Source organism: Tinamus guttatus, unplaced genomic scaffold (assembly GCF_059628265.1).
Source record: "Tinamus guttatus ecotype Peru unplaced genomic scaffold, ASM5962826v1 Tinamus_guttatus_pri_ptg000459l, whole genome shotgun sequence".
Lineage (NCBI taxonomy): Eukaryota > Metazoa > Chordata > Aves > Tinamiformes > Tinamidae > Tinamus > Tinamus guttatus.
The window spans coordinates 1,006,505-1,216,152 of record NW_028288993.1 but is presented as its reverse complement, the minus strand read 5'-3'; the positions used below and the strand labels follow the sequence as shown (position 1 = coordinate 1,216,152).

The 209,648-nt window shown below is 52.5% G+C and overlaps 3 protein-coding genes and 1 pseudogene across 4 annotated transcripts; 3 read left to right on the top strand and 1 right to left on the bottom strand.

The window, feature by feature from the left end:
• Nucleotides 1-7,175: 7,175 nt before the first annotated feature.
• Nucleotides 7,176-8,036, bottom strand: DUSP18 (dual specificity phosphatase 18). The gene has a single exon (XM_010223135.2). It carries the CDS (start codon nt 8,034-8,036, stop codon nt 7,470-7,472), a length of 567 nt encoding a protein of 188 aa, XP_010221437.1. The 3' UTR covers nt 7,176-7,469.
• An 11,671-nt stretch (nt 8,037-19,707) lies between these two features.
• DRC10 (dynein regulatory complex subunit 10) lies at nt 19,708-25,120 on the top strand. Its single transcript, XM_088532253.1, has 4 exons — nt 19,708-20,433; nt 21,756-21,989; nt 23,584-23,655; nt 24,845-25,120. Exons 1-4 carry the CDS (start codon nt 19,741-19,743, stop codon nt 25,118-25,120), a joined length of 1,275 nt encoding a protein of 424 aa, XP_088388379.1. The 5' UTR covers nt 19,708-19,740.
• A 3,086-nt stretch (nt 25,121-28,206) lies between these two features.
• Nucleotides 28,207-141,949, top strand: OSBP2 (oxysterol binding protein 2). Of its 2 annotated transcripts, XM_088532313.1 has the most exons (14): nt 28,207-28,475; nt 60,785-60,993; nt 108,754-109,004; nt 126,190-126,388; nt 128,094-128,211; nt 128,387-128,453; nt 128,712-128,879; nt 133,509-133,754; nt 137,554-137,674; nt 138,370-138,473; nt 138,956-139,051; nt 139,545-139,729; nt 140,686-140,906; nt 141,153-141,949. In XM_088532313.1, the coding sequence occupies exons 1-14, from the start codon at nt 28,213-28,215 to the stop codon at nt 141,293-141,295; spliced, it is 2,391 nt and encodes a 796-aa protein (XP_088388439.1). In that variant the 5' UTR covers nt 28,207-28,212; the 3' UTR covers nt 141,296-141,949. The 2 variants fall into 2 exon arrangements, with proteins under 2 accessions (XP_088388439.1, XP_088388440.1); XM_088532314.1 differs by lacking the exons at nt 28,207-28,475; nt 60,785-60,993 and adding an exon at nt 87,483-87,633.
• Nucleotides 141,950-145,459: 3,510 nt separating this feature from the next.
• On the top strand, nt 145,460-148,897 carry LOC148593077 (uncharacterized; annotated as a pseudogene).
• Nucleotides 148,898-209,648: the final 60,751 nt, after the last annotated feature.

Genomic DNA, 209,648 nt, shown 5'->3' with positions numbered 1-209,648 from the left:
GGACGTGTTTGCGTGTGTGCCCAGGCTCTGCGTGTACGAGCGGGCTCTGTGCGTGCGCATGGTGCAGCGTGCGGGTGTGCACTGTGAGCGTGCACGGGCTGTGTGTGTGTGTGTGTGTACGGTGTGTGCACAGCCCTGCGTGCGGGTGTGCGTTGTGAGCATGCACGGGCTGTGTGTGTGCATGTGCACAACATATCAGAGCCCTGCATGTGGGTGTGCGCTGTGAGTGTGCACAGACTGTGCGTGTGTGTGTGTGTGTGCATGGTGTGCGCACAGCCCTGCATGCGGGTGTGCACTGTGAGCGTGCACGGGCTGTGTGTGTGTGTGTACGGTGTGTGCACAGCCCTGCGTGCGGGTGTGCGCTGTGAGCATGCACAGGCTGTGTGTGTGTGTGCACGGGGGTGTGTGTGTGTGTGTGTGCCTGGTATGCACACAGCCCTGTGTGTGGGTGTGCGCTGTGAGCGTGCGCCGGCTGTGTGTGTATGTGTGCACAGTGTGTGCAGAGCTGGTGTGCAGATGTGCGCACTGTGAGCATGTACAGGCTGTGTGTGTGTGTGCGCAGTGTGTGCAGAGCCCTGCGTGCGGGTGTGCGCTGTGAGTGTGTGCAGACTGTGTGTGTGTGTGCGCAGAGCCTGTGTGCGGCTGTGCGCTATGAGCGTGTGCAGACTGTGTGTGTGTGCACACTGAGTGCAGAGCGCGAGGTGCCCTGCGTGCAGGTGTGCGCTGTGAGCATGCGCAGGCCGTGTGTGTGTGTGTGTGCGTGCACAGTGTGTGCGGAGCCCGCAGTGCCTGCGGGCTCTGCTGTGTGAGCGGGTGTCCAGCGCTGGTGCTGTGTGGCCAAATGGGTCTGTGTGTGCACAGGCTCTGAGTGTGCGTGCGGTGTCACTGCCCACTGCAGCTGTGTTTGTGTGTGCAGGCAGGTGCACACACATGTGGCTCCGTGTGTCCAATTGCTGTCCCCACTGGGGACAGCACGGAGTGGCATGTACGTGTCCACGGACGTTGCGAGTGTGTGAGCTTGAGGGTGTGCGGGCACGTGCTTCACTGCCAAGCTCTGCTGGACGGGGTGGATCTGGAGCGCGCGCGCATGGCTACACGTCCGTGTTTCGATGCTCTCCCCCGAGGGACGGAGCGTGACCAGCCTGCGGTGCAGGTCAGCGGCCTCCTGACGGCAACGGCCAGCAGCCTCCTCTCGTGCCCGGGGAGCATCCCCAGATCCTGCCTGACCCCTCTGTGCCGTCCTGACCCCGGAGATCCCCACGCTGACCCCACGGCACCCCAGCTCTGGATGGAGCCCTCGGCTGCCCCGGCTCCGGCCTTGTGGCTGCCTCCCGTCGGGACCAGGACGGGCTCTGCGGTGCTGCTCCTCCCCGGCCATCCCAGCGGCTGCGGCTGGGCAGGCGCCAGCGGAGGTGCCGGCGCAGCCGCCCGCACGCGGGGCTCACCCTGGAGGCTGCGAGGACCCCGCAGAGCCACGGGGATGTCTCGGACTGTCCTGCCACCGCGCGCAGGAGCTTCCCCCTCCATGCACGGGTACCTACACATGCCCCGTCCGGACGGGTGCAGGATCCCAAGCGCTCCCCGTGCTCCCGCGGCCCTGCTGGGCGCACATGGTGCCAGCGGGCATGCGCGGGGCTGGAGGAAGCGCTGCCTGGACAGCTCCAATCACACTTGTCCTGAAATAAAACTCTATTTTTGTTGTACTCCCCCCAGGCTCCTGGCGTGATCTCCCGCCTGTCTCCATCCTGCAGGTGCTGGGTGTCGCAGGGGCCGGAGCAGGGAGGGGAGGCGGGTGCCGCTGCGGACACATCGACCACGGTCGCAGCGAGCCCCGGAGCCCCAGAGCGCGCGGGCTGCCCTGGCCAGCGCGAGGCCTGTGCCCTCCTGCCCGTGCCGGGTGTCCGGCTTCGGCACGTGCCACGTTGGCCACAGTGGCTCGCACGCCGCGCGGGGGCACCACCCCGACCCGCCTCACGCGGTTCTTATCGGGTGTGTTTCCCCAGCGGATCTCAGCCCGGTCAGGAGGCTGGGGAACAACCCGCCTTTGCAGTGGGAGATGGAGGCTCCAGCCTGCTGGCCACCCCGGGGCGCTCCTGTGAGGTGACGCTGCCCCGTCCAGGCCTGGCGCTCGGTTCTGCTCCCGAGAAACGCGATTCCAGAGCGCTTGGGAAGGGAAAGGTGCAGCTGCCCGAGCAGCAGCAGGAGGGATGTGACGGGGACATGAGTCACAGGCTGCAGCTCCCCAAAGGATGGGCCAGGCCAGCACGGCCACGGCGTCCCCATCTCCGCAGTCACCCCGGCAGATGTGTCTCACCCGCCCTCTGTTCCCCCGTTCCTGCCCGATTCAGAGCCGCCTTCCTTCCCGCGCAGCAGCCTGGCCCACTCCGCAGCGCGTGCCCAGCGCCGGGAGCTCCCGCTGCTCGCTCTGCCCTCCCTCCCTGCTCCAGCCCAAACAGCACTTTGTTTTCCCCCCCTTTCCTGGCTAGGAACTTTTGAGGCAGCAGCTCTGGGGACGGGAATGGCCTGGGAAGGGCAGGAGCGAGCGGTGACTCACGGGGCCGTGGCCCTGCAGGGAGGGAGGCCCTGGGCAGCGCCCGGAGCTGCGCCAGGCCCGCAAAGGCTCAAAGGACACCGACGGCTCCGGCAACACCCGCCTGTGCCGGGAGTCACAGGCGAGGAGCGTTTCTCTCAGTGTTTGCTTTTACAGCTCGTATGTGCGAGGCTTTTCCATAACAGGAAGGATTAAAATATTTCTGATTTGCCCTTTCCGTTTGCAAGGCGAGTCAGCGTGTGGCCGCAGGGCTGGCGCTGGGCGCGACTGCCCTTGCGGAGGGGCCCAGGCCATGGCACCACGTTGTCCCCGCTGCTGTGGGACGGGGGGTGCTCACACAAACCAGCCCCCTGGTCTCGCGGGGCCGAGGAGCCCGTCCCAAGGGCAGCGGCCGCCCACGCACTGCCCGAGTCACTTGCTGGCACCAGAGCTGCCCACATGGGCAGCCTTGCCTTGTTTGTGGCACTCGGTAGGACCGGCCATGGCCCCTCCTGCCCACTGCAGGGTGCCCCTTTAGCCTGGGCACGGGTCTCATGGGCAGCTCTTGCGCCGGGGGGACTCTCACGGTACCCAAGAAGGGGGCCGGCAGCCCCCAGAGGGCTGGCATGGGGCTCTCCTCGCTCGGGTATTCCGGTGCCCGGGAGGCAACCGGCTTGCGCAGAGCATGGAGCAGCAGCGGCGGCACGGCTGGCTCCTCCTCGGCCACCCTGCCCACGCCCAGGGGACACAGACACCCTGGCTGCACTGGGCAGGACAGAGCCGTGTAAGAAACCAGGCACTGGAGCCCCAGGACACCCCTTGCACAGGCACGTGGCACTCAGTACATGCCGGCCACTCTTCCCACAGAGGTACCCACTGCAGGTTTCCGTGCCCCCCTTCACCAAGATTTCTGGAAATGTCTCTGCCCGAAAGGAGGCAGGAGGTGAGAGGGCAGCTCTGAAGCTGCCGAGCGGCTCCCGCAGAGCTGCTGCTGCGGAGGGGCTGCTGGCAGCTCCCCTGCTCAGCACCATTGGGCCGGGAAGGTGTGAAAACGCGAGGCAGGAGCCGCGTGTGTGCGTGTGCGCAGCGCAAACGGGTAGGTACAGGGTCTGGCTGCACCGTTCCTTCTGGGCTGGCTGCTGATCCGCTGCTGAACTCCTCCCGCGAGGCAGCACGGAGCCGTGCTGGGGATTTAGCCGTGAACTGCTGCCCTTGGCAGAGGAGCTGCGTGTTTCCAAGCAGGGAAGAACCGGGATGGCTTTAGCACTCGTCAGCCGCGTGCCCTTGAGCACGCTGTGGAAATTTTCCATGTTTCAGGGCAGGGGATTAATTGCAGCCCTCAGGGATGCTGTGAGGTTTCCAGCATTAGCAGAGAGAGAAGTGGGATCTGCAGATGGTGGGGAGCAGCAGGGACAAATCCTGCTATGCCAGCGAGCCTAAGCCTGGATCATTTTGGAAAATAACATTCTTCCTTCACACCCTGGGTTGTGGTCTGCACAAAAAGCCTTTTTTTTTAGGGTAGACATTCAATAAAGTGGGACAACCCAAGCCAGGGATCGATGTCAGATGGACTGCCACGTCCATCAGTGGACACAAACATCTGAGGATGCTTGAAGCAGAATGAGGCTGGTTTGAGGCCAGGAGCTGGACACGATGACCCTGCGGGTTCCCTTCCAGCTCTACAGCCTCTGATTCAGCACCAGAAGATTCCAGAAATTGCTGTCCACCATTTTGGGGCAGGCTGGCTTTATTGCTCGCTTTCTCTGCGCTCTCGCTGTGTTGGCTCTCTATCTGCTGGAACATCTGCTTCTGCAGCCGCACAAGAGACGCGTGGCCTTCGAACAGAGCTGCTAAATGCCATTAACTTGAAATATGATCAGCATTTCGCTTGAGATATAATTAGCATAGAAATGTTAGCAGAAAGGACCATTGCTAAGTGGTTGTTTGAGGAAGATCATCTTACAGAAGGCTGAGTTTCTAAAAGATTAAATCACGTACGCTTAAAGAAACATACATAATCTTGTACTTTGTTTTCATAAGATATCTGAACTTTACATACAAATGTTGATGTTCAAGATACCAATATTTCCTGTGTTTGTAATACTGGGTACTTGATAAATGCCTAAGATTATACATCTGTATGAGAACCTAAATGATACACAGGCTCCTGTGAAATGAGATATGGATGTACCCAGCCTGCCTCATTGGCATCTCAAGCCGGCGAGCTTGTGCCCAAGCCAAAGCGCTGCCGCGCCGGGCACAGGCTCTTACTGAAACAAAGGAGCGCTGCCTTTTCCTTGACCTGGGGACGTGGCGTGAAGGAACGCGCTGGACCTCAGCGGTCCTGGCACTGGGTGACCTTCCCGTCACGGGCAGCGAGAGGCCGGTTCAAGGGTTTGGATGCCAGGGTGCAGGGCACGCTGCCACCTCCTCGTCCTGGCGCTCCAGGCCAGCTCTCTGCGCGGGGCGACGCTCCAGCCTGGGCTCTCATGGCTGTGAAGGAGCCGAGCGCGGCGGCACATCCCTCCTCTCCTCGTTTCTCTTGCAAGCACTGTTTACACTGAGCACTCGGTCCCTGGCAGAGCTGCTCTGTGTCTGTGCCCGCGCGTGGCCATCTACCCTACTGAGCTGGATCCAGACTCTGTCTTGACACAGCTTGGCTTCCTGGCTTCACCTTGGACCTACCTCATCCCTGCAGACTGCCCTGGTGACCTGGAAGACTCTGCTCACCTGGGTTATGGCCAGCGGCCCCGCTCTGCTCGCCCACGTGGGTGCTCTGGGACCTGCTGTTGGTGGTGTCAGTGCTGGCTGCTGTTGCTTTGAGGTTGTGTGGGTGCTCCGGACCCGCTGTTGATGGTGTTGGTGTTGGTGCTGTTGCTTTGAGGTTGTGTGGGTGCTCTGGACCCGCTGTTGGTAGTGTCGGTGTTGCTGCTGTCGGTTGTTGTGTTGTTGCTGTGAGGCTGCTGCCCTGCCAGCCTTGCTGGCACCTTGGCTCCCACTCGCCATGCAGAGCAGCTGCTGACACCGAGCACCGAGCTGGGGTTTTAAAGCTGTGTGTGACTGCTCTGCTGGCTGCCAAGACAGCCCTCGCCACGGGGAGCAGCTAGTAAGTGTCTTCTTAGAAGACTTGGTGTCTGAGGATTTATATTTTCCCGGAAAAGTTAGCTCCCTCTGTGATGTTTGAGAGTACTTTTGTAACGTGGCTTTATGGGTTGTCAGGAGTCCCACTTAAGTGTCCCCCCATCTGCCTCTAAATATGCAGAGCCCTGATGTCCCCTCTCAGAGGGCGTCTAGACCCAAGCAGTGGTTCCCTCCGCAGCAGGACATAGGACATAGACAGCACAGCATTCCCTTGGTAGGGAAGGCACAGGCTCTGGCTGCAAACTTGGAGTAGAGAAGGGGTGAAATGTCCTGTGGCCACTAACTGCCCCCTCACCCGGTCAGAAAAGCCAAATCGGACACTCAAACTGAGCAGAACCTGACGTGGCTATACAGCACGCAGGGCTGGTAAATGTTCCTCCAAGAGATATATCATGCCCACAGTAATCTCTGCAATAATGCTGCAACCATCTCATTCTGTTGCCCTTCTTGAACATTTCTGTTCTGCAAGAGGAAATTCTTAAATGTTTATGAGATTTTTGTTGTTGTTGTTGTTTGTTTTTGATTTTTTTTCTGTGCTTCTAGAGTGCCTGGGAGAAAGCCAGTATGCCCAAAAGAACATGAGGCTCCTGCCAGCACCTCAACTCTCATCCAAGCTGTTCTAAGAGCCGCAAAGAGCTCGTTCATCAGGCTGCTCTCTGCAGGGGTGGAGGAGCCCCCCACTGGTAGGGCACAACCTCCCAGCTGGCCTTCAATTGGCATGTCTGATTGCCCAAAATGATCAATGTTGTCCACTGCACTGTCTAAAGATGCCTCAGACATGGAGACTTTTGTTTTCTTCTCTGTCTCGAAGCTGAACGGATCTTCTTCCATTCTGATTGGTGTAGGCCCTAGTCTCACATGTCAGAACAGGTCATCTGAGTTGAGAGCATTGATGCCAGAAGAGTTGTTATTGCAGCTCAAAACAGAGCTAGACAGCTCAAGCTGAGGACTTACGCTGTGACAAACACATCAGGAATTGACACATGCCTTGGTGCTGAAAGATGCCAAAGTATGTCCAGATCAGGCTTCTAGTTTATAACAGGGTGCTGACCTTGCAGCAACGATTCAAACTGACAGAAGGATTTCTCTTATTGCTGCCCCCTTGATTTCCCAGCCCATCTGGATGGGAAAGGCAGCACCAGGGACCTGATGTATAGGGGCAAAGAGGATTCCTTCAGGGCAACTCCCTCTGATACGGATCATCACCAGTTATGGATCTTCCAAGGGAAGCCAAGGCACCTTTCTGAGAAAGAGATGCAGGGTCAGGTAGAGGAAGAGAAGGGGTTAGGTAGTAAGAAGCAGGAAATTTATAGGTATCTTCCAACTGGGAATGCAGGAGTCCTCACTGCTCCTGGCCTCTCTGAAATGCAGCAGATGATTGGATTGAGGATTTCTGTATTAAAACTCAAAGTCTTATATCAATTAGGAAAAAGAAGTAACTTCCCAAATTCCTGAATTGCAGATAGTTTCTATACTGTAGTGTGAGTACATTTTGTGCTGGAATAAAACAGCCCTTTCTAAACATGTGACAGTTGGCTTCAGAGTCACTGTCGGCACACCAACATAAATGATGTGTGAAAACTAACTGCATAGTTTAAATTGTGCTGGTTTTATTTATAGTAAAACACACAAGTCTCTGCTCCTATCATTGATTCCTACACTTTTAGCAGCAGAGACTTCAGGTGACAGCTTGCTCCGATCAGAAGAGTTTATTTTCAAAGCTCCAAGATGGGTCTAGAAGAGAGGCCTTTGGCCTTCTCTCAGTTCCTCACCAAGATGTCACAGAGCTAGTTTGTATTCAGAACGGCAGCATTACTCTTACTTCCCTCCCGTAGACATCAGGAACTGTTCCCAAAGGAGTGTTGATCATTCGGACCGTGTTAGTACCGTAGAGCTTATACTCGTACTGAATGAGCTGCTGCCAGAAGCCGTTGTTGGGGCGGATGATGGGGCGGCAAGCCTTGACCCACTTGTGCGCGTTCGCCAGAGACACGGACTGGTACTTCATGAGATAGGCTAAGCACACGGCGGCCGAGCGGCTGACGCCCGCGGCGCAGTGCAGCAGCGTGCGGCCCTGCCGCAGGCTCACGCTGTGTATCTTGTCTGCGATGGGGTCAAAGCAACCGTAGATCCAGCAGACGGGAGAGTCCACCACGGGAACACACAGGTACTCGATGTTTGGATAGATAGTGTTTACCACCTCCACGGCGACGTTGATGACAGTGGTGATTTGATTTGCAAGGAGCAGGAGCTTGTTATTGGCAGCAGCGCCATCGCTGAGGTACAAGTGCGGGGTGATCCGAGACAGGCCGTACACCGAGGGATGTGGGAACAACATGGGCAAAGCCCTCAGGGCTGCATTCATTGAGGTGCGTGGTGTGGAGCAGCTGTGGTGGAGAGCTGCCTTTTGGTCTTCTTTTGCCTAGAAAAATAAAAAAAATAAGGAGATAAGGAACTGCAGGAGGTCAGTATGAACACATGCATCATTGCTACCTAACGCCATTTGTTTCTGGGGTGTGTTCAAACAAAGTGTGTAGCCCCTTGTGCATTCACCTGGTAGGTCTCCTTGTCTCCCTGGAGCCAGTGTACGATGGGTCCGGATGGATTCTGCTCGGTGGTACAAACCAGGGGACTCTACCCTGTCCTCAAGAGCACATCATCTGAGTTCGCAAGAAGCCAGTCACCCAGCCAAGAAAATCCGGGAGCCGGCTGGGTCAGCACGTGTCCCTCGGCAGCGTTTCTAGGAGAAGGCTTGGCCTGAATCGCGAGGATGCTCCTGCCGTGTTTGGAAGGAGAGCAGCCAGCACAGAGCCACGACGAACAGACCTTGAGACCGGTAGCAAAGGAAAGGTTGCTGAGGCGCAGCCCCGCGGCCCCCGCGTGCGCGGCTCGGCGCCCCGACACCCTTCCCTGGGGCGGCTCCGCCTCGCCGGGGTGTCGGGGCCGGCGCTGCCGCTGCCCGTCGCCGCCCCGGGCGCGCCGCGGAGGCGGCTCGTGGGCTCGGGGCCCGCCGGGCAGCCCCGCAGCGGGACGGGGACGGCCCCGGGCGGCGGCGCGGCCGGGTCGCGGGGCCGCACTCACCCCGCCCGCGCCGCTCCCCGGCAACGGCGCCGCGCGCGCACAATGGCCGCCGCCGGGGCGGGGGGCGCGGCGGCCATGGAGGAGCGCGGCGGGCGGCCCCGCGTCACCTTCTTCCCGCCGCCCTGCAGCCGCCTCCGCGCGGGGCCCAGGTGCGGGCCCGGCCGCGGGGCTGGGAGCCACCGGCACGCGGCCCCGCACACACGTACGCCCCCACGCGGGGCTGTGAGACCCCTCCTACACACACACCCCTACACCTAGACGCACACCTTGGCCGGGGGCGTGAGACCACCTCAAACACCCACACAGCTACACACCTACAACTACACACACAGCCCGACCAGGTGGGTAAGAATGCCTCCTCCTCCCGCCACGGACACCTGCACACACAGCCCGGGGGTGAGACTCCCTCACACACACACACACACACCCCGATACACCCTTACACCTACACACACAGCCTGGGGGTGAGACTCCCTCACACACACACACACACACCCCTACACGTACACACACACACCCCGATACACCCTTACACCTACACACACAGCCTGGGGGTGAGACTCCCTCACACACACACACACACACACCCCTACACCTACACACACACACACACACACCCCGATACACCCTTACACCTACACACACAGCCTGGGGGTGAGACTCCCTCACACACACACACACACACCCCTACACGTACACACACACACCCCGATACACCCTTACACCTACACACACAGCCTGGGGCTGAGACTCCCTCATGTGCACACACCCCGCTACACCTACACACACACAGACTCCGCTACACCTACACACACACTGACCTGGCAGTGTTAAAGCCCCTTCAAGCACATCAACACCCCTACATGCACACACAGTCCATCTCGGCAGTGTAAGACCCCCTCACACCACACACCCAAACTTACACCTGCACACACAGCCTGACCAGGAGCTGTGAGCCCCGCCTCACACACATGGACACACTCCTACAACTACACACACAGCCTCGGCTGTGCGAGACCCCCCTCACACACAACCCCCAACCCTGTGAGCGGTGGGACCCGGTGTCTCAGGGCAGGGGGTGTCCCCGGAGCACCCACTGCTCCAGCGCAGGGGCTGTGTGTGACAGTCGCGTCCCCCCCTGCAGCAGCTTTGTAGACCCCGAGGTGACCAAGGGTAGAAACCTGCCCGAGAGCCGCCTGCCCAAGTCTGTCCTCCGCGCCAGCGAACATGCCCAGCAGCTCCTGGACATCAAGGTACTGGCCATGTCTCCAGGCCCCGCTCTATGCCCGCAGCTGGGCTGGAGCCAGGGAGGGTCATGGCCTCCCATTAATGGGACTAGTCAAAGGCCTTGCAACATTTCGAACGTTTCAGCAGTCAGATCCCCCCTTAGTGCTCCGTTCTTGATGGCCTTGCAGTAACGGTTTCTTCTGCAGTGTGAGGTGAGCATCTCAGGTGAGATGCTGTCTCCTGAGAGATCACCTGAGATGCCAAGCTGCGTCCATAACCTCAGATGGAGGACTTGGGGTGGCATCAGACATAGCTGAAGCTTCATGCATGAAGTTCCCTTCAGCTCCCCGCTTCGTGCAGCCAACTTGGTGGAAGGCACCAGACTGATGAGAACCTCTCAGTAGCTGTGGGCTGAGACCTTCCTGGCAGTCGGGAGCCCACAAACATTTGGGATATGTGTTGCAGGAACTCGGGACAGTGCAGCCACAGTGAGCAAGATTAGGTCTAGCACCTGAGCTCTGCTTTGACACCAGTTTGGGCTTGCTGTGCATGTGTGCCTGGAGCTGTGCCATGCCCATGGCGTCGGGTCACCAGAATCAAGAGACACGGGGACAAGCGACCCCCTTACTCAGGAGAGGCTGCATGACCATGAGCGTGTAATGTGGCAGGAAGGCATGTGGAGCACTGTGGTGCTAAGGGGTGACGTAAAGCTCATTAGCTTGCTCCGTAAATCCCCATCAGGAGCCACTCATCAGGAAGTGACCACATTATTACTGACCGGTTTTATAATTTGGGCCTTGTATGGATTGGGTGTAAGATGCAGGGTTAGACCGTGCACTGAGCGGAGAACCCAGGAATTCCAGACGCTGTGACTACTGCCCTCCTGGCCTGCTTCTTACAGTGGTATAAAATGAACGAGGATGGTCTGGACAATTTTGTCAGTCCAGTGTTTAGAGTGATACTCATGGATTTGGGAGTTTCCTTGTCTAGGGGTCATTTGGACAGTACTTGGGGATCTGCCAGGGGATTCCCCCACAGCCTGGCATCACTTTGGAATTCTTTACTCTGAGGTTAAGCTCTTTGCCGGAAAATATTGCATTTGTTTTCTTAAAGATAAAACGCTTGGAAGACACTAAAAAGAAGACCGAACTTTACCACAAACGCTTAAGGCAGCAGTTTCTGAAAGAACAAGAGAGGAAGATGGCACGATGGAAGAAGGCGTCTGAAAGGTTTCAAAAATCTTTGGAAGTGTTCAGCCGCAAAGCTGGGACATTGTCTGTGCCTCCAGCTGCTGGCTTGTCCACGGGGAAGTCCCAAGAAAGTGACTCTAAAGCGATGCCCTCAAAACACTCAGCCGCTACAGACCGAAAAATGACCAAGGGAGATGTTTAGAGAGCTCCTCCTGCTGGCTCCTCGTGCCAAGCTACCCGCCTCGCCAGTCTGTCTGTTTGGGAAGCTAATGCTAGGTCTCGTCACATCAATAAACCAGCATGAACCCACGGGATCCCTCGTATTGCTGCCATTGAGTCTCTAACCTTTGTGAACACAGATGGGGCTGCTGTGATTGCAGGGCTATAGGCTGGGGACAGTACAGGCAGCAGGGCAGCGGCAGGAATAAAAGACACCTTTAAAAGGGGACTGATTTCCTTTGAGGCGGTGGAGGAATGATGTGAACAGGATAGATTTCTGTCTTGTGTATTTGGAGAACTTTATTCTTGGTCCAAACAGGATACATTTCAAGTCTAATCAGATTTTCACAAATGTTACGTGAGGTTCAGGGAAAGAAAATGAATCCCTTGTTGGGAAGAAAGATGGTCTGATAACTTAGAAGCCTGGAAGCAAAAGCAAGAAATGGATATGGACGGAGAGGCGACACCTCAAAGCACTGAATGCAGCTAACTGCAGCACTCATCGTGTTTGCTCTCCGTATGTAGGGGCTGGGTTTGTGGGGACAGGGATAAAACCCACCGTGTGTCGGCTCGAGCGCTGAGCAGTGTCCTCTCCACGCCGGAGGGCCTTGGCTTTTGCTTCTCGTTTGCTCATTTGCTGTCTCCCTTTATTTTGATGGGCAGGCGGAAGCTCTGCCCTTGTCCAGCCTGCAATCACTTTAATCGGGAACATCCCAGCAATTCCTGATGCGCAAAGCTGGGGTAACGGAGTGGGGAGAGACAGTGTCAGCTGGAAGCAAGCGCACATTTCCCTTTCTCGTTGGTGGAAGAAATATGTTAGCTGGACAACAGAAGGTGAGCAGCGGATGGGGAAGGCGGTTAGAGGCTGCTCTGCTTCCGTCTGCCTTTTCCCAAGGCAGAGCCTTTCGGAGTAACAGCTGAGCCGCGATGGGATGTGGGATACCGGCTTATCACAGAAATGCAGAATGGGGCATTTAACTGATCAGCCAGCCTGGTTCCTGTGTTGTGGATTAAGGGAACATTCACTGTCCTTGAAAAATGTTCATCAGATTTGTTTATAAAACCTTTCAGTGAAGGAGATGCTACAATTTATCTAAGTGCCTGGTTCTCAGTCAGGTTTCTGTATTGCAGCGTAGTTTTTTTAACATTAATCTTTTTTGCTTCAAATTAACTTGATCACTCTTAATGTTTCCCAGTGGCCCGAAGAAATAACTGGATGTTGGAGCAATCCTGTCATGTTCTCACTCATTGTTTTCTTTACTAGAATAAATAAATAAATAAATAAAATCCCAGTACCTTCAAGCTATCCTGCTAGGTTGAACTTTCCATGGTGAATTTACATGATTAATGCCACCAGGACAGTGTGCCTGACAAGTTACAGTTCAATGCTCAAAAGAATGGAGGTGTCAGCCCTCCACTAAGCAACCTTGTTTCTCAGTTCATTATAAGGCTGTTTTTTAAAGAAACAGCAAACTTCCCCGTAACGTCTGGTCCTTGAAAATGGTGGAATTTCTTCCTATTTTCTTTGCTGGAGATTTTCCAATAATTCAGCCAGGCTCAGACACCTGACAGGAATAAAATTTCAAACCAGTTTGTCTGGCAAAGCTCCACATGGTAATAGCTTAGACGAAGTGCCTGGCAGCCCTCTCTTCAGGGGCACCGTGTTTTACCTCTGGGACAGCCCCACAGTAACAGACCCTCTGCCTTGGGCTGCCCGTCCTGGAGGACCTGCTCCTCTCTAAAGGCATCTTCTCAAAGGCGCTCAGGAGAGTGGCTGAGAGACCCCATCCAAATGCTCTAGGGAGAATTGAGTTAGAAAATCATAGGCATCAGAATTGGCTTCCACCCCCAAATCTCTAACTTTCTTGCTTTCCCCAAGCACTTCAGGCATTTTCTTATTGTTCTTCTTTACTACAGCTATGATAAATTTGCCCTCTGCTGTTCACTCCATGAACAGATCCTTTTGACCTGGGTCAGGGAGAGTCCATGCTGCTTCCTGGATCCTGCCCAAGAACCTACCAGTGACATCCACGAGAAATCATTAGCAGAGTTCGCTGCCTAGCAGCCCTGCATCTGCAGCCTTTTTTTATTCTTCTCTTTTTTTCCTGCTACATTTGTCCAGGGAATTGTGAATTTGTTTTCATGGTCATAGTTGTTGGACAGGACAGACGGTAAATGTGTTTGGTCATTTTGGCACCAGTGGCAGAGCGTTATCTACCTACCAGTTGGCTTGCACAGTGCTAAGAAAAAAAAAAGAAAGAAAAAAGAAGTGTGTTGAGGGTGGGAAGCAACAAAACACAATCAAGAAGCAAATGATCAAGTAAGTTTCTGGAGGGGAACCTGGAGGTTGTTACCCAGGGGTGACCTGTGCTGAGTATCCCTGGGAATTTTGTTGTGGGAAAATGCTGTGAGAAAAGAATTGATTTAAAACGGAGTGAAGGTGTCTGGATTTGGCCAGACAGTCGTGTGTTACAAACAAGACTTAAGTGATTGTTTGGATATTTGGATACCGCCTCGAGCTCCTGGCTCCTGTCCGCTTGTGAAATGCACCACGCTGCCCCAGCGCGCGGGGCTCCTGCAGCCCAGCCCTGCCCAGCACCGTCCAGGACAGCCGGCAGGAGGAGGAGCAGGTGGGAGTGTGGACAAGGTCCCTTCTCTCCCTGAGAGCCTCTCCTGCTCTCAGCAATCTGACTTGCTCTCCGTGACCTTCGGACTCTTCTGCATGGGTCTGGCCTCCGCAGCACCCTGGGGCAACGACACCAAGGTTTTCATGATGCAATGGGACAAGCTGCTCCTTTAGTTTCTCTTAAACCTCCTATTTGCAGTTTCATGATGCACACCTGGTTCTTGTGTGAGGAGAAGCAATGACTGACATGGCTTCATTTGTTTGTTTTCCCCCTAGTTTGTGATTTCAGAGTCCCCTCTGCCCCTCTCCATCGATCTCCTTCCCGGCGTCAGGTGTTCGCAGCTTTGTTCTGCCCTGCAGCCTGCCCAGGGCCTATGAATATTTCAGTGTTGTGGTTGAGGTAACAGTTACATCCACCCATCTCCAAGATGGCAAAACCTGCACGGAATGGGTCATGGGGTGATGGCCAGGGCAACAGGTGGCTGTCCCCCTTTCCTGGTAGGTTCTCAGCCCTGTCCTGTGCCTGGCCACAAGTCACTCTGGTGATGCGTGGCCTATGGTCCCTGTTCTTCCCCGGTGTGTCTGCCAGGGTCTTGGCAGGTCTTTGCACGTGGCAGCACACAGGGACACCCAGGGACGTTCTCTCCCTTTTGCCGTGAGAGCTGCTCTCTGTCTACCCATGCTCTGGCGTGTGGTGGTAAGAGGGACAACTCAGCCCCTCTGTGCATCCCTCTGTCTCCCTGTGCTGGAGGAGGCTGCTCACCAGCGGTGGTTTCTCAAGACTTCTTTGTCAGGACAAGAAGCCTCAAACAGGAAGGGACTGAACAGCAACAACTGCAGGAGTGGAGGCTCCTATTGCTGTTCAGTCCCTTCCTGTTTGTCTTAGCAGGCCGCTCCTTGCCTGTCCACGTGGACTCACGAGCCTGGACTGCAAACGTCTCCTGCTGCTCTCTTCATCAGCTGCAGGAGCTCAGACAAACACCGAGCCCTCCCCACGTCCTCTCTCCACAGGAGCAAGTTAGGAGATGGGGATTTGTCCTGAAACAGTTCTGTTAAATGAACTTGTTTTTGTTGTTGTTGCTGCATTAGAGCACAGAGAGTGTGAAAATCTGGAGTGGCAAATGTGCAAGTTGCACTGAGCTGTGATAGACACTAAAATGAAGAGCTCCTTGGAGCGGGGCACTGAGTAGAGCATTAGGGACCTCGAGGTAATTGATAGCATCAGCCAGGTGTGTTCCCCGAACTGTGAACCACAGCTTGCATTGAGATGAGAGCAGGCTTCACAAACCCCTGAGCGGAACAAGGAGCCTCTTGTAGGGATGGTCACGTAGGGGCGCCTGTGACATCCTCAAGGCTCTGAAGGGAGTGGCTGCCACCACCAGCTTATGTGCCCCATGCCAGAGGAGCCAGGGCAACGGGCTGCGTGGGGAGCCCCACAGGCTGCAGTGGGGGGTGGGGCCACGCGTGTCCTACTGTCCCCCGCAAGAAGACGACAGAGCTGCAGGGTGAGCTGCGGGCCTTGGAGCAGCGCACGCGGAGGAGCCTCCTCCTGGGAGAGCTGCCCAAGGCCAGCCGGGAGCGAGGGCTGGAGAGCTCCAGAGCCCCCGGAGAAGCCAGCTGTCTCGGGGGGGACACAAGGGTGCCGCGCAATCAGCAGCGCCCAGCACACACGTTTGCCGTCGTGCTGGCTGCTGTCTGGCCGAGGTCCTCTCTGGCTGGCCCTGGTGAGCAGCGGGCAAAGCCTGGAGCCCCAAGGGCTGGTGACGCCTCCAGCTGCTCCAACTGTCCCCATTACCCTCCCGGCACTAGGGTGTGACAAGGAAATCTCTGGGTGTCATTTCCTGTGTGCAGCCACAAACTGCTCTGGACCCTCGCGCCTGGTCACCTCAGAGCGCTGCTGTGTGTTAGCTAAGCTGGGCTCAACCCACGGGTTGCCAAGTGGTGTGCAAGGAATGCAGGTCAGAGAGAAGCCTGCAGGTAAAGAGTGACAAAATGCTCCCTCTCCCTCCCCTAAGAAATAGAAATAAACACGATACAATAAGAAAATATGGGACGCGTCACTGGTATTTTTAATAATGTTCATGTGTTTCTAATACATTTCTGAGGGCAAGAAGTCTGGGTCGCTCCCACCTATTCTCCGTATGGGGGAAGAGCAGGTCCTTGCACTCAAGGCAAGAGGGAGGAACTGGAAAAACAAGCCAGAGCTGCAGCAGGGCAGTGGTCAGGGACCGGGATTCGGTTTGGTGCCTGGTTTGGAGCCAAAGCTCCACGTTCCCAGCAGCGCGCGACGCAAGGTGGCTGCACCAGCTCCTCTGCAGGGTGCAGCTCCCCGCACGGCTCAGGCGGGCGATGCCACACGTGGTGGCAGCCTGCGAGGGGCTCTCCTCTCTCCGGGTCCACGGCAGCTCAGCAGCCCGGAGCCAGGAGCAAGGCAAGAGTTCCCAGCTCGGAGCTGGTGCATAGCAGAGAAGACACTGTCACTGCCCAGCTCTGCTTCCACAGCCGCCTTCTGCAGCGTCAGGGACTTGCACGCGGGGCCTGGCAGAGGAGCCCGTCCCTACAGTGACATTGGCTCGGGGTGCGGTGACGCTGCAGCCTGCCATCTCAGGGTGCTCCCTTCTTTTGCCATCGTTTCTAACTGGTGTAATCTACTCCCTGCCCTGCTGCTGGATGTCCCCTCCTGGGTGGCAGCAGGACCCAAGGCAGGGAACTGATCTGGGCAAACCTGGATGGTGGCGGATCGCAGCTTTCCACGTGGATCAGCGAGCTGCGTGCTCCCACGTGCCGAGCCTCGCGCTGCGGCCACGAAGAGGGATGAGACCATTCCAGAGCCCTGGCACAGGCGGCCCAGAGAGGCTGTGGAGGCTCCTTCTCTGGACATCTCCAAACCCGCCTGGATGCCACCCTGTGCCCCGTGCTCTGGGTGTCCCTGCTGGAGCAGAGGGGATGGACTGAATGATCCCTAGAGGTCCCTGCCAACCTCAACCCTTCTGGGATTCTGTGGTTACTGCCTTTCAGTGAGGGGTTAAAAATCCTGCGTCTGAAGAGTGGTTCAGACGGGGAGGTGCAAACACAGACAGGGCCAGGCAAGTCTTTGATGTTTTGTTTGCAAGGTGAATTCTTTCAGGATGGACCTGAGGGTTTGTCCTACATCCCGCACAAGAAGGGTGACACACAGCTCTGGCGACGTTCCGTACAGCTCCCAGATCTGCCAGGTTTCATTCCTGGTTGAAAAGCTGCTCCTGGCCAGGAGGCGGTGCCGGGAGCCACAGGACGAGTCAGACCGCTCTGAGCACCGGCCACCACCCCCACGGCAGCCTCCAGAGCGAGATGTCTCCAGCCAAAGCTGAGAGGGAGCTGCAGCGCTCCAGGGATTTTCCTAGTTAAGAGGAGGTCTGGATGTGACACACAGGCTCAGCCCTTTCCCCTGCTCTGCTCTCAGATTCCAAGGATCCTTGTGTCCCTTCCACAGGCAGTGCACAGGGTACGTGGGACAATTATTCATGGTGACTGATCCTGTCTCCAGGTCAGGGCCATAAGGAAGTTGGAGTTTCCTCTTCTCAGTGAGCAGCAGCCCATTTCAAATGAGGCAATCTAGACACTCAGCAGCTTTGGAAAAACATTCCAAGGCTGGTTTTAGTGCCAAGATGTCCTCGGGTCAGGATGCAAGAGGGGGTGTTTCTGAACAGCTGTGACGATCCCAGACGATGCTGCCCATGGTGTCCCGCAGGCGCCAGGCCGCTGCTCAGCGCCTGCCCCTTCCAGCGTTGGGCATTTTGCTGGGTCTCCTCCTGGAAGCACAAGGCTTCCTCTCCCCCGCAGATGCCTCCGGCTGATCCCTCAGCAGGGCGAGGGCAGGACATGCACCGAGTCTGAAGGGCCAGTTTGTTCTCTGCAGGCATCGCTACCTCATGGCTAATCAACTAACCGGGCACACCTGGCATCCGTATCTCTACCAGCAGGAGCCTTCTGGAGTTTATTAGCATTTTAATAGCCACAAACACAGTCTGATATGAAATGACTCTTCCTTAATAGTACAGTTAGGTTAATTGCTTGCTTGCTGATGCTCAAACCCCCCTGGACTTTATATTCTGCCCAGTCTGGCTTTGCTACGTGACCTGAATTCCTGTAGCCCTGGCCTGGCCGACACGCGTGCGCTCCCTGCGACCTTGCGAGACCCCTTTTTTCAGCACATTGCTGCTCCTGAACCATCTCTTCCCACCAAGGCCCAGGTGAAGGGCCCCATGGAGCCCGGCTGTGCCGGAGGTGACTGGTGGCTCCCGGCACCTCGACTGTGGCATTGGCGGCTTCCCCGACACGTGGCCCGGTACGCCAAGCCCTTTCCGAGGGGAGGTCGAGTGTGTGCTTGCGAATGTGCTTCCCCTGCTTTCCTTCTGCTCCTTTACCTTGAGTCCAAGGGTATGCTGTTATTAAGTTTATTTTTCAACTTAATTTTAGAGCACGTTTAGCTTAATTTTAGGAACACGTTGCCTGGTGCTCAGGGGGTCTGGAGGGAAGGCAAGCTGCAAGCCGCCCTTGGCTAATAGATGCCAATTCCTTAAGGAAAACGCCCGTTCCTTTCCCCTCAGGTCACGCGTCTCCCTCTCGCGTCTCGCCGCGCCCCGAGCCTCCCCCAACCAAGATGGCGGCTCCTCTCACGGCCGCGGCTCCTTCCCGCGGCCCGGAGCCCTCGAGACGCTTCTCATTGGGCAGCCGCGCTGCCCATCAAGCGCGGGGGCGAGCGCTGAGTGGCTCCACGGCGCGGCCGCCAAAGCGGAGCCAGCGCCATAGGCTGTTGGAGGGGCCCTGCTCCGCCCCCGCGCTCGGTCGCCTAGCAACGCGAGGACTCCGGCGGCCGCCTCGGTAGTGCCCGCGGGGCTCGGAGACTCCCCGGGCCCGCGACACCCCTGGGTCCAGCTCAGACACCCCCAAGATGCTCCTTGGGCCTCTGCTCCCCAGCCCCCACGATACCCCCCGGGCCTCCGCACCTCCGCTCCTTTGGTCCTGGACCCCCTTGATGCACCCAGCCCTTCCCGTATGTGGCCCTGGCACCCCCCACCTCTCCGCCAAGATACACCCGGGTCGTCTCTCCCTGCCAGGCCCGAAACCCGCACACGGGGGTCCCTGCTTGCCCCCGGCACCCCAGGCCTGCAGCCCCCTCACAGGGGGTACCCCCAAAGCTCCCCAAAGACCCTTGCTCAGGATCCCAGGGAGCCCCAGCTCTCTGACAACCCCAGACCCACCCAGGGGGCTCTTCCCTCCCTGGTCATGCAGCTCTGTCCCTTCCCTGGGCCCTAGTCCCTGCAGCTGGTGATTTCCAGCTCACCCGTTCCTTAGGCAGTGCTCAGAGCTTCCTCCCAGTCATCCTTCAGAGTTTATGGCTTTTCTTCCTTTCCCACGGGTGTTCTTGGATGTTTAACAGCCCCTCGGGACGGAGACCCGTTCTGATGTGAAACCCCAGTGCCCTGTGTGCCCACACCCAGGCACAGCTCCAGGGTAATCTGAAACTTCCCCGTTTCCCCAAATGATGCTGATAATGCTTTCCTCAACTTTCCTTTAGAGAGAAAATTGGAGGAAGAAGAATTGAAGAAGAATTTGCCCCAGAAGCAGCAGAGGGATCTTGATGGACTTCGGCTGAGTCATTCCCTGTGGCTTTACCCTGCGAGGAGACTTTGTGTCCCTCCTAGACCTCCAGATGCTCAGCCTGGAAGCGTTTAACTGATGCCATGGCAACAGGGAATCCAGCTGTGCCCCAGGGATCATCTCAGGACGAGAGGGAAAGAAACAAGGCACTGACAGAAGGCATCCACGCTCCAAAGAAGGGAGTGATCAGATCAGATGCCGTGAGGATGTTAGGTCCAAGTCAGCCAAAATTCGATACTCAAGAAACGCAAAGAATCATATCGGTCTTGGACGAGACGATTGTCAAGCTGGAACTGAGCAGTTTGATCCCCTGCATCTTGGACTCTCTGGACAGCTTTGCTGATATGCTGGGACCTGAGCTCACGAGTGGCCTGCTCGAGCACCAAAAGCTTTCGAGCAAAGTGGAGGACCTACTTTCCAGCTCTCGAGAAGGGGAGCCCTCGCCAGCTGAGGAACAGAGGGACAGTCTTTGCTTGCTGGAGGAGCATCTGAAAACTTCTGTTAGGAATATTCTGAGGCTCCTGCTGGCCAACCCTTCGCTTTGTCACGCTCTGCCTTTTGAAGTCTGTGCAAGACAGTCGTCGGCTGAAGCGTTTATCCAAGCCTTTAGGGAGTTCAGGAATTTCATGCACGAGAGACTCCTGACTAGTCCCTTAGAAGAGAAAGAGAAGATTCAGTTCATGGAAGACATCTCCCTCCGGATTAAGAGAAACGCTGAAACACTCACAGCTTTAAAGGCAGAACTGGCAGCAACGATCCAGGCTCGAGATGAAAAGGTATGGTACCGTGGGGATGTTTTCTGACAACAGGTCAATGAAGCAAAGCTTGGGTAAACTCAGAAATAATCCTTCTTTTGCAGATCCTAGACAGGCAGTGATGATTTGTAAGGCAGACCCTAAATTAAAGGTACTTCCTTCATTGCAAAATTATTTTAAAAGGCTTATTTCATGCTTGATTTTTAAACTTAAGTCTCACGTGCTTATATCCTGTTCTCACTGGCAGCTTAAATCACAATGGAAAACACCAAGCTTAAAAGGGAGCTGTAGAAAAGGCACAAATTGCTGCAAGTGTATTTTGGCAGGGCCACAATGTCGACTGCTGCTGAGTGGCTCTATTCACTGCTGATGAAATGCTGGGAAGTCACTCCAAGGGGAGATTGCCCTGATTAAAATGCATTTTTAATATCTACTCTGCCTTCCCTCTTGCTTAAAGCCAACATTTCTTTGTCTTTCAATTCTAAAATACTGGCAGCCGTAGAACATGTGTCTAATGCCTGGTAACACAGTTCCTTCGCTTCTGCACTGAAAGCAACAGAGGTTCAAATAAACACATGGACATGCCCAGATCTTTGTGCGGGCCAGAATTTGAGGTGAATTTGAGCCCTGAACTCCTGACAAGCAGTTCCTTGTTTTCCATGTCCGCTTCTCTTTCTCCTTTTGGCAAGAGGGGCCAGGGAAGCAGGTCCTGTCCAATGCCGACTGCGCGGAATGGTGCCAATGGAGACTAGGGGCTGCCTTCCCCATTCCCTCCGCCCCGTGGAGATCTGTGAGTTGAGACACTTGACATGTTTATTGCAATTTGGCAGCGTGTCCGGGGCGTAATGAATAAACCTATTTTGCTGGTCCCAGCTGAGCATTTCTTTTGCAGGCAGCCCACTGAGCTGAGGCCCCAGCACTGGCCCTTGGAGCCTAACGCGAAGCTCGGTGAAACCGCTGGGCTGTGGTCTTGTTCAGATGGGTCAGCAGCCATGGAGGCTTCCTCAGATGACAGTGCCTGTGGGTCTCTGTGCTTCTTGTTCCATCTCTGGCCTTATTTACAGGTTCACAGAGGAAGAACAAGAGGTTTCTACAGCATCGGGCACTAACCTAACTCTTTTTCCTATGCCAGAGGTCTTGTGATTATTACAAACTGGTCAGAGTTCTGCCCAAATGCAGGTCTCTGTTACACAGACTCCCAGAATGGCTGAGGTTGGAAGGGACCTCTGGAACCAGAGCAGAGCTCTTAGACCTCCTCCATCTCGGCAACCAGCCTTATTTCTGCTGCCACAGATGCCTCACCTTACCCTCCATTTCTTCTTTGTCTTGCTTTCTGGGTCTAGATTCACAGGAAGGACAACGTGATCAAGGATCTCAAAACCTCCTTGCAAGATGTGGCCAACAACTACCAGATCAGTGTCCTGCAGATTACACAGGACGCGGAAAACCAGCAAAAGGAGGAGCTGCGAGCTTGGCAGGCCAGGCGTGCGAGGCTCCAGGAGGACCTGGAGCAGCTGAGAGCACAGCTCTGTGCGCTTGTCCTGGAGCACCGGGAATCGGAGCTGGCCCTCAGAAAGGTAACGGGGAAGGAGAGCTCGAGTACGGGAAGTTTAAAACTCGTGGAACTGCTGTCAGCTCTGGCTGCTTCTGGAAATGGCTTGGTTCCTTCTAGTTGCTGGCAGGATGCATATGCTGTTTGTCAGAATACACCTGCTCTTTGCTCCTGCTCTGCTGATTTCAGTGGAAGGCAGCCCTGCAGCGGCTCCGAGGATGCCGCTCGCTCGCGATCCTCCTTTCCAGCCCGCCTAGCTCTGGGGACAGCCCTGCCTGGCGCCGCACACCGGGGAGCCGAGCTCTGCTCGCGTTCAGAGCGGCAGGAGAGCTGCTCGCGAGGCCTGTGTTGAGGAACGAGGGAGGAGGCATGGGCTAAACAGAGCAAACATAACGTTGGCTGTATCTAAAGCTATCTTTTATAGCTTATTGTTTGTTGTCCCCAGGGCTGAATGCAGCTGGCCTTGGAAGCTAGGCAATTCCCAGTCTGAGTGGTACTTTGCTAAGAGACACAATCCAAGGAGCCAGGGTTGAATCAAAAGAAAGGGAAGTGCGATTTATCACAGTGATAAAAGGAGAAGATAAAAGCAGTAGACAGGCTCAGGTCTCTGTGTCAACAGCCATGGCCTGAGCAGAGCATCTTGGTGACATGTGCCGGTCACCAATCTGGAGAATCTGGAGCTACAAGACAGAGCAGATTTGCCCCTCATTTTACCCCAATGTGGTGTTTGCTGCAAGCAAGCGCTGAGCTCCTGTGCAGAGCACAGCACACCCCAGTGCATCAGTCACTCTTGCAGTTCAGTAACTGTGCAGCCCTGGCAGAACAAAGCAGCAGTGACAAAGGGTCACGGGACATGGGCTGCAGGTGACTTGTGATGAGCTGTTCAGCTCAGTCTAGTGCTCAGGCAGAAAGAGAGAGATTTACTGACACAGGAGCTTCCTTTCCGCTTCCTCAGCCCATGCTTTAGCCTTGGATGACTCAAGACTTTTTGTGCTTTTGGTATAAACAGTTGGGAGTATCAGGTCTGCCTTCCTGATGGTCTGGAAGCCCTTGGGACATCCTGAGCCAGTGTCACGCAGGAAATTGTGTGGTTTGTGTGATGGGCTCTAGCTGGTCTTCCTCTTGGTGATTCCATGGAGCGTGAGTACAGCAGCTGGGGTAACCTGGCCATACCAGGTCATTCTGCAGGGTCAAGCCACTGCTGAACAGATTTGCAGATAGGAATCTCTCTTCATTTTAAGAGGCTCCATCTGTTGAGTCTTTTCTGTCCAGCTTTCATGTTCAGCAGCTCCCTGCTTCTTCCATGTGGGGGTGGATTTCCCAGTCTGTTGATGCCTTAACTCATTCCATCAGCTGTGCTCATCTCTGACATCAGGGCACACCTTGCAGACGGGGCTCAGTACTCAGCCCTCGCCCAGTCCCATGCTGTAAACCCAATATGGCCCTTTTGGCCTCAGGGAGTAGAGGCTGGGCACAAGAAAATCCCCAAAGTAGGGGCAAAAAATGTCAGCTAGACGTGGTGTGCCAGAAGGAGGAGGTGTTCCACTGTTTTCTAACTTGGGTGGCTTTTTACCAGGCTTCGCGTGCCTGTGAGTAACATATCCTGTTGTTTGTTTCAGAAGAAGTGCAAAGTAGAGATGGAAATTGAGAAGTGGATCCAGAAATACGATGCGGACATGGGGGAAAAACAGGTATCCTCTTTAAGGTGCTTCCCTGAGGTGATGTGTCCAGGTGGATCACTGTGCAAACGGATGTGTGGGTCATACACAGGAGGGTAGGGAAGGGACGGACAACCTACCACACAGAAGTGCAGGCTTTGGAATGAAATATTCCTTTGTCCTACTAAGGTGTATAGTTCTCTGCTGTTTTTTTTTTTTAGGGAACTGTTGTTAAATCCAACAGTATTTGGAGGCTGATGGATTGCTTCCAGCCTGCCAGACATACCCACTTGCTGTTAGAGAAGAGGGCTTTCACTTTTGCTTCAATCCTCAACCTTGTTGGTCCTGTCTGGTGTCCAAATCATGCTACTGTTTTTTTCCTGGCCCATCTGAGAGAGACCTGTGGACTTAACAGCCTGCGTACCCCCGTCTTGGGATCCAAATTACCCGTAGCAAGCTGAGAATCAGCATCTCAACCTCTCCTGTGAGAAGGTCCTAGATGCTTTCGTTTCCATACCCTTTTTCATGGAGGTGGACAAAAGCCACTGGATTGCAAAGCAAAATGTAGGGAGGGACCTGAAAGTTTGCGGTGAGGAAGCATCCCTACCCTGCCCTGGTTTTAACAATGTTGTGCTATTTTGGCTTCCTATTTACTGAATGGTTGGAGCCCTGTGTTCCCCTAGCCCTCCTCCTCCATGTGTCTTACCCTAATGCGTTAGGAAAGGAATAAACTGCTGAGCTTGTGGTTGCACCATGAAAACTGTGTGTCCTTGGCCCTCTGCATGCTGACAGCCCAGCTCCTCCCAGGCCCCCAGATGTAAGCAGTGTGTTAGGTGGGCCTCAGTGCCACTTCTCAGCAAAGCTGTTAGCATGGGCTTGGTTTTGTCCCACCTGGTGTGGATTTTTGCTCACAGTGTAGGTAGGACAGGCTGGACGTTGCCTGCTCAGAGTACCCCGCTGAGGGTGGATGTGGTTTGCAACATGGAGAATTAGAACAGTTTTCAAAGGAGCTTGGAAGATATTGAGACTAGGCATCTCGTGAAATCCCCTGCGCAGTGGACACACATTTCCTATTTAGTCCCTTTAAAAAGCCTCAGCTCAGCTGCTAGTTGTGATTCTCCTTAGATTCGGGATGGTAAAAGGATCCTTAATTGGGGATGTACAGGGAGGAGTTGTTGAATGCTCTCAAAATTGCTGTACCTGGTATCTACTGTCTTGCTAGGCTGAATACGAGGAGCTCTATGCTCTCTACTCCGAGGAGAAGGCCCAGGTGTCCCTGCTGCAGGAGAAGCACGAAGTGCTTATCCAGGAGTACTCGCAGATTGCGGAGGAGCGCAGCGTACGTCAGCAGAAGCAAAAACAGGATTCGGATGAGTTGGTCACCATGACCCTTGCTGCCACCCGCATCCAGGCCTTCTGGAGGGGATACTTGGTTCGGTCGCTCTTCAAGATAAAAAGGAAGAAGAAAAAGAAGGGAGGGGGCAAGAACTTCAGATAAGCACAGAAATCTATTATCTCTCCTCCATTCCTCCTGGCAAAGCTGCTGCCTCCTCTGGCTATTCTGGATAAAAGCATTAGCTGAGAGCGCCTTTGCAGTCAAGTCCAACTTTCCAAGGCTGGAGTTGGCTCTCAGAGTGGGAGTACATCAAAAAAGTGGCATAAAGACATGTCTCAGCATTTTATCAGCAGGATGTCTCCTGATGAAGGGACTGTGCCAAGCAGGAGTGTGGATTCCTGACTTGGTCTCTGTGGTCCCTATGCCCAAATTGTGCTTTTGTGTCAGAGCCCAGTTCTGTTGATACTAAAGAGTATCAATAAAATTGCCCCTGAAGGCAGGATGAGGTCCTGTGCCTGACTTGGTTTCTCCTCGTGTGGATTTGAGAGACAATTTGATTTTGGAGGATTTTTTTTTCCTCCTAATTGGCAGCCACAAGAAATTTCAAGGTCCGTGGAGACATTTTCATTAGGATGTCAGTACCCGTGTGGGCAGGTTGGGGTGTATTTGCAACAAGAGAGACATCTCATTTCCAAAGGGGCCTGGGCACCCACAGCTTTTGAGTTCCTACCAAGGGAAGGTCTGGATGTGCTTTTCGAGAAGCCCCTCTGTTGCAGGGGCTGCTCGGTGCTCAGACCGATGCCCTTTGGTCTGAGGGTTGTCTGAAATGTGTCAGTTGTCTGCAGATGTTGGAGCCCACCTGGAGAGGCAGAGCAGGAACACCCGCCACAGGGAGCACACCAGCGCAGAGTCCAAATCCAACCGTTTCCAGACACAGGACTTGCCCTTAGGATCTATTTCAAAGTCTGCTAGAGCCAGAGATGCTGGAGCCCGTGGCTGAAGGTCCCTCAGGGCACCTCCTTAGAACGGAAGAAATGCTGGACAGGCTTGCGGGTGTAGAGGAAAGGCTCCAAAGCAGTAGAGAGAGTCTGTCTCCATCTGTCTCCATCCAAGGGCCTTCCCAGCCCGGATCCTCAGGCTTGGAGTCAAACCGGGACAGGCTGCAGTAGGACGGAGTGTGACTTTTTGGGCTTTGTGAAGAAGCACGAGAGGATCCACACATCCTGACGAGTGCACATAGTTAACGGGCACTGACTGCTGTGGCGTGAGTCTGTGGCCCTGCTGTCACAGCAGACTGCAGGGCCCCTAGCTGGGAAAGGAGCAGAGAGGAGCTGCAGCGACCCCGGCCCGTCTGGCAGCGCTCAGCACGGTGACTTGCTGGCCTTCGTCCCCTGGATTGACTCATTTTTCTAGGGGTGCTCTCAGGTGTGTAGGCAGTGGATGCCACAGACAGGCTCCAAGCCAAGGGTCTCCAGGCTCTTCTCCACCTGGGAGGGTCGAGGCCTGGCAGTGCTGATTGAACCCCTGCAGGGCAGCCAGCCCACAGCTCGTGGGTGCAGGATGTCCAGGTCTCGACCCCGCAGCCGCTTCGGCCCGCGCGCTGCAGGTGAGGAGCTGGGCTGCCCAGGATGCCCCTTTCCGGGGACGTGCTCCTGGCCGGCACTGGGGGTCGTGTTGTACCCAGGACCAGCCCGGGAAGGACCCGCAGGCAGATGTGCTCCGTGGGACGGGTGCTGGCAGGGCTGCAGCCGCACATGCAGGTGTCAGCGAGCCGTAATGCGGCTGCAGGCGATTAGGGGAATGAGAGCAGATTGGAGAGATCAGAGAAAGGAGATCCCCTGGGGCTGGCGGGGTGGCACAAAGCTACGGGGACCTTCCTGGCCTCTGGGATACTTGACAGGGGAGCATCTGTCAAAGGTCCCTTTGGCTCTTCAATGATTTCTAGCTGTTTTCCCTCTTCCCCAGATTATCCACTTTGTGGGGGGGTGTTGTATTAAGAGGCACAGTCAGAGTAACCACACTCGCCTGTGGATGGTCGTCCTCAGGACCCTCCCTCCGGCCTGGAGAGCCGGCTAGGAGTATTGCAGGGGCCCCGGGGCTTCTCCCAGAGCTCAGCCGAGGCCCCTGCCCTTCCAAGAAGGAGCTCTCGGGCGGGTAAGGGTTGATCCTTGCTCCTTCGCCGCAGCCTTGCGGGTAACCGAAGCCGGCAGCCTGCTCGGAGGCAGAGCTGGGTTCCTGGGAGGGCAGCGGCTACTGTTACAAGTGGTGTTACCAGACTGCTTGGGATTTTTTCTTGCCTCATCTGAAGTCTCTTCTTGCCTCTCTTGTTATTGCTGGGAACAAAATCTTCAGCTGTGCGAGGTCACAGGCCTGTGGGTCACTCTGGTGGTGGGATCCTCGTGGTGGATCTAAGTAGCAGCAGGTCCCTGTGGCAGTGGGACACTTCTAGCCATGGGATCCCATGGCAGAGGGTCCTGGTGGTTCTGGGTGCTGGTGGCATTAAGTCTCAGTGAGAGTAAGATACCAGTGGCAGAGGTCCCAGTGAAGGTGGGCCCTGGTAGTGGTGGGTCCCTGTGACAGAGGATACTGATGAAGATTGGTCCCAGTGGCCGGGAGTTCCTCATGGCAGAGGGTCCCGGTGGTGGTGGGTCCCAGTGGTAGAGGGTCCTGGTGGCTGTGGGATCCCCATGGCAGAGGGTCCTAGTGAAGATGCATTGTGGTGACAGTGGGTTCCCCATGGCTGAGGGTCCTGGTGGTGGTAGGACCTGGGATGGTGGGTGTCTGTGGCTGAGGGATTCCCATGGCAGAGGGTCCTGGTGATGGTAGATCCCCATGGCGGGGGGTCCTGGTGTTGGTGGATCCCTGTGGCAGGGGGTCCCCGTGGCGGGGGGTCCTGGTGTTGGTGGATCCCCGTGGCAGGGGGTCCCCGTGGTGGAGGTTCCCCATGGCAGGGGGTCCCCGTGGCAGGGGGTCCTGGTGTTGGTGGATCCCCGTGGCAGGGGGTCCCCGTGGTGGAGGTTCCCCGTGGCAGGGGGTCCCCGTGGCAGGGGCTGCCGCTGGCGGTGCCTCCCCCCTGCGGGGCCCCGCGGTGTCCGCTCCCCAGGCGGCCGCCCCGCCCCGCCGCCGGGGGTCGCCCTGGCGCCGCCGCCTCCCGCCGCCTCCCGCCGCGGCGGTGACGTGGGCGGGCGCCGCCCCCGCGGCCGTGCCCGGCGGAGCGGGGCGGGGCGGAGCGGCGCGGGGCGGCCGCGGCGCCTATGGGGAAGGCGGCCGCGCTGTGCGGCGGCAGCACCCGCGGGCTGGTGTCGCTGCTCAGCGCCGTCCCCTGCCTGGGCTGCCACGAGGCGCCGGCCATGAGCGCGGAGGCGGCGGGGGGCCGCGGCGGCGGGGGGCCCGCGGCGCCGCCCGCCGCGCCGGGCTCCGACACCTACAAGGGCTGGCTCTTCAAGTGGACCAACTACCTGAAGGGCTACCAGCGCCGCTGGTTCGTGCTCAGCAACGGCCTCCTCAGCTACTACAGGTACCGGCACCGGCGGGGGGCCTGGGCCGGGGCGGGCTCCCCCGGTGCCGCCGAGCGCCGCCCGAGCCGGGGCCCGCGGGGGCTGCTGCGGGCGAGGGGCCGAGGAGCCCGGCGGCTCCGTCTCCCGGCCCCAGCTGCGAATAAAGGGCCCCTGGAAGCCGTATCCGCATGATCCTGCTCTCCCAAGAGTCGGGATTCGCTTCCTAGCGCTCTTTGGTCGTGCGCAGAGGCCGCACGTATCCCGGATAGCCGCTCCCTAGGGAGAAAGGAGCCTCCGGGAAGGCAGTGGGAACGGAGACCCGTGGTGGAAGGAAGGAAGGAAGGAAGGAAGGGAGGGAGGGAGGAAGGAAGGGAGGGAGGGAGCCGCGGGGCGCGCGGCGGCTCCTGCCCGGTGGGACCTGGGCCCGTGTCGCCTCCGCGCGGCTCCGCTCCTGGGGTTGCGCCTCCCGCAGGGGAGCTCCGCGGCCGTGTCACCCACGTAAACACACGAGCGATCGGGGTTTTCTTTTGTATTATACCATATATAGTACACGTACGTGGTATATTGGTCCCTTAGGATGGACCAGGTTTGTTCTTGTCTGTGAAGGCTCTTAATTCCTTTCTCCTCTCCCACTCTCGCTTGCCGGGGGTTAGTTCACCGTATTTCAGGCAGTGGAAGGGATCTCTGGTGTTCAAGGAGGTTGGGTCTGTAAAACACCTAGTCGTGCCAGCTAGGGCTTCTCTTTACGAGTTACCTGGCAGCAGTTGTTTTCCTCCCAACACGGCGTTCGTGTTCCTATTCCTTCCCTGATCAGTGAGCTGCAAGTCGCTGCCAGCTGCAAATAAAACTCATCCCCTATCGAAACAGAAATCTGGGGGTTAGGGCCAGAGTTCACATTTTGACAGAAGTTTCACCAGTGTTTTCTTTTGGAATATATATATATATTTTAAATTAAAAACCCCAGACCAAACAGAAAAGCTCTGTAACAAGCTACTCCCCCGGTCCTCTCTTTACTTTTCAGTAATTCAGCTAACTTGTTTGTAACTTGATACGTGTATATTCTTTACGTTAGGTCTGTTCTTGAAGAACTGGGCAGCTTTGAACAGTTGCAGGAACCGAATGCTCCGTTGGCCGCCCCGTGAGGGTGCGTTTTTGTTGTTGCTGTCAAAATGGCCCAAGGAAGAGGTTTTTGAGTGACACGTGACAGAGCTGAGCTAGAATCCCTTAGCGCGGGGCTTCTGGCCAGCTCGGAAGCGCAGCGGCCGCCTGGGTGCTGCTGCTGACTTCGTGTGCAGTTTTGTAGGGTGATTTAAACATCCTGAGCTACTAAATCTTTTTCTTTATTGTTGAACTTGATGAGAGCTAATTCAGTTGTGAGCCACGAGTACAGAAATGTAGCACAGATCACATGGGAAAAAGCTCTTTTTTCCTCCCTTTTTATTAAACACACGGCAAAAGAAGATGATGCTCTTCAAAACCAGCCCTTTTAATAGAGGGCCTGCCTGGCCATCGAGTGCCAGCTAGGATTGATTGTGGCAGGGAACTCCTGTGAGATAATCCTGGGTAAATTGCCATTTTTTTCTGTGTGATTTCTGGCTGATAGGAGTAAAGAATTCCCAAGTATTGAACAGTACATTTCCATCTGCATCATCTATGTGAGGAAACTGTTATAAAACGCGTGGATTTCTGTATGTTTGACTCTCATACAGTTTGACTGTAAAAATCAGGTCTGTAAAGGTCTCTGATAGTCTGTGTTCCACATGTCTCATTTTTGGCTGGTTCTTTGTGCTCACCCCAGCTCCAAAGATGCGTTGTCTTTTTCTGTGCTTGCTACAAAAGGTTACAGAGGACGAATCCTGCCCTCGATAAGTCACTGCACTCGCCTCGGCGGCTCCGGACACCTTTGTAATTTGAATTTAGAAGAGGATTATCCCGCCACACACTCTTGATGACTTGCAGCCTTTTAGCTGCTGACTGTTCAGGGCTAACGAGAGGAAGGCAATAAAAACTTCAATTTGCTCGTGCTTTAAAAGTCATCTTAATTGAAATATTTCACCATTATGCTTAAGGGCCTCCTTGTGTGAATTGATGCAGTTTCAGGCTGAAGCTTTTCATGTGAATTTCCTTCTGCCTGCTGTTTATGTTACCTTTAAAACAAAGCCCGCAGAGTTGGCTGCTGGTGATTCCTGCTAGGTTTTTTATTTGTAGAGGTAAGTGCTGAAATTCTCGAGAGACCTATTGGGAAGTCCTGGTGTAATAGAGCATAGGTGGGTGCCGCGCCATATGGTGGGAATTACTTGTTGAAGTGTTTTCGTGCAGCCAGGTGGAACTCTCGTTTTCTGCCTGCTTGGTCTCAGAGAAACAAATTTCTGAAATAAAACTTCTAATTAGAATATTTGTTCCAAATTCATGTGAATATTTCAAGGCTCTCGTATTGTGGCTGACTCTGCGGAGACTCATGTCCCACCCGTGAAGGACATGCAGGATGGGGCTCATGCTGCGTGTTCTCTACACCAAACTTGTGAGAGATGATAACAGCACAATAGTTCTTAAAGATGTTGTGGGAGAAACTCTCCTTTATAGCTGTGTTTAGATTAAGGAGCTTGTCAGAGGTTGCACAGCAAAATAGTTGCCCAGGAAGAGGTCTTTGGAGGGACCTCCTGCTTTCCAGGCACTAAAATACTGCACCTTTCTTGACCACGCAAGTGAAATGGGAGATCTGGCACCCCTCTTCTCCATGTCGGGCCCTTCAAGTTGGTGCAGCTGCAGGTTGGTGGCTGACAAAATGCTCGAGGGCTAAAAAATGTGGCTGAGAAAGGGCTGGGCTGCCCCTCTGAGCAAGGGGAAGCGCGTGGAGGTGCTTCACGTCCGCCTCTTCCCGCGGGGCGTCGTAGTGGCTGTCTCAGTACGTGGCCGTGTTTGGAGGGCTCTGTGAGCTCCTGCCCAGTCTGTCCTGCTCGAGGTTATGGAGTCTCCCACACGGGATAGCCCTGACTCTCATCACTTAGGAATGACTTGTAGTTTTGAGCTTGAGCTGTAGTTTTGGGCCCTTAGTTTTTTTTCTGTGTTTCTATTTGCCCTTGGTGTCCCTGTTACTGTATTTTGTCCAAGCTGACTTGGACATCTAGAGCATAACGCCAGTCCCTTTGGCTAGGTCCTGAGCAGAAGTCTTCCTCCGAACTGCACCAGCAGGATTCCGCGCACGGCTTGATCATTGCCTGTGATTACAGCGTGTGTAAGGGAGATCTAATCACCTTGAGGAGATAAGCGTGCTCAAGGAGATTAGAGGGGATCTTCAGATAAGTATGAATTTATCTAAGGTTGCTTTTGGCTCTTCTGGTCGATATTCCTCATGAGGATTGTCTTCTCCAAGCAACACTCTCGCATTTCAAATAGCTTTAGTTTCAGATGGCCTTCTCTATAGGGGCTGGTTTCTAATCCTTTTTTTTTTTTTTTTTTCTTTGTAGCTTATACATCCAAAGTTTTCAGCAATAGTACAGGTGGCTGCAGGAGGTGATAGTTAAAATAGTGTCAAACAGAAGAGGAAAAAAGTGCTTCCTGCTCTACGTTATTTGCTTGCTGTCGTGACTGTTGTGCTCTTTTCACCTGATCACAGCCCTTAGCTCTCCTCTCAGTGCTGGAAATGCTCTAGAAGAGTCATCGGGTACCTGGGGTGGATTAGCCTGTGGTGTCCGGCTTGTGTGGAGGGGAAGGACAGCTGGATTCCCTGGAAGAGCTTTTCCAAAGTGAGATTCTCCAAATAACTGTGTTTACACTGCAGGCAACTGTTGATCAGCAGTTTAAGGTCTTGTGTCACGAGGAGACACCTAAGACAACCTGAGGCTTTCTCTGCTTCTTTGCTAGGACCCCAGTTGAAAGCCAAGGCAGTGGATTCAGGTAGGACTTGGAAAATTGCTGCTGCTTTTAGAGTCACAGGTTACTTGAGATCAGAAGGGACCTCTTAAGTGTCTGGTCCCAACCTCCTGCTCAACATGGGGTCCTGAGATGAGGTTTTTCAGGGCCTTGCGTTGTCCAGGTTTGAATGCCACCAAGGCTGGAGGTTGCACAGCCTCCTTGGGCCTTGTTCCACTGTTTGGCCACCTTTGTGATTAAAAAAAAATTCTTTATATCTACTTGACGCAAAATTGGGAAAGGAATTGGCCATGTTAACCAAACACAGAAGCGTGAGTCAGTTTTTTTGGCATGTATTCTTCTAGAATAGTTTCTATAACAGCTGTTTAAAGTTTCTAACTCCAAGTTTCTAACGATTGTCTCAGCACACCCCGACTATGAGCTTGGCTGCGCTGGCCCTGTCTGCCCCTCGGCAGAGCTACCTTGGTGTTGGCTGTGTTGTGCAGCTTGGCCTCCGCTGCCCAGTGCTGTCATAACGCAGGCTTTTTGGAAGGACTTTCCTACCCGTTCCTTTGGTTGTCGTGTTCTTCCCAGTTCGGCTAGTTGGGTGCAACCAACCAGAGCTGGGGACTCTCCCATTATATATATATATATTTTTTTTTTTCTGCTGCATATTCTCAAAGCTGATATACCGAGCCAAATGCTTCATTTGGCGAACGTGTAGGAGAAGTACCGGGTTTATCTCTGCTGACACGGAGTTGAGGTGATGGGGGCACAGGGCACGCGGTGCAGTTGGCCTCGCAGCCCGTACTGCCGTCTCCGGGTCGGATGCACAATAAGCCTCCGGGAATGTCCCTCGCTTTGCAGTTCAGTTCCTGGGCATGTCTGCAAGCGCAGAGCTTGTTTACGGCACAGCTGTGCAGATCCTTGTGAGAGAATGAGGTGCCTGTTTTGTATTTCTAGTCTTGACTGTTTTATCTTTCATGCTGGGGATAAAAAAGCCTCCTAATAGTTATGCCTTTGCTGTGTTCTTACTACCTCAGTTTTCCTCTGCAAAGGCGGGGGAAGGTCATTTCTCAGGCTTTTGTTCCTCCTTTATGTTGCTGGGAGCCGGTTTTCAGCTCTGCCTTCTGCAGCTGGTGGCTGAGGGCTTGTCTGGCCTGACCCCGCTTAGTGGTAGCGCCGGCTCTGTTTACAGCTCAGAAATTGTCAGTCATCTCCCGGTTTTCCCCTCAGCTCGGCTCTTCCCTGCTCTTTTCTCCAGATCAGCAGGGGCAGAGCGCCGTGGGCTGTGCCCCCGCGCCGGGCTGTGCCCCCGCGCCGGGCTGTGCCCGCTCGGAAGGGGACACGGTTCTGTCCTTCGGCCCTGCTGCCCTCCCGCTGTCTGGTTGCAGCCGCGGTGTCCGTGGGGCCTGCCCGGCCACCGGGTATTTCCTGCTCATCTCCCCGAGCTGCAGGTTCAGATTCCTGCTCGCTCGGTCCGTCATCCTCAGTGCCCGCAGCAGGTCAGCGCTGAAGGAGCTGAGCATCTCCTGCCAGAAGTCATGCTAGAAACTTGCAAAGACCCCCCTTCTTTATATATTTTTTTTTTCCTTAAAACATTCTTAACCCCATTTACTTCTGAAGAGGAATTTTTGATGAATGAAACATGAAGTCTTTAAAACACCCTGACTTGCTCCTGAGTGGCTTGGACTTCCATTATCTCTAGGTTGATTTTTATACTGTAGCAAGGCAAACCACTGAACTTATTTTCTGTGCTGTACTGTGTGTGCAGATAAGTTACCTTGCTACAGTGTAATTTATCCAGGTAAGTGTAGATAAGCTGGGGGTGAAATGGCACTAGGACCCTTTGCTTTTCACAGATCTCTCCAGATCTTGTTCTGATAGTCAGATAATCAGATAACCCTGAAATAGGAGTGATCCCGATCGGCCCTGCTGACATTTGTCCCCAAATAGTGATTTGGTGTTTGCACCCCCTGGGTGCTAACAGCCTTCAGGAGCTGAGCTAGCTGCAGGGGGTAATTTCCTTTCGGGTCTTCATTATGCAGTTCAATTATTTTAATCGTTCCTATGGCATCTTGGCAGGGATCTTTCTGTGCTTTGTATCACCCTTTGTTTGGCTGCAATCGGAACAGCTCGCTGAGCAATGAATCCCGAGCGAGTCCCTTGTACGAAGCGCAGGGTGCGCGGGGCCGCGCTGGGCGCGCATCAGCCTCCGAGTCGGGAATGCGGATGGAAAGCCGGGCGCCGCGGGGCCGGCGCCGCGGTTCCATTGGCCGTGGCAGCCCTGTGATTACAGCCGAGCAAATCCTCTCCTCGCCCCTGCCCCAGACTCTTACATAATTCATTTTGCCTCGCTCTGGGAAGCTCTATTTTGAAACGTGGCTCGCTGCTCTTAGTCATCGCTCCCTCCCAGCATCTCCAGACGCCGTTGCTCATAACGGGATAACGTCGGGGCTGCCGCTCGCGGCGCTCGCCCTGCCCGTGGCGCGGGTTTGCGCCGTGGGCGGCTCTGGCACGCGGATGCTTTGCGCGCTCCGCGCTGCACCAGGTATGGTGTGTTCGCGCTGCATGCAGCGCTCCTGCCTTTCACACCGCTTTGGGCCACGTTACTTCTGTCAACCAGGAATGCTGGAGGGGCAGGCGCAGCAAATTCGCGTTAAGTAGTTTCCACAATACCTATAAAGATAGATACGGTGCCATAGGAGTCTGTCCCTTTTTCTTCTCTCCTTTAATACAAAGTAGTCATTCTTAAAATATGATATTAGTAGCTAAAGCGGGTTTCTACTAAGCATTTTATAAAGAAGCAAGCAGAAAATGCAGTTCTTCCTGTCTGCTGCTTGCATATTACTGCTACAAACATAAGAGCTTTTTGCATCAGGTTTGTTGATTGGTAAAGGTGAGTTTGGCTCCGAGTGCCACAAGGTCTGTTCGTAGCGCAGGGCAGGCTGGTCCGTGGCCCGCGTGCCGGGCTGGTGGCAGGTTTGCCGTGGCAGCGCCGGGGCCCTGCGCTCGCCTCGCCGTGCGCCGCCTCCTCGCCGAAGCTCCGGCCGTGCCCAGTGACAACCGGCTCTAAAGGCAGCTGGGTCCGCAGAATTGCAGCGTTGGATTCCTCCCGTCTGGATTTGGTCCCCATCGGTCACCTGAACGTGGAACTGGAGTATTTGTCACAGAAGAAAATATCCATGGCACCTAATTCACCAGGGCTGTGAACCTTTACTTTTTTTTTCCTGAATTTTTTCTTTCCATCCCACATAGGGATTGTTCTGCAAGCTTCCAGTTGTATTTCCATTTGGCAAAGTCTTCCAGTGCGTAATTACTCTAGCTGCCCTGTCCACCAGGGTGCAAGAAACATCTGCAATGGGAGATTCCCCCCATCTTCTGTCATGGTCAAAAATGATACCCCTGCTTGGAAACATGCACAAAATGAACAGGTTGCAGTTCAGGTCGTGGGCTACGCCTCGGTGTGCTTGGCTGCAAAACGGCCGTGCCTGCTGGCTGCAGGAGGAGCGTGCTTGTCTGCGGGGGTTTGTGTGGAGCGTCCAGGGCCAGCAGCTGAGGGTGCTGGCTGCGCCGCTGGCCACCGAGGGCCACGTTGGTGAAGTTCCAGCCTGCACTTTGGCTTCCTTTCCAGGGCCAGATGAGTGTCCGGGGCGGCTCGCAGGCCCTCGGTCACTTCAGAAGCTCGGTCCGTGGCCATCATTACTTTCAGCCTGACGTTCCCCAGCTCTGCTGTTTCCAAGCGCGTGCGGAGCCGTGGTGGCGGCTGGAATGGGTTGGTTTTGGGGGCGCTTGTGCTGCCTTTCCCGTGCCCGTCGTGCCTCGCTCGCCAGGCTGGGGCTGTGGCGAGTCGCCCAAGGGCCGGCTGCTGGTCGCCTCATTCCTCACACCCCCACCAATATCCAGTTTTGCCGCACGAGCTCCAGAGGAGCGAGCGAGGAAACCCGCTCGCCCTGGCAACGGCGCCGACCTGCTCCCGTGTGCAGCGGCTGCAGCGGAGGGGCTCGGGGAGCCGCTGGCTTCACCGGGTGCCGAGCGCGGAGCTGGGCCTGGCACGTGCTGCTCCGGGAGATCCCGGCAAAGCCGATGGAGCAGGAGGTGCAGTGGGGGAGCGCACGGCAGTGCTTTATCCGAGTGCTTTTCCTACCTTTGCCACTTGCGTCTCTCCGGGATCTGCCTTGGTGAGAGGCTGCTGCAGGCTCTCTCATTTCAAAGGTCTCTCGGGATGTCATTTTTATAAAGGGGAGTTCAGAGCCAAGCCGGAGGTCATTTTGCCCTGAAGTAATCTCTTATTTCTAAACTGCTGGTGGCCTGAGTTGTCTTTTTTTTGGAAACGATCCAAAAGGTGGAAGAATCCTCATAATTGGAGTTATGGGCTGGCATGCTGTCGGTTCATACAACGCTTATTTGAGTTGTGTTTTACTTTTATTGCCCTAGGCAGCAGGTGGGACTCCTCTTGCAGCCGGTGTAGCGCAGTGTCAGCAGCAGCTCTGTCCTGCCCGGGGCTGGGTGCGTGCTCTGTGCCTTGGTACTTGGTATTCCCAAATACCCTGCGTTGGGGCTCTCCCAGGCCGTCCCTGTGCCGTGTTGGCACAGGGGGTGCCCAACACTCCATGTGAGGTGCAGGGAAAGGTTTTGTGTCATCAGGAGCAGGGTCAAATTCCGGGCCAGGGTCTAGGGAGGTGGAGGAAGTTCTCGGGAGCGTTGGAACTGGCCGTACAATGTGCGGTGCTGCCTCGTCCAGGTGGCCCTGCTCGGAGCAGGAGGGACCTCCGGAGGGGCCTGCGGGGCTCGTTGCTGTGTGCTCCCATCCTCATCTCCTGATGAGGAGAGTGATGTGGGGAGGTCTCCAAACACAGAAAAGGGCAGCCCTGAGCAGACCTCGCAGGTAGTGTAATAATATCCCGTTTTGCTGCTCATGCTGCTGCTCCTCTCCTTCGTGGGGTTATTTGTGAGGCATCGCTTGGGTCCTCACTCCGGCTCCGCTTTCCCAGCTCTTCCCCCTTCGCTGACCATCCAGTCGTGATGTAGCGGTGTCGGCTCGGGAGCGGGAAGACGGTTCTAAAGAGATGTCTCACCAGTGGGAGGCTGTTCTGGGCCTCGTGTAGGAAAAAGCAGCAGCTACTCATAAACCTGAAAACCCTGGGGAGGAATCAGCGGGGATCCTGGAGCCCGAAGCACAGAGCAGCCAGTGGGATCTCCCTGTTGGAGTTGTGCAGATCCTGGAGTTGCTTCCAAGAGTTTGTAGAAGCTAATGTTACTCATCCAACTATTCCAAGCACCTCTTAATTTCTGAGCTCTTTGCAGCTGCAGTGCTTCTTTCCTTCTCTTTTTCTCTTTTTCTTAAACAATAATTCCTATTCCCTGAAGTTGTAAATTAGCCTCTACGTTGAGGGAAGGGCTCTTGCCCGATCGCTGCAACCGTCCGAGTATGGAAAAGCCGACAGAACCGCAAATTGGAGCCTGTGCTGTGATTAAGCAGTGCGTTAATGACACATTATGGTTTTACTGGGCAAAGCTCCTAATAAATGTAGTGTCTTAGTGGAACGTCTCAGGCATTAAAGAACCAGATGAGTTACTAATCCCTTAGGAGTGGGATTTGCTTGGGGAGCTGACAAAGATGGACATTTTTTCCCCCCTCTTAAGAAAGGTATTAGAAAGGCTTCTCTTCTGAAGTGGAAAATGGCTGCAAATTCCTTGCAAATTTAGTTTTGAGCTTTTGGCGTTTGGTTGCAGAGGTCTACAAAGGTCTGTTAGATGCCTTGTTTTTCCTTTGGGATGCTCTGTGTTGTCCTTAGAGTCTTGCTTTTCTTTTTCCGTCTCCAGCCAAAGGTCCCAAGTATCTCAGGCTGTACACAGTTTTCCCTTGCAACATGTAAGTGTCCAGAATCACTGTATTGAGCTGGATTCTCCTTCGCATCTGCAGCCTCGGCTGATTTTGCAGTGCAAGAATTTAAGTATCATACGCTGCCTATGTGCCAGGATCTCTGTTCTGGGGCTTTTACAGGTTAATATGTTACCTGTTTTCTGCTCTTCTGGAAAGAGCACCATGTTGATGTGTGGTTATTCCATAAAACATGTGAAGTGGGGCTGATTCCATCGGGATTTTTACTTTTAATTTCCAAGTGTGCATAATCTGTGGACGCAGGGAATGATAAGTGAAGTCGTGTTCCTTCCTGGGAGCAGGGGAAGGGTTTTCAAAATGATCTTGTGTCGTACGAGTTAAATTCCCTAGTCAACGTACTGTTTGGTGAGCGGGCATTGAGTCCTCCAGGGAAAAATACCCCGAACTATTGCAGGAAGGCAGCGGCAAAGCTTGTAGCAAAGCGCTCGCTGCCAGGAACGTGAAGATGAAGTTTTTTCCTGTAATGTAACTGCCGAGTTATATGGGCCATATTTCAGAGGATGGATGTAAAGGCTGATGGTTAAGTGGTTGTAACAGGAGTAGGGGCCATATAGGCTTTTTAACTGTAGCGTAGTGTGGATTTAATGCTCTTTGAGAGTAGGTTCACAAGGCGTTTCCAGGATGAAGATTTACGGTCTCTGTGATCTTTGAAAGGCAGAATTTGCAAAATCCTAGCTCTAGCTGGGTGAAATGCCAGTATTAAGCTGGCTTCCAGTCGTGGTGGGAGCGTGGGCATGTAGTGGGATGTCCTGCATTCAGCCACTGCCCTTTGCTTCCCTCGGTGTCATAGAATCATAGAATCGTTGAGGTTGGAAGGGACCTCTAGAGATCATGTCCATTCTTTTTCATTTGCATTGTAGTGGGAATAGGTCCCATGTGAGTAAATGGCATCCTTACCGTTATGCCTGCTTTCAATTCACGTGTCGTGGTGGGTTTTGTGGGAATTTGGGTGATGATTTTAAGTACAACTGATCACGGGCCATTGACCCACAGTCTGTTACAGCAAACGCAGTGGTGGCCAGCAGGAATTGCCTTGAAACGCGTTTTCCAGCCCCCCAGAACAATGCAGAGAATAAGGGTTTGCCTCTGGGACTCGTGTGCTGCCAAAAAGGGGGATTGAAGTGTTGGGCTTGAAGCCACATGCACCACGTTGCCAAACGCAGGGCCGTCGAGGGCCATGTCACCCCCGTGGGGTTTGGGTCTCAGTGGAGACGTTGTGTGCGGGTTGAGGGCTGGTGGTGGGTGAATTGGTGTCTTCTTTCCTGCTTGATCTTCCTTGATAAGAGTTGCGTTATGAAAATGAGCCCCGGATAGGGTATTACCGTGCCTCAATAACTCCTTTTTTTTCCCCAGAGTGAAACTTGGTGCCTTTGGAAGAAATGTGAGAGTTGTGTGGGAGATATTCATGTTTACACTCAAAGTAATTGTCCACTTTCAGGGTACTCACGACTGGAATAGGTGAGAGCATTTCAGACTGCTCGCTGCTAGGTATACCTCTTAGTCTTTAACAGAACCCCAAGAACAACCTTTCTGCTGTGCCGGATCTTTCTAAAGAGCCAATTTCTGCGTGCAGGTGCCGTAGTTCTAACAGCTTAGTGTCTCCTTACACAGTGTTCAGGCTCGGTCATCCCACCCATTTATTTGGGGAAGAATATTTGACTTTTTCACTAGGATCACTTGTGGTCAGCCTATTTGTGGTAACCTAGCTATTTTTCTCTAAGCTTTGCTGTTTTGGCTGGATGGAGCTAACCAAAGGCAGATCTAAATTTAGAAGAACCTTTTTTTTTTTTTTTTTTTAATTTTGTATGTGCTCATTAAAGTGCAGACTTGAGATTGCAGAAAGGCTTCCTGCAGTATTCCTCCTTCTCCATATTATGGCATTTGCATTTACTCTCCCACCCCTTGAAGAAATAATGTGAGATCTACAGGATTTTCATTGGTTCTCTTCCTTTACTGGTATAAAAGAAAGGTAACTAAAATTAATCTTCATGTCTAAAATCATTCCAGTGCATCTGGGGAGGAAAGGAGGGGGAGAACAGAGCTTTATTTTCTGCCTTTGTAAAGCATAGCTTTGTGTTAGCAGTTCTTTTTTTTAATGTTCTTTAAAAAAATGGCTGATACTTTTCTGTCCTCCTTATATCCTTAAAAAAGGCAGCGGTGGCAGCCGAGACCAGTGATGGGCGAAACGGCCAGGCAGCAGCTTGGACTCCTTTGCCTCTCCCTGGGATCTCCTCCTTGCCCCAAGCCCCTGCAGGATTTACTGAGTCGAGCCCTTAATCGCCTTTGGTTTCCCTCATTAGTGAGTCTTGCCGCAGATAAAAAAGTGAGAGGGTGAAACAGTAAGAGGGCTTCAGTGTAATGCCGTTTGAGCTGTTGTTCGGGCAGAGGGAAGCTAACGGAGAGGTGTTTAGCTGGGCTGGGTTGCTGAGGGCTGTGCTTCCTTCCAGAGAGTTGAGGTGTTGATGGCTGCACTTGGTGGTGCTTCAGTTTTGCTCAGTAACCGCTTGTGTCCCGGGAAAGCTGCGCTCTTGGGAGGCAGCGAGAGAAATGGGCCCGATGCCTTCTGGCCTTCTGGCTATGAGTTTTGTCTGGTGGCAAGAGAGGGTGCGGAATTAAGTGATGTTTTTTGCCCTCTAGAGCACTGAGGGGCTTCGTGGCTCGAAGAAGGCGTAGTTACAGGCTCGGAAGTCTCGAGGCCCAAGGGTTTCTTTCGAGACAGTTGGGACTTGCTGCTTTTGCTGGGAAACGGTCGTTTTTCTGGCCTCGCGGTGTGACTTGTGCTCCCGTGCCGTGCTCTGCAGAAGCAGAAGTACCTCATAGCCTTAGCTGTGCATTTAGAAGTGTCCTTCGCTTCTGCTTCTGCTTGTCTTTTAGTTTGGAAACGGAGGATGAGTTGTCTTGTGTCCCTTTTCCCTCCAAAAAAGAAATTATTTGTATGGAGTTGGGATATTCTGAAGTTTGTACCCTCCTGAGTATCTTTTTTGTCCCATCGTCTGTTTAATGTCACAGCAATGCAGAATTTCCTTTTTTTTTTTTTTTTTTAACCTTTATTCCACTTTTTTTTTGGCATATATTTTTTTCACAATAGCTTCTGGAGTATTTTGATTCCTGAGTTAGGAACGGATACAAGTGTATAAGAAAAAGGGAATATCTCAACCTTTCATAGGAGCCTGAACTCTCGTGAGATCTTCTTTTCTGAATCCAAAAAAAACCAAGACTGTGCCAAGTGAGTGTCTTTTATTGGCACTGGAAACCCTCTTCTTTCTGATACCTGTGAATCATTCCATAAGTCACAGTGGCTCCAGAAAGAGCCTGGGATCGGACTAGAGCAGCAGTGATGGGTCAAGTTATTCTATTACTGCCTGCTTGGATTTTCTTAAAAGGAGGAGATATAAGTATATGCAGCGTGTTTTTTTGACCACTTTTTAGTGCCTTTTTTTTTTTGTTGGTCTTGTATCTGACCTGCCTGCACACCTGCATAAATAACTTGTTCTTCAATATCTGATACTTTAGCTATGCCACAGAATTCAGCTCTTCCTTCTTCTGTTGCCTGGGGAATCTTTAAAGCTGTGAGAACGCTCCAGAGTGCCGAGTTCCTCCTGGTTCTGAGCTGCTCGTCAACATTTGTTCTCAAAGGAGTAACTATGGTGTCGTTATTTATTAGCGGAGCTTATAGCAGTATTATATCAGTTAATGCACATGACAACACACTTCCCACTTTCCTTGTTTTCACTTTTGCTTTTTTCTGCTCTGGCCTTGTGCACGTGAGCACTTTGCCTGCTTTTGTTGTCCAGTTTGAGCTGTCCTAATTAGCCAAGACATCTCTTTTTACTCCTTATTCTGTTCTCTCAAGCAGTCGCAGCTTGAAATCGCTTAGGGAAGCAAAGGAGGCCGACTGAGGAGATCAGCGTTCGGCCTCTCTGCTATGGAAATGAATGTTGCTGAGAAGGAGCTCTAAAAATAACGTGTTTCCAGTCATGCTCCTGCAGTGTGAGCCCTTGGGCCACCCTTTGGGGAGCACCAGCGCCCAGACTGGGACTTGGGTGTCTGCTGGCAAAAAACCCTGTGGGTCTCCAGGTGTCTGAGCAGTCGCGTGGGGTTTTGCGGGTTGCTCAGTTGAGTGAAAGCGTCTGTTTGTGCAGAATGCACCAAGTGTTGCTCGTTGGGAGCCTCTCTGCCTTCCTGATGCCCGCGCGCCGGCTGCTTTGCAAGCTCACGGCTTTCCAAAGCGGGCGCGTTGTCAAGGCTGCAAAAAGGCTCTTGCTGGAGAGAAATGGGCTGCCTGGGAGTAAATGCCTGTTGCTGTTTGTTCTGTGGATGGGAACCTCGCCGGGGTGGAGGCGATGGAGACGGCTCCAGAGCTCTTCCTCACGGACGGCACGTGCTTGCCAAGAAGCTGTAGCTCGCTGGGAACCCAGCGCAGAGGCGTGGGTTTTTAGCAGATAAACTCGAAAGCTCTTCAGCAGAAACAAAACCTCAACCTCCCTCGCTCTGTGCCAGTGAGTAGAGGGCAGGTCTGACACTTTGTCAAAGCAGCTCTAAATCCCTGCATAAAAACTGGAAGCATCTGTTGCTCCAGGGAGGTTCTCTCGCAGCACACTGTGCTGAAATAACCCGGAGAGCCTGGATCGAGCGGCCGGAAGATTGGCATTAAATTGTAACTCATCCTTGTCTGTGCGGGAGAGTGGCCCTCTATGAAGGTAGATGGCTTTGCTTTCCCTCTTGGCCATACATTTAGCTTCGTTTTTCTATTCCTGGTAACCCATAATCTCTATAATATCTACATAATAATATTTATAGGTTTTTGTTGATAACGTACAGCCATACATACTGATTTCCAATGCAAAGCATGGGCATGACTCAGATTCCAGGGCTAAATTCTGCGCAGTGTGTGGAGTGTGCGTTTCCCACGAGTGTGTATTTCTGTACGGAGGCTGAGAGGGAACGGTGTGTCTGTAAAATTAGGAGCCGTAGGACTGTCTTCATGGCATTTACTTTGTGAGGGTAAATACACTAACGCCCTCTCACCAAATGCTTGTTTGTTATTCTGGAGATTTGTCTTTTATCATTTAATACCTTGCTGTGATTTTTTTTTTTAATACCATCAAAAAATATAGACAAGGTGTGTGTGTGTGTGTGTGTATATATATATTTTTCCAGGCTTCATCCTTGATTGACTTGATGAGCAGTTAGCATCTGAGGAAGTGTGCGGTACTGAAAATGTGACTGTTAAAGGGGGCTCAGGAATAATGCCAAAAAACTTGGTTTGGGCAGCATCTTCCAGACAAAGCAGCTGAAATGTTTCAGAAAAAAATGATCCACGACAAGGACACTGGGGCGTCTGCAAGATCTGATCCAAGAGGCCAAATTGCAGGCCAACAAGCAGTTAGATTTCATTAAAAAAGCAAAACAAACAAAACCCACCTTGGCACCTCTCGCTTCTGGAAAGGCAGCTGCCAGCGTTTTTTAAAAAGTCATTTTTAGGGGAATGTTATAACAAATGGGAAAGAACTTGCTTTCTGATACACCATCCCTTGTGTATTTAGATTGCATGCGAGTTTTAAGTCCCAACTCTGGGCACCAATTCGTATGAAAAAGCTGCTCTCGAATCGGCCGCTAACCTCTGCATTTTCCAGGAACATGTCCTGAAGGACAAGCGGGGGATGCCTGTAAATCTGATGGCTTCATGAATACGATAATGTAGATCATAGAAATACCTGTGCTGTGAGTATCTCTGTGCTGTAGTACCTTGGCTGTAAGTGCCTCTCTCTGCTCATTCTTCTTTCTTCTACTTCAACTGCTATTAAATTGACTGTGCCAACTAACAAAGGACTTTTTGAACTAGCTTCTGAAAGACAGACAACTCCTTAGTCTGATATTTCTTCTCTGTGAAGGACTGATAATTGCTATTAAAATTAGGCTATGCTAGACATAGATCTTTGCACAATTTTTAAGGATTAAATTTTTGGTTAAGCCTTTTGACTCGGCGTTGTCTGGTGATGTGAGGTATTTGCCTTGATCAGACGCAGTTACTTGGCAGCATTTGGAGAGAAAATGCAACCCTCTCATATTTGCTTTCTTGTGTCTAGACCTTCAAATAGGGGCCTGTGTAGCTGTGTGGATTTTGGAGTGGCCTTGACTCTCCTAAGGAAAGTCCACAAGAAATCCACAAGAAATATTCTATATGGAATGAAATTCTGTGCCAGAGTTGTTTGGAAGTTGGCAAATAGTCAGCAGCTCAATGGTTTTAAAATGAGCTCAGAAGTTGGAGGTTATGGGCCATAACTCATGCACAGCGTCTCCGGAGAAGAGCTGTGCAGTTTTGAGAACGTTGATGACTTGCATGAAGGCAGAGCTGCTTGTGTTGGTGGAAAATTTCTGGGAGCCCCTCCTCTATCTACATTTGAGAGCCTTGAGAAAGACTGGGGAAGATTAGTGCTCTAAAAAAGGAAATAAAAACACCCCACGCTCACACAAATATGCATAGGCTGAAAGGTTAGGAAATCTTGCTCAAGTTATGAGCATGTGTTTGTGGGACAACCATGAAAGCTGAGACTGTAACGGTGCCCTGTGTTGTCTGAGGATGTTTGTGGGCATGAGAATGAGAAAATACAAGTATACAGGCTTGCAATGGTCTCTCTAACACAAGAAAATGCGCAATGTGGTTTTTGGTGGTGGTGTGGTTATTAAAGCCCTCTTGTGAGCTGTGGAACTTGGGTGATTTGGGTGATAATGGGTGATACAACTTAGCGGTGGTAAGTAAAGGTGAACTTCAGTGAAGTTGATGTATTTGTTGCCAGGCCAAACATCCACTTTCTGTATCGTTGGTGATCCTTTAGTGGAAGCCTTTCCAAGTGCGAAGGAGATATGTTTGAGAATCCCTCCTTGATGCCTCCTCAACTTGAGTGCCCTGGAAAGCCAGATGGAACAGCTCCAGGGCTTCATAGCTCGTGTGTGTTAGTTGCAATGTGCTCAGGAGGTGATTAGCAAGAGTAGATACAGGGGGTGATTAGGGAGAGGGGTTACAGGCGGCTGGTCAGCTGGTTTGGGTAGGAAGGGGATGGTTTCGAAACCTTGTAGGAAGCCATGAGGAGGTTCTGGAATTCTTCATGCTCTTGAAGGCACCCTGTAATTGGAGTTACATGTGAGCTACGGGACATGCTGGCAATGCTGCTCTTTTTGCCAGCAGCGTGGCTATGCCCTAGCATCTCATTGAATAAAATTCACGTCCCCCCTGCACGCATGGTGCAATGCCACTGAAGCTACCACACGCGAGATTGCACTCTTATTGCAAACCCTGCTGAACCCCACGCAGGCACTGAATGCTTGCTGTGGGCTTCAGGGGACCCTCTCGAATTGGACACCCGTCTCGGTGCACACAGTGATAAATGGAAGTGTTGGGTTCCTTCAAACATGCAGAAATCCAGCGCTCTCCGACTTTCTGATTTCACAGCGTTCAAGGAAACATTCACTGTCTAGGCAGGAGACGCCTTTCCTTGAACTTCCACTGCTCCATCAGCTAAGTCAGCCCAGACGCCAGCAGCTCTTGCCCTCCCCGTGTGTGCAGTGACTGGTTGGGATTTCTCAGCTGGGGCGGACAACTGTGTTTTCCATCTACGGCATCGGCTGTTGGCTGGCTGCCCAAAGCTGAAGGCTCAGTGCTTTCGCATGCCCTTACTAGGTTTCCTGCTGGTTAGGGCTGAGGATATTCTCCCCACCCATTTTTTTTCCCTGTAATTGATTCCCATACAGCCTTTTTAAAAAAAATATTATTTTAATTTTTTGGTCAGAAGGTGAGAGCTGAAGGCCCTCTAGTAGTAACGGGCTCCTCTCCCAGCCAGGGTCACCCCTGCCTTTGGACACGGAGTTGTTGTCAATCTTTCCTACTGCTTCTTCACTTGACTCTTCTCAAGAAATTGGGAAATGCCAAGGATGGTCCCTGTTCAGGGAGCTTCCCTGGCTCCGTTCCCCTCTTTGGTGGGATTTTGGCGTTTCCGTGAGATGTCTGGTATGTTCAGCCTTCCCAGCTCCCCTCGATTCCTCCTCTCATCCCACAAAGCGCGTGGGGCTGCTCCCCAGCACACCGCCTTTCTGAGCTCTCTCCACGTGCCCAGCCCCACGGAGCTGGTCCCCTTATCGGCTGGGAACAACCGGGGCATCTCCAGACGTGGAGCACAGATAGCCCAGCGCCGCGGGAGCAGTGCGGGTGCCTACTGGTAACCAAAACACTTCACTGCTGTTTTAAAAATGCTTATGTTTTTAAAAAACACAAATTGAAAAAAAAAAACCTATTTTTGTTTCCACGGAAAGTAAAGAAACAGAGAATCCTTTCTCAGATGCAGTCTTGTGCTTCCCGATTCTGCATGCTGCCTTGCTGAGTTTTCACCCTGTTGACCACTGCCAAGGTTCCTTGGCAGAAGCTCTGCCTTGTGCCCGAGGAAGACTGATAAGTGGGTTACATATTCTTCAGAATTAGCTTTTGCATCCAGAGAGTAGATAGCTTTTTACACAGCACCCTTCTCTTTGGTATGAGAGTCCTATTAAAAAAAAAATCAAAAAAGGGGAAATCTCTTCCCCTTTTGGGGGAAGATTTGGGTTGGAAGGAAGCTGGGGCACCTTGGTGTTTTGATGGGTCATTGACCCATCTTGACTGTAGCCAGTTGCAATAAGTTCTCCTTTAAATAAAAGCAGTTTCCTCTTCTCGCCGAAATCCCACTGCAGCTGGTGCTGTATGTTTGCGTTTTCTGTTTTTTCCATAGGTTTTGAAAGAGGTGGAGGGAGGGGAGGGGGAAAAAAAAAAAAAAAAAAAAAAACCTGTCCTGCGGAGCTTGCAGTTTTGGAGTCTTGCTGAATGAGCTTGTAATCTGTTGAATGTGCATGTTGCTCACTGCACGAGCTGGGAAAATATTTCCTCTGCTACATGCTTGTTTTCGCTTGGATACTGTGTGCCGCGGTTGAGCTGTTGTAAAAATCCTTTTCCTTGTACCAAGGGAGAGTCCAAAAATCCCCCAAAGGTTCCCTGCCCGGGCTTATAGCTTCTAACTTTGGGCGTTTCTCAAAGGAAAAACCAATTTTTGCAATATAAAGGCAAGGGGGGAGATTTGACCCACCTAACTCCCCGCTCTCCAAAGTGCGTGGAGTGGATGCATGTGAAATGGCGCCTCGTGTGTGGAGTGAACGCGTGCGAAATGGCGGCTCGTGCGCGGAGCGAACGCAGCGAGTGAACGCGTGCGAAATGGCGCCTCATGTGCGGAGCGAACGCAGCAAAATGGCGCCTCAGAGATGAACGTTCCTCAGGGCCTGAGCGCAGGGCCGGGCTGAGGCGGGAGATGCCTCGTGCTGTGGGCGGCCGCCCTTTGGGTACAAGGGCCTTTTGTTCGCGCCCCGGTAACAAGGCGCTCAGTGTCGTGCGGAGCGCGGGCGCTTCCCGTCCAGTGCGGCGGCCACACCGGGGCCTGGCAGGGGCCACCTCTGCAGGCCACAAGGAAAGAGGCGCCTGGTTCCTGCTGTAAATCCTGGAGGGGAACCGGCTGGTGGGTTCTGCCAAAGGACATTTGGAAACACGAATCTTTCAGCACTGGAAGATCCGTGAAGTTGTTCTGCTCCGGGGAGTTTTTAGATTATGAATTTTGTGTGGAAATCCTCATGTGTATTCCAGAATTGGCTTGTGCTGTATGAAATATAAACAAAGCAGTTTCCCATGGGAAGGGCACCCGGATGGTTCTGATGGGCTCTCCAGCAAATGTCCACAAATGGGCTTTTCCTGCCCCGGGAATGCCTACGGTTGTGTTTTAGCCTGTTGGGCCACCCTGTGCTCTGTAATTGAAACGAAATCCTCCCAGAGAAATTATGATCCCCTGTTAATTAAGGAAAGAGTTTACCTTCGCGGACCATGGTGGTTCTTTGGTGAGCTCTTTGGAAAGTGGCCTTCTCCAAGTATTTCGGTCCAGTGGTCTTATTTGCAGGCAAGGTACAGTGTGAACTTGCTCTCGCCCAGTTGTTATCCACATCTCTTGCGTTGTCCGATTTTGTTTCCCTTTCCTTTTCCCTCCCCATTCTTGCCTCTGCCCTGTGCCTGCTCTAAAGAGTGTTTTGGGGAATGAAGTTGGTATAAATACGATTCCCTGGCAGTAGAGCTGTTAGCTTAGTTACTGTTATATTCATCTTTCAGCCAAATGAAAAAGTGAAGTCTATAAATTGGCAAGAAGGCATTGAAGTCAACTGTGTCTCAACTCCAACCTCTGAAAAATACTGTGGGGAAAAATAAGGAGCGCTTGACCCAGATGGCACCTAGATGTGTATTGGAAATGGCATTGTGTGAAGCAGGCTGTCACCTGGGAGAAGGTGTTTTTCCAGTTTCTCGCTGTAGGAGGTGGTTTGGGGGGTAATAAGTGGTGTTACAGAAGCGTTTTGTGACAGCTCCGCGTACCTTAGGGAGGTCACAGAGATGTAGCGGCCCCAAGATGTTTCCCTCCAGGAAGGTGGAGGTGGTCATGAGTTTCGGGATGCTGGTTACCTGCGTCTGAGACTGCCGAGCGCCTTGAACTGAGCTTTGAACCAACTTCCATAGCTGTAATTTAATATTTCTGTACAAATGTTTTTGTGGAAATATTAAATCAGATTAGCAGCACTGGATTCTGTGCCCAGGTGTGTGTCATGTCCCTGCAGTCCTTGGTGAGGATGGGCAAAGTGTGGGCGGCATGGGGGAAGGTCTGAGTTTTTCGGATGGATGTGGGAGAGGGAGATCTGGGACACGCTGTGACCTCTGATGTGGTGGGAATCCAGCAGCCTTCCCGTGTTCCTTGTGGTGGGAATCCAGCAGCTCTTCCAGTTTGGGGTTGAAATTGTCATTTGAAGGTGACAACATGCTTCTAAAAGGGAGCATGTACCAGCATAATCTTTCTTTGAAGTCCATTTTGTTCCTCCTTGGAGAAAATCAGCGAACATTGAATTCTTCAATAAAAAGCTTGTAACCAGCCCAGTGCTACCATCGTTTCCTTCATCTCTGATGAGAATATAGTTGTGTGCAGTGCACGTTGCCAAAAGCTGCTTGCAGTGCTCAAGTCAAATACAGAGTCTTTTTTTTTTTTTTTTTTTTTTAAGTATAATGCTGTGAGTTTTTTTTTTCCTCAATGCTTGCTTTAGGGCAATGACTTTTTAAGTGCTGCTCCAGCAGTGATGGACTTGCCAGGATTTTATTTACTGTTTTGCTGCTTTGCTAATCTGTGGTAGCAAATTGCTTCCCACCTGCTTCCCACCCACCACTGATGATTTCAGCCCCAAACTGGGTTCCTGGGAGTTGCATGCTGTATAGTCAAGACATAAAATCACTGATGAAGGGTCAAGCATGTCAGTGCTTTGGCCACAGGATAATAGTCCTTGACTTTTTTGCAAGGTTAACAGATGTGAGGTAGTCCTCTTGTTACACAGATGTTAAAGTGCGGAAGGGCTGCACAATTTCTGAGCTAAGTGACTGTGAACCCCCTGGTTGAAATCCTGACAATTGGCAGGTATGGACAGACCAGTGCTTTGCAGCCATTTATACTGTGAGTTTACTTTGGTTTCCTACCCACTGCTGGTGATTTACTGCCTTCTCTAGCAGGAAAGCAGTTGCATTTCCATGATTTCCAACATGCGTTTGTTTTCCTGGTGTTGTAATGACACCCGCCCTGTTTTACCGGTGCATCCCATGTCCCATAACGCAGGGTGGGCTGCAGACATGTGGACGTACCTTGCTGTGAGTGTGAATTTGCTTTCCCCATGCAGAATTGCCTTCTTCCCATTCTGCTGTGGTCACGGGTTGGGCAAAATTCTTATTACATTGATGCCTCCAACTTTCTTGTTGCAGGGGCAAGCAGGCTCTCGCGCAGCAGATGCGGAGGAAGGGCTTGCTCTGCCCCGTGGATGTGTTGCTTGGCTCTGCTACAGCCTGAGCTTGCTTCAGCCGCAGCTCCGCACATCAGAGCGGGGATGTTTATTCTTGTTGTGTTGCTGGAAAGCAGGGGAAGATGAGAAGCTCACGGTGTGTTTACCCAGCAGCGTGGGATGGCTGAGCTGCCAGCCGTGTGTTTGACCTGGTTACGCTGGCTGGGGTGGCTGCAGCTGGTAACGTGGAAGGTGCTCGATGGGTTTTGCTACAGCAGCCTTGAAGTGTTGGCCTCCGTGCCATGTTACGGGGCTTCTTGAGCTGCTTTGGCACCTGACATACTCGTACCTGCAAATCAATGGTGCTTTCAGTTCTCCTGATGTGTTGGCGGGCTGCCCTGAGCTGTAGGGTTTGCATCTGCCTTTGTGTTCTGCTTTTCCTCCTTGCTCGTGTCCGGGCTGGAGAGGCGCCGTTCCGCTCCTTCAGTGCGCTGGCACAATGGAAGGTGTTCCACGTGCCCCGGGTGAGGAAGAGCTGTGATCCTCCTGCCTTCTTCATCTGTCGCCGTTCTGAGTGGGCGCTCTGTCCACAGCACCTGAATGCTAGGAGCAGCCTTCCCAGCTGGGAGCAAAATAAAGACAATTAGATTGAGATGTGTGTTTTGTGACTAAACTCCTTTGGCCTTGACTGCGGGTGTAAAATCCACATTATTCCCAACCATCAAGACAAAACACCGAGGAATATGAGCCACGACTTCCACACAGTAGGTAGCAAATGACAGTAAGGAAGATGGTGCTGCCTTGTGACCATTAGTTTTGTTGTGCTTCTAGATCCAGTAGTTCTTAGCAGCACTGATGCCTCCTCCCTCGCCTCCTCCCTCGCCTCCTCCCTCGCCTCCTCCCTGCAGTTCTGTAGTGGCTCAGGCTGAGAGTTGCCATTCTGGCCTGTGCCAGAGGAAATAATTTCTGAAACCAGGATTTTGCTAAAACCCAACACTCAAAGTTTTGCTTATGTTGATGGGGACTAAAAATGGCATAAATGGTTCTGCCTTCAGTTCTGCTTGTGTGTCCGTGTTCGCTAAGTATTGCACAGGCTCAGGGGAAATGGCTTCCCGGCGTGAGGCTGCACTGTGAGACACCCCGGCGCGGGCGTCGGGAGCGCGGCGCTGCCCACGGCCCCTGGACACCAGGCCCACGTTACGGCCCTTTGCCCGCGGCGGCTGCGGCCCGTCCCCGCTGCCGGGGGCGTCTGGGCTTCCCGCGGCGCCGGCTGCAGCCGATCTCCGTGCCCTCGGCTCCGTGCGACGCCCTCCGCGTGCAGCGTTTCCCTGCCGGGCTGCTGGGGGCGGCGCAGCAAGGAGAGCCCTGTTTCATACCTGTGAAATTCCAAGCATCGTTGCCGTTTTAACTTCAGGATCTTCCACGCTTTCTCAGCTCCAATGTCTCCTGCCGTTTTGTGTCCCTGAGAAACGTGGGCAACATTTCTGTGCTGCTTCTGAGGTTTACCTTTAGGAATACCTCCTTCCGCATTTTTCTATAGCTTGCTTTTCCCTTTATTACTAACTTATTCAGGTTACAGGCAGATATTTTTGTAGCATTGCATCCTATTTTCTTATCTTCAACTAGAAAAAAGAATCACATATTAAAATTTTATCTCTGTTAGATAAAGCACTTAAAATTCTTCAGCCCAAATACAGAGCAGCAGTTAAGGATGATTGTGGTGCAGTTGTGCAGAAAGCATGAGTGAGTGTATGCAAGCAGAGGTGTCCTTTTTTGCCTCCACCTTGACTTTGTCTCCATCTTAATTTTTGTCCCAGTTCTGGGATTACAGTCTCATATAGGGGATTGTATGAGAGTAGGAGGGGAGTGGAGTTTGCTGTGCCCCATATTCTTGTTTGGCCAGACTTTGCTTCAAGCCAACCTTGAGGGCAGGGTCTTGTGTACATGGCTTTTTTATTTATTTATTTTTCCCCCAGGCTATTAAAGAATGAAGTGTCTGATGCAGATTTTAGTCCAAGACCTGTTTCTGCCTGTAATGAGTTAGATTTTCTCCCTCCATCCTCGGTTGGACTTTGAGAAGGAATCTCACTCTATTTTTGCTCAGATTTATGAATAAATATGTGACAAGACTGAATCAACATGCAAGAAAGGAATTTTTGCATTGCAAATGACCAACCCTCTTCCTAACCTTGAGTTGTGAGAAGCTATCAGAGAGCCGTAACTGTAACGGCTTGAGCTTGTTGGGATGAAATATTCTGCTCATTTTGTTTTTACCAAAATGCAAGGATCTTGTATGGCATGGTCTTGGCGTGGCCTTGATCTGCAGCTTGTGTAGCCTTGCTTCAGGGAATACATTGTGTAGTGTGTATTTCTTTTTTTTTTCTTTTTTTAGTGCAAGGTCTGTGCGGTTCTACTGCAAAGGTAGTAGCTGTGGTTGGAAGAGCTGCTGTGATTTCCTGGAGAAGCACAAATATCCCTCTCCAGTCCCTTTATTATTATTGTTGTTTTAAAGGTAGGTTGTATGGGCTTGCCACTGCATTGGAACAGGTAGCAGGAAATGTTGCTGAAAAGGCAATTATAACCCTGAGTAAAACCTGTAATTCTTCTGGGCTTTTGAACCCTGATTTTGCCATTATGAACCAAATAGGCAGAAAAGGTGCAGCTTGGCAAGCTGTGTATGTGGTGGTGTTTTATTTTATTTTTTCTTGAAGTTGCTCAGCCTTCATTGCTTTGTGCTTGGAAAGTGTGTTCCAAATCTCTAAGTTTCTTATCTCTCTGTAGTGGCTGTTTCATTTTCTGCTTTCAAAAGGTGATGAATGTCTGCAATATCCAGGAGACAGCCAAGTTTCTCATCTTTCTACAACCTCAGGCCATCTGAGAAGAAAATCTCTGGTGAAATCGAAGGAAGGGAAACTCCGTGGCCAAGCGATGCAGGGAAGTCTTTAATCTAGTGGAGTAAACCCATCCCTTTTGCAGGGCTCTGTTTTCACTGATCTAGTTGCTCAGCCCAATGTATCTTTTCATGCCAAGGAAACCAAACCATAAATGGGTAAAACACTCAGGAATCTGGCAAGATGATAATTGGCTTGTTCTAAAGTCTTAAAAATGAATTCTCTAGGTGGTGGTGGTGTTTTCACGGCCCCTCAGTGTCTGTCTGCTCTTGGTTATTCAGTTTGTAGGTTGACTTGGTTCCTATGTGCTCTGGAAGACCTTGGGCCTTATATCCAGCTTGCACGTGCCAGCTGGATGCTCCGGGGCTGTTCCGTGCCCGTGCACTGTGGTGCCACCTTCTCTAGAAGTGCTGCCTTCTACTGGTCAATGCCATCTTCGTGTACGTGCTTGTTTCGCTAACGTGACCTGCCTTGTCGGTGCAGAAGGCCAGATGCACATTTTTTTCCGTTACAGCAGTGGCGAACTGTTCCCTTATTCTCTTTAGAATATGGTTTGATGGGGTTGCTCGTGTGGGGAAACTCCTTTTAGTGTCTGATTCATGGCCCAAAACATGAACATGGTACTTGTTTCAGCTTCACATAGTGTAAGTAATGATACTGTTGCTTTAAGTTCTTCTTACTTTACATCCACAGACTCAAAAAGTCATAAAACTTGGAATAATTTTATTCTTTTCCCTGACAGGCTGTGGCTTTTCCTTTTTTTTTTTTTTTAAAAAAAAAAAAAAACTTTTCATATCCATCTCATGTTTTGTCCCCGCATCCTGGAGGACAAACCAGTAATGATGTGGGACTGCAGCGAAGTGGTTGGTTCGATCCCTGTTAACTCTCCAGCAGCTCCCTGGAGCGGGATCCCCGTGTCCTGCAGGCAGAGGTGGGAAATGGCTGCTCAGGAGCAGGCAGAAGCGCTTGGACGAAGCAGCCAGGCTGACGCTGTCACTGCTGAGGAAGCAGCTTCTGGACCAACGCTCAGAATAGACACAAAAAGCCGTACTCTAAAACGTCCCTTCAGCCAGGCATAACGAGTTTTTATAGCTCAATTAATTATGGGAGGAGGAAAAAAAAAAAGCAACTTTGAAGAGCTTGCATGGCAACTGCAGATTGCCTTGTAAATGCTGTTTATAACAACATATTTCCCAGTTTGTAAACAGTGACAAAGCTGCTGTTAGGACTGGATGATAACCTGGCAAACGGGCTGGTGTTTCTGTTCGTGCCTCCTGGCTGCTGCCAGGACTGGGGTTTGGACAGCAGCTTTATGCTCCAGCACTCGCTGCGCTGCTTGCAGAAAGGAAGAATGACTCAGGCAGCAGCTTGGGAACGCTGCTAGCTTTTATCATAATTGCCTTATACAATTCTGAAGGACAAATTCTCCTTAGGTGAGTGTTTGGGGGATCTTTGAAGGTGCAGGTATGGCCTCTGATGTACTTGCCTAAATTTTGCTTGGTTTGACGTAACCGCAGTTACTGAAACCAGGAGATGGAGAACACACTTGAAGAGGAAAGAAAAGAGCACGTGGCTGAATTTGTTGGGACAGCGATGGATTTGGGAGCCCCACACCAAGTGGAATTATTTGGTTTGTGAGTGACAAAACGTGAGTTTGGCATTTAGGATTTAGAGTCAGGTGTTCTATTTAATTTCAGTTTATAGCAAACTATCTCGAGATTGTAGAAGAAAAGAATGGAGCTGAGAAGAAAGAGCCTATCAGAAAACCATTTTCATGGGTCTAGGTGAGTTTGGGTTTTGGATTTCTCTGTGAAGGTGCCTACATGTATGGAATGAAGTGTGTGGAGACATGTGAGCAGAGAGCATTGGCTCTTCCAGCTTAGGAAGACCAGGTCAGTGTTTGTATAGCCCTTCTGATTTCTTAATTTTTATTATTTTGTGGATAATCTGGCTTGGAGGAACTGTTCGCTTGGTAGAGTCTGTTCTCGCGCTGCTGTGAAGCTGAGCACTTTTTGCCAGGAGGTAACATAGTGAGGTCCCCTACGTGTGTCGTCTCCACCTTGCTCAGTGGAACTGAAATAGCTTTTGAGCTGCCAGGGCTGCAAATGTCTACTTTGATCTCAAAATGGGCCCGCTTTGCTGTTCCTGATCTCCTTGCCTGTGATTGCATGGTGGAAAGCAGCCAAGAGTACTTGGGCGAGCTTGAAGGGGGAGCAGGGCTGTGCAGTGCAGGTTCCCTCTTAGGCTCTCCACCTGGGACAGGTTGAGCTGTGAGGAGGGGCGAAGGCAGCTTGCAGAAGAGAGGAGGCCATGAGGAAACGGTGCTTAGCGCTGCTGCTGGTAAAGCACACATGGAGCAGAGAGCTCTTGAAGTGGCAGCAAGTCAACGTTGCAGAGCACCAGTGCCACCTGCATTTTCATGTATTCGCTTGATCCTTTGTTGGGAAGCTGCCTGCTCTCTTCTCCCACCCGTTCATTCCAAGGAAGTCTTCGCAGCGGGAGCTGCCCCGGCAGCGCTCGTGTCAGTGCAGGCAGGCAGGGGCGGCAGCGTCTGAGCAACCTCCTGCCCGTGCTGGGAGCTAAACCTTGGGGTCTAACCCAGTATATACAAAGTGGTGGTATCTCAGAGATCAAACCTGGAGCTTCTGGGTGGAAAAAAGTCACTACCCGCTTTTGCAGCGTTACCTCTGTGGTCTGCCAACATTTCTGAACTTTTGTTATGAAATAATGAGATGTTACTGTAGGGCTCTTCAGCAGGTGAAAAGCAGGAGTGTCCCGCGCAGCAGACGCGCTCGGGGCAATCTCCTGCACAGCCAGAAAGGGATCTTCTACATTGTGACTTCCTACTCTCTTTCTCATGCCCTGCAGCGTGTAGCTGGTCCTGTCGGGCTGTGGAATATCAGAGGGCAAGAATTAGAGTTTTATATTGAAGGCCTTTGTAAATAACTCTGGCTGGTAAGTCATCTTGTCAAGCTCTACACGTTTAGATTTCTGGTATTAAAGTAGTGTTAGCAGCTTCTCTCGTCACAGAAAGAAGTGCTGCAAGGAATGTTTTAACAACGACAAGATCTTAGAAGTTTTCCTCAAAATGGGACGTTATGCAGATCGTGGTACAAGAGCTTTGCTGCGCTTATGGGCGGAACGCCTGTGCCATGATGCCAATCTTAAATTTCTATTACTGCAGCCTACGTGCTGTAGAAGAAACAGTAATAATAAAAGCTAGTTCTGTGCTATTTTGAGCAGGGCCTTCTGGTAGCTTTGGCAAAAGCCGCTCAGGAACCAGAACCGCAATTGCAGAGTAGGTTTGACTGCTTAGATAGGGACCTGCTGACATCATGATCAAGTCTCCTTTCTGATAAGACCTGTGTGTTTGGGGTCGTTCCAGTTGGCTCCGTGGTTGACGGGGTTTTCCAGGGAGCCCTGGGCGAGCCCTGCCGCCTGCTCCCGGGTCGTTGCTGCTTGTGGTGCCTCTGGGTGGCGAAAGCCCCGCAGACGGGGTCTTTGCAGGGCCCTGGTGCCACCCTGGGCTGAAGCTCGAGGAGCAGGTCAGGAGCAGGAGGGATATGAGTGGGAAGCCAGGTCTCCCGCTGCGATTTCCTTGGCGATTACTCCTGTTGACCCGATTGCATAGCCTCTTTCACTGTATATACACACACAAATACACATATATATTATATATATGTATATGTATGTCCCTCATCTTCTGTGTGTGCCTTGCACAGCCATAACTGGGAGCCTCCGAAGGCGAGTCCCGTAAATCAGCTTTGTATGAGGGAGCAGCCCCAAATCCCGGCTCCGGGGCAGTGTCCCCCTCGCTCCGTGGTGCGTGGCCATGTGTCACCTCGGTGCCGCCTTCTGCGGCCTGCCCACGTGGCCGCCCATATGGGCAGCACGCAGATTATTGCGGAAAGGCCAGAACCAGAAAATCTGCCTGGATCACGTTATGCAAGAGTTGAGCTGCTAGCAATGAATAAGCAGATTCGTTTAAAGGCAAGTGCTTCTCAAGGGCACCTCTTTTTTTTTTTTTCTGCATGCGGACGGAGAGAATTGCTTGGTTGTTGGCTCAGAGCTGGGTCAGGTGCTTGCCTTGTGGGTGGTGATTGATAGGAATTGATTTTTCCCATGCGACTTTTCTCTCTGCGATAGCTTAAAGAACAGTACCTGGTGCAGAAACAGTTTCCTCGGGTGGAAGAGCAGGGCTGTTCTACGTGATTTAGATGAGCTTATCTCAGTCACCTTGGAGACCTTTGTTTCCTGTATAGGAGGAAAACATTTTAGCACTCTTCTCCAAGGGAAAAGTATTCTCTCCCGAGAAAATGTCAGGCTGTGCTGAATCACAAGGAGGATGACTTCTGAGATGAAGGAAGAAAAAATCCCCACAAAACCCAACCAAGCAGTGCTTGCTTTCATTTGGAGCACAGTTTGCCCTTCTGCAAACAAATGCAGCTGCAGGTGCTCCCTGGCACTGCCGGAGTTTACCTGCGAGTAGCTAAGAGGCGCCAAGAGCTTCGCTTTTCTACATGGTCCCTCCATGCCGTGTCCACACATTGAGCTTGGATGTGGTGCTGCGTTCAATCTGTCCTCCAGAGCAGAGGCAGAGCTGAGCAGATGAGAAAAATCTGAAAAGGCAGTTCTGAAAAGCTTAAATTTTAGGAGTTGTGGCCAACTCTTGTTTCTGGACTTCACTGAATTGAGTGAGTTGTCGCACTGGTGAGCTGAGGAAGATGCAGCTCACTGTGAGAGCTGAGGGGTGGGCAGCTCTGCAGCAGGACCATGGGTGCCTCTGGTACGGGCTGCCGTGGAGTTGAATGGGAGGTTATTAGTGGTAGGAAAAAAAGTAACTGTGCATGTCCTAATGATTGGGAAAGGTTCCCAGTGTGCAGAGTAACCCAAAATGTAGAGGGAGGGACTAGGCTTTGCCATGTGAGGATCAGCAAAGACATCTGCTCAGCTGGGGCAACTTAACAACCCGGGTGAAGGTGAGCCTTCCAGGAATACCATGCCTAAGGGTGCCACAGTTTGGGAGCAGAATGCTGCAAAAGCACATCTAGGGCAAAGCAATGAGAAAAGTGGAGAAAATACTTCAGGAGTAGTGGCCGGAGAGCCCTGGGAGACTTGAAGCAAGGCTAGGAGACCTGGTGCCCAGCTGGAAGAGTAGCCCATCTGGGGTCTGCTCGTTGTCTGCTGCTTGGTCAGGCAACAAAGAGCTTTGAAGCCTTCAAGAACGGATGGAAATAACTTGTTTGGACTCTTTTTCAGAAAGCACTAGGGTCCTGGAGGAGTGAGAAGTCATGTTCTTTGATAGCCCTTTTGCTCAGAGTTGCTTTGGTGCCGCGAGTGGGGTGACCTGTCCTCGAGGGCTTGCACGAATCATGTAGGGCTCGTGGCAGCTTTGTGTCACCCGCTGGAGCTGAGCGGGTCTCGCCTCTCCTGCCACTGAACTTAGTGGTTCGTGTGTTGTTTTTGACTTGTCATTCTTGTGTGTGTTTGTCAGAAGGCTGCGGGGTGACGTGAAGGTAGGACGTGAATCAGCAGCTGCCAAGAGCAGCGACTCCTTCGGTGGAAGTCTCCAACGCTTTGTGGTAGCTTCTCCTTGCGTGTCCTGAAGTGTCAAAAATATCCTGTTCAGCTATGCCGTGATCTAATGCCTCTTTCCACAAGAAGTAAAGAGTGTCAAACTCCTGTCATCAGGGACCTTCCTTAGTGAGGACTGTGTTCCTAGGCCGAAGGAAAAATGAAGGAGCCATTAGTAAGTGAAAGAAATTTCAGCAAATTCCTGTGGTTCTTCAGCCCTATGAGCAACTGCTCAGTAATGTATTTTGCTGAAGCGCCAGCAAAGTTGTTCCAGCCGGTGCCTGAACTCTCTCTAATTCCAGCATGTCCTAATGTTAGGAAAAAGGTCCTGGAGAGGGGACCTTGGGAATGGTTTGGATAAGAGACATGCAGAACTACACGAGGCCTCTGTGCCCCGCAGTAGCGTTGTTCTCATCCCCTCTCTCATTTTTTCCCAGCGTGATCACATGGGCTTTGGGTGATTTAGGGGTTTAAACTGGATTCAAAAGCTCCTCTAGGACCATGACTGCTTATGGGGCAGGTGAAGCTGCCAGACAAGATAACCCTGCTCTAAGGAGTCATGGCCGGTGGGAGAAGCAGGAAAAAGCAGCAGAAGAAAATGAGGAGGAACTGAATTTTGGAAATGTTAGCAATGTCTGTCCTACTTTACACATATTCATACATACATTATATATATATATAATATATATATATATACACAATTTTATATTATATATGTGTATATAATTTGATATATAAAAATATTTTAATAATGACGTTTGTAGTGAATACAAGCCAGGAAAGACCAGGAATGTGCTCTATAAATGCAGAACAAATGCAAGTTTGGATTGCTCAAGTGCCTTTAAAAATCTAGTCTCTGGAATTTGCCATTTAAAGAAAATGATGTGTATGTGTTTGTGTGTGTATGTATATATATTTGTGTGTGTGTGTGTATGTGTGTATTTATGCACACACACACACACACATATCTATACACAAACACACCCTTTCTGTAAATGATGAGTTCCAGAGGCTATATCTATATATAGAGAGAGAGATTTTTTTTTTTTTTCCCTTTTGGGGTGCTTCTGAAAACATGGTGCTAAATGGTGTCCAGGGCACTTGGGCATCTTGAGAATGAGAAGCAGACAAAGGGAAAGAGGAAAATTGTTAATAGAGACGAGTAATTGTTTTAGCTTTTAGCCCACCAAGGGCCAAGAGCATTCAAGGTCAGAAATGCCCTTCTGTGAATAGGGGCAGTTGCAGTTATCGCAGATGGTTCAAAGCAGCCCCCCTCCAAATCTGCTGCATCGACACCCTTGTTTGTGTTCCGGCCCAGGACAGCTGGAGTGCGGGGCACAGAGGCCTCTTGTATTTGTGTCCAGGATTGATTGACCTTGGCCTCTCAGCAGCACGCCAAGACTTGATGCTAAAAGTGGTGGGGTAGCCGTGGGGTGAGACCTCTGCGGGGTAGATTGACCAAAGAGCCTGATCCGTGAATGACGCATCGAGAAGGTTTGTAGGAAGCAGCCGACGGGTCTTTGTAGCTGCTTTTGTAACCGTTCCCTCAGTTACGTGCAGCAGCGCCGACGCCGCTCCTTGGCGTGCGGAGCGTGGACGTGCCTGGGGTGAAACGAGTGGTTCCCTTGGGTGCTCAGCCCCAGGAAAGCACCCCGCTCTCCACCGAGCAAAGTCAGGCTGCTGCAATAGGCAGCAGTGCTGCCGGTGCTCGAGGTACTCCACTGCGGCGGAGGAAGGATGCCGCGCTCATTTGCCTTACAAATGGAGATTTTTGCAGGATCTAATCAAACTGTTAGACAAAAAAGGCAATGATTGAAAAGAGAAGGTATAAAAAGCTGCAAAATGCTATATCCTAGGAGTGGAATAGCAGGGAGAGGGGAAAAAGCAGCAGTGCAAATGAGAGGAGGGATGCCAGCAGTGTGCAGTTGAGTAATTTTATTTTGGGGCAAACGAGAGCTGCAGATGAAGCCCACCAGTATTGAGGGAGCTGATGCCAGGGAACAAGCCATGCAGCTCGACCCAGACGCTTCAGCCCATTCCTCATTTTTCTGTCTGAAAAGCTTTCCTGGCTTTTATGGCTTAAATGTGCTCACTGCATTTTGGGGATTATCGTAGGCCTTTACTGCCTTGGAAGGCGTAGCTGCAGCAGTGAGCGATGGGGTATTGCAGGGCAGAAGTGAAGGTTTGGGGGCAGAGTGAATCCAGAGGTTTTTATGCTTCCTTTTCCTCTGTTCCTGTGCAGGACACAGGCTGAAATGGCCCACACGTGTCGCGGAACCATCAACCTGTCAACGGCTCATATCGATACGGAGGACTCTTGTAACATTGTGCTTTCCAATGGGGGAAGGACATACCACTTAAAGGCAAACTCAGAAGTGGAGAGGCAACGATGGGTCACGGCCCTGGAGCTGGCCAAAGCCAAAGCTATCCGCATGAGGAACAACCAGTCAGGTAGAGTGCCAACTAGAATGCAAACACGCAACCGGATCCTTCTGAAAAGCCGCTCGGGAATCAGCTCTTCTGTGCTTGCTTAATTGTGCAGAAATCTCAGTAGATGCCATTTCTTATGCAATTAAAAGCAGGTGATGGTTGCCCCGAGCCACAGAGGGTTTTCAACAATACCTCGTGCTCCAAATGTCCTCTGGCTGTGGAGCATTAAGCAAGTGCTTTGAAAGCCCTGGTAACGACGCTAAACTGCATTTGCAGGGAGTCGGTAGATGTGAGCTTGAGATGCTCCTGCTGCAAAGCAGGACGCGCGTGACCGTCCCTGGGAGGATCCGAGGGGGTCGGTGCACAGGGGGGTCCTGCGGGAGACGCGGAGCACCAGTTCACGCCGTATTGCCAGGGCCTTGCTGCACATCACGATTTGATAGCTCTGTAACACGCAAGCCCTTGATTAACGAAACTTGAATTCACCTTGCTTCTCCCTCTCAGCGCGTATTTCCTGTTTTTTCCTCCCCCCTACACCCTAAATTGGGGTGTTGCATTCACTAGTGTGCGTTTGGAACGGCTGTGGTACGTAAAGCTGTCAAGGCCACGTTAGCCCTAGGCAGCTCCTCCTGAGGGTGTCATTTTTAGGGCTCCTTTATGAAGTGAATGGAAGAGGTCCTGAGCAAAAAGTGCGTTCCAGATCTCTTGCAACGTTCCTAACTCTTCTGAGACTGTTTTATTTGCTTTTTCTTCCACAAATAAGCATCACTTCAAGTCTCTGGAAACAAAAATAGTAAATAACGTATTAAAAAGCCAGCCATCCCCTCTGCCCTAGAGTAAAACCCCTCAGAATTTACCTTGACTGCTGGAAATCAGACATTATACAAGGGAAAAGGTGTAGGGAACATCTGGGCATGGTCATTATAATGTTTCTGCTTAAAAACAAAAATGCAGCTTCTAAAACACCCAGGGCACGTTATGAACAGCAGTGTGGGATGGTGGGACCGAAAAGTCACAGCAAGACGGTCAGTGCACAACTCCTCAGCTTGGGGCCGCTTCGGTTCAGTGCTGAGGTGACAGGTAAGGGGACGCTGATCTGCTTCGGGCACACATGAAGGCCGCTCTGTGGTGCCAGCGGCAGCAGCTCCGCGTGTGCAGGTGACGTGATCCTGCAGCGCGGCTGTCAGACCTGCCCCCAGGGGGGCTGCGTTGTTCCGCGCGGCGCTCGGAGCTGCTCTTTGTCCTGGGGAAGCGGGGCCGTGTCCGCGCGCAACGCGCTGCCCCGAGCAGCGCCGCGGGGAGGGGGCAGCGCGGCCAGGCAGCAAAATGCAACAAGGTAAAACCAGAAGCTGACCAGCCTTTTGGAAGGCAGCGCTCTGTGCCAGAGGGACAGTCACTTCTGGTGCTGGCTGCTGGGGGTGGTGATGCCAACCTGTGCTTAACATCATGCTTTAAAGGCAGCAGCTCTAGCGTAAGCAGTTTGACTTGAGGCAGAATGATCCTCTAGGCCCTGAATAATGTGATCTAATTTTATGTATAATTAGCTGTCCCACAAGGTCATATAGAAGTTGATTAGTGCAGGAGCCACTTAGTCATTTCCCCCAATTATTTAAATACACTGTGCTCCGTGGCACTAGTATCCAGATTTAATGATATTGCGTTGTGAACCCTTGATGCTGCAGTTGCAGAGTGTGTGCACATACTAATGAGGAGTAAAACTGAGCAGAAGATGGCAAATAGCTGGCACGCGTGCCAGGCCTGGCAAAGCGTGGTGCCGTGCCAGGCCACGGGTGCAGGGAAGTGCTACGGCTGCAGCAGGGCTGGCGATGGACGAGCCTGGCCCCCTCCGTGGAGAAGAGCCAGGTCCTCCAGCCGGGTAGGTGTTTGAAGAGGATCTTAGGTGCAGCAGAAGCGAGTCCAGTGCTGGGCTTTTTGCTACGTCAGTGCCTTGACATCGACCTTTTCTGCACACTGCAGCGGGAGGCTGTGCAACGCGCTGGTGTGTGCGGCCACACGGAGGGCAGGGAGCAGACCGCCCGCTCCCGAGGCGCCGTTCCGGACGGAGCGGATGCTGCCTTCAGACCCGTGTGTGATCACTTCAAATACTGAACACAGGGGCTTCCTGTGAGCTTTGGACATGCTGGTTTCTGAATTTCAGTCACCCCGGCTGCAGTTCTGGGGTGCGAGGAGCTGGGGAGCGGGGCTGCTGCTCCAGCTGCCGGCGTCCAGGCCCGCATGGCCTCTGCTCACCCAACGCTCGGTGAGGTCGTGCTGGGAACTGGGCCAGGGAGCTGATCTGGGTTAAACAAAAGCCTGGCAAAGCAGGAGATTATGATCTAGCCAAGGGGATAAGAGCTCTGCAAAGAGGCACTGAACCCTGTGCTGCAGAGTTGTTGTGAGTTACAATCAAGCAGCTGGTGCAGTTTTGAGGAACCGGCTCGGTGAGGACAGCGAACCAGGTTTATGTCTAACGTTGCCCATGTTTCTGGAGAAGACCTGGGGAGGGGTTTCTCCTTACAGAAACTTCCTACCCAAGTACTGCCTTCTCTCCCAGCTGCTGCGAAGGTCTGGCTGGGACGTGGTAGCCTCCGTCCCCGGTGGTCTCCAGCAGTGTGCACAGGACTATGGGCTTCTGGGGACAAGTGGCACCTCTCCTTCTGGGGAGGAAACAGGCCCGTTCAGTCTCCGTGCTGTAGTGGCTTCTGGGCACCCAGGTGTCTGGATGTGGCCAGGAGCACCCAGGAGAGATGGAGGGCTGGCTCGGAGGGCAGAACCTGGGATCTCCTCTGAGCATTCCTCGAGCTCTCCATCCGCTGCGGCTCCCCAGGGAGCTTTGCTGTAGGACCAGAGTTGGATTCACTGTGATTCCCAGGGCGTCTAGTCTTAGGAGCTCTGAGAAGCCGATGGCTTTGGGAGCCCTCCGGCCTTTGTGTTCAGAAAGGATCAATATGTTAGTGTGAAACTGAGGACAAGAAAGCAGCCCTTGGGCACATCTCTTTGTTACTTGTGTTGTGCAAATGAGGAGTCCTGTTGTCGCAGGGCCGTCGAGCACCTGCTGGTCACCACTGACTTGGGTTTATTGATCATTTATTGCCCAATCATCCCACATGGCCTGGGCATCATCCTGGTTTTTCCATTAATTTGTATGTCTGCCCAGATTGAGGGGTCTCTTCCTATGAACACATTCCCAGGAGGCACAGACAGGTGAGGAACAAACAGTATATAACTGCTTAGGGACCGGGCAGTCTGTCTGCTGCAACAGCTGTAACTGGCTCTGTAACTTATACATAAGGGTTATAGAAAGTGCAAGGCTGACAACCAGGACCAGTGACCACCAGGTGTTTGAGATATAACAAATGAGAGGACTGATAAATCGGGTTAAATCTGTGAGTAACGAGTGCAAGAATATTTGAAGGTGCATGAAAACTCTCTTTATCTCCTCCAAAGGGATTTTTCTTTAAACATTTGCAAAAGCATCTTTTAATTCGGCTACTGGCTAATTGAAATTGTACCTGAGGGTATATTCCATTTTCCTGGCATTAATTCCCATTTCTAGTCCTAAGAAATAGTGAAGCTAATACTGAAACCAAGTAGGAAAATCAGAGGCTCATTTGCAACTGGAGGAGATTTGATTTTCCCTTTGCCTGTTGCAGAGCAAAGACTGTTTTGGTAACATGTCGTGGGCTGGGACAGCTGCACAGAGGCACTCACGAGGAGGCTACGTGAGAGAGCTCGGTTCGTCATCCTGTTTTGCTGATGCAAAACCGGTAGGTGTTTCATAAAGCTGCCTAGTGTCACCTCCTAATACCCAGGGGCTTAGTGACAGAAAGTGAGAGCAGGCTGAGCTGCTGCCTTATCTTCCTCCTTGCTTGGCATAGTGCTTAATGTAGCCCTTCGCGTGTGACGTGGTGTTACGGTGACAGGGCACTAAACGCCGCTGGAGGTCTCCCTGCAGCCCTCTCCTCGTCAACGTCTGGAATCCTGTTTGCAGCTGCGTTTATAAAGCAGCGTTCAAGTCCTGATAAACTCGGTTCACTCAGCTGGTGCCCTTCCACACCGCGGAAAACGGCGAGAATGGCTTAAATGTTTATGTGCATCGGTGCTTGATTCGGCCCTTTGTGAAGGGCTGTTTATCCGCTCCAGAGAGAGCAGATTTTTGTAATCGCCCTCTGTGTTACTGTAAGCTCTCGAATAGTTCCAGCCTTTCTGTTGACCATACCGTGCTCGTGTCACCCCTGGGGTTTCTGTCAGCCTGGGCGTTAGCCCGTCCGCAGCCTGCGCCCGCCGCGCGCGCCCGTCGTGGCTGCCGCGCGCCTCCTGCGAGGCCGGAGCTGCTTTTCCTCCAACGCGGGGGTTTTCTGTCCTGCTCCGGCCGAGTTTCCGTGGGTATTCCGGGAGACTTCAGCAGCTCTCGAAGGCTGGGTGCGACGGATGGTAGGAACTGTTACGTGTGCCTGGTGGGCTCGCGTGTCGTGGCCGGGCTCCACGAGGATGCTGTGCCGGGGTATGTGCTGGGTATAGCCCATGAGTGTGTTTTAGGAGTTAGAGATACAGGAGTTAGTTCTGTGGAAACTGGCTGAATATTTCAGAATCCATCCTGTGGCCGTTTAAGTGAGGCGGTCTTTGGAAAAACTTGAAATGGAAGGGCAGAAATGTGGTTTCTGGTGCTTTAAACACCATGTATTGTACTGGAGAACATCCAGGAACGATGTATATGTATATAAACATTTACTTTTATCCTTTGCTCTGTGGTTTATGAGAGGAGAGAGGGAATCTGCTGCTGTGCCAGGGGTCAGCATCCAAATAGGACCGTGGTGTGGAGGCATCGCGTCACCCGCAGAGCAGGGCGGGTTTGGGGCTGACCGAACGCGTTCGTTTTCTGCGAGCTGCTAAAAATGCAGGAGCTGATGAGGTCTGCGCCCATGTCCGTGCCAGAACCGCCTGGTCTGGCACTAACCTCTCCCCAAAGCATCCAGTGCCTAATGCCAGGGTTTTAGGAGCGGGAAGCACCAGAGCAAAGTTGGGAATGTCTAGAAAAAGAGCTAATGTGCAAATTAAGTTTTGCTCCGTGTGTAGCTGTGATGTCTGCCTGGAGGAAAAACTGTAGTTCTCATCACACCATCTCCCAAAATTTACAGCTGAGCTGAAAGATAAGAAGGGGGCAGGCAGGTTAAGCAGATTAACAAAACTCCTCCCCAAAGGGATCTGGAAAGTGAAGGGCTCTGAGTCTGGAAGAATAATGGTTGCCACTATGGAAAATAGTAAACGTTGTGAAAAAGATGGGAAACAGTAACTTGCAGCAAGAACAAAGAGGAAGTTGTCAGGTTGTAGTCTTAAAATAAGCAGGAATTATTCATATATCGTGTAACACCCAATTAAATGGTGCAGCTCCCTGCAGGAAGCCGGGAAGCTCGGGAAGAGATTGGATGGATTTGTGTACAGTGTAGCTGTTGAAGAATATTAGCTGTGATTTTCTTTATACAAGATGCATCCCGGGAGACCCTTGACAGCAGGTTACTGCAAGCTAGGGAATATGCCAGAAAAAGCAGGACTTGGATCTCGATCAGCACCCAGCTGGGTGTGGGTCTGAGTGTGGGTCTGCGTCGTGGGGGAATGTCCCCAAATCCCTTGAAGCTGCGCGGTGAACTGCTTGGATATGGTTGTTCGTACTGACCTGATCAGACGTTTTCCTCTTAGTGGTGGGAATTATTAAAAGCAGCTTCATGGGGGCTTGTTTGCTCACTGGAGGAGGTCAGGAGCTTCGAGCAGTGCGAAGTGTCCTGGAAGGTGGCAGCTGGAGAAGGACAAGAGATTTCAGTTCATGTTTCAAGTGACTTCTGCTCTGCCTCACGTGATGAGTTGCCGTAGCAGAGTGTGAAGGGTCAATGTAACTCTGGGGGGCACAAATGTTATCTCAGCTTCGGCCCTGCCTTTGCTCCCACTTTTATGCTGGAAGAGACCCTGCAGCTTCTCCCAGCGTAGCCAAAGGGACGGTGTAAGGCACCGGGAGCGTGGGATGTGCAAACCACCCATCCCCAGAGCGTGAGGGACACCAGCTCGAGCTGGTGACAGCATTCGGAAAAGATTGGAATGTCTTCAGCTCCTCCGGCCCCGGAGCCTGACTTGACTCCCAGGAACTACTGGAGCCGACCCCAGCTGGGGCCCGTAGCTCTGCCCTTCTTGTATTCTCCATGTGCTGCTGCTTTCTGTTTCATGAACCTTTGTCTCCGTTACTGAAAACCTGAGCTGGGGTAAGAGGCTGTTTTAAAACAAACAAACAAGAACAGTCCTTGCTGCTCCAGCTCTCCCAGTAATCTGGTCAGCAGTTAACCTGCAGGTTGAGTCGATGAAGCTGCATCCTGGCCGTGTCCTGCAGCGCCAACCCTCTAACTGCGCAGAGGGGAACGCACCGTTGACTCCTCCTTAGATGCAGGTTGTTCAAGCAAATGTTTTGAATATCTTTCTGGCATGTTCTGGGAAATCGTGTAGCATTTTCCCCCCTTTTGGTGCTTCAGAATAGCTGCGATGAGTCTGGGAGCTTTTCCTACCTCGGGAGGTGCTCCCGCTGGTTTCTCAGAAGAAGCCCGCGAAGGCCTGAAGAGGTGAGGAGCAGGGGGCAAGTGCTTAATCGGGGTGTCTGAACAACCACAACCGATGGGCCGGGAGCTTGGAGTGAGTACCTGGCTGGAAGGAACTGTTGGTTGAAACTTGGACAGCCTGAGGCTCCATCTCCTGTTCCTCAGGCTGCAGGTCCTGCTTGCACGGAGCGCTGGAGCAGTCGAATTGTGAAGGAGCAGAAAAAGCTTCAGCTTAAACTGCAGGCACGAGCAGGCCGGGGGATCTGGGATCTTCCAGGCTTTTTTTCCTATGTTATAAAACATTCCTCTCCTTTTCTTTTTTTCTTTTTTTTTCCTTTTTTCCCTCTGTTTTCTTTTCTTTTTCTTTTTTTTCCTCTCTTTTTTCTTTTTTTTTCCTGATGCAACTTTTACATTTTCCTCTTGCCCATTTCTGCCTCGCTCCTGTGTTATACCGGAGAGCTACGCTTAACTCCTCCATTTGGTGCTGACCTTTTGCTCGTGTGGCATCTAAACCTGTGAAGCACTTTTCCAGAGCGGAGCAATCCGTGCTGATGGCGGCGAGGGGCCTTACGTAACGCCGCACGTTAAATATTGCAGCAGGGAGCTGTAGTGGGGACTGCAGTATATAGGCCAGCGCGACGCTGCAGCCTCGTCCTTCGGAGTAACCCGGAGGAGGGCTGCGCTGCTGCGGCTGCCAGCGGCTCGCTGGAGCGCTGACGATGGAAAATAACTTGCTGCGCAGCAGTGGTTAAAGGCAAGGGCAAGGCTGGCAAGATGTGCCAAGGTCCCCTCTCCTCCTTTCAAATGGGAAGAAGGAAGGTGCGTAGCAGGATTTGGGAAGCAGTGCAAAGGAGTAAAGGGGTGTGATGTTTGTGCGATCAAGGGGGTTCAGGTGTTGCCTATGGAAGGGGATACCCTGGCCCTCACTCTTCACCTTGCTTGCCAGTGCAGGTGTGTCGTGCCTGGGACTTTCCTCTGGGAAAGCAGCTCCATGAAGGGCCTGGGAGTCTTGGTGCACAACAAGGTGACCACGAGTCACCAGCACGTCCCTGAGCATCCAACGGCATCCTGAGTGCAGCAGGATGAGCAGTGCCGCAGGCCCAGGGCGCCGAGGCTGCATTGGGGAGCCTGTGTCCAGCACTGGGCTCTGCAGGACGATAGAGCCGTGGAGCTCCTGGAGGGCGGCCAGCACAGGACCCCGGGATGAGGGCCTGGAGCCGCTCTCCTGTGAGGAGAGGCCGGGAGAGCAGGGCCTGTGCGGCCTGGAGACGCTGGAGGGGGATCCTGCCGATGTGTTTAAGCACCTGAAGGAGGAGGGTGTCAAGAAGATGGGGCCAGGCTCTTCTCGGTGGTGTCCGGCAACAGAAGTAGAGACAGCAGGCACAAACCTAAAGAGAGAAAGGTCTGCCTGAACATGGGGAAAACCTTCCTTACCCTGAGGGTGCCGGAGCACTGGGACAAGATCCACAGGAAGGCTGTGGAGCCTCCATCCCTGGAGCTCTTCTAAAGCATCTGGACAGGAGCCTGGGCAATATGCTGCAGGGGACCTGCTTGAGCAGGGGGTTGGACTAGGTGATGTCCAGAGGCACCTCAACCTCGACCCTCTGCGTTCTGTGCAATTCTGTGACCTCTTGGATTAACGGGGAACCAAGGGTGGCCGGAGCGTGCCCCTTGGTGGCCTCTTGCTGGGTATGAGGCGCAGGGCGGCAGGGCAGTGCGCGGGCTCATGGCTCTGTGTGGGGATGCGGGGCTGGCGGCCGCCTCCGCACGGGAAGCGCCCGGCCAGCGCCGCTCAGCTCCCCGTGGGCCGGCAGGCTGGGGCTCCAGAGCTTCTGAAACCCCGTTGGAGGAGACGCTATTGAGCGGGTGCTGCGTGGGGTGACAGATAGAGCTGCCCGTTCTTGGTATGCTGGATTTGGAGCTTTCGGGGCTCCTGTGTTTTCAGGGCTACCAAAAATCCTTCAGGGGATGGAAGGAAACACCTGAACGTGAGCACAGAGGAGCGCGGGAGCTCTTATAACCCGCTGCGCTGCATGTTACAGCGCAGGCACTTTTCGTCCCATGTTGCCCTGTTGGATGCCAGTCCGGCCAGGAGAAGTAGGACGCGTGAGGGACAGCTTTGTGTCAAAGATGGCGAATCTGAGCACAAAGAGCATTTTTGAGTGGAAAAACCTGTTTTCGCTGTGATCTTGGGCCTTTGAATTTCTTTTTCTATAGATCAAAACCTGCTGTTAAACTGCAGCTCGCTCTGTTCCTCTGGATCTGCTGGCGTCCCAGCAATGTGACCCTCATCCCTTGCTTGTGTCCTCGGTCCCGGGCTGTCCCCCTGGCCACCCTCACGTGCGCGATCCCTTCTGCAGGCGGCCGACGCAGCGATGGGGCGATGCTGAGCTGGGCTTGCAGAAGCCTGGCAAGGCTGGAGCTGCCCTGGGGCCTCTGGCCAAGCTGCCAGCACATGAGGGAGGGAAGCTCCTTCCTGGTCTCCTCGCGGTGCCGCCGCAGGGGCAGGAGGCTGAGCACCGGCACGGCCTGGAGGGAGCTGTTTGCAGCAACAGCAGTGCCCTCGGTTTCCTTTCACCTTGGCAAGTTGAAAAACACAGGGATTAATCAGCCAAAACGGGGAGGGATGTGTGTTTGTGGCGAGGATGGTGCTGCTCTGTGTCAGGACAGTAACAGTGGCAGTGTATGTGTATTTGCAATATGTGTAATTGCTGTAAAGGTTTTATTTAATAAGTGCTGATTATCGTGCTGCTGTTTCATTTTGCTCCTGTGTCCGTCCTCCTTGCTCTGTAAAACATGGGCTTCCTCCTCGTTTCCTCGCTTGCTTGCTCCTACGCGGGGCTGCGGACGAGCACTGCTGCTCATGCGTCGTGTACGGGCACAGGGCTGCGCAGGGGCCAAGTTCATCATTTCGTGCTTTTCTGCTGTTTCTGTTTCCTTTGCCTAATGCTTTGTGGCTTTTCCCTTTCATTTTCTTCAATATTTTGTTGCTTCCATTCGTTTTCCATCATGCGCTTTAGGAAACAAGAGTTTGCCCAACTGTCGTTTGTCAGAATTGCGAAGCAAGGCTTAAAAAAAAGAAAAAAAGAAATAAGGGTGGGGAGTTGTGCACATGTGTTACCAAGATGAATATTCAAGTACCTCATTTTGAAAAAGGCAAGCGGCACGTGGGTATTTCATGGAGAGGGTGGTTGCAATAGCTGCTGCCTGTCCTTTCCTCCCCCCTTGAAAGGTCCCGTGCTCCGTCTGCCGTGGACGTGGTCGGCAGGGTTTGCTTCACGCGTGCCCAGCCCGTTTCCCTTGGATCGCGCCGTGCCGACGCGCTGGGGTATGGCTGCGCGTGGCTGCGTCGCTTCACGCGGGGAGCAGGTTCCTGCCGTGGCGCCGGGGCCGCGTGAATGCCGCGACCCTCTTCGGGGGCGGCTCCTGCTCCCGGCAGCCCTCGCGGGGAGCGTCGGTTGCCAGAGCCCTCCGGCATCCGCGTGATGCCGGCTGCCCTGGAACAGAAGCCGTGGAACAGAGGGCTCGGCTTCAGCTTGCAGCAGCCTGGCTGCTTGGACAAGGACTTTTCCTAAGGCTGCTCGGAAAAGCTCTGGTGATGGTGACCAAGGGTCCTCACGGCCCAGACTTCGGCGTTGCCGGGGGAGGTGATGATTTGGATTTCTGCTCGAGGCGGGAGCTGCTGCCGAGGTGCCCGTGGGCCGCGGCGGAGGTGGCCATTAAGGTGCCGCTCGCAGCCGGCCACGCGCGGGCGCATTGGGCGCGCGGGATGGGCTCGTGTCTGCCGCAGAGCGGGTGCAGAGCCGCCGTTTTTATCCCCATCTTCCTTTAGGGAAGAGCTGTCCCTAGGGGCAGCCAACAAGAGCTTTTGCCCTGCGTTCAGGGCAGGAGGAGCCTCCCTCGGCCGCGGGGAACCAACCCTGCGGCTGCGCTCGGAGTGGCTCCTGGTCCCCTGGGACCCGCAGCCGCCCGTGGGACTTGCCCTGTGCCCGCAGGTTGGTTTCTCTCCCGCCCGTCCTCGCTGGCAGTGCGTGTTCCCTGCCGTTTCCCCCGCCGTGTGGGTGGAACAAGTGGGAAGCATGATCTGTTCCTCGAGTTTTCTGCTGTGCTTGCTAATATTAGTTTAATTTCTTATTTTGGTGACTGCTACAGCAAGAATTGTGATGAGAATAAGTTGGATCCCTTTTCATCAAATGCCTGAAGATGGATTTGCTAATTTGAATGCTAGGCAGCGTTCCCAGGTCAGATTTTAACTCGCGGCTGTGCTTCCCTGCTCCGGCTGGTTGATGTTCCGACAGCAGCTTGTTCACCGAGCTGGGGCCAGCCAGTCTGCACCGAGCAGCTCGGTGGTGCTGAGCATGGGACATCCATGGATTTATAATTAAATATCCTCTCTCCATAATGAGTAACAGAGCAACCCGCCTACGACGCGTCAGCCAGTGCATCACTCTGCGGTGCGAGCGCAGCCTCTGCGAAGGCCAACGGGTCGTCCTCACGCGCAGGAGATCACAGAATCCTTAAGGTTAGCAGGGACCTCTAGGGATCATCCAGCCCAACCCCCTGCTGCAGCAGGGGACACCCAGAGCAGGGGCACACGGTGGCATCCAGGCGGGTTTGGAGATCTCCAGAGAAGGAGCCTCCAGAGCCTCTCTGGGCAGCCTGTGCCAGTGCTCTGTCACCCTCACTGTTAAGAAATTTTTCCTTAAGTTCATGTGGAACTTTTGGTGCTTCAGTTTGTGGCCATTTCCTCTAGTGCTGTCGGTGGCCATCACTGGAAAGAGGCCGGCCCCATCCTCCTCACTGCCTCTCTTGAGGTATTTATGTACAAATAGTAAAATATAAGCTGCCCTGTGAAGACCAAGGAACCTCGGGCGAGGATGTGCAGCCACATCCCTGTTTACGCCGCTCATCGCTACCCCATCTGGCCTCTGGGATGTCCTGGAGCAGTGGCAGGGTCACGGCGCCGGAGGGGACAGAAAAACCCCGGGGGAGATGCCAGCCCTCAGGGCGGCACGCATCCTCCCGTGGCCACGAGCTGTAGGTGCCACCGAGTGCCCTGAGCGGCACTGCGGGAGGCTGAGCAGCACTCAGCAGATCTCGTCCTCTGTGTTGAACAAGGCACTTCTTATTTAAAAGGATTTAAACAAACCCAGCTTCAGTGTAAAGGGTTTTTAACACCCCGAGCAGCGCAGCGGGGCTTCTTGTGCCTTGGACGCCGCGAGAGTGAACCTGACAGCGCCGCCGTTTGGCTCGGCGTCTTTCTGGGTTATTATTAGGCCTTTAAAATTCCCAAGTGTTTTCCGCTGGCACCGCAAGCGGCTGTTGGAAGGAAAATCAATTTTTCATGCTGAAAATAATAACAATTCGAGCTAATTAAAAATGAGTCATTAGATGAAAGCTGATCGCTTGAAAGAAATCTGAAGGCCTCTGTTTAGTAACTGGGCCTTGGCGGTGCCGTGAGCGTCGGCGGTGTTTTCTAGCAAGCGGTGCTTCATTTCCTGCTCCCATTTCATCCCCCAGAGCAAGACTGCGTGCAGTTGGGCCCCAAATGGGGGAATGCTTGGATCCAAGGTTATGGCATTATTATTATTATTATTATTATATTTTTTGGTGGGACGTGGGTGAAACCCACCTTGCTAGCGGTGCACAGGGTGGTCTGGAAAACCTCCGGTGATTTCAGGTGACTTGAGGGTTATGAAAAGGAAGTGCTGGGGCTGTGGTGCGTGGGCCCTGGTTGGGGCTGCTCTTCCAAGAGGCACCATGCGGATGCCGCGATGCTGGCGCCCCGGAGCGACGCGGAGCGCGGTTGCCCTCTCCTGGCACCTTCCCGTGAGGAAACCGCAGCTCCCGGTTAGGCAGCCGCCCGCCCCGCTGAGCGGCCCGAGATTTCATTGCCGTTTTGCAGGGGGATTTGTCCCGAGGCTCTGGAATTCTTCCAGAGGAAACTTCCTGCTGGGAGCCTGGAAGACACTTGCTGGCCTTTCCAAGGAGAGCCTTCCTTCCTTCTGGGAAGGGGCTCTTGTAAAATGACCATTACACTGAGGGCTAATGGAGCTATCCCAGACAAACATCAAGGAATTTACTTGGAGGAACTTATGCATTAGGGTTATTTTTCCCTGCGTCTTGCTGAGCATCGGACTCTGGTCCTCATGGGAGGAGATCCAGATTCCATAGACCACCGCCAACGTGGAGTCCACCTGCCTTCCCGGGCGTTTTATGGACTGCAAACACTAGGAAGGGGCTGGCAAGGGAGCCTTGACTCTTGCTTCGCTCGCTGACCAAAACAGCTTGATTTCTCCTGAAGTCCTGCTGAGGCCTGGGGGAAAAGAGAGGCCAGGGCAGAAGGTGGTCCCTGCTTCTGTCCCCCTAGAGCCCCTTGGGGCCGCCAGAAGAGCCGGCGCGCTGAGACGCGGGTGCCCAAACGGCTCATCCTGCCGCTGCTGCTGTCATCTTGTGGCGCTTCGTGTTCCTGCACTGCCTCCCCTGCCCTCACTCTGCAGAAACCACAAGGGCTCTCACCTGAAAGCGCAAGCGCTTCCTAGAATCGCTGGTTCCTACCCCTGTGTAACGGGGACATGGATGGTAGCGGGAGTGGAAGTTCCTAATCCTGTTTAATGCGGAAGCTGTGGGGTAAAAACTGGCAGGCTAGGCCAGAGGACACACTAAGTCTCTGTCACTCTGCCAGTGTTTGGTCTTGTTTAAAGAAAATACCTCTTTAACTGCAACTGAGCCAGCTGCAGGAGCACCCGCGTGGAGACCTCGTGCTGACCCTGCTGTACTCAGTGACGTCCCCGCAGGGCTGAGCGAGCCATGACCACGCGGACACGCAGAGCAGGTCAGTGTGACTCCGGAGGTGACTGAGAATGCCCCGGAATGCCCCTAGGGCTCTGTCCCTGCCCGCTGTCACCTCGCTGGGAGGGAGCCGCAGGTTCCTCCCCTGCCCAGGCACTGGGGCAGCCGGGAGCTGCTTTGCTCCTGGAGGGCACCGGGCAGTGCCGCGCGTCTGCCTGTCAGGCACCCGAGGACCTTCTGCTAGTGGAGGTGACTCCTTGGTCCTGCAGGAAGGGAGAACAGGCAGAATCGCATGATTTGGGCATTCGGAAGGAGCCTCTGGAGGTGGCGCAGACCAGCCCATAAGGCAGAAACTGCCTTGCACAAAGGTAAACCAGACTCAGCAGGAAAGGCCGCATCTGCAATTAGAAATCCCAGGGCTAAGACACTGCAGGCTTCATTTGCATATCTATGTAATTGATTACAAGCGGCTGCTTTTTATAGCTGAAGTGGGTAACTATCCTGTCCCAGGAGCGCTGGGTGCTGTGGCAGCCTGTGTTAAGCTGGGCCGTGGTGCCCTGTGCCCAGCACCGCAGGCTCTGATCCATCTGGCAGCCTTGGCCGGGGGGAGCACGAACCCAGCGCTGCTCCCAGCTCCGAGCTCTTCAGGGGTAATGGGTATAAACTAAAACGCAGGCAGTTCCATCTCCACGTGAGGAAGAACTTCTTCACTGTGAGGGTGCCAGAGCCCTGGCACAGGCTGCCCAGAGAGGCTGAGGAGGCTCCTTCTCTGGAGACCTTCAAACCCGCCTGGGTGTCCCTGCTGGAGCAGAGGAGATGGACTGGATGATCTCTAGAGGTCCCTGCCAACCTCAACCCTTCTGTGATTAACACCCCCAGGCGCTGGTGTCCGAGCCTCGCAGCAGCGCTCGGCCTTGGCCGAGGGGATGAGACGTTGCTGGTGGTAGCTCAGGAGGAGCCGTGTCCCCGGGCTGTCCTGTGGGGACAGCAGCGCCATCCCCGCTCTCTGGCTGCAGGAGCTGCTCGGCCGCGCTGCTCGGCGCCGAGGGGCCCTGCGGCTCCTGCAGAGCCCCAGCAGCTCTGTGTCACGGGACCTGGCGTTGGCGCTCTCCTTCTGAGCCGACCCCCGTTTCGAGGCTCTGCGAGCGAGGTTGGGCTCGCACTGCCTCCCGGGGAGCAGCCAGGGAGGACGTCGGCTGCAGGGGCGGTGCTAACCCCAGTGCTTGTTTCAGGTGCTGGATTTTGCAACCAGAGGGTTACTGAAGGTGCATTAGTGACAGGTAACAGGCTGGGGGGCTGCCCATGCAGGCAGCATTTCTGACTACCTGTAGAGCACTTGCAACGCCCAGAAAGCCTCCGAGAGGGGCACGGTCTGCTCTGACTCGCAGCAGCGTCCTGTCACTGCAGTCACACAAGGTACATCGTCTGTGCTGCCTGTATACCAAGAAGACGAGGACAATCCTTTTCCCTTGTGTAAATACATTGAGGGATTTGGCAAGTTACGAGTGTTTTCCCTGTGCAGGTGGAAACAGGATGTCACAGGGCACGAAGACAGTTTCCTAGAGCCAAAGCTCCTGTAGGGGCTGGGGCAGGCGGTGGAGGCAGCACCAGGTCTCTGCTGCAGGTACCTTCAGTCTGGTCCTTCTCTCCAGCGGGCAGGGAAAGCACCTGACTCTCCTTCCTAAAACATAAATCTGCGCAGCTCCCCTGCCCTTTCCTTTCCAAGGAGGGGAGCATTGATCCTGCCGAGCCCTCCGTTCAGCAGGTCACCAGCCTCTTCCGTAGGACCCTTGTCCTTGCATGAGGGTGACAGTCTGGGCACCCAGCTCCGCCAGGAGGGATCCGGGAGGCTCGCGGTGAGCGCAGGGGCCACGAGTGCAGCTGTGTGAACACGGGGCATCGTGCAGTGCGGTTCTTCCAGTGCTGTGCTGCCTGTTTTGTACCCGTGAACAACCACGAAGACACCAAACTGGCATGGGTGCAAAGGGGCTTAGCCCAGATCGGGTGTGCTGAATGCAGCGTGCAGGCCTGGCCTTTGTGTGCGTGTGAAATCACTTCTCCCAGTAGTATAACAGCATTATATTGTCAGGAATGATGTTAATCGTGACTGATAACTAGTGGTTTTTGACCTCAGCTGTTATATGTATAGCTTAAACTGAAAATACGGCTTTGAGGAACCTTGCCAATTCTCACCTAATCTCTTCAGGGAGAAATTCTCCCTTTGGCAGTAGCCCATTCACTATAAATTTAAATATTCATCTACAACTAAAGCTCGGCAAGTCCTTGGGGGAAAACGAGGAGCAATGAAAGCACGACAAGGTGATAAAAATCCAATTTATGACTTCCCCCGAATACAGGGATTGGAGCGTGAACTGCTGGCGGAGGCTTCTCGAGGGAAGCGGCAGGGGTTGGATTTAGCAGTGCAGGAGCCCGGCGGGGGCTTGGCACAACGGGCATCGATAACCAGCCCTGCTCCTGCCCCGAGGAGGGACGCGCGGGCGCAGAGACACTCAAGCAGAGATGAAGGAGGCGGGGAAGGAAAGGCCCCGTTGGTGTAGGATGCTGACACTGACTTCAGCAAGGGTGAAGGAGATGGTGGAGCAGTGCTGGGTTTCCTGAACAGGCTCCTCTCCTGCAGGATGAAGTTCCCGAGCCTTGGGGATGGGTTTATCTCGATCCTTCGTGGAGGTTTGTTATTCGCACAGCCACAACTGATCCCAGTTCTGATTCTGTTCATTTGCAGGCTGTTGATCTGGTGGTAACCGGAGTCATAGGACAGTTGAATTCTCTTCTAAGAACTGATGCAGTTTGTACTTTATTCTCACAATTTACTGCTTTTTTTACTCTCTGGAAGCACAACTCGTTACGATCTCCAGGAGGTCACAGAGGGCGAGATGGAGCAGGTGATCTCAGCGGCCCCCGTGCTTGTCTGAACTGTGGGCAGCGACCGTGACCTATTTGGCTTAAGGCTCCCCATTATGCAGAGGCTCTGCGGGAGGGTTGGAAGAGCTCTGCTGCCTAAATCGAATCCTTGCAGGCGGCAAGGCGGCTCCATGGAGAACAGCCGGACACTTCACCTCCTGCTCTGCATGTGACAGCTCTGAAACGGCACCTCTGTGACTCCGCAGAGTGCTGGGGTTTCTTTCCCAATGATGCTCTGCCTCCTGGGGCTAGTTCCCGGCCAAGTGATCTTTGTTCTCCCTTTTGTATCTCCTACATTTTATGTCAGCTGGGCAAACGTCCTCCTTTTGGCTGGTGGAGTGTGAACTTTGGGGAGCTTGACACAGAGAAGCAGGATCCTGCTCCGTTCCATCGCTTAGTTGCATTGCTCCGTTCCATTGCTTAGCGTCTTGTTGGTAAGCTGGGCAACAGCGCCTGCAGAACGTGCCTTTCCTCACAACAAAAAATACTGAAGTTGTAACACGGCACCCAGCTGTGGTGGCTTCCCAGCCTCCTGTGCCGGGAGGAGGCTCTGCCTGGCTGCAGGATGCGCTGGGGAGATGCCCCGTGCAGCAGCCTCCCGGGACTGCCTCCAAATGCCTCCCTGTGCACGGCGTGTTCCTTGGAGCATCTCCGGGTCAAGAGGGAAGGCTCCTGGGCGGCCGTCTGCCTGCGGAAGGTGCTTTACAGCCAAGGCTACGTGCTGGCAGGCTGGAGCCTGTGAGAGCCCTGGCGGCTCCCAGCTTCCATCCAGGCCGGGGTCCCCGTCGTCTCTGGTGGCAGTGCTGGATTCAGCATCTTTTGCCTCATCTGCAGCCGCCACCTCTGACATTCTTCCATGTTGGCTGTGTTTGTGGTGGGGCAGTGAAACAGGGAGCTGCCGGTGGTGCTCACGGCCTCTCAGATTGCAGGAGCAACCCCTTCCCACCCAGCTCCCTTGCAACCAGGCCCTGTGTGAGAACAGGCTGAATAACGGTGCTCTTGTAGCATTTGACTGCAATATCTGGCTGTCGCCCTGTACTATTGGGAATCACTGGGGGAAAGGAGCTTTGAGTCATGGTGGTGAAACTGGAGAAAATTCAGAAGTGAACCCCGTTAACTGAGCCTAACAGGGTTAACCCTGTAAAACTTCCATCTCATTTGCCTTCAAGTGAGGCTTTAGGTGCACGTTGAGTTGGAACCTCTCTGGAGGTTGGACTAGATCTTTAGAGGTCCCTTCCAGCCTCAACCATTCTGTGATTCTGTGACCAGTGCCTGTCTTCATAGGCACTAGAGAAACAGGCATTGCCGAGGTGGGTTGTCCAAGTGAGGCTGCTTAGATCCTTTATCTGTTCTCAGTGGGTCCCGATCCATCCTGTATGTGTTGTAAGGGGACACTAGTAATAAAGAATAGGACTCTTGGCATACTTGTCCCAACCATTGGCTGCAAATGGGTTTCTATTTCTAGTTAGTGACTACTAAATAGCCCGATATTGACAGCTGAAATGACTGTTAGACTGGAGTTTTATTTTATTTGAGCTAAGGAACGAAAGAGTAGTGTTGTGGTACAGCAGCTATGGATCCTAATGGACATGGAACACAGAGAAGGTGGAGAACTTGTGTCCACTTAAATAGATTGCACAGTTAGACCTGACGGTAGAGCTAGAAAGGACCTATTGATATTTTTTGGCAGGTTATTGGGAAAACTGCAGAATAACTATGGCAAGGAAGTGATTAAATAAATTAAACCACAAAAGGAAAAATGTGTGCCTTTTTGTGCCAGCCTATATGGAGAAAGTCCTTCCTATTGAGCCTTCCATTTAGAAGATGATCCTTTTTTTTTTTTTTTTCCCCCCCACTGGCTAGAAATTCAGGTCTTGTTGCAAGTCTTTGATTGGAAGCGTAGTGGAATAGTAGCACCAGTCGCAAGGTTATCAGCCAGCAGTGCTCACAGGAGCCCCGAGGCAGCCATCTGAGGGACTGAGAGGGAAGGGATTTTCACTAAATCTTGGCCCAATCGAAGGTTTGTGCTGATGTTCCTCAAGATTGTATTTTTAGCTCGTGTATTCATATGCTACAACTTCTCCTGTGCCTGACTGGTATCAGTAGAAAGATGCTTATCTCAGTTTTGCTTCTTTTTGGGTGTCTTCAAGAACAAGCTCTGTAAATTCTGTCACATTGTCCCCTCTTCAGACCTGGCTGTTTCAGCAGGAATGTCCCTCCTTGCTTGGATGCCGTAGTTCTTGTATCCTTATTCCCTTTCCATTCGGAGATCTATAAAGGGGTACTGAACACCAAGTCTTTGTGCATGAGTTGAAGAGCAACATTTGCACCAACTGTGGTAACCATGAGGTGACCTTGGCTATTACAGCCCAGCCTGCAATGTGCCAAATCCGTGTCTAGCAGGGACTAGAGGTTCCCGTGTTGTCTGTGCACCTGGCATATCTGCTAGGACTTGGCAATGTGAAGTTTCTCTCCCTAGAACATATGAGATTTTTTAGAAATCGTCTCAATTAATTAATCAACTCTTTTTTTCCTGCTGCCTAATGGCACATAATCCACAACAAATGTTCTAGCTCCATTTTTATCATACACAACATTTTCTTTTTCTTTGCGATAATGCTGGAAAAAGGAGCTGTGGAATTGGACCATATCTTTGAGCTTTTACTTATGCTTCCCAACACCCTTTCAGGCCTTCTTATGCAGCAAAGGAAAACAAAATATGAACCCAAATGAGCACCCAAAGGCACTGGAAATCTGAAGAAGAGCATGATCAATTTTTATGTCTGTTGTTTGCTTCATAACAGCCTGTACTGGGAGAACATCACATCAAGTGCTCTCACCAGGGAGTGTAAGCAGATCTGTTGTATTTGATCAAATGGAAGATTTGTTATCCATGGGTAATGTGGGAATTTTATTGATAGATGCCAGGCCCTTGAAAATAACTGCAAGTATGCAAAATTAGAAGTATATAGCATTAGAGGAAAAAAAAAAAGTGTGCGTGTGTGTGTGTATATATATATATTTCTTTACATCGTCCTCTGTGTGGAGGCTCCTACATGGGTGCTGGGTGATCTAGCATTGAATAAGTTCATCTCAGAGATGCTCTGTTGGCGCTTGGTCAAAAAGCAGTTGCTGATAGAGGTGGAAACAGCCCTCGGTTGTACCAGTTTGGACACGGAAGACACACACGGGCTGTTAACCTTGCTGATAATATCTTGACTAAACCAAGGAATGTCTTAGTTGTAATCTCCAGAGCTGCCATGTTCAGTAAGGAGTAGGGGTTGAAAGGAGCCTTCGGTTCTTCTTCTGCATAGGACTGAATTTTCCTACCTTTATGTAAAATTCTCCATATGGCTGTATAATGTCAGGTGGGCCCTAAATACTGAAGTCAGTAGTTTCTTGCTACAGCTTAATCGTCGCTTTCTCCGAATCCTGTTTTGCATGTCCTGTGCTGGAAGGAGAGCTCTGGAGGCCCCGCTGAAGTGCTGTGTCACAAGCTGTCCCACACAAATGGGACTGCCTGGAACGTCTGGGGCAGGGCCTTTCCAGAGCAGGTACCTGGATGATGAGCGTGGACATTCTCTGCTACCTGGTGAAAAAAGTGGGATCTTCTAAAACACCCAAATGACAGGATATGTTGTGTTAACTGCAACGTATCCTGAAAAATGAGGGTAATTAGAATCTCTTCGTGTTATTAAAAGCTTAATAACTTCTGATTCCTACAATCCAAGGAGCAGCGAGTCCTGCTGAGCTTAGAGAAGGGCCACGTGGCAAAGGAGAGCAGAGCAGGGGTGACAGCCCCTCTCCGTGCGGCGGAGCAGCGTGGAGAGGGTGCAGTGGGGTCTCAGCGTGGCACGGGCCGGCCCTGCAGCGCTCGTGCTGCTCCTGGCTCCTGTCCCTGACGGCGTCCCTGGGTCTTTGTTCAGTGACTTTGATCTTTGCCTTTGTTTCTCCTTCTCCCTTTGCCTTCAGATATTTCTCCCGTAGCACTTTGCATGTCTATCCTACTGTAATATATACAAAGATCCCTATTTATTGAAGACTTATGCTAAATCATTAAACGATGAAGTCAGACTCTTGAGAGAGGAAAGGAATCCTCCTCACCCTGATGGTTTTTCCCCAAGATTTGCGTTTCCCCTGTGTTCCCTCCTGCCCTGCCGCCCTTGCCTGGACTCCCTGGACTTGTCTGAAGTTTGTTGAAGATGTTTGGCTGAGAGTTTCCGGAGCTTTCCGCTTGGGCAGAGTGTGCCAACAACTGCAGTGTGGGATTGATTTTTAGCAGTCCCTGGGGACCCTTGGTGAAATCAGGGTAAGAATATCAGTGGGAGCACATTTAATGCAGTGCTTTTATTGCTTTTCTTGCATAAGCACTGGACTCCATAGGAAATGTAGGGGGGAAAACCCTGCTGCCTCCGACTGAAACAGCCCCCAAACAAACGGGGCCGAGGGCTGGTGTGCCACATGCATGATTTCAGGTCGGCAGCGGAGGTGACAGACCCCGTCTGAGGGGTTGTGTCCTGCTCGCCAGGTCCCTGGCAGCCACTTCCACGTGCGCGCGGTAGATGGTGCCCAACGAGCTAGTTAACGAAGCACTTTTGGCCGATGCACCTCTGCCATCGTCCTCCCGCCGTCCGCGGCCTAGCGTGCGGGCCTGAGGGGGCCAGGTGGGTGACAGAGTCCGTGTTGCCGCCGGCAGTGTCCCTGTGGGGCCCAGGGGGCTGGCGCTGCTGCCGGGGATGTCCCCGGGGCCGTCCCCCATGCCCGGCCTTGCACTGCGCGTGGGCCTTGCTGCTCTGGGGCTGCGCCCGTGGCGCTCCCATGGGTGGCTCGGCAAGGGGCCGTGCGGCTTCTGCAGCCGCGTTCCTCTCCCATCCCCACGGCACCGGCCTCTCCCACAAACCCTTCCCGGGATCCAGACGTGGGGATGAAGTGGGCGCTGGCTCCCCTGTTTGCTACCCGGCCTGCGCAGCTCACGTGGCCAACGCGGGCCCTTCGCGGCCTCCTGGGGCCGTCGCAGGCCTCTTCTCTGCCTGCAGAAATCCCAGCGCTTGGCTCTGTGTCTTATTTTAAATACTTCTAAAGTGTAGCTTGATGTCTAAATTTAGCATTTCCGAGACTTGGTTATTTGCTGTTTAATTAGAAATGAGCGAAGGGTAAAGCGGAGCCCGTGCGCTCACACGTGCTAAGCGGCAGCGTGAGGGCGACTGTGTGTCGGTACTGCTGAGCAGTCAGGTCTGTGGGGGCTCTAAGTGTGTGGGGTTTTTGTTTGTTTGTTTTTTGGGTTTTTTTTTGCATTTATTCAGAGCAAGTTTGGATCATAGCAAGACTTCCTTGGAATGACTTACCTGGTGCTTTTATGCGTTTTCCTGATGTGAAATTCCCTTGGAGAGCTCTGCCGGGCACGTGGTAGTTGTGTTCCTTGGGCTGGAGAAAGAAGAGCACTGTCTTCTCTGCAAATTGGATTTATAGCCAAGGAATTGAGAATTATTATTGTTATTCTTTATTCCTGGGGTTTTTGTCCCCTACTTCATAGATGTTTGCCTTATTTAAATAAAGGAAGCTGTAGACCTGTGCATGGTGCCCTTCATACCCTACTTAAAGGTGAGGGGTTTCCTAAATTCACTGGGCAGAGTGATCACACTGAGAGGGGTGGCCCCAGCTTGTCTGCAAAAGCACAGGCTGTTTTAAGGAATCATCTGTGTGAAAAAGACCCGAAATGCGAAATGAAAGGTGGTTTGTTTGTAGGGTCTCCCTTCCCAATGCGAAGATTCAAGAGCAAAAGGTGGTAAATATTTGAGGAAATGCTCAGCGTTGTGTGAAAGCAGAATTGTCCTGTTCTTACTATCGTGTACAGGGCATCCTTTCTAAGATAGAAAATATGATTTTAATACAAGTGACCAATTTCTGGCCCTTGCTAATTGTTTTATTTGTATATCTCCTTTATTTTGTTCGTACATCCCATTTTCCCACCTCCAGCGGTAGCTTGATGCCATGGCGGAACACTGGAAGGGCTGCTGTGTTCTGCAGCAGCGTCAGGACTGACGCCCTGACCAGGAAAGTGAGCTCAGGATGGCCAGGGGTGTTCTGTATCGCGGCAGGTTGCAGCGATGGGCGCCGGGGCGGCTGCCACGAGGAGGAGCCCCTGCGTGGAGCAGCTCAACCTTCCTCCGAAGGACTGAGGACACGGACAGGCTGCGCTGGTCGTCCTAGAGCTTACGGCAGAACTGCGAAGAGCTTCTTGCAGGAGGGATAAGAGTGAGCAAGTGTGAGCAGAGCAGCAAAGATGCTATTATAGTTTTGCACTTTTATTCCTGCTTGCAGATCTCCTCTAAATTAATTCTTCTTTGGTGCATGCAAGTAGAGAGCAGGTGTAGTGTTACCTAGTTGGCAAGGAGGATTTTTAAAACACTTTCTTTCTTTTTGGAAGTCTTGAGGGTTTTCCTGCTTTGTTGGCATTGCCTAAATCACTTCTGAAGGCAAAAAGATGGTTGGATTTCAGGAGGAGACAAAATTCTAAAGGGCTTTTGGAAATTGGTGAACTGGTTAGAAATTGCTGGGATGAAACTCAGGAAAGCCAAGTGCCACATACTGCATCTGTGGAGGGAAAAGAGAACAGAAATGTAGAATGGGGAAAGCAGTGCGGTTGCACAGCTGGTTGGTAGTTTTTAGCAGGTAGCAGGTGTGAATTGTGCTTGGAGCTGTTCCAAAAAATCCATGTGTTATTCGCCTCTGTATTGCATGCAAGACACCAATTCTGCTTTATGCTTATTTGGGGGGATGCTTGGTCTGTTTTGGGCATTATATTTCAAAAAGGTGGAAAACATGGAAGGAATTGTGACCCCTAAATCTAGGAAACCTGAAAGACGCAAATGACTTTTGGAAAGAAAGGGACTTGGTTCTGAGAGCGTCGGGTCTGGGTGGAGCAGGAGGGCGAGCGCTTCTGCTCCGCGTCTGCTGGGGGCAGAGGGAGTCGCTTCAGCTTGGAGCAAGAAAACGGTCAGCAGCTGAGAAACTGCAATTACACAGATGTGTGAGTGTCAGAGGCTGGTTTTGGGCAGTGTTGAGTCTAGAGGAAGGGTCTGTAGGAAAGGATTGGACAAGCAGCTGTCAGAGAAGGTGCAGATCTCCCGGATCCTGCCTTGGCGCAGAGCGCCGCCTGGGCTTGCAGCACCACTGTGAATATTAGGAATCCCTCTTGTCATTACCGTTTTTGCTTCCCATGGCAGCATGCTCTTTCCTTTTCCTTTAATTATGTTAAATAATTACTTTATGCATCTGTTTTGTTTCTTTCTGCAAGGACAGAACTGAAGCATATTGTTTGCTCTTTTGCAGTATTTGTTTTTGGTGATGGGCAAAAATGTGTTATTTCAACATGGGCAAAAGCCATCAGAATTTATTGTGCCAGGTTTGGAGATGGAACTTGAAACTTTTTGGAGCCGCATGGTTGAAATTTCCGCAGCGGCTGCTTCCTCTGCGCTCGTTTTGTCCCTCCCATTTGCTGGTGGAGGCTGAGCCGGGAGGGCAGGAATCTCCCTGGCTCCACCGCGAAGGGGAGACAAGTCTGCGGGAGCAGCGGAAAGGGAGCAAATTGGGACATGGAGCCTGCTGAGCCCCTCGTAGGAGGAGCAGCGTCCTCGGCTGGAGCCTCCCGGCCGTGACGGTGCCACGACACGGCGCCGCTTCCCGGCGGAGCTGAGCCCCGCTGCGCCCTGCATGAGGAAGAGGTGCTGTGGAAAGCGCAGTACGTACCGAAACGCACGGGCCGGGGGGCTTCAGCGCGCATGAGCAGCCCAGGCTTTGGCAGGGGCTCAGCTGTGCAGTCTGCGGGTGGGCGCTTTGCTCAGGGCAGGATGGGTGTGCAGGGGCCGTGGCAGCGACCAGGGAGAAGCAAATTCACAAATACCACGTTTCCGATGGCTCTTAAAGGAGGGGCTGAATAGGGGTTGCTTTAGTCCCACTAGGCCTGTGTATTTTGTAAATCAAGCATTTTTATGACATTTTGGAGTTGCATGTAGCGGTTATGTGAAACGTTGCAATGAAAATTAAGGGCCACAGAGGCTTTCAAGATTAAGGAAATAATAATACTAAAAGGACAATTTCACGTTAACACATGGAGCCCTCTAACTTTGTGGTTATTTTGTGTGTTAGTGCTTGCACTGCAGATGAGGAAAGCATAAAATATCTTGTGTCTTTGCTGTGTTTTAGATTTCCATCAAACCCGGCCAGGGAAGTTGCACTAGAAGTGAAACAGAAAGAATCAGCCTAACTTTTTGCCTCCTTTTCTTCTGCACAAAGTATTTGGAAGGTTGAAGTTGCAGGGACAGGTGTGTGTTTTAGAAGTCTCCCGTGTTTTTTTAGAAGTCTCCCGTGTGTTTTAGAGTATCCCGTGTTTTTTAGCACAGATGCTCCATGCACTGAAGAGGAGAACGTTTTTCACCTGGGGCCTTTCGTTCACCATTTTCATGGGTTCTTTCCCCAAATCCTTCCCTCTGACTCCCCTCAGTCAGCACGGAGCATCCCACACCTCTCACAGCCTTTTTTTGTCACGTATTCACCGATTTCTTTGCTACTGTTCAGCAAAACTAACCTCATTCCTGTTGTTTTGAGTGTCATATGCTTTATAAATAGCCACATAAGAGGTGAAAATAATTTGCCTGTTTCTCATAGAAAGGAAACCAGCAGAGATTTCCTCCTGCCCCGAGCTGTGCAGCAGGTTGTGCTTCCCAGGTACCTGCTGCAGATCCAGGGGCCAAGGCTCAGTCGCTCCTGGCTCCCAGGGCAGTGAGTTAAATTCCTTGATCAATCTGCACTTTCTTGTTAAGTAGGGGACTTTAGGACTAATTTTTCACGTGTGAGAGGAGGCGAAGCCTTTGGTGGAAGAGGTGTAAAGAGTCATGAGCGTTAGGTGGACTGAAAGGGGCTTAGTGCTTATTTCGATGGTTGCTTCTTGCAGTTACGTCTGGGGCAAGCTAGCTAGAGGGCTTGCTTGGAAAACCTTTGCGCGTGGCGTGGAGGCTTCCAGCTTTCCTGCTGCCGGCTCCAAGCTCCTCGTTGCACGGATTACGGAGCCGAGCGGTGGCGGGACGCGCGGTCGGTGCCTGCGTGTCCCTAAACGCTGAGGCGAAGGGTCCGGTTTTCAGGGACGTCGGGGATTTGCAGCAGCTCGGATCTGATGGGGGAAATGGAGGCGCCCGTTTGGAGCCGCGTGTCGGCGAGGCCTTTCCCTCGCCCTGCGCACGGCTGCTCGCGCGGTGTTTGTTTGTGGTGTCCCCTTGCCAACCTTCCTGCTCACCCTGACCCTAATTGCAGAGAGAAATGAGAGGTGAAGCCTCCGTGTGCGAGTGCCTGGCCAGCACCTCCGTCCCCTGCCCGTGGTGTGAGAGCTCCTTTTCCCAAATCCTCCATCCTTTTCCCACCTAGATCACCCTGAAAGTCCCTCTCTGTTTTTATGCCCATCCCCAGAGGATGGGGGTGGCTTTAAAAGACCTCACGGGTCCACCTGTGGTTGCCCAAATCGGAGCCCGTCGCTTACGGGCCTGAGGTGCAAGAGCAGCTTTGCTGCTGCTGCCGCGGATGTCCCAGGCTCTGATTCATGCAGCATTTTTTCTCCTCTGGAGCTGCCAGTTCCCCCAAGAGCAGGGAAACCCTAAAGGCTGGGAAAGGCCGTGGCGGAGGGGTGAGAGCCCAGGGACGTGACAAGGGCATGTGGTGCTGGGGGGAAACCTTGGGGTTACCACGGTGCCCTGAGACGTGGCTGTGCAAGGAAAACCCTGCATGCTCGAGTTTCCTGGAGAAAGGCAGGAAATTCCCATGCATCTTCTAAGTGAGCATCCTCAAAATAACCCCCTCCCTCGGCAATATTTAAAGGGACAATCGTCCAAATCCCGGTGTCTCCCCCGGGAAGCAGCATCCCTCCCGCTTCCAGCCCCCGTGCCCCAGGGGAGCCAGGGCTCCGTGTCGCCTCTCCCGCCAGCTCGCGGCGGGGCTCTTCCTTTTCCCGCCGCCTTTCCCGGGAGCCGCCGGCGCCTCCCGGCAGCGCGCGGGTTAAGGGCCGCCCGGGCCGGCGGGGACACTGCTGCATGCCGGTACCGAGGCCGGGTGCTGCGAGCGCTGCTCCGCTTAGCAGCACGGGGCGAGGATTTGCAAGGGGAAACGGGGACCTGTAAGTGCGGCGCCGCAGCCCGGGTGCTGAACGAGGAATTTTTTTCTCTCTTTTTCTTTTTTTTTCCCCTTTTTTTTCCCCTGCTGCGTCCCCGTAGCCATGCAGCGCTCAGCCGCCCGGCCGCGGGCATGAAGGGTCGGGGCTGCTGGGAGGCGGCGTCCGCTCGCTCCTTCTGCAACGCCGGCTGCCTGAGCAAAGTGAGGACGGGTCAGTGGCCTCGCGGCCTCGCGGCGCGCGGCGAGGGTGAGGGGCTGCCGCCCGCAGGCCTCTGCCCCCGGCGCTTCCACATGAAGCCCCTGCGGAAGCCCCGGTGCTCCGGAGCCGGCCGAGGAGCCGGGGAGGAGGCGGCTCTGCATGACGGCCCCGCGCGGGGTCCCTGACTGCTCCCCCGGGCGCTCTGGGGGCACCTTCCAATTTGCCCCGTGTTGGAAAAAACGCGAGAGAGCGGCCACGCTGTGACGTGCGCTCCGGAGCCGAGAGGGTTAAGTTTTACGGTGTTTCCTCCTTTAGCATTTGGGAGCCCTTTCTGTATCCAAAACGCTTGTTTTGCTCAGCCTGGGTGGCAGTCTCTTTTGGACTGTTACCCGCTTTCGGGCAGTCCGTGTTCTTATTTCCTTGCAAAACTGCTGAATTAAGGTGAGGCGCGAGGGCTGCCCGGCTGGTGCTTTAAGGCCCCCCCGGCCCTGCCGTGTCCTGGCACGTGGAGCGGAGCCGTCCCCGGCTCCACGTGTAACAAGTATCCGCGGCGCGAACGCGGCGACCGGGCTTGCCGGGCAGCGGGCACCTCCTTGTATCCCTCGCTGGGTTGTTCCAGGAATTGCCTGCTATAAGGAAACCCTGCCAGGAGCTCCGCGCTCGCTCCGGGTGCGGGAGCGCTGTGATTTACAGGGCAATTGATCCTCTGCCCAAATCGGCACCGACTGGGGACAGAAATCCCTGCTTAGGAACGCTGCTGGAAAACTGAGCAGCTGGTTCCTATTTTGGGGTCTGATCCTGTGATTTGGGGAATGAGGGTGGATTTTACTGCTGGCCGTGGTGCCGGAGGGGTCTCTGTGGCCGGGAACGGGCATCGAGGACGAGGCCCGCCTGCACGTCCCCGGCGGCCCCACGTGGTTGTTGCTCTTCTGGTTCTGTTTGGGGTAATTCAGTAGGTTCAAAGAAGGGCAAGTCAAAGGTGGTGCAAGGACTCATTAGACACCAACCTGCTGGCTCTTTCGGCGTGGCATGCATCTCCCCTAGCTTTAGCCATCTAAAATGTGAGAGTTTGGGCCCAGTCTAGTGACCCAAAGTTTTCTGTGTTGTCAGTAAAGAGGAACGGGCATCTCTGGAGAGCTTCTTCCTCAGGCGGGTGCTGCAGGTCGGCAGACACCTGAACGTGAGAATTGCCTTGAACTTGTCGTTTTGGGGCAGCCAAAGCCGGCTGAGGTGAGCGGCCTCGCCGCCTTTTGCGATACGAGTGCTTCAATTCCCCAGCCCGCTCACGGCGTCTCCAGTGCTGCTTCATTTTGCACCCTGCGTGGTGCGGGATCGTGTGCGCAGAGCCCTGCGCCAGCAGCAGCCCCTGCTCGATGCGGTCCTGCGCGTGGACGTGTCTCTCGTACTCCCAAGCGTGCGATCACAGAAAGTTATTTCATCTTCATGTCATTTCCCTTCGAGCAAAAGGCAAGGCAAGGGGAAATGCAAATAGGTCAAACCAAAATTCAAGCAACTCGGGATTTACAGGCGGCTTCAGACAGATGAGGAGCTTTTCTACCCAATCCAGATTGCTCACTTTCCTCTGGTTTTCTTCCCAAGCTGTTTCTATAGCTAGATGACATAAGGATATATGTGTAAGCATGGGGCTGCACATGCACGCACAGCAGCTTATGTAACCAGGCTTCACAGGAGAACAGAACGCCCTGAAGCAGAATTTTCCTTAGGGTTTTCCCTGTGCCGCTTCCCCATAACTCCCGCCCAGACACTGAAGTGTCCAGTGGCCCTTTTCCACCCGGTGCCTCGCATGGGGCCGTGCGGGTGCATTTCTGCATTTATTTTTCCCCTGGGCACTCGGCACAGGGCAATCGTGGCAGCGCACACGTGAAAACCGCGTTGTGTGTGCACAAAACAGCCTCGAGATTCCGAATAGCTTCTGATTTCCTTCCTTAGCCTTTCCTGTGCTGCTCTCATGAGACTGGGCAGCGGAAAGGCTTCCTGCTGGGAAGAAGATGCCCAAAATGGGAGCGCGGCTCTTCCTCCCGTGCTTGTGAATATTGGGCTTGTCCTCAGATTCCCTTTGATGCCTCTTGTGTGTGTGTTTTTTTTTTTTTTTTTAATCAGAAAAATCAGCTGAAAAATTGGGAGCTCATTAGCTTTTAAAATCAATTTACTGTAAAACCTAATGTACGAACTTGCCAGTAAAAGGGAGTCTGGCAAGTGTGCTACCTTTTGAAAATCCAATGCCTCTTCCAGAAGTGGAAATATTTTCTAGTGATGCCTTGCTGTTCATTTGAAAGTCCCTGTGCTGTGATAATTTGGAGGGTGATAATTTCCCCCAAAATTTGGACTTAAGCCCACCAGAAGAAAAAATGCTTGCAAAATATTTAAGATCTTAACAAGGAGCCCGGGATGGCTGGCCCAGCCTTCTTGCTCTGCGGGAGATTTCTTTCAAGCAAACACGGCCTCTCTGGAGCTTGGGCTTCATTTTATTTGTGTGTGTGCACGCGCTTGTACGGCGAAGCTGCTGTGCAGACCCTGCGGATGAGGCAGAAAAAGGGGCAAATGGAAGTAGGATGTTCTGTAGCCTAATGTGTTTGTGCACCGGATCACACAGAATCACAGAATGGCTGAGGTTGGAAGGGACCTCTGGAGATCAGCTAGTCCCACCATCCAGTTCCATTAAAGCTGATGGGAACTTTTGGCATCTTTTGGCTTCGGGAGTGCCGCCTGGGGCCAAATTAAGGTAGAAAACCCAAGACGTTGAAATCTCTCCTGGTAGAAAGTGGGGCATCTTACTGTGCGCTGTGATGAGCAGGTTTTGGTTGCCCACCATAGCCTGCGGGCTGCTGTCCACAGCAGTTAGCGAGAACGCGGTGCCCAGGCTGCCTGTGCTTTGCAAGGGCAGCAGGGAGCCCATGAAGACCCTTCACCTCCCTCCTGTTTATTGTGTTTGAGAGCCTCCAAGCTCTGCGCAGCAGAATCACTCCATGCGATCCCCTCCGCGTCCAGGGAAGCTTCCACGCATCTGCCAGGTCCGTTCGGAGCGCTCGGTGGCAAGGGCAGTAGTAAGGCCTGGGTTTCCTACCGAGGCTCCTGCTCTGAAATATCGGCACGTGCGGTTTGTCACTCAGGTGTGTCGCCAGCGCGGGTGGCCGCCTCCTGCTGGGGATGGAAACCCCGGGCTGCGCCGGGCGGGGGCTCCTGTGTGCGCTGGGCTTGTGGGTGACCCAGTGTCTGTGTGTGCGAGTGGTTTCCAATGGGGCCATCGAACAGGCAGCGGGACGAATGCTTTGGTAGAGCTGCCTCGTGGGTGGTGTTTGTTTTGTGCCCTGGTGAGGCTTTAATCAAGTGGATCTCTTGGGCTCATGCAGAGATCGAGTCGCTGGGAAAAGCTGCTGATTTCTAGCCTGCTTTCTGAATGCTGAAGCACTCATTCCACCTCTTCCCAAATTTACTTAGAAATCTTCCCGGAGGGCTGTTCTGGGATGTTCGTGACCCTTCCTTCCTTGGTGTGGCCAGTGCCAAAGAGCACGGAGCCAAGGCCGGGCTTCAGCATCCCCTTGCATCCCTGGGAGCTCCCTGCCTCTCTCTTCTCTCATCCTGATACCGCTGCGTTTGGGAGCCTATCTCCATGCAGGGCGACCCACCGGGATGCGGAGGCAGCCAGGATGATAAAATCCCCTGGCTCCCCGGTGCCCTGGTTCTTGCGTTAGTGGCCCCGGCCGAGTGCTCCCCTCGAGCCCCAGCTGTGGAGCTCCTCTTGCTGCAGACGCCACTTCAGCAGCGCTCTCCATGTCCTTGCATGGTCTCGCTGCTGTCACCTTCCATTTGCTTTGACTTGTCACGCTCGGCACGTGCTTTCCCTCTTGCCTCCGTCCCCCTCCGCGCTCGGGCGCTGGAAGTGCCCCAGCTGTCCTCGTGGTAGAGGAGCAGTGCCCTGGGGCCCTGCCGCATCCCCGCGGGGCCGTGCGTCGCCGCCGGCCCTCCCGCCCGGCCGGGCTGCTGGAGGAGCCGGACGGCTCCGCTCCAGGTGGGCTTCATCCACGAGCTCCTGCTGCTCCCTCCACGGAGGGTCTGCACAGGCCGCCCGGCGCTCCCGGGTTCCCTGTCGTTTGTGTCTCACAGGTTGTTCTCACCCGTGGCTCTCAGCGGGGCGCTGGCATCTGCTCCCCCTGGGCACCGGAGCTCGGGGTTGAAGAGCCCTGGGCACTTTGGAGCTCTGCTTAGCAAAACCACACACGATGGCTGCGGCCTTGGAGGGGTTTCCTATGCAGGTACCCTCCGTCCTGTAGCTTAAAGGAGCTGTGTGCGGGCGCCAGTGCCGCACAGAGCCGGGGCTCAATGTGAAGGGAGACGCTCTGCTCCTCCACAGAGATAATTGGCTACCAGTGCTGTGAACACAGGCTCGTTTGCTGGACCTTAAACACAGAGGAGAGGAATTGGGGAGGAAGGGGCCGTCTTGACGGCTGCTGGCATCCTAAGGGAGCAGAGACGCGTTTTGAACAGGAAGGGGCTGCCGCCTTCTCCTGAGCCCCATCCTCAGCCCAGCCTGTGGGGGCCTGCTGGGGCAAGAGGCAATTTCAGGGCTAAGTTGCTGCTTTGCCGGGTGTCTTGCAGCAGGGCATCCACGGCAGCTATAGTGGGTAGCCACAGAGTGAACAGATCTCAACGAGCCTCCAGAGAGAGTCCGTGCCCGTCTGGCTTCCTTGTCCTTGGAGCAGCTTTCAGCAAGGACGTGTGTCTCGTTGTCCCTGCTGGGCTCGCGGCTCATGACGGGTTCAGAGGGGTCTTCCCCTTTGCTCGTCCTGCAGCAAAGCAGCCTGGCCAGAGGAGGAGCCTCGCAAAGCTCTGAGCAGCTTCTGTGCATGGAGGTGGATGAAGTCCTGGACTCCCCAGCCCAGCATGCTCGTCTAGACCATCCTCAGGGAAAAATAAAAAGCAGGCTGTGGGATCCCTGAAGTTACAAAGTCGAACACGGGCGCCAGGCTGTCCCTAGGAAGGAGCTGTCACGATGGAGGCTATATAGGTGCCCCCCGCAGCGGTCGCCCCTCGATGCTGCTGTGGCTGCGTCCCATCGCCCGTCGCAGCAGGGCAGTGACATGGCGGCCGTGCCAGGCTGCGGCCGTGGCTCTGCTGGCCCCGCGGCCGGTGCTGGTCCGGATGGCCATTGTGGCGCCTGCCCGCAGCAGGGGCTGTCCCATGTTGCCACTCAGGCACCGCGGCCACGGCTGCAGCACGCGGAAGGCCGGCGGGGCCGGGGGACCAGGGTCACCGAACGCTTCTCCGTGAGCAGCGGCGGCTCCGTGCGGCTGCGTCGTGCTGCCTCGCGGGCACCGCTGCGGCCCTGGTAGCAGCGCGTGAGGAGGAGAGGAGCTCCAAGGTTATCTGTGCCTTTGGGCAACGACGGGGAACAGCAACCATGTCCCGTCTCTTTGGTGCGGGGCTGGAGAGGTCCCTCCAGCAAAAGGAGCCGCTGGCCACGTCCTTGCAAGCAGCTGCTCTGGTTGCAGGCACGTCCTTTGGAGCAGAGGAGGAAGGGCTGGCTTGGAAACTGCTGCGGCGGCAGTGACGCCGGCAGCGTCCTTGGGGTGACTCCGGGGCGGGTTGCCAGGTGTTTGGAGAGCACCCAGGAAGGCAGCTGTGCTCGTGGAGCGGCCAGCACGGGCGCTGGAGGGTGGCAGCTTGCGGGGCTAGAGGCTGTCCCTGTGGCCGGCTGTGTTGGTGATTGAACACGTTTGATCTCCGTGCTCCTGCTCCTACCTGTGCCAAGCTGGAAGGGGCCGCAGGGTCACAGGGATGAAGAGCACAGGGACATGGAGCTGCCAACTGGCTCTGAGTTACCAGAGACTGAAATGAGAAGCTGCTGGGAATTGGGCATCACATCTCAGGCCTCGGGTGGGGACAGTCCCTGCTCTTCAGTTTAAGCTAAAAACCTGAGGAGCTCTGGTTTGAGTTAAAAGCTGAGGGACGGGGAGGTTTTCGTTGTGTTTGCTCTTTGTTTTGCACGTTCGTGTTGCTGCTCTTTGGAGGCAGCGCGCTCCAGCTGCCCGTCGCTGCAGACCTGTCTGCACCGCTCTGCGGGCTCCCGGCACCCGTCCTTGTCACGGCCCCCCGTCTCTGTCCCCCGCTTGTTAAATCCAGAGCTCCTTGGGGGGAGGTTTCCGCACGTCGTGTCGGTTTGTTAGTCCTTGAGAGCACGAGCTCACCTTGTGCCTCATCTGGGGGCTGCTGCTGTCTTCTAGCCCGCGGTTCTGCTGCTGCCCTGGAGCAGCTCCGGAGGTTCCTGCTGCTCCTTGAGCTGCCTCTTGCTGACCCCATGGATCTCGCAGCTGTGGGATGTCAGGGGCCATGGCTGGAATTGCGCTCCGGGAGGCAGGAGAGGGCTGAAAAGAGCTGGAGCATCCACGTGGTGGCAGCCTGTGGTGACAGCGGCTGGCGTGGAGCATGAAAGCCCGGCACGGCCGTGGGGCTGGAGGAGGGCGAGAGGCTGAGGCCGGGTTTTCCTCTGGTGCCTTGCGGGCCTGGGGAGCACGATGGTGCTGCGGGGACGCCCCGGGGACAGCGTCCATCACGAGCGGGTGCCAGAAGCGCGGGCGCTAATGAGCAGGGCCAAAGTAATTAGTGTTTAAACTGCTTGAACGTCTCAGTGAGCCCTGGCGGTGATGGGCCTATCTGTCACCGAGCCTGAGCGATTACGTTACCTTCCATTACAGGAAATGAGCCGTGAGGGCTGTTTGCCCAGCGACGAGCTCCTTCGGGGCACCGTGACGCCCCGGCGTGCTCTGGCACCTTGGGAAAGCCCCTGGCTGCCCAGCGAGCAGGGAGAAGAAAGGGAAAGGCCCGAAAGAGGGGAAAACAAAGAGGGGAAGAGGAGGCCCTTCCTCTGAGCGCTGCTGCTCCCTGCGCTTTGCGGTGAGCTCCCGTGGGGTCGGGCCTGGCGCGCTCGGCTTGGACACGAGCTGCTTGCAGAGTGGAACAGCCCCCGATGAGGGGATCTGCAGCTTCACTGCCCACGGGAATTACGGGGCCTGGAGTGGGGCTCGTAAAGGGCAGCTTTTAATTAATGGCCACATAAGTATGTATCAAGTGAGATATGCATTAAGTATTAATACATATTTTGTTGTGCGTAATAATACGTATTTTGTGTTCGTCCTACTTTCCCTTGAAGAGAAGATGCCGCTGACTGCAGAAACCTGAGCAGCCATCGTTAGTCTGGCTCGTACGTGTGCAGTGCAATAGGAGAACTGCACGAAGGGTGCTGACACGAGCTGCCCTTGAGCGCCCAGCACTGGGATGTGCCGTACGGGCTCACTGCCAGTTAGGGAAATCTCTTGTTGTTAGGTGAAATTCAAAGGTCTGCTGAGGCCGGGCTTCACCTTCGTGCACTTCTAGACTAACTTCCAGTTGAGACCTCCAGAAGGTCTCCCCCAGCACGCCCTGAACGCCCAGTGCTCAAGAAGAGGTTAAGGCTGTGTTTGCCAGGGCTTTCCCTTGCACGCTGGTGAGTAGTGAAAGGAACAGGGCTTAGAGCCGAAGGCAGAAGCGGTGCTGGGAGGGTGCAGGCTGGTCGGGCTGCCCGTGGCCTCCTCTGTCCCTCTGCACCGCACGGCTCCCGGGTACGTGTTGGGCTCGGAGGCCGCCCGCTTGCTGAGCCTCCCCGCACTTCCACTGGCGTGTGCTGACCTTTGTGGAACTGGATGCAGACGTGTAACCCACACCCGCCGCGATCCCCTGACCCGCGGTAAGCCGAGCCCGGGCGCGCTCAGCTGCGCGTCAGCGTTACCGTGTCCATGTGCTGTCGGGCGGCCTCCCCGAAGCCTCGCTGCTCTTCACCCGGGGTTAGCAGCGCTCAGAAACGCGCAGGGACGTGGCCTGGTGCCCTCCCGCCGCGGCTGCCGTTCCATGGGGACGGTGGCGTCTCCGCTCCTGGCCTTCTCGGCCCTGCTCCTCTTCCTCGCCGCGCTCCGGATCGCCGCTCCCCCTCCCTGGAACAAGGGACCTTTGCCATTTTGTTCTGGCTCCTGAGGTTTAATTGCAAGAGAGAGGGAACATCCTATGGAAATCTCTGCCTGCTTTCCAAGAAAGGAGGAGAAGGCTCGGGACACCTTGCATTTCCCAGCTGACAGGACTATTCCAGTGAAAGACTCTGGGTTAAAAATATGTAGAGATATATAAATGTGTATGTGTTTATATGTATCTATATAAAATCCCAGGCCAGGCTCTTCTGTGGTGAGCTCCGTGGGCACTATCAGAGCTGCTCCAAGGGCAGCATTAGCCTGTTGGTGGCACGGCAGCCCGCTGGGAGCGGGAGCTGGCGCTTCCCAGCACCGTGCGGCACCCTCGCGCCGGCAGCGCTCCCTCGGCCTCGTGTACTGGGGAAGGGAGTCCAGGCTGTCGACACGCTGGTGAAATTGTAGATGCACCCGAGGCTGGAAAAATATTTAAACAGGATTAAAAATGTATGGTTGGTGACGCACTCAGGAGGCTATCCAAGGCCGTGGATGGTTTTACGGAGCCGCGTGCCGGTGCTCTTGCTGCTGTGTGTGGAAGAAGAGGGCCCAGATGTCCATGCTGGGGTGAGCGGCTCCCTGCATCCCGGGGCTGCCACAGCCCCTTATTTTTATATATATATAAAAAAAAAGCCCTAAGGTGATTGTGTTGGCCTGGAAAGCACCTGTGTGCCATTACCTTTCCCTAAGGAGCTGCCAAGCTCTATCACCTCTTCTCTTTTGGAGCTGAGGAGCTGGGCAAATTGGTATTAGTCACTCGATGCTAAAGGTCTGAGCAAGTAAGTGGACAGACATAATTAAAAAACACTGAGGCTCGCACATTTTTTTCATGCACTTTATTCCTCTGTTAGATGAGAGCAAATAACTTTTAATTATTTATGACAACAGTTCTGTCTGTGTGTCTAAATATTCTCCGTCCTGATGGAGATAATACTGAAGCCTTGGGTAATATTAATGCTCCCTGCGGAGTTGTCGGGTGTTGCCTGTTGGCTGTGAGCTCTGAGTTTGCGTACGGATTAGAGGAGAGGTGGTTTAGGAGAGCGCAGATTAGGGATGTTCATCTGGGCGCGGATCCTGCTGGCCCTGGAGGCTGAGCGCAGGTCTTGGCCGTTTCCCCTTTGCTGACAGGGATTAAGGACAGAGGCAGACGCTTCCACGAGCAGTTTTGGCGGGGCTGGTAGAGCCAGTAATGAGCCCTCCCGCTGCCCTGCTCCCCCGTGCAGAGGTGCGGAGCGGTGCTGGGAGCGACGTGGAGCTCCCCAAGGGGCAGCTCCCCAGCGGCTCCTCGGCCGCGCGCACAAGGTAAGACGGGAGCTCTCCTCCCTGCTTCCACAAGCCCTTCCTAGACGTGTCCCTTCCCAGGGCACTAACGGGGCTGCAGGAAGAGCTCCTTGCTACCCCGTGCGTGGCTGTGTGGAGGTTTCCCTGTCCGTGTGTCTTTCTGCCTCTTGAACCGTCAACTCCATAGAAAGAGCTGAAGAACGTGAAGTCCGAAACAGAACCGGCAGTGGCCGGCACGCGATGAGATCAGCTCCGTCTGGTGCAAGCTCCTGGTTCTCCGGCTGCGTCTGACACTCACAGCAGGAATTTGACTCCTGGCTTGACTTCTGCACTGCTGAGTGCAGGCGTTGCCAGAGCCATGGATCTGCAGTCCATCCGCTGAGGAATTTAGAAGATCGAGCTGCACTTCCAAGGGATAATGTAAGCGTTATGGACACTCTCCTGTAGTAGAGCTTGCATTGAAAGGGGAGCTGGTCACCAGACGTGAGCTGGGGACTTGCTCTGCGTTGTGGCCATCGTCACCTCTTACATGAAAATCCGCGGGGAACATTTGGAAGCTCCTGCCTGGGCTCAGTGAACTCTTCATCGGCTATGAATGAAGTTCTGGTGTGAAACCTGCAGTGCTGAACGTGCAAAGAGGGCTGGGTTCTCTCTGCAGACCAGACATCCTGGGGGAAGTGGGTGTTTTTCTGGGATTTGAGTCCCTTGGGAAGGGGAGCTGGGAAGATTATGGAGGTTCTGGTTAACAGAGCCCCCCCTGTTAGGGCAGGATTTCTGTTGTCCCTTTTCCTACGGGACTGCTCTGGAAACGCACGGGTCCCCTCGCAGCCTGGATGTGCCGCTCGGCCCCGGCCCCGAGCGCGGGGAGGGCAGAGCCAGCGTCCACGCGAGGGCTGCGGGGGGACAGGCTGCGTCTCCCCCTCCATCACCCGGCCTCACGCAGCTTCATCAGGCTGTTTATTAATTTATTTATTCAGATGTGCTGTGTGAGCTGCTAATTGCCCAATAATGACCGGTTATTTCCCTATAATCGCACCTTCAGGGCAGGTTTTTTGTCACTGTTATCCCTGACTCTCCCTTGGGCTCGTGAAGTTCCTTGGCTCTGTGCGGCGCAGCCAGCTTCGACTCCTTGCTGTTTTACCACTTGTATCTGCTGGACTCACTCCCAGCTCCGACTGTATTCCCGGGCAGGTCTGTGCCCTGCGCCTCTACTTTAACAGGTTTGTGCTCTGGCTTGATATTTGTCTTGGTACCTGCCAAGCTTTTTATTCCTCTGGAACTGGAGAGCAGGAAGACTGTAGTCTAAAAACGCATCAAAAAAGTCCCTCCAATTTCTCCAAAAGGCAGCAAGTAGAAATCTCGTGGTGAAGGAAGCCCTGCTGCTGCTTCCTCTTGAGGAGGATTTGGGGAAGGTTTAAAAGTGTTTCCTTCTAAAGATGTGCAGCACCGGGCTGATGCCGTCCCGTGCCTCATCCCTTACGCACGGGCTCGCCGGAGTTGACACAGAATTCCCGTTAGGCTCCGCAGGGTTCTGCTTTGGCTGGGGCCGAGGTGCTGAGCTTGCCTGGCGGAGCTTGCTGCTTTTGGCAGGTTTGTTTCCTGTCTGTTTTCTAGCCTTTGATTTTTCCACTCTTAAGCGATAAAATCCCCGGGCACGAGGAAGCCTTGAGAGGCTGCCGAGTGCAGCCGTCTGCCCCAGGGCAGGAGCAGCTCCCTGCAAACCGTTCCCGACACGTTTGCTGCTCCTGTCCCCCGAGGTGGCTGTGGTCTCTGTCGGAGCCTCGTGAAGGCCTCGCTAGCCCTGGGAGGGGAGCGTTGTTCCCAATACCCCGTGTTGCTGCTACAGTTCTGAGTTTGTGGTTTCTTGTCCACGTGGAGAGCAGATGATGCCCTTCTTGTTAGCATCTTGATTTTATTTATTTATTTTATTTATTTATTTATTTATTTTATCCCGCTGTCTCCAGAGTGTTTTATCCCATCCTTTCATTGGCTCCCTCCCTGATGGATGTGTTTCCTCCCACATATCGGTCTCATGGACTCTTCCATGGACTCTTTTTGTGGTGCCCATGTGTCTTCCGAGTTCAGTTCCCCAAACTGCGCATAGGCTCTTGGATATTTATCAGTAGTGACATCATATATCTTAGACATGACTGTTCTATTCATGTAGCTATTTATTTGCTTTTAAGTGCACTTAGAAATCCATTTTAATTAATACTGTATTTGTACTAATCTAGAATCATTTGATCCTTTTCTGCCAGGCTGGGGTAGGCTGATTTGTATCTAGGTTTTTTGTGTCCTGCATTTCAGACTCCATTTTTCCAGTTTGTCCATATTCTTTGGATTTTAAACCCTGTCCTTGGGTCTGTTTCAGCGGGTTTGGGTGTCTGTGGGGCTGTAGGAGTTGGTTGGGTTTGTTGTGTAGGTGACTGGGCAAGCAGACAGGCCCGTGGGCTCGGAGGAGGAGGATGGCTGCAGTCTAGACCAAGGGCAGCAGCCGCCGCTGGGGCTCGTTGACAATTTGCATCATCACTTCCTAATTACAGGAATGAAATGTTCAACAGCTGGACTGGGTGCGTTGTGCTTTCCCAGGCTTTGCTCTTCAGAGGGCCCCAAGTCCTTTACAGGCATTAAGAGCCTGGGCTACCAGGCTGTGATACTTTAATAAGCATTTCCCCAAACAAGAAAATGTAAAGTGGGCCAGAGTTCAGGCCTGGTGCCACTTCAGTGGTATCTGGGCCCTTAGAGCAAGGCTGGTTTGTGCCAAAAGCAATTTGGGAGGTTAGATCACCTAATGGGAACCTACTGGCAAGCTCCCTGCTGGAACCTGCATGACCCGTGCCAAAAAGGCACAAGTATCCTGTGCCTCCCCAGTGAATTCTGAAAAGGCAAAATCGAATAAATAAAAAGCAGTTCCACTTGTGCAGTGGGTTTTGCTCTGTAGTTTCCTCGATGTCCCTGCCTTAGGCAGCCTCGAACGGAGCGTTCCCTCGTTGGGAAATGTGTCCCCCCAGCACAGAAGTGCCAGGAGCAGCAGGGACAGCGCAGGGTCGCTCAGAGCAGATCAGGACCTGCTGATGGCTCCGTTTGGCCTCCTTGTTTACAGTGACTTCTGCTGTCTCCGGGGAATCGGCAGCCTCTGGCCTTCCAAGGAGATGTTTTCCTGCGTGCTCCCCTCCTGCTCAGCCTCCTTACCTTGCGGTTGGGGTCCTGTCTCCATTAGTTTCTGCATGTTCTCTGCTGTTACAGTGTGGCTTTGCCAGCTGCTTTACTTGTAAACAGTCATTTCTCAAGGCCGAGACTGACCTCAGCTGCTTTTTATCCTTCTGAGCTTTTATTCCTAGTCTTTGCGCCCTCCTCTCACCGTGGAGCTTGCTGAGAGCAAAGGGCCACGATGGATGGATGGAGCGGCCCTTCTGCTCGGCTCCGCTGCAGCCACCTGCACCCGAGTGCGGGAGAAGGCCGAGTTACGGAGTCCAGGAGATACCACTGACAGCTTTGCTACGTCCAAAGCACGGGAGAGGTTCCTCACCTTCCCGATGGCAGCACGGCGTGCAGGAAGGGGGTTCCTCCAAGCTATGACCCAAACACAGGCTCCACAAGTAGGTTAAGCCCGTGTGCCTGTGGTACCTATTTTACATATTCACGTTCCTCCTCGTTTTCGACCAGATATTCTGATATGTTAGTATATAGGCATCTGAGTGCTTATGCAAATGTTTCTCATTTGCATATATATTAAACTAACCCCTTTATTACAGCTTTAGACCTGATTATGATCTAAGGTCAATTATTTCAGGTGACCAAATTTCATTTAACTTAGAGCTGTGGAGTAATTTGGGTGGGGAGGGCTCTGTGGACATCTGAGGTCCAACCTCTTGTGCAACCCAGGGCCGACTGAGATGGGGTTGCTCAGCTCCTTGACCTCAGTTTCTGCAACGTGCACACATTTCGCTTCTCACTGCAATTCGGGGCATTTCAGGCAAATCCGATGGGCTGCTGTGGTGGGAACACGGCTCTCTGCACCCTAGAGAGCCCTGTCATGGGGCCTTGGGCTGGCCCAGGATGGGGTCCCTGTGCCCTCGACTCACTCATGCTACTTACTTCTCTGGAATGAGGCTTTGGGAAATGTCCAAGCTGAACAGCAAGGGAATATTTCCTATTTTTAGGCCTCCATTTGCTCGAACAGCTGCCCAGTTACATTAGCAGTAGAAGAAATACCCTTGCCAGGTTGGAGTTAATTGTTAAGTGATCATCAAAATTTGCAGTGATTTATGGTGATTATTCGTGATGCTATTTTGGTGATTTAATTTCCAGCCTAATTCTTTACACCCCAAACTGCTCTGGCTGCGCTCGCGGATGCTCTGAGAACATACCCATCCTTTGGCTGCCAGGCTGGACTATTAAATATAGCTACCAGCTCCCATTTAGTATTCATAGCTGTGAGAAGCGATGGAAGCAGATGTGTCCTCTAGCGCCAGCACAGGAACTGCTGCAGCTGAGAGATGAGCAGTGATCGATGCTGCCGCGACGCAGAGACCAGCCCCGCTGGGGACGGGTGTCGAGGGACCCCGGGAGGCCCCTGGGTGGCCTCGCTTGGTGCCAGCCTTTGGGACTGGCCTCCCTGGGGCGTTGGTTTCCTCCACCCTGGAGGCAACGGCAGGATCTCGCGTTTCCCGCTCGCGCGCAGAGCGCGGGTGACCCGGCTCGCGTGCGCAGGGACGGCACCCGCATCCCCTGTGGGTGCCACAATGGTGTCACCGGCTTGCGCTGCCCTCGTCTGCCCTTTCCCCCCAGCAGAGAGGACGAGTTGCACTTACCCCAAAACAGCATTGCTGCCTTGGAGAGGCACCAGGGCTGCAGGAGGGCGGTGGGTCGGGACGCAGGGCGCTCGGAGGGCAGGGGGAGACCCGCTGGAAGGAGGACGTTTGGCACGGGGACGTTCCCGCGCAGGCCCTGCTGTCCTGCTCTCATCTCGCCCCGCGGAGCTGCTCTCCGGGCCCGGGAGCAGCTTACGGCCGCTGGCTGCTGATCCATCTGACATAGATTAAACAGCATCATGGCTCCAAAAATAATCTCGGCTTATGGGGAGGCTGTTCCTATAGCAACTGCTGCTTCCTGCCAGTGCCCTACAAATGCAAATCCAAGCAGAATTCCCCCAAATTTGTGTGCAAGTCAAGGGGAGGTAGCGGGAGAGGAACGGTGGGACTCGCCTTGCAGGGGCTGCGAGGTGTGTGGACCAAGCAGCCGTGTCCAAACCAGAGCCGTGCGGGTCCCAGCGAGAAGATGTAGGAGAAACTGCTGTTGCCGACCCTGCAGCCTGCACCAGGCGCTCCCTCGGGCCTGTCCTGCCTCCTGTCAACCTGCTGAAGGACCGCAGGGAAACCCTGTCCCCTCCCGTCATCCCTTTGCTCCCACCTTCTGGCTGCGTCGTGCTCCGAGTCCCGCTGGAGAAGCCCCTTTGCTTCCTCGGGCCTCGCGGGTCGGCTCCGTCCTTCGCCGCCTGTTTGCTCGGTGTGTTTTTTGCAGGTGCTTTGTGAAACGTTTCTGGTGCTTTTGGGGAGGGTTTTTTCTCCTCCTGCAGAGAGCAGATGGCAGAGCTGCTCCCGGCAGCGGCGGGTGATGCACGAAGCAGAGACAAGGGCTTGCTGCACAGGAAAAATAACATTTTGGTGCTTTGCCCAAGGAAAGGGGTCGTTCCCAAAAGCCCTTTAATTTAAGTGCAGTGCAGTGTTTACACAGCGAGGTGCTTGGGTCTCCGTGAGAAATAGCTTTGCCCTCCCCTGGTCTCTTCCAAGTTGAACCTATTCTGCAGAAAGAAGTAATTTGAAATTGTGTTATCATCTCCCTAACCCTTGAGCATTTAGAAATATAGGTTTCTCCCGTTTCCAAGAATGTGAAATCTTATATCGCAGAAGTCAGGAGATGCTGCACTGGGGTGGTGCCAGTCCCTCTGGAAGGGAATATCCGTGAATTACCTGCAGGTTTTGCCCCCACACGAGAAGACCTGAATAGTGTCTGCCTCTCACTGTGCGTATTTGTTGACCTTCAGGGGTTTCTCACCAGGCTTATTGAATTAAGCTGTGGTTTTCCCTGGCTGGGTTGTTCCAAAAGCTTGAGCCAGGGACATTTCCCTGCGTATCCCAGCATTTGGTCTAAAGTGAAGACCTTCAAGTGCTGTTTTGTGGCTGGGTCACCTTTCTGGATGAGTGAATCCTTTCTCTGCAGCAGTAACAACAGTTTTTGCTGCTCCTCTCTCTTCAACCGCTTTACAAATAGGCGTTAGCGTTCCATGTGGAGAAACGAGTGCAGAAAGAGGGCTGAGGAGCTGTTTTTGGCGTGGGGTGTCCAGGCCCTGTCCCTGTCCCATCCTGCTGGGACAAATGGGAAGGTTCCGCTTAGGAAGCTGGAGAACTGCTGTTCTTGCTGGACCCGAGTCTTTGGCCTGCTGGAGATGCCGTGGAAGCAGGGCTCCGTCTGCTCAGATTTGTGCTTTCTACACGTTTTGCAGTTGAACTCGCTCTGGTTTTAAATACAACTGTAGTGTTGCGCTTCCTGCTTCCCATGCTCTGCCTGGAGCTAATTATAGCAAGTGATGTTATTGGGGATATCTTTGTTTTGCTGGGGATGGCGGGAGCCGCGGGAGCTGCTCCGCGTTCCTGCAGGGACCAGCAGGCAGGGGTGGCGCGGGACGGCGTGCGCAGCCTCCGTGCTGTGCCTCGTGCAGGGCCTGGCTGTTACTGCATGTCGCTCCCTTCTGCCCACGGGGCTTGAACTTGGTGTGAGCTCGAGATCCCGGCTGGGCTTGGAGCTTAGGCACAGCCTGGAGCCCTTTCTCCGCTCAGACCTGCCAGGGATGAACGCGGCATCCCGCAGCCTGCATTGCCCAGCTCCGGGGCGGGCGGGCCGGCCCACGGGTGAGATTTCCTTCTGGTTGTTGGTGGACGACCTTCGAGGCTGCAGATTTGAGCGAGGTCTCCCTGAGCTCTGGTGTTTGCCAGCATTATATAGGAGAGAAGAAAAGGAATAGTCTTCTGAAGCAGCTTCTACCAGGGAACGTGCGCCTGCACTAGGTCGGCATGAAAGGACAGTGTCCCCACTGCCACAGTGTGACCCAGGTGCCTCCTCCCTGCAAGAAGGGGGCCCTTTTCGCTGGGATTTGGAGCATTTATGTAATTCTGCATAGTGGTTTAAAGAGAGAGAGGAAAAAAAAAGAGGAAAAAGAAAAAGAAATGGTCCATGCGGTGCTTAGCTGAGCGCACAAGGAGACGAGGAGGCTGCTAGGGCAGCCTGGGCGCGCGGAGCCAAGGTGGGGAGCTCACGTTCGGCGGCGGACGGAGCCCCGCTGTCGCCACATGGCCGAGCTGTCCCCGTCGGAGCGGTTTAATGACAGGCGACCCCCCAGCCCCTGCTTCCCGTTCCCCATCCTTCGGGAAGCGCTCATGGCCCGGCACGCCGAGCGCGGGTTGCCCACCGGAGCCAGGGCTCGGCCCTGCGGCGCGATTGCTGCAGACAGGCAGGACGGGGCCGCGGAAGCGTTGCCAGCATCTCTTCCTCCTGCAGACAAACAGAAGAAGCTCAGGTTGGATCCTTCGCCTTGAGGTACCCAGGATAATGGCATTTTTTGACCCTGTGGTGTTTGCCTGCCTGGTGTGCGTGATGAAAACCAAGCCAGGGTGGCTGGCTTCTCTAGGAGCAAACTTCTGTGTTGCTGTTCCTGCTAGTTTCATAAAACACCCTTTAGCCCCTAGTGACTGGGTTCATTAGTGAGCAGGTCAGCACACACTAGAGAGATGCTTGTCCCGCCCGTGTGTTTGAGAACGGGCAGCTCGCTGCAGGGCCGCTCCCGGCGGAGCCGAACGGAGCCGTGGGAGGCAGCGCGGGAGCCCTGGAGCTGGAGGCGGGGGTGGATGGGGCCGGCCGAGCTCTCCTGCGTGGACGCTGCCTCCGTCCTGGGAACGCTGCCTCCGTCCGTCCCCATCCCCTCGGAGGGCCACTGGGGTGTGTGGCCGTGCCCGGCGCTCCGCGCTGTTCCCTGCTCTTGCAGGGCTGAGGGCAGGATCCGGGCAGTGACCATGGCAGCGCAGTGGCACATGGGTGGCTTTTGTATCTGGAGAGGCATCTCTTTGGGTCAGTTTTCTGCTGCTCCAGGGGTTTCTGTCCTCCCTTCAGGAAGAAGCAATGGTCCGGCGAGCTTTTTGATCCATGTTTTGGGGGAAAACAGCCCTGCTAATGCACTCCCTGCAGCGTGGGAAGGCTGCCCCTCCTCAGGAACCAGCACTTGTGCTGTGTCCCCTGCTGCCAGCCCCCGAGCGGAGCCCAGGCATTGCCTGGGCATGGATGAGCTCTCCCAGGCTGTGTCTCCAGCAGCGCCAGATGTGAACGGCTTCCTTCAGACTAGCCAGAGGCGAAAGCCAAGCTTGGATGGAGCCGACTGCGTGCCTGCGCAGAGCAGCTGGAGCCCTGGGTGCTCCGGCGGGACTGAAGCTCCCTGGATCGGAGCCTGGCCCTGGTGGAGAACGGGTCTCCCTGAGCTCCTGCCCTGTGGGGTGCGCAGCCCCAGCAGAGCTGCTGCTGGGCCCTGCCGACCCGCATGCGAGCGCTGCCGGCTGTCCCGGGCCGCCGGGGCTGCGCGCAGGGCAGCGGCGCTGCGACGGGCCTGGCCGGGCGGCCGTGGCAGCCATGCTCAAGCGCCGGGGCAGCAGTGCCAGTGACTCAGCGTGCCGTGGCCTGCGCCGGGATGAAAGGCTCCTTGGGCGCTTGAAACAGAAATAGGAGCTTCGGCGGGTCACAGTGAGTTTCCTTAGAGGCGGAGAATGGCTTAAATTTTCTTGCTGGATGTCCTAAGTTTGTGCTGTAAGACGCCTGTGACATAAGCCTGTGCCGATGACGCGAATCTCTGTGCACCCTCCTGGTGCCCTTGGAATTCTGCACCTTCCCTTCTCCTCTTCACTCGTCTCCATCCTCCAAGCCTGAGGCCGTACCTGGTACTGAACGTTTCCAAAATGTTCGTCTTACCCCGGGGACCATAGCCATTGCCCCGCTGATGTGCCCTGTAAAGGCCCCCCTGCCTTGTGGTGGGATCAAACTGCTCGCAGAGCCTCGTCCTGTCCTGGGGAAGGTCCCACCTTGCTTCCTGTGGGCACTGCCACTGACTGGGTGTTTATTGATGGACTGAACCTTGTCCCTGGTGCCCACAAACCTCTTTACCCGCTGGCTTTTTTAATTGCTTTGGGTGTTCCTCAGTAGCTTGTGCTCTGTGGGGGCCCAGGGATGGCAGGTGGATGGATGAAATGGCTGTGTAGGGAGGTCCTGCCCTGGTGCTTTCCTTAGTGAGATGCTCCTGCATTTTGCTCCATGCCCTCTCTCACAACAGGCCTTTATTATTTTGTTCTCCCATCTTTATTAAGCAGCTGGGAAAAGTCCTTTCGTGTGGAATAAGTCTTGGCTCTGGGCTGTATGTCCTGTTCCTACTACGCCTGCTCCGAGCAGCATCATGGTCTGGCTCTGGTTCACCAAGGGCTTTGGTTTCCCTGGTGCTCCTGGGACCTTTTCCCCCGTCGTGCCATCCCTTCCCCACATCCCATCTCACAGGCTTAGTTTTCTCCTCGTTGCCGTGACCTCCTGTGGTGTTTCCTGTGGTGGCTCTTGAGCCACCCAGTGCTTGGGTTAAACCTGGTTTCTTTGCTGGGCCTTTGCGCTTGGCCATTCTTGTTTGGACTCTATTTGAGGGCCCTCTGGGAGCCCTGTCTGTCCCACCAGGTGCTTAGGAAGCTTCTCCGTGGACACTGTCCACATCCCAGAGGATTAGATGAGCTCCACAGCACAGGACAGCTGGGGTGACCAAGACCTGAATTACCTCATCTGGCTGCTCTGCCTTTTGTGCTTGGGTCCTGCAAGTGTTGAAGGAGCTGTTGCCCATTACTCCGAATTAGCTGCAGCCGTTGGGCTTGCTGCACGTTGGCACAGGCATTGTTCTCATTACAGGGGCCTTATTGGGCTTGCTTGCTCCTCTGGCTCTGAACTGTGTGTCTGCAGCGTGCTCCAGACTGTAGCACCACCCTGCTCTGCCGCTGCTTTGACTCTCCCAGTTAATTGTGTTTCTGTATTATCCAGATCGCTCTCATTCTTGTAGTAGAAGTGCATCTTCAGCACTGTTAAATGAAGGGCTCTTTCCCTTCCAGTTCCCTTAGCTGACCCGGGAGCTGTAGCATCAATGTACTTACATGGAGTGATGGCTGAACATCACTCTCAATACAACGTTTTGAAAGGTTTTTTAAATGAACTCAGAATAAAAAAAAGGAAGAAAACCAGCAGTCATGTATCAGCTAAGTATGGGCTTCTCTCCCTGCATCCCAGCGCTGAAAGCAGCGTGGCACCTCCAAGGTCTGTCCTTCGCAGCTTCACAGTGTCTTCTTTTCATTTTAAGTGGACATCCTCGTCCTACCTTGCTCTTCAATTCCCGCTGAAGAAGCAGGAGGCCCTGGGGAACATGTTCCTCTCTTCATTCCCAGAATCTGCAGCCTGCTGGGTAGAAAGGATTAACCGAGGGAAGAAATTTCTCCTGTAGGTTGGAGATACTTCTGTTAGGTTTGTGCCTCGTGGAGACAGGCTGGCGTTTTTCTCAACCCAGAATGGGCTCGTGGGGTGTGGGAGCTCTTGGATGGTGGTGGTCGTTGGGCCTGTGGATCTCCTGGTGGCCAGAGCTGCCGCTGTGGTGGAGCGGAGCTGACGTGAGCCTGGTGTGCCTTCCCTTCATAGCTGCCCCCGAGCGCCAAATACCCACATTTCAGGACCTGTCCCTTTTCTCACAGTTGATCTGTGCCAGTAGAGTCTAGCTTGATTTCTTCTCTGTTTCTGCTCCAGAGGTTGGTTTTGCTTGTCCCTGTCTCATTATAACCCAAGAACCAGGGGACTGGAGGAGGGGAAATGAAGGGGCTGTTTGCACTGTGCAGCCTCAGTGGCTTTTGGTTGCACCCGGTGCAGGCCACCTTGGGATGTCTGCTTGTCATTGTCCCACGCGGGTGGACGTCCGCTTCGCAGCGGTGTCCCCGCAGCATAGGGCGCGTAGAGCGGCCATGCCCGTCACCCTTCCCTGACCGGCCTGCTCCACGCTCGCTTGTTGTATCTGATGATCCGGGCAGTGCCTTGTCCCAGCACCTTTCGCTTCTCCCGCCTGCCTGGTGTGACGGTGTAAGGAGGTCCGCAGTGTGACTCTTGCTCCCCTGCTTTGGCTGAGGGTTTCGGTTTGGGGGTTTTAAGTCACCCAAGTGCCCAGAAGTTGCAGGGATAACCGTCCCCGTCACATGTGGTGGTGCCGATCCCTCATCCTGCCCCATTGCGTGGCATGGCGTTGCATATCTATCCTAAAACGGGACTTCTGTACATGGCGACGGGTGGGGACCTTCTCCTCTGGCCACCCTGGGCTCCCTGGCACTGCAGTCCGACCGCTGTGGCTGCGATGGGGGGACACTGACGGGGAGGAGAGACAGCCCTGCCCTCTCGAGGCGTCGTGCTTTCGGAAAAAGGCCTGTGCCGGAGCCGATCCTTTGTCACTGCGGGGAAGCGGGAGGTTGGGAGCGAGGCCACCAAGCCCGGCCTGTGGCGGTGGCTCCTTGCGTCCCCTCTCCCCTGCGGTCGCCTGGCCTGTGGTGACGGTGGCCCCTCAGGGGCCGCCTCAGGCGTGCTCCCCTGCCAGCAGGGGGAGCGCGCAGCCGCCCAGCGGGGCCGCCCGGGTGGCGGGAGGAGCGGGCAGGGCACTGAGGAGGAGGAGGAGGAGGAGGAGGAGGTGTCGGCGCAGTCCGGGGGTAGCCATGGCAACGGTGTTTTCTCCATCCCCCCCTTGCAGATGACTCGGGCGACGAGGAGCCCGCCTCGCAGTCTGACAAGGGCGAGCTGCACGGCACGCTGAAAACCCTCTCGAGCAAGCTGGAGGACCTGAGCACTTGCAATGAGCTCATAGCGAAGCACGGGGCGGCCCTGCAGCGCTCGCTCAGCGAGCTGGAGAACCTGAGGCTGCCGGCCGAGAGCGGCGAGAAGCTCAAGGCGGTGAACGAGCGGGCCACGCTCTTCCGCATCACCTCCAATGCTATGATCAACGTAAGTGCCGAGTGCGTGCGGGGCGAGCGCCGCCACCTCTCCCTTCGCGCGCGTCCCTGCTCTCCCGCTCCCGTGTCCCGGCTCCTCCCTGTGCCCGGCTCTCTGGGAGCGGAGCACACGGCGCTGGTGCGGCGCGGAGGGCAGCATGTCCAAGCTGCAGGACACGGTGCCGGGAGGGAGCCGGCGCTCCTGCCGGCACGCAAGGCGCTCGACCCACGCTGCCCTTGCTGAGCACATGCCCCGAAACGTCCCCCTCCGGCAGAGCAGCAGCTTGGGGTGTAACGGGCCTCTCGGCACTGCTTTCTGGCCATCCCCTTTCCCACCATGGGCTCGGATGCATGTCCTGGGTCGTTCCCACTTTCCTTGACATCCCTGCAGCTCTCCTGTTGCTTTACGCAAGTCAGGGACTTGCCCGCGATGTCTGAGCGCTGCCGTGTGCCCGGGGCTGGGTTATCGTTGGTCGCCAAGTGCCTGGCAGCCGCTCGCCACCGCTCTTTGCCCTGGCACAGCGTGACGTTGCTCCTGATTTTTTCTGCCAGCAACGTCTCCTGACAGGAGAGAGCGGTGGATCTGCCCCTATCACAGAGAGTGTCCTTCTGGGGGGAACCATCGTTTTCCCTGGGGACCCTAGGGGAGGAGAAGAGTGGCCTCAGTGCTGTGGGCAAACCTAAATTAAATATTTAAAGCAGAAAAAAAAGCAGCCTGTCAGAGCTGGAATAATATATGATAAATGACAGCGAAGCTCAGGGACCCATGAGCAGAGCCCTCTCTCCCCCAGAGCGAAAGCTAATGTGTTGTTTTAAAGATGTGTTTAAAGAAGAAAAAAAACTCCTCCTCGTGGCCTTGTGCCAGGAGCCCGAGGGCGCTCATTAACCTCTTTTTGCAGCCAGCCGGGCTCTTAGCGGCAGCTGAAGCACCTAGGAAGGCAGGTAATGAGCAGCAGCCAGCTCTGCCGGGCACTGCCTCGTGGCCGAGAGCCGCCGGCATTGCGGAACAGGCGCCGGGTTTGTAGCCACTGGGCAAAAGGCTTTCTGGAGACTCTGTTCTGTGGTTCAGAGCGGCTCTGCGGATGCCCGTGCTGAGCTCTCCCCGTGGAGAGTTCGTGGAAGTTTTCTGAGTGAGGACAGCGTGGTGCTCCCTGTGGCACGAGGCCGCGACTGACCCTCGGTGCCCCAGGAGAGGTGGCTCCTCTCCTCGATCCGTGGGTTCCATGGTACTGACAGAGGAGTTAGTGGAGGGATATAGGAAAAGCAGTATGGCCATGAAAATGCTGAGGCATTTTAAGTACTTCTTAGCAGCCTTTTGGATAGAGATGAGCAGGGCAGTGCTCTGCCCAGGCCGAACAAGAGGACGTGGTGGTGGTGGCAACGTGAGCTGGTGAGAGCCTGAGCATGGGTTTGCTGGGTGGTAGGAAACGTCACTGAACTGTTGTGTGGGGAAGAAGTGGCAGGAATTCAAGATGGTTTGGCCGAGTCCAAAGCAGACACGAGCTAAGAAATCTGAGGCGTTTTAAGGTGGATGTCAGAGAGATCTGTTTTAACAGCGTCTTCTTTTTCACTTCAGCTCATGGCTAAGCTTCTTGAGGAGATGTCAGAAAAGAGGGAAATGTGTGAGAAGGCAGGACGGAATTAGAAGGACAGATCTGGGGCGGCGATTTTGCCTCTCTGCTTTCTGATGAGACCATCCCTTTGGGATGGGGGTCCTCAGAAGTAAGATAATGCGGGTAGGGAGGCAGGATCAAGGCCAAAGCCCTCAGGGAGACTGGGGCAGGTCCCCTGAAGGGCTCCTTTGTAGGGCAGGAGGGGAACAAGCAGTGGGCAAAATCGTGGGAGCAAGAGAGACTCTTGCAACCCAACCCTGCGTACTCTCGTGGCGGCCTGGTGCTCCCGGCCACACAGTGGCAGTGACTAATCACTACCGGTTGTGATTAATCACTTTCTGTTACGGTGTTTTCCTAGCAGGGCTGTAGTTCAGCCTGATGTGTTGGGCGGAGAGAAGTGGTGACGGATGTGGATTTGGAAGACCCAGTTGGACACGGTCACATTTTCACCGTGTCACAGAATGGTTGAGGTTGAAAGGGAGTTGGAGTCCAGCTCCCCTGCTCTAGCAGGGTCACTCTGAGCACGTTGCCCAGGGTTGTGTCCAGACTGTTTTTGAATATTTGGGTGTATTCATGAACGTGAACACTGAGTGCCTGTAGGTTATATTCTCTTTAGCGTGGTGGAATGCCCCAGAGTTTTATAAACTGCTGTGGAGACGCTGGTGGCCAGTGTCCTCCTGTCCGGGGCAATAGAAAAGTCCCAAATCTGCCACGTTTAAATGTTAAGCATTGCAAAAGAAAAGCACATGGCATCAAGCCGTCTCCTGGCTGTAGATGAAAATACCCTCTTGCTGAGTCCATGCAGACTCTGGTGGGCATCTCAGGGCTGCCGATCCCACACGAGCACAAAATGCTTTGGCCAGGTCTCTAGTTCTTTGCAGGAGAAGGCAAATCATCCTTGCACAAGTCCCTTTGGCCGGAGAGATCCGAGCCAGGAGCATCAAGCACGTTCCAACCTGCGGATGCTCCTTTCCTGCATGGTGCCCCTGGTCATGACACGGCTGAGCTGGGAGCCGGTGTGAGCACTGCTGCGCTCCGTGCGCTGCTGCTCTCCGTGCGCTGCTTCGCTCCGTGCGCTGCTGCTCTCCGTGCGCTGCTGCGCTCCGTGCGCTGCTTCGCTCCACGGCAGCCCGGGCACGGCGGAAGGCAGCGGCGGGGCGGGCGGGCGCCGGAGCCGTGCGCACCCTTCCTCATCGTGCAGGTGGGCAGCGCTTGGCTTCCGAGGCTGTCCCATCGCTCGTGTCCATGACTTGCCCTGCTGGCAGTGACGATGATGACGGGCTGCCCGGCTGATCCGGCAAGGGGGTGACGCCGTGGACGTGCTTGTGCCTGCTGCTTTCTGTGGCCACTGGGAGTGTGTGGCTGCACCGCGTCCCCCTCTGCCCTTGGCGACCAGCTGCCCTCAGCGCTGGGCGAGGGTGGCCGAGGAGCTGCTCTCCCGGGAAGGCTCTGCTTGGCTCTCTGCAGCAGGAGCGGGTGCGCTCGGGGCCGCGCAGCTTCCATCTAGCTGTGCATGATCTGATTATGTAAATGTCCCCGGAGCAGCGGGGAAGAGCGTCAAGCAAGTAGAAATAAATAAATACGTATGTAAATAAATCAACTTTGCTGTCAAGGCGGCATCCTCGGTGCAAACGTGTCTCTAGGACAGCTGAGGGGCGATTTGCCTTTGGAAGATCTTTCCTGGCTTAACCCTGGGATATGCTGGAGGAGAAGGTGCTGCAAGTTGCTGCTGCGCGATGGGAGAGGTGGGTTTGGTCGGAGGCACAAGGAGCAGGACATGCTGGGTAGTTGCAGGGAGCATTCACCTGGGGGCCTCACCTGAGAGTGACATGTCCCGGAGCCAACATTCAAGCCCCGGCCTGTGTGCGCTGCCCCTTCTCTCCGCTCCTGTCCTCGTTATTAAATCTTACGTAATAACAAGCTTGGCGAGAGCAGGTGACGGCGTTTGAGGGCCGCGCAGAGACCATCTACGTGGAGCGATGAGGAGATGCCGAGAAGTGAGTCGCAATCTGCTGTGCGGGAGGAGTGGGAGGTACATAAAAATAAGAAGAAACAAATTAAAAGGATAATTAGAGGAGCAGGGGATGAAAGGCAGCGTGCTGCGCTGCGCAGACGGTACCTCCAACGAGCAAAGATAGCTCCCTTCTAATAACTCTGCAGCCTCCAGAAGGTGAGAGGGCCTTGCGAACACATTGAGGAAGCCGGTTTGGGAGCCGGGAAGAGCTCAAGATGCTGTGGGTGTAGCTGGAAATAGCAATGCTAGAGTGAAGCTCAGAGACAGCTCAGCTTCATGCAACAGGGTAGCAGCCACTGTCTCCTTTTTTCTGTCTTTGAGCTCTTTGAAGTGTTGTGCTGATCCGTGTTATTTTCTGGCTTGGTTCTTGTTGTTCCTCAAGACTTCTTGGGAGTCATTCTGCAAGGAGGAGAGCAGAGGGGGAGAAGGGGCCACTGCCCTGCCGCAGACTGGGGTCATTCAGCTGAACCTGTTGGGATCTGGGACTGTCCCACGGAGCAACAAGGATGTGCAAGGGCTTTCCAGTCCTGTCCATATCAAGGTGTCTACATGGGGATGGCTGGCCCGGAGCCTCGGCTGCTTTGTGGGAATGACTTTGCTGCTGTGGCTCGCACAGTGGAGCACTGAGCACAGCAAAGCAGGCAAATTCAGCGTTATTTTCATGGACCCACAAGCCTCCGGTGCCAGCAATTAATCTATAACCCGAAAATTATTTCAATATTAAAGCAGACTGATGCTGAGCACATGCTCCGAGCTGCTCCCGACTCCCCAGCGAGCAGCGGAGAGCAGGTTCTGGCCCGAGTGTAATTTTCAAGGACCTGTTTCAGTGATTCATAAACCACTGTGCGTGTCTGGGTGCTTGAATGAAAAATTGCTTAGAGTGAGCACGCCGCAGCGTAGCCCGGGCTGTTTCGATGGGCGCTTGGTGCCGTGGTTGGCGCTTCCTCCCCGCCGTGAGCGGTTGCTCCTCCCGCGCTCCCACGGCTGCGGCTGAGCGTCAGCGCGTCTCCGGCCCGGCCGCTCGAGCAGCCGCAGCCTGCCCAGGGCGTTCTCCCGCGCAGGCGCACGCACGCGCTCGCGTTGCCGTGCCGCGTGGTCGCAGCGAGCGGCTGCGTCGATGCAAACCCTGCTGGACTTTGCTGCGGCGCCCGGGCGGCGTTTGCAGCGCGGCCGAGCATGCTCTGACGTGGCCCTGTCGGGGTGGTTCCTGTCGCTGTCGCGTGTGTCCCTGTGCGCGCTGTGCCCTGTGCCCGCGGGAGGAGAGCGCCTCGTGCTCGCGCTTCGCTCGTAACATCGGCTGGATTGGGCCTGGCTGCGTCCCGGGCTTCTCTCCGCAGACGGTCTCGCTGCCCCGTGCCGCTGGAGCACTTTCTGCCAGACATGCGGGGCCAGCCGCGGGTTGGGTTAGCAGGAAGGTGTTGAAGGGTTTGTGCTTGGACTCAATGATCTTCGAGGTCTTTTCCAGCCATAACGATTCTGTGATTCTCTGGTTCCATGTCCCAGCTCCTGCGCTGCCCTCTGTGCTGCCTCATGCTCTGCTGGGCTCCAGCCTTGCGCATGCTGCGTGAAGCATCTCCACTCCCAAGCTGGGAATGCCCTTCCCATGTCCTGGGCCGCCTTGGGTGGCTGCAAGGATCAGGAGGGCCTGCCACAGCCCTGCTCCCTGCCAAGCCCATCGCGTCCCACGGGGCTGACCGAGGGCAGACCCTCCGAGGGCCCTTGGAGGAGCCCCTGCTGGGTGCATCCTCGCGCCGCGTGGGGCTGATTCAAGCCCCACACTCAGCAAACAGCAGCCTCAGTCCCTAGCGGAGCTGCAGGTGGGGGTTGCCTCCACGGGGTCCCCATGCAGATCCAAGTGTGTAAAATCAAAGTAGGGCCAGCAGGATTTCTCTCCCCCGTGATACTGTTGTGGGCTTCCCGTTCCCCACTGCCCGCTCTGTAACGGGGCCATAGAATTCTCTGTGCCACGCTGTGACATTTACTCTAATCAGTGCATCTAAAACCATGTCGCAGACCCAGAAATCCCGTGGCCTCAGAATTAAATCTCTAACCCCTGCGTAATCCTCGCCGCAGCGAGGGGTCCGCGCGGCCGCCCTGCAATCTGGCACCGCGCGGGGTTCTTCCTGGGGGCATTGCCCCAGTTCTCTGCCGATGGTTTATTGCAACCTCCCTGCTCTGCCCTGGTCTCCCGGCTCCTGCTTTGCCAGAGGAGGGGAGCGTGGGTGGGCTGGGGCTTGTTGGAGCTTTGAGGAACCGTCCCCAAGCGTCATCCTTCCCGTTTCGCTGCCGTTTGCTGAAGGTCTTGCCTGCCGAGCAAGCCTGCGCTGGTGCTGTCGGCTCTGCTGCCTGTCACACCTGCTCCCTGGGAAGGTCCCCGCGCGGCTGTGGTGATCAGAGTGGTCTGGGAAAGCAGAGGGGAAGGAGGTGACTCCAGTGGCCTCTCCCCGGTGCGTCTTGGAAGGAGACGGGGCCTGTGCGGAGACTCCCTGCTGCCGGCAGCATGCGGCAGGGAAGCCGAGCAGCAGCTCGGAGCGTCCCAGGGAAGCGCCTGTCTCCTGCATCTGGGCTGCATTCGGACAGCGCTGCTGGCTGGAGCGGTAAGCAAATGCTTCCCTGGTTCTGCACCAGAGAGCAAGGCCCTGGGAGCCCGACCGGCCGCTCCCGCTGCGTGGGCCGGCTCCTTATGCTGCTGCTCAGGCCTGCAGCGAGCGACCTCCCCGTGGCGCGGCCAGGGCGCGCTGGGGCGGTGGAGGAGCCCCGTTAGCGCAGCTGCCTCGCAGGCTCCGCGCTGCGGCCGCGCTGATCCCCGCGCTGCGGCCGGTGGGTTATAGAGCGGGGCAGCACTGCTGCAGGGGCTCTCGCTGCGTGCTGGGCTGTCCTGACTGCTGCTCTGGGTGGGTTTGTCTGAGCTCCACCTGGATGGGTTCATGTCTGAGCTCCACCTGGATGGGTTCATGTCTGAGCTCCACCTGGATGGGTTCGTCTCTGGGCTCCACCTGGATGGGTTCGTCTCTGGGCTCCACCTGGATGGGTTCGTGTCTGAGCTCCACCTGGATGGGTTTGTCTCTGGGCTCCACCTCCCACCAAATGCGTTCAGGAGACGGGCGGCTGAATGAGTCAGCGTGGCCTTGGCTCGCCAGGATGACTTGAGCAAACGGAGAAGAGCTTGTAGCTTTAGTGTTGCTTTGTAACCGCTACGGTGGTAAAAGTGTTTTTAGTTACAGTTAGTGCGGTTGCTGGCCCATTCGTTGGGACAGTGGCCATTGCCACGTATGTGAGCAGGTAACAGAAGAGGCTTCTTTTGCACCTTTCCTACCAAGAGCCTCCACTGACTCTCCAGCTTCTTCCAATTACCTGCTCTGGGGCTAGTTAAGCTCTCCTGAGGCCTGTCTCAGGGAGGGGAAGGTTGGTGTCTTCATTGTGTTGAGGTGGATGGACCAGAATAACACAGTGAGTGAGGAGGAGAGACCCTCTCCCCCGGGGAGACAGCCCGTGAGTCCCCGTCTGACTCCTACCGTCCTGCCACTGTGGTCCCTAGGGAGGAGCAGGCCCTGCTGGGTGCAGGTCACCCCGTCGCGCGGGTCCTGCAGCAGCTTTGGGAGCGAGATCCTGCCCGGCCCTCGGCTCGCTGCGTGGGTGTCCGGGATGCTGGTGTTAACAGAGCGCAGAATGTCCCTGCAGGTCACGGGGATGTGGGGGAGCACGCGGTGCTGTGGTGCCTTCATGTTCCCCTTTGGGGCCTTGGGGAACTTTCCTGTGCATTTCTGTGATAGCCGTTTCCCCTGGATCCAGGACTCCTTCCAGGTGTAGTGTAGAAGGATGGAAAAGCACCAGGGAATGGGATGCTTCTCAGCATCCGAACCATCTCCTGTCCCCACAGGTTTTGGATGCTGTTCTGCTTCCCTTAGCTGCTGGTTTACCGTGGGTGTATCCTGTGCGTCCCCTTGTTTCCATGGCCGGATCGCGCTCGTGCTCCTGATGAGCAAGCGGTGAATGACCTGGCGAGGGGCTCAGGCCAGCGCCGCCTTCCCGGCGCTCCCGCTGCCACCAGTCCTGTGGACCGGCCACGGGGAAGAGCGGCGCTCTGCCTCGGGCAGGGATGCTGCCGAGGGCCAAGGGGCATTCCAGGGGGCTCGCAGAGATCTGCTGCCATTTCCGCAGCCCGTGTTGATAGCGACGTTTCTCTGTTGCTGCTCCCCGTGGCGTCTGGACGGGCTGTCCCCAGGCCCCCGGGTGGCCGTGGCGGCGGATGCCTCGACGCAGACTCGCATCTCGGGGCCATTCCATCGCTCGTGCAAGATGATGCTGGGATTCAGGCTGTCCCTGTCCTCCCTCTTTGCGCTCCTTGTGTTTTCCCTTTAGGTTTCTGATCCAAGTGTTTTAGTAGGAGGGAGACGTTCTCTCTCTCTTGCTGCAAATGCTTGGGGCATCTCGCTGCTCCAAATACAAACTGCCAGTTCCTGCTCTGTGCCGTGTGACTGGAGCACTGACCCGGCCTTAACGTGTTCGGAGCTCGCAGGACCTGGCTGAGGAGGCGAATCAGAAGTCACCTTCCCTTTGGAGGGTTTTTTTGTGCTACGTGCAGATGCGTCCCTAGGCCTGAGGAATCCAGGAAGGAAGCGAGCACTTCCCTTTGAGGCATGAGAGACAACTTGCACAACGTGGAGAAGCTCTTTGCTCCAACCAGCGCACAAAGAGCTCTTGAAGTGTTACTCACCTTAAAAAAAAAACAGAGATGACTGAGCACATCTGGCAGCTTCCCTCTCTTACGTAGCTTCTGGACAATGAAGTGGTTCCTCTCCTGTGCCGTCAAAGGAGGGATCTAGGTGGCCAGCAGCAGATGTGGCTCCTCGGAACAGTCTGTGCTTCCCTGGTGGGCTTGTTCCTTCCCAAACTCACAGATCTGCAGGGTTCATTCCTCTGGGATATTGGGGCAGGTCGGCTGCAGGTGCGATCACGTTCCCTTGGCACCCGTGCATGTCCTCGGGGGCGACGACATCCCCGGGAGAGCAGCCTGGCCAGGCCGTCGTCATCCCCCGCGGCTGTAACATGGCTCACGCCGATGGGCTCTTTGGCCTCGGCGCCACAGCCGGCGCTTTCGCTCTAATTGAGTCTGTGATCCACATATCCGACGTGGCCTGTGTGCTCCCCGTGGGGTCCAGGCTCAGCGTGGGGACGTCGCTGCCGTGCGCTCCGCAAGGCAGGCGACCGTTCCCCACGGGAAGGAGCGGAGCAGCCTGCTCACATGGGCCATGTTCTCGCCTGGCAGGACACAGGTCACCTGGGAGGATGGTTTTCAGCTGTATAAATGCTCTGCAGGACTTTGACAACATTCCTTCTCATCTGAAATAAGCTGTGAAATCTGCTAAGTTTGCCGTGACAAATGTGTGAAATCTGCTAAATTTGCCCATTTTCACTGCCGCCTCAGGGCGCCGGTGTTGATGACGGCGCTGGCGGCCTCGGCAGGGCCTTGGCACCGGCCGGCCCCTTCCTGCGCGGGGGCTCCGAGCTGCTTCTGCACATGGATCCGCTCGTGCGGGTCGGCCGCGAGAGCTGCTAGCGCTGCCTGGCAGGGAGCTGCCGGCTCCCCTCGTCCCGCTCCGGCCTGGAGAAGACAAATGCAGAGGCTGGTCGTGCCCCGGGCACACGGCACCCTGGCTTCTGCCTCCTTGTCCTCGCGGAAGCCGTGGTCCTCACGGCGATGTTCACTCCCCATGCAGCACTGAATGAGGACCCCTTGTAGGAGTGACCTTGCCCTGGCGGAGGAGGTCCCTGTCCCTTCTGCTGCCAGGTCCCTGAGCTGCCCCTCGGGACCTGGCACCTGTCCTGCGAGTGGATGATGGCGCTTCCTTTCATCCTCACGGGTGATTTGCCAGAATTGCAAAGATGACGAGTTGTAGGTGCCGGCTGAGACGTTCAGTGATGACAAATCACCTGGCTTATCTTTCCTGGGAGGGCTGCTTTTCTTTTTTTAAACGTGCCTGCTGGCAAAGCTGAGAACATCTTGGCCAGCATCCTCCAGCCTTGCCTCCGCGCTGGGGCAGCGCCAGGGCAAGCCGTGGTCTCAAAGGGCGAGCTCCAGGCTGCAGCTTCGGCAGCTGGACCTTCAGACCCTCATCAGCTACCGCCCTGCAGCAAAAGCTGTGGCTGCTGTGCCACGTCTGCCCTGCGAACGAGGAGAGGCTGCATCTCCCTCCCCAGCCCTGAGTTTGGAGATCAGAGTGTTTCTTGCTGCTGAGGACCGTTACTGGAGACAGGTTGGGCCAGCACATGGTGCCAAAGTCTCTCACCTGGGCAAGGAAAGTTCTTGGCTGCACATAGGGTGCACGAGGGAATGGTGCACAGCTGAGGGTGGCAGCCTGCAGGACCCGGTGCTGCTCCTGGATGGGGGCACGGCCGGAGGAGCAGCCGCCACAGCTGAAGGGGTAGCTGTCCCTGTCACCTTCGGTGGCTGAATGCAACCCCAGCACAACTCAGGGAGTTTAGATGGGCTGTTTCTGGCAGGAAAGCCGATGCTTCCTGACACTGTCACTGTTTGCGTGCAGGCGAGCTTCAAGAAGCCCCCGTCTGCCGACGGTGGGGAGAACCAGGCATCCTCTTTGCGTGTGAAACAGTGCCGTGGCGCCTGGAAAGCAAAGGCATCGGGTGCTCTGCTCACCCCGCGCAACGTTCCTGCCTCCGGCCCGGCACAGGTGGGATGGGAGAGGAGACCATCCTCATCTCCTCTCCGGGCGAAGCAGCAGGACCTGAGACTGCGTGTGCAGGAAAGGGGAAGGAGTCGGTGCCTGTCCTGGCCCTGCTCCGGACAGCCCCGAGGGTGAAGCCTCATTGAACCTCTTCTCCTCTGACCTTTGCCGAAGTGGCTGTGCAAACGCAGCGCGGATTTGCAGCCGGCTTGCGCCCAATCCAGATCAGGTTCATCTGTAACTAAATTTAGCCATCACCCTCTAAGTGTTTTATAAGCCGTTTTCAAGACATTGCTCCCAAGAAAGCCAGCGGATGCAGTTGTTTTCAGTGTCCAAGCGCCGTGGGGGTGTGATGGAGTGAAGGAGCGGTGAGCTGAGACGCTGGAGTTCAGCCTGGGGTTCGTGTCCGCTCGCCCCGGGCTAATCCACGCCGCGTTGGTCCGGGCCCTGCGTGTTGAGCAGAGCCAGATCAGCACCTTGGGGGAAATCCGCCCAGCTTTGCCCCGTGCGCGCCCGGCGGAGGGTGCGAGCCGACGTCAGCAGCTGACGCGGTGGAAGGAGGATCGGGAGGGCCAACGCTGGAGAAAGGACGGGCGGCCTCGCGCGCATCCCAATCCGCCGCTGTTCGGACGGAGCGACGCGCTGGGAGGTGCCGACGTGCGGGAAGACAACGAGGGCGGTGAGCGGTGCCGCGGACGGTCCGCGTTTCCTCCCAGCGCTCCCACCGCCTGCCTGGGGTAAGGCAGCGGGAGGCTGCCCTGGCTTCTCCCGGGATGTTCTGCGGTGCCCTGCGAGCAGAGGTGCTGCCGGGGGCGGTGAGGAGCGCGCTCGGCTCAAAGCCCTTCTTGCAAGCAGCGCGCTCGCCCGCCCGGGCCAGGGTGCTGCCGTGGGGCTGAGCGTGCGGCTAACGGAGCCGTAGAGCCCCGGGCATCCCACAGAGGAGACGGTGGGGGTGGAGCTGGCACTGGAGCAGCCCAGGGGTCACATCCTGCACTGGGATGTGCAGCACGACCTCCAGGCCTCCTGCCAGCCTGTAGCTCGCTGCTTCCCCGCGCTCCTCGGGAGCTGCTCCGGGCCCCGCAGCGCTCCGGGCACAGGGATGCGGCCGCCAGAGTCCCTGCTCCAGCTGGGAGAGGGACAGCAGCGGGATTTGGCCCAGGGCAGGCGGGCAGTAGTCAGGAGAGGTGAGTGGTGGCGCGTGGCACATGGAGGTGAACGTGGATTTGGGGGTTATTTAAGGTCTGCTCACTGCTGCTGCCGCCTTTCTGACTGCACCCCTTGGTGCTCGGCCTGTCTCCACCTTGGTCTGCAGGACACTGTAGATTCCCTTTTCTCCAAAAATGCTTCTTGTCCCACGCTTTCAAAGCCCTCAAACCGCCCCCCCAAGCTGGGTGCGAGGCCCTGCACGTGTGAAAACCGTATCCCAGAGCCTGCAGGGGCTGGGAAGCTGCTGGAGCAGGTGCTTCGTGTGCTGACCTGCTGGGAGGGTCTGGGCTCGGAAGCGCTGGGCCTGGGGCTTCTCCTCGACTCCTGCCCTGCCGCCCAGCCCGTATCCCCAGCCTGTGCTGCCTTGCAGCGTGGAGAAACACTCGTGGAGACTATCTCGTGGTCCTGCCGGCCCTTCTCCTGCGCTGAGCCTGCCCCGGGGCTGCTGTGCTCAGGGAACGTCCTGTCACTCCGCTTCCCGAGCAGCTGGTGTCTGCAGAGGCTCTCCCCGTCTGCCCCCAAGGCTCAGGGCCTGCTCGTGGCAGGACACCCCCTCTCCGACCCCGACGCTCCTCTGCCTTCACTCCCCGCTCCCTTGGGACCGTTCTCAGCCCCCCTTTTCTTGCTTTCCTCTGACCGCACAAGCGCTCTCAGATCCCTTGCTGCCCGTCCTGGGCTTGTCCCTCAGTCCCCTCTGCTGCTGCCTGAATTTCCCTCACCCTCACGGTTGCCCCGTTCCCACCCGTGGTTGCCCTGTGCCCTCCACACGGTGCTCACAGCATTTCCCCATCCTCACCCTTGCACTGCTCACTCGTTTCCTGTTTTCTTCGGCTTTTGATCTGCTCTGTGGCCATCTCTCACTCGCCCTGACCTGCACTTTGCTGCCATTGGTCTCTTTCTCCTTTTCTCCCTGATGTCCCATTTGCTTCTCATCTCACTCTTCCTCAGTCTTTCCACCTACTGCTGCCACTTGGCCTGGTGCTTCCAGCTATTTCTTGGGCATTAGCTCCTGGTGATCCCGTAGCTCCTTCAGTCTCCTCTTGTCTTTCCCTCAGCCTCTTTGCACCCTCTCAGTGCTGGAGAACTTGCTGCCCTTCTTCCTTCTTCAGCTTCTCTTCCTGACCTCCCTTCTTGTCCCTGCGCTCGCTTCGCTTCTCCCTTTGCCACCAGCCCCGTTTTCTGTCCCTATCCGCCTCCTCCTCCCTTTCTCACGTGCTCGGGGACTCCTCACCCTCCCCAGGCCGTTCCTGCCTCGTGCTGCTCGCGGTTTGCTCAGGGCTCCTGCCCCTTGCTGCTCCCTGAAGCAGTGGTGCCTGTCGCTGGGGTCAGCGGCGTCACGTCCCGCGGTGGAAGGCACCAGCAAGTTGACCGGTATCGATTGCTTGTGGCAGCTGGGAGGGCTGCGGGCACGGAGGCCGTGGCAGAGCCGTGTTTACCGTGCGTGTTTCTGAGTTTTGGGAGGAGATCTGCGTGCAGGAGCCTTGGCTGCCGCTTGCTCATGCAGCCACTGCCACCCTTGCAGCTGCAGCTGCAACATGATGTCCCAGCGGGCCGCCCGGTGACGGCTGTGGAGAGGAGCAGGGAGCAGCCGGAGCCGCCGCGGGCGCCGAGCAGGGCTGCAGGCGCGAGGCCGGTGCGGGGCTGCTGGCTCTGGCCTTGCGGCGTTGCGTGTGGCGCCTCAGGGGCTGCAGCCATCAGACGGGTGGAGAAACGGTGCGGATTGCGCAGGTGCAGGTTTATTGTGGTTTCATTGCTGTGTGGTGACTGCAGAAGAGGGTTTTGGTTGCCTGTAAAGAGGGAGCTCAGGGCATCCCTTGCGCCAGGGCCCCAGATGCTGCCCCGTACGGCCCGGGCAGCAGCAGGGCCTCCACTGACACCTCCGTCAATCAGGACCAGCACCGTTGAGGTCAGGGCAGTGACGCTGGTGCAAGAGGTGCTCATGACAGCAGGACCAGGCACCTGGCCCTGCAGTCACAGCACAACTGGCTGGGCACACACAGAGCCGTGGGAAGGAGGAGGGCCCCAACCACCAGGCCTTCCTCCCGTTCTGTGCTCATCCCGTAAAAACAGGGGTTCGGGAGAGAAGGATGAGTTGTGCTGCGGCACCAGCAGTTCCCATCAGGCCTCTGCACGGGTTGACGAGCATCTATAGCTGCAGGAGCCTTTCACACTCTGCACCATTTGCTATGAAAACAGATCAGTAATGCCCGTTTGCTGGGCCTTAGGCTGATGCTTGCAGCTAGGCGTCTGTGTTGGAGAACCTCTGGCTCGGGATGTTCTCTGGAAATACATCAAAACACCCATTTTTGCAGTGGCAGAGGGTAGCAGGAGGAGAGAGTCCTCCATCTTCCGCCCCCCATTTCCGTGTGGTTCCTGACGTCCCACATTGCTCTAGTAAGCTGAATTACCCCCACGCTCAGCAGTAACCCCCAGCCCTGAGCGCGTGGTGCGCGTTTTCGTACAGTCTCAAACAGCCGGACGTCAGGGTGTTAGTTGTGCCCGGTTGTAGCGGTGGGTTGGGGAGGGCAGGGGCTGTCCCGGGGGGATCCACCAGTGGTGCTGCCCTAGCCTAGGGAAGCCTGTGGGGTGACACCGGGTGACACCGGCGAGGAGAACGCCTTGGCCGTGAGCGACGCTGCTGTTTGGCCACGCTGGGCCCGGCCCGGAGCCCCGCGGGCAGCGGCTCTCAGCAGGGTCGCTACATGCGCGGGCTCCGCTGGGTACCGAGCTGTGCTGGGGCGACCGGGACAATACCTCGTGCAACCAGGCAAGCGAACAGTGCCCGGACGGAAGCGGAGCCCTTTGCCTGCTCCTGGGCTCACGCTGCGGCCTCGTGGCCCCACAAGGAGAGCCCTGGGAGCCAGTGGCAGGCCCAGGCATCTCGCCCTTCCGCAGATCCCCCCTGTCCTCGCCGTGCCCTGTCATCCCCTAAATCCACGTGGACACAAGTTGTGGGGTGCAGCGAGCAGCGTGGTCCTGACCGGTGCTTGGGTGAGGCTGCTGCGGAGGCCGTGAGGCTGCTGCGGAGGCCGTGGCCTCCTGTGTGGCATCCTGGGAAGCTGTGGAGGCAGATTTGGCAGCGTGAGGGTTGTCCAGGACCTTTCTGAAACCTCCAGACCTGCCACCCATCTCCCTGGAGGTGTGAGGGAGAGTGTGTGCAGCACTGAGGGCTGCCTCTCAACAGCATGGACCTTCCAACATGGATGTGGATGAAATCACCCTGTGGATTTCCTTTCTGTAATGGGATGGTGGGGTCCTCAGAGAAACTCCCTGGAGCCCCAAGACAGGATGACCAAGGTTTTAGCCATTACAATTCTTATTTAGGACACTGACTGACCCTGGGATTTCTTCTCTGCTTCCTTTGCGCTTCCAGCTCCCTCGTGCAGGGCTGGGAAGGTCTGCTTTCACCTCGCTCATCCGTTTCTCTGTAATTCACCCTCGTACCAGAAACATTCCCCTAACACTCCTGAAAACAGCCTTTAATTGCAGCAGGATAATTGCAGGTGATGTGCTGGTGCCTCGTTTGAAAGCCTTGGAGCTGCCGTGCCCGGGAGCCGGCCGTCTCCGTATCACATTCCACTGGAATGGGGATTCGGGCGCAGGCAGGATGAGAGCAGCCCTCCGGAGCAGGGAAGGAGCTTGCCCTGGCCGCCAAGGTCAAGGCTCCGATCCCATTACCTGCCAGCGCGGTGTCATCCTCTACTGCAGGCAGCAGCGCCGCAGAGGGGGCCGGCGTGCCCGCGCGGCGGGAGGCCTTCGGAGCGGGCGCTCCATCCTGGGTCACCAGCAGCAGAGCTGATGCGCTGGTCGCTGCTCTTCCCCTCTGCCTTGCCCCATTAGGACGTGATTCCCAGCCTGTCTCCTCGTGCGACCTCACCGGCATTCCGGCATGGTGCTAGCAGGGCTGGGGTAGGTACGTGGCTCCCTGTAGCCTTGGCAGCGTTTCTGAACTGCCACCGAGCATCCCTGATGGGACAAATGGAAACGCAGAGGCCGAGAAGCGAAGGCCCTAGGACAAGCCTTTGCTCAGAGCTTGTAAATGCTTCTCAGCTGAGTTATTTCTGCCTGGCAAAACTGTGTGCGATTGCATCTCGTTAGAGAGCCTTAATGATGCAGAATAATGATGTGTACTGTCCCTCACCCCGGGGATGCGTAAACAGACCAGGCCACGCTTGTGAGAGGAGCAGGTCTGCACGAACGAGCAGCCTGGAAATGCACCATCCCCCTGGCACGAGCTGCTTGGGCTGTCCTGGGACCAGGCTCTGCAGCGGGAGCAGTCCGGGGCTGCAGCGGGTGACTTGGGCAAGTTGGCCAAGTCCTCGGCGCAAATATTAGGAAGCAGGAGACGGCAGAGGTGAATAGAAAGTATTTGATGTGTCAGGGTATTAATTCCCTCAGTTTTGTACTGTTTAATCTAAAACATGAAAACCTGTAGCTCATTATCGCTTTCCTGCTGGCTCGTTCCTGATGTGTTTAAAAGAATTCCTTAAGCTGGATTAGATTCGTCGTCTTCTGTCCAATGGAAAGGCTTAAGAGTTTTGTTCTTTACTCTGCATGGAGATGTGATGGAGTGAGCCGAACATCAGGTTCCCTACAGAAACAGTCATTTTGCCTGCAGGACGCCAGTCGGCTTCCAGAAGCCTGTAAATTTTTTTGTAAAAAATCACATCTTCCAAACATGCGGAGGAGCTGAGCGTGTCCCCGCAGGCCGTGCACGGGTTGAGGGGGAGAAGAGGAGGTGCAGTCCCGCGTCTGGGCACACGTTCAGCTTCCCAGGTGCCCAGTGACAAAAGGAGGCGTGGAGCCACGGAGACTCCATGTTCCACTTGGACATAAAGATAACCCCAGCCAGAGTTCTCTCCCTCCTGGCAGGCAGCAGGAAGGCAGCTCTGGGAGGTGGCAGCGAGCAGGCGGGCGCTGCACCCCGGCCGTGCCCGCGGGACTGTCAGTGAAGAAGCAGGGGGTTCACTCCAAACGGAGCCTCTTTCCCGCAGGGGACGAGGCGGGGAGCAGTTGTGCGTCGCCCGTGGCCCTCCAGGCTGGCCTGGGAGGAGATCACTTCTGGTCCCTGTGCCCTGGGACTGGTGCCAGGTCCCTGTGCCTTGTCACAGTGCGTTTACGGGTGTTCGGATGCTGCACAGTCCAGTGCAGGGCAATGCAGTAAAGAATCGAGCCACCAGTGAGTTCTGTGCGTCCTCAGTGCCAGCATCTCTGTGTCCTGGTGGCACCGGGCAGGGACCTGTGGGTGCCACAAGAGCTCCACAAGCGCTTGAGCCCTCCACTTCTTGCTGTGCAGAGCGCGCGCGTGTGTGTCCCTGCCTGGCTGGTCCCATTCTCCTGAAAAGGGCTGCAGGAAGCCTCAGGCTTTGGGGTGTCACGGGATCATTGCAGAGGCCCTTTACCATCTCCTGGCCCCCGCAGGCAGCTCCAGGGAGGACCTGGCAGCCCTCCTGGTGTTTCCTTGGAGCAAAGGGCTCTCCAGCTCACTGTCTGGGCTTCTTTCTGTCACCTGGGGACCCCTCGTCCTGGCGCTGCTGCTTGGGCTCCCATGAATGGGGGCTGCTCTTCTTCAAACAGTGAGACCAGCATAAGAGGAGGAGGAGCAGGAGGGACCCGGACGGGGAGTTAAGATGTGTCCCGGCTGTGTGACGAGCTTTCGGGTTCCTGCCTCTCCTGCAGGCTTGCCGTGATTTCCTGGACTTAGCCGAAACTCACAGTCGGAAATGGCAGCGGGCGCTGCAGTATGAGCGCGAGCAGCGGATCCGCCTGGAGGAGACCATCGAGCAGCTAGCCAAGCAGCACAACAGCTTGGAGCGGGCCTGCCGGGGAGCCCCCGGCCTGGCCTCGGGCGGCGCGGGCATCGCCAACGCTGCCAAGGGTGAGTGGCTCCGGGATGGGGGCGGTGGGCATGGCTGTGGGCAGAGCCTTGGGGGAAGGCAGGGAAAAGGGGTTTTCCATTGCTGCCGGTGGGGCGGGAAGGATGCCCATCCCTGTGTACCCCTGGGTTTTTCTTGTGCAAAAACTGGTTGAAAGGCAGCGGTGCCCCTGGGAGAGGTGCTGCCGCAGCTCGCCCTTGCTGTGCTCCTGTGGGAGCCCTGGGAGCGCCTTGGCTTGTCCTGCTGCTCTTGCGTGGGCACTCGTGTCTCCCCGGGCTTTGGGACGTGGGTGCAGGCGAGGGACGTGTCCCCGGAGCAGTTTGCCCACCTGTGCATCCAGACGGCCGACGGGCCATATCCCTGACCTGTGGGTCGTCTCTGGCTGCTGGACGGTGGGTTTATTGCTCAGAGGCAACCGACGGGTCCGTCACGCTGCTCACGGGAAGCAGCAGTCCATAAAACCTAACGGCTTCTGATCTTAGTGCCGAATCCTCTCTCTCGTGCACAAGGCAGTGCAATCTGCGAGTTGAACCCTGCCATATTTCCAAAGAACGTGGACTAAGGGAGGAAACGGCTGCTGTTGGGGGGGACGGTGGCAGTGCCTGGTGTCACCCCCCTGCTGACACCTCCCAGCATGGCGGCTGGGGCGGGCAGGGGCTGAATCAGCACAAACACGGTGTGACCTGACCGCAGGCCCCACTGCGAGAGGTGGCCTTACTCTTCTGGCGGCTCAGCCCGTGCAAGAGGAACGTGGCAAGGGTGCCGGGAAGGAGGTGGCCTTTCCGCAGCGGGAAGACCAGTGAGCAGCTGAGCAGCTCGGGACGCTGCACTGAGGTGCAGGCTGGGGCGTCCCGTTCCTCCTGTCACCTGGGTGTCCAAGCCCGGCCTGGCTGCGTCACCCTCGCCCGTCCTTGCTGCTGCAGCAGCAGCACCCGGCAGCCCCAAGAATGGTCCATGTCCCTGAGCTTGCTGATGGAGAAGGACGTTGTCCATCTTCAGGTGTCACCTTGTAATGTGAACCCAAGTGGAGGGGATGGGCACAGGGGGGCCAGGCAGGGCGAGACAAGAGCAGCGCCGGGCACGGCCGTCGCTTGGAGAAGGAGGCACCTTCGGGACAGCCAGCCCCCCCCGCTGACCTTGCGTGTCCAGGCTGCTCGGTCGTGTGGGAGAGGCTGCTGGAATCATGGTTTTGAGGAGGAGCAGCCAAGCGGGTGCCGGAGCTGGAGCTCTGCTCGAGGAGCACCCAGGCAGCGGCACAGCAGGCAGGGCAGGAGCAGGCACCCCGCACCTCCAAAACGCCAGGGTGTAGCGTTCCTGGGTCACGGGGCGGTGGTGACAGTCGAGGGGCATCACCTGGGTCCCAGCGGGGTCTGCAGGGAGGTGAAGGAGCACCAGGATGGATGCCGTGTCCTGGCAGACATGCTGCTGCTGGCACGGGAGATGTTTGTGGTGCAACGGGACGTGCTCAGCACATGCCCGTGCCAGACAGAGGGTGGTTTGGAGGGGCTCCTGAGCATGCCAGGTTTGAGTAGATCAGGCAGGTTCCTGCCTTAGAGCTGAACTCAGCGGCCCGGGCGTGCTCTGCCCCAGGGAGTTTGCGGTCGCCGGGCGGGATGGAGGAGCGAGGCGGCGCGCGGGGACGTGTGTCGGGAGGAGGGTGGCTCCGCGGGTGCTGGCGGGACGGGCTAAGCCCCCGCGTGCCCGCAGGGAGCATCCCGTCCGCCAAAGGGGAAGCCAGTGACGAAGATGAGGAGACGGAGTATTTCGACGCCATGGAGGACGCGCCGGCTTTCATCACTGTAACCGCAGACCCCAAGCACCACAGGTAGGATCCGCGCCAGCCCCAGGGCTGCTCGTCTGGCTCCTCACGTGCCGAGCGTCCCCGCGGCCCTGCCTCTGTCACCCGGTGGCCTTGGCAGCGTCACCCGAGCTGGGGCGGGGAGAGGTGCTGGGCGGCCGTGCCGTCCCCGCGTGCATCCTCGGCGCTTTCTTCCCGGCAGGCGTTCTGGCAGTAACCTGAGCGGGGCCAGCGAGGGCCACCCTGAGGACTGGAACCTGGAGGACAGCGTGAGTGTGGCACGGGGACGGAGGGAGGGAGGGAGGGAGCTGCTGCGATGGCATGAGCAGAAGAGCAGGGCGTTGCGGGGCTCTCCGCGCAGTTCCCCGTTACTCCTTTGATGCAGTGTGCGTGACTGAGCAAAACCAGCGTGCCCGGAGTAGTGAGCGAGCAGCGACTGAGAGCTGGAGGCCCAGGAGGTGGCGGTTTCGGGTTGGGTCTGCTGGGAGAGTCGGCCTTAAACCTGCCTTTGTTACGCTGCTTTGCAGGTGTTTGACAGCTCCAACCAAACCAGCTACAATGAATCAACTTGCAAAGATCTCCTGCCAAAGAAAAGGAGAAGGACCCGCATCCCTGACAAACCCAACTACAGCCTTAACCTTTGGAGCATCATGAAGAACTGTATTGGCAAAGAACTGTCCAAGATCCCCATGCCTGTAAGTGCGCGTGTCGCAGCGGCCCTGCCGCCTGGTGCCAGCTGAGGGCTGTCAGGAAGGTCAGGGTCACGATATGAGCATTGAACTGAGGTCTCAACTCGGGGATGGCTCTTCGCCACACACAGGATCTGTATTTTGGCTCCTCAGGTAGGGACTGTGGAGCCTGAAAAGCACTTGAAGATGGAAGGCTTTTTTGGTCCAACTGCTTTGTGGTGGGTAGGCCAGGTGAGAGGTGTCAGCAGCCCTGCAGAGTCACGCACAGGAGGGGCAGCACCTGGGCACCCAGGGGTGCAGGAGGATGGTCTTTTATTTCTTTCAAGCTTCAGGTGGCATTTGTGCAAGGGGAGGGTGTGCAGAAGAACCAGACCTCGAGGATGCATGAGGATTGAGCTGGAGGTCTGAGAGAAGCCTGGAAGAAGTCCTTCTTGGCTGGTGGCTTCTGCTGGAGAGCTGCTCCAAAATCAGTTTGCTGAGGAGGAGCTGGGTGGTGTAGTAGCCCGGAAGGCCCTGTCAGGACAGAGAGCATGTCACCGTGTCCCTCCGGGTTGATGGTTGCAGCTGCTGTGCCTGGGTTTCTCTGGCCATGGCTGGTTTTGGAGTTGTCAGGGCTTGGTGTAGCAGTTGTTGAGTGTGCGGAGGTCCCCATACGAACTGTTGTGCATACACACAGCACACACAGCCAGGAAACAAGTGCAGCTCAAGGACTGTCCATCAAGGAAATGGCCGGTGCCCCTGGAGAAGGACCATCCCCAGGGACTGACCTGGACGTCTCGTTCCTTCCTCTAACATCTCCCGTTTCAGAGCAGAGTCCCTTGGGACTGCGGCCACCACAGGATCCCTGTTTGTGCGCAGCCACATGGGCAGTGCTGTCCTGTCCCCGTGGGCTGACAAATCAAAGCTGTTCCTCTCGCAGCCCAGTGCAGGTGGCCTGGTCAGGCAGAGGCAGCACGGCGAGGAGGAGCAGAGCTTGCCTGGCGGGAGGAAGGCTGCTGGAATCCTTCACTCCCCCCTGCGGATTTCCAGGCCACAGAGGCTGAGTGGGGCTGTCTGGGGCTGAGCGTGGAGTGTGGGTAGGTGATGGCCACCAGCAGACTGTGCTGTGATTTGGTCTGGTCTCCTTGGACTTAGCCAGGATCCCCCATCCCTGTCCTAGCGAAATCAGGAGCTGCTGGATCCTGAAGCTCTCAGCAGTGCTGCGTTTTTCATGCTCCTGTAGCATGGGTTGAATTTACATAGTCAGGGCATGGAGTATGGATTTCAGTAAGATGAACACCGTCTTGTTCGGCTTCATGAGGGAAGGTGTGTTGCAGCTCTGTGTTTCGGGGCTCCTTCTCACAGCAGAGAATTACTTGCTAAATAAGCACCCACTTAATGGTGTCAGCCGAGATGCTTTCTTGTAGGCTCCAGAGAGGCCTGTGGTCTCCCTGGGCAGATGGTCCAGAGGCCCATGTTGAGAGTGCGGGTCTCGTCCTGGTCACCTCAGGTAACTTGATCCTCCCTGCAAAGAGCAGCCTTTTGGTGGAGGAGGCACCACAGGGACATCTCACAGGCAAGGCTTCCCCACCGGCTGCTGCAGATATTTAGAAGAGAGGCTTTGCTGGCAGGGCTCCCTCTGGAGAAAGTCCTCTCACAGAGACTGCTGCCGAATAGGAGTGGGCAGTGCAATTAATTCTCGCAGATAATTAAATCTCGCTGTGCCTCATTTACTCCCATCGAGCCTGCAGCCTTTTCACTCTTGAGTTCAGAAAAGAGGGGGAGGGAGCCCAGTCTTTGCTAGCACCTAGAGCATCTCCAGACCCTGTCCTGGTGACAAACTGCCTGCCCAGACTCCCACGTGATGGCATGGGGGCTCGTTAATGGACTGACTAACGAGCAGCCCTCCTGGGGAAGGGTCAGGCTGGCAGTGGCACATGTACAACAGGGTGGGCTCGAATGGAGCCATTTCACTTCCAGTCCCCTACATGGGGACACATGGATCCCACCACAGATGTTGCAGGCTGGGCTGGGTCATGCCCACTCATCCCACTCAGATGCAAAAGCCAAAGCCCACCCAGTCTCGCCCGAAACTGCAGCAGAAAGAAATTTTCAGAGCAAAATGACTGCCAATTCAGCAGCGGGTCTTGACCAGCCCCGTTAGCAGCATGGATGGGGCTGAGTGCTGCTCTGCCTCATCCATATCCCAGCAAAAATGTAACATCCCAATGAACTTGGGAGAACTGGAAAGTGGCGGGGAGTGAATTTGGGACACTGTGGTGCTGGCTGGAAAGGAGGTAGTGCAGAAAGTTTGAACCATGCCACATAGCTGAACTTGGAGAGCTTTATCTACTGGATAAGGAGGAAAAGATGTGTTACAGAAAGTGGTCTGCTCAATTGCTTAGTCCTCATCTCCTTTTAGAACAGCACCTGACAACCTCGAAGTCCGAGATGTGAGTGTGTCTCTTCCTTGTGCTGCGTCCAGCAGCGATGCTCAGCCCTGCACTGTCCGCTAGCGTTTCTGCATCAACAGCAGTAGGAGATAAAGCCCTGAGGGGTCCAGGGATGAGCTCAGGACTTGGTTTCCTCCATGGAAAGGCAGCAGCTGCAATGCCTGAGGATTGGAAGTTCATAACTTTCTATCAATCAAAGCCTTCCAGGAGCTACTGGAAATGAAAACCTGAGGACAAGATGTTCTACCTTCCACAACAGCTTCCTGTATCAGCTCGGGGGAGGTAATTACTGCAGCCTCCTTGGGGCAAGCGAGTCCAGCGTAACGCTGTCGATAAGCTGTTCAACAGAGCCGTGTCCTGCAAAAAACCTACCTAGCCCAGCACCAGCTGCTCGCTGTTAGCTTCCCTGTCTTGGTATCGTCTGCGATGGAGAAGGAAAGGCAGCGCTCGGCCTCCCAGGCACAGAGTGGGTTTTTCCTCCCGTCTGGTATTGGAGGGCAGAGCGGTGCTTCGGGCCCTGCCAACTCAGCCTCGCGCGTTGTTTATTTGGAGATCTACTCAAGGGCAGGAAGGCTGCGATAGAGGCGACGGGGGGCTCTAAGCGGCCCTTTAAATCCTCTCGCGCTGCTACGGAGCGCGGGGGAAACTGGCAGCTCTGTGACCTGAAATGGAGCTGCCTGACAGAGGCTGCTGTTAGCGCTGCGGTTAACGGGGCCGGGGAGAGACCGGAGGGAGCAGAGCAGCCAGCTCGGGAAGGGATGCCTGGAAATTGGCTAGTTATATATAGTATACAATGTTGTTGAGGCCCTTCTGCGTTCTGGGGCTGCGATCACTGGCGGGGAGGTAACAGGAGTTTCTCCTTCTGGGCGCTCTGATTTGTGGCTTTTAAGGGATGTCCTTGAGGTGCTGTCCTGTCCCAAGGGACGCAGGGACGTGCACGGGATGGCACGTTTGAGCAGTAGCACACCGCTTAATCCTTACGGTGCATGAGCAAATCTGCAGCGTTGCAATGGAGTAAGATAGCATGAGGAGTTAGCCGTTTCGGTGGGTGAATGTCTAGTCCTCCCCTGCAAGACTTCGATTTGTCACTGGTGGAGAGGACAGGGCTGCTGGCTTTGTTCCTGTGCTGCCCACTGCTTTGCTGGGTTTCTTCTGGCCGTTAGCTCCTGTTGGTGCTGCTTTGCTCTGCTGTGGATGCGCTGCTGCCCTTTCTACATAGCTCCTCTTTTCCTGGATGCTCTCAGAGCCTTGGTACTTGCAGGCCAGATCCCAGACTACAATGATCTGCTTTAGTTTTTCTTACTACACAATATGTCACTTGGCTTCCATGAAAAACCCCTTCTCCAGCCATCTCCCAAACATCTGCTTGTGCTCAGACAGTTTTGCCGTTCCAAGCTGAACATAAAGTGCCCATTTTGGATTGTTTCTGAGTGGACGGATTCCACTCGTGTGGTGGCAAACACGTTGTTTGCCCTTAGCTTGCGCTTAGCAGCCACACCAGGTTAGACCCGATACAACCCAAGGGCTGTGGCTGCAGGGCCGGCGAGGAGCCGTGTGGGGCCTCGGCGCGGGTGCACGTGCCTGGGCTCCCCGGCCGCGCCGCGGTGTCGCACCGGGGAGAGGTGTTGTGCAAGGCAGGACCAGTGTCCTGCTCGTGGTGGCTCTGGGATGGGTTTTCCAGGGTCTCCCACGTGCAGGGCTGCGTGGGAAGGGCTTGTTTGCCTGGAGGAGGTGGAGGGGGACCTTGCCCTGCACTTGCCTGGGTGGAGGATGCTTTTCCGCGGCTGCAGCGCTGGGATGGAGGGCTCCCCGGGAGGAGGAAGGTCGGCTCCGAGCGGAGCGAGTGCGTCCCGGCAGCGCCGCCGGCTCCGGGATGCTCCCGGGGGCCGCGCTGCCGCCGAGGCTCCGCTGGGCGCCGGGCAGCGCCGCGTGCCCGCGCGCGTGACCGCTGACGCCGTCTGCCCGGCTCCCGGCGCCGCCAGCTCCCCGCTCCGGCTGTTCCCGGCTCATCCCAGCTGGGCGGCTCGCGGCACGGCTCCGCGAGCGCGGCGCAGCGCGGCTCGCTCGTCCTTGGTTAATGCTTTCCAGATGAAACTGCCGCGGCTGCGCGTGTGCTGGGGGCCGGCGCCCTGCAGCCCCCGCGCCTCTCCCGCAGCCGGCGCTGACGGGAGAGCTGCTCCAGCGGGTCCTCTTACCTTTCCAGGTGAACTTCAACGAGCCGCTCTCCATGCTGCAGCGCCTCACTGAGGACCTCGAGTACCACGAGCTGCTGGACAAAGCTGTCAAGTGCGAGAGCTCCACGGAGCAGATGTGCTTCGTCGCTGCGTTTTCCGTGTCTTCCTACTCCACCACCGTCCACCGCACAGCAAAGCCCTTCAACCCGCTGCTGGGGGAAACCTATGAGCTCGACCGGCTGGATGAGTTTGGCTTTCGGTCGCTGTGTGAGCAGGTAAGATGTGAGGGTGATGGCTGCCCAGCAGCAGGAGCACTGCCCGCTCCTCATGCCTGCTCCAAGCAGCCCCTTCCTGAAGAACGGGTGTCTCCTCGCATGGAGCGTGGCCAATACAGCGAGCAGTTTGCTGTTGGCATTGGCAGAGCCACCTGAGCCGCGTCCTGCAGTGTCACAGAGCATGAGACGCCAGGAGGAGGAAATGAGAAGGGCCCTCTCCTGCTGTCAGGTCTCTCAGCAGCTGGGCTGGGGTTTCTGTACAACCTTAACGCTGGAGCAGGAAGAAGCTCCTTTTTGAGCTCCCTCCTAACAGCAAGTGGTGGCAGATCCTCCGGCTCCCAGCATCTCTTCAGGCTACAGCATGGCTTGAAGTCTTACTTCCTTGTTGGCTTGAAAAGTTTTTGCTTTCAGAGCTTGAAGACAACCTGAGCATCTCTGGTATACTGCTGCTCTAACCACAGAGCGCATCTGACCCACATCAGTCAAACAGCAGGTCTTAATTAAAAATCTGGAGTGTTTTATCAGTTGAGACCAGTGAAGAAATTTGATTCTTGACAAGTTAACATTTATCATGGTTGGCTGGTCCATCCTGCCTTCCTGGGCCATCTGTAACCCTTTGCTGGATGTGGCAGGCAGGACACAACGTTGGCAGGGCTGTCTCTGTTCTCCAGGTTATCCCCACGCTGTCTTGGGGCTGGGAGCCCTGGAGCAGAGCGAATATCACAAGTTTCCAAGTCAAAACCACCAATCTGCATCCCTCTGCAAAGGCCGATGGAGGTCCAAGACCTGCCCAGGCAGACAGCACCCTCTGAGCCCCATGGGGCAAGACTTGTGGGTCAGGGCTGCACTTCAGTGATTCACCGTATGGGGATCTGCCTGGGTTGCTTCCGTGGGGCTTTCAAGTGGTATTCTTCAGTGTCCACGTGGGTGGGAAATGCCAAACCCACGTGTTTCCAAGCAGAGATGCTGGATCTTCCCCCCGGCTGCTGCGCTCCTCCGAGAGCTCCGCGTTGTCCCGCTTGCAGCTGTTTTTGTCCGCGTGGTGTTTTCTGGGACGAGCTCCGTGTTCCCAGCTCCGCAGAGCGCGCCCTGTGCCTGCAGCGCTCCCGGCTGCCAGCCCCGCACACGTGCCCGTCACTGCCTTTGGCCACGTCACAGACCCTCCCGGCCCAGGAGCTCTGGGCAGGACACGTAGGTGCAAGCAAAGCTGCAACTCAGGAGCCAGCCCTGGGCCGTGCCCAGGAGCGAGCGGGCTCCTTGGCTCTCCTGGGAGTGTGGCCACCCACCAGGGACAAAAGTGAAGGTGTTTCTGTAGATATTCTTCATGTTTCAGGCCTCTGCTGTCCCTTTGTGCCATCCAAAGCTGTGTGTCGCCCTGGGCCAGCTCTGCCTGCAGTCAGCTTTGCTCTCTTGCCATGCTCAGTGGTGTCCGTGTGGCCTGTCCCCGTCACTGGAGCTCATGCCAGGCACTGCAGCAAGCCAGGACACTGCTGGCCAGAGCGTTATGCACTGCAGCTATGTGTGTCCTCTGCTGTCACACTGAAGTGCAGACGGATGGCTGGTATCTAAATAACTCAAAATGTGGTGAGGAGCCTGCTTTCCAGGCTGTGGGGGCAAAAAGCCAAAGCAATCAGGGTATGAATGATGATCACATGTTTTCTGGGGCTTCTTCTCTGGCTCTGTACATTCTCAAATATCCCCTTAAGGCCACCTGTCCCTGGGCTGTGACCCTGCCCAGCCTGGTGTTAGGAAGTGGTGGGTAGGTGCTGATTTACGGGGTGGGTGCCAACATGATGGTGCCAGGATGCTCAGTGCCTCAGTTAGGACCTGCAGCCTGGCCCTCTTGGCCGCTGCAGCAGCATCACATGTGTGATGTGGTCACAACAGCAGCTTGGAGTTGCTGTCCTCATTGGGCTGTGGCAAGCAAACTGCAGGACAGCCCCGTAGCATCCTTCACATACCTCTCCAGCCCTTTTCCTCCTTGTTGACCCTCTTCCAGGGTTCTTTCATCACTAGCACCACACACGTCTTAGTGTCAGCTGCTCCCCAGGGCTCTTGTTGTCACTGGTGGACCCCAGGTTGTGTGGTTTCAAGACACCCTTTTCCTACCCAAATCCAGTCTGAGGGCCTGGGCAGGATGGTGAGTGCCGGTTCTCTGTACACATCAGCCTCATCTTTGCAGGAGTGCAGTTGGTGCTAGTGCAAAGCACACATTAAAAGGGAAAATTCAGTCCCCCCTGGTGTTCCTGCTCTGGCCACGTTTGGGGACAGGTGGATTTTGGGTGCCCACCATATTAGGCTTGCATGTAGCAGCCCTTTGAGCTTGTAATTCCCTCCTCCATCCTGTTCCTTTCCCACAAACATGTAAAAGAGACTCATCGTAAACTGAGGTTTGCAATAACCTGGGGTGAAACTGCTCTGTTGCAGCTCCCAGGAGCCTTTGATCCATGAGCTGAGTCCCTAAATCCCCGCTCTGGACACATCTCGAAGGGCAGACACAGATTGCACCTGCACAGGGCTGGCAGTTCCTCTTGCCATGGGCAGTCCTGGCCAGCACCACGCTCAGAACGGGCCGCACTGGGTCCTGCTCCAGGGCCTGGGCCCAGATGGACGTTGTTTCTAGTGCTCTTAATTTTCCTTGGCGTGCCTCTTCGCTGCTCAGCCCTCGGACATGCTGAGCGAAGTATTGATAATCTTGTGAATGAAATCCAGTTATCCAAATAGGATTTTCTCCTGCTGGTTACAGTGGGGTTTAGTGGAGAGATTTTTGTTCCACTCACGTTTGTAATCCGGTTGCTCGGGGCACTTAGGCTGTAATTACATTGGCGTAAATCATCTCTTAATGCAGTCCCGCAGCTGCCGGGCCTGGAGGTGCTCCCAGTGAGCGCAGGCCGGGCAGGTCGGGCTGATGCTTTCAGGGAGGGCAGAGGGAGCCCAGCTGCAAAGCGAGCTGCCCTCCTCCCGCTTGTCCTCCTGAGCTCGTTGGAGCCGGGCTGCCATGTCCCAGTTCATCCCATGTACCGTTTGTGGGGCTGTCTGTGCCCTTCCCCTGATGTGACTGTCCCCAGGGCAGGGCAACACGAGCTCCTTGAGCGGCGTCCCCGGAGCTTCCCGGAAGGCTGTGCTGCAGAGCTGTCTTTGCACCCCCTGCCTTGGTGCACTCGGTTTGTCCGAGGGGCAAGGGTAAAGCCTTGGCTGGGCAGGTCCATGTTTCTCCAGAGCTGTGGGGAGCTGTCCCCGCACTGGGATTTTCCGTGCAGGAGCAGTGGGAGCTGCTGCAGGCAGGATGCTGCTACGCTGGGGATCTGGGTTGGGGTTCAGCACATCCCTGTCTCCTCAGCAAGATCCTTGGAGAGAGGGGCCTTGTTCCAGGGGTCACGGTCCAGCACTGTCACAGTGATAGAAAGTTGCTGAATTTGAGGGTTTTTTTGTAGCTGATGCTTTGCTAATGAGCCTTAAAAAAACTGCTGATTTTCTGCACCTGCTCATGCTGCCAGGCTACTTCATGGGAGGTCATTCTGATGGAGAAGGTGATCTTTGTCCCAGGGTGACACCAGCGGCTCCTCTGGCATTGGAGACATGCAGCCATGCCTGGGAGCTTGCCGTGGTGTTTCCTTGCGAGTTAATGTAGTCTCCTTAGGGCAGTCAGGATGCATGGCATCCTCAGGCCAAAGCTGGCCTGTAGCCAGCATCTCCTTGGGCTCATGGTTGATTCCTGAAAGTCTCGAGGGGACTCTCTGCCTCTTGCTCTCTAACTGGGCATGGTGTGACCTGACAGGCTGTTTCTTCTCTCTCCCAGGTGAGCCACCATCCCCCGGCAGCTGCCCATCACGTGTATTCCAAGCGAGGCTGGACCTTGTGGCAGGAAATCACGATCGCCAGCAAATTCAGGGGCAAATACCTCTCTATCATGCCACTGGGTAGGTGACTTGTGTCGGGAGGATTGGGGCTGGCCTTGGCTGGCACTGCTGGTGCAGTACCCAGGAGGTTACCCCGACGTGCTGATCCCACGGGCACACACGCAGCTGAGACCGTGGCTGGGCTGTCTAGAGCATCTCAGCTTAATCAGTGAGGGAATCCCAGGTAATTAGAAGCAAATAGAGCCTCAAACCAGAAAGGATGTTTTATATCCCAAGCAGATCTTCATGCTGCTGGTTGTAAACATGAGCTACACTAGCCATGCCAGAGCTATGCTAGCATTGAGGGTGCCTCGCTTGTGTCATGGCACTAAGCAGTCAACCAAGCAGCAGATTTCTAATTTACTTTTAAAATGAGAGCTTTTGAGGGGAGGGAAGGGGGCACAGGGCTTTGCAGATATCGCAGCTTCACTAGACTGGCAGAACACGCAGCACGGCGAGGGAGGGAGGCGGCATGACGCTGCGCTGCCTGCGGGACACACCATGCACTCCGTGCTGAGCAGCGTTGAGTAGGAACTGAGCCTGGAGACATGAAACCTCCTTCTGCGTCTCAGCCGCTGAGAGGAGGTTTGGGCCTGGGCAATGGGCATGGGGCCCGGGTGGGCTCTGAGGGCGAGCGCGGTGCTGGCGGGTCCCTGTGCCCCGGGGAGCTGCGCCGTCCCTCCTGCTGCCTGCGCTGAGCCCTGCGCTCTCTGCAGGCGCCATCCACCTCGAGTTCCACTCCAGCGGGAATCACTACGTCTGGAGGAAAGTCACCTCCACCGTTCACAACATCATCGTGGGCAAGCTCTGGATTGACCAGGTTAGTGGCTGTGGGTGCCTGTCTGGGTCTTGTCTGGCTCCAGGACAAGGGCAGGGGGACTAGAAGGACACTTCCTTCATGCTTGACTTCCAGACAGTATTCCTGCCATGATGGGAAGCTGTGTTTCCCTCATAAGGTGGGGGGAATGCTGCTCGGAGCTCCCGATGGCTCTTTCCGAAGCCAGCAGCTCCTTGGAGCAGGGTGGTTCAGCTGGCCACATATGACCAGATCTGAGGCACAACAGGTTTTGCTCTTGCAAACAGAGCAGGCGGCTGTTGGAGAGCCATGGGGCTGGCAGGAGCTGCCAGTGTCTCCTCTCCTTCCGTGGCGCTGCCGCAATGTCACTGCTCCAGCCTCTGGAGTCGGGAAGAGCAGCAGTGCTGCAGGTCATGTTCATTTGTATCTGCACAAACTACAACTAATGCCTCATTTGTCTCCTTGCAAAGTCTCTCACTGCCTGTGATTCTGTGTCTTTTATCTAGTCTGGTGAAATAGAGATTGTTAACCATAAGTCAAAAGATAAATGCCAGCTGAAATTTACCCCCTACAGCTACTTCTCCAGAGATGTCCCCCGGAAGGTACGTGTCCCACAATATCCCTGCTCGTTGTAGCAGCCTTGCACGTGGCGAGGCCTGGCTCTACTCTCTGGGCCAGGCCAGAGCCTGTGGGGCTGAGCACGGCGGGATGAAGCCCGTGTGGGTGGGAGCTCTGTTGAGGGAGGTCACGGCAGGGCCTGGGAGGGCATGGCTGTGTCAAGCTGTGTTTGGGCTCTGCTGGGCTCTGTGTTGGAGCTGCAGCACCAGCCAAGTGGCTGTGTGAGCCCTGGAAAGGGTTGGATGGGTTGGAGACCCAAGCGCAGGGGCTGCATCAGGGTGGGCCTTGCTCTCCTTGTGCTGGGGGCAGCTGATGTCTCTCCTCATGTACAAGGATGCTACAGCCCTGGTTGAATCACCGGGTCCAGCTGCTTTGAGCTGCCCAAAGGGTGTTCTGGCTCCCTGCCCATCTCCTTGCCCTGTGGGTACTTTCAAATGCCACTAGAGCCGTCCGCAATTTCCCCTCTCCTTCTGCCAGGTGACAGGGGTGGTGACTGATGCTGATGGTAAGGCCCACTACGTCATGTCTGGCACATGGGATGAGAAGATGGAGTGCTCCAAGATAGTGCAGAGCAGCCACGGCAGCACCAGCTCGGAAGGCAAGCAGAAAACTGTCTACCAGACCCTGTCTCCAAAGGTCCTGTGGAAGAAATACCCCCTTCCGTAAGTGACGTCCTCAGGAGCAGGGTGGTGGGGCCTGGGCTGCAGAGCTCCTCCTGTTAAACACTCTCCTTGTTACAGCAATGGGCAAAATGAGCCAGGCGTAAAGGTATGGCCCTGTAACGTGCAAACAAGCCCGAGGCAGAGAAGGGCTCTGGAGGGGGTTATTGTGAAGGCCTGGGGACAGTGGAAAGGGACTGGGATTTGTGTGACTGCGTGGCTTTTCCTGGGTTATGAGCGTGTGCCAGGATGGGAGAGCAGGTTGCGTGGTCTCTGCGAGGGAAGGTGAATACTAGCACGGCTGGAAACGAGCGTCACCGAGTGATCGGTGTGCTGCTTTGCAGAGCAGGGAAACCCTCACAGTACTCACAGGGCTTGGCCCTGCACTTCACATTTGGCCTGGCTTGGTTGGTGTTTGGCAGCGAAGCCGTTGTCGAGGTGCCCACAGCCACCAGGCCGTTCAAATGCACCGCGACAAGCTCTGGCTCTTTGCTGTCCTCCTTGACCTTGAGAGGCTTCTGCATATGGCTTTTTACTCGGGTAACCAGAGACACAGGGTAGGTTTGAGTTTTGGTTCTGCTGACTGCCGACCCTGCCATGGGTCAGCATTGGCCACTTTGCTTCCCTGGCAAGTCATTAGCCATCCTGTCACATCGGTTGCTTGAGCCATCTGGGGGCCAACCCTCTCTTGTCGTTCCTGTTCTCCTGCTCACGTCCCTCCTCATCCAGCCTTGCTCCCACCCAACCAGTTTTTAGCCGTGTGGCGCTGTAGTTCATCTTCACATGGAGCAGGTGTCTGTGCTGCCCAGGGAGGCCATGTGGCAGGATTAGTCCAGGAGAGGCTTCGCTGGCATCTCCAATAAGGTGGTGGGAGACAGGACTCTCCAAAAGGCCTTCTGTATGTGCTTTGGGGATCAGAATATTTCTCTCATGTCCCTGTGTGGGCTCTCTGTGTCCAGGGAGAACGCCGAGAACATGTATTTCTTCTCTGACCTGGCCCTCACCCTGAATGAGCCTGAGGAGAGAGTGGCCCCCACGGACAGCCGGCTGAGACCCGACCAGCGGCTCATGGAGAGCGGCCGGTGGGACGAGGCCAACGTGGAGAAGCAGCGCCTCGAAGAGAAGCAGCGCGCCGTGCGCCGCAGGCGGGAGGCCGAGGCCGTGGAAGCCCTGGAGGAAGGTGAGATGCTCTGGGATGGCGAGGGGATAATCAGAGCTGCTTTGAGATCCCAGTGCCCTTGGCTGTCAAACTGAGGGTAAAGCAAGTGAATTGAGTAGCCTGAAGGGGCTCCAGTGCTGGGGTGGAGGAGAGACCCTTCACTGACCGATGCCCTGGGCATGGCCACCCTTAGGGCCCTGGTGAAGTTATGCAGAACTTTACGGCAGAGGTAAAACCACCCCTAACCCTGAGTTTTCTGCTTCACAGGCAAGGACTATGAAGGCTACATCCCACTGTGGTTTGAGCGGAAGGTGGATCCCATGACGGGGGAGCTGATCTGCGTTTACAAAGGTGGATACTGGGAGGCCAAGGACAGGCAGGACTGGAGTATGTGCCCTGACATCTTCTGAGCTGCTCTGCTTGCTCTGGGGCCAACCTCAGGCCTCTCTCTTCACCAGGATAGACAGAGGGACAGTGAGGACATGCTGGCAGCGTCCTGCTGCAAAGAAACACATACAGAGACTCCATACATGCAGAAATTTGAAGAGAAAATCTAAACAGGGATTCCAAACCTATTTTTTTACGCACTAGTAAATAGCATTCTTTTTTTCTTTCTTTTTTCTTATGGTGTTTTTTTCAGCTACTAATTAGGAATGAAGACACATTGAATCTGGTTGATTTTTAGCCTGACATATTTATTGCTATCAGGAGTTGCTGCCTATATCTCTCAGCGCCTCAGCTGTGTTGGTTGAGACGTCGACTTCCAAAGATGCTCGCGTTGTGGGGATGCCGTACGTTTGTGTGAGCTCTTCCTTTGACATTTTTATTTTCACCATTTGTGTGTGGACTTTATGGGTTTTTTTTTAATCTGCTCCTAGTTCAGGTTCCTTTGAAGACACAAGCAACTCTCTGAGCCCTGCTCAGAAAACTGCCTCCAGGGACTGTGGCTGAGGCGCTTGATCCTGGATCCTCTCGGTAGCTCCTGCTGTGTCCTGTGATCCCAGCAATACCAATCAAGACATTTCAGCTGGTGACCTTTTTTTTTTCGTTCTTTTTCCTTTTTTTTTTTTTTAAAAAAGAGAAGCACACTGAGCAGTTTCCCATCAGTCGGCAGTGTTTAGTCACGGTAAACACGGTGCTTTGTGAGGGTGATTGGGGCCACACTTGGTTTGGCTTTCCTGCAGCTGTATCCTGAGAGGAAACAGCTTCTTGCTGAGGCCGGGAAAATGTATCACCAGGCTGATACCGAGCTGGCGAGGTCAGAGGAGGTGAGAGCAGTTTGTAGACCAGCACACGCTCTGTGACACTGGGGCCACCATACCAGCACGTTCTCCTCCACGTCTCTGCAGCGGGGCCCGGTGGCCGCGGGAGGCTGCAGCTTCATGCAGGGGCTTTCCAGGCTGTTTCCCTCTTGAGATATGACTGACGCCAGGTAGGAGGGTCATCCTGAGGGAGAGGCATGAGGAGCGAGGAGAAGGTGGCACTGCTTGCTCGGACGGAGAGATCTCCCATGGAGCCGGTGACGGGGAACCCGCCTGCTGGCAGGGTCCTGCACATGCTGCTGGCACAGGGGTGGGTGGCTCTGTGCAGGAAACCTTTGTCCTGGGTCTATACTCACATCTTGATGTCTTCTCCAGTAAGTTAGACAGTCCCCAGATGCGCCTGGTCACAGGCTCCAGGGCTGAGGGTCAGTTCCTGGAAGGCTTCTGCTGCCTGGTGCCAGCAAGGCCAGGCTCTGAGCCTCCCCGGGTGTGATAGTTCTCCTCCCTGCAGTAATATTTCTCCAAGGAGAAATTTTGAGTCATAACTAAATTACCCCTCTCCCCATGGAGCCCTGGATGCAGCAGGCAGAGGCTTTGCTTCCTCCCTGGAGTGGTGGGAGATTCCCACAGCAAACCCTGTGCCTCTGCTGTTCCCATTTTCATGGGGAATCTTCCCAACACCTCAGAGCCCCGGGGCTGTCTCAGGAGGAAATTTCAGGCTGAATTCAGCTCAGTATCCATCTGGAAGAACCCCGGGCTGTTTGGGAGCCTCTCTTCTGCCTCTGTCCTTGCCTTCTCGTGAGTCCTGCTTGGCAGCAGCTTGAGAACATGTATGAGGAAGTCCCACATCAGCAATTCACCCCAGGAAGAGCTGAATAAGCTCTGCAAGTGATCAGTGAGGAGCAGAAGTGAGTGATTCTTGGACACAGGGCATTCACGCAGGAATAGCTGGTCCCTAAATGCTGGTTCAGAAGTGGAGGGAGGCAAGTGGCAGGACCCGGAAGAGAACAGGCCCAGCAAGTCCTGCTGAATCAGAGGGAATCAAGGAGACCTGGACACTTGTGTTTGCCTCCCTGGATTTCATTTTTGATGTCTTCTTCTCCGGATCCACATCATATCATACTGACTGCCCCCTCCCGTGGGTCAGAGGCCACTTGAAGCTGGAGTGTCACATCCACATTGGAAGATAATTAGCAATAATGAACTTAGAGGCAATGGTAACTGGAAAACCCAGGCTGCACATGGGACATTTATGCAATCAGATTCCTAAACCATCAGTCTCCTTTTGGTCACCTTCTCTTAGAGCACCTCCATTACAGCACCTGCTATTTACAACATACCTATGTGTACAGTATATATAGACCTTGTACGATGTAACGGTAGTGAGTGGCTATTGGAGTGGCAATACCCACTGGTTGCAATGTACCCTTTAATCTTATTTATTTGCTTCTAATTTATATATATATAAAAATATATATAAAATTATTTTGCTTAAATTTATATGGTACATAATAGATGAAAAAAATAATGAAGACAGAAGCAACTGTCTGAGTTTTTGTAGTATGAGTACGATATTATATTTCCGTAGGCTCGTCCCGGAGGTAGGTATGTAGCAGTAATGGTGATTGAGTAATTGCTTAAGTAGAGAAGTAACATTTTGCGCCAGAGCCAGATGCAGACATCTGCGTAAGGTGTTCTCTCGAGAAAGATCATTTCTGCCTAGAAATTAGGGGTTTGAATTCGGGTCTCTCAGTAGACACCAGGCTCAGGAGCCCGACGCTCCGGCCTGGCTCCCTGCAGTGCTGGGCTGGGTGGTGCAGGCAGCCAGGCCTGGCCCCGTCACGGTTTCGTGTCCCCATGGTTTGGCTATGGCTCATTAAAGCCAGTGAAGCGCTTAAGTTTTCCAAATTGCTCCACTAATGGCATTCAGCAGGTGGGATCTAGCCTGTCAGGAGAGCGTCGAGTGTCCTGTCTCCAGGGCATTTAGATCTTCTTCTTTGGACACCGCCATTCACACAACTGGGGCAACGGCAGATGCTCTGCACTAACCCTTCCCTATGCTACTCTAATTTGGTTTATAAAGACAAGAAAAATCAAGTGTAGAGTCCTCCTCCCTCAAGCAGGAGAGATGGGGGAGGTTCTTCTCCACCTGGAATCCCGGCCAGGTCTGGTTCAGTTTTATAAAATGCTCTGGAAGCCTAGCTTTTCAAAATGCCTTATTTTCCCTGTTTATTTTGTCTACACAGGCATTAACCAAGAGCTTGGAAAGGTGGGAGATGCCTGCACTGGCTGTCCCTTCACGGGGATACGTGTGTTCCTGCAGTTAGGGAAGGAGCGGAGTGAAACGTGGCTCAGGAGGGGTTGGCAACCTCAGTACCTCCAGTAAATGCATCCTTCTAGAGTCACCATCACAAACACTGCACAGCGTAGCAGAGCCCAGGGGAGTGCTAGGAACACCCCCAGGAAAGAAATCCCACATTTTTTAGATTAATTTAAAAAAAAACTGTTGTATCTTCCAGAGGTCATCTAGTGGCAACACTTAATCTGAGCACCATGTCCTAGTCTTTCTATTTTCCTTCCGGAGGATTTTAATGTCATTCTATTGTAAATGCTATTGAATGTATTTCTTTTGAACAATATATTGTGAGTGATTCCTCTTCTCTGACACAGTAATAAAACTTGGATTCGGGAGTTTTGAAATGCGCAGTGCTGTTCTCACTTGCTCCATGGAGCTGCAGCTGGGAAGCCCGGGATGAATCCAGAGCCTTGCAAGCTCCTGGCACACGCAGAGCCTGGCGCATGGTGGGTGGAGGTGAGATCCTTGGGAATAGCAGTGGGAAGAGGAGCTGGGAGGTGGACATAGGCAGAAGGAAGGCGAGAGGAAGAGGAGGTCCTGGAGAGGCGGCCTAGGGAGGACAGGGGAGCTGACAAGGGGAGGTGACCTACAGGAGGAAGAGGGACAGGACGTGGCCCAGGTGAAGAGATGGCCAAGGGAGGATATGGCCCAGGGGATGTTATTCAGGGAAAAGAGGTTTTGCAGGTAAGAAAGTGACGGAAGAGGGAAGGAGCCTTGGGAAGGAAGGTGTCCGAGGAAGATGGCTGGTGGTGTACGTTGTCCAGGGAAGGAGGCCTGGGGAGGAGGTTGTCCAGGGGAACCCTCTGGAGGAGGCGCAGGGAGGAAGGTTGGGAGAGGTGGTGCAGGGCAGGGTGTCCCGGGACGGCTCCTGCGTGAGGATGGTCATGGAGGGACTGGGAGGCGGTGACGGCCGGGGAGGCTGGCGGGGCCGCGGCCATGGCCGGGCAGGCCGGGACATGCCGGGGCCTGGCGGCGCCGTTGCCCGGCGACGGACGCGGGCGGCGCGCACGGCCTGGCTGCACTGCGGGCCGGGCCCGGGGCAGCAGCGGTGCCGGCGCCTCGGCCGCGTGTTGGACATGGAGCTGCAGGAGGCTGCGCACAGCGGCCACAGCGAGCGGCTGGCGACGAGCGGTAAGGGTCACGCGTGGCCTAAACCTGTGGGTCAGCCCCAGGCCCCTCGGCCTGTCCCGTCCCCTCCGGGCCTGCCGGCGCTGCAGGAGTTGAGCTGGGCAGGTGGGTCCTGGAGGGGCAGCTCGTGTCTGCGGGGCAAGGGAAGGAAGGACGAGGGGGAGCCCGAGCTTCGGAGCCGCCTCCCTGCTCAGGTGTCTGCCAGGAGGGTCACACGAGGCTGCCCGCGCCCGGCGGTGCCTCCGCTCGCTGGAGGTGCCTGTGGATCACGCACCTCCTGCGTGTGCACGCACCAACCCCGGCCCCACGAGGAGAGGCCCCTGACGCCAGTTTTGTGCTGAAGTGAAGCCCGGCGGCTTGCCGAGAGCAGCATCCCTAGTGCAGAGGTGGTCTCCAGCTGGTGCGCCCAGCTCCCTGTGCAAGGAGGGCTTCAGACCCCCAGGGCTTAAGGATCTGTGATGCTCTGCGTTGGCCACACTCTGTTTCTTCTTCTAGATGCAGAAAAGCAGCGTGGGCTTGTGGGCTCCTGGGCAAAAGAGCACTGTGACCATGTCCTGGATTCCATCGATGCCCAGCTCAGGCAGGTGCGGGTGATCGGGATGGGCACCACACCAAGGGGGTCACAGCACGAGTCTGACATGTGAGAGGGCTGGGGGACAGCCTGGGACACGATGAAACACTAATGTTGTGCTGCTCCTGCCACGTCTCATCCTTCCAGTGCACGGACGGGTTCTGAAAGCACGTGGTCCTGCTCAGTCACCAAGGGCTGCAGTAACCTGCAGTCCCCGCTGTTTTCTCTCTCCTTTCTGCAGTGGCAGAGCCGTGGTGTGCAAGTCCTGGGCAACAGAGATCACAATGTCTCTTCTGACACCTCCTTCGATGTGCCTTGGCCAGCTGGTGAGTGTGGCTTCTTCTGGCAGTGCCTCCTGTCTCAGCCCTCCTGTTGTGATGCAGGAAGAGGTGACCAGAGCAGCTGCTGGCAGGGGATGGAGCTGGGGCTGTGCCAGCTCAGCATGCTCTGCATTCTGCTGCAGCATGTCCTGGAGCATTTCTCTAGGGACAAGCTGCTGTTCTGCTTCGGGCCACTCTGAGCATCACAGGAGCAGCCTGGATCATCCCTGTAAGGGACCAGGATATGAAGAGTTACTGGCTCTTGAACTCTCTGAAGAGTTACTACAGAGCTCTTTGCAGGCACATGGGTTGACTTCTCAGGGCTTGTTCTGCTTCCCCAGACCCTCTGCAGGATGCACAGTCCAAACCCTTCTGCAGAGGTAGATATCTCCCTGGGAAGGAGATGGAAGGATGCACAGATGGAGATTTTTGCAGCTGCCACAGTTTAAACAAAACAATGGAGCATCACAGAGACAAAACATAATGCAGATGCTACAGTGCAGAATTGTATCCTGGGTACCTGTGGCTGCAGTAGAAACATTGCTGAAAGAGGGAGTAATGGGGCTTTTGTGGTAGTCTGAGGGATGAGGGATTCCCTCAAAGGGGCAGTTTGGAATGAAGGGTTCTCACTTCAGGCAACTTTGTTTTTCCCAGCATGGTTCCATCATGGAACCATTAATAGATACCATTTCAGCTAAGGCATGTCCTTTCTGAGCAGATTCTTTCTGTATTGGGATATTTTTCACTTCTCAGATGTGTTGTCTGAGACCTTGCTTTAAGGAAACACCATCTTAGGCTGTGGTAGAGCTTGCAGCTCCATCTGTATGAACTCCCTTTACAGTGTGCCTTATCCCTGAGCTGCACTGCTGTGACAGGCTGGAATTGTGTTCGGACCCACAAGGGTGAAAAGTACCTTGACCAAAGCAAGATTGACGTTTTGGAAGCAAAACCTGCTCCTGTTCAGGTTCACAGCCTGGCCCAGCTCCTGGCTTCTGCCTTAGATGCCCTTGGTACCTTGTCTCAGATACACATCAAATGTCCCACACCCGTTCTCTCATGCGGGTGCGAGTCAGGTGAAGACCAGAGCTAAGGTGGACATGGTCCCTGTGAGGGCAGATGTTGTCAACACCTCCAAGGTGGTTCGGATTCAGCTGGATGGGAGTGCTCCTTCCCATCCTGCGCCATTCCTCATGGGGATATCAAAGAGACTCATGGCTCTCTACTCTCCTGCACAGAACTGGAAGAACACCCTGTGGCCAAGGCTGAAAACCTGCAGGGTGAAGCCAGTCGGAGCAGCTCCAGCTCTGTCTGCACGGAAGATTTTGCTGTCAGGTTTCGGGAGGGGATGGTTGAGCCCCTGGTGCTGTCCGAGGATGAGGAAGAGGAGCCCTTCTCAGTATGCAGCGGGCATGGAAGGGATGTCCCAGAGGGAGGCAATGGCATCTCCTGCTCCGCTGAGGACCGTGATGCTGGCCAGGATGAGTCCTTGGTCTCCACAGGAAGAAGCCAGGATGTCCCATGGCAGCTGGAGGTGGAGCTGGGCTGTCCGTCACAGAGCACTTCTCCATCGCTGATGAGGCGGCAAAGCCTGGAGTCTCTGGGAGGGAGGATATCCCGACTGAGCCAGAGCAGGGCTGTGACTGCAGCCATGGAGCCAGGCAGCTCCCCAGGGAGGGGGGCTCCCTCACCAGCCCCCTCTGAGCAGGTGAGTGTGGGCCAGAAGGAGCCCCCACTGGGCTCCATGCTTCAGCAAAGGTCCATTGGGCAGCAGGTTCACTGGTGATGACCTGAGCGCTGGGTATCCCCAGAGAGCTCCAGAACCTCTGCCGGCAGGACCAGAGCCTGGGACAGGCACAGGGAGCACTGGCCTAGACAAAGAGCTCTGAGCCTGTCCAAGACGGGACCTTGGCACCATCGTGGCTGCCCTCACAGACCCATTGCTGCCCTCCGAGGAGGGACTCAGACCTCGGCCTGAGCACCTCTCTGAACCTGCCTATGGCCTCCTGAGTCAATTTGTTTTGTGACAGGGATGGACTCTGCATGGAGCTAACGTGAGAGCGTGCTCAACCAGGAGGCGTGCAGGAGTCCCGGTGCCCCCAGCCTCGCTCTCTGCAGACAGCAATTTTCCAGGGGATGGTGGTGCTGGGACCAGATGGCGTTGCATGAGCAAGCCTGTGAGGTCAAGGCAGCAGGACCCACCAGCTGGCTGGAGACAGTCTGAAGCAGCCAGTGCCCTTGCTGTGACTGATGTGGACGTGGAAGGAGCTGGAGACAGGTCGAGGAGGGCTCAGTCCTGGGCACATCGTGAGTCTTGGGCTGGCCCTAGGAGGCCAAGGATATCTGTGGCGTTGCTGGAGGAGGATGGGGCGAGCTAGGGGCCACCTCTGGGTGCGTGGCCTGTGGGCAGAGGTGGGAAAAGGTCCTGGCTGGGCTGCAGACCCTCTTCCCAGGCTGGGTGTCCTGGAGGGTGCTGTGAGCTGTACACAGGCTCCTGGGCCTTGCTGATATTGGGACATCCCTAAGTTTCCCAGTCACTCCTGGGTTTTGTCTGTGGTATTTGGGCTCCCCTCACTGCACACACATGCTGTTTTTTTCCCAAACAGAAGCAGGAGCCCCCTGGATGTGCAGCCTCAACTCCTCTGGGGACCGTGGGACCATGGCCACCTACAAGGAGCCATCATCCAGCGGGGGCAGCCGCTGGAGGAGCAGCAGTGCAGAGAGGTGGACCTGGAGCCCAGGCAAAGCGGCCAAGCCCTGGTCACAACACAAGAGGCTGGAAGCCGGCCTAGACCACAAGGTGCTGTCCTGGGCCAGTCAATGGCTCTGCTTGCAAAGATGAGTGCACATGACCTTCTTCCCACCCCATGCTGGGGCACAGTGAGGGCTTCAGAGTCTGTCACAGGAGCCCAAAGAATAATTCCAGAATAGGCCACAGCTCATAGCATCCATCTGCAGCATGGGAGAGACACTGTGTTTTGGAGCAGGGACTTGTTGCTAATGAAAACAAGTCAACTCTCATCCTTGCTTGAGTGACCGTTCCTGCTGACCAAGCAGGAGAGCTCCAGATAGAGCGACCTGGTGCTGAGACACCCTAGGATGCTCAAGGACATGTGAGGTGATGACTCCACTCTGTTGAGGTGTCCCTCTTCCTTGGGAGCCCACTTGCCATAGGAGGGCAGGACATGGGAGCAAGATGCTGCCGTTTTACAAGTGAAAATGCCCCTGGGGAGAAATGTGGGTTCCTGGCCTGAAATAGGGGTCAGCAGCACTACCCATAGGCCATGGGGGAGAAAGAGGCTGGAAAACGGGCTGGGAGACATGGCCGTGAGCGGAAGGGAGGGAGCAGCTGGAGGCGGGGGGATCAGCGGGCAGCTGGGGTGGGACGTGGTCTTGGTGGGTGTCCCCAGGCTGAGGGACAGGAGGCTGCAGAGGCCGAGAGTGCCCAGATCAGGCTGGGCTGGCCAGGCTGCTGGCTCTGCTTCTCTCTCCTGTGAGGGAAGAGTAATGCATCTTTCCTGTCCATGGCATTGGGTCCAGAGCCGGCTCCTGGAAGACGGAAAGACTTGGTGGGCAGAAAAGAAGGGAATTATCCGGTCTCAGCGTGGGCTCCTGGGGGAGCAGAGCCAGGGAGCCTGTGCTGCCTGCCAGGAAGGGTTGGAGAAGGAGCTAAGGAAAACATCAGCTTTGCAGGAAGAGAAACTGGAGTTACAGAAGGTCAGTGTCCTCACAGATTTTCTGCGGGTCGAGGGTTTTGCTGGAGGGATCCTGAGAGGCAACAAAAGAAAGCAAGTCCTTTGTCAGGCTATGTCCCACAGGCAGACACAGTCAAATGGTCCTTGGAAGGTCCTGGAGGAGGCAGGAAGAGTCAGGCACCTGAGGACAGACAGAAGTAGCAGGCAGGGCTCTTAGTTCCAACAGTCCCACAGTTGTGGGGTAGCAGTCACGATAACACTCATTCTCCCCTCAACAAATGTGAGACCTTGTCCTTTCACAAGGTATTTGAGTTCCTGAATAGTTCCCAACACTTGGCATCTGTCCCTGCAGTACATGTGTGTAGTGCTGGAGGGTGTTATTGTCTCAGGTACTGACAGGTACCATATCTCACTGCTTGGATATTTTTTTTCCCACCGCTTCTCTCTGTTGTTATGCTTCAAGCATTTTTTTCCAACCTGCACCTCTTCAGTGACCAGTACTTGACCATCACTGAGCTATTTATAGTCATAAGGTCTTTCTTTTCAGCCTGTACTCACGATCAAGACCTCTGCTGTTATCCCGTGGTTAAAATACACACCATAATAAGAGACATGTGGTACCAACCTCTGCTTCACACAGCAAAATATTATAATAACTTGAGAACAAGCCTAAGCAGGCAGGAACTGTGCCCTTGCAGTTAGCACAAGACAGTCATCCTTGGTCTGTGGGGAGTGTCTAGCAAGGGCCACTGACTCCAGAAGTGACCAGATCCAGGATGGGGACAGGGTTGCTCCAGAGGGACTGAGACCCGGCACATGAGCAGGTTGAGGTGGTGCTGCACAGTGTGATCAGCATCAGACACTTGCCTGCCCTGGCTTTCCCAGGCACAGGGCCAGGAGCATATCAGGCATCCTCAATTGCATTGGTACACTGAGTGGAGACCGCAGTTGGGCAGATGTTCCTGAACCTGTGCCATGGGCTTGAGTTACACAGAAAGGACAGCATGACCCCAGCTTCTCTTACAGAGACTCCACGAGCTGGAGCATCGTACCCGCAACCTCCTGCAGCAGAGGCAGGAAGCCCTGGACGAGCTGCACGTGCTGCTGCAGAAGGAGAAGATGCACATGCTGTGGCAGCTGCAGGAAGCCCTGGAGCAGGTCAGGGAAGAGAGAGGGAGTATCTGGAGATGTGACATTGAACAGTCCAGATCCCATGTGAGGAGGGTCAAGGACTCAGTGCCCTGGAGCTGGGTGAGCTCCCAAGGGGCACTGGACAGGGGGCAGCTGCCAGGACACACCGTGTCTGGTCCTATACAACCACAGAAAATCTTCACCCCCAGCACAGTAAGGTGTTTCCCTTGGTAGGGAAACCATGGCTATTGAGCACCTGCAGAGCACAGCAGCCCAGATGTGCTGTTCCCTCTAGGTCATCCAGGTCTTCCACCCTATTTACAGCAGAGGTGGCAGCCTCCAGAAAGGCTGTGCAAGGACAGTAGGTCCATGTGGTGCATTGGGTGCCAAACTCAGCAGTTGCGTGCCTCCTGGGGCAAGCCCTGTGCCCCACGCTCGGGATGCCTCACCAGGGCAGAGAAGATGCCCTCCAAGGAGTCTCTGTGCGTGACCTATTTTGTGGGTCAGGCAGGGACCCCCTTGCTTGCACTGAGGCCAAACCAAGCTTCCCCTGGTCAGTACGGGATGGATGAAGCTCCGGCATGGCTGTAAGACTAACATCACTTACTGGAGAGGCCATGTGGAATCAGGGCAGAGCAGGGCTTCATCTTTGCCCGTCTTGGCCAGCTTTGGGGCAATGTGGATGCAGCTCTGATGTCTCTGATCTGGTGGCTGCTCCCCCAGGAACGGGCTTGCAACAGCCCCTGTCTGCAAACGCGGCTGCAGCGGCTGGAGCAGCAGCACCTCCTGCAGCCCCCACATAGGGAAACTTCCCGGCAGGAGTCGGCGGTGCCGGGCCAGGCCGGGCGCTCCCTGGCAAGCCGTGACCTGCTTCCCGACAGCTCCGTGGGGCAGAGCCCTTGGCCAGCGCCGTTTGGGTGAGTCCCTTAACCACGTGGCGTTTCGGACCTGACGGGGATGCCAGAGCCCTGTGACACTTGCCCAGCATGGGCTGGTGGAGTAGCAGGTTCCTGCATCTCTGGGACCTCCCTGGTGGAGAAGCCCCTTGGCATCCTCAGACACTCTGGCTCTCCATCTCTGAACGCAGCCCATTTCCTCCAGCTCATCTCCGCTCTCCCCCAGCCACGCGTTCCGAGTCCTGCATGGCCTCAGTGAGGAAATACAGCGTCATCTCAGAGACCTGCAGCAGGAGAGGGAGGCCCAGAGGTGCTCTGTCCTCCACCTTCAGAGGCAGAAGGTAATTTGAGGAAAGCTTGAGGAAGGTTTTCACTCCTCCCTCAAGGAGGAGGTTTCATACATCCACAGTGGTTTCTGGAGCACCGATGTCTGCTATGGTCACCCCAAAGCAGAGAACATCCCTGATTCATCCTCCTTCAGCCCCAAGGGAGGTCAAGAGGGGCTGTACCTTCTCCCTGGGCTACACAGCTGGAAAAGGGCACTGTGAGAGCTCAAGGAAGCAACGTTGACAAAGTGGAGGTTGAGTGGGACAGCACACTGGAGCCCTTGGGAGCAGATGTCATGTTTCTTTAGCCTGGGAGACTTCTGGAGACTGTTTCTTCCCATGTCTGTGCTTGTCTGTTATCTTCACTGGGCCACTGCTGGGAAAACAGTCCTAAGGAGAAATCTAGCTGTGGCCATGGATATGGCATTGAATTGGGGTTGGCAGCTGCTATGCTGCACAGTCTCACACCATCTGCCTGCATGGGACAATTTCTGCTCCTTGGGATGGAGCGATGATGGAGCTAGGAGGACTCTCTGTCTTCTCTACCAGCTGCAAAACCCCCTGCCCCTCTTTGCACCAACGAAATAGATGGGATCCATGACAAGGATCAGCCTTGAATGAATCAGACTTCCTCATCCTTGGAGCTTGCCAGCAGGACATGAGAGGAGGTGGAGATGTGTGCTAGAGAGAGAGGCTGTCCACGGCTGTCTTTCCACTCAGAGCCCCATATGCAGACTGCAGGCAAATGCTTGTGTTTTCATCCACATGCAGGAGCGTGAGCTGAGGCAGCTACAAGAGAGGATGTGCATGGAGAAGGAGGCAGGTCCAAGAGCCCTGAGGGAGCAGTTGGTCCAGGTGAGTGCTCCACTTCCCGATCCAAAGCTGCCCTGGCCCTTGCAAGGCTCTGGGTGAGTTCAGGGGCTTCTGGTGGCTGCTTGCAGGACGGTTTGCTCTGGCTGGGATAGCAGAGACCTACAGGGATGCCCAGCCCTCCTGTCCAGCAGGCTGTGTGGCTGGCACTGTCCTTCCTTGGCCTGCTCTTCCCTAGAAATCCCTACTGTTGTCTAGTGACGGTCCCTTCCTTCAGCAGGAAGAACTGAAGTTTGGGGTTCTGGGATGCTGTTCAAAGCTCTGGGCACCTATCTATCATTATCTGTGCAATGTGTATCATGGCTCCCCAGATATCATGATAAGCACAGGCAGATGCAGCCATTTGGTGCAATTGCCCCCCACAACTGATCTCCACTGCAGGGTCTGAGCTCATGAGGACCCAGAGACATGTCTGAGAACCAACCCAGTTCTGATCTCCTCCATACCAGGTCCTCCTACTGCCCCTTTCGTGATGAGTTTGCTCTTGCCTTTCTCACACAGAGACACAGCAAATATCCACACTTCTGCTCCACATCTTCCCCATTCTCAAGCACTGTGCCCTGCGTCCAACGGCAAAACTTCAGGCCCCTGGACGTCCTGCATCAAATCCAGAGCTGCATGCAAGAGCTGCAGGCAAAGACCACCAGCATGAGCAACTCAGAGAACCTGACTGGTCTGTGAGGGGGCTGCGCTTGATACTGAGTGTGGTCCATAGCTGGGTACTCTTAACAGCTCAGTATTATCAACAAGGGGAAATCCTTTTCCAGCTCCCTCTGCTGCCCAGAGCAGTTGTGCCCCTGCTCATTCCCAGCGGCTAACAGGTTATCCCCTCTGTATTGCTTATCTGATTTTCCATGGAGTTAACCAGGAATCATCTCCACCAACCTGGACCAAAGTGAGTGAGCAGGAAGAGCAGGTAGTTAAGGACAGGGAGACAGAGGGGTAGCTGAACCTCTGTTTTTGACAGCAGCTAGTTGTTAGACTCTCTGCTTTTGGTATTAAATACAAGGTGCTGTTGCCAGCATGGCATTTGAAGGGAAACAAATCTATATTTCTACTTGGATTCCATTCGATGCAAGTGTGTATGTGGAGGGACACAATGGGTGCTGTGTTGTCAGTGTCATCCCTTTTGGATGCGCTCTCAGAACAAACCAGGGTGCTTAGAGCAAAGCTGGCAGGAGTGTGATTTTGGGAAGGAGGAACATGTGAGAGATTTGTCAAAATAAACTTCCTTTATAATATCTTCTAGCAGAATAAATGCTTTAGTCCTAGACATCTGCTTGTCTGTTTGGAGACAGCTTAAGCATGACAAAGGGAGACAAAATTTTGTTGAAAACTTGAGTACTCCTTTCATCTCCACATGCATTTCAGGCGCTGCCAGGGAGCACTGCTGGGAGGCTGTGGCAGCCTGTTTACATGGGCCTGGGAGCAGCCGGATGCGCAGAAACGTCCTTAGCCTGCTGGGCCCTGCGTTGAGACCCGCGAGGCCACCATGGGACAGGCTGGCTGGGGCTCCCTGTGGGAGCAAGGGGCTGGAGCACCCTGTGGAGGGGAGGGCTGCTGGGAATGTGCAGTTCAAGTAAGTGGGATGAGCACCCGTCTCCTGTTTTAAGCAAATTCAGTGCTCCAACATCCCAGGCTAGATCTCCCAGGGAGTGTCATGCTGGCACAACAAACCCCGGGTCCTGTTCCGTTAAAGCACTCACAGTGGGGCTGCTGACCTCTGAAGATTTCAGGTGGGTTGGGCAGGGGAATGCGGGCTCCGGGCTCAGGTGCTGGGCTGGGAGCGCTGGCTGGAGTCACGGAGTCGGGGGGAGGCTACAGGATCCCGTGAAATCGGGATCTCAGCTCCCCCGTCCTCCGGGCGCAGAGGATGTGGTACCTCTTGTTTGCAGCCTGGGGTTGCACAGAGGCACCTGCCAAGCCCAGTTGTCACCCTTGTTAATAAGATGGATGAACGGATTGTCTGAGCAAGTGCCAGGGATTGGGCAGGAATGCTGAAAAAGGATCAGGATAAAGTATGAAGGCTCTGAGTAGGGGCTGAGAGAGCCCTCCTTGCAGAAACCGGACCAGTTTCTTATTAATGCAGCTCTTGCTGGCTTTTTCTGTGGTACTGGTGATGCATCCCTCCCTGCTGGAGGATGCTTTAGAGATGGTGTTTTATGGGAGCACTCATCTCCCCCCGCACAATCTTAGGTGCAGTTCTGGGTGTTGCTCCAGTGCCTCAGCCAGGCCAACAACCTCCTTAAACACCTGGGAGCAGCCGCTTCCCTCTCCTTTCTCTGCCACCTTTGCTGTGGGACACTGGGTCCCGCGTGGCTCTTGTCTCTGCAAGTTGTGCCACACGGAGGACCAGTCCCCACGGGAGAAACTTTCCCAGGGATTTCATAGCCTGCCCCATCTTACACTGTACTGAAACGTCTTCCATTTCCTCCTGCACAAGCTGTCAAAGTAGAAATTCTGAGCTATGACAGGTATTTCCTCTGCAACTGGGATTACAAGGCTTGCATGGACCCGTATGGGTTTCATTGCAGGAAGCCCAAGTTGCTTAATGAAAAAAAATGATGAGGAAATTTTTCTGCTTAGAACCTCTCATTTAATTTTGATAAGGAGAAGCCTGTTTCTCAGTCTTTACACATCTCACTGGAGAAAATACTGTTTTTAATTTGCAAGAGAAATTCCAAGGAGAGTTTCACCCTGTGTGGTGGCAAAAATGAGAATTCGTTGCAGTACTTCATTACTACGCCTCCTTTCATGGGAAAAGAGGGACTGAAAATTGAAATATCTGTATGCCTTCTTTCCAATTAAAAGAAAAGTATTTTTCATGATGTTTTTATTTCAGGGATATTGGATTAGAGAGGTTTCCAAAATTGCTTAAGACACAGAATCAATCCCTTGCTGAAGCTATTTCATATTTTTTTTTTAATTTCAAGTTTTACAGTGAGGACTGTAGTGCATGCTGCTTTTTATCTGAAGAGCTTTCAATTAAAAACCAGAGACTTGCAGGGCCCAACAAATGTCCTAGCAAACTATACTCTGACCTTACTGGTGGAAGCATATGAATAATTTGGTGGCATTCTTTAGCAAAAAGCTAAAGAATTTGGCTCATTCTTTAGCAAAAAGCCTGCTGCAGAAATGGCTTCCAAACCTCTTCAAGTTATCACAGCAATGTTTCGGTCACAGAAATCTGAGCGATGGGATTCCCTGGTTGAGGCTCATCCCTTTGCTATGACTGTGATGGTTGTGGTTCTGCAGAAGGCCAGAGGCACGTGAAGTGGAAGATGAACCATGATTAACTTTGCTTTTGAGGTGGAGTTTTCATGGCAGGAGTTGTCGATTCTTTAAACATTTGCTGGTTCTTTAGATGCAGCAGGTATGTTCATCACTACCCGCTTTTCCGAGGAGGGGGATGGCAGCAGGAGCTGTGCAAGGATGTCTGCAAGGCTTTGAGTCGCACAGAAAAAAAGGAGCATAGGCTTTTGTGGGATGCTCCATGGAGATTCAGATCTCAGACATCCTTCTTCTCATGGAGGGCCTGTCTTCATGAAGAAGTGGCTCTGGATGATGGAGATTCAAACTTCTTCTGGTCACAGTTTTATTTCCAAACTATTCCTAGTCTAATCCAAGTTGCTACTGTGCCTTGCATACAAGAAAGTCTATTCCAGGAATAGAAGTGAGGAAAGCATTTTGCATTCACCAGCTTCGCTTTGTGCACTTTTGTGGCTGATGAATAATGTAAATTATATGATGTTCCCCCATCTATGGCTTTAACTCCATCTTGTTCCTCAGCTCTTAGGATAATGCTTCTCAGCGCGGCTGTTGCAATCCAGCTGGCGTTCAGAGGCGGATGCGGAGCAATAGCAAACGTGGCACGGGCAGCACATGGCGATGAGGATTTCTTCTCTCCCTTGAGCTGTCTCTTCTGCTCTCAGCTTGCTGGCCAGGCTAGCGGTGAACCCTCGTTGCCCTCCTGCATTAATTTATTTCTATAAACCAGATAAAGTGTGTGCTCAGAGGCATGAAGGGTGCAAGGCAATGGGCAGAGTTCCCAGCTCTTCCATTGCTGGGTCCAGGAATAGCCTTTGTTTTTCTGCTGTGGGACAAAAAGGACTTGCCAGTTTAATACAGCAGGAGCTGGTACTTCTTGCAGGTGTGTTGCAGGAGTAGATATCTTGGAGAGAGAAATCTCTTGTTGAGGCATCTCTCTTTTCCCATTGACTCTGGAGGTGGTTATTAGTTCAGATGGAAGGAAAAGCTCCTCAAACCCATCCTCCTGCGCCTTCTCTTTCATAGAATCATAGAATGCTTAAGGTTGGAAGGGACCTTTAGAGGTCACCTACTCCAACCCCCCTGCACACACAGGGTCACCTAGAGCACGTGGCACAGGACTGTGTCCAAGTGGGTTTTGAAGATCTCCAGAGAAGGAGACTCCACAACCTCTCTGGGCAGCCTGTTCCAGTGCTCTGTCACCCTCACTGTTAAGAAATTTTTCCTTAAGTTTCTGTGGAATTTTTGGTGTTTCAGTTTCCGGCCGTTTCCTCTAGTTCTGTCGGTGGCCACCAGTGAAAAGAGGCCGGCCCCATCCTCCTCACTGCCTCCCTTGAGGTACTTCTAGACACTGCTCAGGTCCCCTCTCAGCCTTCTCTTCTCCAGGCTGAACAGGCCCAGCTCCCTCAGCCTCTCCTCATAGGGCAGATGTTCCAGGCCCCTGATCATCCTTGTAGCCCTGCGCTGGACTCTCTCCAGCAGCTCCACATCTCTCTTCTACTGTGGGGCCCAGAACTGGACACAATACTCCAGATGTGGCCTCACCAGGGCTGAGTAGCATCACCTCCCTCGACCTGCTGCTTTCCTCCTGCCAGCATCACCGCTGACTCTGTCCTGGTCTGCACTGGTTTGCCGGGTGCTGCTGGGGGCAAAGCAACCCATGCAGCTCCTCTTCCTTAAGCCCACAGGGACACAAGTCCTGCATTTTGCTTTTGGGCTCTTCACCGCAGGGCAGTCGGTGGCAGCAGGACGCTTTCTTCCCGAGCAAAGCAGGCGGGCAGGCTCAGAGTGCAGGATTTGGGGAGGCGAATGCACCCTGCTGCGGCAGCGTCCCAGGAGGTGGGTGCCCGTGGCTGGGTGCAAGGTCCCCGGTGCTGGCACTGTCGGGTCTGGCTGCAGGGCCCTTGTGCTGGTGAGTCAGGGTGTTGGTGTCAGGGTGCGGGTGCTGGGGACAGTGTTGTGGTGCAGGGCTCCGCATGCTGCGTCCGGCTGCTCTCTGCGTGTCCATGAGGGGATTCCTTATGCTGCAGGAGATGCTGGAATGTTGGAGCTAGGCCTGGACCAGACTGCTGAGTTCCCTCCCAGCAGTGTCCGGGTTTGGGGACAAGGCTGGGAGGAGGCCGAGCTCCCTGCAAAGTCCCAGGAAATTTAGGAAAATGGATTGTGTTCTTGGAACATGTTGTATTCTCCAGACGACCTTGCGTGGGCTGGGGGAGCAGCACAGAGAATAAAGCACTAAATGGGAAACAGGCAAAGCCAAGGGTACCGGGACTTGCACCACGGATGGGATGGAAGAGGAGAAGGAACATGTCAGTGACAGAGCATGCATTGATAGAGCAGCAAATAACCATTTGGATGCAGTGATATTGCTGTGCTGCTGAAAGCAAGACTAGCTTTGCTTGTGGTTAAAGCTGCATTACTTTAAGTTGACAGCACTTGGGTGTGAAATCTGCCATGGTCGCGACAAGGACGTGGCCACCTCTCTGCCTGCAGGTGCAGGACAAGTGCTGCTGCCCCGGGCCCTGGCTGCAGCCCTCTGCGGAGGACGGAGCTCACCCAGGTCTTGGGCAAGGAGCCCCTTGGGCGAGTGCAGGGGTTGTGTTGAGTTCACCATCACCCAAGAAGGCAGCACCTTCGAAACCAGGATTAAATGCAAACTTTCTAAATTTGTGTTTAGTTTTCATGTGCACATCTCCATGGTTTGGCTCAAATGACCTAGGAGTTCCCCAGAGCAGTTTGTTGGCCTGGTGAAACATTTTGATTTGGTTTGAGGCTGTGGGCAACATCTCTAACTTGCAATTATATTGTGGAAAAATAATATAAACCGCATGATCTATTTTCTGTCTATTATATTTGATTCTGGAGTGGGAAATCTTCTCAGTGGGAACTGAATGGGGAATAATCTTCTTGTGATGAATTTTTAACTGAAGATTTAGCAGGGCTTGCAGTCCCATTAGAAGTGCTGGACTCCAGAGGCAATTTGCTGCATGCCTGGAAGAAACCATTAGAATAATAAACAGCATGAGGCAGTGGGTGGAAGAGGCCAAACCACAGCACTTCATGCTTTGAGACTTTTATACATTCATTTTTTTTCCCCTCAATGACCCCTATGGTGGGGTATAAGTGGGAACCTGTTTAGCGCTGGCTGCTGTAATTGCTGCTCTGGCAGGGAGCAAGGCTAAAGCCAGGCTGCGTGTGGCTGGCAGCATCTTCCCCACTGCTCTGTGCCCTAGCAAATCGTATCACTTTGCTCTGGAGCCATCCAGAGGATAGCAGGGAGAAGACGCCTGCTTTGGTCCTCTGTCAGACGAGGAAGAACGGCTTAGTTTGGACTGTGGTATATGCCAAAACACCTTCCAGGCGGCCTCGAGGATGAATCTTTCTGTTTGCATGATGTTTATAGCTCTCATCTACCTTGTTTTCAAGGCTTGCGGAGGCAAACCTTGAATCTAGAGCTGGATAAAGAGCCTGGCTCTTGATCCTGTTCAGCATCCTCAGCATTTTTTTGGTTTTGCCTCAGGCCCTTATGACATTTGAGGATGTCGCCATCAGCTTCTCGGAGCACAAGTTGAATATTGGCAAAAGGAGCTTTTCCCTATGGAAAAGCGGCTCCAGAGCTCCACTTCAGCAATGCTGAAGCCTGCACAAGCCATCACTTTCCCTTCCTTTCCCTTGCACCAACGTTGTCCTTTCAGCTCTGCAAAAGACTTCCTAAGTGCTTTTTTCCCAAACAGTCCAAGATGTCTCTGAAATGGCAGCATCCCTGTGGTGGAGCCTAAGGAATCGCCGGCAGCAGGACCTTTCCAGCTGCCTCCTCAGACGAGCAAGGATGGGAGGCTCCCAGGGAGGTGCCATGGAAGAGAGGAGAGGTCTCAGAGCAGCACATTTTGTTTGCTTGAAGAGGTGTTTTTTTTTTTTTTTTTTTTTTACCTTCATTTGCGAGAGCAGCTGAGCTCATTGCGGATTTTGGCCTTGTACCGATGGCTGCACAGCTGACTTCGGACAGAATATCCCTTTCAAAAGAAGGCAGGCAAATATTCCCACTGCTTTTAAAGGGTCTGCAGCATAGCTGGTCTGCCCCGAAAGCAGCTGAGTGCTCCCCTAGGCAGTCACGTCTTGCAAGAGCGTGACAGAGTGGTGTTTACTCCCCATGAAAGAGATCACTTACAAAAGGGAGGGAAAATATCCACGTGGAGAGCCACTGATGCTCAGGAATAATAAATCTCCCTAAGAGGCTCAGTAATTCCCTTTACTCTCACATTTCAGTTCCCACAATGGGTTCCCAGAGCTGTTCAATCTGGAAGAGGGAACCCAACCACAGTGATTTAAGGGTGATGAAGTTGCCCCTGTGTCTCCCAGGGTATGTTTCCACCCCAGAGGCAACAGCATGCGATAAATCCGTAGTAGTTCTAGCTCCTCTTTCTACATGAGGTGTTCCTGTATGGGCACTGAATTGTGGCTGGGTGCCTTGCTGGGGTAAAGGCTGCTCTCCAAAGGCAACTTTCCTTCCATCTGCAAGGTGCCTGTTAGGATGTGATGTAGCTCCAAGAGCAGATGCTGGTGTCATGGAGAGCCCGAACTAGCTGCTTGGTTCTGTGTTGGGCTTTCCAGGATGCAGAGGACGTGCAACCGTGTGAGCATCGTGGTCGGAGGCTGCTGAGCGCAGGGAGAAGAGCTGCCACAGTCAAAGCTTCCATCTGAGGTTAGCGCTGATGCTCTTCCCTTGGTACTTGTGCTTTTGAAGCTAAATGTAGTAAATGAGGATGAGATGTGTTCATTATACGAGAACATCTCAGGACAAGGGAGCGGGCTGTATCTGCCTGGCGATTTGCGCACGTTCTCTGCTTGTTATTCAGATGTGAGCACGGCAATGTGCCTCATGCAGAAGAAGCAGAGTAATGAGATTCAGAACGGAGCTGTAATGAGATGGGGCATAATGTGATGCAGACGTGGAGCTTTGTGGTGAGTTGCAAAAGGAGTGCATCATAGGTTGCTAAATGTAAATGAGGCATGAGCTGCAGAACCCCAAATTTGCACTAAATGCAGAGTGGAAAAAAAAACACTGAAATGCAGAATCTGCTGTTCATTGTGAAATGCACACACACACGCACAAATTCAGAGGAGACGGAAAGGATGAAACAGATACAGAGATCTGGATCCATAGCTGTTCAACACAAATTCTGCTGTGCATAAAGAGGAGATTTAAGCACAGCGAAATGTTCAGAAGGAAAGTGGTCAGGAGGATACCGATGAATGATACCCAAAAGGATCTGGTGGAGAATTTATCCCTTTCAAAGGTAATATGAGACTCTACAAACAGATGTTATTTTTAATTTAGTACAACCAAAGCACTGATGAAAGCTGCATGAAATACCTAGAGCAAATGGTTTATAACAGAGATTGTAAACCATCATGTAGCAAAAAAAAAAAAAAAGATGCTTTTATAAAGAATATGGACAGTTCTGTTAAAGCCAACATATAATTTGTAATGTTACAGAAACTGTCCCCTGTAACAATTTATCATATTGCATGACAGTGTCCATTTTCCACTTTTTAGTTCTTGTCTTGTGAGGGACAGCCTACAGAGGACCTAAAAGCTCTCAGATCAAGACTAAAGACAAAACTAGAGCTGTGCAACTGAAATCTGCAGCTTTAACCACGCAGCTTCGATGGACACTTCTCTGCAAGGGCCTGGCTGACATTTTTGACAACGCATTTGTAACTAAACTTCTCAAAAGCTGCCCCACATGGAAATCTGTTGCGTGCAAAGACCAGGACTGAAGAAGGCAGCTGCTGCAAACACCAGCACCTGTGTTAAATTCTTGCCAGGGTGTGAATAGGTTTGGATTATGAGGAATATGCAAGGAGGAGTTCTGGGGAATAAAACTGTCTGCCTGACAAAGAGTTTTTTCTCCAGGAGAAGACGAAGTGTAACAGGAATAGCTGTAGAAAAGCTGCTTGGAGTGAAAGCCCTCCATTTCCAAAGGCATGTCTGAAAGCTGTTAATCACTCCAGTTTTTATTATAGAGTTGGATCAAAACTTCCTTTTCTTAGGATGACTCATTTTGATCAGGCTGAGGGTCTGAACTGTTAAATTCTATTGAGCTTTTGATGCTGCCAGTCCCTTAATGGTGACCCAAAGAGACACCTGGGCTGTCTCCTGTCTGTGAAAATCTCAGGGATGGTACTCATTATTCACATGAGAGAGCCGAAAATTTAAAACTCGCTGTCAGGCATGATGGTAAAGTGCAAAAGCCCATACCGTGACCATTCACATCCCTATTGGTTATAAAGGGGGAATAAAAATGTGAGAGGGAAGTCTTGTAGCAAAAGGAGAACCCCAGTGAAAGCTGCTACTCATCATGAAGGATGCCAGGTGCAGCTCCTGGCAGCTTTCCCTGCTTTTACTGTGGCAAGAGTGGTAGTAGGTGTGCGGATTTTCCACTTGCCAGAGGTACCTGGGACCTTACTTTTCCTTTTTAGTTTTTTTCCTTTTTTTCTTTTTTCCTTTTTCATTTTTCCTTCCCTTCCCTTCTCGTTCCTATGATGTCTAGGAAAGCCTGAGCTAAATGAAGCCCAGCTGTACACCAGGTAAAGCATTGACCTCTGCAGGCTTCTCAAGGCATGGTTTTTGGTTTTGATGCTTTTAAATATAGAAAGTTTAAAAAGAAGATGCATTCATACCTGCACATGGAAAACCTACCTGGTAGAGACATGGTCTCCTAAATCCTGGATCCTACTGTGACTGTGGGGCCAGCTGAGGCTTCTCTGCTGGTTGCTGGTTTCACATGTCCCCCAGCTCACTGCAGCATGGGAAATCAGCATGTGATTTCCCTTTTGCCTTTTCTATGTCTAATAAAATGGTTCTGGGCAGGATAGTTCTTGCAGCCTTAAGCCTGCAAGAGGCATCAGCAATCCTGTCACTATATTTACATAGGCCGTCCTTTCTGGTTGAATATATTGCTCCTGTTAACTGGGCTTCATATCTCACTCCATCTTTCTAGGGGTGTAATGAACCATCAGACTCCCTCTGTTATCCGTAAGGAAGAGTTATGACCCCTCTCAGCAATGCTGTGCAATCAGGGGCTCTTTGTAATGCTGCTTTTCTAATAGATTCCACTCTGGCAGCGCTTGAAAAATACACTGAGTCCCACTCGTTCTGTGCTGGCTGTTTTTTATCGGATTATATCTGTCATAGGGACGAGGGTCTGGAAGGAGGCACATGTTACCCCTCAGTTTAGTTTGCTTTCTCTTGCATTCCTGGTCATTTAGGTAGCCTAAGAAATAAATTATGGGGGCTATAAAAGATTGCTCTAATGTAGCCGGCATTGGTTTATAATTTGCAAGGCTATTTTAAAATGATCTGTAATAATGTGACCTTTGCCAGGACTGCAAAGCAAAGTCCTCTCTAATAAGCCTTTGCCCCTCTAATAAAGAGGCAGAGACACCAGAAAAGATCTCCTCTATATCTACAGGCAAAAGCATCCCATTAAGTATCTTTAAAGACGTCTTTGCTTTGCAGGTTTTTCTACATAACTGGTGTATGCTAGGCACCTGCTAGATAAATGTGCGTGTATGCAAGTGATCAAGTTAAATGTTTTCCCTCCTGCTCTTTTGTTTTTGGAGTGTTTTGTATGTCCTGTGGCAAGTTCATCATCCTACTTAAAGATATAACTGTTATCCCAGAAATTAGGGTTCCTTAATGACCAACTGCTGGTGAAACACAAATTCTTTTCACCCTGGAACTTCAGCATGTCATGAAAGTCCTCTGAGCACCCAGGGCTGTGGCAGCCCCTGTTCACACGTGCATCAATCGGAAGAGCAAAACAGAGGAAACCAGGGAAGAAGGGTTGTTTGTGGTCATCTCTGGCTGCTTACTTTGGTGCCAACATTGGTGTCAGCAACTGAGAGCTGTAATTAAAATTCTACAGATTTCTAGTCTCAGAGCTTTGGCTCATGTCAGTGAGACTCAATGTCCTGGCAACAACTAAATTCCCAGAAATGGTGCTTAAACAAATCCAAATAAAACCTCCAAGGGGCAAAGCTGAAGAGATGCCCCTGCCTCCTGTGCAGATAGATTTGTTCTGCTATTGACAGAAACATCCACCCTTCAGCAGTACTGCTTAGCTGGAAGATTACTTGCCTTCTAGTCAGTGATTTTGTATGGGGTTTTTTTTGAGTGCTCATGTACAAGAGGTATTTACTTATGGAGAATGTTTTCTAATGCCTGGGGACTGCAGATACTTGTGGATCGTGGCTGACGTTTGCTTTGCATTGATTAAACTCCCCATTTGAAGGAGCACAGAGCAGTCAGTAGCATCCTCACTTCCTTCGAGCAATTCCCATCCTTCCTAAGGGGGGAAGGCTGGTGGATATGTGAGGCAAGGTTGTCTCAGGAAAATTATGCCCCAAAGTCTAACCGAAAGTAACTGGGGGTATTAGCCACTAGGGAGGTGTCATTGACATCCTTCTGCAGGAATTGCACATGAGGGCAATTAGCTAGAATTGCTGCAGGGAAATGGGGGAATTATTCACCAGTAAGTGGCTGCGTTTCCCAAATGCTGCAATCCAGTCCTTTGTGCTTCTCCATGGTTCTTCATAGATACTGTTTGGATCTCGCTGCGCAGCTCTGGGCAGGTGTATGTTAGCATGAACACAGCGGGGCCTCAGTTACCACCACTTAGCAGCGCATTAAGGTTACAAGTAAAGCGTGTGCTGAGCACAGCATGGAGACCCTGGGATGAAGTGAAAAGAACCGGCTGCAAGGCAGAAAAAGTGCTGCAAAGCCAGAGGTGGCCAAATATGATCAGACTGCAAAATATGAATCTAATGGCTTGGGTGAAAGAAGGCAGCAGTCCTTCTTGGCCAGGCCTGAGCCCTGGGTGGTCGCTGTGAACTAGCTGGTGGTACTGGAGCTGGCTGGCATTGGCCTGAAGGCTGGCAAGAGACAAGAGAAATGCTGCAATAGCCCCGCTTTGAGTGGGTCTGCAAAGCCAGTGCACAGGTTAGGAAGTCTCAGGAGGATATCCAGGAATGACCCTATTGGAAGATATCAAGCAAATAGTTGTAACTATGCTTGAAAGCAGTAATGGGCTCAGCTGGGCATATCTGCACATCAGTCTGTGGGATGAACTGAAACCCACTGGTGGGCCTCGTTTCTTGTTGATGCCCTTTGCCTTTTGGACTGGACAAGAAAACATCACTCTGCCTGACCAAATTCTTCAGAAAGAGCCTGGAAAGCTGCAGCTGGGCACCTTGAGACAAGGGTGACCTGAGGAAGTGCAACAAGGTCCAAAAAAGGGGGCTAGCAGGTGAACACACTGCTATCAATCACGGGCTGCAGGTACACATGAACTAACATTAACCCAGCTGGACCTCAGCTGGCACTGGTTAGCAGAGGGTTTCATCCCTAAAAGTCACAGCACCCCCCGAAGACCAGCAGAGATACTGAGAAGAAGCTTTCAGATAACTGCAAGGAAGATATTGTGAGACAGACAGATATGAAGAGGATGCATGATCCAGGCACTGACAGGAGAAGGGCTGTGTGAGCAGACGTGCACAGTGGCTGGGCTGTACTGATGACTGCAAAAATGAAGGATGAGGAGGCCACGCAGGATGTTCATGGCTGATGAGGAAGTTATTGCTCTCATCTGGTCTGGAGCAATTTCTGCAGGTCTGAACTGAGGAAGGAGAGCAAAATGGAGCTCCAGTCATCACCAGAGAATGGGAGATAAAGACTCTTAATTGTGTGTATATTTGCCTTTTTTTTTTTCAATTAATTCCCCTAATTATCAAAGTATGCTGGCCATTTTGAGATATAAAAAAGAACTGCCATCATTTATATGAAATTACAGATAGTGGCTAATTGAAGATATATTTGCTTTATGCTGATATGTTCCAATGCTGCTGCTGTTTGTAGGAGGTGGCAGTTAATTTTAGTCACGTTGGGTTTTAGCAGTTTCCTAAGAACTGCCAGGTAAGCAGAGAATTTCTGCTTATGATGAGAAATGCCCACAGCTCCTTGTCAGTGTTGACTAAGTGGAAAAGCACTTAATTAACTCATTCCTGTTATGCCTGGGCCATACTGTTTAATCAGATATATTTCTTTGATTACCCCCAAATAAATCCAGGCAATCAATACGAAGTGTGGAACATGGTGATTTTATGAAAATACATTTACTAATTAGTTTCTATCTTTCCCAGAAAGGACATAAAAAGACACTTTTTCTCTTGGCTAGTTATTAGTTTTGTATAGTAACGCACTGTGCAGTAGTGCTTAACTAAAGACATATTTGTTTTCTGCTATCTGATTCCAATCACTTCTACAGGCTGCTATTTAATCAGAATCATGCTTCCGTCTGCTACGTCTCACTGTTTCTGAGGACTCTGTGAGGATCAGAGTGAGCTGAAGATGCACACCTGTTTTCCTTAATGCATTTTATTTCTAAACACAGCCGAAAACAGCAAGTAATAGGGAGAATTTTGCTCCCATAACCCCATTTAGAAGGAGGCCTCAGTTTGGTGGTTGACTCCTGCTTATCTCATGGCAAAAGCTCCCACTGTTTGGTCAGCCCTTTGGTTTTTATTTGTGTTCCCATCTATTTCTAGTTATTTGTGCCAATGCTCTGGTAAAGCAGTGATGGCCACTCATGGATACCATATGCCAATCAATTCCCACAATCCCTGAAGAGTGCTGGTTAATCAGGAACACGCTTTGTTTATAAAGAATAATCTAATCATTTGTATGGAGCTGTGGGTAGGGTAGTTAAGCAGGGATAGGCTTGTGTTATGCTGGTTAATTCTCTTAATTTCTAGGTAATTAGATTTATTGGATGCATTTTGTACTCTTACTGAATAATTCCCATTATAATTTATGGCTTGAGCACTGGCTGTCACTTGGGGGTGTAATTGTCTCTAGCTGTTTCACTCCCCTTCTCTGCAGAAGATATCAGCTAATTGAGGCATTTTGTGCATATGGTGAGTAATTTCCCCCGTTCCTAGGGAAATGGAAGCTAAGGATGATTGGTTGGAAACAGATTTGACATTGGCTGATTAAATCCCAGTGTTCCTAGGATTTCCAACTGATGTTTCTTTCTAATATACCCAATTCCTGGCATGGTAGGTAAGGAAATGGTTGTTATGTGGCAACCTTTGAATTGCTGGTGGACTGCCACGTGTGCAGGGAGTGCTGGAGGAACCGATGATCTTCTGCCAATGCTGACATACCCCTGGGCAGCTGCGTGCAGAGCCGTGTATAACCCATGACAACAAACTCCATTGCCTCTATGAGGAGCCAGAGTATCTCTACTTTTACTTTGGATAAGGTACCCGCTCTCCTTATTCCTTGGGATTTTGGACAGTGAAGGCCATACTTACCTTTTAGTGGCAGCTTCTCGGCATTTCTAAAGAATTTCAGCTAAATCCCCCTGGGCCATTCCCCCTTATCCTCCTGGCCTATGCAATGGCTGGGAAGAGGCATAAAGAGGGAGTTTATCAAATATTTCCTGTTAGTTCTGCCTAATGTGGATTAATCAGAAGTGTTTCCCTAAATGGGAGTAATTACCACCCCTCCTATGGAACTGCCAGTGACAGTGATTAATTGAAGACACGCTTGATTTATGGTAATTAAATCCCAGTGGTGCTCGAGAACACCCGTCAAGCAGGGGCTTTTCTGCTTAGGTTGCTCATGTACTCTGATTCTTGCAGAATTGTGGTCATGTCATGGTGGATGCTCTTATATATACATCAATCCCCACACCCTTTAGAAAAAGCTAGTTAATCCGAAGCAATTTTTCCCAACGCAAGCAATGCACTTTGTCCTGAAGGACTGCAGGAAGCGATGGGCAGAGGCATCGCGGTGCTCCTGCCAGCAGTTCCCCTCATCCCTGGAGACTCCTGGGAGCTGGAGGCAGTTTGCTAGGTGAGATCTGCACTGCTGGTCCCTCGGCGATCTGGGAAAAGAGGGATTTACGGAGCTGTGTAGCGGTGTGTTCTGCTACTGATTTATTCCCTGTATTTTGGGGAAATGCTGGATAATTGGAAACCTTGGGTGGTGCTGTATAACTCCTGCCCTTCCTAGGGAACTGTGGAAAGTGGTAGTGAACCCTATTCGTTTATTTGTTCCAAAAGTTAAATGCAATGCTTTTTATTTTATTAAGATTTAGTTACCCCCCATCTGAGAAGTCCCCAAGCTGCCACCTAAGGAGCTCTCAAACAGCCTCTGTGCACCCTGCAGTGCCCATGGGCACAGCAGCAATTGGAGAAATACTTCCAGCGCCCTCACAGGGAGCTGCCTGGCTCTACCCAGGAACAGCCCTGGGATATTTTCCTATGGGAAATTGAATAGCCAAGAAGCCAACCCGGATTCTCCCCATGTGGGGGTTATTTTGAATTCCCTGACTAGTTCAGCTGCAATATGTAAGCAAAAGCCTTCCAATGGTTACATTGTCCATTCCCACAGCAGCCACATTTCCCACCATGAGACCATTCAAAGTGCTCCAAGATCTCCTACCCTTGGAAAGCTTCACATTTTCCCAGGTGTCCTGGTGATCTTCAGCAAACACCGTTTTAAAAGTGACGGTGCTGCTACCAACGGACCATCATGAAAGCAACTCCATAACGCTTTGTGAAGCCCCTCACCCAGGAGATGTTCCTATAGGGACCTGGGTGTCCCCACCTGGTCAAACACAGGGCCTTTGGGAGCAAGCCTCTGGGACTCGAGCAAGGGTCAGCCCCAGAACAGTAGGGTTATTAGGGTTATCTGAAGGTGGCTGCTTCAAAAACATCTATTCTGGGAAAAATTTCAGGATCTCTTGAAAAACACAGGTACCTTTTCAAAAACATCTGCATGGCACCACCCAGGGCCATCTTGCCCTCCCATGTCCTCTCCCTCAGCAGAAGGTATTTTGATTTTTGCTATTTTGTTACGAAAAATGAAGGAAAAGTGTTATTTGTAGAGCAGTTGGAGAAACTGTAAAGCACAATAGGACATGAAAAGTCGTAATTGCAATTTTTTCTGCTTTCTGCATCCCAAACCCGCTGAGGTGGATTCCTCGGAAACAGCGAGGGTTTGAAAAATAGCACAGGGAGCAGGTTTAAAATAAAAATAGCTGCTCTGGCTGATTTTTTTTTTCCCTTTTTGAAAAAAAATGCCCCTGGGGTGTTGCCTAAAAACAAAAGATCCTTTAAAACGAGAAAATTACCTTCAGCACCTGAGCCACAGCAATGGGGCCAGGAGGCGAAGCCACTGCTCCATGGCAGGGACCTGCTGGCCGGCTGGAGGGTGCTGGGTGCTGCATGTCCCCAGCTGGCCTCTGTGGGGATGGTCCTGTGACACGGAGGCAAAAAAGCCCTGTTGCCACCTGAGTGACAGGAAAAAATGGATAGAAAATTAAAAATTAACATTATAAAAAGAGAAAAGTGAAAGAAAGCCACTGCCATGTCACACATGAAAATAAGGCGAAAAAGGATGTGAAAGAAGAATGAGGGAAATGAGAAAAAGATATTTGCCACCCTTTTGTCCATCAGGGAGAAAATGATAAGGGATGATATAGAGGCTGGTGCTGTGTTGCTGCTCTTGAAGAAGATGCAGTGAAAGGAACAACAGTGCTGGAACAACAGTGCACCCTTCTCTCGCCGAATGGTGTAGAAAGGGAGAAAAGTTCCTTTACTCCCTGGAGAAAAGGAGACCAAAAATGCAGGAAAATCTGGGGGAAACATCCCTGTTTGATTGACGGAAATGCAAAAAAATACGAGGAAAGTGGAGACATAATTTGCAGAATGAATAAGCAAAACTGGAAATGAGAAAAAATACCTTAAATGGAAGCTGTTTTCTGGTATAAAAATAAATAAATAAAACAGGAAGACTGGATGTAAGGAGGAAAAACAAAATAAGACTCAACCCTTCTGGATTTTCATTGGGGGTGATAACACTGAGAGAAGTGGAGAGAAGAATGAAGGCAAATGGAAGCAAATGTTAAATCCTTTTGATCAAAAGAAGTAGTTGCCAGGGAAGGGATAAGAGATAAAGAACCAGGTACCCGCTGGCTTTCCCAGTGCCAGGGGAGACCTGGAAAAATGCAGATGAAAATCCCGCCTTTCCCATTGGTGCATGAGATATAGGAAGTGGCACCTACCTCTCTTGCTTCCTGTGAGAGAGCAAACACCAGAAATTAAAAAAAAAAAAAAAAGAATTATAGGAATTATAAAAGCAGATGATTTTTTGTGGTGCTTATGGAGGGAAAAATGACAGAAAAAGAGCAAACATCCTTAAAAATATCTGGAATCCTGCCCCTTTTCCAACAGCCATGGCCAAGAGGAGCTGGATATGGTCATCCCATAGGAAAGGTCCTGCAGGGCACTGGTGTGGGACGGGCAGGTCCTGGGAGCTCCCACCCTCCCGTTTGGAGCCTCCCCACCAAGCTCAGCAAGGACAAGGTCCACTCCGGCCAAGAGCCCCTGCTCCTCCTTGGGTATTCGTACCGCTAATTCACTGCCATATCTCAACCCTGCAGGAAAACAGTTCATATTTAACAGTTGCACATCTAAAAGACTATCAGGTAGAAGATTGTTTGCCATAAAAGTCCTCTAGAGCCAAAGAGAATAAGAATAACGGTTGCCATTAAAGAAAAAGCCTTAACGCAACACTTAATATTCCAACGCACTAACTGCTTTTTTCCCCATTCTTTCAATAACTTTAATGAAAGCGTTTAAATGATTTTCAGGAGCTGTTTTTTTTTTTTATGATAGGCGAAAGCTAGTAATAACCTGACGATGAAGCATTTCATGCTCACAGTGTGAGAAGGACTTCTTTTACACCGTTCACCATTGCGTGTCATACTTCCCCTTACATTTTGCAGAGCATAAATAATGCCAAAGTTTGCAAGTGAGAGCTAGCTCAGCTCAGTAACTCAGATTTATGCAACTGTTACTATTCTGGGCATTTTGCACAGCTCCTTTGATAATATAATCCTACCTTCGCTGGGGTCCTGTAACACCTCTGCAGCCAAGACCTCAGTCTGCTCCTGTGCACTGCTGCCAGGCCCACATGCCCATCATTGACCTTGTGTTTTAATGCACCCCTGCCCAAATTAAGGTTAACCAACAGAAGCTGTAGCTGTGAAATGGCCACCAGGTCACAATGTGCTGGCCTGAGCACATTCACTGGCATTTAACAGAGGGCAGGCACCAGCCCCACTGTATCACGACAGGAAAACCCACATTGTGCACTGCCAATCTGTAGCAATAGCAGCGAGAAAGCAGAGTTTGTGTTTGTTTATTTATTTATTTATAATCCTGTTATTTGCAGGAGATGCTTATAATGAGCATTTGAAATATGCGGCATTCTTGCTTTAATTAGAACAATGAAAAACACAGCAAGAAGAAGAGTGGTGAAAAAAGCTCCGCAGTCACTGAATCTGGCCTAAACAGGGTGCAAAAGCCACAGGGAGACAATAAGTCCCCAGCACAGCGCCCCGTGGCCATGCCACACAGCACCCATCCCAACCAGCAGGTAAAAGTGAAGTTGGGTGTCCCCTCTCAGTGCCATTAGGGAAGGACACGGATTGGTGCTGAGGCCTTTCTCACCCTATTGATCAGGTTCGGCAGCTTTCCTTTCGAGGTGGTGCTCAGTGGGGATGAATCCCCGCTCCGGGTGACTATGCGCAGACGAGCCCCAGCCATCTCTGCAGAGAGGCAGCCACCCACTAGATGGCAAGTTTGCTCTGCACAACACGAGGCCCACGCTCAGCCCTGCTCATCTGCAGAGAGCCTGGAAAACAGCAGAGGTATTATAAAAAGGCCCTATTTACTTAGAGACTTAAAGGATTTTTCTGCTACGAAAGCAACAGGATAGAGAGCAGCATCAAGTTTATAAGCCAAAGTGGCAAATCTAGGTGCAGCTGGGCTTTGCTTTGATGAACACATCAGGTTGCAGGTTTACAGGGAAGGACATACTGCTCTGTCTCAGGCAACTCCCTCCATATTTCAGTACAGATTCATGGCTGGGTGCATCTCATCTGGAGTGTAAAAGACTTTATTTCCTCCAGGAGACTGCCATTTCCAAAGCACTAGCTTTTGCTTGTATATTATCACCCAGTGTGGGGAACAGCCTGACCTCAGCAAATGCCCGAAGAATCTGGCATGGAGAAGTGTTGCCTGCCAAGGTTCAAAGCCTGCAAAACCCTTCACACACGCCATGTGTAGGATCTGACCCATGGATCCAGCACTTAAAGCCAACTCCTATGTCTTGGACTTAGATGAAGACCCTCTCTTTCACTCATGTTTGGCATCTCTCCCCATGCAGGTCTCTGCCTGCTCCGTTGCAGTGAGCACGTTGTACATGCCTTGTCCAGCACCTCATGAGCACCAGAGCAAAGCTGGAGTTTTCTTTCAAAGCAGATCCTTTTTGCATTAGTCAGTCACTAGGTCACTGGTTTTACTTGCACAGCCAAAGCAATGGGAAGGGAAATCTCTTCTACAGACCAGTAGGTTTCCAAGTCCAGCCTCACCAGAGCCAAGGGAGTTCTAGCTGCAATAGAACACGTTCCTTTCCTTCGTGATCATCTTGTCTCTTTGTTGGCAGCCTGCCCTCTTGAGCTGCTCTTGGCTGGACAGAGACTGTTTTTTATCTCACTCAATCTTACACTTGGAGTCAAAGCAAACAGCTGGAAGGGGAAGTTCTCATATGAAACTTTATATGTTTTTCATCTGTAAAGCTGATGGAAAATGCCTCTCTGGGTCAGGAACATGCCCTTTCTCCAGCACAGAACATTGCTGGCTCCTGCGCATTTGGATTGCAGTGTCCAAGAGGAAAAAATAAAAAACAGGCCAAGGGAAAAACGATGCATTAAATAGTCCAGTTATGAGTAAGAATAATCTCTGAGTTTTGCAGATTGCTTGTGAGGCTGCTGTCTTGTGTTCTGCACAGAGCATGCCCCAAGGAGAAACTGGAAGCTGCTTCATCCTCCAGAGCAGGAGAAGAAAAGCATTAAAGAAAGCTGTGGCACCTTTTGTGTGTGGTGACACAGTGACCAGAATGCTAATGCAGTGGGAACTTGTTCTCATATGTAGGAAGTGTCTGTAATAGGGAAGCAAATCCAGTTTTTGCTAGATACAAATTCCACTGAACAGTTCAAAGCCTAACAAAATATTTAAAGAGGCTGTAATTGAATTAGAGCTGTTAGAGAAAGGCTGTGTCTCTGAGCTGTGAGGGGCTAAGGAGGAATGTGCAGTTTGGGTGAGGCTGAGAGAGGCTGCGGGAGCAGAACCGAGGCGCTTCCAGAGGAGGGAGAGGATGGTGGGAGAGGCAATGCTGCCTGGCGGAGAGCCAGATGTGATCGGACACACAAGTGGAGGCAGGAGACAGCAATGCTGGAATGGCCAAAGGGGCCCCCAGGAAGCAGTGGGCAACTCAAGGGTTACAACGACTACCAGCCCTGCAGTGCCAAAGGGAACACATCCTGTTTCTGATGGTGGCAAGGAGGGAGCTGGCTGTCTTGGTGAGCACCACATGCAGTCAGATTTTTCCAGCCTATCTGACACTAACAGCCCATGTGTGGTCCTGACTATCAGGAGTCTGAACATAGTCAACTCATAAGGAAATCTAATTTCTTGTACATGGTGACATTGCGGGCCCAAATACATCGAAAGCAGAGATATACCAGAATGTGCTTGCTCCATGATGCCAAGGAGGTAGGTTTGGGGGGCAGGGAAGTGAGTGAGGGAATAAGTTGCATTGCAGCTGATTTAGAGGTTGCTTGATGCTTTGGTGCTTAATGAAGTCTTTTAAAGAACATCCGCTTGGCCCAGGCAGACCATCCTGACTGCTGATGGGGCATCATATCTTTGGGGGCTTGGGACAAAGTACATGAAAAGGCAGGTGTGAAGGGTTGATGTTCCTAACTGTCACTTGCTAGGACCTGTTTGAGGAAGATGTCTGGGACTGGTCTCTCCCCTAGCATGAGGAACCGGGCAGGTCCTTGTGGCCAGCACACATGTTGCAGCCACACAGCCACAGAGCTTTGCTGTCCTCTAGCTTTAGAGGAGCTGCCAAGACATATGAAGCTGTTGTGTGCTCACTGTATTGATGCCACATTACCCCTTTCCTCCAAGTCCAAATATCAGCCCCTCGGCACAGCTAAAATATTGGACCTATATAAGCATTCAGCCACCCTAGCCTCCAGGGTACATGCTGACCCATAGGTGACAGCTTATGAGCTGGGAAGGCAGGATGTAGAAGGGATGGCAGCAGAAGAGGGAAGACCTGGCTGCAACATGGTTTCAGGTCTCTGCATCCTCTCAGGAGCAGATCTGCCCAGAAGGGCCAGGCAGGCCCTGCTGTGAGCATCCCTCCAGGGCACTGTGAGAAGAAATGAGTCTGCAGGCAGTACAGTCACCACTATGCACACACCATGATTTGGCCATGTGGAGGAGCTTACAGAGGTTCCCAGACTGGAACTTTTCTGTGTTGGAGACACATCAGAAAATGTGTCAGTAGATGAAGTTATAAAGCAAGTCGACAAAATAAACAGTAGCAGTTTGGTAGGACTGCATGGTATTCAGTCAAGACCTCTAAAGGAACTCATGGATGAAATAGCTGAACTATTAAATGAATTAAGTCTACTGTGAAACTTCTCACTTACTTAAAATTTTCTCACTGTCTAGGGGAAGAAAGCAGTGAGATCTTGATGAAAAGAAATGTTTCTGAGCAGATCCAAGAAACAGCAGATTGCTAATACTGATGTCTAAATGAAGTAGAACCATACTATGGAAGAGAAGAAGGGAGCACATGAATGAGACACGATTTATCGGAAAAGTCAACAAGGCTTCTGTGAATGGAAGACCTACCTAAGTTTGGCATTGGGAATTCTCTGAAGGATCCAGTGAGGGCAGGGAGCTTGGGTTGATATAGTCTGCTTGAATTTCCTAAAGGCTAGTTCCCTAAGCAAAGGATCTTAAAGAAATCTTAAAGTTATTGCAAAAGGAGAGAGAAGGTCCTCGTATGAACATGTCTTATTAAGAGACAGGAAATGGAGGGTAGGAGAAAGAGCTCAGCCTCCACAGTCATGAGCTCTGTGAGGTTTTACTCACATAATGACTGAAAAACTCAGGCTTCCAAGCTAGGTCTAAAACTGAGTGTATATGAAGAGGAGAACTGGGTTCTTCATTTCCCAGTGACAGAGTATGCACTTTGTAGCAAGCGTCCATTAAAACAGTCTATAAATTATAGCTGAAGCATCCCCAACAAAAGATTAAGTCCAAAGCACACAAGATAAAAATGCCTAAAAAGAAAGCCTTGGGGCTTTCAAATACCTGATTCCACTCTCTGGTGCCTGGGTATCACCAGGCCTTTCTAGACCTCTGGCTCACAGGGCTGGTCACACTGCCTTGTCCAAGCAGAGCGTTGTCCTCCTGCCTATATCCTCAGTGAAAGCGGTGGTCTGTGCAGAAGGGAAGCTGGTGAGAGCAGCATCAGCCTGCAGAGATGTGATTTCTTGGCCTCCAACAGTCTGTGGCTCAGCGACTTCCTTCTGGTGCCTCTTCTTTAACAGCTCTCTATCAAATAATGTCTGGTTTTCCTTGTTGCCCTTGCCAGTAATTTTTCTGGCTTTACTATGTGCATTTTGAAGCTGAGGATGGGGACAGGGAAGACTGTGATTTTTTCTAGTTGCAGGTGAACCTTGACATTATACAATGGCATAAGGATGATTTCTGCTTTGTTCTCTGTTCGTTCCCAGCATTCAGTTTTTCTTTTCTTTTTTTTTTTTTTTTTTGACCACTGCAGAGAGCTGAACTGACATTTTCACAGAACTGTACATTATAACTCCAGCTCTTGTTCCTGAGTGGTAATTTTTCAGAGGCCATTACACTGTATCTGAAGTTAAGATTTGTTTTTCCCATGTGCATCACTTTACATTTATCTGTATTGAATTTCATTTGCCATTTTGTTATCCACTCTCTCAATATTATGACTTCCTTCTGAAATTCTCTGCAGTCAGCCCTTGCCTTTACTACCTTCAGTAACTCAGATCAGCATATTGTGTCATGTTTCCACTCATTTCCTTTGCAGATCATGTGCAGGTGTACTCCTTTAAGCACAGCTCCCTTTGAAAATCCACCTACTTTCACTCTGGAAACTGAATATTTATTCCGGGTCTTTGCTTTCCGTCTTTAAGGCAGACATTTATCTTTGAGGACCTTCTCTTATGGCATCATAGTTGCTCTGTAAGACATTGGTAGGAAGGTTTTCTGTCTGCTTTCATCCATATTTTGTGATTTTGTAGACTTCTTTCACATTTCTATTAAAGCTAGCTCTTTTTTCACGATGAAGAGTCCTGTCCTCCAGTTTTCCTCATACAGAAGCCATCCCACACCTTTGATCACCCTCTTGTCCTTCTCTGATGTTTTCCCAGCTCTAATATATATTTGAAATCAGGAGAACGAAACTGCATGCAGAAGACAAAATGCAGTTGAACCATGGTGGTGCAGTTGTCTCTTCTATTGATCAGATTAACTTTTTCAAGGTGCAGCATATGACGTGCTACTAACGTAGCTGACCTATTTGATGTTTTGAGTGCTATCTTATGAATGATCCTACTGTCCTTCTTCCACCTTCAATTAGTTTTGGAGTCCTGTTGTCACAATGACTCACTCACACGCTCATGGCCTAGATTTCCTTGGTGATTTCATGCCTGTGATTTACAGTCTCTCCTTCAGCTGTTCCTACCTGGCATCCAAAGAGCTCTGCCTTGCCTTCCTCTCCTTTCCTCTTACTTCTATAGCATTTGGGTTCACTTTCCTCTTCTAAAACAAATTTGCAAGATCGTGCCCTGTGTAGTTTTGCTGTCTACTTGGGGGGCTTGCAAACCTTATTATTAATATAGTCAAATTCTAAGGAGTGACCATGAACTACTAAATCATAGCTACAGCAGTTATAGAAAAGACTGGTGTCCACAGCTTGTTTTCTAACTCAGGTTATCTTTCATTGAAGGGCACAATACTGTAGATTCAGCTGCTTTATCTGGTGTCTGATGACTTACCTTGACATCTTTATAAGATTTCAGTGATCATTTGCTATAGAGTATGGTCTCTCCCCAGAGGTCGAAAGAGATTACTGCTGAACACTTTGCTTTTGAAAAGAAACAAGAATGTCTGAGCAGACACCAGACTCAACAGGAGGAGCACTGGCAGTGCAATTAGGAATAAAGCTCTAATATGCAATATTGTAAGACAAAAAGGGAACTCTGCTTGGACTGAACACTCTGTAGCCCTCTGGGAAGTGGATGCCTGACTGACCTCTATTTCTAACAGCAAGGTATCTTATAATTTTCTCCACTGAGTTATTAATGGCTCATTTGAAATAAGTGGACTGGATAGTTCTTTACCAAGTGACATATTACCTGCCAAGGACCTTACTGAAAGCTTCTTCCAGAGTCAGAGAATTGATTTCCAAATGTCTCAGCTCTTCCTCCATCTTCTCAGAGACAGCAGTTCTCTGGACTCGTGGCTCTTAGACATTTTTCAAACACAGGGATAACAGGGGAGCACATCTTGTCTATGGACATGGGCAACAGCATAAACAAAGCATGGAGGTTGGCACCATTGTTCTGTCAGTCTCATGGACTCAGGTAGAATTGGATTGCTCACAGTTATCCTCTTGGCCACGGTTCATTATGGCAGAGTGGCATGCAGGTCAGCAGCTGCAGGGAGATGAGTGCTAGCAGGGGAGAGAACTCTTTAAATATATTAGAGAAAAAAAGATTTAAAAAGATCAAAATGTGTCCAATGCTCAAAGAGCTTTCTGAAGCACACATGTAGATGGTATATTGGTGATATACAAAAACACATGCAGTGAACAGAGTGCTGAAAGATCCCAGTGGAACAGAAGCAACCCATTTTTTATATATGTATCCTCCTCCAAGTGAAATTCAAGAGAACTTTCAAATGAAAGCTTCTATGGCTCTCAGCAGCCTTCAGGCCTGCTTGATTTATGGTGTTGTGTGTGGCCTTCTGACAGATACATCTTCAGTTGACACACCCTTTCTTTGAGATGTGATCAAAGATGCACATTTGAACTTGTGCAATCATCCATTTCACTGCAAATGACTACAAGAGGTGGAGCCTTAACAGTGACCTTGGGCTTAAGTTTTTCTCCTTGCAAATCAAGCAAGTAAACTGTGTGGTGCTGCAGCGCTGTTCTTCCCCTTGGTCTCAGGCAGTCAAACACAGGAGGGAGTATAACTTTTTGTCCACAGAGTATTTTCAGCATGGCATATTCAAACCCAATCTACCATAACATCCATTCACACTATTGTTATTTTGTGGAAGCCATTCAGAGAAATATTTTCTATCTCTGGACATTTAGAAGTCTGATTTGATTTCTGATGTCTTTTCAAAGATGTCTTTCTCTCACACAAAGGCCTGCCATAAGATTTTCAAAGGTTTTTGCAAAGCTCTTGCCCCAGCTTTGGAGAAATTGTTGAAGTTTTGTCTTTTTTTTTTTAAACCCATAACCCCATAACATAACTTCAGTTTTTAATGTCAGTAACCCACCAGGTGATTTAAGACAATGCTATAGGTTGTGGTACATTTACTCAATTTCCTTTAGTCCACATGTTTTGCTATGGTTCCTGTAGGCAGAAACACTCTACTCCATCACATCCTCCACACCTTCTTCATGCCACTTCTAGTGACGATTCCTCCTGAGCCGTCTGCTCCTGCTCCTCTTCTGTGTCTGAGGGCAGCACAGGAAACCAAGAGACATCGAGGAATTGTATATTCAAGGTGAAGATTTTCTCGTTGATGTCTCCATGTCCTTCCTTGTCTGCTAGAGTCTGCTCCCTCTGCAGAGTGTGGCATAATCAGTTAGCTTTAGAGACCAGTATATTTTCCCCTGTCTTTGCAAGGTAAAGTTGGAAAGTCATTTCAGCTATTTTTGAAGGGTCTGTGGAGTGCAGCCTCTCACTGATGATATAGGTATTTGTATTGGCAGCTCATGTCACACTAGTGGGTGACAGATGATATTAAAAAATATGAATTTTCCCCTTCATTGGAAAAAAAAGTATTTTTAGGAAGATGAAAAGCTTGCAGAAAACTGGAAAGATATTGAAAAAAAATGTGTATTCAGCCACATATGCACACACGCAAGAAAAACACAAAATTGTCAGGGTTTAAAATTTATTAGTCTTTGCCTCCTTCACTTTCCAGGCTTGTCTCTAGATTACCCTGAATTTGTCCCTATTTTCTGCTAAGGCTCATAATTTTCTGCCAGCTCTCCAGCACTTGATCTTGCTAGAGCCACACAGTGGGGCTATTATCCTACCTGATGGAAAGATGCCTCAGTTAGTTATTCAAAGCTGAGCCTGGCCCTTCCTGCTGTAGTATTTAATGGCAAATGTGTCCCTAGTTTACGGCTCTTTTTGACCCCACTGCAGTGTCTCAGGATTTTCCTCTCTGGACACTGGCCAGTTCATCTCTGTGCCTTCTTTCAGTGCAGTCTGTGGATGCGGTTCTCATGCCCTTCATCCCTATCTACAGACTATCCTTATCTGCTCCAGCGTGGCTGTGAGGGGGTAGAGGACGAGCCTGAGCAAAGCGTTATGAGGGCACATCTGTTTTAGGAGCTGGTCTTGGTGAGGATCATCTTAAAACAGCATCAGGGTGATGCCTGAAGCAGCAGACCTGGGGTGGACTTGAAGAAGTCGGGCTCTCTGTGCTCCCTGCTGTTCGCAGGGATGCTGCCTGTGTGCGAGTGGCCTTCTGTGGACTTCAGCTATGCTTCAGTCTGCAAGTTCTTGTTTCCCCTTGGATTGCCAAGTGAGCTCTTCTTTTCCCAGGCTTTGCAAGATGACAGCATGGTCCTGAGATGAATTGTGCCCTAGCAAAGCAGTGGGCAGTGAACCACGGCTGCAGGCTGAGCCGACTTTCAGGAGGAAGGATGAGACTCTCTGCTTCTGCTTCCTGCCTAAGAGTCCTATAATTTGGGTCAAATGTGCACTAAGAAGGTGCAAGAAATCTAAACCTGAGCATCTGTTTTGTTCAGGACAGTCACTGCAGATATGCCCTGTTCCCAGTTCCATGCCCTTTGTGTTACAAAACCTTTTCTTATGGTTGTGGCATCTCACTTCCTTGTCCCTCTGGTCAAGTCTAATTAGAGCATGCCTATGCAGTCTTCGTAAGTCAACTCTCCTGAAATGCCCACGAAGGGTTAACTCACCCTTTGGTGCAAGACACAAGGAAAAGTTTGCAAGTACAGTACCCATGCCATATGCTGAGGATTTAACTTTATAATCATGCTGGCTTTAGCAGCAAAGCTGGGAAGAGAAGCATTTTTCTGTTTATTATACATAAGAAGATCTTGGTGGTTAAGAATATACAGAGCTGAAAATGGGAAAAATCTTTGATAAGCTTTAAAGATTTGAGAGATGGAATCTACATCTGTGTTACCAAAAATATCTCTGTTAAACCTAGCTGCTGGGATGGGCAAAGCATGTGAGCCATGACACACACACACACACACACTCCTGATGCACTATTTGCCCAGCACACCATTAGTCAAGCAAATGTCAAACTCCACGGTTATGTTACAAGAGTGTCAATTCATTCAGCCTGTGGTATCACTTTCAAGTCAAATCTAAATCCTGTATGTTTGTTTTTACTTGAGATTTTCTCCTCTAAAGAAATTCTTATTTTTACTGGGAGAATCCCCTGGAGAAATGCATAGGTGTTGAGAATACGCAAATACTTTCTCCATATTAAGAAAATAAAAGGGGTGGTTGAATTTTATATTCCCCATGTGGTCCCATGAATCCTGCAGCTCCTGCTCTCACAGAACTTCACTGGTGCACCACTGTGTGCCAAGAGCTGTGTTTCCAGAGACATTCATGCTCCATTAGATTGAAGTGCTGTTTACATGTCTGCTACTTGAGAAATCAAGGGATCCTAGTGTGTATTTATTCAAATGCATGTCACTGGAACATAAGTGCTAATCACTGAAAATTAGAACAAACTCCAGCATGCCATGACCATAGATTAGAGAGACATTTTACTGGCTTTTCTTAAGAGTAGTCTCTCTTCCCCATAGGCAGCTCCTAGCATAGGGTCAAGGTGGTGAAAGTGCCCTGAGAGTTTGCAGGTGGTGACACAAGGTGACCTGGCAAACTGAGGCAGGCAGCTGTGACCGTGCACTGGGAACAGAGGCAAGAGCTTCCTTTTATGCCTCAGTCATCATCCCAAACCTTTCCTATGCGCAGACATTTTCAGGCAGGGAAATATAGTCTTGAGCATTTGATGATGACACAGCGATTTGGGCAGGGATCTCTGGGATTTTCCACTGATCCGTGTCTCTGCTGATGTTTGGAGCAGTGCAAGTGGGAGCTGCAGATCTTACACCTGAGAGAGCACGGATAGTGCATCTTCCTCAGCAGGCAACTTCACAGCTGGATCTGTGCAGAGAGCTTCCCTTGCTACCCATTATTCCAAGTGCCAGGTCCCTCCACCCCTCTCTTCCTAATGGGAGAGGTCAGGAAAGGCACAACTTCAGAAACCTCCCCTTCCAGGGCTGGTGGGCAAAATACCTTCCAGCCTAAGCCCCTTGGAGGCCCCTTGCAGGCCCACTCTTGTGCCATGGTCAGTGCTAGCAGTAGTGGTCTGTCTGGATCACTGGTGTAGAAACAAATATTTGAGCTAAAAAGTATTCCAGACATAATTTTAACCTAAGCCACTGCTCCTCCACACACTTACAGGTTTCTCTAATTAAAACAACCACAGCCAGTGTATCTGCCCTGATATCAGCGTGGTCACGTTGCAGACACAGCTTTGTGAGTCAGGCAGAGAAATCACAGTTTCCCAGGACAGCACACCAAAAACTTCTTCAAAGCAAAGGGTTTTTACAGTATTTTATCCTCTGACATTTTTGTCTCTCTGCTTCTGAGCGGGAGATCACCAATATTTGCCAAAAACATTCCCCTATGCATAGAATTTCTGTAAACACATTTCTAGGAAAAAACAGCATGATTTCCATTGTAGGTTTCACTATAAAAGTCTTCTAAAATGGCCTGGCTCCAGCAATATGTCTCATTTTTCTTTTCCATACTCTCTCCTCTGCCAGAAGTTTTGTCTTTTAAAAATTCATTGGGGCCTTAGATGTGGCATCATGCCAAGGTTGTTACAAGTCACTAGATGTTCTGGCTGCTTTAAGAGTTCAAGCAGCATTAAAACTCAAGGGTAAGGGTCCCACAGTTTCTGAAAATCAGTTTCCTCTTAACTTGGCCAGCCAAAAAAACAGTCAGGTGAAATTGAAAAGAAACAGCCAGAACCCTTGGATAGAGTTCCCCTGCTAGGGCACTGGTGAAAGAGAGCTAACCAGTTGTTAGGAAGTAATTCTGCCCTTAAGCTCCTATCTCAAAATATCAAGGGACTTTGCCTCTTTGCTCCAGGGATTCATACTTACAAGGCTAAATTTTGCAACTCTGTCTCATTATAAGGCATGCTGGGCTCTGGTGAAGGGCTGCTCCCCAGACCATGAGGTCTGCACTCGCGCAGAGCGTGTTGTCCTTGGCAGGGGGGAGATGCCCCCTTGGCACTGCGGACTCGGTGTGAAGTCTAGCCCTGTATGAGCACACGCTGTCTGCAGGACCCCATGCGAGCTGGCTTCACGTCCCAACGGTAACTCTCAATCCATTACTTGCTTTGGAGCTGAGCTTATTCTACTGCCGTGTATTTTGGTGGGAGGTCAATAGTTGACCATTTTCTATTTTCACTGTCTCATCCTAGAGTAAAAATTAAATTATGAAAGTGGCCACTCCTCCACTTGCTGTGCCTAAAATCATCCAGCTTGAGCTGCTATCATAAGAAATTGAGCTGATTTTATTATCTTTCCTGGTTAACCCTGATTAAAGGCATTTGGGCAAAGATGACTCTGTATGTTAAGATCTACTGCCCCTCCCCAGTAACTCACACACAGATCACATCAAAGTTGCTAGGAAATGCTGAAATTCAAACAAAGCCCCTGCATTTCATCACTCACAGCAAGGAAATGCAGGGGATTTTCACTGCATAAAACGTAGCTTATAACATTAAAACACAGAATATTAAAATCTTCCCCAGGCCCACCCAAGAGAGGAAGGTAAGACAAGTTTGAGGAAAGGTGACTTGTAACTATGACCCTTTAATATGTTTGTGTCCCTGTCAGCTGTTGTGGGGACCCCCCACTGCTCATGTGACCACATCAGCACTGGCAAAGAGACAACATAATGTCAGGTTTTGCAGGAAATTCTGATCAACAGCCCTTCCTCCTCCTTCTCCTCCTCCTCCTCCTTCTTCAAGCAGAGAGATAAAGACACTTGATCTGGACAGACAGACCTGCTCCATCTGACCTCAGCATCTGCAACCAGAGCTGCTCCTCCTCGTCTGTAGCCCAACCATTGGGATCTTGCTCCTTAGCATCCCGACAACCATGGATCCAGTTTCTCTAGCTGCGCATAATGTGGCTCTTCCTCATGCCCCATTGGTAACGCTTGGACTCCAGCATGGATGGGAAAGCCATTTTCTACCTAACATAAGGTGTATCAGGCTCCTCTGCCACACTCTTCCCTTCTACCAGCGGGTTAGTCTGCTGGCTAGATGTCCTGTTTTTGGGCTTGCTCTTTCAGACAAAATGGAGCAAAGTGGTCTTTCCTCCATGCAGCAAGGGGGAGAGAGAAAGGGGGATGGAGAAATTAATTCCTAGTGATCTGGGAAGAGCAACTCTCGGGGAGAAAGGTGTCTCTCCTGCTTTAACTTCTTCCCACTGCCTCTTATTTGTACTCTTTGTGCTTCTTGTCCTGCTCTTTGATAGCCTTTGGATAGCCAGATGCCTCTGCTGATGGAATATGTCAGGTCCCGTTTTGGGGGAAATGCATGGAAAATGCTCAGCGCCTGCCTAAGCTTGGAAGATGTAAGAAGATGCTGCCTTTACACGCAGGACGCTTGTCAGCAGACCCATGGATGTGCCCTACAGACAGCACATTAGAGTGGGCTGACTCCACAGTAGGGTTAAGTGAGGTTTCTTTTGAGACAGACTGGGCATCTGTTTGTGTTTTGTTTTAAGGGAAAATTTCTAAGCCAAAACATTAATTCTTTACTTTATACATTTAATTTCATCTCTTTTTTTTTTCCTACATAATTATAAGTTTCATTTTTTGGTCCAGCTTGAATTCTCTACAGGTTAGCTCCATTTTATTCCTTGCAATTTATCATTTTGCTAGAGTGTAAAATTTTAATTGGCATTTGTCTGATATATTTCTGTGAGGGCCTAGTTTCATTGAGGAGACTTTCTCTGCTGCTTTGAGTGCCTCATTCATACCACAGAGAATTGACAGAAGTATTTTTCTTAGTCATATTTGGTGTGCCTTTCACAGATTGTGTATCACCTTTTTTTCAAGCTAAGTTGATATATAATGCTTGGAACTTTTTAAGTCCCCTCACTGAAATAGTATGCTGGGGACACAATGTCCCCACAAAGGTCATAAACTCCTGACAAGTTGCTATGCACTCCTCGGAGGTTGCTGAGAAAGTCTTAATCCTTTCCTGAAAGTCAATGATCCAAGGTCAAGCATATATTCAATCAATGCGTGAATTTTGCAGGTGACACAAGTCGGTGCATGGGGACAAGTCAGTTTTTACAGCATGATCAGAATTACTTGGTAATAGCAGGTGCTGTGAACACATGTTTTAAGACTGCTGAATGAAAGGCTATGCACCCAGAAAGTAGCTTTTATCTGTGCAGTGAAGGGCTGTATCCTGTAGTGGACAAGAACTAAGAGGATGTTGGTGAGAACAGGCAACGCAATGACTGCAGTGCTGATGTTGTCCATAAAGATGCAGTCTGGTAATAAGCAGTCACAATAAGTGTCAGGGAAAAATAATGACAGTCTTGCACAGAATGTTTTATTGCTATTTTAATTTATTGGCAACAACATATTCATCTGCTCATCCAATAAAATAAAGATAAAAAACATCCTGATGACTGTACAGGAGATCCCTCTGGAGATTTCCATGGCTTCATTTTTTTTTTTCCTTGTGGGAGGTGGAGTAGATTTCTTACAGTGACATCTCTGAACATATTCAGCCTTTCTTCCCTTCTCCTAACCCATATTTGGGAATGGTGTTACACTGACACTAAATGAGTATTCTTTAGGTTCTTTCTTCTCTGATTCCTCAAAATAGGCCAAAATTGGGAGTTTTCATCTATCTTTCACCAAAGGAGGTCATGCTTCAGGTAGACTTCCTTTGGCTGCCAAGGTGTTTCTCTTGTTTACCTCCTTGGGAAAAGCCTAGAGTAGCCCAGAGGTCTATGTACAGAAATGAAAACCATGGGCAAAAGGGCATATTTGCTCTCCCTGGCTGGCTGGTGTGGAGCAGGTCTATAGCCCTAATTAAAAGCAGTGGCTACAGCTCAGCCCTGGCTATACTTCTGGGAACAGCATGTCGATTAAACAGGCAGGACCCAGGGGTGAAGGAGCTGCTGGTGTAAGCAGACGTTATGGAGAGCAGTTAAGAATGTGTGACTGCATCTTGCAAAGAGCATGTGAACTACTGCAGCACTTCCTGGTATTGCAGGGAGCCACTGCACCCACACACGTGCAGAAATCACAGTGGTAATAGTTGTCTTCAGCTGATTTCTAAAATAGCCATTAGTTGTCTTCTGTCTGGCTCCTGCTTTCTTGCTCTCTCCCCCTGACACACATACTGTGCCTGTTCCTCCCTATCTGTTCCTCCCTTCCCTCCTTTCCCATCCCTGCACTGCTATAATATTCATTTCCCAAAGATCCCTATCTGTGCTGAGTGAGAAAAAAATAGTTTCAAATTTGCACATCAAAAGAAGGCCACGTCTGCTATCGGGAAAATTAATAAGAATTAAGAGCCTTTCAAAGCTGTGCAGCCCCCCCCCCCTTTTTTTTTTTGAAATGGAACCAATTAAAAATATTCTTGAGCTGGAAATGCTCCTGTGTGCTCAGGTCCAGGCTGAATAGGCCTTTTCAGTGATGACAGGAGCTCTTTCCCAGTTCAGAGAGACAGGGAAACATCCAACCACCAGTTTCTTAGGAATGAACAGACATCGGCTGGGAACACCCTTCCCACAAGCTGCAGAGCATCATCTGATAAGAGAATAATGCAAGGACAATCACAGGCACTGGAATATGACAAATTAGGAAAACAATCCGTTTATAGGATGCAAGAGCAAAAATGATAATCCTTTGTGATACAGCTTCAAATAGGGGAAAAACATGCCAAACAGCACAGGAGCATTGTTTAAAACAAAACAAGTGTTCTGGAGGCTCCTACTCTTCTAAATTATTATTTATCTATTTCATGTTATTTATTTTTGATGTTATTTTTTATGGTTTATTTTATTTTATTAGAGAAAACAAGGTGCTTATTAAAAATGCATTTCATGGTATCTAGCAGAGTCCCAGAGAGGGTTTTGATGTTGAACTGGACATCCTTTAGCATAGGATTCATCCTATCCACCATATCCTTAATTCTGATGTCTATTTTGGAGGAGTCTATACCTGTGACTTTGGGGATGGCATCCCAGATGCCTGCAGGGGTACAACCCTTCTTGTTACTGGGCAAAATCACTCTTCTGAAAATGATTTCCTGAAAGGACAGTCTTAGATAGAGAGGGAAATGGGAAACTGGGAGTCCTCCAGTTACAGGAAAAAGTAATCTCCACATGATTAAGCCTATGAATCTCCTACAAATAGCCCCAGTCCTGCCTGTTTCTTCACATCTGGCCCCTGTGCTCACCTCCGGCCAAAAGTGGACACTGCCCTGTCCTTGACCAGTTGTGCAGGGCCCTGGTACCTGCTCTGTCAGCAGTGAGGATGTCCCTTGTGCAGCCCCTTTCTGGTGCTTCCCTGGAGTCCCCCGCTCCACTTCCCTCCTCCACTTAACCCTTGGGGATGTCCAGACTATGGACAGCACCATGAGGAGAGGTGACAGCGGAGCCTCTTTGCAGCTTGGTGTGTTGAGCATCCTCAGGAACAGGCAGGCAGCTTAGTTCAGTTCTTTTCCCCATCAACCTATGATATCTCCCCTCTGATTTTTCATTTTATGTCACCTGCGTTTATTCAGTTTCTTTGTCCCTCCTGCTTCAGCTAGAGAAACCTCTTCTCTCTCTGAAATGAACCTCTGTCTACACTTCGGGCAGCAACAAACTGGGACCATGCACTATTTGTTTGGGGATGCAGTACACAACAAACTAGGTGTGTGGGGTTCTGTGCCTGATGCATCTTTCCAGCCTTCATTAAATGAAGTTTTGGGAACTCCCAAGCGAGCAGTGACACGTTCGTGCTAAGTTGCACTCGGTGATCCTTCCATTAATATGTCCAATTGCTTTTCAAACCTATTTCAGCTGTGGCAATGAGGGCAGTGGCAGACTGATGTACTGTGTCAACAGAGAGCCTTTTGCTTTGGTTTAATCTTGTTGCTTGAGAACTGAATTATGTTGTCCCTATTTCTGAGCAAACAGAAATGTGTATTCGCCATTACTCACCCTTTCCCTGCCATTCTCAGCACCCGGGTTGTTCTCGCTCCATCAGACCAGAGAGTTCTGCTCTATTTAGTGTCTCTTCCTCTGGAAATGGTCCCATCCCTTGATCCCCCCACTTCTCCCTTCCCTCTGTCCTCCCTCATCGTGCTATGTCTGTCTCTTGTTCCAGATGCGGGCACACTAGGCAGCTGCACAGTGCTACGGGAATGATTTCAGGTTTCTTCTCTATGCTTTTCTTAATGCCTCATATTCAGCTTGGCTTTCTGCCCATCACTGAGCATTAGTTAACATGTTCATCATTCTCTCCACAGTGGCTCCAAGCTCCTGAGAAGGGATAAGTAGTGGAGAACCCATGCTTAAATATATACTGTTTACTGCCAGTTTCCCCCTGTAAGCACCGCTCTGCCTTTATGGATGATGAATTCCAGCTGCTGTGAGTCAGCCCCCCGCCTCAGTGTGGTGATTGACCTCCGCAGGCACTTACTTGGTTCCTTGCCTAATTTTAGGTTATCAGCAAAGTGTGCTACCTCAGTGTTCTCCTTTTCCAGACCTTTTAGGAATATGTTGAGCAGTGCAATTCCTTGGATAGGCTCCCTTGGTTCTTTGTGAAACTCATCTTTTATTTCTTGCCCATTTTTTCCCCCTCTCTCTCAAGCAATTTTCGTCTTATCACTTAATTTTTAATAAATTACTCTGAAGAAAATGTATTTGGAGGGCACTGAAATAGATGGTAATTTTGTCCTGTGCTTCCTCCATGCCTTCCTGTTAGTTAGTATCAGGGGCATGGCCAATACCTGGTCTTTGTCCTCACAGCACTGGGCTGCCCCCCAGAGATGCGGAGTCATCCCTCGCAGCCTGGTTCCGATATCACCAGCCCCTCTCGCCATACATGCATGACACATGCTTGGTGCCATAGCACAGAAATCATGCAGAAATTGAAGGCTGCCTCCTTGAACACAAAAGAGAGGAGCCAACCTGCATGGCCACCTCATTATATGTGTTCCATTAAATTATGACCTGCATACAATTTGGAGGGGGATGGTGAAGGTTGGAGGCCACCACAGAGTGTCCATTTGTCCATGACCTCCTCCAGATGGATCTAGAACTTCATCTTAGTCTTCTTGGCCACTGAAGTAACTGATGATTCAGAAAGAAAGTTGTAGGTTAAAGCAGCATTTCACTACCCCACTGGAGAAAACTACATGGCTCAGCTAAGGCCTTCAGGACTCTTAGGAATGTCTCGGTATGGAGGCACAGGAGGGACTGTGCAGGGGATGGCTGCCAGCTCTCATTCTCCTCCAGCCTTTGAAATCCAGGAGGTGACATTAATGGGAGATAAAGCCTTGAAGTGAGGATACAATATCTGTGACATCCCAGTTCTTCACAACTCACTGTCCTGTCCTACATTCCTAGAGGACTACAGCTGTCCACAGGGCTGGTGGGGAAAAGCACAGTGGCTCTGTTCTCCATCCAGGAACAAAGTGATGGTTTGGTTTGGTGCTGGATGGTCACTGCTCGCATTCATAGCCACAGGGTGAGCATATGTCCCAAACAAAGAGTTTCGGTGCACTATGCTCATGCACGCTGGACTAGCTTCGGAGTGATGCTCTTCCCAAACCGCAGCTGTGAGTTTGATTTCACAGCACTGCATGTTGCAGGGCCCCTTCTTCCCAGCCAGGAATTATTTGTCTGAGTCTTTCCTCTTACTCCTGCTGTGAGTGTGCAAAAAGTAATTTGCCCCTGAGCAGTGTCTGTGCCTCTCTAGGCAGCCTCCACCACCATTTACACTTCTGCTGTCTAAAGAGGTCCAATGTGTATCTCCGAATAGCAGGAGGTCCAAAGGGAGTAGGGGCTCCCTGCCAGCCCCTGGGACTCTGGTGCATTGTAAGCCATGCACATCCCTTTGCACAGTGCCCAGCTCCGGGTGGGAGAGTCCCTAGTCTGCCAACCACCTGCGTAAAGCCTGGTTGTAGTGGAGGATCTGTGGCCAAGGTCACCAGCACACTGCAGCCACTCCTGGTAGTCCCCAAAATGACCAATGCAGTGTTGCACTCCTGGAGCTCAGGGGTCCCCTTGGAAAATGACACTTTGGCAGCATCTCTGCCTGGGAGGTGGCTGTGATTTCATTCATATTTAGCCAAGGCATAATCCTGCTTGCAAAGGATACTCTCTGTACAAGCCAGCAGACATCCCTAAGACTCAGCCTGTTCCCTTCTCTTCTTCCAGTGACCCATCCTCATGGCTACCCAGAGGGAGAGCTCTCTGGCATAAGACCATGTGGCTTTGGAGAACTGTCTTTTTATCTGACTGATCCCTGAATGTCTTCAGGCGGGACAAGCTGGAAATGTGTGGGAAATGGGCTAGCATGAAGGTGATTCCTCCCTGGAATCCCCTCCAAGGCTGAAGCTGCAGCATAGCCAGCTGTCATTTGCATAGACAGCAAATGTTGTCCCAGAGCTAGTTTTCCTTCATTTGGATGTCCAATGGCAAGGGGGTGCAGTTCACCATTGATGAGAAGGCTCTAAAACCATTTTCCTGCATCTTCTTGAACTGTGATTTGTACATATAGTGTGTACACACTGAATGGTGGCAAGGCTATGGCAAAGAGTGTGCATCTCAGCATTTTCTGGGAATATGGCATAGAGAAAAGTTAAGGTCTATGTCATGTATAGGATTGAACCCTATAGGCCTGTTTCTATACTAGGTACTTGAACTCCTCTTCTAGGCAAAATATTTAGCTCACCCCAAAGTGGAGTCTAGATGTGAAGTAATATTTTTGCAGTGATAAATGGAGAACGAGGACATGGGAGAGAGAAGCAAACCAGGATATCCAATATAGAAGTTGGCCAAAAAGCCATTGACAACCCAGCTCTGGCCAAAAGTCATTGACAACCGAGCAAATTATACTGTGTGACCCTGCACCTGGGCAGTATGGGCACCTGCAATTTTCATGGCAGGAGGTGTGGGTCAGGAAGCCTGGAGCAGAGCAGAGTCAGACCTGACAAGCGCTCCGCCAGCTCCTTCACTCTGTTGTGGCCACCACAATCACTGCCTGATGCCACATCACTCTAGAGAGAAGCACAATGCACAGGCCTTTACGAAGTGCCTTGAGATACACAGCAAAAAAGGGATAAAAAGCTGCAATTATTACTTTCTTGCAGGTGGTTGGTAAATCATGCAGTTGTCCTTGGAAAGGAAATAATTTTCTTATCCTGACCACTGCCTCTTGCAGACATAAGATATGGAAGAGGGACTAGCAGCTCAGCAGAGTATCAATAATAGAGTTTTTGAATGAAAGCACCCACAAAGCCTTACAATAGGAAAGGATCCATTTCTTCTGTTACTGAAGTGCAGCTATTGACATTGCACAGGATACTCGATGGAGAAAAAAGGGTACAGAACAACAAAGCCACCTTCCTTCTCACTAGTCTTCCTTGCCCTCTCCTCAGCACAGAGATTTACCATGAGTTGTATCTTCCCAGAAGGATACTGCCACGTATTCATTCTGTTCACACAGAGGACACCAAATGTCACATTTCTCCGTATTACCTTCATGTTGAAATTTCAATTGCATTTTAAAACACTGTGACTGGCAGTAGATTCAGTGCTGGGTTGGACTGTGGGACCAGTGGTCCCATCCACTTGTAGGAAATGCACATAGATCAGAAAGCACAGTGAGCGTTTAATAATGTGTCGGCATATAGCCCAGCTCAGCGGCTCTTTACACTTTCCGTTGTTCCAGGAAGATAACACTTCACAGAAACTATAAAAGACACATCATTCTCGGTGACACTTTGGGACAATACAGGATGAAATTCAATTAAATGCAAAATCCAAAAGAAGTCTGACAGAGTTTCAGGTGCTTTTCAATTCATCACTTTTCAATATTTTTTGAAATTCCCTGGAACCAAATATCCAGAGGTCATTTCAAAAGCTGTGACGAAGAATGTACTGGAGGAGTTTTCATCAGAGACCTTATGATAGAAAACTCTTTCCATAAGTCTGAAATTTGGGGCAGAGAAAATGTTTGTTTGAATAACTACAGCTCCCTGTATCTTTATTCCTTGTTTTGATTTTGCTCAAGCTGATATTAAAGAGGAACCAAAGTGCATTCTGGTACCAGGAATATTTCTTTTGTGTTTTCTGCAACTTTGTGATAAAAACGCTTCTTTCTTTGGGAAGATCTCCATACTGTAGGGTGTGCTGACAACTAACAGTGCGTGCTTTCAGAAAGCACTATGCACTCTCCTACTTCAGATGTGCTTATGAAATCTATTTAGTTTTACCTTCAAATCATGAATATTGTCCTGCATGATGTGAACACCAGTTTAGTTTCCATCAAGGTTACACCTTAAACTCAATAGAGGAAAACCTAGTTCTGCATTTAATATTTACATACTTTTCAGGCTGTGTTTATGAATTGGAATGACTATAAAGTAGATAAATCTTTTCAGGAAAGGGCTGTCGGCTTTTATAGGGTATCTCAAAGACTATCCTAGGTTTTAGATGATATATAAGAGTTCAATAAACTCCATGCTACTGCCACAATGCCTATTATACTACCTGAAAGAGCTGTATTGGCTGCCGTATTGATTGTCTTCAATATTAATTGCTTAAGTTTACTGAAGATACAGTTACAGTAAAGGAGAGTATGTTACTAAAATGTTTTAAGCCATGTGACTGCCATGGTGAATAAATATTGTCCAAAGCTAGATCCAGCTCCTGCTGAAGTCAGTGGGAGCAATTCTCTTGCCTTTTCTAATGTGTAAATTTGTTATCAAAGGAACACAAAAGACTAGAGAGAAAGGAGATTGCCAGCAGGCTTAATATATTAAAAGGGTGGATGAGATAGGGATTTGTTAATACATGAGATTCAAATTCAGCAGAATGCAGAAAAAAATAGTAGAATGATAATTAAAAAAAAATCTGTCTTGAAAAACTCCAAACTCATTGTGTCTTTACAGCTGTTGTATCAGCCTTTTGGGTGAGGCCAGAGCATACCAGTTGTCTTTCTTGACAGATGTGGGGATGCAGATTCCTTTCTCTGCTTTCAATTTAAGTCGGCCTTACATCAGCAAGAGTTCAAACCCAGAGCATATCTGCAGAGATGTGTCTGCACCAGGCGAACAAGGAGTCTGGATGCAGATACAGGCATGGGCTTTGGGAAGCTTGTTTCATTGGATTCAATACAAAACCACAGTAGACAAGGTAAAGACATGGTCTCATGGTACCTCAGATACACATCCAAAGACATAGGAGGGGAAGTTAAATGTGTGTTTGGTTAAAAAACAAGGTTGGGAAATATGTGAAGCTATTCACATTTTGAGTTGTGTGTTTGGTTAAAAAACAAGGTTGGGAAATATGTGAAGCTATTCACATTTTAATTGAGTTCAATCCCCTTTCTACTCTCCCAGAACACAGGCATCTGTGGGGGAGCTCACTGCAAATCTTTCTGCTTGGTTTCTCCTGGGTGCTCATTCCCATCATGATGCTTTCCATTTTTCACTGCCAGTCAGTGATTTGGACCCCAAGGTTTTGGTGGATTAGAGAGTTCCTCATGACTTTTTCTGCAATTGATCAAAATAGTCAATTGTGTTTCAGAGCTCCAGGCAAGCCCGGGTAAAATTTTAATCTGTTTATGGTTCCCTCACTCTTGTTCAGTCTTGGAGAGGAACCTGGAGAAGAATGTTTTCTACCAGGACCATGGTATGCTGCCATCCATGCTCCGCAGACATTCTCCTCTGACATGGGATAGTTTCCAACTGCTTCTCTTGAGTGTGTGATTGAATGCTATGACCTTCTAGAACAGCTCAAAAGAAAACCCAAAAAACAAAACAAAACAAAACACCCTCTGATATGACAATGATACAGATATTTGGACATTGGCCCCTCGGTCTTGAGAATATTGCATTCCCTCTGGTCAGTGATTAAAATCCACACAGATGTGATGAAGCTTGGAATGTGACAGAGTTCTGTGGTCACTCTGACAAGCTATTCTGTTATAGGAAGCTCTTCAAAGAAGCCAGAAAAACATTTTTATATCCATAATCCAAGACTTTTTAGAACAGAGATTGTAATGCTTAATTTATAAATAAAGAAAGCTCCAAGGATATAGAGAAGAAAGTCAGAATAGAGATCAGTTTATGTATAAGTCTTCACCTTTCCTGCAGACAGTTTGCAGGCTTGGTTTTGCATAATTTGGGGGCTTGTTTACTTGCAGTGATCTCTGCACAGCCTAGTTTTTCCCTAGGAAGGGTTTTCTTGCCACTTAGCTTTACTCTCTGCTCCTTGGTTCTATGAGTCTTTCCTCAATGTCCGTTGGATCTGCAGGCTTCCATTCTCGCCTCTTGCCCCACTGCCTGCTAGGCCCCAAGCCCTTTCATTTCTGGTGCTCCAGGGAAGAGCATCCTTCCCTCTCTCCTCTGTTTCCCGGACCGTTCAGTCTCCTCAAGGGAAGAAAACTCACAACCTGAGCACCAAGAAATCAAGAATATGCCATCCATCACAGTGCAACATGGGAATTTGAGAAAAGGGGCTGTTTATATCTCATAGCCGAAGCGGGTATTGTCACAACAGTTTCACTCAACTGCACAATTTAATGCATGAAAAACAGAAACAAAAATAAATGAACAAATAAAACAGAAAGGCTGCAATCATCTCTTTTTAACACAAGCAGAGACATTGGACTGTCATTTTTGCTGCACCCATGAATGCACTACCAAAATCTGCAGCAACAGTGTTGTAGTTGACCCATATCCTGGAACTCGCTACAGGCACCTGGTGGTGGTAATAAGGGAATATTTCAGGGTGAACACTGATATATTTATCAAAGGTTAGTTGGTACATATTTTTCTTATGAATAAATAGTGCAGTCTTACTAATGTAGATGTTTACACCACTTCAGTTATCCAGTTGCTCACTGATAACTTATTTAAAAATCATTCTCCGGTGGTTAATGCCTGGTAACATTAGAAAGGCGACCAGCTGCTGAGATGCATATGTTAAATATGCTGATATGTTAAAAATAATATAAGAGCCATTACTGAGTATTTAAGATGATGTTAATCTTTTCTTTCTCTGGTATAGACCTTCCCGACAGAAGTTGGGCAGATGCAAGGAAACAGGAAAAGGGGGACACTTGGGAGAAAGTATAATTTATGCACATCAATTTTACTTCCAGAAAGTGTGCACACTGAGCATTTGATTTTCATGTTCCAGTGATGCACAGTGAGCCAGCTTTATTTGTCAAAAGCCCATATAGGCACTTTGGGAGAGATAAAGCCCACAAACTTTGCAGTAGTTGGAGCTAACTATATTGCTCTATCTGCTTTGGCTTCACAGTCGTGCACACTGTCAGTTGTTATGGCTCACATGATGAGCTGTAACACATTAAGATTATTAACTTGACTGATTCTGCTAATGTATCTTTTCTCCTTAGCAGAATCTGGAAGAAATTCATGACCATGAAATGTCCTATAGGCAGATCTGTAAACTCAATTCCTTCAAACATCTCCTGGCACTTGGCTGTTGCCTTTCACCACTGTCTGAAGTCATGCCATTCCAAATGGCATTGGCAGTTCAGGGCCTGGTGGGCACCCAGGTAAAATTGCAAGTCAAAATTATGCTGTTCCTGAAAAAAATCAGGGTGACAGGGATGCAAGAGTGCTCCTGGTAGAGCAGGCTCCACTGAAAAGCAGCAGTGGCTCCTCATTTCTTCTAACACTCCCTCACTCAGGTCACAGGTGTCCCAGGTTTTTACAAGTTCAGCGAAGGGAGAGGCATTCAGCACCCTCCTTGCCTGAGTGATTCAGCTGTGCTTTTCCTATCTGTCAGGGAACTGCCCTCCCTCCTGGCTTCTGAGCTATGTCCGTGGTGGTTGTTGAGATGCTCTCAAGTCCTATATCAGCACAAAGGGTTACTGCAACTTTCTTGAGCCAGGGCATGGGAACATGGCTCTTCATCACAGGAATCTAGGGATATCTAAATGCCAGTCTCTTCCTCTGAATGTTGTGCAGCAGCTGGAAACCCAATCCATCACTGTCCATTGGAGGACTAATCTATCAATGCTGGAACAGGTTAATCTCATTTATCAGGTCTCTGCTGGCAGACTGAAGAGTAATTTCTTCTTGCTGAAGATGCAGAGAAGTTGTGTGTGCTTGGACACACGGACAGGATTTCACTATATCACTCAAGCAGCTATTAAGAAGTTGAACAGCTGAATTCATATCAACGAGATGAGGGTGCTGCCTGCATTCATGGGCTGTAGGACAACCATTGGCTGGGAGATGCTGGTGCAGATATGTTCAAAGAACCTGGGTAATCTGCCCTGCCCATCTGCTCAGGCCAGAGGGCCATGGGCACCTCGCTGACGGAAGGGCTTTTGACTGAGGGTTTGTTGTGGGGAAAGGCTGCTCTGCTGCAGCCATAACTTATGTGTAGAAGTGCCATATTGATCTGGATTTAAGGAACAGCTGTTCCCAGTTCCCTCCCCAGTGATATGGATCTTTTGCCCTCTTTTCTTCCACTTATCTCTGGTATGGTCACTGAGTGTGTGATGTAAAGTGAGTATTTAATGATGCTAAGAGAAGGTACTCTGAGAAAGGTAGGAGACCTGAGGCACCTTAGTTCTCTTCCAGCTCTACACAGATGTTCTGTGTGACTTTTGGTGCATAGTTTAAAATCTCTCTTCCTCAATGCCTGTTTTAAAGAACAAGTATTCTCCTATGTCTCCTATTTTACTGAGGCATCTACTGCTGGTTTTGCTTCCTTAGCTTTCGTGAGCTTTTTGTGAGCTGTTTTTTCCCTCTTATTTTTAAAAAACATTGCTTGCTGGTGTAGAGGCAAAGGTAGATTGGTGAGGGAACAGCCAGAAACAAAGTGCTGGGGGGAAAGACTGTAAACACAGAATTTAGTTTTAAATATGAGTTGATTTAGTCCAGGAAGTTCATATCCCTCTGTGATATCTCTAATTTTAATTATAAATAATAATGTTTTATCACGTCTAGTGGTGTAATTAATAATTGTATGCTTAAATATGTGGCCAACTTAAAGCATGGAGTGGGAGGGTCACAGTAGAGGAGGATGCCCCAGTGACCTGTTGGGCTAGTGGCCACCGTCCCTTGCCAGGAGGAAATGAGTTTGCCCCCACCTCATCTTTGTGTGGAGGAGGCAAAACAAGGGAGACTCTCTCAATGCTTTGCTTTGCTCCTCTCTTCTCAAGCCGCATATCTCTACAAGCATCAACACACCCAGTGCCATTCCAAATCCGAGATGGGCAAGTATAAGCAGTCGGTCAAATAGAGCTATGCCAGCAGGATCATTTTCTCTGGTGGCACATTACTCACATTTATGGCTCTGTGTTTTGGCTGTATTCTCCACAATAAACTCTACAGTGATTTATAGTCAGTGAGAATTTCTCGCTATCTTCTATTTCTTTTTAAACGCAGTCCCAGCTCTGCTATCTATTGTTATTCGTGCCCTTGTTCAAATTCCAGGTTCATTTTGTAATGTTGGGAGGTTCTGCTGATTCCTTTTAAATCCTCCTACTCACAGCATTCTGCATTTTCCTCTTTCTCCTCCTTCTCCCATTGCCAAAGCACCAGGGCCAGCAGCCAAGATCTCAGGGTCACCTCCCCTTAAGGGGGGCCAGTGCTGGGACATCTCCATGGTGGGGCAACAGCCCTTTACTGGCCCCAATGTGCAAAGACAAATGGCTCAAACCAGCAGATTCCTCCCTGCTCATGACCCTTTTGGAATCCAGAGACAGGGGAGGGGATGTTAACCGAGGACAAAGGGCCTCTGTTCCCTGGCTGCAGTTCACCTCACCCGTTTGCTCTGCATTTGACTGTTGTGCTCTGTCAGCTTTCAACATCTCCTGAAGAGCCACAGTCAGTTCTGGGTTCATCCTGCCATGCAACACTGCAACATGGTGCAGCTGCAAGAGCATCTAAGTATGTCTGTGCCAGACCTAGGTGACGGACTCTGGTTCAGAGACCTGTTCTAGCATTTTCTCCTTGTGGTGGTCTGAGGAGGGTACCCTGAAGACCTCTAGTTTGACAGATCTCTCCCTTAAGAAATTTTTAAATTCTAATGAAATGTATTGAGGGATATTAATTCTTCATTCTGATGGAAATGTAGATGTTTAAGAAGATAGTTGCTGTCCTGAAAGACAATTTTGTCACATTGAATTCTGCTGTTCTGGCACACATTAACATGGTCTGTAAGTTAATTTCTAGGGATTCAGGGCGTGTTTTTTTCTTACACAACAGCATCTCCTAGGAAACCCCAGGGACTCAGAATATCATTTGATAATACGGAAAGGTGCAAGAAATGCTGCAAGATCTTAGATGCTCTTGGAGAAACATGGTCTTAGTATATGAAGTCAATCCACATTGATCTGCTGAGGTACATGTAGTCTATCCAAGGAGAAGTCCCCCTTTCTTCCTCTTAGGGAGACTCATCCAGAAGCTGAGCTTCTTCAAAGACACTGTTCCCTAATAAAAAAAATCTTGGAAGGAGTCAGTAGTGTAATTTCTATATTTTGGATGACAATTAATTTGAATTTTTATTTGTTCAATGAATCCACTCACACAGCCAGCTGTTAATCCAGTGACACTACTGAAGGAGGTTTGTGCTGGAGTAGGATACGTACCCCTGAGGCAATGCACCCAGGGGTGACTTGGCCAGCAAACGAGTTTTGACTGGATGCCGAGCATGGAAGGCACAATATTTCCAAAATACACAATTCTCATGTGTGCAAGCAGCACTAGAATTCATTCCTCAGGCAACTCAGTAAAAATAATCTATGTTTGATAAATAATACAATTCAAGGGGTTACAACTGTATCTAAGCAATGGGGAACTGCCAAGTTAGCATGCAGCTTTAATTCAATACCCTAAGAACCCCTCATGACTAAGAAGAATATTGACAGTATGTACTATAGTACTATGTTGATGTTTCCAAGGAGATATGACCAACTCCTGTTGCCACATGATTTAAATGTGCAGACTTTCAGTAACTATAGGTAAGATTGGGATAATTGTGTTGCCTAACCAGGGGATAACACAGTTTTAAAGTCTAGTCCAAAAAAAATGGTATTATTTTTAAATTGGTATGGTTTTAAAATACATTTGTTCATGAAAGCCTCAGATAGATAGACATTCTTGTATTTCCCAGTCACATATTTTTATAACTAACTATCTTACAATGACACTGACATCACACAGTGAGGCCGTCCTTCAAGATTCAGGAAAACATTTTTCCAGTGGAATTACTCCTTGCAGCAAGCACAGCACAGTTTACTAATTTATCTCTTTATTATGTTTTTGCAACATTCCTAATTGCTAATCATAGCAGCTGTTTCAGCAGTCTATGTCCCTGGGATAGATCATTCCTACAGGATCATCCCAAAAGGGACTTTCCATTATATTAACTGTTTGCTATATGCAGAAGATATTGTTATATTGTTTTTGTACGGTGGCATTACATCTGTACACCTTTGAAACTGAATTATCCCATACAGTAATTTCAGAGCGCTGCCTAAGCTAGTCTTAATTCAGTGTTTACCCTGCTTTGAGCAGAAGGTTGAGAGACCTCCTGAGTTGCCCTTCAAGCTGAATGTTCCTGATTTTATGTTCCTCTTGCTCAGAACGTACGATACGAGCTATTTTAGAGCAATATTGCTCTATCTTCAGTGCGGTGCAAAGTGGAGAGCCTCACGGTATTCCCACTTTCCATTGGCATTGCTCTAAATCAGATCTTTAATAGCTGTATGACTCAACGCTGTCCATAACTGCCTTATCATTTTGTGTCTGCTGTTGTGCTCATTTTAGTCTGCAATGTGAGCTGTGAATAAATGCCCTGCAATGTGTGGTGTAATTGTTTAGTTCTGTGAGCTGATCTGAAACAATTTCTCTTGCTGCCCTTCCCAACCTGTAGGTAAGAGGGCAGCTTCCCTAAAGCGGGGGGGCATGGTGTCCTCAACCCCCTCCTTTTTTTTTTTCTCTCAAGATGAAAGGAATTAGCAGTGTTCAGCTGTCACATTCACACAAACCCTTAAGGTTACCAACACTCCTGCAATGGCTGAGGTTTGCTTTTCCAAAGGGAAATGCAGAGTGTGCACGGCCGCCTGCTCCAAGGCCCTGCCTGAGCAGCAGATGCTTTTAAACCCCAGGATGACCTTTGTTGTAATTGCTTCCAAACACTGGGCTTGAAGCGTAAGTCTTGCCGGGCTCTCTGTGAACACACATGTTGTTTTAGGAGCAGGGAGATGCTTCTGTCTCTGACTGCTGGGCAGAGCAGAGGATTAATGCATAATGAAGAACACAGAGCCAGAGCACTACAGTCAATGAATACACACCAAGCTCTGGTCTCCTCCTAGCACCAAGCAGCACAAAGGTGCCTCTTCCATCCAGGATGTGACAAGATATGCTTTAATGGGAAGGCATCCTCTGTAAGGCGAATTGCACAGGCAGGTGCACGTTACTGTCCAAACTGCCCATGCCCCAGACCCTTCGGAGTTTTCCTAGTGCTTCTGCTCTCTGCTTTTCTTGCTAGCTGTGCTGACCTGTGATGTGTGCCTGGGCAAGAAAAACAGCAAAACATGGTAATTTTCAGTGGATGGGGAGAGAAGCTTGCAGGAGAGGCTGCCTGCACGGAGGGAGCTGCTCAGTCTGGTTCCTGTTTGATGTATTCCCTGAAGATAGGGTGAAGAAGAGCCCCATCTGCAGCTCTGCTCTGCTGCAGAGTGATGATGATAACTCCCATCAGTACTCTGGGGAGAGAAGTGATTTCTTTAATTGTATCTGGAAAAAAAAAAAAAAAACAAAAAACAGAGAATGGTTACTGTCTGAATAGGAATTATTTTCTATTCCAATAGTAGTTAAAGGAGTTGTTAAACAGCAATTACTAAATGTAGCTATTTTAAAATCAGTGGATCCAGATAACTGTATCAAAGGCTTCAAAAAGATCTCGCCAAGTAATTCTCTGAAACACTAATGGCAATTGCCAGTAAACGTTGAGCAATGGGGAAGTTCCAGAGAACTGGAAGAGAGGCTGAATGAGCAGTGTTGGTAACTCTGGCCTCTCACAGCTGCCATGGGGAGAAGCATAATAAGTGACAGTGGCAATGAGTAATGCAAAATTAAAGAAAGACTAATAATAATTGTTGACACTGATTTATGGAAATTTAGTTGTATTAATAGGTTTTCTTTTTGGTGAGATAAATATAGCTGTGCTGATATAATACACTTCTGGACAGTACTTGACTTGTTATTGTGCAGTATTTTCCTACAGGAGAAACAAAAGTGAGTTCCATAAATGCTCACCAGAATAATTAGTTGGGATTGAGGTTTCTGGACTCTCAGATACTGCTTCAGATACTATCAATTCCATTTGCCTTACAGGTTCTGGGCTTCAGAGCTCTCCAGGAGTCTGAACACCCCCACAGTATGGAAAGAAGTGGGTGAAACACTTTCTGGGTATTGGCTTGCAACCCCACAGCCCTGAGGAGGAAGCAAGTAAGAGGGGTAAGTATTTGTGTCTGGTTGGTTAAAGCTCGCACATACAAGAATTCTGACTATTCAATGTAAAACAAAGAAATAGTTCAATGAAGAAGTTTTTGCCCTAGCTCCTACATTCCTGGGAAAGTTACATAGAACAGAGGAGGGGCTGAGGCCAGGAAAAGGTGTAAGGGGCTGGGATGTGCCAGTGAGGATGAGCACAGGCAATGGCAAGAGTAGAGGGATGAGCTAGGTCGGAGGGGCACGGCTTTGTGGGTACCACTGTCTGCCTGAATCTGATGGTCACTTAGCTGCTGCCCTCCTACTCACAGGGGTCAGACATGGGCCCATGGCACCTTTAAGGCAGAGCTTTAGAGGTTTCCTACCTCCTTAGGGTTGAATGAGATCCTGCAGGACGAGTCAGCTCACCTGATGGCCAACATCCATGGTAGCTAAGACCACTCACACCTTAGGGATCCAGTAGGTGAAGGAGAATCAAAAGCTTTTTCTCAAATGATGGTTAGATGAATGTCATGCTGGCTCACAGTGGCTATCCTTATGGGAAGGGGGATTCAAAAATGCACAGCAAGGACTCAGATCAGTGCAGGTGTTCCTTGCACAAGGAACAGATATTGAAGAGAAAAGGCTAGGGAAAATGTGGGGTAATTCATCACCACAAAAGAAATGTTTGGGGTTCAGCAGGACTGTACATTTTTCTGTTTAGTCTCTGTCCTTCTTCTAAAAGATCTCATCTAATTTTGACACAGGTAGTATATCTGAAGAGGAACAACCACAAATCACAGTCTGGAAGCATTTTTATGGAAGACCATGGTGGTCTTCCTGGTCTTATTTGTGGGGTTTCTTTCACTCCCTGTGGTACATGATGGCTGTGACAGCAGATGAAGAACGGAAGGCAGTGTCTTGTGTAATTATTTTTCAGTTCCAACTTAAGGCAGAAATTTGAGAAAACCTAGGGGAGGCCAAAGTGTGAAAACCTGATTTGCAAATGTTATACTGAGTGATTGATAGGTACATTGCAAAGACTCTATCTTACAAGTGTTCTCATGTGGCCTGAAGAGCAGGGAGAATACATTTATTTGTGAGTGACTTGCATGAGACAACTGATAAGAGGATTTACACTGAAAATATTGCAGTTATTTCTTATCTAATTTTATAAATCTGTGCATAAGATGTTGCTACAGGCTTAGGGCAGAGTGGCTGGAGAGCCATGCGGCAGAAAAGGATCTGGGGCTGCTGGTCGACAGCTGGCTGAACACGAGCCAGCATTGAGCCCAGGTGGACAAGAAGGCCACGGCCTCCTGGCTAGCATCAGGAACAGGGCAGCCAGCAGGAGCAGGGAAGGATCGACCCCCTGTGCTCGGCGTTGGTGAGGCCACCCCTCGAATCCTGTGTTCAGTGTTGGGCCCCGCTCCAAGAAGGACACGGAGCTGCTGGAGCGAGTCCAAAGGAGGGCAGCGAGGCTGGAGCACAGAGCTCCTGAGGAGCGGCTGAGGGAGCTGCGGGTGTTCAGAGGGCAGAAGAGGAGGCTCCGCGGAGCCCTTATCGCTCCACAGCTACCTGGAAGGAGGCTGAAGTGAGGCGGAGTCGGTCTCTCCTCCGGAATAACTACGGCTACGACAAGAGGAAACGGCCTCATGTTGCGCAAGGGGAGGTTCAGGTTAGGCATTAGCACAAACTTGTACACAGAAGGAGTGGTGAAGCATTGGGACCGGCTGCCCAGGGAAGTGGTGGAGTCACCGTCCCTAGCAGGGTTTCATAAATGTGTGGATGAGGCACTTAAGGACATGGTTTGGCAGGATGTTGTAGAAGGGTTTACAGTTGGACTCGATCTTGAAGGTCTTTTCCAACCATTATGACTCCATAATTCTCTGTTGACGCTTGTTTCCAGGTGGCCCCGGCAACGCAGCCGCAAGAATCCCGGAGCCCGATGTCACAGCACTGTCACAGTGACATCACGGCCGGGACAGGATAAAAGGCAGCGCTCGCTGCACTCCCGTGCCTGTCTCGGGCCAAGCACAGAGCAGGCCCTGGACAGAGCCAGGAGGGCGCGGGCTGGCCCCTGGGCCAGGTGTAGCGGGGAGAAGCGGGTGGGATTTGAGGGGCTGGCAGGGGAGGAGCACCTGATACCTCTGGAATTTTTTCCCAGGTAACGCAGTGCTGGCCCCAGCCAGGTGGGAGCCCTGGCCAGCTGCTGGGCATGGAGCTGCTCCCAGCAGAAGCAAATCCAACTCCATGGATCTCCACGGTAAGTCCTGGGTGCATCTCAACGGGAAGAGCTTTCTGCGGTGGAGCTGCACCACTGACAGCAGTGTCATCATCAGCCTCCTTGGGACAAGGATCCACGCGGGAAGTCAGGTTGCTGCCTGGGAGAAATCCCAGGAGGCTTCCTGTGAAGAGAACGGCCTCGTGGACAACATCATCCTGCTAACACCTGGTAACGGGGAATTTGTGGGGAGGGAGGGAATTTGTGGGGAGGGAAAGCTCCGCTTTTCCAAGGATGCCCCCAGGGAAGGGGGTTCCGTGGGTGTGGGGGGTGGAAGGGAGCTCTCCCAAAGGATGAGACTCCCTTCCAGTGGCGTAAGCCACGGGGGTGTCCAAGTGGGAGAGGCCCAAGGCCTGCTAGGGATGGCGGCCTCCTTGGGAAGGCGGAGCTACTTGGGGAGGGCTCTGGAAGCTCCTTGGGGCTCCCTTTGCGAGGAGCTGCCAGGAGCCCAAGTGCCTGGAGCTGGAGCGTGGCCAGGGCCGTGATGCGGCCAGGAGGCCGGAGGGGAGCAGCCAGGGCGGGCAGCGCTGGTGTCGCTGGCGGGGGAACCCTGCCAGCCGTGGCCGGGAGGCGGCCGTGCTCGCATGCTCAGGGAGCAGCCGATCGCCAGCTTTGGGGTCAGGAAGGAATTTTCCCCTGGCACACATTGGCCCTGGTGCCCAGGGGTTTTTTGCCTTCCTCTGCAGCATTGAGCACGGCCCGTTCCCAGGCTCCTTGGGGCCCTTTCAGGCCACGCAGCCTGTTCTTGAGCGCTGACACCAGCTCCGTCCTGCGGCTCTGTGTCACCCGGGCCCTGGCCAGTTCCCGGCAGGAGCTCGGCCACTCCAGAGATTAGAAACCCTCCCTCGGAGTGGTCTGACCTCTGTGAAACAGGGAGCATCCGCTAAGGCTCCAGGCTGGATGCTCCCCGAGGGAGCAGCTGCCGCTTGTGAGCTGCCCCTGCATACAATAAAAGTTCAATTCCGAAAACCTGTGTTGTGTGTTCTCTGTGTGTGCCACGAGGGGAGGCTGCGGCGCGAGCGCCGTGTCCTGCAGCTGCGCTGGCAGCACCTGCAGGTCCCTGCTGCCCACGGGGCCTGTGGTGGCCCTTGCGGGGCCTGGAGGCTGCTCCTGCTGCCAGGGCCGTGGCGGGTGGGTGCCCCTGAGCTGCACAAGGCCACAGCGGGTTCCCTCGGTGTCCCCTGGGCACGGAGCCCAGCGATGGGAGCAGGGCCACGTGTCCCTCGGCTGCCTGCTGGTCCCTGCGCGTTGGTGTCCAGCAGAGCAGCTCTGCTCCTGCCCCTGGTGCCCGGGATGTGTCTCCCCATCTCTCCTGGCCCTCCAGGAAAGGCCGGGACCCCCTGCCCTGTCCTGCCCGGGACACTCTGCTCCCCAGGGCCTTTCCGCACAGGCCGGCGGCGATGGGACAGGAGACGCTTCCCTAAACACAACCCCCTGCAGCAGCCCCAGAGCCTGCCCTGCCGCCAGGTGCCCGCTGTCCCCGGCAGCTCCGTGTGTCCCCGCACTGGGAGCCGAGTGGCACCCAAATGGCTGAGACAGCTGTGGGCTGTGGGGGACAGGGACACAGCGCACCCTCCCCACTCCGTGCCCGGCCCCCACCCCAGGAGCAGCAGCCTCTGCTCTGCTCACGCTGTCACCGGCCAGCGTTGGTGGTGGCAGGAGCAGCAGCTGCTGCCTCGCGACGCCCTCCAGCCTGGACCCCTGCACCGGGGTTCCCAGGCTGGCACTCCCTGCTCGGATTCGGGCTGCTGGGCTTTGGCCCTGCCTGGTCGCCCCAGGATCTGCTCGTGGCCCTGTTGGCTGGACACTCCTGTCCTGCTGTCTGCACCCGCTCGTGCCTCCACCAGCCGTGCTGGAGCAAGTGTCACGAGCCCAGGGCTACCGGACACGCAAGAATTGTCTCTTACCTGCTCCAATCCCCATCCTGTGACCACGAGCCCTGCACACAGCTCTGCCACTGCTTGCTTGCTCCTGTGCCCTCATCGCCCCTTTCCCCTCCCCTCTAACATGGGAAGCAGCCGTCCTGCGCCTGCTCCCCAGCCCTTCTTGCAGTCCCCTGTGCTGCGTCTCCTCCTCCCTGTGCTGCGCGGTCGCTCCGGGGCCTGGGAGGGCGGGCGCCTGTGGGTGCTGCTACGCGGAGCGCTGCGCCATGGGCACCCGGCGCTGCCCGCGGCCGCTCTGCAGCTACTCCATGCCGCAGGGGCTCATGGTGCGTGACCGGCGCCGGGCTGCTGTGTACCAAGCGCTGAGCCCCTGATCCTGACAGAACAAGAGGAAGTGGCCTCGGGTTGTGCCAGGGGACACATTAGGTTACACATTAGGAAGAATTTCTACATGGAAAGTGTAGTCAAGCATTGGAACTGGCTGCCCAGGGAAGTGATGGAGTCACCATCCCTGGCAGTGTTCAAAACACGTGTAGATGAGGTGCTTAGGGACATGGTTTAACAGGTAGGCTGTCTAAGGGTTTATGGTTGGACTCAATGATCTTGAAGATCTTTTCCAACCATAATGATTCTATGATCCTATGTTGGGATTCTTCACAATCTCTAGATTTCACTGGGAATCAGCCATGGCAACACTGTCCATTGAACATAGCAGGGCTGCTAGGTCATTGGTACCTATAGCAAGATGACAGACAGGAATGATACAAACTCAGACAAGGCTCATTTGTCTTTGGGAGGTTCAAGGCTCTTAAGAGAACCTTTTCACGGTCTTCGTTAGAAACAAATCTGGACTCCATCACAGGGCAACAACATTGCTGTAAACCACAACCTATGCTGCAAAGGAGCTGGTAAGGTTGGATGGTAACAGAAGCTGCCGAAGACCCTCACTGTGTAGCAGATGGATGCTAAAATGGTAGCGTTGGCATTTGCTGCACAGTATCAAGGTGATGGCTGGCAGATGCCTTTTGCCATGCCTATTTGGAGATGACTGCTGTTCCCTGATGATTTGCTACAGGTTAGCTCAAAGCCTCCAGAAGAACACAAGATGGGTTGAAGCTATCTCCAAACCTGCTGCCAAGTCCAGTGAAACAGAGATGGGGACTAAAAATGGAAAAGAAAGTGAATCTGCATCCCTCATGATAGAGCTGGGGAACTAATGCTGTTATCCACTGGCTACGGTTTATGATCAATTCTCATTTCTATGAAAGTCCTTTAAGGAGCTGCAAGAACTGACCTTGCCTTTTGTGATGGCTGTGCTCCTTCCCCAGCTCAACCTGACTTTTCACAAGTAGCCCTAGTCAGGTGTTAACCACCAGTGAAATTATCTGATCCTGGAGGTTGCCTCCCTCATCTCTTTCCCCATTCAGACAATAACCATCAATAACAGTCCTGATGGCTGCATTCTGATTGGGAGATAAGGGCTAATCGAGTGTTCATCAGCCAAAATTCATCTGAAATGAAAAAAAAAATGACTATAGGTCAATCATCCCATAAGCAGCCCAAGGGCTCTCCTTGCATGGCAGCGGGCTGCACGCCCGGATCTCCTCTTGAGCAGGGATGCCTCTCAAGGATACTCCTGGGGGTTAAGTGATCCTTGCTACAACAGATTAATGGTAAATGACTACAGCATGCTTTTTGAACTTGTAAACTTTACTGGCGTAACTTTGCACAAAATTCTTTAGTCACAAACCATTGACCAGCTCTGGGACTAGGACTGGATCCAGCTGCAGCCATACTCCTCTCAGGAGTTTGGAAAGTAAGGAGGTCCAATCTGAACCCCGTGACCCAACAGGACGGTCTCCTTGGTAATTCTGTGTATATCTTGTACCCCATGCAGTAAATAATAAGTGACCTTGCCATAAAAACTCATTAAATAATTGTCCAATCAATAAAACATATTACTATTTCTTTCACACTAGTGAAGTACATTGCATCATCCCCTCCCCACACTCGTTCCTTGACACCCTTATGCCCATATAAGCTGTGACTGTCTATCAATGTGCTCCTTTGCACTACTCGATCAGTGAATAAAGAAGTTTCAAATCTTCTCTTAAAATTATGAGCAATTTAAAATCTGTCATGTCCACTGGAAAGAGAGCTTAGTAAGACTAGAACTAGTCTTAACTGACCGTTTTCAGAGCAAACAAGACCTGTGCCAACTCAGACTCAAGGGCCACTGGCACATTCAAAGCCAATAAGGACAGCCATGTCACAGGAAAGGCAAATCTTCCTTACTACTGTAAAAAAAGTAAAAAAAGGAATGGTAGGAGGTATAAAGGGAGGAAAGGTAGAAGTGCATGTCAAAGGGTACATTCGTAAATTTTGAATAAATCTCAGGAGGGACAATATTAAATAAAAATGCTTTCTGTAAGGGAAGTTTGGGGACATGACATTTGTGAAGAAGACAAACTCCAGGTAGGACACCTTGGCAAGCGTGCGGCTTTTGAGCAGATCCACATGTAACAACAAAATCAATAATGAAGTGTGAAATAAATAAAAATTAGCTTCAGTCTAGCTATATATGTCCTTTCATCTCTTCATAAACTTAAGATAAGATTGTTGTATATTTTGAAATTGAGAAAATAAATATTTCTCCTTCATCCTGCTTTGAGCTGAGGATCATTTTAAGGGGGCTGGCTCACACCACATATCTGGCAAACTGTAAAATTAGAGTTCCAGGAGAAGGCTCCATCACTTGGCTCCCAACCTCAATGCCCTAGGTACTCAAAGAGTAGCCAGATATTCCTCTACTCAGGCAGCACAGTCACCTCTCGGAGCAGTCATTGGCAAGGGAGGCAGTAGGAGAGGATCATGTTAGGCCTGGAGTTTTTTAATAAGCAAACAAGTTGCTCATCAGTGATCATCCCCTCAAGAAAAGAAATGAGTTGAGCTTCTAATGTGAATTGGTCATAACACTTTGGAGTTCAGTTTCCAAGCTACATGGGAAAGAGATGTCCTGGCTGAAGACATTGAACTGACCTAATAGCAAATGAGCAGACCCTTTTCAACAGAAATATTCATGGGCTGACAAAAGCCTGGAGAGGGAGGAAAGGACAGGCATGAGACCAAAAGGCAACAATCCTTTAGCTGGGAGGGTTGGTGGAAATGTGGAGGAGAAAGAAGAAAATAGCGTTGTGGAAGTGAGGATTGTTTTACAAGACCCGGTGAAGTACTGGTTGGAGAGGACCGTGAGTGGGACAGTGAGGAGAGGATTTAGATGTCTGGATGTGATTAGTAGAGCATCACCGCACTGATCTTCCTGACATGAGTGCCAAGTGGAATTTGGAGCCTGAGGTGAAGACCACCAGACCACCCAATTTTGCGCCTTTTTTGCTGCCTGTGTTTTCTGGGTCACAGAGGGTGCCATGTTGGAAACCTCTTTGCCAACTGCTTTAAAAATCATGACAGCTAATGTATTGCATTTCCAATCCCCAACATAACTTTTTCCAGAGTAATTACTTTCGATTTCTTCACAATAAATACACTACTATCTTTTTTTCTTTCCAATAATTGAGCATATTATTCTTAACTAAGATTAAATGTCTTTCGCAGCTCAAAATGAATGGGGTTACCTTAGAAGATCAATATGAATGCTCATAACCATTGTCTCTTTGTGATGCCAGGGCTACTGCTGAAGACCTTTCAGTGTACACAACCCCTGCCCTTTTCTTCATGTAGCCTAGC

Excerpts from the sequence above, each read along its gene's own strand:
- OSBP2 (XM_088532313.1), top strand. The coding sequence starts at position 28,213 with ATGGGGAAGGCGGCCGCGCTGTGCGGCGGCAGCACCCGCGGGCTGGTG. Across the intron at positions 126,389-128,093 it reads CATCGCCAACGCTGCCAAGG|GGAGCATCCCGTCCGCCAAA; the intron begins GTGAGTGGCTCC and ends GCGTGCCCGCAG. Across the intron at positions 128,880-133,508 it reads TGTCCAAGATCCCCATGCCT|GTGAACTTCAACGAGCCGCT; the intron begins GTAAGTGCGCGT and ends TTACCTTTCCAG.
- DUSP18 (XM_010223135.2), bottom strand. The coding sequence starts at position 8,036 with ATGAATGCAGCCCTGAGGGCTTTGCCCATGTTGTTCCCACATCCCTCG.
- DRC10 (XM_088532253.1), top strand. The coding sequence starts at position 19,741 with ATGGCAACAGGGAATCCAGCTGTGCCCCAGGGATCATCTCAGGACGAG. Across the intron at positions 20,434-21,755 it reads TCCAGGCTCGAGATGAAAAG|ATTCACAGGAAGGACAACGT; the intron begins GTATGGTACCGT and ends TTCTGGGTCTAG. Across the intron at positions 21,990-23,583 it reads CGGAGCTGGCCCTCAGAAAG|AAGAAGTGCAAAGTAGAGAT; the intron begins GTAACGGGGAAG and ends TGTTTGTTTCAG.